We start from the raw sequence: 222,656 nt of genomic DNA, 5'->3' as shown, positions 1-222,656 counted from the left end.
CTGCAGAAGTGGAGACACGTCACGTGACCAGACACTCGCTCGTCGTAACATGTGGGTCTAAAGATACATTAAGCAGCTGTGATGAGCTCTTGTGGAGATATCCATGTGAATACGTCGACGTTTAACTTGAGATGCTTTAAGGATAAAGAATTTCATGGTAACTTCCGTGGCATCTATTTCGTCATTATTATCTTCTCGTCAGAGTCGGAATTAAAACCTCCTATGAGACCCTGATTAAAATAGGTAATGTTGGAATGGGGCACTGAAGTAAATCAGTTGCGTATCATGGTACTGTAAAGCCTGTTTCGGTGTTCTTGTGATCAGCCTCTGGTTTGCCTTCAAGCTGGCTCTGTTTCTTCCTTCACAGACACCATATAACTACAGAAGAGTGGTGTACAAGACCGTTTAATAACAGAGTGCAAGAGCCTATCATCTTCTCTAGGTGATTGTTGATTAATGTTCAGCAATATTCCAGCTGTATACCGCGGTCTCTAAACAAATGAGGTTAGGTAGTCCAGTGATCAACAGCATGAGCATCCATCTATATATGCCAAGTCAGCGAGCCTGACCACCCGATCACGTTAGTAGCCTCTTAAGGCCAAGCGTGCGTCATTGAAGACAAATTCGATCTTCATGGTTTACGGGTGGATGTAAACAATTGTACGAGACAATCGTAGGATGGAAAGTCCCAATTCCTGTTCATCATACATCAGGATCAAGATGGTTTAATGTACTCCGATCCGTATACATACTGTTACAATTACAGGAAAGGTATGGACAGTGCAAATGGTGAAAGCATGACACCATTATGAAATTAGTCGACAGGAGAAATTAGGCTCCTCCTTACTGACAGCGATTATGTTAAAAACGGGGCTAATTTTACATGGACATATTTGTCCTCTGATGATAAAATTATTCCCTTGTAGGGTAACCCAAATACCTCTGTCGAACACACCCCTTTCTTAAATCGGCATAAGCATCACATATAAATAACAGATGATATTTTCCTTTGATATCCGCCACACAGACAGGGCACTGTCAGTGGTTGTTTACGGCCAGTATTGGTCATCATCTCTGTCAAACCTCTGTCTGTATGTAATGACGTGAACTGTATGTCTAAGTTTCAAGCTTGCACTGTTTGATACATGTGTCCCAGGTTCGATCATTGCTTCAAAGGATCTATATAAATTAGTTGTAGAACTGAAACTAAGGGTATTCATCTAATTCTGACAGCTCTTTGACGTAATTCGTCCCTAAACAGCCACTCGTTACCAACGCCTTGGAAAAGCCAGTGACGCGTATTCAAATCCATACCACACAAAAGTAACAGATGTCTTATATTTGGTGAACAAGATTTTCCAAATTAAGCAACATGTTGTGACGCTGTTCATACATTCCCAGTGTTTTGAACCAGTGGTTTATGCATCGAAGGAGAGAGTTTATATAAAGTGGGTATCTTCCACATTCTTCATATACCGTATAGTTTGGTGTTGTAATGTTAACTTAATGGAACTTCTGAAAAAACATATTTCAGCCACATACAAAAACACTGACTGAGTCTGTGCATCAATAAGTTTAAAAAGGTAGATACATCAGAGATTTGTTTAACTTTTACTGATAGGGCAACAGTAGTTTTACCCATAATCAATGTACAATTAAGAAGTACTCTTTTTCTAATTCGCAATGAAGGCGGAAAAAAGAATAGGACGTAACATGCATCCTTGCTTCGCTCCCACTGGACATTCCAAATGGTCAGTGAATCCCCCTTGCTACGTACAAAAGCCTTTACGCTGGCACAAATACCTTGTAACATAATTAAGATTTTCTGATCTGATCCCGTCCGCCGTGAACATACTCATAATCTTTGTCGATTTACTGCGTCAAGGGTTTTCTTGAATTAAGCAAATGATACATACAATATACGTTTTCTCATTATTAAATACTTTTGCACAATTGCTAACAAGTACAAGTATGGTGAGACGTTGAATAGCCTTTCCTGAAGCAAGCGTATGTTTCAAGGACTTTATTTCTAACATTATCTCACGTGTTTAACCTTTTGTTGGTGATGCAATCTTAGGTGAAGTATATCTGAATGCGCCCAGGTTCAAGTCCCAGTATTAAAACCACGGTTAAAATATTTATGCAAAAACTGCAGTCTATCATCTCCCCCTAAACGTGTCCGGGCCAGGTGATTTTCCCCTTTAAGAGTTCCTATGACATCGAAGGTTTCGGTCTGTGTTATCATTGAAGCCTTGGTTTCTAGGAAGCTATTTGTATCAATACAATAAGAATCTCCATAAGGATGTGAAAGATAGACCGGAAGTGTACCAATCTTTGGTCACAAGCCACATTATCCTTACTTTCCAAGGGACGAATTTATAGTATTCAGCGGATCCATTAATTGTAGAGAAGTCTAAATGTATTCACCATCTACTCAAATGTTCAGTATCAAACACAGTTACCCTTTCAACCCCCTGAGGGTACTTCTGATATATGATAACAAGTTTGTTACTGTGTTTTCTTACTTTCTGACTTTTGTTCAGCCTTTTTGCGTACGTGAGTGGCAAGGCGAGCTTTCAGATCGGTGAGGTTAGAGGGTTTTTTTTAGCTAATCATGCGGACTACAAGCTCTGATTTCCTAGCGGGAACACTGCAGAAAAACTACACATCGTGCAACTCCTGTCAACATCCATTTTTCACATGTTCACGAACTGTCTGAATGAGTAAACTGATTAATCTCAACTGATACATCCCGACGTGTGAAGAGTGTTCCCGGGCATTCTGTCACAGTGACTGTCACCTGAAACAATGGCACAATAGTTCACACGGTACACGCCGACAGGGAAGGTGGTCTTTGTTTCATGCAGATCAGCTAACTAGTTAGGTTTAACGCCGCTTTGAATACCACTTTAGTTACAACATTCTAAATTCTGTGTAAATCTGACATGTGAATCAGATAGACGACCTCTTTCCTTTGTGATATATGGTTTCATTAACAGAGAAACATTTGTTTCATTACCTAACACAGAAAAACATGAAGCCGGCGGAAGGTCGGATTTCGTGTGATTAATAACGACAAAATTGTGAACTAAACTCACTAACACTGATAACAACAAGAATACATTATGTCTGTAGATGCAGGTTTGGAACAGACTACAATATGCCCAGAGAAAAGAATCTTCGCTCATAATACAAGTACATTAATAGTGTGTAGAGGCTAGAGATGAAACACACTAAAGTACAGTCACTAATATCTGCGTTGAACCTATCCTTTCTTCTTTATTTGGCGTTCTCTATGCCAAATAGGAAATTCGGGTCAGTAACACCCTTCCCTGAAGTATCATGTTAGACAACAGATCACATCATGGTGGGAGGCCGTGAGGTGATTAACGTCGAGGTCCCTACATTGTGCAGTACATACTATTTCTTTTACAGCTTGACAAATCTCGTAGTGAAAACATTTCCTCCCACAGCTAACAATTCCGAACAATCTGAGTTGATATTCTTCATAGTACTGTAGGACGTTACAAAAATGAGTGTCAGCCTAGCTTAGTGTCGCATCAAATGACACACTCGGGGCTTCGATCACTGTGTAGTGTATTCTGTGTCTCTAGTTTGGTAAGAAGAACAACCCTGAAAAGGCAGTCTCCTTGCTGCCCACTTCCACGTCAAGGCTGGATTAATTTTGCATCAAAATATTCTTAGGCAATGAAAATATTTTTCTTAAATAGAATCACACGTATCCAGGAAAACAACCAGTGCTTGTCGTTTTGGATAAATCCAATGAAATCATTTACGTCATTGACTTTTTCCAGTCATCATAGCTGACCTAGGCCCGGTACCACACAATCAGCTGACGTACCGAATTTCCCATCCGGAACAGACAATCAGCTGACGTACCGAATTTCCCACCCGGAACACAGTCAATTTGACACTCGGCTGTAGTGACTGAGTCTTATCATTCTAAAACAGTTCTTAAGGGATTTGATTTAGTAGTGTTTAAAAGAGGTAAGGGCCATGAGAAGATGTTAAAAACCAGGATTACCTAACCACTATACCTGCACTTCATTATTTTAATCCATAGAATAATAATAATTTTACGTAAAACGAATATTTAGACAACTATGAAATTCCGCATTACAGATAGTGACAATTCATCAATCCTCTGACGAGTCAACCAACATCAAACGTTTTCATGTTCTTCACAAACCGGTTTGTCTGGGTCCACATGGTGCTGATCTACGCAGGTTGGACAAACCGGTTCCCGAGTCACGTTGTCAGACAGGATGAGCTGCCACGATGCTCTATTCAGGGTCTGGGAATCGTGACTCACAATGTGAAGGGGTGTCAGCTAACAGTGTGTGTAGGATAGCTGGGCAGAGATAGATGCCTGATGCTCGGCCTAGGTTAAGCTGACAGACACCAGGGCCAATGAACGCTAAAGGTTACATGATACAAACTGTTTTCTAACAGATGTTAACAATTCGTTTTATAACTTTCACTAACTGCTACAAAACGTACCATTACTGTACAAGGGCGCACTACCTGATCTTAACACTGCAATAAGATCATGAAATATGGCTAGCTTTCCAAACTTCATGTCCAACTTCCGGCGAGGTTTCACACGTCTGTTGAAGTTCTACAACAAATTTCTCTTGCATGGAAATACACCTATGAAGAAAACTGGGACCACGTTGCTGGCTAGACGACTACAGCATGTACTGATCTACATGTTCTGTGACCTGTGTTGTTCTACCGTTGTCAAATCTGGTCTTTCTGGATCTGCCAGAGACACCTTGCATTGCACATCAGCGATAAGGCAACATGGGTTTGTGATACTGCCAATCAGCATCCATATAGCGTCGTCCGCAAGTTTTGTCTGAAGGAACTTTCCACACAAGAACTGTCCCCATAGAAACATTGCCCACAACAATTATACAACATGATATGAACGATATGATATTATGTTATTAAGCTGCACAGGAATGACATATAATATAGCACGTTGATGGTTAAAAATGAATAGCACTTCATTCTAATACATTTCACTATTGTTTTGTATTTAATTTTTCGTTGTTTCAGTACTTGATTATTTGTTGAGCAGGGTATTAGGGTGGGTGAGTAGTGAGGTTAGTGTTTAATGTAATTAGAAAAAAATACAAACAAGCAGAGAACCCTGGATAAAGTGCAAATAATGGTCGATCTCTTGTATAAAAACACATCCTAAGCAGGGTATTAAGGTGGGTGAGTATCAAAATTTTTATTGTAGGCCAAGGTCCTCCATTATGAAAACTGTTGTGAACAAGATACCTGTGGGGAAAGTTCCTGGGCCAGGATTTCCGAAGCTCTCTTAGCGTTAAGATTGTCATAAGTTAATGTTAATGAATGACACTTACGACTATCTTAGAGCGAAGAGAGGTTCGAAAGTCCAGGCTCTGGGTTCCAATATGACCTCTAAATTGTCCATGTTATGATCCGTAGTTTTCCAGCACGATAGGCCCTACTCTCATCATAGCCCACTCCTACCGGTAAATTATCAGAATGCTACCCCTGCCCAAGCGTTAAACGTCCATGCAACCTTCTTCACACAGTGTTTACCACCCCACCCCGCCATATGACACTGACTCACCATAACATCTATAAACTATTCGCAGTTGTGCCTCTGAGCACCAATCTCTATCCATCAGGGCCAAAACGTAATTACACCTATAGATAGTCGTTTTATACGGGCTACACGAATGAATGATTCTTGTCAAACCATATATTTGTTAATTGTAAAATCGACCATTTTATCTTTTTCTAGTTTTGGTCTATTGTGACTTCTTGGACACATGTAAATGGACATGGGTTTGTCGGTCAGTCATCCCTCCACATCTTCATCCCTTCATCCTGTGTTCAGCGTAACGTAGCGTAACATTCTGATGTTCAACATCACCGGTCGTGTGTGTTCGCAGCTTAGGTGGGATCCAAGCTGACCCATGCGAGTTGGCTGTCATGTGACCGGAAGTACATCCGGATGACGTTATGTAATGACATCCTGGGACCTTGCTTTTAGGTCTGCATGATGACAGGTACATCGCACATTCAGCCCCGGGTCTTTGGAAGAACAAAGGTTGGTCATCAGGAAACTAGTATGTCTAGACAGAATGTCAGCGCGGATAATGCCAGATGCTGGCGAGTCAAAAGATCGCTCGAGAGATCGTTTGGCGGGAATCTGGAAGGGATTACGGTAAGCCGGTACAGTGAGTGAGTGAGTGAGTGAGTGGGTGGGTGAGTGAGTGAGTGAGTGAGTGAGTGAGTGAGTCTTGTTGCCACTTCAAAGAGAGCCACAGTGTTACGATTTTACGGTTTGATGATCTTCACACAGAATCTGCAAATAAATGGGTGCTTAGTTAGAAGTGTGCGTTTGTGTAAGCTAGCTGTCAGAATGATCGTGTTACGTCAACATCGTACACAAGGTGTGCGGTGGGACCTCAGTGGAAGCCGACAAGGACGTATCCAGGACAGAAATGGTATATAGTCACAACTAGACATGGGGTTTAGACTTCTAACGTGGACCTAATGGGCACCCGAGTTATACTGGCGAAAGTCAAATATTGTGTGTAATGTTTTGTACATTCAATACATGTACATATTGAATGCTAGCTCTTGTTTACTGTAAATATATTATGTAATTTGAACAGATGACAGTCTTGCCATTTCAGTGTAAGGAAATATTTCTTTTCCTGATCAGTCAAACCGTTTCCAAACTTGACCGGATCTAAATATTGTGGCGCATGAAATTGTAAATACTTTCTTTTCCTCTGGCTGAGGACCTCATTACTGGCAAACGTGAATAAGTTGAACACCGACCTGAGAGTTGACCCGTATTAGCACTGGTGCTTGCCATTTTGAACGAAGCGGCCCAGGTTGTTCGCGATCAAATGTAGTGTATTATCGACTTGCTACACCGACCGTGTGAATGTATTGTGAGCAATACCCGAAGCCAATCTCACCGTCATGCACTGCATGCGCACTAGCCTACATCCGCTGTATATTTCAGAAAGCAAATGGGAAAACGAGTTCTCTTCGCCGGTCCAACTTATCCTTGGTTGACTGTCTTAAAATACTTGTCAGCTGTTCTTGTGCCAGACGCCATTTTTTTCCTCAAAGTAGCTTTAGAGTTATCTACCTCTCGTCCAATCAAAATCGTGGTGATCGGGGTCAATCGTGGACAAGACAAACATCACAATGGTTGTGAGTTTTAGCGTTCACTCTTGTAGTTCAAGGAACAGTGAGATCATTAGTCAGTCGGGCTGAATGTATACCGGATCCATTCGTAGTACAAATCGTGATCACCCTCGATCGTGATCGTGAAAGTTAGTGAGTTTAGTTTTACGCCGCCTTTAGCAATACTCCAGCAACATCACGGCGATGGACACCAGAAAATGGACTTCACATATTGTACCCATATGGGGAATCGAACTCTGGTCTTCTTCGTGACGTGCAGACGCTTTAATCACTAGGCTACCCCCACCTCCCTTTGATCGTGAAAGACATCACGACCACAACCGTAGCCTATCGCAACAGGGCGCATCGGTTCGTGTTCGTACTATATCGTCCCAAATCAGATACCCCGATCGTGATGATCTTTACAGATCGCGATCCAATCGTGGACTCGATGGGGACAATCCTATCACAAGGTATGTGCTCGTATCTAGCCAGATAGTGATAGATCATATTATCTTAAATGACCATTCGTGCCATTTTCACATCCAAGAGCAACAACTCGAACCAGAACTTATCGACTCACATCACATCGTTCCAAACCAGACATTTCAAAGGTGTCCCACGATCAGCTACGAATTTGGCATCCGTAAGGGATTGTACCAGTATGAACCTAGCATCACCGGGGCTGTTACACCATTACTAAACGAATTATTGACAAATGGAAGGTTGACGCCCTCCATCTTGTTATGCAGTGTTGCCGAAGGTGGATACTTATAATCTTTATGTGTGGCTATGCACAGTTTCAAGTTGTAATCCCTTTGGTTGAAGGCTGTTTACATATTTTGGTACAAAAACAGAGAAAGAGGAAATATTTAAAACTTTGCAATGTTTGTAAAGCCATAAGTTGTCGATCATGCTTTTTAAACAGATTCTTATCACAGAATGTTAATCAAGTCTGAGGCATCCATGCATGGGAAGCACGTGCAAAACGTGGGAGCCTCCTACACGTGCATGGGGTGTCATTATGAATCTTTTTGACGTTTTGCAGGCATGTCCATAAATCACTGTAGACCACCTTTTTCCGATAATTTTCTTGTATCTGTGCATGGTCAGGGTTTTCAGGGTCAATCACACACTACTGACTGAAAATTGTAAACCTGAAATTTTCATGTCATACTGCAGTCACCTAACAAGGGGGATAACTGAACGAACAGCTTTGCTTTGAATGAAATCCATATGGTGATGCATTCTCAAAACATCCATTATTATTGTATCAACATCGATTCAATCCCATATATCTCCCAATTTCGACAATCGTACATTTAAAGTACAGTTCCCCTACTTTTTTTAAGAGTATACAATTACTGATGCGACTGTAGAATCTCACCTGCGTTATATATCCAGACACAGTCTTTAGAATTGCTGAATTCAGTCTTTTGGGTTCACAGTTGATGCTACATAAACCTATATGCATAATTATTATAAATAAATATGTAACTAGAACCAACATTGTCCCTCCATTGCAGCGATATTGTATATGCCTGCATCCTTATCGGAATGCCATTGTTTGGTCACACTTTACAGATACAGCACGTCCAACCTGTGTGTGTGTGTGTGTGTGTGTGTGTGTGTGTGTGTGTGTGTGTGTGTGTGTGTGTGTGTATGTACAGTATCTCGGAGCGACTGTAGCTCTAAAACTTCGAGTCTTGATAGCCAATGTGGGGAGGAGGCTGACGTGGTCGCCAGTGGTTTATACAGTCACAACAATCATTAATGGAGATCTGTGCAGTCATCAGATTGCATGTTGGTATATGTCTTTCATATATATATAGTTGCTAATAACTTCAGTGTGTATACTTTCCGGCTTTCTCTCTATATATGATATGGACATGTTCTTGTCCTACTACAGAAAGTGGTCAAAGTGTCGGTTCGAATCCCTGATGGAAATCACAATCCAGCACAAGTTCTAGAACCTTTTCTTTACTGAGAAAGTGTAGCATTTGGCAAAATATAGAAAATTCATTTACGTAATTGTCTCTTTGGTGTTTAATGTCGAACAAAGTAATATTCCCGCCGTATGACGTCACTCTACAAATACTCGAGTCCGCACCAAGCACACCGGGAAGTGATGTCACACAACTGAGATGCGATGACATCAATCAGCCCAGTTAGTGAGCCTAGTGACAAGATGGGTTGCTAAACCAGTACATAAACCGAAAATGTCCATGTGGTGAAAGGGGTTCTTTCAGTGTGTGCATGTTTGCAATGCAGACGAATCACATAATTTTCTTTATTTCCTTCACTACACGGTACATTCAGACAATCAACAACAATCTAAGGGCAGATACGCAGGTGTTATGAATAACAGTCAGTTGTTCTGCGGAAATGTATGACCTGTGGACATGACAAACGACACGAGAGACACGTCTAAGATTAACACTGATCGGCACTTGACACTACATCGGCCATATATACTTAATTTACCAGTATATAGGGACAACAATATATAGGAACAACACAAACATATATAAAAAATGTAAACGTCACGATAACATGGTGTATAACATGATTATCAGCACTAGGTTCAAGAAGATATATATTAAATAGATAACATGCCAATATATATCACATCATATCATATACGTGTTAATTCCCCGTGGGAGTGTGTATTGCCTTGTTCAATCACAAACCTCATCCTTCATGGCGGGAGGTTAATGTGTACGTTTCAACAAATAAAAATCAGTCGGTTGAAGTCGATGTAAGCTGATGTAGCACACAGTTGATGCAGCACATGATTGGTGCAGTTCACAGTCGATGCAGCACATGATTGGTGCAGTTCACAGTCGATGAAGCACATGCGAGTTACTGCGCACAATTGATGCAGTGCTTAACAGTTGACACGGCAGTGCAGGTTAATGCATCAGTGGTTGGTGCAGCGTACAGTTGATGTAGCACATGGATGATGCAGCGTACAGATTATGTAGCACATGGTTGATGCAGCGTACAGTTGATGTAGCACATATTTGATGCAGCAGTGTAAGTTAATGCAGCACAAAACTGATGCAGCACAAATTGTGGTAGTAGTGCACAGTTGGTGCAACACACAGTATATTATTATTTATACATGCAGATAATGATGCGAGTACTGGAAATGTTGGTGCATTAAACACTTTATATGATGAACGGTTCATGTAATAAACACTTTATATGATGAACGGTTCATGTAATAAACACTTTATATGATGAACGGGTCATGTAATAAACACTTTATATGATAATCATTTTATGTGATAAACAGTGACCAGGGAATGCAAGAAGTCGCTGACTGCTGAAACGGATGCAAGTGCATGCTGTTATCCGCCAATCAACTGGGGCATGATCCATTCATAATTTGATGCGTCCCGCTAGTGAAACGTGGAACACTTTTTGGTATTCTGACACTCCTACCCGTGAATATCTGTGCCTACGTGAACTTGACCTTTACGACCTGTGAGGTAGATTCCTTTGCATTTGCGTAAATGAGATAGATGTCCTCCTCAACAGTGAATGTCTCCCAGTCGGCCGACGGCAGCGTCTTGAGCGAGTGTATGGGGACGAACATGTCCAGCCCCTGCCATCTGTATACCACGCTTGCCAACTCGTCCCCCTCGCCTCCGTTCTGGGCGTTGGACACCACCAAGTAGTGATCACCCCCAATACGGACATACTCCCAGTCTATTGCACTGAAACATAAAAAAAACAGTGTGACTTTCACAAGCACCCGTATGTGTAGTTAGCACGAGGCAGGACATATAGACACACACCTGTATGCCGGGACTATCGCATGACAGGACATATAGACACACACCTGTATGTTGGAACTATCGCATGACAGGACATATAGACACAAACCTGTGTGTTGGGACTATAGCACGAGACAGGACATATAGACACACACCTGTATGTTGGGACTATCGCATGACAGGCCGTATAGACATACACCTGCATGTTGAGACTATCGCAAGACAGGACATATAGACACACACCTGCATGTTGGGACTATCGCACGAGACAGGACATATAGACACAAACCTGTATGTTGGGACTATAGCACGAGACAGGACATATAGACACACACCTGTATGTTGGGACTATCGCAAGACAGGACATATAGACACACACCTGTATGTTGGGACAGTCTGGAACTTCTCAAACACTCTCTTCTTCTTGTTGAGTCTGTAGATGGTGGAGTTGGTGTAGTAGGTGTCTACGTCTTTGTAGTTCTGTGGGCCGTAGTTGTAGGCGTTGGCTACCGCCAGGAAGTGGTCACCATGGATACTGAAGAACTCCCAATCGGTGGCACCGTTAGTCTGTGAAGCAAAGACATGGGAGTAATGGAAATTAAATGAAAATCCTTGTTTACCGAATGCTGTATTACATTGAATAGGTCTCTGAAGATTCAATCTTTGAAGGCGTTGATGATAACTTTCTCAGTCGTCATTGACCCTTTTGAACAAATAGGTCTGGTTGAAGCGACATAAAATAACCATCTAATGATTGAAGCCTGGCCACATGCAACACAACCCAGCATCACCCACAGCAAGATACAATCCCATCGCAACCCAGTCCTATCAAATACTACCAAAAGCTACCAAGCACTATCAAGTACCACCAAAAGCTACCAAGCACTACCAAGTACTACCAAAAGCTACCATGTGCTACCAGTAAAACCAGGTACTACCCAGCACTACCTGTTACTACCCAGTACCATCAAGAACTACCGAGTGCCTCTACCTCCATTGTCTGGAACTGAACGAAGCGGTCGTTTTGCCAAAAATAAATGACCGAGTCGATGAGGGTGGTAAGGCCGTTGAAGGCGTTGGCAATGGCGATAAAGTGGAAATCGTTGATAACGAAGTGTGTCCAGTCATAGGCTCCGACCGTCATGATTGACTGAAACTCCGTGAAGTTGCGATGGTTGAAGTCCCACTTGTAGATGACAGAATCCACCATGGTGTTGTCGCCTGTAATGAAGCGAAGGATGTTACTGACTAAATAAAGACGTACTATATGACAGGTCTGTAACGCTCTGTCTGGGCCTGATAATTCAGCGATCAGCATCATGAACAATCAGACAAATAAATGGAAGATGGTGACGGGCATCAATTACAGACACTTGTATTAAACAACGTCGAATACAATATTCCATCTCGACCCAACCTTCGCACGCATGTCATGTAACCAAACATTACCAAGAGTTGCGGGTGGCCGAGTGGGTAAACGTGTTCATGTGTTACGCCTAAACAAAGGTTTGATTTTCTTCACCAACGAAACCAACTGCAAAATCAGTTTTGTGCCACTTCATCCAACAACTGCGTAGATCAATGTTCATGCAGTTGATCACTGGATTGCCTGGTCCAGATTAGATTATTTAGAAACCACAGCCATAGATGCGGCGTAAAACTAAACCCACTCACTCACACTACTTCAGGAATATAGGACATTAGGAATAACCTGGGCTATATAGGATATCAAATCCAAATAACGCGAGTACAGTAATTAGATGCCTTTATCTTCACGCTTTTGGAATTATGACAGAAAGTAAACATCGTATTAGATATTCCTCCTGGCATTTCCACCAACCTTGAGCGTGGTTAGCGACGGCGAGGTAGTGTTGGCCGTCAATCTTGAAGTATTCAAAGTCACGTGCCGTCCACGTAACAAATGTTTGATATGGCTTGAACTTTTTCCTCTTCTTATGCCACCTGTAGACGGTTGAGTTGGAAGCCTGGTCGGGGGAAGTGCCGTAGTTGGCCACTGCAAGGAAAAACTGAAAATCAAATAAATATGCCTGGCACTGGATTGTCGTAGTAGATCATGAAGATGTCGACGTTTTGAGTCGTTCCTCACGCAGGAAACAATGGCTTTGAATTAGGCAAACATAAGAGGTAAAATTGCTTATTAATGGATTGCCAGGTGATAATTCGACTAACTTTATAAACAGTTCCACAACTGAAATCTTCTTTGCTCTGAAATTGTTGATCATGGGATGAGCCCAGCTATTCTTTGAACAATTTATACGACGCTGTAAAAGTATGTGTTAAATATTTATGAAGTCAAACTGAGAGTGGCGGTAATAGTAGAGTCTATAACTATAATAGTCTCCTCCATCCAGAAAAACAAGATTTGGAAACAAGCATGAGTTGTCTGCCCTTACTTGATTCTTGATTGTAAAGTGGCACCAACTCTGAGCAGCCTCCGTCTCAAGCTTTTGGTAGAATGTGAACTGATTCTCCCCCCACTTGAACAACGCGGAATCTCCCTTCCCAGCCTGCCCGGCGAACACGGCGAACAGCCCTTCCCCCGGCAACGTAAACACCTCTACGTCAATTGAGGCGGCTGGCGTCTTCACGTCGTGGTAGGCTTCAACGTAATCCAACTGCTTCTTACCTGTCAGCACCATACATGTGTCATGGTAATCATACGGCACAAATCAGGTGTCACGGTAATCGTACAGCACCATACAGGTGTCACGGTAATCGTACAGTACAGCACCATACAGGTGTCACGGTAATCGTACAGCACCATACAGGTGTCACGGTAATCGTACAGCACCATACAGGTGTTATTTTAATCATACAGCATCATGTAGGTGCCGTTGTCCTTGCAGCATTGTACTTTGCTCTAGTTCATTAACTGTTTGGTGAATATTATGAATTACAGTTCAACTATGAAATACCGCAAATCAAAATAAGTACAAACCGATTCTGTTACGACGGATGCTAATTTCTTACTGAACCTTTTGTGGAAAAGAGATAATAACTTTCTAGCGAAACCTGTTAGCTCAGTCGTTGTTGATACCTTTCAGAAACTTAAGCTTATTATGTGATGTTTAAATGTACACACTGTTGCACACGCCATGCTAATAGCCTTACCCGTCTGGATGTGCACCTCCTTCCAGATTCCATTGACACAGACCTTGACCTTGTCGGAGTATACATCGAAAGCGAGGTTGCCAACGTCAGTCCACGAGCACTCAACCCTCTGCGGCCAGAAAGGCGACTGTTCGTATGCGTGTGGGAACGTCGTCAGTGTGTTGTCCATCCGGCGCTGTCGTCTAGGGGGACAGACCTTGGCAACGGCGTCAGCCCCGGGGATGAGGATCAGGTCTTTGAGAAAGCCCTGGAGGCGAGATGAAACGTGCACATTATCATGCATGTACAACGCTTTTAGAACCACCCTTTGTTAGTGCACCCTTTGTTAGTCCTTCGCAATAAATGTGCGTACACACAACTGTCATTTAATTAAGGACTTCCTTCGCTACGTTTTTACATGAAGACAAACTTGGGATATTTAACCTCTCACACATCAACATATCTGTTAGAAAATAACGCTTGCTACTATACAAGACTGTATCATCTTTCAAGTCAGTATCATCTGAGTCCAATAACGTTTATTTGATGTCACGCTAATCCAGAGACAGAAACACAATGCAATTTTGAAATACTGCTCAGCCTGTGACAAACACAATCGGCGGCAGTAGGTGTTTTTCAGGTATGAAAATGCATTTTAAACTCTATATTTTTTATAGATTTTATCACTGCGATAGACAGGACCGAGCCAACACTTTTATTAACACCTCGTGATTCGCCGCGAGCAGCGTTATCCCTGATCTAAATCTGACGCTTTGTGAAATGTGACGATACAAGATGTTTTGTAAGACCGCGTCGTAACAAGGTACGCAATGTTCGAAAGCCGTGAAATTACAAGTTAGAGTGTTCACACAGGTCGTGCAGAAACACAGAGGAGTCGGCCCTCGGGCACTGACGTTTGTCAACCTGACTTGAAGTTACCATCGTGTCCACCTTCATCCCTATCGCTGCCTACAGGACAGAACTGAAGTATGTGCGTACCCCCATACAACTTTACTTTTTCTGTTCACCATACAGATAATCAGTGTCTATCCCATTAATCATACAGGTATCCCGCGTCTATTACTTTAATCATACATGTATCAAGTGTCCTTCCATTAATCATACCTGTATCCCGCGTCTATTACTTTAATCATACAGGTGTCAAGTGACCTTCCATTAATCATACAGGTATCCTGCGTCTATTCCGTTCACAATAAAATGATCTGCATCTATTATATTAATCATACAGGTATCCCGTTTCTATTCAGTTCACAATGCATATAATATGCTTCTATTTCATTTATCACACAGATATCTCTTGTCTGTTCTGTTCATATGCAGATAATCTGTCTCTACTCCTTAATCATACCTGTATCCCGTGTCTATTCAGTTCACAATACAGATCATCTGTGTCTACTCCTTAATCATACCTGTATCCCGTGTCTATTCTGTTCACAATACAGATCATCTGTTTCTGTTCCATTAATCATACAGGTATCTATGTTTATTCAGTTCACAATACAGATAACCTGTGTCTATTTTATTAATCATACATGTATCCTGTGTCTATTCTGTTCATATACAGACTGCCTGCGTCCATCCTGTTCACAGTACAGATGTTTTGATCCTATTCTGTTCATCATAGACACATAACTTCTGTCTGTTGTATCAGTCACGCAGACCGCCTGTGCCTATTCCAACAATCATGAAAATAGACTAGTTCTATTCTGTTCATCATGTAGATAGTCTGCATTCTCCCAACGTATATAAAAGTGCGTGCGATACGTCAAGATACGGTGCTCTCAATCGTTACACACTCCGTTAGTATGTGTAATACGTCAGGATACAGTGCTGTCATGCGTTACACACTCCAATAGTACATGTAATACGTCAAGATACGGTGCTGTCATTCGCTAACACTCAATTGGTACGTGTAGCGCGTCAAGATACGGTGCTGTCCCTCGTTAACACTCCATAGTATGTGTAGTACGTCACGATACAGTGCTGTCATTCGTTACACACTCCATTAGTACGTGTAATACGTCAAGATACGGTGCTCTCAATCGTTACAGACACTCCGTTAGTATGTGTAATACGTCAGGATACGATGCTGTCATGCGTTACACACTCCATTAGTACGTGTAATACGTCAAGATACAGTGCTGTCATTCGTTACAGACACTCCATTAATAAGTGTAGTACGTCAGGATTAGATGTTCTAATTCGTTACAGACGCTTCATTAGTACGTGTAATACGTCAAGGTACGGTGCTCTCATACACTCCATTAGTACGTGTCATACGTGAAGGTACGGTGCTCTCATTCGTTACAGACGCTTCATTAGTACGTGTAGTACGTCAAGGTACATAGTTAACGCGCATCATCACAAAAACTCGCATGACAATGTGAACACACATAGTTCTTCTCAGCGTTGTTAATTGTTTATTTACAAAGCAAACAACCAGTAACATAGTTATGGAATAGCTGCGTGTCCTTACTTGAAACATTGTCCTCTTTCGTTCACATCCACCGATAATGAAGGAGGTATTTTTCGTTGGTAGGAATTCTGGGAACGCCCGGCGCGCTTGTCTTTGACGCCGATTCCTGCAATCCGTTGTCATGACAACAGAATCACCCGCCATGCTGAATCCAAGTGTGTGCCATTTATCGTCGGAGAATATATCCGTTTTGAAACGAAATGTTTTATCATCATACTGAAACACTATTGCAACTTTTGTTAATTTCACGGATATAATAATCTTGTTTCTTCTGTCGTCCACCAGGGAAAACAAACATTCCTGTCTCTTCAGCCTATCTGTATGTTTCAGGACGATGAAGATTGAGAACTCCTCAGGGAAATATTCACATCTTTTGAAAATTTGGTTGGCTTTGAATTCCAGACGATTAGCCTCTGGTGAGAACTGGAATGCATGGGCGTGAGTGCTCGCGACATATACCACACTGACACCTGGGGGGATGTGGTCAAGTGTTGGAACCGCTTCTTTCAGTAGATCCAAGGGCACCAAGTCTGAAACGGAAAGAGAAAAAGGTGGACCCAAAAGCATGTCTACCGTTTAGATTTCCTAGGTAAACGTTCAGATAGTACAACGTCTTAGAAACAAGTTACTGCCAGCGCTAGCAGCTCGTGGGTTCGAATCTTGGTCTTTCCGCACCATGCAATTGAGTAGGGATTTCACCATATTGTAAATGTCTTCGGCAGTCGTCAGTTAACGCATTCTCACGTTACAAATGCCTCACTGAGATACACCGTCAGTGACAACACACAGAGTTCAACAACCTCACTCTCACACAGTATGGACTGTATAATAATTATCTCTGCAACGTCGCTATATAAGGAAACAATTAAAAGTTGTAATACACATCACTTCCTCACTCACACACGAAAGCGTTAAGATCATGGTATTTTTTAGCAATAAGTGCAAAACAAGGGCTTGTTCCAGTAAACTACTTCAACGTTCAGGCTAACCGGCAGTGCGAGCAACGTTTATCTAATTCCCCGCAATCCCAGTTATGTCTACATACTAAATACAAATCAACAATATCAATCTCGCACTTATTTTTGAACCAAACGGAGAACAATAAACTCTCACACATGGTATGAGTTGCACTGACAACATCTAAGCTGGAAGTGAACACAAATCAGCGGAGCTTAGTACGGCTTTAAGTGAAAGAAGACATTGCATAATGTTTCCATACTGACGATAATCATACAGGTTCATTCAGGTTTAAAGAAATCAAATGTTTTATCAATCGGACTCCAACATGACCTGTAAGCTTGGATCATCAACACTCGTTTACTGACGTCTTCAGGAGCTCGTACGTAACTGAGAAGAGAAGTGACTCAACACAATAGTCGTGTATTGACGGACAGTCGCGTCGCCAAGTCTCCACACAGCGTTACAAAAATCCTCGTTGGGATCTGACGGTAACCTTTGTCAGTCCCAGCCCATCAAAGAACAAACTTCAAGGAATCTCAGCGTTGCAAGTCGCTTTATGTGATCACAGATTGCCGCTATTGGCTTCCAAGATATTAATCTCAGCACACTACGGATAGAACCACGGCTTACACTTAGATGTAAACGTCTTAAGTGGGTAATATATTGCAAGTCAAAGGATCTGTTATTATCAACGTCTGGGAAATTGGATGAATAGAATTTCTGACAAATACGCGAATTTGATATACTAGGTATTTGGCATAATCTCAAGCAGATGAGCCGTAATCTTGGCTATTGTTTACAGTCTTGGGACATTATCATGTGATAAACTGTTTTGAATAGAGATGGGATATTAATGTATCAGGAGATAAACTGCTCTTAACAGAGATGTGATATTAATACATCAAGTGATAAACTGCTTTCAATAGAGATGGGATATTAATGTATCAGGAGATAAACTGCTTTTAATAGAGATGGGATATTAATGTATCGTGAGATAAACTGCTTTTAACAGAGATGTGATATTAATGTATCAGGAGATAAACTGCTTTTAATAGAGATAGGATATTAATGTATCGTGAGATAAACTGCTTTCAACAGAGACGTGATATTAATGTATCAGGAGATAAACTGCTTTTAATAGAGATAGGATATTAATGTATCGTGAGATAAACTGCTTTTAACACAGATTGGATTGACAAAGTGAGGACTATAAAGCAAGGTATTGATGTATATGGTACAGTGATTACCTTTAAAGCAAGACAGTGATGTATATGGTAAAGTGAATTCTATAAAGCAAGACAGTGATGTATGTGGTAAAGTGATTACCTATAAAGCAAGGCATCGATGTATATGGTAAAGTGATTACCTTTAAAGCAAGACAGTGATGTATATGGTAAAGTGAATTCTGTAAAGCAAGACAGTGATGTATGTGGTAAAGTGATTACCTTTAAAGCAAGGCATCGATGTATATGGTAAAGTGAATTCTGTAAAGCAAGACTGTGATGTATATGGTAAAGTGATTACCTTTAAAGCAAGACAGTGATGTATATGGTAAAGTGATTACCTTTAAAGCAAGGCATCGATGTATATGGTAAAGTGATTACCTTTAAAACAAGACAGTGATGTATGTGGTAAAGTGATTACCTTTAAAGCAAGGCATCGATGTATATGGCAAAGTGATTACCTTTAAAGCAAGGCATCGATGTATATGGTAAAGTGATTACCTTTAAAGCAAGACAGTGATGTATATGGTAAAGTGGTTACCTTTAAAGCAAGACAGTGATGTATATGGTAAAGTGATTACCTTTAAAGCAAGGCATCGATGTATATGGTAAAGTGATTACCTTTAAAGCAAGACAGTGATGTATGTGGTAAAGTGATTACCTATAAAGCAAGGCATCGATGTATATGGTAAAGTGATTACCTTTAAAGCAAGACAGTGATGTATATGGTAAAGTGAATTCTGTAAAGCAAGACAGTGATGTATGTGGTAAAGTGATTACCTATAAAGCAAGGCATCGATGTATATGGTAAAGTGATTACCTTTAAAACAAGACAGTGATGTATGTGGTAAAGTGATTACCTTTAAAGCAAGGCATCGATGTATATGGTAAAGTGAATTCTGTAAAGCAAGACAGTGATGTATGTGGTAAAGTGAATTCTGTAAAGCAAGACAGTGATGTATATGGTAAAGTGAATTCTGTAAAGCAAGACATCGATGTATATGGTAAAGTGAATTCTGTAAAGCAAGACAGTGATGTATGTGGTAAAGTGAATTCTGTAAAGCAAGACAGTGATGTATATGGTAAAGTGAAGAACTGGAAGTCACGAGAACAGCTTTTTAACGGCATTTACATGTCCCCGTGGTAACGCCAAGGAATCACTATGGCCCACATATCAATACACCCCTGCCGTAAGCTCCAGTGGTTGCCATGTGGACGTCATGCACGACTACCCTCACCTGAGGTACGGCAGTTGGTTTTCAAAGACAGCCCGAGTGTCGTTTTGAATGATAAGTTCCGTACGAACCTGGCCTAAAGTCACTTAACCAGCGGAATAAAACACAACCGCTGATAGAGACGATCCATCTGTTCGCATTATGTGTTCAACAAAGCAGAAATACAAGATATGGCTTCACTGAATATTCGGCTGCATTTAATGGGTTGCTTAAAACGAAACACGCTTCATTTAATACTGTAACGAACTCAGGCGCTATGTTGTAATAGCGCGCATGATAAAGACTGATTAGCCGTGAAAAATGAAGTTTTCAAATAATTTAAAGTACTACCGAAATTTGCGTTGCGGTTGAGTGCTTTCTATTTCCATTACGTTTTGTGTAACACAGCTACTAGAGAGGAGATCCCCAGCGGAACAGATATCTTCCTGGGCTGTCCACGTTGACAAAACGTTCAGGAATGACATTGGGAAGAAACTGTAATAAATGACAATCGCAGTGAAGTGGCGCAGAAAGGTTAACCGGTGCGAGGGGAACACACTCACTGACCCGCGTCACATCAACAGGAGACTGTTTTGGAGACTGGTAAAACTCATCGAAAACGTCTATATTGTCTTAAATGCATGCATGTTCACCCATCTGCGTATGCAGACAGACACCTGGATTCCATACCGGATGGGCGCCGGCACCGAGCCTTGACAGACCTGACAACTATTAGATATATGTTATCGGGCACAGTGTGACGTCATCGTACATCACCAGTCCGAGGCTATTCCCACAGGGAATCGAAACAGAACAACCCGTTTAAACCGAGCACACCACCCACTGGACTTAAACGCCACTGAATCTAATCTGTAGGTTTCACCACAGATTCCGTGGAAACATTATACATACATACAAGCACCTGTAAATATCGTGTTATGTTGTGCATGGTCTTTTAATTAGTTTTTTAACGCCGCTCTCAGCAATGTTCCTGCTACATGGCGGCGGTCTGTAAATAACCGAGTCTGGGTCAGTCTAGTGATCAACAGTATGACCATCGTTCTACGCATTTGACATACGAAGACGTGTCAATCATGTCAGCGAGCCTGACTACCCGATCTCGTTAGTAGCCTCCTACGACAAGCATGGGCTACTGAAGATCATTTCTAACTTCACGCGTTTTTGTACATGGAAGCTGATGACAAGTAACATGTGTATATCGCGTTGAACCATCAGAAACATTTGTTGTATCATCCTCGCCACAATCCGGAGAGCGGAGAGCGTTTAGTTGAACTCGAGGTCTTCAGGGACGACCGAGAATAAAACTGGGACGAGACAGAGTAAGTTCGGTTTGATACAGGACTTAGCACGGACTTCACAGGAAATCGCTTCCACTGAGTTAAATTTGGGACTAAGCATTATTTTGTGCTTTAGAAACCTTGGACAATCGCAGGGTTAAAATCCCATAAGCTGTTTATTAGACTACACTACAGGATCATAAAACGTCACCAAACATTAACGTAGATCCTATTTACTATAGACAAAATGAGGGGTTGCCTGATGTATGCTTTGGGGAATTATTGAAATTTGTCTGTATCTCCTGGTAGAGGCTCATGGGAGAAGACTGTCACAGCCTCGGACAGTCACGCTATATCTGTGAATGTGAGCAGTTCATGGGAGAAGACTGTCACAGCCTCGGACAGTCACGCTATATCTGGGAATGTGAGCAGTTCATGGGAGAAGACTGTCACGGCCTCGGACAGTCACGCTATATATGGGAATGTGAGCAGTTCATGGGAGAAGAATGTCACAGCCTCGGACAATCACGCTATATCTGTGAATGTGAGCTGTTAATGGGAGAAGACTGTCACAGCCACGGACAATCACGCTATATCTGTGAATGTGAGCAGTTCATGGGAGAAGACTGTCACAGCCTCGGACAATCACGCTATATCTGGGAATGTGAGCAGTTCGTGGGAGAAGACTGTCACGGCCTCGGACAGTCACGCTATATATGTGCATGTGAGCAGTTCATGGGAGAAGAATGTCACAGCCTCGGACAATCACGCTATATCTGTGAATGTGAGCTGTTAATGGGAGAAGACTGTCACAGCCTCGGACAATCACGCTATATCTGTGAATGTGAGCAGTTCATGGGAGAAGACTGTCACAGCCTCGGACAATCACGCTATATCTGTAAATGTGAGTCTCTGCTTGCGATATCCTGTACACATAACACTGTGGTTTATCTACTACACCCGACTTTAACACGGTCCTCTCATTTACCCGGGACAGACTACTAACTCTTTGATGTCGCCGACAAAGCAATAATTACCCAGTGTCGACCGCGGCAGATGTGCACGTATTAGACCGTGTTATAAAGTCACACTTTATGAAAAAAAATGTAATCAACAAAATGCATTTCCCTGGATTAAATATCCTTGATGTAAACAATGAATCAAACGCATTTAAACGAAACAAAAACATACACGGAAAGCGCAATAAAGAGAAGAGACTTTGTTTGGTCTCACAATTTCGTTTTGGTTTGGTCCTATAACAAGAAACACACCAGTTTAATGAAGTGAAAAAAGGAGTATTTTACATACAGCCGATTGGCCTCCCCCTATTGATTCCCTAAGCTCTTCTTTGTACTGTTCAGTCTGGCGTATTTCTGCGCCACGAGCAGAACACCTCGCCCAATAAAAACAGCTACTAATTCATCAAACTCTCCGCCAATCGTCTAATTTCGCTGCTCACATCCGACTGTGCTGTGGTGGTCCGAGATATCAGCTGTGCATTGTCAGCCTGCATGTACAAACCCACACACAGAGAAACACGCATTTACCCTGCTCCAGGCTCTAAAGGAAGCCGTGTTTATTACAACTGCCGACTTTGATCAGAATAATATTTTCAAAAGTGATTTATTTATGTTATCGCTGTGATATTGATTTAATGCTGAGGACAAACAAATTGTTCAGATGTGGTGGGAACGGCGGGATGCTGTTGTGTTGATCTTATGGGGAAATACTAGAACCGTCTCCCAGTGATTCGTCTCAGCACCAAAACCAGAGTCATTCATTTGGTTGTATTCCTCTGAAGCGAACAGTAAATGTGACTTTGTACGTGTTCCCGGAAACATCTAATTACATATTCCAAAGGAAACCAAGTCGAGTAACAGTCGACAATCAAGTGTGTAAAAACTGACATCAACCTACATTAAAATGCACCAAGTACTGTTAATGCAAGTAGGCGTCTTCCGTGTTGTGTCCAACTGTATATATTTATTTAAGTCTTCAATTTCTTCCACTACTCTGACAATCTCACACATTTGTATCTTCAAATCCAAAATAATCCCTTAACATTTTTTCTGGGTTCGTGATAAAGGAATATGATCTCTTTATTGATTTTTGAAAAAATAAACGTATCTCGTTCATAAATAACCCGATTTACAAGCAAGTGAAAAAAGTCTACGTTTCACGAAAGTGTCAACTTCAAAATGCCACTGTGATGGAATGTAAATGAATAATAATGTGAAGAACACCAAATAAATAAACAAAGAAAGAAAGAAAGATAGAAAGAAAAGCATCGTCTTTTACCAGTATGCGCTGGCTTTGTTCAATCTGTCTTATATATTTAAAACGTTAATGTCTCGATAGAACCTTTAAAAAATGTGGGTATTTACTTTTCAAGTGAAAGCACCGTTTCTCCACACAACTAATGTGAGTATAAATCCAATCGTGGTGACGGACAGGCCATATCACAGATAGGTAAGACAAATATATTTCCACAACAAAGCCACAGGGAAGCCTTGATCAAACACAGCGTATATTGCATACTGACGAACACGTCTGAAGGTGTGGGAAACGCATCACAGAAAACAATTGGATACCTCCAGGAGAATATTTGGGGTGACTAGCGAACCTCGCGGTCCTGGCAACTGGTAGCGGAATGCTTTGTGGCGAGGGGGAGGATATTGATGCTAGGCCTTGGACAGGGGGTGGGATTAGCAAGAGAAAGCGCAGGTTACAGACTGGAAATTGTGTCGACCCACGACTAAGTAAAACTTAGGTTGACAACAGCAGAACCAATTTGTGTCGTGTGTTCATTGCCATTTTGTGACCCTGGTAAACACGAGGGGATCATGGTAAGAAGTTCACTGTGAAGGAGAAAAGACTTGGAAAAGTTTTGAATTTTCTGAAAGTTAAGGTCTTTGACCTTTGGGTAGAGGTCACCTTCTTGTTGAGGCCTTTGAATCTTTTCAAGTCGTGTTGTTGTGATGTCAGTCGTGCGGGGGGAGAGGATGTTGAGGTGGTGGTGGGGTTTATGACTAATAGTTGGAAACCTGGACCCAATTGCAAGCATTAACAAGAGATTCAGTCATATACTTTTCGTGAGCGTCGAAATTCATCCGTCTTCATATGGTACCCAGGGAACGTGTACGTTTTGAGGATGTTGTCACAACGTTACGTTTACGTCCCCAGAACGTCAGGATATAACGTTCCATAACGTCCCCTGTGTGGATTCGAACTCACATCCTCAGAACGTTATTTCTACGTTGGTACGACCAAAATATAACGTCCCCGCGACGTTATAAGCGTAACCTTGTTAGCTTTTAAGTGTCATTAATTAACTTAAAAATCCCAGTAAGTGTCCACGTGAGCAGGTCCACCTTAGTATGAACACAACTCTCTCCAAAATAATTTTGTGCTATACCCCTCATTTTCCAACACAGTATGTTTATCTCGTAATTATCAAGTAATGATAATAACTCCAGGTGTTCCCGAAAAGGTGAGATACCTTTGGGAACCGTCACAAACACGCGCAATGACAAGTCCATTGTTCATCTAAAATATGCTCGGGAACGTCCTAGATAACTGGACAAATGATTCAAAGAGGGCAGTAAGTGGACCTTGGTCTTTTTGATATCTGTCACGGGAAGCCATGTCTTGTTTCAGACCGTGGTACAGTAACGTCTAGTCCTAGAATGAAGCTAGACGGAAGAACACTATTGGCCAATGGGAGACCACGGAATAATGAGCCTATGACGTCAGCTTGTGGTGGACGTACGTGCAAGGGGAGGCAACACTAACTCTTCACACATTCTTGTAGAATGTCATACCAATATGATTAAATACACAAATACTTCACCACACTGAACGTGCGATATCTAGAACTGAGGACACCTCCCTGGGAACTTTTGTGTTGTGTCACGCTTACTGAACAGGGGACGCCAGTTGTGGGTGTTGCGGCGCCCGGGTTTGAACCCGAGACACATGGGCTAAACAAAGCTAACTGTTTGTTGTCGGGGAAAATGTGTAAGCTGAGAAGTAAACCGAGATTTAGTTGTTGGTGGAATCTGTACTAGATGGAGCTGGAGTTCGAGTAGGGGTGTCTGTTACCCCCAGCCTACCCCCACCCTACCCCCACCCCAAACTGTCTTCGGTGTTATTGGTGTAATAAATGAAGGACCACCAAGAGTTGTCATGGACTGGAGTTCAACCACAACTATATTCAGTCAACACATTAACCCTTTACAGTACAAATTTAATTGTATTAATATTTTCATATGGGCGTTGTTTTATGGGTAGCCAGACACGGAGAGAGTTTCGGGAGTACTAATATATACCCTGATACAATGTATCGCAAAGTTAAATAGTTTGTTGAGTTTTAGTGGATCGTTTATTTACAAGCATCTTACCTAGGACGCCATTTTAAACGTGAAAAATACGAGTCGACATTTCTCAACATTCTTGTCAAACCTGACATTTTTCGTTTAGAATAGATTATAGCAGTCTATTGAAGACATGCCTTTGAAGTGTTGAACATTATCTGTGATCAAATTCGCCGACAACTATGCAGTCAAGTGTGTAATCTCGAAATTTAAGAAAAGAATGATAAATATATAATATTGAAAGCCCCTACTTTAGTAGAACAGACAGCAGCTGTCCTTGCATGTCCATGTATACAAACAGAAACTCGTCTAAATCACGATAACTATTCCCTTGACAAGAGTGTACGCCCATCTTCAAAGCTGCACTCGGTTTGTGTTTCCTCATTTTGAAGATATAACCATAGACCCGGACATTAACCGTCTTAAATGAATATAATGTTGAATATCATTCTGTATTTAACTCGTTGTTGAGTGTTTGCTTATTGGACATTCAGACACTTCACAAAACAACAGAGTATTGTCAGAGCCAATAACTTGGGACCAGCTATGATTTAGCTGACAATAAAGGGTGTATTTGATTGTAACTACAAGTGGAAGGCTCTCGGCTCAATCGTCTTAGCTAGTTAACTTACACGACAACAGAAATTTTCGCCTTCAGCATTGAGTGGCTTGTCAGTGCACACTGTCATTTTCAGACAAGGGTAAGATGCACCTCGTTAAAACGTCATTGTATAAACGCCTCATACTCAAACATTCTTATTCTGTGTGGGTCACACATGAGTAGCTGAACTGTGAGGACTTGTATTGCGTCCCTGTTATGCCGGTGTGCTGTGATCCTCAAGCCCACACAAACGCATTTGTAGCTCTAAATTACATGATTATCTTCAGAGCACAAAACTGCTCCATAAACTGCAACTGCAATTAGGGTTTTTTTACCAACATTTACTGCAAGGTGTAGGTAGAAAATCGACCATTGACCATTTCTAAGGAAATTCCGAGTTGCAAGCTATTTTCACAGCGTCCTGGCAGTCAATCATACACTGACATTTCTCGTGTTACACATTTTAATACAAATTCTGTCCTAAGCAATCCACAAACACAGACTGAGAAACAGCTATATCCGCTGGTAGAAAGCCGAGTACAGCCGAAATGAGTGACGGTATTGAACCTATAAAGGAATCTAGTGTGAAATCCCATAGCGCACATTCCGTCCAGGCAGTAGGGGCGCCTGTTTCACACTGACTGAGAACTGCAGAAGTTCTGCAAAACTCAATATAATGCTATTTAATAATATTAATAATATGAATATTGATAATATCTAACTTTATATTTCGACTTCCACGTTTATATAAACATACAAATACTCAACTGGTTTTGAGCGAACAACCATAAACTGTTCTCATATAAAATTAACTAAAATGGTCGAAAAAATGTTTTTATCAAAGACAAATTCAAAATGTGGATTTTCTCGAAAACGGTTGTGATGGTTAGTCCACTATTGCACCCGACTCTTCAATTACCGATATGTGGAGGTAACAGCGACCTTCGCAGTGGCTAAGACCGGTGTATGTCCCCACGTGTATTTACACCATTCTGCATGACTACTTCAGAGCCAAGTATACATACAGTCTTTTATACCATATATACTGACGGAAACAAATAAAGGAACAGATGGATGGGTATCTATTGCTATTTTCTTTTTTAGGTTTCTTCGCAAGCTTTGAGTTGCATCGTGAAAATCTATAGATAGAAACGGTATACATTCCTTAATCTCATTTCTTTATTTTAGATATATCGGCTGTGCAGTATCTTTAGGTATCACTGGTGTGAAAGAATTTCGCATTTTCTCAAATCAAGCTTATATATTAACAGGAACCCATTCCGAAACCACTGTTCTAAAAACCGAAAATGGATCCATCAGCGTTATAACGTCTTGAATCCAATTTGCTGCGACTGCCGAATTCTCGAAGCGGAGTCCCGCTTTAAGCCTTGTGTACGCGGTCATACTAGTATGGGTTCCACCAAGCTATGTTCCAGTGATTTCAGATATCTGATGAACGACAGGAAACAAAGCCTGGTCCAAAGCCTCAATAAACACGGAGATGGTATATTAATAATGTATGGTAATATGCCCCCTCTCTATCACACTCACATTTGTAGCCGATCATAAAAGGCGTGTTGTAAGATTATGAAGCAAGTCGCCAGTAGACAGGTTATATCTCTGAACGCCGACGTGAATAGCGGCCCTCGGTCAATATTGACAAAGAGTCCGGTTGATCTAAATTGTCAACTAAATTTGGTGCGGAGTCGGGTTCATTTAACTATTCAATTGACGAAGCATGCCTCTAGCACTACAAGCCCCATTGACACCTAGATATTAGGTTTATAATCTATCAACGGTGTATTATGACAGACCTCTACCCGAGAAGGAGATAATTAGTAATGTCAATAGCAGCAACATTGCTGACAGAAAGTGTCAACGTGCGGATCAAAAAGTGCGCCATGGTCTGGTAACAAAACTATAGGTGACAAACTTTGTTTAACGTCAGTAAACAGACTCCACTGTTCATTATCACAAACCTTAATTACTAATAGCTTTCTTTCGGGAATTGCCTTATTTTAGACTTGGTAGGGCATGCTTAAATATTACAGACATTTCTGCAAACTATCAAGCCGATCGCCAGGTCTTTTCCTATCATTTACAACGTGAAAGGTCAATAGGGCAACACGACGTTTAAATCATATCCATCCAATATCAAGCACTGACGTTACAGCTACGATCAAGATACACGCAGTTGTCATGAACAGAGAATGTGATGATCCCATATCCTCAATTTCACCAAAATCACATGTCACGGAAGACACTTTCATTGGCGTATTTACTTAAACAATTCAAGCTCTTTGTAAACCGGAGTCAAAAGGTCCACGTGGTCTTAGAATTGTTTTCATATTTCCCCGTTACACAAAGGCTTTTCCATATACTTATTACCTATCGGTGAGTAAACGTTGTATTAACTGGCGTGTTTATTCCGAGGGTATTATAAGAGATTTCATCTTCCGTTCTCCCATAATCCTAGATGACAAAAACATTCTTCGCTTAGTACAGCCTTGCATGCCTTGACTAACAACATGGTTGAGTGTACCATTGTTTTCACACGTTGAACGCCTGAAGGCTGCAAGATTGTGTTTAATCCCAGGGCTGTCACTGCGGCGGTGTAGCCCTTTTAGAAACACAGAAATCTCAAATCTAACCTCAATAACTGCACAGCTTGGCCGCTTAACAAATTGTCCGTTGTCTTGCATTTCAAAATTTATTGATACATTTAACTGGCGAGACAATGTGACAACGCGACAATTCCCCTTTCAAGGATTTCATACCCATGAGAGAAAAAGTGACGTTTATTGTCGGTAAAATAGCAGTCAAAACGTGTTCCCAGGATGTTTTAGACACGTGGTTGCAACACAGCAGAATATCAACAGTCCAACTATGGATATGGCTTTTGAGAATGGGGTGGGCCTCCAGTGGAATTAGTGCATCTCACCAGAACACGTTTTTGAATCCTAATCCCAACATTGTACTGTGTCACAATAACAATGGTAGCTTACCTGTGCACGGGACCGGAAGTCTGACGTCATCCGATGACGTCACCCAACACCATGTAGTCACGGCAACGAATAACGCCATCAAGTTTGGATAGGCCTCCATCCCTGTAACAAAAACGTCAGGTGTAAGAACATGGATGGAAACAACAGTCAGGCTCCTACCTCATAGTGAAGACCAACGACTGACAGACCTAACAAGTTTCCAGGGAACACCAGTCTGTTCCTGAGGGACATGCTAGATATCCTTACACTGACTGCAAGACGCAGCTTCAAGGTGGTGACATTCGGTAACGTGGTTGGTGTGTCTATCCATGAATCCCTTTGGCTTTGAGTACTATAAATATCACAGTATTGTCTGCTTGAGACTGGATTATTTACAGGAAATCGTACTGTAGGTGGAACATTGCTGAGTGCAAACAAACAAACAGGCATACAATCAAACAAACAAAACAAAACAAACAAACAAACAAACAGGCATACAAACACCTCGAAGGGTGTAATCAGTTAGCCGGCCAGGGTCTCAATAACCATTGACACTAGATGTGTTTTTAAGTGAGAATGTTCCTTCAGTCTGTCATCGTGCTTCGTGAAAAGACATAAGTCAACGTGCCTCACATTTTTCAACATCTTCATCACAGAGAATTTTCTACACTTTCAATCCGCAAAAGATTGCTGTATGTCCACAGTCCCTAATTATCAATGTTTACACCCATCTGTAAGTCGCAATCAGGCATGGTTGTAATTCAATTAAATTGCCATTTAACAACTCGTTTCTCATTTCTTAGGAGTGTGGGAATTTCAATTGAGTTGTTAGCTGAAATAAAGTTGTCAGTTGTGATTACTGTGATGATGCGCGTTCTGATCGCCATGTGTCATTAAAGTACTAAACGACTGGAAATCCGAGCCGAGTGCTATCTCAGGACAAAACCAAATCGGCGGTTACCAACCTGTCCCATTCTCTGTCCTGGCTAGGCAGGGGCCGCAGATGTACATAATAGGCGGGTAGTGAAATAACACAGTTGTCTCCCTTTCCGGGCAAGATTTACTTCTCGTACTGACTCACCGAGTACAGTCGAACTTTGGAGATCTCAAAATCAAGAACAAAACTTTAATAATTTTTTGATTATTCACCGGGTATTTGACGGATCGGCAGGTTCATGGCTGCATTGTTCTTCAGTGTTGGCAGAGACCGTTAACTCATTCCTATGATGAAACATAACCCAAAGGAGGTCAGTAAGAAGAGATGTCGTGTTTATGAAATCCCTTTTCATCAAACATTTTTTATTGATTTCGACAATTGGGTTGGGGAAATATGTGCGTGAACGCTGGGAAGAGATAACCTCGTTATGAGAGGTTGTTGTGAAAGTGTTTAATTCCCGTGGTGGAAGACTCGTTGCCAGTGGGGAGTTGGCTCCGTGTCTAACTGCTCCAGGGACGCTTCTGCCCAGACCAAGACGATGGTACACACACACACACACACACACAGGAGGTAGAACACTACACCTAATGTACAGCCCAAAAGACGTTTCAGAGCATACGAGGTTTGCCATGCATTATGGTTAATCTGTCATGGCCGGTTGGTACTGCAGCACATAGCCAGTAGAACGGGTGTGTTCTTTAACTTGACGTGGGTAGATGTACATGTGTACGCGTCAGTTACTGTTAATCTACAGAGACTGCTCCAAGCATACCGACACCTGCTACGTGTCTCACGCAGAAATTCACAGCATGTCTGAAATATGGTGGGCAACGTGTCTCGGGTATCAAGGACAACGTCTCTTAAGTGTGCTGGGCAACATCTGTCAAATGTGGTAGGCAACGTATCTCGGCTGTCAGGGACAAATGCACTGAACAACGTGACTGATACACTGCAATCACTTTCATCAATGATACATACGAGTTTCACCTATTCACACTATTTGTCCCTGGTATCATGTCAACGTATCACGGAACGTGGCGTAGCATATTAGAGCGACGTGTCTTGCGCAACACCGGTAACGTCGCTGACACACACCGGTAACGTTGCTCACACACATCAGTAACGTCGGTGACACACATCAGTAACGTCGGTGACACACACAAATACCAGTAATGTCGTTGACGTCCATGGTAACGTCATTAACACATACAGGTAGTCTGGAAACGTCACTCACACACACTGTAGCATCGTTCACACATACGTTACCACCGTTCACACATTGGTAACACTTTCCTACACGCGCACACATACCAGTAATGGCGTTGATGTACACGGTAACATCACTCATACACTCCGGTACTCACCCGCATCACCCACTCATCCACATGAGTAATGTCACGCACATACACCGATAACGTCACTCACACACACAGGTAACGTCACTCGCATACACTGATAACGTCACTCACACACACCGGCAAATACCAGTAATGTCGTTGACGTACATGGTAATGTCATTCTCTCTCTCTCTCTCTCTCTCTCCCTCTCTTTCTTTATCTATATATCTCTCTCTCACACACACACACAGAGGTAACGTCACTCAAACACCCCGGTAACGTCGCTCACACACACTGTTACACGCTCACACATACGTTACCGCCAATCACACATTGGTACCATTGTTCACACACGCACAAAAATACCAGTAATGGCGTTGATGTACACGGTAACATGACTCACACACTAAGGTAACGTCGTTCACATACATGGTAACGTCACAAACACATCAGTAACGTTGCTCAGACACACCGGTAATGGCGCTCGCACACACTGTAGCGTCTTTTACACACGCGGCACCGTCGTTCACACATTGGTAACATTGTTCAAACACATACCAGTAATGGCGTTGATGCACACGTTAACATCTCCCACACACGCCGGTCACACACACACACGCACACATGCGCGTACACACACACACACACACACACACACACACACAGAGAGAGAGAGAGGAAACGTTACCTCACACACATCATTAACATCGCTCACACACTGTAACGTCATTTCCACATCGGTAACGCCGTTCACACACACACACACACACACACACACACACACACACAGATTCCAGCAATGCCGTTGACGTTCACAACGTAACGTCGCTCACACACCGGTAATATCGCTCACACGACTGGTAACGTCGCTCAAACGCACCGGTAACGTCGCGCGCGCGCGCACGCACGCACACACACACACACAGGCACACACAAAACGGCACGTTGTTTTACATATAACTTGGTGGCAGATTGTTTCCGACTTACCCGGCAATGACCCCCATGTCAGCATGCACTGTTATATGCATGTGCACATATGCACACATGCAGGTTAACGTAGTCCTAAGATGTGTAACACGGTGTGTGGACGCCGGCAGGCGCTTTGCCGCCTTCACTGGCAGTCATGTCCAGGCTGTGGGAAGGGATTAATGCGGGTATTGACATACTATAGCCGAGGAGGGTATCCTCGGAGGATCCACCCGGAATGATACTCTCTGGGTGGGGTAGGTTAAACATGTGTACCTGCATCAGATCATGCACTTGCCACATTGTAGTGTTTCTGGGGTCGAGGGGACGTGTGCGGGATGTACTCTGACTGGGGCTGATGACGCCATCAAGAAACAAAGGGCTCTGTACCGAAGCTATCTGTGTATCCTACTATGTTCTGTGTCATACCATAGTATAGGCCTTGTACGAATTACATGACATTATCTCTGTACTGAGTTGCAAATGCAGACATCCCCATCATTGTCACATGTACATATTTTCTTGGTTCGTCGTAATAAATCCTCAATTTCATATTCTGTAACTCTTGACATATCAGATTTTCCCATGTCCCTCTTGATATTTTATTCCGTGTCTCTTTATATAACAAATTATCCCATCTCTGTTTTCATATTCCGTGTCTCTCTTCTTATATAATTATCTTGATATACCCAACACATATCCACAACCTCGCTATATCGCAGGTAAATTCTTCATACTGTACTGATGCATAACGACATTATATCTGTTAGTGTCGTCTCGGCTGTATTATTTCTCTATTCGAGTCTGTTGCTATTTCCCTTAACCCACCCCTCTCCTTACCGTTTACGTGCCTGTAGACGGAGACAGACATAGACACAGAATATGGAATTCAAAAACGGTCAGCCTCTCAAACAGTGCACCCAGTAAAACGAATTGCATAACCTAGATGAGATCCCTATTAAACCAACACCCTCGAGTATCCGGTTTTACCGGGCGAGGCTATTATCTACATCTCCAAATACCAATATCACAATACGAAAATACATAATTATCCAATCAAAAGTATCTACAGTTTATGACAAATCGACAAAAGTAAGTGCATATCGACGAGGGATTTACTTCTCACGGAACAAAGACTAAATATACTACCAGGGGCCTTTCGACCTTGGAAAAGACCCCACAAAGGGTAATAACATCTAAAATAAAATAACAATAAAATGCTGGACTGCATCCCCGGGGTGGGGTGAGCGGAGTAATTAGGAAGGTGACATGATGTGAGAGGTAGACTTGTATCCCTGGGACAGGGAACGAGATTTGTCAGTGTAAGTCCACGTCTCCAGGCCCCGTTGTTACCGTATCTTTATGTGGGAACCCCCAGGCCAGAGGCCACCTATGTCAGGTTGGAGAGATTGGCCAGATGAAAGCTAGTGCGATCGCTTCAAATATGGAGACAGTCGATACTGTGACAAATTCCGTTTTGATTCTCCGGTGTAGGGTTAATGTGCTTTCACGAAAAACTACCCGGGCTAGTTAATTTGTGATGTTTTATAGTCTTATATGGTTCCTTAACGAGGTGTGTTTCACAGCTGTTTCCGCACACAAAATGATACAAAATATTTACCTGTTTTATCTTTTGTCAGATTAAAATACGTCAAGTACACAGTTATGACACAAGTTATACACGGTTGCTTGTTATGAGTACATGATGCGCGTCTCTATGACAGGTGCAGGGTATGGTGTGTACGAAAACAGAATTTATACCTGACAAAAACACGTAAAATAGTTTTATCCTTTATTATTTCATATGACTGTATATTTAAGTTGAAATCAGTATTGATTATACAGAAAGACTATATGAGTGCCAGAAAATACGTAGATTATTTTCAGAACTGACAATATTAAAAATCATGACGTTATGAATGTGAAAATATTTGTGACAAAAACATTTCTACAATAATTTCATAACACAACCTTCTTAAAATTATTTTTAAGAAAACCCCTCTTGAAAAAATCCACTAGACCGTTTTAATCTAATGGTACATGAAAAACTCACATAACACAGTACTTTTCATGTAAATATTTTCAGAATTTAGGCAATTATCAGCAGTTTTGATCTAACTTTATATTATGAACTGGGCGATGTGAAATGCGCACCCAGTCTTTTTGTGTATGTATTTGAAAGTTTCTGAATAAATAAGACTGAAATGTGTGGACGCGGGGTTTTTTTTAGCTGTTTAAACAACCCTTTAATCCACCTGGGTTTCGTGCTATCAATTTATAAAATATTACAATTTTTGGAAATATTGTGCAAGTCCAAAAGAAATCTTAAATTACACTAGAACCCCTGTTTGTTAGATGCTCAAATAGGCGGGGAAATCTAAACGATAATATCACCATGACGATGGTGTATATTACGATGGTGAATACGTATCTCACTGTCATTGGTGCAGAAACAACAAGCAGTGGTGGGGCAATATTCTTTCATATTCCCTCAGTGCCAGATAATGGTGGTAATTAGTTCCACTAAAGAATTTTAAATATTTTGGGAATTACACGAGTAATGGAGTCAGTGTTTAGGAAGCGTTAGCTGACAATGTCTGAATTATTTACAAGCCCTATCTACTGCCGGGATGACACAACCCTCCCGACAGGTTAAAATTTCATATTTATGCGTCATGGTCTAACACAAAATGGAGTAATTACATCAAGGTTTGAATTTTTAGCTGAATGTGTTCAGGAACTGACAAAGGATGATCGTCATCCAATCATATATGCTTGACGAACCAGCGTCTCCAAACGTAGCTCACCTCGCCAGTGTAAGGATCAGCTGAACAAGTTCTGCGTTAATATTTTACAATTAACATTATGTTTTGATTATAAAAAAAAATAAATAGGTCTTTAGTTATTATGTTCTTTCAACGTGTTTGCAATTATGTTATGTCACTGTGGTTTACACAGGAAATACTGCAGTACTGCCTTAATAGCAAAGTATCAGTTTCAACTGAAATATGTTTTCTATAACCGCTCGCTGAGCGTTATGAAGGACTGCATGGACATAAAGAGATATGCCCGTAACTATATCAAAAGCGCCACTACATAAAGTACTCGCTGAATCATTAATTGCAAGTAATCTCCTACTTTTTCATTCATTAAAGGAAATTTTGGGATGGGGATATTTTATGAAACATAATGTAATGAAAACACTATTTCACATTGTTGTGAATCTGTCTCGATTCGTCATGTTGCATTGGTTTCCTTTTATACAGTAATTACTTTGTGAGGCACACTAAATCTGTAAGCTGTTACACCACAATACCACAATACCACAATACCACAACCCATCACCACCAACAGCACAACCCTGCCGGGTGTCCACTGCGGTGAAAATTTCTGCAAGAACCAAATCTACGCGCTAAAAAATAATGTTAACATACCCGAGGCAGGATATTTAAAGGTGCAAAACTGTGTCCAATATATATCTTAACACACTCTACGTACTAAACATACAACAGACACGTAACTGGTACATAAAGATAAAATAATAATAATAATAATATATATATATAGGCTGAAAGCTAATAACTTGATCAACAATATCCATTTTTACTGAGATTAAATTAATAACAGTTCTCACCTTGTAACCGTAAATATGTTGCAAACGAACCTGGCTATGCAGTTGTTATGAACATGTTATAAGCATTATGACATAGGAGGACTCTTCAGGCGCGGCTCACTTCAACTTATATGACGTGTAGATCACCTAGCAAACTCGCTCTCCATACATTAAACCTCCGAGCTTGTGTGCTAAATAGGTTCCGATCTCATGTCGCAGTAAACAGATAACTGTTGTATTTATCATGTACATTGGATAACAACGGAATTGCCCCTAGAACAAAGCATTCGCATAGATAACGAGGCAAATTGTAGAAATGTACAAATACTGAAGGCCTTTGTTATGTGGCAAGGCTATATCTGAATTATAACATCGCTAGGCTGAAAGCTAAACTTGGCGATATGTCACAGATTAATTGCGCTTACCTCGACCAGATTGGTGATCTCCTCCCCTCCGCTCGCTTGCTCCTCGTACAGTCGCTTTAAGACTCTACCTCAGTTTTACCTGGCCAACGCGCCCCGTCCTTTGATCTTGCCGCCGTTCAGGTATTGGGAGGTGAACGAGCTAGGGTCGCGTGCACATGCATGCTCACTTTAAAATGAATCAAGCCCTTTAAAATATGAATTAGGATGTGTAGTTTGAATTGCCTATCGATATAGATGACTGACCAGTACTCGATAGGTCATGTTCCTGGTTCCGATGAATCTGTTCGGAAAGTGATCGCAATGCGAGAATGTTTCGGTTCAAAAGCTTCAATTAAGACAGCCAGGTAGCGGAGTTTAGGAAGCGTCGATAGCTAGGTTGGTCTGTACATACATATAACACGGGTACTGTACGTCCTGTCTATTTCGTGGTGACATATTTTAACATCTTGAACAAAAATCGCATACACCGACAAAGGAATGAGTTTAAATTCAGACCACATTAATGGACTTGGGTCTATTCTGAAATGTTTATCATTTCATCAGCACTATACAGATTTTTGTCTAAAGATTTTCATTGATACAAAATACCATGAAGCAGATTACACGTGTGAAAATAGCAAAGCTTGGAGTGGATGAGCTTTCTCAAATTTCTTTCCTACCCGATCCAGATCTTCAAGGAATATCCTAACATGAAAGATGTCATCTTTATAAATAGAATATCGTGTCCGACCATAATGTTATGTCAATCATCAAGATCACAAGAGTTATTTGGTTGCAACATTGCTGAACAACCAATACGGCGACATACTTCTCTTCATGAATGGTTGGTAATGGACTGGGATTTACTGGAAACAAACAAACTGGCGCCGACTGAGACAAAATAACTGCTTCAAACTGATTAAAATTGAGTTGTCAATTTCACGAAAATGTCTGATTTTGCAAGTAAGAAAATATTTAGATGAAATAATATCCAGTCTCAGTATAAATCCCATACGAAGATACAATTCACAGCACATTCACGTGTGTCCACGCAAACCTGACGTCGTTACTACCATCTGGTGTCTCCACTAGCATCTGATGCCTTCACTACCATCTGATGCCTCCACTACCACCTGATGTCTCCACTGCCATCTGATGTCTCCACTACCATCTGATGTCTCCACTACCACCTGATATATCTTCTACCACCTGATGCCTCAACTACCATCTAATGCCTCCACTGCCATCTGATGTCTCCTCTACTACCTGATGTCGTCACTACCATCCGACGTCATTACCACCAGATGTCTCCACTATCATCTGATGCCTCCAGTACCATCTGATCTCTCCACTACAATCTGACGTCTCCAGTATTACCTGACGTCGTCACTACCATCTGTCGACGTCAGTACCATCTGTCGACATCACTACCACCTGGCGTCGTCACTACAACCTGAGGTCGTCACTATGGCATGATACCTCAACTGTCACAGGATGTCTCCGCTACCACCTGAAGTCGTCACTCACTCACTCACTCACTCACTCACAAACATGACAACTAACCACAGGAGCCTTTGAGTTGTGTAGTTTTTACCAAAAAAAATGCAATATATGCTACAAAAGTTCAAAATGACTTTGTTGTTCAACCTATAATATTGTGTGCATATATATCACAATCCCACCAAGTGGTTCCCTTTCATAAGAAACCCTTTAATCCCTCTTTAAAAGAGAGTTGAGGCATCTCTTTCGAGCTGTACATCCTTGACAGATCACAGCTATGTGAATGGATTGCCTTCAATAAGAACCGGGTGTATGTGTGGTAAGCAGTTGAAAAGGGTGTTTAAAGGGGTGAGCTGCACGAAAACCTATTTGAAATCTTAGTTATCGGTTGTAATGGCAGTCCTGTGCTTGAACATTTAATAGACATTACCCTTCGGAGAATGGACTGATACGTTCCTTTCAAACATTGCAATCCTGTGAAGTGTTATACAATGCAGTGACAATGGGCTACCTCGATGGCACGATCGTTTACAGTCCCTCGTACATACAGTGGAAAACTTGTGTCTTACACTGACAATTGTTTCAGATATTACACGTTTATACGGAGGCAAAATTACATTCGATGCATGACAACGGCTCCCTTCCAACAAACTGTCATGTAATAGTTTGAGATTGTGTACCATTCTTGTGTGATACATTCCAATGACTCCCAGTGATTAGTCATCTGACCAGTCACGTGATTCTAGGTATTGTCCAGTTAATGTGTATTCAACAGCTGATGTCCCTGTCTTGGCCCACGGGGACAATGTTCACGTTTTATTTCAGGCAATAAAATATTTTAGTACAAGAGCTCGAGTAGTCGCCGTGGTGTTCATCTGATGGGAGATGTGGCTGCAGTGAAAGGAGAACCACAGTCTTGGCGAGTACGTGCACACTCCTCGAAACCAGTTAGAAGTGGAAGGCCACGTGCTGCAAGAGCCAAGACAGAGTGAAATATCGGGCGTCCCTTTACTTTTTTAATAGCATCGATACATCAATACATGTATTTAGTTAATCCACTGAACAATCCGTTAAACAGTGTACACATATTATTTCGTTCTTGGGAATATAGGACCAAAAGAGAGGCGGTTTTCGTAGAATAAGATACCTTCAAATCGTATGGGATAGATATTTGACGCGATATTTCTATTATAGATAAGTAGATGTAGATGACATGAAGAGGTACTGATTTATAATGGGTTAGTGAGGTTTCTGCCGCTCAAGCACTCTCACGAGAAATAATGTACATAAGAACTGAGTGAGTGAGTGAGTAAGAACGTCCTTTACGTCTGTTAGTTTCAATATTACGGCTCATTTGATTCACGGAGAGGTGTCCCGTGGCAGGTTCTAATTCCTTGACCTTCCAGTTTTGTTGGCTTTAGACTACAGTTCACAAAGGTCGTGCACGTGAGTTACTTTGTTTTCAGCATCTCCTGCCATCAGCTGACACATCGTCATCAAATTATGATACTCTGCAAAACGGCATGAAACTCAACTTGTAGTAGTATGGCTACCAATTCTCTCACTGTTCAGTCCCTGTCTGCCGCCTCGACATCACTGTGTGCAGCCTCGACATCACTGTGTGCCGCCTCGACATCACTGTGTGCCGCCTCGACATCACTGGGGCGAGCAACATGTAGAATCTGCCGTTTAGGACACTCAACGTTCCGTGAACGGACCTCCATGAAAGCCGACTGAGCGCCAGTGCATGCCCGCTAATGGTGTAGTTAGTGTCAGGTTAGTAGCTGTGTTCGTCTCCGTGTAAGTAGCAGGGGTTATGTCGAGTCACACACTATGTACACTGTAGAGTAGGACACTCTGGTCATATAACCATGGGCTGTCTGGATGGTGGGGAAGTCAGTCGTCCCGTCTGTGTGACAGTCTAGGCTTGGCAATATGTCTGTGTGACAGTTTGGCCTTGGCAAAGTGTCTGTGTGACAGTCTAGACTTGGCAATGTGTCTGTGTGACAGACTTGTCTTGGCAATGTGTCTGTGTGACAGTCTAGACTTGGCAATGTGTCTGTGTGACAGACTTGTCTTGGCAATGTGTCTGTGTGACAGACTTGTCTTGGCAATGTGTCTGTGTGACAATGTAGCCTTGGCAATGTGTCTGTGTGAGTCTAGCCTTGGCAGTGTGTCTGTGTAAAACAATATAAGATGTTCTAACTGTCACTGTCTTACACAGACATAGGAAATACGTTCCGTTCCCCCTACATGTAGAGTGTAAGTGTACATTTACCTTGGGCTAGTATAGGCTAGTATGGTGCTTTAACGTTGAAATAGCCCACGGGGAAAGATACTTTATTACATTATACATGGCACCATTATTCAAGACAATAAGCAGACCTGTATACGATTACATGTCGCATACAGCAAACCCTTATACCGTAACAGGTCATACATTCGTGGACACAGTGACGTCCTCACTGTCTACACGCCATCGTTAACTCCCCGTACAGTAACACCGCAAAGGAGAGTCATCCCATGTGGACATGTAGAGTCATCTCTATGTTGTTTTACAAGACATATACAAGATATCCGAGGGAGAGAGTTTATACGTGTTTATAATCGATATCTGTTAGAGTCTGTTCTTCCAACTGTGTCGAATAATGTTAAATTCTGTTCCTACGATACAATTTAACAAGAAGTTGGTCTCAATAACATATTTCTTCTTTATTTTAGACTTTTGAAATACATACCCAAACATTGGACCAAAGGCATCAAAGATACAAATTATAAAAAGAATTAGTAAACCCTCCATCCACTATATATTCTTGCACAAATGCCCAAGACCACGACTCTATATTAATATACATATTGAATACTCAGCTACTTGAAATTCCATCAGTGTCTCTTTATGGTCTTCAGCTGAAATGGGAAACCAGACTGAAAATTACTCTATCAGATGAGTATCTTGACGACTGCTTTGCATTAAGTGATATAACTACCTACCATACAAAAGCCAAGGCTGTTGAGTGTGAACTGATTCTTTGAATAAGTACAGCTAAGTCATTTCTCTTTCAGATAGGTGTCAGTGATAATACTGCATGTGTCCTTTGCAATAATGATAACGAAACTTTCGAATACATATTCTATCTGGGTGAAAAACCTACCTTATGTCTAAATTTGTCTACTGGTATCGATGCAAAACCAGCTGACGTCTAAATATATAGAACATTTTCTGCTGGGCGACAAGGTGGCAGTTGTCCAGATTCACCACTATTTATTTCCATCAAGATATACATTAACAAAACAAGACATGATTTTACTGAATTAAATCTAAACCAACTGATATATTTCATAAATTATCTTTTCAACTAGAAAAACATATTTTCGACGACAATGCTGTAAATCCCTTATAAAATGGCCTTCGCTGTTTCCTAGATCTAAGAATACTTAATAAATAAAAGAAAAAGAAAAAACACACAACATTTTACTGTTTGTGAGTAAATCCGTTCAGCACCCTGTGTTTGTCCCGCTATCATTCTTTTTTCTGTTTTGATCTCTCTTTCTGCACGTTTATTTCTACCATCATGTAAATTAAGCCTTATTTGTAATCTCTCTCTGTGGATCAATAAAAACAGACTGAAAAAGAAACTATTAAAAAAGGAAACAGTAGTAAACATAGGTACATCTTAGATTGTAATGTACATATATGCTTGCATACTTAGCACCTCCACTTCCCTGTTACAGTGTCTCCCCTTGAATTAGTAGGGACACGTCCTGTATCAGTCAGTGTATTTAACAATGAGGGTGTGTTAAGGCTTATAATGACATAACTGTTTCTGATCGGCATACCGTGCCAATACTCACTGATTAGAGCTGGTTCAACTCATTACTGGTATTGTTCTGGCCTCTCTATCAGTGATGTAGCACGACTAGCAACACTGCAGGATCACAGAAAAAACAGGGAGGGATGTCATGAAATATGTCTACACAGGGCTTAGGGACGACGTTTTGACTACTCTACTCTTGGCCTCTCTATCAGTGATGTAGCACGACTAGCAACACTGCAGGATCACAGAAAAAACAGGGAGGGATGTCATGAAATATGTCTACACAGGGCTTAGGGACGACGTTTTGACTACATGTCCACTAAACCGATCTGTTTATGATTAGCGAGATGAAGGTGTATACCCGTCCATCTGAATGTGGAGGTGTCTTTTTGTCAGCGTGATAAGGACAGATAGCAGCACTGCCGGAGTGGCTATAAGCAGGGAGACTATATACACGTTGTGCATGATACCTGCTATAACACTGCGTGTAGGAAGGAGAACTGTCACATCCCACAGTTGTATGCTACAGAAGACGGTTCTCTACACAACACGACAGCTGCACGCATATGCAGGTGAGTCTTCATCACAAGAACTTAGATCATACAAAATTTACGCAGAATGAATTTTTGTTTGCAGTATCCCTTTTTTTCCTAGTTATTTTTGTTTGTGTAAAAGACAAGTGTACGTCGCGGTGGTACTAGAGAGCGGTGGTACTGTTTTGGGGAGTTTCCACTGATTATGACGTGTAGACAGTCAGACCGTCAGCGTCCTCATCATTATATTACCTTTTACGGTTTAAGGGTCTATTGTGCACACCGCGTACTTATACTGATCTGCCACTGCTAAGACGTGTCTGTGGTATTAAGTCGGTTTTCACAATTTCACTAAAACTTAAACCATATTATCCACATAAGGGATCATTCACATGCCTTCGGCGATACGAGGGAAAGTATGTTCCGCTATTCAAGAATTCTCGAAAGGATATATACAAACATACAGGCACAGATATAGAGAGATACACAACCCAAATCCCAATAACCTGTCGATGGAGACACGCCTCCTTCCAATACTCTCCATTTTTTCAGTTATCAATAATCCTCAATTATTATTCCCCTGATGTAGCAGAGACCAGGGAAAAGTGACGTTCGTCAAGTGTTGGGTAATCCAACAGAAGCCAAACTGTGCTGTCATCAGTCAGGTCTTGTAGCGACATAACTAAAAGCCCCGTAAACACCCACTCACCCAACCCCAGACAGTGAGTGAGTGAGTTTAGTTTTACGCCACACTCAGCGATATTCCAGCTATATGGCGGCGGTCTGTATACAGTCGAGTCTGGACCCTAAAGTACATTTATTAACACAAAGAAATAATATAGGACGACTTGAAGACAGTTTATTTGGATGTAGATGCATGTCGTGGTTGAGAAGTAGAGATTGTTGGAAGTGTTAAGTCTTTCGTTGTGGAATACACCGGTCAGAACACCACACACTTCACTTCAGACTTGTCCGTTCAAATGGGGATCATCGAGCAAGTTTTTAAGTAAATTCCCTACTGCATGAATTATGAATAGCATGGTACGTGACAGGTAGACAGTCCATTTAATCGGAGTTGACTGCACTCATATTTTCGTTTCGTCATATCAATGTCATAACACTAGCAAAGGTGTTAATGTACAGATTATTTTTTTCCTCAGTATTACCGTGAGACACGGTCCCCGTAACGACATCCACCATCACCCGACATGACCTCTCCACGTCAACCGAGGTCATCCCGAGTTCCTCATCCCTCAAGGTCATCCAGGGCCGGATGTGCTGGACGCTATGCTTATGTCTACACCAAGGCAACCGTCCGGAAGATTCCAATGAGGAGAAGACATTCTAAACGCCCAGCTGTCGTGACTCAGAAAGCTTTAGCGCCACTGGCAGTGTCTATTATACCTCCCGTAATAAGGAACCTTGCCTCGGCACCTGGACTGGTCAGTCTGGCGGTAGGACATGTAAGACACAATTCGTGGAATGATACCTCCAAAACTGAACATAATCGTCGGCATGATGAGAAAGTTGTACCACAGATTTGCAATGGCTGGCCTGTCGGTCAAGTCTTCAGTTTGTGTCCGCTTGATGACGTCAGCTATGTATCCAAGACGTGCCAAATCATCACTTGCCAAACAAATGTTCCGCCTCCCTCCGAAATTACAGAACATTGTTAGACGAACTGTTGGGAAACTGCTCTTGCAAATAGTGACACTGACTGTTCAGACACATCGTCTCTTTACATCAACAAAGAAAGACACCAAGACTCCCAGAATAAAACGTCTGTTGGGGGTTCGGAATCACTTAGCCGAATCCTACAAAAACTTCAAGTTGACAAATTCAGACAAGAGACTGGTCACACTTGTGTTAGTTATGCTCCTGGGGTCCAGACACAGGGTTGTCGACGCTTTGACAAAGGGCAGGAAATCTCTCTGTCACTTTCCATTGTCTGTTACCTTGTCTAAAGCTGGGTATAGATTGATGTCCCAAGCGCTAATGGCACTGGCCGCTCAAGCAATGCAACATATCTTGACCGTGGCTCTCTGGGGCGTGACCAGAGTTGTCGTGCCGGTCCTGCTGTCTGCCAGCAGGCTTGTACAGTCGACGCTGGCAGCACGGTTGTCCTGTATTGTTGGATCACACATCAGACGTCTCGCAGTGGAAATAAACATGGAAGGTTGTCTTGACGTGGCGTGTGTAGTATTGGAAAAAATGTCACCAGTTTTCAAATCAGTGGCAACCCTGGTTGTGTCAAAGGTTGTGACTTTGACCCTGAAAACATTAAAGTCTCCTACCTTTCATCAAATGTTGTCTTGTGCAGTCCACGGTATCATCATTCCGGGTGCGATCAACTCCAGTCATATTACCGTGCAGTATTCCCGACGGATTATGTACAGAATCTTGAATTCATCGACCATCAGAAATATGTTATCTCAAGTGACACGGAAGTTTATATATATAGTGATACCACTAGCAGTGTCGTCCGCTGTGGCAGTGATGATGTCGCTGACGGTACGTCGAGGGCTTGCCCGGATGACGCAGACCTTTATCGTGCAGCCGCTGCAACTGTTGGTGCCAACAGATCTGATAAACACAATGCATTCAGCCATGAACAGCCTCGTTCCCCAAACAATGTCGGCCGCCTCGTTACTAACTCTGCAAAACCTCATATCCATCAAAAGTCAGAGCGAGAGTGCAGAACTGAAGGAAATCATCAAGACAGTCATTCCATATTTGGTAACCTTAGATCCGATGAGTGTGTTCAGCCTCGTCCGCCATGTTATGACGTTACGGCCAGTGCAGGTTTTTCTTCACCCTGCGCTAGAATCTTCCGCGGAGCTAGCAAACCAACTTCAAATTCTTGGAAACTTCACCATCAGTGGGATCACGTGTTCCTTACAAAAGATGAAATCCCTCCAACTCTGGCCGCAAAGTGTAATTATGCTGGAGAACAGACTTTTGGTCCTTCGGGCGTATCAGGAACACCTCCTAACGATTTTACAAGGTATGACGTATTCTGAAATGGTTGATTTCTGCTCAAGGACAGTGCAGGTTCTGATGTCACCGGAAGCAAGATCGCGGATGTCGTCTGCTCTCCGAGACCTACTGTCTCCCTCAGTTCGCGGCCTCCTCGCCTGTACAATACGTGGGATACGGGCCGCCCCATCAGAAACTGATGTGGTTCTTGGGCTCGCGTCCGTACAGGAGATGGTGTACGGTTTGATGCGGATGCTGACGTCGCCAACGTTGCAGAAACTGATCTACCCGGTGTTACGAGGCCTGCTCATCCCCGTCGTACAGGTTGTCTCGTTGCCATGGTTACAGGATATCCTTCACCCAACACGACATTACATCACCTTCTGGGTAGACAAGATCCCACAGGGGACAATACTCAACCGTCTCAGTACAGGTCTGTGATCGTTGTTGACTCAACTGTCTCAGTATAGGTCTGTGATCGTTGTTGACTTAACCGTCTCAGTATAGGTCTGTGATCGTTGTTGACTCAACCGTCTCAGTACAGGTCTGTGATCGTTGTTGGCCCAGCCGTCTCAGTACAGGTCTGTGATCGTTGTTGACTCAACCGTCTCAGTACAGGTCTGTGATCGTTGTTCACTCAACTGTCTCAGTATAGGTCTGTGATCGTTGTTGACTTAACCGTCTCAGTATAGGTCTGTGATCGTTGTTGACTCAACCGTCTCAGTACAGGTCTGTGATCGTTGTTGGCCCAGCCGTCTCAGTACAGGTCTGTGATCGTTGTTGGCCCAGCCGTCTCAGTACAGGTCTGTGATCGTTGTTAGAACGCGGCAAGATTATTGCTTTGCCATTCGCTTTCGCAGCTTTCACAAACAGGGCAATCGTCGAGGCTGCTAAATTGCATGTACTGAACCGTGATACAAGTATGAAGTAGTACTATTTCAAACGCTACCGATCCTGTACAACAGCCATAGGGAGAGCCTTGGTGACACGAGCTCAGACTTCCTTGAAGGTCATTGACGGTGTAGTAAACGCACTTATTATATACATGTTTTTTCTATGGCTGTTATTTATGAATCTATATTTTGTACATATTAAACATTATCAAGAAGTATCGTGTTCCTTGTTTTCATTGATCAGTCTGACAAACACTGACACAGCTTCAGCTTTGGTGGATAGCAGACCAGGAAACTTTGATCGTAGTCAATGTGTTGAGATTGGGCTTAAGAGGGTCGTGGGGCTGCGAACGTTTCGAGAATAGCGAGTCTGGTGTGTGTTAGTTGACCGCAATATCATAACTCCCCTTGTGCTTCACATGTGAATGGGTGTTCAGATCACGGATTCAATTTCATTCTCAATATCCAGTCACAACTTCCAATTTGGACCATCGATCAAACATTGGTTTGCACAAAAAATGATTCATGTTGGAAATAGGATTTAATGTTAAACTATGCAATGAACATATGATTTAAATTTCTTAAAAACCTCCCCTGTGAGAGAAATAATATTCCATCGCGGAGATCATAAATTTATATGTTGAATATATAAGGAAGTCATAAAGGGTCCTTCTCAGTGCTAGGATTGTATGGTGCATTTGTGCGGCAGAGCTTTGTGTTTATAATAAAACATGAATGTTGAACATCAAACAAAACGTGGAGTGGTTAATCTAGAGCAGAATTTGATGGCGTTCATTAAATATGCCCCCAGAGAACAGGAAATAACGGTGTACGACATTAGATAGGGTCTCCAGCTGCAGGCAACACAGTCACAGTTTGAACATTGCTGCCTCAATCCTGGAACATGTAAATCCACGTGATGGTGTGCTACAGTCTATATCATTACGTCGATTACCTGTCCGTCCGACAGCCTGCCTTCATGTTTTATTTATGAACAGGTTTTCATAATGATTAATGTTACATTTAACCGATACCGCCAGTAGCTGATCAATGGAATTAATTTGACATGGGACGATTCACAAAGTAAACAGAATGTCCACAATATGAATGGCGTCTACTTGCAGTTATCTGAAGAACGGCTTACCGCTCTAGAGAAACAGAAAGTGAATATTACACCCACATCCTTCGATACTGGGCTCCCTGAGGATGATGACCTGCTGGCCGACCTGTTGGCCGACCCGAGAAGCTGCCCATTCCATCCTGACATATCCAGTTTTAGCTATGTTACATCTGGAGTGCGATAGGATCTGACATTGCGGTCTTCAAGTGAGCCATCTGGTGCAGTAACACTGGTATAGCAATTGTGAATAGACATTTGTCCTGTGCCTAGATCCTGTCAGATGTCTGCTGACGTAATATACAGAGAATCGGTGGAGACAGCTAAAAGGTACTCGACAGAATGACCGGCCCACCCCTTTCCCTTACTGTTACAAGGTTACGCCATGTCCACATACTGTTAGTGAGCAGATAGACGCACACTAGTGACGGAAAGGGAGATTGAGGTGCGTAGATCAATATGTGTCGACACTTGCTCGACACATGAATGTCGACTGACTTTCCTTTGGGGATATTCGACTGTGTGTGAACGAGTTTAGATTTATGCAGCTTTTAGCACCTCCCGGTCACATCACAGGAGGGACACCAGAGATCGACTTCACACATTGTAACCATGTGAGGAATCGAACCCGGGTCTTCGGAATAACGAGTGAACTCTTTGAGAACTAGACTATCCGACCGGCACCCATCTGCTGAACTCGCAGATCAACCATCTAACGATCGTTCGAGCAAGTGACAGGAAAGTCAGTCAAATCCACAAATCCAAATGAGTCCAATTATGTGTGATACCGACACATACCGGAAGACTACGGTCCCGAACACTTATCATGATCAAGACCGCCCACCGCTAAGCGGCCATTAGCGTATACTGCTCATCCGGGAATCGGATGCAAGACGTCTGTAAATCTGGAAATGTCTGTGAACCTGAGTCGAACTGGATGTGAAAGTAGGGATATTTTACGACGCTTGAATGTATACTCAGTAGACTTGGGATGAGGTATGTGGGACACACCTTTGTTGGTTCAACCCGACAATTTCCAGGTATATTACGGTAGTCTGGAAATAATTACGCTGGTCTCAGTCAGATGATGCAGTGATTGACGTTATCACCATCGATCTCCGCAAGTCGGACATGCATGAAGCACGTCGTCCAAGGGATCATCAGTCTGTGAGGATCCGGATTGGATGTCATCTTCAGTAACGTATGATAGTCGTAAGTGGCAACTAACGGAATCGACTGGTCAAGGGAAGATGTATTCCCGTCATTAGAGAAGTTGAGATATTGTGTGCCCCATGCAACTGCCAGTGAAGATGTCCGTTGAAGATTGTCAGTACTTTCAAAAATAAGTTTTCTGGTTTGATGAAATAGTGGAAGGTATTGGAAGGAATTGCTGTTCCATGTGCAAGACAGTGAACCATATGATGGCCTAAATATTTGCCAAACATGGGATATCACTTAAAGGCGGATTGGATTCAGCATCCAGGTTCATCATATGCTGTTCATGCAAAATGTGAAACTTCACTGTGATACATTACACTTAGATGTAACCCAACATTACTGGACACCTCAAGATTGCTACCTTTAAGTCGTAGGTTGCCTTGTTGTCCGTACTGCCCTGACCCCAAAAGAGTTCAGTATATATTTCATGAGTTCATCATGAATGTGTTCATTATTAACGGTATCAACTGTATTGACTTTTCTGCGAATACAAAACACAACAAAGAATCGTTTCAAGCACTGTTTAATATAGATACAAAACTGTTCTCTTCTAGCTTTCCGTTAGCCTGCAACCACTCTGTGATAAACTCATCACACAACAGTCAGACAGCTAGATGTACCCTCTCAGACAGCTGGGTGTAGTCTCAGTCAGACATACAGCTATGCTAGGTGTACCCTCTCAGACAGCTAAGTGTACCCTCTCAGACAGCTGGGTGTACCCTCTCGGACAGCTGGGTGTTGTCTCTCATTCAGACACAAATATACTACAGAGACTGTGGATATGTACAGACACCTTCACTGCACACAGAAGGTGGGGAACAGTAGGCTATCTCTAGTTACCTCACTCTACCAGGCTTAGGTCTAAGAAAGTTATAAAACAACTTCGAAAGAACTTGGCAGGTAATTAATACAATTATTCTTTCACTAATCTTAAGAAATAAGTGCCTGAAATAAGGAGATGCAGTTTCATTATCAAATGTCACCAGGATCATTATATATGAAAATGTGGTAATAATGTCGTTTCATTGGGGTAAACCCTCACAAGTGAGGCATACCCAACACTAAGTGTTGGTAACGAGCACTGTACACATAGTGCCCAAAGATCTTGAATTTCAAAAACACCTGGTGTCAGACTATAACCCAATAGCTTTTGAGATGTAATCTAAGCGCACACTTGCGTTCCTCAAGAAGCCAGATGCAGCACCTGGTATACAAGAAGTAGCTAGGAAGCCCAGAAGGAAGATAGTGACCATGTGCCCTAGTATGTCATGTACAAAGATTATGCTGAATATGTCATCAACAATTCCTGATAGTGGAGACAAGTGAACAATTCATGAACTAAGCAATGCAACATAACAACAACTTTTGTCATTCACTGTCAGATGTTAAGCCTTTTGATAAACTTTAGGATTAATGTTGGTTAGAAATGATTCTATGTGTGGCCCAGGACAGACCAAGACATCGAACTGGAGATTTGCTCAACCAACCATGATTGCAAACGAGTCAGATGACAATGTAGCTTTACACGCAAATCTTATCAACCACATCACAATAAAGAAATATCAAATATATTATTTTTTCACTTCAATTTTCCACAATCAACAATGCTTGGAATAGTGAATCCAAGAAAACATATATAAAAAGTCAAAAGAGTCCATTACAAAAATAAACATAAGTTTCTTCAGCTGAACCCAACTGAGAATGAGGGAGGATGTCACAATGGGCAAATGGCACCTGGAGAATTCGGTAAGGCATGTTAGGGAATTCTCTACATTACAACAAATATGGATTACAACTATGGGTGAAGGATATGGATTTCAAGCTGAGCTTAAACGATACAAAATGTAAGCTGACGCTAAAGGATATGGATTTCTAGCCAGTGTTTATGATATGGATTTCGAGCACAAGCAACCAATGCAAAAGATATTCAACTAGTCGTTAGGTTGACACAATACTTAAAACAACAATTTCTACACTTGGCAGAATAATGAAAAGAAATACTGCAGTGTCACAATTTGGCAACAGGTTGCAACCATAATATGAGGGCTGGTCAAAAAGTTCTAAGCCAACATAACATCTTGACTGGTGACACCAACAAATCTTAGGAGTGTTGTTGGACAGTGTTCTTCATCAGCATTTTGAGTTATTTACTCAAATAGATCAACTACCGCTAGTTTGAAAGCAACAGGTCCTTGAAGTATACTGGGGTATACATACGAATACAGCAGATTTGAGCTTGTCATTATAGGCCTAGCGTTTTCCATGGATATGTTCCTTCAATTTTGGAAATAGGTGAAAGTCGCTTGGGGCCAGGTCAGGTGAATATGGAGGATGAGGAAGTTCTTCAAAGCCACATTGATGTACTCCAGACTTTGCCAATCGAGAGGTGTGAGACGAAGCATTGTCAAGAAAAATCAGAACTCCAGCCCTCAACATCTCTCACGTTGTACTCATGTATACCCCAGTATGCTTCAAAGACCTGTTGCTTTCGAACTAGTTGATCTACTTGAGTAAAATAACTGGAAATGCTGATGAGGAACACTGTCCAACAACACTCCTAAGATCATCAGATGGTGTCGCCAGTCTAGAAATTATGTTGGCTTAGCACTTTTTGACCAGACCTCTTAGGCTGCCATAGCACAGGGACCGTGTGATGTCCAGATTGACTGACAGGTGTACAGCCAGCATACAATACCATTCAATTTTGTAGAACAGAAATGTATTTAAATTTTGAGAATATTCAATAATCACTATATAAATATAATATTGATGTCAGATTAGAGTACATAATGGACACCTTATGATTTCAAGCTGACATCAGTGGATGTTCAGAAAACAAAACACAGTAACCTGATGTCTGTGTGTCAAAAGACAACCAATCAACTGTACCACTCTCCTCAATATTGCAGTGAATAGATCCATTATTTTTCATACTGAATATACCCAATCTGTTTAAAAATGACTTGTTAGTATGGATGTGGTTGCTACAGCAACCTGACAAAATATGAGTGGGACAATTTACGAGCAGACAGAACACTCAGTAGAAACAAGTAAACAATTCTGAGATGATCTGGTGCTGTTAACCTAACTTTAGATATACGCCAGGTCACAGAGGCTAATCAAAGGTAAACACACTCATAATCTGAATGACAGCAAACCTTGGGATCGTTATTGGAGCCAGAACGTAGACCTGACAGCCTATGCTGTGGTTTGTTGACCGCAAACTTCACACAATCTGATAATATGTGGTGAGGATAATACTTTCTACATAACTACCCATTATCGTAATACTTTTCTTACAATTCTAAAAAAAACGTCAGTTTGAATTGACTAACAGAGGTTGCATACATGAACTGTGAAACCCCATGCCTGGCCACATCCTCACCCATCTGTGAATTCTGTGCAAACATGGTGTTACAAACATTGCCTGTGTCCTCAAGGGAGGTAACTCTAAACGTCTACGGGGAGTGTTGTGTAACTGGGGGTCGGACCCTAAAGGAACTAAGCCAGGGGATTCTCTCCACACACAATATAAAATATTCTAAAAATTTGCAAATATAAATTTGTGACATATTTTACATGGTATTAACAATATCAACAAATTGTTGTCAAGTTAAAATATAAATATTTTGCTCTGTTTAAGCTAAAAAAATTATGCTTCATTGCTAAATATAGTGCAAAGATAACGTCACTTAATGCATGTCATGTGTAACTCCAATCATACATAAAATTCCTGATCAATGAAAAAAAGACCCTCCAGGAATTCCAAACTTAAACAATACAAATTATTCCTACAATCACATGACAAAAGTTATTGTTGCAAAATTAATGCAGTCTGTTGGTTAATATTTGTACTTCACAAACAAGGCAAAGCACCACAGTCTAGGAATCATTTACATCGCAATATACCATATATAGATATCGGAATTCGTGTGTGGAAGTTGGGCCATGTCTGTGTGTAATCACACTTTAGCCTCTCCACCATTATACACCATACACATGTTAGACAGGAGGACATCTGTGTGATACATGTGGTGTACAATGTGTGACACGTGCTACACTTAACCCTCTCCCTGCTCAGTTCCCAATCACACACTCCCTGTAAACTCACTGACGATAACCTCCTCCACACTGCACAGTGACAGACGCTAAAGGGTTAACAGGAAACACAATCAGCACAAACTATTTTGAAGAAAAACTGATGCAACACAACATAGAAAAATAGCACATGACATGGATTTATAATTATACATAGGTTTGTGCTTACTTATATATATAGAACTGTACAATGGATTTCTTCCCTATACATATGTAAGCTGAAAAATGCAGCTTATAATTTAAAAACAATTTTAAAACAATGATCTGCCATCAGCTTGCATGTGTCCCATATCACTGAGTTCCCTTCTGATTTCCTTAAAGAATTGTTCAGTAGCATTACTCAAGAGTACCACCTCCTGACCCTATACATACACTGGTATACTAGTATTGATACTTGAATCCATGCTAGAATACTAGCCTACTGACTAGCATCCAAGCTTCTGTACTCGCATACTATACTTCTATACACAAGTTCATATGATAATATAAACATTTTGAAAGAAGATTCATTGTGAAGAAGGTGAAGTATCCATCTGTCTGTCAATTACTTCCTTCTGTGTGTTTGTTTACATATGTACATACATATTAACAAAAAAACAATGATTATGAACAGAAACATATAAAGCTTTTGACTTAGGTTGGCCAGAATAGGTAGAACAGTCATGACTACTGAATCTCAAAATATATTTCTTTACAGACAAGGTATATACTCAACTGACATAACAAAGCCAAACATCCATGGTATATCAACATACACAGAACAGTGTTATATTTATTGCCATATACTCAAACAGTATATAACAATGTTTGACGTTGTATATGATGTTATATCCTTGATGATGGTTGCCGACATCAGCCCTAGCTGTATACGGTCACGCACACCACTAACAACCAACTGGTATATATATCCTCACAAACACTAGTTGGATAATCACCCGATCATTGGGAACAAGAGGATGAAATTATGTTCAATATTTTCTTAAATTTGCTCCAAACTGTTTATTACAATGACCAAAAAGAGAATATTACCCTGTCTGTTTGGAAGCAGTTGTGCCATCAAAACAGGAGTTGATTGAAAACCTATCTATACTGGCCTATAGGTCAGTTCTAGTGTACAAACAATCACCGGCTAATTCACAGCAGCCCTAGCGGAAACCAGAGTATCATGAGACATGATAGCTCACATGCTGTGGTAACTTTATCAAAGTAGAAATATAGCAACACAAACAAATAGAATTATATATGCCAATAAACATGTAAAATAATCTGTGACGGCATCGTTGACGACTGGATGGTTCACTTATCTATATTGTCATCATCCACAAACATGACAAAAAAATAATCTTAAAATATGTGAGTTTCAACACCCCAGCATGAATTCTTGACATATTTTACACAATACTTACATTCTCCATCCAGAGGTGGCGCTGATTTAAAATCAACATACTTTACTCACTGCTTTATGCTAAGAAATATATGAATTGATGATGATGTAAATGATGATGATGATGATGATGATGATGATGATGATGATGATGACTAAAATGCTCTATAAGTCACTCGTTCATCATCTACATCTTTCAGCCATGTACGTAAGTATAAAAGTAGACTCCCAGGTGATGCATGACTGTGTCTGTACGTACACTGTCACACTGTTCATTACAACATATACCATGGAGTGTCCACAAGGTTTCATTCTAACTGCCCACAAGCACCACAGACCCTCCACATGCACAACAGTGTCACAATCCACCACAGGGAGTCCAAGTGTACATAAAACAAATAATGTAGTCCCTTTCTCACACTCGCTGTCACAATCAAGCATATTGTTGATTGGTTGAGCAAGCACCTGCAAACATTTTTATGTCACACCAGTAACTTGCTTTATCTGGCTATGAGGCACACACTTCAGTTATTTGCTATTTTGTTGTCCCTTCAAGCAAAATAACTGTCACATGATGGTGCATCTAGTCCTACAACAGGCAGGTAGTTGTCTCTCTTGCCCTACAACACAGCGGCAGAAGAGCCTCTTGTCATACAAAAAAGGCAGGCATTGTCTCTCTGACTATAATGCTATGTTCAAACTGAAGACACAAACACATCTTGTCAAATGAGCACAAATTAAAACGGAAACTATTTACATGTGTAAAGCTCCACACATCCATGGTTGCCACAACATTGTTCAGTGCCCTATTATCAGGCATTACCACAGATTCTAGGCTCTCCTCAACTGGTACTCTTAAAGCTGAGTTCGGACAGACTCCTTGTATCATCTACCTCTCACACTCCTCAAAACACAACATTAACAGTACCTAATCATATACAAAAACACACCAATTGCTGTCAGTGTTTTCATGAGTACAAATGAACCAGGGCAATGACAAACACAGACGTCCAGCTATGGTGTAGAATTGAGAGCCCATCACAGTCCTCTGTACAGCGATATTAAGCAGTCACAAGGCAAATACATTTTCTCCATTCAACTTGACTTGACCCCAGATAAGTTTTGGGCTGTCATCTGGGATTCTTTTATCAGGTCCATACACTGACGTTGTGATGTCCCAGAATGCAACAGCCATCCATCCACCAACACATATATAAAGCACTTATTGTTTCCTCAACTGACAGTAATCAATAACAATAACAATATATTTGTTTAAATATGGAAAGAAAAATAAATAGTCATCATAAACATTCATATATAAATAGGATCTTTCATCAATGTTAAAGGTTGTTTTGTCATATATGAAAATTGAACCCACACATTAACATGGACAGAACAAAACTTGAAATTTGAATCAGTTAAAGCTGTCAAACCCGAAAGGCCACTGCAACAGGAAGCAAATTATCAAAGAATTAGTTTCCACTAAGAAAATTAGCACCATTTATAACGCAGCCATGCCATTTGCTAGCGTAAAATCCACTGATGGAAAGAATTCATCCAGGAACAGGACCAAACTGAAATCATCAACATACAATGATTTCCAAGTACTCCTTCTTACAGAGATTCCACACACATTGTGAGTATCTGAATCTTCAGTCAGTCTTGCTGGACATGCCAACACTTAGTGTCTTTAAGATGATACATCCTTCACAAATTAGCGGTAGAGCCTTGAGACAAACTGAACCAAAGGTTCCTGGAAGGATGGTTTTGGTATGTTGTACACATGTGTCAGGCCTTCAGGAAGTGTTGGCCATGGGCTTCCCGACATTATCATGTCAAATTTGAGTTCCTTACTTTCACACAACATATTGGTGTTTTAAATACCAGTTATAGTATATATCCGTTTCAATGACAGCTTGTGTTGGCAGCTGATGTCACATTGGACGATCACAGTAGAGAAACCTGGCATGGAAAAGGTTTTGTATGATGAAGGCTGGAAGGGAAGTTTTATATTTGATTTTTGGATGGAGTAATCCAGGAGATTCTACTCCAGCTGCAATGTTTTGGTATTGCTTGGATGGATACAAGACGTTCTCTTATATTGGCATGTGGACCTGGTCGTAAAAGTCAGGTTCATCCTCATCATCATCAGACTCGTCCTCTTCTTTATCCAACTGGAAGTATAAGAGAGAACAGTGATGTGCTGGCAGACAAGTTCACATTGAGTCAGTAAGCAGAGTGAACCTGAGTGTGAGGGTGAGAGACATCAGGAAAAAACTTGTATCCTTACTGATAGAACCCTCCCCTGTAATACTACAGTGACCCGTGATGTAAGATAGGACTTCTCACAACATGACCTACAATATACTGTTTTAGAGGCATTTTAGAAGTTGCTGAGCTGAAGGTGACAGAACAAATATTATGGATGGTCAACTTCTTTACTTTCACAATAGCGACGTTTCGGTATGGATTCTTATACCGTTTTCAAGCATATGGGAGGACAAGGTGTAACAGTTTATATACAGGTACATGAGATATTGCTGAGGAGATTAACAATAACAACAACATAATTGAGGAGATGAGATAACAAAAACATCAAAGGATATAACTAGAGTTGCAGTTGGTGGGGGATTACAGCGTTCAGGAGACCAATTAATACCCCTAACACCTTTATCCTCAGAGACTTCAATGCCCACCATCCATCATGGGGCACCAAACCCTATACCTGCAGTAATGGACTTGTGACGATACGCCCATGCCATGATACGATATGTATCACAATACTGGTAGTCCGATACATACGATACGATACGTATCACGATATTTTGTCCTTGTATACAGAAAAATAAAAGTACTGGAAATAATGTGCTGTTATGTTATCATTGCAGGGAAGGTATTCTTCTCCCAAGAAAAATAAAACATGTCATCATGAAAGACATTTTAATAAAAATGTTTAGCATGTGTCAGTAAAGTAGTGTTTTCCCAAAAAATGGAACAGCAGGGATCAACATTGGCACAACTGGCTTTTTTGCACAGATAACAAAATAAATTTGTGAAAATTATCTCAGTCGGAGCATATCCATGGCAATATTTTCCACGAAAATCTAAATAGAAGGGGAGACGGTGTTTTCGTAGACTGCTAAGTATGTAAGTATCGTGTTGAATCGATACACGACATCCATACCGATGTATCGCATCGTGCAGCTCTTGAATCGTGATAACTTGCATATCGATTAATCGTCACAACTCTACTGGCTAGACAACCACAACCTAATCACCCTTAACGACAATCAACCAACCAGAATTGACTTATCGCATTTCCAGCTACCATCTGCCATTGACCTAACAATAACAACACCAACCCTGGCAAAAGCTTGCCTATGGGAGGCACACCAAGACACCTGGGGCAGTGATCAACACCACCCACAGAAACAAAATACAATCTCAAAAAAGCAGAGTGGACCAAATTCCACAAACTCTGCACCCAACTCAACACTGCCAAAATAAACCATTGGAGAAAATTTTGTTTATCCCTTAGGCTCGACTCATCTAATTCTGGAAAATTGTGGAATAAATTTAAAGCTATACAGGGAAGTTAAAAAAAACTCATTCAATCTAACCTTCCATACCACCCCACAAACAAACAAAAAGCAAATGCCATGGCAGCCCACTTTTCGGACACAAGCAGCTCCACCAATTACCCACCCACCTTCCAACAACAAATCACAAACCATCACCCCTTCACTCCTAAACCACCCCACACACATCTACCCTATAATAAACCAATAAACATTCATGAACTTAAAACAGCACTTAAACACAAAAAAAAACAGCCTCAGCCCCGGGTCCGGATCACATCACCTACACAATCATAAACAAACTTCCACCCAATATGCTCTCCCTTACCCTAACACTATTTAACAAAATGTGGACCCTAGGGACCCTACCAGAAACCTGCAAACTCCCCAGACTCCTTTCGGCCAATCTCACTAAGTTCTCATCTCTGCAAAACTCTAGAAACAATAGTTAACAATAGGTTAAAACATCATATCCAATCCCACCAACTTATAAAGCAGGACCAGAGTGGCTTCACTCCAAATCGACAAACTTTAGATCATATTTTGCATTTGGAGAATGATGTTAGGGTCGCACAAGCACAGAAACAATACACATTGGCCATCTTCATAGATTTCAGTAAAGCTTTCAACATGGTTTGGCACAATGGCCTCATCAAAAACTTCACGAAAATGCCATACACGGAAACATTCTAAATTTCATTCACAATTTCCTTAAAGAGAGACAAATAATAGTCAAAACTCACAACACCCTTTCGGACCCATATCCCGTAGAAAATGGCACCCCCCAGGGCAGTATCCTATCACCAACCCTTTTTAACTTCATGATCAATGACATTTTCCCTGAAAAATGGCCAGAAATTACAACCGCTAAATTTGCAGATGATATTTCATTTTGGATTTCTTCCACGTCAGTCATTCAAGCCACCATTAAAGCCCAGCGCATGCTAAATCACCTTCAAAATTGGGCCCATAAGTGCGAGTTCCATTTTAATGTTAAAAAAAAACGTGGGCATCTTATTAAAAAAAACAGCATATGCAAAATTATACACCCAAACTACACTCAAACAATCAAAAAATCAATTTCGAAAAGGAAGCAAAATTTCTAGAAGTAACGTTTGACAAACACCTAACATGGACTCCCCATATTAATAACCTGGTCAACAATTGTCAAAAAGACCTAAATTTAATGAAATGTATTCCAGGCACCATATGGGGAGCTGACAAACAAACACTAATCAACATATACCATTGTCTTATACAGTCAAAACTGGACTACGCCGCTCCAGTACTGCACTCCCTCTCTCCCACCAACCTCCAAAAACTAAATTCTATCCAGTATAAAGCCCTCAAACTGGCCCTAGGGGTCAGGACAGGCACCCCCCTATCTACACTACTCTTACTCACAGGCATCCCTTCAATCAGTACACGAATAAACCAAACCACACTCAATTACTGGGCTGGGGCCCAACACAACCCCATTTACAATATTATCAAATACAAATGCACCAACATAAAAAAATCCACCTTAAAAAAATTCAAAAACAACAAAAATATAGCAGCATTCTACTCACACCTCACCAGTCTGCTACATGCTCAACAACTAGACACAATACAGCACACACCTCCCATAGCAAGTTACATCCACAACAAACCACCACCCACCACAGACACCACATTAGAATCTATTATACTCAACTCCCCTACAATACCTGACATTCACTCCCAAAGAAATATCATCCAAACCCACTTAGACACTCGCTATCCCAACCACACACACATATACACAGACGCATCCATCTCACCAAACAAAACAGTAGGAATAGGCATACACGTACAAACATCCCCCACAATCACCACAAACTTTCACCTCACAAACCATATAAACACCACAACTGCAGAATTACTAGCCATACTCACAGCCCTTCACACTATCCCCACCCTCCCAGCCACCCATTTCCTTATTATCTCCGACTCCCTCTCAGCAGTAAAACAACTTCAAAATAAATACTCTAAATCCCGACCTGACCTTATCCACCAAATCACATTACAAATCAGCAAGCTACACAAACATAACAAAAATATCACTCTACTTTGGATACCTGCACATACACACAACAAAGGCAACAACACAGCAGACTTAACAGCAAAATTAGCAACCACTCACCCATCCCCACACATCCCATTCCACACCTCCAAAACAGAAATCAAACAACTAATCAAAACAAACACATCCACACTGAACTACACACAAAACATAAACACAAGCAAGTCCATCTGGGTCAAATCCATCATCACACAACCCATTACCAAAACACCTACATTCTCCAACACCCCCCACACAGACACCCTCATCACACGACTTATCACAGGCAACACCAACTTCAACCACAACCTATTCAGACAAAACAGACACCCAGATGGACTTTGCCCACACTGCAAAACACCAGAAACAATAAAACACATATTCACAGAATGTAAACAACAACAAACCAACATCACCCACCTCCACAGCTCTATACCCCTTAAATTCCACAACAATGTTCACCTCCTATTCAACCCCTCAAACCCAAAACTTATCTTTTATGCCATAGCCACTTTCATTCTAAATTCTAACATAACACATAAAATATAATCCACAAGCTCTCTCCGCCACAACTTTATAAGTCACGGCTGCCATTTTCCTTACAGCTCGTCCGCCTCACCTAACGGTCCCACAAGCCGGTGCACGGTTGTCTTGTCCGATGTCCGCACCTGGCTACACGCTCTCCCTCCAGCCTACAGTTAGCTCACAGTTATCCCCTCCCGAAGCTTTGTAAATAAACAGCCTTTTAACGTTTTAATCTACATAAACCTCTATTTTAACAAACATTTTATCACATAACACCTATACCTACACAACCAAAAATATATTTTATCCAACAACCACCATGTATAAATCATAGCACATCACAGCTAGCATCCAACCACAACCCCCTACAACCATTGTACATAATCACCTTCATTTTTATCCCAACACCCATTTTATCTTTTGTCACTCCATCATAACAAAAACATATTTTATACTTACTCCACCCCTCTTTCCTACCCAGTACACCATTTCTTAATCATTATTCAATTTTAACAACAACAGGCTCTAGCCTTACCGCTTCCCCCCCACCCCCCCTTCATACCCACTCTACCAATCTTTCTACATCTCTTACCAACAAGCTAATTACCCTACCCCCATCCTTCCTTTCGGCATTCAACCATTATGGTTCCTTCCAAATTACATAGGTTTATCCCTTTCATTTACCATTTTTTTTTGGGTAGGTGGTTTAATCTATTCTTAGTATTCATTATTATCTCTACCCCCACCTACCCCGTCGGCGATATTGGATATATTATGTTAAAAGCAGACGTTAAACCCCCATAAACTGTAACTGTAACATCCCATAGCCTTGAAAACGGTACAAGAATCCATACCGAAACATTGCTATTGTGAAAATAAAGAAGTTGATCATCCATAAAATCTGTTCCGTCACCGTGACCTACAATAACATTATAGTACCAGTGTATGAAATACAGCCTGCCTGACGGCCCCAGATGGGCTGGATTTCTGAATTTAGAGCTGGGCAGTAAAATGGTCTGGTAAAAATTTTCAATGTTCCATACCTCTGAGTAAATTAGACAGTATCATGGTGTCTGGTCTGGTTAAAACCATTTCAGGCTACTAACATTAAGCTACCAGTTCTGATGGGGTTTTGGCTTATTGCATACACTGGTAGTTCCTACAAATGTGGGAATGAGTGAGCATGTTTTTATGCTGCTTTTAGTCGTATTCGAGAAATATTATGGCAGAGGACACTAGATATGGGCTTCTCATATTCTGCCATTGTGGGGAACTGAACACATGATTTCATCATGTTGAGCCAATGTTTTAACCACTGGGCTACCACATGGTCCTACAGCTGTTGGATGACACACTGAACATCTTTCCACACTTGAGGGCAACTTGTTTGTAAATTCGGTGTCTTCACATGAGAACTACAGCTTAAAACAACATGTTATGGTCCAGTGCATACAATAACTACATGCAACCTGCGTCTGGTTAATGGATTTGCCCAAAAGAAAACAAATATATCATTCATATTTTTGAGACTCATTAACATGCATCTTTCACGCTCACGTTACATCCCAATACAAACTTATATGCATAACATTTAGAGATAGAGATAAAATATAGATGAGTGTGAGCAAAATTATTTTAAAAGTATGGACTGATTTTAGAATAAAAGAATTTGTAAGTTTAGTTTTGTTTGGATTTCCATTTAAATTAGAATTTAGATTATATCATTGAACATAAAAATACCTGTGATATCTGATGTAGGAACAATTAGGACAAATACAGTAAGTAGTAAGGAAGTAAAGAACATTGGTAAAATGTAGGACTTATGTCTTTGCTGTGATGATTTTCTCAATAATCTGTATTTAAAACTATATGGACAATTTACCAGTGGGTTGTACGGATTTTTGTCTTCAGAAAATCTCAATGTAGGAGGGAATGAAGAACTATAAGACATCACCAGTCAAAGTAATAATCCTTTTGAAGTTTTGATCTTGTGGCAGTTTATACCCTTCTCTCTTAAGTCGCTCACTTTCTGGTTGTTACATTGCCCTTACCACAACATAAGATACTGGTAAATTAGGCTATATCAAGCTACTCTACAGTAGTAATTTTAAGCATTTAGGAAAACCCGACAGGCTGTGCCCATTACATGCCATGGGGGTGCCTCTACTCAGGTAATTAATCCCTAATTAATCCTTGTAGTTCATTTGTGACGTAGCTCAAATGAGAGGTAGTTCCTATGTACTTGTACTCAGTTCTTGCTCATTTCATGGATCAACATGAAGGCTAGTAATGTATTCAAACATACGTTTTGTGTGAGAAGGCTATATTCAGATATATGCAATCAAGTTTAAACAGTGACTCATTACTGAGTGTCCCGGAAGAAGCCATGATGAGGGATACCTCGTGTAGCTCCTGTTTGTTGAAGAAACGGCTCATGATCTGAAGACGCAGCGGTATCAGCAACAAGAGTACGAATGGGAAGGCGAGGGCACCTTGCGTGGACTTGATGACCCACAGGATGACCAGACAAACCAGCTGGATAACAGTGAAGATGTGCATCTTCAGGGTCCGCACCTAGAACACAGCATTAGTTAAACCATCAGTCTATGTAACTGAGAAAACACCTAGAACACAACATTAGTTACACCATCAGTCTATATCACTGAGAAAACACCTAGAACACAGCATTAGTTAAACCATCAGTCCATATCACTGAGGACACACCTAGAACACAGCATTAGTTAAACCATCAGTCTGTATCACTGAGAACACACCTAGAACACAGCATTAGTTAAACCATCAGTCTATGTAACTGAGAACACACCTAGAACACAGCATTAGTTAAACCGTCAGTCGATATCACTGAGAACACACCTAGAACACAGCATTAGTTAAACCATCAGTCTATGTAACTGAGAACACACCTAGAACACAGCATTAGTTAAACCATCAGTCTATGTAACTGAGAAAACACCTAGAACACAGCATTAGTTAAACCATCAGTCTATGTAACTGAGAAAACACCTAGAACACAGCATTCGTTAAACCATCAGTCTATATCACTGAGAAAACACCTAGAACACAGCATTAGTTAAACCATCAGTCCATATCACTGAGGACACACCTAGAACACAGCATTAGTTAAACCATCAGTCTGTATCACTGAGGACACACCTAGAACACAGCATTAGTTAAACCATCAGTCTATGTAACTGAGAACACACCTAGAACACAGCATTAGTTAAACCATCAGTCTATGTAACTGAGAAAACACCTAGAACACAGCATTAGTTAAACCATCAGTCTATGTAACTGAGAAAACACCTAGAACACAGCATTAGTTAAACCATCAGTCTATATCACTGAGAAAACACCTAGAACACAGCATTAGTTAAACCATCAGTCTGTATCACTGAGGATACACCTAGAACACAGCATTAGTTAAACCATCAGTCTGTATCACTGAGTACACACCTAGAACACAACAACAGTTAAACCATCAGTCTATATCACTCAGTACTCATCTAGAGCACAACAATAGTTAAACCATCAGTCTATGTCACTGATCAGTCTATATCACTGAGAACACACCTAGAACAGCATTAGTTAAACCATCAGTCTATATCACTCAGTACACACCTAGAACACAACAACAGTTAAACCATCAGTCTATTTCACTGAGCACACCCTTCAAGAACACACCAACAGTAAAACCATCAGTCTATATCACTGAGAACACACCGAGAACACAACAGTTAAACCGTCAGTCTATATCACTCAGTACACATCTAGAACACAACAATAGTTAAACCATCAGTCTATGTCACTGAATACACCTCGAAAACACAACAATAGTTAAACCATCCATCTTTATCACTGTGAGTACACTTCGAGAACACACCAATAGTAAAACCATCAGTCTGTATCACTGAGTACACCCCTAGAACAGCATTAGTTAAACCATCAGTCTATATCACTCAGTACACACCTAGAACACAACAACAGTTAAACCATCAGTCTATTTCACTGAGCACACCCTTCAAGAACACACCAACAGTAAAACCATCAGTCTATATCACTGAGAACACACCGAGAACACAACAGTTAAACCGTCAGTCTATATCACTCAGTACACATCTAGAACACAACAATAGTTAAACCATCAGTCTATGTCACTGAATATACCTCGAAAACACAACAATAGTTAAACCATCCATCTTTATCACTGTGAGTACACTTCGAGAACACACCAATAGTAAAACCATCAGTCTGTATCACTGAGTGCACCCCTAGAACATAGTAACAGTTAAACCATCAGTCTATATCACTCAGTACACACCTAGAACACAACAGTTAAACCATCAGTCATCACTGAGTACACCCCAGAACACAACAATAGTTAAAACATCAGTCTATATCACTGAGTACACACCGAGAATACACAGCAATACAAAACAAGTCACAATTATAGAGTGCCCGCCCAAAAGCTAACATCACAAAACTCTGCTTCTACTATTCACTTCCTTCAAAAACATGAAAATCACTACAAATATCCAGACATACTCACCCTGCGCACAAAACCAAACTCTGGGTGATGCTTGACTGGCATGAAGAGCAGTTTGATCCTCTGGAAGAACTGCACGCCATTGAGTGAGGACACCCCTAAATAAAGGAACACCCCAAAGAGGACGGCCACAGGGATAGCTCGTAGCAGGGGTCCCATGAACAGGGTAACACCTGTGATCATGGAACATAGGAACAGTGAGAACCCATCAAAACCCACATACATCAATACAAATTCATTAATTAGAATTTGCACAAACAAGTATAGAGATTGCAGGTATTTTTCAGACATTTTTATCTTTTTGGCCTTTTCACGATTAATCACTTGAATCAACCCCTTTTCTGCCTGTCACCATGAAACAAGAGAAGAACAAAGATGACAGGACACAGATGCATATGTACTGTACCCAAGTGCTATTTCAGGTCTACAGTAATCCCAGTAAAACTGAAAACATCTATAACCTTCCACTCACCTATAAGTAAGCTGACCATGACATTGGTAAGTCTCTGCTCAATGACATACAGCAGCTTGGGCTTCTCTCCTGGGGCGTGGGTGCTGGAGAAGACACTTAGGGCGGATGTATGAGCGACGGTGCGAACTGTGGCAGCGCACATCCAAGGCAGGCCGAGCAGGCCGCACACAAATGTTAGCACACCCATGAGAAACTGATCCAAATGGAAGCCACTCCCCTTCCTCAGTTTTCGGTCTTTCTTATTAAGGATGACCCTAAAATTGTGAACAATGTGTGAAAACTGTTTAATTTCTAAACGAGATGAGTAACTTGCACAGGTATACAGAAATGGAATTTTATTAATAAAGTTGATATTTCATACTTACCTGACTCATGCTTATCTCTTCCCTATATGCGAAGATAGTGGAACACTTGAAATCCCTTCAAGTTCCATTTTATGATTGAAACAGATGTACAATACATTCACCCATCTAGAGACTCCCTTTCCCGCCAATATGGTCACATGACCAGCCGTGCTTGCAACTCTCTCTGAATCTTACATGCTGAAACAAGAATTACTGTGAATTCAGCATGCCGACGCGGGGCGGTTGAAAGGGCTTGACTCCATCAGTCAGGATAAGCATGAAATATCAATTCTATTCAGAATTCTATGCTTATCATGCTTACAGAATCCAACGGAAATGGCGCTGGGTCAGGCCCTGCTGGATTCTGTTGACCGTCATATAAGTACGTCCAGTACTTTCCTCTTTCAGGAACTATAACGGTAATAGTTCAGTGCTGTTCTTCCAATATTCATCTGTGACATGGTGGGGATCATATACAATCAAACTTGCCTTGTTGTTGACTGGAACGTGATGATATATAGATCAGCTAGCATCCTGCTAGTGTCTAGTGCAAATGTATGTCAAGGTTTCCATCAAGACCATTCACAACACTTCTTCACATACAAGTATCTTCATTATGAGTACAGGGTCATAATCACTCATGCTAGCCTGTTCCAGACATGCACATGGACTCTCAACCATTATCCTCCGTGGAGCGTGTTGGTCTCAACAAGTCACATAATAAAAGGGTGAGTGAAACTCAGCACCTTTGTGGAACCGTTAGTTGTTGTGCGACAAGTGGCCAGTGAATGAATGCCAGTGACTGCCGCCATGGCAATGTCCCGTAGGCAATAGATGGCAAACACTGTGTATGATTTCCAAAAGCAGCCCTCCATTATCGCTACTAGTGAGCAGTTTCCATATAGAGTGAATGTTGACGCCAAGGCTCTCACTTCATGGGGACTGGTTGCTCGTGGAGGTTTGAGTCCTGTTGCTTTGTAGGCCCTCAGCATAATAGCTCTCATCTATACTGAGACAGTGTTGCAGGATACTTCCATAGTGTCACAGCTGATAATGGGATAAATAGGAACTTGAAATGTTGTCGCCTCGTCTTGGTATGTTGGATATATATTATTAAATTTCTGACTGGGCATAAATATCAATCCTGTGTATCATGTGGCCCAAGGACTGTACATAATGCGGTTCTCCAGGCAGTTGATTTTAAGCGATAAAATCCCATCTCAGTCCTAGATGTACAATCTCACGATGACTGGAGTAGATCGCTGAATGCGCCTTTCTCCAGTAGAGATGATGAGGTTTCAGCTAACTTGAGATCTCTGGCATACACAAAGAGCACTGGGTCTCTTGTGAGGGGCGGTACCACCTGTAGTGGAATCTTGTAGGATACTCATGATGAAATCACCAATTCTTCCAGTAGCGTTATAGACGTCCACCTACTTGTGAAGGTACAGTAACGACTGGGGGTAGAATACTCCAGTCGTTCTGAACCTGATCTTCAGCACTTCTCCTTTAGTGCCACTGGCCAGATATCCTATTCCATAAGAGTGCCTGTTTCCTCCAGTGGAGCGACAACAAGAGCCCTTGCTGCCGTGGGTGTTGTATTTCTTGTCTCTTGCTCCTTGGACCCCGGAGAATTTTTACTTGTTGGAGTAACACTGAGAAGTCTGCTGAAGGACAGAAGTCAAAGTGTTGATGGACTTTATCATCATTTAATTTACTTCCCTTGAGTCTTAGTGATGGATTTAGCGACATCCTCAATTCTGTCCTCGAATATCGTAGAAGCTGACCAGGGAACTCTATACAAAGGTTTAGTAAAGCTGTTGCCCCAAGCAGACGCTGATAGCAGACCTTGTTGGTGTAGCACATTCAATCACGCAGATGTCGCGGCTGAAATGAATTGTTCATTCTTTTTTCAGAGTAGTAAGTACAGAGAGGATCATCCTTTCTTCTTCATTCTCATTTGCTGAACTTGGAGATTAGAGCCTCATTGACAGCCCTGGACCATGGGAGTCCGAAGAAGGTACACCGAGTGGTTGTATCCAGTTGTGCCAGTCTCTTATCCTCCACTTAAAAGGATTTGTTGCTGTCTCACTGATGAGCTTATATGTCTTGTCTACTTCTGGCGCTTTCATGAAGTGTCCCATATGATATAGAGGGAATCAATGGGTGTTGAAGGCCGTAATGTGTTGTTGCTGATACTTAGTCTCGGTCTGAAAGGCTGCAGACAAAGTTTCAGGGAGGGTAGATATTGGCACAATCGGTGGAAATGTCTGAGTGTTGATGTCCTCCTAATTCATCTTACAGGTCTGAGCTTTTTTGGAATCCTTTGACAGCCAATTGTGATCCGCGATGTAATCTCAGTCTGAGAAGAAGGCTTCCTCCGGTAATGGAGATCAATGACTTCTAAAGCCATCCTTCAGCGAGTGCATTCGCTTGTGTCAGCCGATGTCCATGCAGTGTCATCATAGTCCTCCTGACTTTATGAATCCACGACTAATATTCCATAAGTGCCTACACTCATGCCTGCGAGAATCGGTATCCAATGGAGACAACAAACGATGACATCTTCAATAAATGGGGGATGTAGATAGAGAACACTAGCTGCTGTAAAGAGATCCATGAGTGTGGTCACTTGGCGAGTCGCATGAAGATGCAGTGGATGGCGATGGTTTCCGTGGATGAAGGCATGCATACGATGCTTCCTCTTCATCTGACTTACCTAATGCAGTCGGTGAACCATCATGAAGGGTGACTGTAGTAGTAGTGGCTGATTGGCGTTTCCGTTCGGGTTCATCAGGTGAGTGGTGAACTGTTGCATGAAGAGGCCAGTGTCCAGTGACTGAGGTGCAAGCAGTGGCAGTTGATTTTCAGAAGCACCTGACGTGTAGAGTGTAGGCGCTGTAGATGTCTGTGTAGATCGTAGACTCTCTGAAGGATGAAGCATAGTTGTCGACATAGTTGAGCTCACAATCTGTACCTCAGGAAGTAGAAGTGGAGGTTCATTGTAGATATGACATTCGTCAGGAGGACTATCTCATCGATGAGGGAGTGTTGTTTCAGAGCAGGTCTAGTAGTTGAAGACTTAGATGACAAGTCAAAGTTGAAGAAAACGTATAAGAAAATTTATAAGCTGCAGCAATAATTTTACATAATGATGATAATAATTACAATCCCCAAACCCAATATGACACAATTATAGGACCGAAATAAAGCAAAAAAGTGCCTCCAAAACCAGTGCCTCCAGACGTCCTCGTCGGGTGATGAAGGAGAGACTGACAAGCATGGCTGGTCATGTGACCATATTGGCGGGCAAGGGAGGCCCTCGATAGGTGAGTGTATTGTATATCTGCTTCAAATAGAATGGAACCTGAAGGGATTTCAAGAGTCCAACTCCCTTCACACAAAGGGAGGAGATAAACACAATAAGCATGAGTTGGGAAAAGGAAAAATATATTCGTTTTATGTTCCTGCATATGTATCACACACCACCTAAAGACTAACCGCAGATTTTCAGATTGTACAGAGTGCAGGTTGTTCAAACCTTACACAGTTTCAGAAAATTAACACTATAAAGAGACTTAAAACATTAAAAATGAGTAATGACTTATTTAACAGAATAAAAGCGATTTCAACCAAACTGACAGAACTCGACACAGTCTTGAGATTCAATTCATGTTCAGATTCAAAATATATCTATGAGTCCTAAATTTTTTAGATTTCAAGGTCACAACCATTAAAAGGTCAGCATCACAAGTCTGTGAACAGTCTGTGTGTAGCCTTTGTGCAGTTTTGACTCACTCTGTCAGCTGTATCTCCATGAAAAGCAAGATGAAGATAAGGAAGGCAGGGATTATGGCTGCAAACACCATCCATATTTCAATATTATTTTTGCTCCCCATCGGATTGACAAACCAGCCATACCGCTTCTTGGATGTGGGACTGAGAGAATCTTGGATTTCTAGTTTCTGCAACATTCATGGAAAAACTGAGTCAACGTATAACTACAATGAATCTCATCATGATACAAAGCCAACACTGAAAATTATCTATGGCATGGATGAATCATTCTAGCTAGAGATTATAATGAGGTTGCTGGTATTGAGAAGGTGTCTGACCTGCCCCAGAATCCCCACTCAGGACAGAAGCATGGTGTACAGGGTAACTTACGTGCCCAGAATCCCCAACCAGGACAGAAATATGATGTACAGGGTGAGTGATGTACCCCCAGAATCTCCACCAGGGACACACACGTTGTACAGGTGGACAGATGTTCCATAATGCACACCACTACCAAGACTGCAAGTATGGGGAACTCAAGTATCCACATCAAGGAACCACATAAGACAGGATGCTACTGACCTGAGTGTAGGTGTCTTTAAGCGAGTAATCAAGCAGGACCATAAGGACAAGGGCAATCAGGATTCCAAAATCTCCAAGGGCACGACGAGCCTGCAGCAAAAGTAATGACCACTACAACCCCAACAAACACAACACCACACATGGAACTTAATTATTGACTACAAACATAAAGATGGAAAAACTGTGATTCCAATAACATGTCAACAACACAAAATGATGCCAATAAGATGTTAACAATACAAAGTGTTGTCAACAACACAAAGTGATGTCAACAACACAAAATGATGCCAATAAGATGTTAACAACACAAAGTGATGTCAACAACACAAAGTGATGTCAACAACACAAAGTGATGCCAATAAGATGTTAACAACACAAAATGATATCATCAGCATGTCAACAAGTGATGTCAATGATACAAGGTGATGCCAACAAGATGTCAACAAAACAAAGTGAAGCCAACAAGATGTCAACAACACAAAGTAACGTCAACAGGGTGTCAACAATACAAAGTGATGTCAACAGGGTGTCAACAATACAAAGTGATGCCAACAAGATGTCAACAACACAAAGTGATGTCAACAAGATGTCAACAACACAAAGTGATGTCAACAACACAAAGTGATGCCAACAAGATGTTAACAACACAAAGTGATGTCAACAAGATGTCAACAACACAAAGTGATGTCAACAAGATGTCAACAACACAAAGTGATGTCAACAACACAAAGTGATGCCAACAAGATGTCAACAACACAAAGTGATGCCAACAAGATGTCAACAACACAAAGTGATGTCAACAACACAAAGTGATGCCAATAAGATGTTAACAACACAAAGTGATGTCAACAACACAAAGTGATGCCAATAAGATGTTAACAACACAAAGTGATATCATCAGCATGTCAACAAGTGATGTCAATGATACAAGGTGATGCCAACAAGATGTCAACAAAACAAAGTGAAGCCAACAAGATGTCAACAACACAAAGTAACGTCAACAGGGTGTCAACAATACAAAGTGATGTCAACAACACAAAGTGATGTCAACAACACAAAATGATGTCAACAACACAAAGTAACGTCAACAGGGTGTCAACAACACAAAGTAACGTCAACAGGGTGTCAACAATACAAAGTAACGTCAACAGGGTGTCAACAATACAAAGTGATGTCAACAACACAAAGTGATGTCAACAGGGTGTCAACAATACAAAGTGATGTCAACAACACAAAGTAACGTCAACAGGGTGTCAACAATACAAAGTGATGTCAACAACACTAAGTGATGTCAACAACACAAAGTGATGTCAACAACACAAAGTAACGTCAACAGGGTGTCAACAACACAAAGTGATGTCAACAACACAAAATGATGCCAATAAGATGTTAACAACACAAAATGATGCCAATAAGATGTTAACAACACAAAGTGATATCATCAGCATGTCAACAAGTGATGTCAATGATACAAGGTGATGCCAACAAGATGTCAACAAAACAAAGTGAAGCCAACAAGATGTCAACAACACAAAGTAACGTCAACAGGGTGTCAACAATACAAAGTGATGTCAAGATGTCAACAAATTGGCAACAATAGAGAGTGATGTCAATAAAAAAAACTGATGGCAGCAAAAGATCAATACTTCATATATCGTGTCTCTCTAACTACAAATGTTCAACAGTATTGGGCTCCTGAAATCAGGACAACATACAGATTGCAACTACAGAGATTACATCAATGTGTGTACTCACACTCCTGCCTAAGAACTTGCTGTTCCTGAAGATCCTCAGGAAATAGGCGATAAGGAAAGTCCCGAGCACCAAAATGGTTGTGAGGAGAGCAGTGTTTGGTTCATTGCGCCTTTCATGGTGGTCATCAGAATCATGTGCAGGACTGGTGTTGTTGTTGTTGTTGTTGGTGTTGTTGGTGCTGGTGATGTTGGTGATGTCAGTGAAGTTGGTGATATTGCGGTATAGGTCAGGATAATGACTACTGTCAACGGCATGCTCCGTGTCATTGGGGCAGAACACAGCATTCAGGGGATGGTAGGTGAAAGTCTGAAATAGACATCATCACCATCATCATCATCATCATCAACAATATAACGCACAGTGACATGGAAAAGTCAGGTTATGTTAGAAATAGTTTGTTTGGGAGAAAGGAGTTGTTTGTGTTCATTGTATATAGGTGTACTCACCAATATTCATGCTTCACAATGGTGGACTGAAGATAAGCAAGCTTGGAATATTTTTAATAGTGATAAATATCATTAAAAGTTCTTGAATGTCAATGTCCTAAGAGACTACACTCCTTAGATACATGACCAGTGCAGCTATTTGCCTCCTGCAAGCATAGTATGTTGGTACCATTTGCCTAAACAACAGCTATGGACTAGATAAGTAAGCTTAATTAGTTGATGCTAATTCACTAAAAAATCAGCAACAAAGAATGAGGAAAACCTTGAGCTCACCTGGTGCCATCGCCACTCACTTCATCCAGGATTTTCTAAACCTGGCGCTCAACTGGTGGCATCCCTACTCACTTCATCCAGGATTTCCTAAAAATCAAGCTCAACTTGTGCCATCCATACTCACCTCATCAAGTTTCTTGATAGCCTCATAGATGAAGATGAGCGAAATGAGAATGGCAAATATCTCTTCAGTGAAACGTGTGACGTAGCGAATGAGAAAGCTTCCTTCTAGTGCCACCGTTACTGTGGTGATGATGCACACCCACATGCCAATCCAGGACCGGAACGACAGAAACTCGATGTCATTGGTGTCACAGAACTGCAAGTAGATAACATGATTGCTTTGATTGACTGTAACTAAACTGCACTGAACAGTAAATATTGGGCATCAGGAAACAAATGACAGATCGATTTATGTGACAAATGAAATTAATAGTTTGACTAAGTGGATGGGTGGCTTGAAGTATTTTGAGTTAAATATCTCCAGTAGACTGAAATCATGCTCGCTTAATCATGTTAAGCAACTATTTGCTACTGGAGACAGAATATTTGAAATTAAAATGGTTATGACAGAAACAGATACTCAGCCTTCACACAGCCTACAGCAACGACAGTTACAAATTAAAACTAAAAAAAAATGTTTCTCTTTTGGCCTTGCTAAAGGCACATATGATACATCCAGATAGAGGTGGACTGTATGTCACTGACAACAAGAACTAGAACAATAAGGAGGAAGGGGTTACTAATTACATTCCTGCATGGAATGCATTGAGAAATATACAACTTTATTTAACTCTCAAATTCCATAAACACAATAAAAATAATCCAAACCGGCTTGGGAAATTTGGGTTCTGACAGAAACTGTCATTAAAAGGTATTTGTTTGACAGGTGCCAGTTTTACCTTATACAGTGATTGTTCAAACACTAGCACTGGGCCTGTGGCGCCCACAATTAGCAGCGGCTGCCCACAAAACAAGCCAAACACAATGCCGCACAGCGAGGTGCTCACCACCGTCTCACTCACTCCCATCAAGCCTTTGGTCTTCTCACCTGCAACAACAATTGATGGCAAGTTGTTGGCAGATAACAACGGATTTCAAATGAACTTCAGCTACCTTAATGACGACTTGATTTGTCAAGAGACTACAATTTGTTGTTTCACACTGCAATAGACAGTAAATCATACACAGTAACTATATCAGTAAATACTAACCAGTTTTCATACTGGCAGCCCTTCGGGGTGAGTAACAATCTACCCAGTCACCAAGTCTGACATCCAGTACAAGTTATTGGGTCCTTACAAGCATAACGATGCATAGGACTAACCTTGGCCACTTTGGGCACATAGGTCTTTTCGTAATGAAGTCAAAATATGATACTCTGAATGCAGTAAAAACAGCACTGCAGTAGATGTGTAGCACTGGGTCAAAAGCTCTTTCTACACAACAGTGAGCTTATATTAACAGTAACACAGCAATATCTTACTGAGGATTCCACCAAAGGCTATACATGGAGAAAAACAGGCAAAGAAAATGAAGACGAGTGCCATGAGGCACTGGAGGTTGATGGAGTCTCGCAGGTCACTGACGTAGTGAGGGTAGCGCCGCTTGATGTCGTTGATGAGGCCGCCAAACAAACAGCCTGTCCGCAGCAAGGGGTCTGTGGGGATCTTCTTGTGCTCCTTGTCCATGAGTGCTACAGAGAGAGAAGCATGAGGTAGCACATCATGACATATGTTCGGATGAGTTTGTCTGTGTAAGTAAGTGTACAAAGATAGGCACATACATGATCAAACGATAATGTGCTGAACTCAAGATTTTCAGTATTCAGTCAGGGAGTACAGTGTCACAGACACCATCACATGAAAATATGATGGGGTTGAGGTTGTCAGTTGCAATGTTGAGGTTTGGATTGGCTTAGTTTTATGCCCTCTCAGCAATATTCCAGCTATATGGCGGCAGTTTGAAAAGAATTGAGTTTGGACAAGACAATCCAGTGACCAACAGCATCAGTGTATGCCATTGGGATACAATGACATGTGTCAGCTAAGTCAGTGAGCCTGATCCCTGGGTGCAGATTTGAGGAATACTTTGAGATACACATACCATCATACAACAGTAAGTATTACAAGCTATTTCAAGAAGGTTCAAATAATCATGAATCCATCACATCTGACAGTATTCTTGCAAGGAACCCTTGACATAAATCCTTGATTAGGGACAATGATATTTTTTTCTGATCAATAAGCTTTAGTAACTACTTTCAACGTACCTGTTTGTTCCTCAAGTTTTTTCTTCTTGCGATGTCGCAGGTTAGCACGTTTCCGAGCCATGTCCATGATTGGCAGCAGTGTCTTCTGGTCCCAGTCACCAGGGGGCAGCACTATGGAATCATCCAGGAAACTGTTGATGGCATGTAGAAGTTGTTCCCTAGAATCAGCTTTGTAAGCCACTTCATGGAAACTCTGGAAATGAGAGCCAAATAAACCATTTACATTTTGGGAGTAGCAGGTGCTTGGTGGATACAAGGATATAGCAGAACCATTTTCATCACACCTATATCCTTACCCTTCCTCATTTTCACTGGAATTGTGCCAAACATATGTAACCATAGCACAGAAATGGGCCCACCAAAAAGACACATTCACTTAACTGGCCATGAGTGTAGAAATGGGCCCACCAACAAGATGCACTCACTTAATTGGCCATCAGTGTAGAAATGGGCCCACCAACAAGATGCACTCACTTAATTGGCCATCAGTGTAGAAATGGGCCCACCAACAAGATACACTCACTTAATTGGCCATGAGTGTAGAAATGGGCCCACCAACAAGATGCACTCACTTAATTGGCCATCAGTGTAGAAATGGGCCCACCAACAAGACACACTCACCTGACTGGCCATCAGTGTAGAAATGGGCCCACCAACAAGACACACTCACCTGATTGGCCATCAGTGTAGAAATGGGCCCACCAACAAGACACACTCACCTGATTGGCCATCAGTGTAGAAATGGGCCCACCAACAAGACACACTCACTTAATTGGCCATCAGTGTAGAAATGGGCCCACCAACAAGACACACTCACCTGACTGGCCATCAGTGTAGAAATGGGCCCACCAACAAGACACACTCACCTGATTGGCCATCAGTGTAGAAATGGGCCCACCAACAAGACACACTCACCTGATTGGCCATCAGTGTAGAAATGGGCCCACCAACAAGACACACTCACCTGACTGGCCATCAGTGTAGAAATGGGCCCACCAACAAGACACACTCACCTGATTGGCCATCAGTGTAGAAATGGGCCCACCAACAAGACACACTCACCTGACTGGCCATCAGTGTAGAAATGGGCCCACCAACAAGACACACTCACCTGATTGGCCATCAGTGTAGAAATGGGCCCACCAACAAGACACACTCACCTGATTGGCCATCAGTGTAGAAATGGGCCCACCAACAAGACACACTCACCTGACTGGCCATCAGTGTAGAAATGGGCCCACCAACAAGACACACTCACCTGATTGGCCATCAGTGTAGAAATGGGCCCACCAACAAGACACACTCACCTGATTGGCCATCAGTGTAGAAATGGACCGACCCACTTCATGATAGTCCATGGCACTCTCTGGACCAAGGAGGATGATGACAAAGCGAGTGGGCAGTGGCACCTCCGTGAGATTGTCCAGTACCTGACCCTGTTCTAGACGAACAAAGGCCACTGCCGGTTTCTCCAGGAAGTCGACATTACCAACTAGTACAATGCTGGCTTCTGCGCCTGCAGGAATACGTCGCATTATGTCCTGCACATTACGCTTTGGCTCGGCAGCAGAGATTCCTATGTGTACCCCATCAGTCTGAAACAAACAGACATAATCATTTTAGTCTGACCTTGACCTCCCATGCATGCATTTAACACACTTTCTTCAATGACAGCCATCATTTACTGTAACATTTGATGGAAATTCAAGATATCATAACTGAAACTGATCAGCTCCCCTTGAAGAAAGGATTGTATGGAAAAGGATATCCATTTATATCCAGTCATTCAATGGTGGATGGGTTTGGTTGAACAGTTTTGAGTGTATAACATTTAGCAGATTCTTATTTTCTTGCATTCAATGCAAAAATCACATTTCAAGCCCCTCACCATGTTGTTGTCCACGTCGACCTTCACCATCTCCAACTTGGCAGCCTCGTGGTGTGGAGTGCTACCTTGGTATTCCTCGTTCAGCTTCTTGAGGTCTACACTTGATCCAATGTTGCCAAAACTTGCCTGGGACAAGTTTGGAATCATGGACTTGCGGCGCTGGTGATAATGCCTGGAAGCAGGCCATGGAGACAACATGTCAGCAGCACGTAAACACTGAGCACAATAATGGTGAAAAGGTTTCTCTCATGTGGGTAGCTGAATTTTAGAGTCGTGAAACATCTTATATTAATCGGAGCATTCCCTCTTATTTCAAAGGCATACTGTCAGAATATTATAACAGGATGGAAGGTGCTAAGTAAGTTGTTGCTTTCATACAATCTCCACAGATGGTTACAGGATGAACAAAGATGCTCTCCTCCATACATGTTCCCTTATTGGTACATTATGTTAACACTTTCCTCGGCTACTTCCAGTACTGTCTTACCAATCCAGATGGAAATCACTGATGACCATGTGGATAAGAACATGGAGGGAAGGGTAGAATGTCATTGAAGTATCTACTATTCATCTGGCCATTAAAATTAAGAAAAATACAGAACAGCAAAGGAAATATCATTCTAAAAGGTAACTTTAGCCAAATAAACACCAGTGAGTGAATGAGTCACAATGAGAAAGTAATGAAGGATGACTTGTAGTGATGAAGTATACCTCTACGCCAATACTAAACAACATAACACAGAAACCACTATACATGATTCATGTCAGTTAGCATGCATAATCCTGACATACGCATGCATAACACATACCTAGTGTCTCCACAGCCTGTAACCAATCAATACACCCAACAAACCTCGCCTCTCGTAACTTGGTTTCCAGAAATTCATATCTAGCCATGGTGCTGGCAGTAAAAATAAAATGCAGTTGAAAGAAACACTTCCCTTGATTCGTTCCACTTTAATTATATTTTATTGATACTGAAACTTGTACACAGGTTTTACCTCAACTATTGAATAAAACCTGTCTGTATGTCTCAGGAAAATGAGGCCTTAAAATTATTTTCACATTTTATCAAATTCAGATGAAAAAAACAAGACAATGTGTAGGTAGCAGAGCATGCTTCTGGTCGACAGTCAACAAGTTTTCATTACTCAGTGTTAAGATAATACTCCGACAATCGCAAACTAAACAAATATAATCTGTGGGCCAATTTCAAAATCATTAACATTTTCTTCTTTATCTGAATTTGTAGAAAGCTGGATAAGATGGTTACAAGTGAAATGGAGACACTCAAGAACAGACCAGGATCACGGCTACTGTGATCAGGTCAGACATGCATACATGAGTTGTGACAGCTGCTCTACACTGGTTCACTCTGGCTAGTGTTCGGATCACAGGCTGCAGTCTGTGATCACATGAACCAAATAACTAGTTAGGATCAGATGTCAGTTAACAAGGAGCTTCAGTCTGTTTGCTTGTAAGTATCACCTCTAAACTTAATAAAGAGTGTTTTTGGAAACCAACAAGGATTTGATGATCAACACTAACTTGTTATTGCTCAGTGCAATGGTAGACCTGGCGAATAATACTGATGAACCAATGAATTTCATGAGATGTCAATGAAATGATACACATTCTGACGGAGCACACGATCAATTAGTCAGAAACCTGACAAAACACCAAATGTTAATACAAATTAATTCTCCCCTACTTCCTACACCAAGCGTAGTATTAAAAATATTTGGAAAAGTTATGTAATGACGCAAAATAAACCAAAAAGGGGAATCTATCATGCAGAAAACAAAATGTGCGAGCTGATTTCAACAAAGAATACTGGTAATAGAATAAATACTCCTCAGTAAAATAATGTTGTGCAGGAGGAACTCCATTCAGTGGACAAACTGACAATTGTCTTACTGGTTAAGCAACATGAAGTAACAGCTGGTGACAAAACTACAGCTTGTTGTCCCTTCTCCTTCTTTTGTATTTCCTTGACAACATCAGTAAATTATGTAAACTTGGATCATTTAAAAGAGTCAAGATACAAGATCAGAAAAAATAGCTGACTTTTAAGCATATCAAGCTTGTTTAAAAAATACCATGGAGGCTGATTGCTATCCAACAATGTGTTTCCAATAGATAATAACAGTACCATCATATTCAGATGTCCATTTTGAAGAATGGATTGTGTGGTGTATTTGCACCAAGAAAACTAAACCACAACGTGTAGAGAGGCACACACAAAATGGTTCTGTTTGTGAAAGTTTGTCTGTTGTGACTGCACCAAAATCTGTTTTCTATGAAGCAAACAGCTGTAAAACGTTGAAGGAAACATAAAGTAAGTGGCAGTGTTACATAATCTACAACTGAAAGTTGGGATTAGTAAAGCAGACACAGCTTGTTTCCTGAGGATCAAATATCACTGATCGTTTCACATTTCTTCACAGAACAATCCTTTGTTGGCAAAGTCAGAATTCTAAAAAATTGCAAAAGCATGCCAAATGAGAAACATCAAACATGTGAATGAGAAGAATCAAGCTGTAACTACATATTGCGTAAATAACTATGAGAGAACACTGAAGTCAGAGTTAACAAACTGACACTCTACAAAAACATCAGTGTCATAATTCCTGAAGTAAAGGAAATGTCTTCACAAAACAAATGCGAAACATATACTATTCGAAAAAGAACTTAGGTGATCATATTTATGTAAGTATTTTGAAGATTCTAAAGATGATCATTGCATATCAAGTATCAGTTTGTGTCACAGTTACTGCAGAGTCCTCTTGTCTAGATGTGAGTCACAGTCCAACACAGATATAGAGTGTCTGCATTCACCAGTAAACTACACAATCCGCAGGCATAGACATTCATAAAATACGAAAAGACGTATGTTAAATGGCTCTTGACAACTACCTGTGCCACAGGCCTTGGCAAGAGCTGTTGCCATACTAAAGCCTTGCCAAAGCCTATGTAACAGGATTTCCTTGACACCATCAAGTAAATGCATGATAACAGCTTGTGTTAGAGGATTCACTTGACAACAGTCGGTGCCAAGTAAAACTTGACAACAGACTGTGTTACTGAATGACTTTGACAATAGTCAAAGCTCTACCACAGCAACCAAATACATGTGTAACAATCCTGTATGACAATAAAACCTTGAAAGATCAGACACTGAACATCTGTGTCACAGTAAACCATTGACAACAGTCTGTGTCATGGTAAACCATTGACAACAGCTTGTGTTACAGGATTTCTTTGATAACAGTCTGAGCCAAGTAAAACTTGACAGCAGACTGTGTTACAGAGCAATCTTGACCATGTCAAAGGCTTGGCATGGACCTGAACCAGTCACCAAATGACCAAGAACAATGATCAAGACATTTCAGCACCACAGCAAACATCTGACCAGTCTGTGACACAGAGAACATTTATGAGCCTGTGCAAGATGGTGTCTCTGGCAATTGCCTGTGAATCAGTGAACCCTTCACAGCAGCTTATGTCACAGAATTGAATTTTGATTTTGAATCAAAACAGTACTTCAGCAAGTGGGAATTTGTATGCCTTGATTAGAAATTCCCTGACAATATGGCGGAAGGGGACAACAAACCACGTCATTAGGGCCACAAATCATGCTCGAATAAACTATACACGTACATACAATACAATACATTACATTTCAATAACTTTACCCAACACTAAAAAAACAGTCATGCCTGACATAGGTTTTCGGTGAATCAGTTAAGTTTACATTAGTTTTCAATTACTAATTACACAATAGTGATAATACAATATGATTATACAATATCAGATAAGCTGAAATAATATATCATCTGAGACTGGTAAGTCTCGAACCAGCTTCTACATAATGTCCATACTGTTCCTTGGTTTATAACGGTATTGTCAATGGTTATCCAATCATCTCAGTCATGTGACATGATGCCAAAAACATTCCCATGTATGTTCTGTTTCACTGATGTTTAAGGAAACATATAAACAACATACAAACATTCACACAATTTCAGATAAGTGCTGAAATGTTCTCTTAATGTCTTGAAATCCAACCATTTGAGAGAGTTGGCAGAATATGAAAGCCCTGAGCACTGACTACCCTGTGTACATTAGCTGTGTGTTTGATGCTGTGGTCAGGTGCAGCGCTGTTGCCATCATGTTGCAATCAGTCTGAACCACATATTTCCAGTGATTGACATCATCAATCCACACAACTGGGCTATGATGACATTATAAAATACAGTAAGTGACTGCGTTTGACCACACAATTTTGTTAGTGGTTACAAGCAAGTATATGTGAAGACCCATTGTAACCCCGATCTTCATGGGGCACAAGCCAGCAGCAGAAACTGTTGGGGTGGGTGATAACAGACAATATACAATGTCAAGAAGCATAGCAAACCTGGATGTATCCAACCCCACGAGGTTGGAATAAGACACGTTTCGGGGAAGAAACGTGCTGCGTTCACTAACATGCCTGAAATCAAATGGTGTTACAAGGAATAAAGTTAATAGTGAATGACAACATAGTAAACTCAAAGCAGGGTAGTACATGTTCAAATGATAAAAAAAGCAAAGGAAGATGAAGAAAGTGGAGCCATCAAAGTCTCTAGCTCACCCACCAAGTTCAAGTAATTACAGTCTCAAATGTTCTCCTATTTGTTTGAAACCACTAGCACAGGTAATGTTCTGGTTAGCTGAGAAAATAATCAGGAAGACCTAGGATTTGAAACCTTTATCTAAGACTTCTTTTGACAGCTTTTATGATTTGAAAATAAGCCGTAACAATTATTGTGGTGGTGAATCTGAAGGAATGCATGAAGGACAAAAGGATGAAATTCTTGAAAGGACAGACAGTATGAAAACAATTAATAATACATCACAAATACCATTTTGAAAATATTAATAACCATTTCCTGTGTGATGTTGAGGCTGAGAAAGAATTACTTTTCAGCTCAGTGTTGACATAAAATGATTCTTTGGTTGAGGACTATATAACAATATTCACCTTGCATAGAAACATTAAATGCTTATATGTCTCAAGGTGATCACGCTTAATTGAGTATAATCTGACAAACACCAGTATATGATGGTTTCTTACAACTTTGCCAAAACATTTCTTCTGTTTATGACTAGTCTACAGATGAACACCAGACAATATACCAGGACATAATCTCACTGGGGTATTTACCCCAGTCAGGTGAGACGTCTCATAGGAACATCACTTTGACAATGTCATACTCTGGATGTATACAATAATTTCTTTCTCTTCATACATGGTATACAAATATGTAACATGTTCATCATGATTACACTCCTCTCTGACCATTGTCAAACAATGTTAAGTTGTCCCAAGCGGATGTAGCAATAATCTGTAGTCGGTGAGACTAGCGTGAGTCATACTAGGGAGTCCTAGTTTTGTTAAATCTGTCATACCTCCTTCCCACATTCATAAAAGTATGAAACATTTCTTTTAGACTCTCCAACAGCTTGAAACTTGTCCATGAAAACATGACTACAACTACCTACAAGTATACTGATATTTAGAATAAATGAGTTGCATACATAGCATTAGTGTTGTATCACATGTCCATTCTGACAAAAACAAAGTACTACCAACCTGGTTTTGATTTCAATTCTTAACTTATCAATATACTAGCCATATGACAGTGGCATGTACATAATGGGGGTTTGGACCATATAGATAGTGATCAATAATGTGACCTCCGTGCCGGGCCACTATCAGAATACCAATTCACTTGATCACCCACTTGGATGGCTCTGAAGACCAGCATATGTTGCTTGGGCCTATTCTAACAGGAATCCCAACTGGCATTACAGCAAAATAGTACCCTGGTAAATATGGGTATAGGATAACGAATTGTCAACACTAACAAACAGTTAAAGAAATATAAACTCACAACGCTAAAAAGTGGCAACAGCCACAAAGTCAGTATACATTACCCTCTCCACTCCATGACAGTGTCAAACAATGACATGTACCCCCTCATCCTGGGACATAATAACAAGATTGACATGTACCCCTCATCCTGGGACATGATAACAACATTGACATGTACCCCTCATCCTGGGACATGATAACAACACTGACATGTACCCCTCATCCTGGGACATGATAACAACATTGACATGTACCCCTCATCCTGGGACTTGATAACAAGACTGGACATGTACCCCATCATCCTGGGACATGATAACAAGACTGGACATGTACCCCCACATCCACGGACATGATAACAACATTGACATGTACCCCATCATCCTGGGACATTGTAAGGACAATTACATGTACCCCATCATCCAGGGACATTATAAGGACAATTACATGTACCCCATCATCCTGGGACATTATAAGGACAATTACATGTACCCCATCATCCTGGGACATTGTAAGGACAATTACATGTACCCCATCATCCTGGGACATTATAAGGACAATTACATGTACCCCATCATCCTGGGACATTATAAGGACAATTACATGTACCCCATCATCCTGGGACATTATAAGGACAATTACATGTACCCCATCATCCTGGGACATTATAAGGACAATTACATGTACCCCATCATCCACGGACATGATAACAACAATGGATATGTACCCCCTCATCCTGGGACATGATAATGAGACTGATATGTACCCCCCTTATCCTGGGACATGATAACAACACTGACATGTACCTTCTCATCCTGGAATATGATATCAAGACCGTTGTGTACCCCATGATCGTTGGACGTGATAACAAAACTAACATATACCCCTACCCCTGATCCTGGGACATGATCACAAGACTGACATGTACCCCCTGATCCTGGGACAGGAAAACAAGACTAAGACACTGTGCAGTCCCTCCTTCATTCCGAGATTGCCGAAAAAATCGCGGAATTTAACTTTCCATGCAGAAAAACGTCTGTTCCGCGGAAAACGCATTTTCTTGCAGAATCCGTGAAGAATTTGCCACTTTTCTGCCACGGAATTTGCTTATTTTAAAATTTGAGTGAAAATTGACTGACAGCCGAAATGAAAAGTAGAGTTAATGTCAAAAGTAGGATCGGTTATACATAAAACAAACTGACATATGTATAGACTAACAACTAGTCTCTGAAATGAACATATCTTACTGAAGAAAACGTTTATATTGAATAAAAATACAAGGAAATGGAGCCCTGAGACTTTCTTCATTTTCAGCTAAGGAAATCTAGACTTGCCACATTCTCTAGACTTGCATGGGTTTTCTTGGATATATTTACTTCAGGGTCTGTACGACAGACTAACATGTACTGTGACAACATTTTCAAAATAATCATGATTAAAAATACTTTATTTTAGGCATCTTTCAAATAATATGATATGAATTTGACACTGTAATCACGTTCTCAAAATCGATCATTCTGAAAATTGAAATTATTTCAGATCTAGTTGAAATATAAAATTGTTATTTGCATGAAGCCGGAAGTTGTTCCTCTCCATCAAAGTTACGAATTCTCAAACACAGAAAAAGGTGTTGGTGCTTTGTCATCAAACTTACTCAAGATGTGATGTGTACTGTCGACTTTATATCTGTGTTTGAGAATGAAACTATGAAGGTCTGTATAATATTTTTGTTGTTTTTCCTGAATGTTTTAACTGCAGAATGTTTTGCAGAATATTGAAAAATTGGGTGCAGAATTTGTTTAAATTTGCCACGGAATTCTTAAAAATTTGCTGCGGAATCCAGGAGGGACTGACTGAGTTACACCGCAAGCAGCACCACCCACTATTTCCTTACATGGACAGGTTACACAGGTTAAACATGTTTTCCCAATTTACTGTCACAACTAATCTCGTGACATCAGGTGTTTACAATTGCCACACTTTCTCAATACAGAATCAAACATAATGTTTTTATATGGAATTGATCAGCGTAGTTTTTACATCGTACATATGATTTAAACATGTCAGAAACCATAATCATAAGCATTCATTTACTATTGATCGATTGATTGATTGATTGGTTGGTTGGTTGGTTGGCTGGCTGGCTGGCTGACTGACTGACTGACTGACTGACTGACTGACTGACTGACTGTCTGTCTGACTGACTGTCTGACTGACTGACTGACTGACTGACTGACTGACTGACTGATTGGCTGACTGATTGATTGACTGATTGATTTCACTAACCTGCTGGTCATGTTTATTCCAGATTTTTAGAAAATAAAGTCAAGAGTGGAATTGCCCGATGTTTTAGGCTACAAGTTAGTGAGGCTACCTTTAATTCTTGGCCATAGCCTTAAGGTGTTCTTACATTGCCCTGAAAATGTCTCAGCAAGACTGGGAGACGGTATACAAGGGAGATGTGCTCAAAGACTGATATGAACTGGGAATCAGAGGTACAACGGACATCATGAATGAGATGAAATTCATTGAGTGAGGTGATGTTTTGATGATATGAAGACACTATCATGCCTGATACTATGATTACAACTACTGGTACTTGAAGCAAGCATTAAATATGATCACAAGGTTATAAGTTTAAATCACACAATACAACACCGACTTAGTGTTTCCACAAGGATTCGGTGAAATGCACAAATAAGGTTTATTGTTTTGTGAGTATTGAAGAACTAAGCAGAAACGATAGTTGAAAAGTTACATTATGCGCAATCTTACACGAGGAGAAGCTTTTCAGAATGAAACCAATACACATGACCTTTGTGAGGTCATTAATCCTAGGCTTGACCATTCCAGCCATTGACTTACTTGTGTTTCAGGAGCAGTGTACGGATTAGTCTCCCCTTGTCCTGCTCTCGGATTTGGTCAGTGATGGTCATGTTTTCCACTACACGGTGGATAATGGTCTGAAGGTCACTAGCGTCAAGGTCAAGGAGCATGGTGCCTGGAAGAAACATGTACAGCATGGCAGAACTAGGCTAAAGTTGATTACAAGTTCAATCAGTTGATTACAGTGAAGTCATAGATATGTCACTGCTATGTCATGGTTATATAGATGCAATGAAGAACGGTCAATATTACTGTACAATTTCAGTATGAAATATTGGCAATAAGTACCATGCAACGCATCTTTAACTTTACAAGCACTGTGGATATTTTTTTTTCTTATTCAGGAATTTTCCTCAATGAACCTTGATCATTCTTTTACAAAAGAAAGTTATACATAATCTGAAGCAATTAAACTTTTCAAGGAGTTTACATCTTTTGCACACACAACACTAAGACTGGTATACACTGGGTTTCAGTCACCTATGGCTCGTTTGAATTTTGGTTCATCATTGGTGATACACAGTACTAGAGCCATTATGTCACAGTACTAGAGCCATTATGTCACAGTACTATAGCCATTATGTCACAGTACTATAGCCATTATGTCACAGTACTAGAGCCATTATGTCACAGTACTAGAGCCATTATGTCACAGTACTATAGCCATTATGTCACAGTACTATAGCCATTATGTCACAGTAACACAACTATTATGTCACAGTAATACAGGAATTATGTCACAGTACTATAGCCATTATGTCACAGTAACACAACTATTATGTCACAGTAATACAGGAATTATGTCACAGTACTAGAGCCATTATGTCACAGTACTACAGCCATTATGCCACAGTAATACAGCCAATATGTCACAGTACTAGAGCCATTATGTCACAGTAACACAACTATTATGTCACAGTAATACAGGAATTATGTCACAGTACTAGAGCCATTATGTCACAGTACTAGAGCCATTATGCCACAGTAATACAGCCAATATGTCACAGTACTAGCGCCATTATGTCACAGTAATTCAACCATTATGTCACAGTAATACAGCCATTATGTCACAATACTAGAGCCATTATGTCACAGTACTATAGCCATTATGTCACAGTAACACAACTATTATGTCACAGTAATACAGGAATTATGTCACAGTACTAGAGCCATTATGTCACAGTACTAGAGCCATTATGCCACAGTAATACAGCCATTATGTCACAGTACTATAGCCATTATGTCACAGTAACACAACTATTATGTCACAGTAATACAGGAATTATGTCACAGTACTAGAGCCATTATGTCACAGTACTACAGCCATTATGCCACAGTAATACAGCCAATATGTCACAGTACTAGAGCCATTATGTCACAGTAATAGAGCCATTATGTCACAGTAATACAGCCATTACGCCACAGTAATACAGCCATTATGTCACAGTAATACAACCATTATGCCACAGTAATACAGCCATTATGTCACAATACTAGAGCCATTATGTCACAGTACTATAGCCATTATGTCACAGTAACACAACTATTATGTCACAGTAATACAGGAATTATGTCACAGTACTAGAGCCATTATGTCACAGTACTAGAGCCATTATGCCACAGTAATACAGCCAATATGTCACAGTACTAGAGCCATTATGTCACAGTAATAGAGCCATTATGTCACAGTAATACAGCCATTACGCCACAGTAATACAGCCATTATGTCACAGTAATACAACCATTATGCCACAGTAATACAGCCATTATGTCACAATACTAGAGCCATTATGTCACAGTACTATAGCCATTATGTCACAGTAACACAACTATTATGTCACAGTAATACAGGAATTATGTCACAGTACTAGAGCCATTATGTCACAGTACTAGAGCCATTATGCCACAGTAATACAGCCAATATGTCACAGTACTAGAGCCATTATGTCACAGTAATACAGCCATTATGTCACAGTAATACAGCCATTACGCCACAGTAATACAGCCATTATGTCACAGTACTATAGCCATTATGTCACAGTAATACAGCCATTATGTCACAGTACTATAGCCATTATGCCACAGTAACATAACTATTATGTCACAGTAATACTGGAATTATTTAACAGTATTATAGCCATTATGTCACAGTAATACAGCCATTATGTCACAGTAATACAGTCATTATGTCACAGTACTATAGCCATTATGTCACAGTACTATAGCCACTATGCTACAGTAATACAGCCACTATGCTGCTGAAAATGTGACCCATGTATAAATGTCTTAACAAAATATTGTATAATGAATGAAAAGCCTTATTTATTCATTATACGGCCAATCATCAAATGGCATCACCTCCCTGCTACACATGTGCAGGCAACCAGGTAAGCTTTCCATGCCGTATCATCATTCCTTCTGCTGAATAAATCAGTTAACAGAAATGTGGGGAGGCTGGTGGTCCTACCGCAAGGACGATTCAAAGAATAGGAAACCACTGCAGGTTTTTTCTAATTCCTTTTCATAGAGATCGTCCTTGGGGTACATATATATATTAAGTCAAGACTTCCAAAGACTGGAGGCACTTCTGGCTCAGTACAATAAATAGCTACAAAAGTATCTTATGTCATAGCACTCAACTGTTATACCTATGACCCAAAGCTTCAGCAAGAAGCATTATGGGAGGGAACAGACAGGAAGGAAACAAACCAAGAACTGACCTCACAAGTTAAGCAATAAATATCGCACACAGTGCGAAATTAAACCCTGCCCACTAGGTGAAATCAATCGAGAGCTCCGGAAGAGGAAAACTGACTCACTACTGACCATGAACTCATGAGAGAATCAAATATAGTCAGAGATACAACAGCGGATACGTCAATCAAACCTAACTGAAAACAGCGTCAACTGTCCAGATAACCAAGACTCACTTCAGGGTCAGGGTGGCAGTACATTGCTCACTGGATAGAACAGATCAGCCAAAGTGTGCTTGATCACAAGAATGTGTATCAAACAGACAGTGCTGTATAAAAGTGTAAGGCCAGCTCCAAATAGTCGTAGAGCATATCTCTTCAGTGGGCAGTGCAGATGCAATAGTCTTAGAAGCGGCCATTGTTCTGAGTGAGCTTTTAACCTGTCAGGGGGAGACTTGCCAGCGAAATATGGTCTGTTTGCTAGCTGGAAACCCAGCCTTCCTGTCAACGTAACTGCAGAACAGATGGGTATCCATACGGATCCCTTGTGTTCGTTTGATATAGACCTTGTGGGTCTTATGGACATCCAGTGGGTGAGTACTCGTTGCTCATCTCCGATGTGGAGGGTGGAAGTAGTGGAGTGATTTGGGTATGAAAAGTGGAAATAGCAGTAGAGTAGCCACGAATTGTCGAAGTCGGTGAACCATCTTCCATACAAATTTGCAGAAACTCCAATACTTGGACTAAATCTGCAGAAAAGGGATCTGCGATCTCTGGGAACTGTTAGATACTTCTCCAGATCCTTGGTGTGACCCCACACACTCACCAAAGCTTGCTGTATAGGGCACATCCTCAACCGTATTTGCAACATTACAGAGACATCCCTGCAGACAGAGCCAAGTCAGCGCCAGTGCATGAGGATGTAAGAGGAAAGAAGACACCATCTCCCATACCCTAGTGATCTGGTCAGGCGACAAATTAAAGAGACAAGACCCTTTGTGAACCGAGAAAAACCAAGTCCTGGGTGGGTACCAGGTCAGATTTCTTGAGGTTGATGATCCATCCATAGAATGTCCATCACCTTGTGGGTACAGCCTAAACTTGACTGAGTTAGTGAACTGAGTTACCAGCAATCTAGGTAAGGGTTATGTCTTCATTGCGACCTTGCAAGGGTAGAAAGCACTAACATGAGCTTGGTGAACACCTTGAAGGCAGTGGATATGTTAAAGGGGAGCACCATGAATTGATAACACATCCCATCAGAAGAGAACCGGAGGTACTTCTTGAATGTGGGATGAAGAGGCACATGCAGATATGCATCCTCTAGATCAATCAATTTCAGCCAATCGCTGGGCTGAATAGGGGAGATCACTGAGTGAAGTGTCGCCATCTTGAAGGATGGAACCTCTAACATGCGGTTCAACCCCTTGAGGTTGAGAATGGGATGGAATCCACTGTCCTTCTTCTGAACATGGAAGTATGTGGAATAAATCCCCGCCTTCTCCTTGCCCGGTAGTCAGACAGGCCTCGATTCCACAGCGACAAATGGCCAATACGAATGGTGGACAGCACCCAAGAGTTTTGTGTTGCCATCTCCCACTCCTTTAGGAATAGGGAGAGATAACCAACCACTTAAATATGTGGTAAGAGGGCGTAAATAGTCTCCTCAAGATGAACTGGCCAAGACTGCATCGCCTGAACAACTTGCATGTCTTAACGGGGTGTCCGAGCAAACCCAGTCAAAACTGCAGACAGGAACTAGACGAAGAGGACTGCTGGACGGGGTGTCTCCTCCTGATGCAGACTCAGATGTAGGTTGCGCCCCAGAGGAAGAACTTCTACGGTGTGCAGGAGCGAGTAGCCTGTGGCTGTTCAAAACAAAGGAGATCACTGCTGTCGCAGCCTCCCGTACGACCTTCTGTGCCCCTGCAAATAACGTTGCCCCCAGCTGAAACAGAAGGGCCAGTAAGGTCTGCTGTGCAGCTGAGTAATGAGACGTAGACAGCCACATTCAGGCTAACGAATCGAGTCGAACCCAGCAATCCAACCCTTGGACTCTCATGAGCAAGGAACTCCTACCTGAGACGTCCAACCAACTCACGAATGAGAGACTTCACTGAGTCCATATGCTGTTTAAATAAGGTACACATGACTTACATATAAAAACCAACGGGAGATTGACTGTGAAACTGAGAATGCAACTTCGCATTAGATGTTTTGGTTTGTTTAGCCTTTTCAGCTTTGGACGGGGGAACCTCCTGGGAGCCCTCCCTCCTCTCTCAAATCCTTGGAGAACAAGAGGTCTGCTGCCCGTCTTTTCTGGGCCCGTGGAGAAAAGCCTAGGCACAGTTCACAAATCTCTGGGTTAAGGCCTGCCTTCTCAAGCCAGCAGAAGCACTTGTCATGTTTGTCCTGAAGCGGAATATTTTGCCCACAGGCAGTACACACTGAAAACGCCTGAAAGCCCAAACACGCACACATGTAGCTACCAGCGGAATACAACAGCATATCATGTATATACAAAACATTGAAAATTATGTGAATGCAACAACGTGACATGAAATAATTGGTATATTAATGCACTATTTCAACCACAAGGCAAGCTAACCTTCACATCATGAACTAGCAAACCACGTAAACCACGGGAAAGCTTGGGGAATTACATACAAAACCACAGAAATAAGAAATAACCAATTGCAAAGGTAATAAAACATTTTCCTAGAACCAGTAAAAAACATACATACAAAGGTTGAAGTTTCAGACATTCTTCAGAAACAAAGCTAATCAGCTTGGAACTCAAGGTGCATGTGTGAACGCACTGAGTGACAGCAGAAGGACTGATGATATGGGATGTCAGGCTTATCTGATTGGCTGCGCATGTGTGGCAGAGAGGTAACTCCCAGTGGTCAGGGGCTGTGTAATGAATAAAACAAGGCCTTTCATTTATTTACAATATTTTATCAAAATATCAATGCAAAGGTCCCATGACATTTTCAGCAGCAGAAAATGCATATATGTACCCCAATATATACGACATCAAAGACCTGATGTACCCCAAGGATGATCTCTATGAAGAAGAGTAACTAAGCCCTGACAAAATAACTGACATGACACAGTAATGCTGCCATAATGCCACAGTAATATAACTATGCAGTAGCAATATTGCTGTTATACCACAGACATACACCACCTACTGCATGGCAATATTGCTGATATACCACAGACATACACCACCTACTGCATGACAATTTTGCTGTTATACCACAGAAATACACCACCTACTGCATGACAATTTTGCTGTTATACCACAGAAATACACCACCTACTGCATGGCAATATTGCTGTTATACCACAGACATACACCACCTACTGCATGACAATTTTGCTGTTATACCACAGAAATACACCACCTACTGCATGACAATATTGCTGTTATACCACAGACATACACCACCTACTGCATGGCAATATTGCTGTTATACCACAGACATACACCACCTACTGCATGGCAATATTGCTGTTATACCACAGAAATACACCACCTACTGCATGGCAATACTGCTGTTATACCACAGAAATACACCACCTACTGCATGGCAATACTGCTGTTATACCACAGAAATACACCATCTACTGCATGGCAATATTGCTGTTATGGAACAACAATATAGCAGATAAGTTGTGACAAAATAGCTGCTACACCACATTAATACAACTGATCAACAATGGCAATATTAATGTTATGACAACAAAATCAGTCCACAGAGCTCCTGGAATACATACCATGTTCAAGACCTCTCCTGAGTTCCAGGAGACTATGGAAGGACAGAGAAGCCACATGGGGTTTACCCCACCTCTCAGCTCCCTCTTCAACATCCTCCTCAAACTTGATCCATCGAGCTTTCTCCCTCCACTCCCATTCCATGTCAGGGTCAGGGCCCACATGCAGCTTGTCCAGCTCCACGAACACCTGAGGCAGACACAAGACTTACTCATGAACTCACAAACACCTGCAGTAGGCATATAACTTATGTCCTGTCCTACTACACAAACACACCACTCTGCCCAAAGGAATGCAGGAACTGAAATCTCCATTACAACAGACGTTTGGAGGTATTTAGAGCACCAGTGTAACATGTTTCTTTCCTACCTCATGAGGACTGTGGTCAATCTTCTTGGCTTTATGCAGTTTCTTCTCCTTGGCAAGCTTGCTGATGTGAACGATTGAGTGCATCGCATTGCGATGACGGTTGATCTTGTGCCGTCTGATGCCCCGCACATCCTCAAATCTGTGACCTGGAAGAGTAAAGACGGCAACCATAGTGCAGTACCTCTACCACACGTACCAGCACACACAACCAAATAAATCAACTTCCTGCAAAACAACACCTTGTCCACTGTAGGATGAAAATGCTAAAGAATATTTGCATGAATAAGTCTCATCAGTTGACTTAAAGGCTGGATACACAATCATTCTGAATCTTCCTTGAACCAAGACTTACATCCTGTCTCACTAATGCCTAAACCAAGACTTACAGAGAGTGATACATGCTTAGTAACTGGTTACAAAGTTATGGCTGCAAATCAGTCTTGCATCAGTCCATACCATCCTTGTATAGCATTCTCCACACAACCCTGCCATAGAGTCAGACTTACTTGGAGTCCCTCACAAAGACTGCAAAGAAGACCAAACATATGACACAAGTATATGTACGTACAGAAGACAAAAAGTGTAAGAAGTGTCCTTAAAGCGGATTGCCTGCCTGTATAGTCTTACTGGCCAAATTGTCCAGGTCGGCCTTCTGAAGCAACATGGCCTCCTCTGTTTCTGTAGGTGACCGCTTCAGTTGGTCCATGTTGTCCAGATGGACTTCGGATCCACGTTGGCGCCTCATGATGAGGTGCTCCTTCCGGAAGTGCTCATGGTGGTGCTTTCTGTGTTTCTGTTTCCCCAGCTTGCTGTCTGACCTGTACAAGGATTGGATCCTTACATACAAGACACAGGGAATGTGTTTAGCAATGGTGGTCTATTGCGCTCATATGAAAATTGGTTCTATAATGGTAATGTTACTGACACTATATCATTTTACAAGTACCTTGGAATTATGTTCGTTCCTAAATTATCCTGGAATAAAGCTACATCTTGTCTTGCAAGCTCAAAAGCTAATAAGGCAATATTCTCTGTTAGAAATTTCCAAAGGAAACTTGGCAAAAGTAACTGTACAGATCTATTTCAGATTTTTGAATATATGATATCACCCATTCTATGTTATGTGTCTGAAATCTGGGGCACATCTCCGGTAATACTATTGAATCTGTTCATAGGAAATCTTGTACATATGTTTGAAACTTGGAAAATCCACCTGAAACAAGATGGCCTTGGATGAATGTGGAAGAGTGCCTCTACAGTTTATTTATACAACCAATGCACTGAAATATTGGTGGAGACTTCTAAACATGTCTGACTATAGATTACCAAAACAGAATCTGTGTTCATACACAGGCAAGCTATCAAGAATGTGTGTAAGACATGGTAGGATTTGCACAGGTTTCCACAGCTGCAGCTTCAAAAGGGGAGACAACTCACTGTGATGTATGAGGAGCACCTCCATCTGTCACGTCCCCATTGGGAGATTGTGGCACCCACACTGGCTCCTCCGTTTCAGCCAGGCTGACCTCACTGCTGTCCCCGCCTGAAGGAATAGCCAATAATAATACAGCTTAAATGTTCCAAAACAATCTAGTTTGCTTTCAAAAGTCTCATTAATAAATGTGCTTTCCAATTCTTTTTGTTTTCATGAAATAATTTATTCCTTTTAACAAAACCCTTGATGTACCCCAAAATCAGATGTCCCTAAGCAAGTGTGTTAAGAATAATTAGTTAGGTGCCATCAACTATTAAAGTTACAGCATGAGGACATTTTTTTGACATAATGACCATTCAAGTGCTAAATATAAACTCATACACTCAACTTTTGCATATTCCTTTCAGTACATACAGTTTTAGAATGATCTTTATGGTAGAAAATTAAGAAAGCATCACTCACAGTTAACCAGAGATGAGTGAGTGGGTTAATCCCGGTTCACACATAACACCAATGACTTACCAAGTAAAAACTTGACCTGTGGGGCACTGTCCTTCCGCGAACGAGACCCACCACCTCCGTGTGGTATATGTAAACTAGCTGCATGCTGGGATACTTGTGGTTCGTCACTAACAGACCCATGCATTGCTGAGGTCACTGGTTCCTCGGCTCCTTCATGCTTGACGCTTGTCGAAGATGATGGCCTCGAGTCACTTTGTAAACCCTTGACTTCCTCAGAGGGGGAAGTCTCCCCATCATCTTCTCCTATGAAGAAGCCTACAGAGACACTCGGGACAGAGACCTTGCGGTGCCCGTCTTGGTCAGGTGCTCCGCCCCCAACAAACTCTCCCTCCTCCTCTCTCTCCTCCTCGATGTCCATATCATCCGATTCATCCGTCTACACAAACAGATAATCAATCATTTAGAGTTCATAATTTGAGATTCCTAGTGATCTTGGAAATTCATACAGATGTACGTACCTCCCTACCTACCTTCCCACAATACCTACATACACACATACTTTTGTACAGCGCCAATATCCAGTACAACTGCTCAATATCAACTCCCTAGGATCATATAACTTTTGCTGTCACTAGGTGCACTGAGTTATGTAGCATTCACATCCTTAGATAGATACCCATTTACAGGTGGGTGGACTGGGACATGTGGATATTGCTGTACCCGCAACAAGGTCTTTGCAGGTATTCATGTGGCCATCATTTGCTCATTTACCAACAGATTCGTGGATCTGTTTAAGTGCAGTAAGTGAAAGTTTCCTCCACCTCCACTGCCAGCATCTTACAGCCAAGTGAGTGAGTGATTATTGCATCAGGTATTTTGAAGCTATTCTCATGAACTAGTCATAGAGTGAGTATGCAAGTGAGTTTAGTTTCACATCGCATTCAGCAATATTCCAGTTATATGGTGGCGGTCTGTAAATAATCAAGTCTAAGCAAGACAAACCAGTGATCAACAACATGAGCATCAATCTGTCCAACTGGGACATATTTGGGACGCATTTGTGTCACGTAAGTCACATAATCTTGTTAGTCGCCTCCTATGACAAGCATAGTCACCATTTGTGGCAAGAATGGGTTGCTGAAGACCTATTCTACCTCTTCAGGAGTCATTGGTCATTGGGCCTAGCATACCTCATCATCTTCATCATCATCTTGATCCTCAGCTTCCTCTGGAATTGGTGGTGACTTCAGTGCACCCTTAGACGGGAAGCTCCGCATCTTTTTCTTCTTCTTCTTCTTCTTTTTCTTGACTTTAGATGGCTTGAGTGTCTTGAGAGACTTATTGGACAGTGAGCGCAATGGCTGATGAGTGTGGGGAAAGGACAGTCGTCGGTGGACTGAAACACAGAAGTAAATAAGTGAGAAGCATTGTTTGATGTCACAGTCAACAGTATTTTAGTTACATCACAGAGCCATGCAATTAATTCGCCAAAACTATACAGTGTCTCAGTTAGAACATTTCAAAATATGGCAGCATAATTCATTTATTAACACTGCTCATATTGTTACTAGAGTGTATCAGGTGATCCTCCAGAAGATAAAAACCTTGTGAATTTTTAATCTCACAGGCAACAATATAATGACACATCATCAAACAGATCTTAACTTATTTGTTCCACAAACTGAAACTGACAAAGGGACACAACTCTTTATAGACATACTGTCACCTGTACATGAAAGCAGTAAAAATGGGTGTTGGCTCCCGATCTAAGTGAACTTAGCCCCAGTGTTATTCGTTACACTCCTACACTGGGTGTAACAAAACCTAGCATGAGGTCGTGTCAGGTAACCTTTGAACTTAACCAATCAAATGCGAGGAGGCTAAATAGATTTTACCAATCAAACAACTGCTACAGTTTAGGGTTTGGTGGGACTTACAAAATACATTGGTCACTGATAATGATCTTTCAACAAACGAAAATCTGGATATAACACTGAAAATTTGACGTGCATATATATATGCTTTTTCGTTTCTGTTGACATGGTTACCATTTGCTAATATTTCCACAAGCTGACATCCTTGAATATTGCCAAAAATGCTATTTTCAGGGACTGTTTATTCACTGTTGTGGCGTGCTCCATGTGCATCACCCGGAAACAATCATAGGGAAAAGAGCCTTAGGAATCGTTCAGGTACAAACCTTTGCGTGGGTAAAAATTCAAAAGGTATGTGCGAATGTCCACTTCCACAATTTGGTAAGCTATGCTCTGATTGGTCAATTTCAAAGGTTACCTGATGTGACCTCCTACAAGGTTTTGTTAGACTCAGTATAGGAGTGTAACAAATAACACTGGGTCTAAGAACACTTATACTGCGTTGGCTCCCAGCCTACCTGCATAGTCGTGTTCATCAAAGTGCCTGTCTGTGACTGTGACCTCGCTTGGTCGACGGTTTCTGTCGGGGACAACGTTTGACGAGGACAATTCATCTATATCAAACCTCTTTGGCATCACAAACATCTTCTCCACCTCGTCATGGAGGAAGGAGAGGTGAGACACACATTCACCACGGTCCATCTCACGGATAAACGACAAATGTGGATCCCGGACCGACTGTGCTGCCTCAGTCTCGTACTCCTGGTCCCCATTGCTCACGTTCCCAAGAGCGGAGTCACTGGGGAACACTTCAGGTGTCCACAGAATTGCCTCATCATCATCCTTGGTCAGGGGGATGGCCTCGTCAGTTGTGTGCTGCAGAAAACAACAAAGTCATCTTACTGGACATTCTACAGTATGCACTGACAAGCATATTTCCTCAAATGAGGGTTGAGTCTCTATAAAGGGAAGTGTCTTCTGAAAAGGGCAAGTCCCCCATTCAGGGCCATGCTTTTAGTAAGATCTGTGTCTGGATTAAGTAACAGGTGAAAGCTTTTAAACTGTACTAGGGGTTCGGTCACAACTAAACATTTACCCCATAACATTTGTATATTATTTTCACATGTATTTCCAAGATTTATCAAACATAATCAGTTGTGCATCGGCTACACTTTGCCAGGACCTTTACAGATCTCAACACTACTGTCACAATACATCATACACTCTGACATCACACACTAATAGAAGATTTGAATTAATTTCATGAATGGTGACCTTTAACCCATACCTGCTGAAGAATTGCTGCAATAGAATAGTTCAGTATAGCATTCCATTATGGCCTTTAGTGAATACCTCACATGAGATGAAAATCAAAGGGATTTTCAAGTGGGAAGAATTTTTAACTAATTCTGTATGAAAAACTACTTTTTCATTGAACATAACTTAGCAAAAGAGGTATTCAAGGTCTCGCTTCCATCAGCAAAGGGATCCTACCAGTAGAGCACTTTCTAGAAAGTGTACTTGTGCAATTCAGGCCAATCATGAATGTGTCTGGCTAATTTTGGAGAAAGGCAACAGCTACTGGGTACTTGTGATTCCAAACATTCATTTTAAGTGTATAAAGAAAACTGTTTCCTACGTGTCAGTCGTTCTGCTCATCTAACACGCCCTGACTGGCAAACGTGAAAAAATAACGTGAAATTAGTAAGTGAGTGAGTTTTACGCCACACTCAGCAATATCACAGCCATAATGGCGGTGGTCTGTAAATATTCGAGTCTGGGCCTGGCAATCCAGTGACCAACAACATTAGCATCGATCTGCGCAGTTGGACACATGTCAACCAAGTTAGCAAGTCTGACCACTCAATCCTGTTAGTCGCCTCTTACGACAAGCATAGTCGCCTTCTATGGCAAGCATGGGTTGCTGAAGGCCTATTCTATCCCGGGACCATCACGGGTCTGTGAAATTATTGGCTTCTTTGTATGATGCTGTTGTATGATGCTGTTTTAGATAGACTCAGAACTATTCCAGGTGTATATAATGGTAATCTGTGATCAAATCTGGACCACGACAACTAAGTGACTGCACAGATCCAGTCAAGTCACCTTTACAAGATCACTCCAGCTAACACCATACGAGTGGTACATGAGGGTATATCAGGTGTTACATCAGTGGTATGTGTTAAGGTTGTGGTACATTAGATGTCATTGATACATAAGGTGTTATATGTGTTACATGACATGTTGCATCATGTATATGTTACACCAGTCATATGTTACATGTGATACAAAATGTGATACATGTGATATATAATGTGTTACATGACATGTTGCATCATGTATATGTTACACCAGTCATATGTTACATGTGATACAAAATGTAATACATGTGATATATAATGTGTTACATGACATGTTGCATCATGTATATGTTACACCAGTCATATGTTACATGTGATACAAAATGTGATACATGTGATATATAATGTGTTACATGACATGTTGCATCATGTATATGTTACACCAGTCATATGTTACATGTGATACAAAATGTGAGACATGTGATATATAATGTGTTACATGACATGTTGCATCATGTATATGTTACACCAGTCATATGTTACATGTGATACAAAATGTGAGACATGTGATATATAATGTGTTACATGACATGTTGCATCATGTATATGTTACACCAGTCATATGTTACATGTGATACAAAATGTGAGACATGTGATATATAATGTGTTACATCATGTTTTAATCATTGTGTCAGTGTCATATCAACTGTATGTATTATATCAATGATACCTTTAATATAATGTGTTATATCAGTGCTATATCATGTTTATTTATCATGGGTTATAGATCAGCATTATTTCAGACACTATTCAGCATGGTTTTCTGACAACAGTGGGGCGGATGTTGACGCAAGACAGTTAGAAGTAGTTGTACAAAGTCTGTCTAACAGTAAACTAGTTCGCTTTCAACAAAATGTTGCAGGGTGTGGAGTCATCCCACATCTTTACCTTGTCACCTTGCTGACGGGGTTAACCCGTGACGGGGTTAACCCGTTTGGTCATGTGGACAAAGCATCAGACTCTGGATCAGAAGGTCCATGGTTCGAATCCCAGCACAAGTCTTTGAAAACATATGGCTGCTACAATAAACCAGGTGTCATTCTGCATGGTTTAATGACAGTATGACAGAATAGAGAGAGGTACTTGTTCTGTTGGAAACTTTAGCTCATAGTACTAATCTCTTTCAAAGCTAAACATCAACACATCTCCCCACTGATGGTGACTACAGTCTGATATTACATATTACATCTTCAAACAGATGCAGCATTGACACTGTACATTATCACTCAACAAATGAAAGGTCAGTCTTTGTTTTCAGCATGCCTTATAAATGCAACGACACAAACAATAACTGATCATTTCCCACATGCTGGGCTTGACAGGAATGGTTACAAACAGTTAAAATACAGCCGTAAAACTGGTTTGACAGGCAATATGCAAGACAGCAACATCCTGCAGTACTTGGTAAAAGGAGTCATCATTGAGTTCAGTTGATACATAGAACAGAAGACATCAGTAATAGACAGCTATACATCAGTGGGCTGGCATACACAATCCACCACGTTCATGTGCCATCATGCTTGATAAAGGGATGCTTGGTCAGCAGGGATAGCCTTATGGTTATAACACTTGTCCATCACACCTAATGTCTGGGTTCCATTCTCCACAGCGGTACACTGTTTGAAGATGATCCCTGGTGTCCAAAGCCATCAAATCGCAGAAATATTTCTATACTCACTCACACATACTATGAAATGAGTAAAATCAACTTAAGTGCTGGGCGAACTTCAAACAACAAAACATTTGCAAAACTAAAATTTCCAAAAAACAATGACGTACTGACTTTTATACAATGCTGAATTAGTAAACAAATTGTTAAAACAATATTAAGACTGTGACATGCAATGGTAGTGCACCAGGGTTCAAGCACGAAGAACCAAGTCAGCACAAGCAATGGTTACCGTGTTATCGGAGGCTGTGACATCACAGTCACTGATCCAGTTGGGATCCTGAAAACAAATCATGTCACCATTTCCTTAGACAAAGCCTATACCCACTTTACCTGCATTGTCATCGGGTTACTGCCTGAAACGTAAGTCCATATATGTCTTGATGCTGGTGATTTTTGACGCTGGTGACATTTAATCATTGATGTTTGATTAAGAGATCTTGTAATGTACACGTGCGTGAGATATGGGATACCTACTCTAAACTTAAATCTCCTTTGTGAGACAGGTGTGAGGTACTGGATACCTGCTCTGAACTTAAATCCCTTTAGTGAGACAGGTGTGAGGTACTGGATACCTACTCTGAACTTAAATCCCTTTAGTGAGACAGGTGTGAGGTACTGGATACCTACTCTGAACTTAAATCCTTTTATTTAGTGATACAAGGTGTGAGATACTGGATACCTACTCTGAACTTAAATCCCTTTAGTGAGACAGGTGTGAGGTACTGGATACCTACATTGAAGTTAAATCCTTTTATTTAGGAAGACAAGGTGTGAGGTACTGGATACCTACTTTGAAGTTAAATCCTTGTATTTAGTGAGACAAGGTGTGAGGTACTGGATACCTACTCTGAACTTAAATCCCTTTAGTGAGACAGGTGCGAGGTACTGGATACCTACTCTGAACTTAAATCCCTCTAGTGAGACAGGTGTGAGGTACTGGATACCTACTCTGAACTTAAATCCCTTTAGTGAGACAAGATGTGAGGTACTGGATACCTACTCTGAACTTAAATCCCCTTAGTGAGACAAGATGTGAGGTACTGGATACCTACTCTGAACTTAAATCCCTCTAGTGAGACAGGTGTGAGGTACTGGATACCTACTCTGAACTTAAATCCCTTTAGTGAGACAAGATGTGAGGTACTGGATACCTACTCTGAACTTAAATCCCCTTAGTGAGACAGGTGTAGGGTACTAGATACCTATTGTGACCCCACAGTGTTTGTCAGACCTGTGTAAGAGGAATACATTGATAGTTCCCCAGTCAAAACCAATGTACAACAGTGTGTTAGACTGTGCAGGAAGCTAATGTGCATACCTAATAGTTATCTGTCTAAAACATGGTTAGGTGACATCTTTCCATCACTGTTCCCATTTTAGTATCTTCCATATAATCATTGTTAGTTATTCTTAGTACATAAGCATATTTAAAAAGACAATGTTTGCTTGAATCAGCCTTGCTCCTTGGCTCTACTCTAACAGGGATAATCAATAATAGTTTCATCCGTGTAATTGGTAAGTCAGGATAGAAAAAGTGTTTTAAGTTTATAATAGAGGAATTGTAGTTTACGCCCTGAATCTCCTCCTTGGTGACTTGTGAAAGTCTATAACTGACTGTGATAACAGTACTTTTCATTTCCTTATGGTTTCAGAAGAACTATTAATACATACCATCTGTCAGCCTTCTCAAATAGCATTTATGGCTGACAGATATCACCATCCTCTCTCCTTGTAATTATATATCTCATCACAACTAATCTTGTCATCCATTATTCCTCAAGTCAACAGAGCATATGATGAAATCCATTAATTGAGATTACTTTGTCATGTTTAACATAGGCTGTAGCACCATGCTTGTCAGGACACACATATAATATACAGCATGACTACCACAATGAGATACCTGATACATATCACAGATATAGCATGACTGCCACAATGAGAAACCTGATATACATTGTAGATACAGCTGACTGCCATGTGATACAACATGATATATACCAATCATCTGATAAACTTCAGAGGTATTTCTTATTTCTGTTCAATTTCTAAGCTTCATTTCAAAATGCAATATCACCCATCTTAATCAAAACATAAGGCTTCACAAGAATGTCACATTATATTTGTACGTTGAGTACACATGGGCCATGCCAAAGATTCCAGTGTTTTCTTGTCCCTAAAATTGGAACATAAATACCCCCTGGAATGTGTGATGTAAGTGAAGATGACCATAAGAAGGGAGTACACTTATGGTGGACACTTCTGGCGGTCACTTATGGTGGTCACTTATGGTCTTACCTTCTCCTTCTTCCCTCTATAAGCCATTGTCTGTCAGCTTGTGCAGTCTGAAACACAGAGTGAGCATGCATTAACATCTTCATCAACAATAGGGGCAGTGGGTAGCCTTGTGCTTTAAATGATTGGAAAAACTTGGGTTTGATTCCTCACATGGGTTCAGTGAGTGAAATCCATTTCTGGTGATCCCTGGGCACAATAATGAGGTTTTTACACATTGAACCATGTGGGGATGAAAGTCGTCTTAGGCCTGACAAGCAAACACTTTAACTATGAGGATAATTCCCAATGCTGACACTTCCACAAGACATTTAAGGAACGATGTCATGTTGGCAACAGAAAACATATAACGCTCAGCAAACACATAAAGCGCATATTTGCATATTTGACTAAATAAAAATCAGATTTACTCAATTAATTACAAATCTGGGAGTACTAAAAATGTGTCAGAATCACTCAAAACCTAACAGGTCTATAATACCTTGCGTACTTTATTCAATTAACTAAGTTCACTTGTGTATGATTCGTCATGGCACCCAAACTCTATAAAAGCATTAGCTAATGGTAGGCGATGTCTATATATACATGTTGTTATAGCCGTAGCCACTGTCCGGGACCTACTCAAAAAGTCACATGACTTCCATGTTGAGAATTTAGAGATGGCAGCCAAACGTTTGGCTATATGACAGTTACTAAAACAATTCAGTCTGTTGAGATGCAATTTATATTTATATACTTAGAAGAGTAATGTAAAAGTACTCAATTCTTTTAGCTAGTTGGGGTATATAAAATGCTAGTTACTCCTCAAAAAATGCATTTACTCATACACAAACAGACATGGGAGTAAATACTTAATTGCTTGAAAAATTATCTGGAGCTCTATAACATTCCGCTAGCTCCCCCGAGTCCAAGGTACTGGCCAACTTATTATCATTAGGAACAACTGTGGTCCGGACAATCCAGTGATTAACAGCATGAGCATCAATCAAATGAATGGCATACAATGACGTGTCTGTCCACCTGATCCTATTAGTCACCACTTTTTAAACTAGTGTGGAAGTGTCTCATCACTGAAGTTTGAGAGGATGAAAGGTAAAAGTTTGTGAGTAACTTAAATAAATAGTGATGCACTTAACATGTCATGAAGTGTTTCTAATTTCACCAAAAATATGGAATATCCCTGTTGTTTGATGGAATTGGTTTCTTCTGGTTTGATAGGGTGGAAAGTTGGTTGTGATGAAATACAGAAATGTATGATGTGAATATATCAGGGATGGCACCAGGTGTAAGTGATTTCAGCTGAAAATCAGCCGGGGGTCTGGGAATCGTAGGCCCCCGACTAGGTCCAGGGTCGACCAGGCCCATGATAGACTGATTTGCATTCTAATCTGTGTATTTCCGCAAAGTCGCGGAAAATTGCCATCCCTGATATGTTCTGTCTAGCTACAATTACCTGATTTAATACATGTTTTCTTTATTCTTAACATCCAGACAGCATGATCAGTTTTGAAAATTCTTATTCCAATTTGTCAACATATCACTTACAATTCCACAATCCAAGTTCACATAAGCAGGTGTTCATGATAATCATGAAAACATACAGGAAATAACAGGAAGTGCATTTTTTATGTGTGAGCAGATGCCCTGGAGGGCAACGGTTGAGGTTCTGCTTCCCACTGAAATACATGACACATGTTTACAATTTTATCCATTTCTTGGACAGCCCGGCACTGATATTATACCATTCTAATAATCAAAACAGTCAGCCAATTCTGATAATACTATGGCAAGTTCGGAGATATTAGGTATTGTAAATATGCCGTCTTTTTACGACTATGAATTCTTTCTTCAGATCATTCAATATTCACTCTACAAGATACATGAACAGGTACAGAATCATACAGTCTGATAGATAGATGGAGATACTGAGAGATCGGGGGAGAATCAAAACAGTGTCTCAATCTGTGCCATCCGAGTGATTGTGGCCTTTTGTCCCCCATTGTCCCCAGTGTCAGATAGTGTACGCAAAAGCAACTGTAACCTCCCCCACACTTATATAGGGAACACTTCACGAAAGTGACACAGCGAAATGAACACGGATACAGTTAACGAGACTCCAGCAACACCTCACACTAAACACAATACATTAGACAGAGCTATGTGGTGCAAAACCTGAGTTCTTCAAACATATGTCAACATTGCCATTTCGCAAATGAGTAGTTTAATTCAACCGCTGTTCTTTCAGGAACATTATAAAAAATTGAGCAAACATAACCGTGGTACAATGTAGACATAGTTCCCCATAGAAATCTACCAGGTGAAAAAAGATTGCATGTCCTGACACATGCAAACCGTCACCATCTGACAACTGGTTCAATATGTCTTAAACAATGATGTTTACTTTTGTTTGGTACAGTAAATCACAGGTTGATCAATCTTTCACCATGTTTACTTACAGCTCACTACGCATACATCAGTGAATATTCACTCGATCACATGGCTTAGTCAACCAGCTGATGTACAGAAGGCACCCATAAAACATTTTTTCAGTTTCCAAGTTTTCTAAAAATACAACCTTTGGAACTATTTCCTTTATGATAAGAAACATGTATGTCTGCTAGTCCATTGTATCTAAATATATTGTCAGCAAGTGTTGTTTATGAAATTACTGTCAAATAGTCATACTTCAAAACATGTCATTTCAAGCACAAATGCAACTCAGAGATAATGACAAGCAATCTGTCATTTCGTTAAAAATATTCCTTCTTCATTATTGCCCATTCCATGGTTACTGGTCTAGTTATCAGTGAAATACAAGTCACTTCAATATAAGATACCACCATGAATTTAGAAAAAGCCAACCATTCAACTGAAATGTGCTGCAGACTTCACTTGGGCTTGACACTGGACTCTGACAAGTTTCAGAAATATTCCAGAATCCATTTCTTATGACAAGGCAGAATAATAGACTGTCACCATGAAAGAAGCACCTGTCTGGGTGAACTTAGACATAAGCAGACTCTAACAGAGTCAACCCCATCCAAGGTAGTTCTCCTGCCAACTGTTACATCTTTCAATAGTGTTTATGATACCCGGTTGTATACAGGCTGTAAGGAGCCGTCAGTTAAGTAGGACGCCATTAAAGTCAGGGACTCTACATGGTGCTTGGCATAACTGTTAACATGGCTCTTGGAGAAATCAGAAGGACTCATATTGCTCTCTAATGTCTTTCATATCCCATTATTCAACATGTACTAAAGAAATATACTTTCCTTAAGGAGATATGGAGCTTATAAGTATACTTGATGGCCACTTGCACTGTATTGTGAAAACCTCAAACACAGTGAGTCACCTTGTGTATGTTTCCAAGTTTTCAGACATCCTTCATAGCAAACCCTTTCAACCAAAGGACAACAACAAAACTGAAACTATGAAATCTACCATGACACAGTGTGTATGATTATTTACCTACTGTTTCACTGTATGGTTAATTGTAAACCTAAAGTGTGCATAATGTCTTATAGAATCAGCTAAAACAACAATCATTTGTTCACATAATGCAAAGATTGGAAAAAGTTGAATCTGAAATATTATTTCACAGGAATAATCCATCTCCAGCAGGTTCTTGTTTTATTCAAATCTAGTAATCTGTTACATGGCTTCAAAATAATGTGATAAGCATCACGTGTGTCATATAAATGTTATGTTTCCAACAGTTTCACAGTACTTGTTTGCTGCTTCTGGTGTACTTGCTCCTTTGACCATTTATGGAAACAAAAAGACGCAAAATGACTTTCAGGGTTCAAGGTCATCACTGTACTTCTACGTTAACATTCAAGTTATGAACTTGTACCATGTAGGTGTGTGGAGAAGCCATGCTGCAGACCAACATACACACTGACTGAGTCGTCCGTGCCTTGTTTTATCCCCTTAAATGCAAGATACAGCTTAAACCACATGTACAATACTGTAATGTCAGTTGGCATGACGTCGATAGACAATAATGCTTGGCCACTCAGCAAAGGGCATTGAACTAAGAAACGTAACTCAAAACCGTCAAGTTAACAACTGCCAGCTCCAGACATATATATAATTTGATTCCACATTTTTTTTCATGCTGGATGTATTTCAACAACAATATCCTGATCAAGTATCCTGACTACCTTGCTGAAATGTTCTGTTTAAATGTTTATCAAGTTTTCAGTTTGCTTCACAGAGATCAACAGGAGAGATAAGTTGAAAGGCAAACAATACATGATCACACAACTGTGTACATTACTATCTGAATGCTGCTATGTCACACAGATCCTCAGCTCAAACATCACAGTTTTTACACAGTCACTGAGTGAGTAGTAAAGAGGACAGGGGTGACACTGGGTCAACAAGGCTGACGGGGTGAATGTCCCCACAAACACTCTACAAGTTGTTGATAGAAACGTTGTGACCAACATATCTCCAATTCAATACTGTGACCAACAAATTTCCAATTCAACACTGTGACCAACGTAACTTCAATTCAAAACTATGACCAACGTAACTTCAATTCAATACAGTGACCAATGTAACTTCAATTCAATACACTGACCAGCATAACTTCAATTCAATACAATGACCAATGTAACTCCTATTCAACAATGTGACCAACATACAATTCAACAATAAATGTGTATCCCACCTGATTTCAAACAAGCACACTTTTCTTTTTCTTAAATTGGTATATGGAAATGTCCCATTTTTATATATGTCTTACCTTTTATCAACAAAATGATTTTCTTTATCATCTGTGTGGAGAAAAGTGGAGGAGAGATCCACATACAAAGGAACACACAGTGACATGGCACATTATAAGAGGCTTTGGCGTTATCAAATCAAAATGTCAGTTGTAGTATCTGCTTGAATTCTGTAAAGGTTTTACCAGTTACAGTTGAACTTTCTTTAACCTCCCTCCACTGACTACTTGTGAAAGAAACAGAAACCTGAAACCTGAAACCTGAAAACAAGTAATTATTAGAATAATTAGAAGGACAGAAAATGGTATCAGCATTCCTTTAGAGGCGTGTGACATCTTGCTACAAAATGTGGTGACATCCTGACACAACCTGAAAGGAAATCTGACCTCCTTTGTACTTCTATTGTAAACAGAAATATGAAACTGGTTCCTACTGAGTTTTTTTTATCCAAGGGCATTGAGGCAACATAATACTGTTTGTAGTGTATCAGAGCACACCTACGCAGTTGTTATTTACAGAACTCTGATTGCATTAAAGAGTCTCTTGAAACCTCAGACAAACGTCACCTTTCTTCTACACATTCCTTTCAACAATCGGCAATAAAACAAAGTGAGCTGTAGCACTTAAGCTGGGTTATGTCTATTGATATGTAACCATTTCCCTGTTAATATTTATGGGTCCCTATACAGTCTCAAACCATGAGCAAAATCACCCACTTCCCTCGGTCTGACTGACATAAACCCATTCTGTGTGGTGTGCTCTCATGACAAGTACCTGAGGATGTACCAGCCTGAAGTTGTCTCTCAGTTGAAATTTCTCTATATATACACCTGGAATTTTCAGCCAATGACACAATCTCTTTGTATTTAAGCAATCCCAAATGACTAATGAACACTGCTGCAGCAAATTTAGGAATCACATGACTTACAGTGTTTCCATTGTCCGATAAATACCGGATATAGTTTGATAAAAATTATCATTGTCTGGTATTTGAAAACTCTGCCGGACATCATGTCCGATAAAATATAAAGTTATCAACTTAAAAAAATTACCAAATCATTAAATTATTAATCTAATGTTTGATCGAAACGATGTGCCGAGCGTAACACTTCTAGAAAAGGGTTGGAAAACCCTAGTTTGCTTAAAATAGAAAGCAACTTAACGTTCAATGCTTGCTAGACATTAAAGCATTCGGAAATCTACGGCTGATTTTACATATCTCTGTTCCAGTGATTATTTTAACTATGTACGGAAATGCTCGATATTTACCGATCCCTTCTGATTTCAGACACATGGCTACTTTGAATAAAAATGAAGAAGCAGACGAATCTTTCACACTATTTTGGGGAGAAAGGTAGTACCCTTGCTGACAGTAGAAAACAAATGTGTCACAATGAGACAGGTACAAGTTTTGATGTTCGTAACAACAAAAACATCAAGAACACTGAATCTGAGACAGTAGTAAATCTAGACCTTCATCTGATACAGGTCCCCAGACATCGCAACCGTTCAACACTTGCGACAAATCTCAGTTGAAAACACAATGTCAAAGTAAAAAACCTTCATCTAGTACAATTACACGGCACGTAAAGGATGACTGGTTAAAGGTGTTTCTCTGTTTTGAGGATGGAAAAATATTTTGTAAAATATGCGTGGAAGCAAAAGTGAAAAATAAATTTATGGAGGCAGTATCAATTTGAGAAAATCAGCACTAGATGATCATCGAGTGTGTCACACACTCAAACTGTTAACCTTCTGTATAAAAAAACTGCCATGGTTGCTCACATTGAAACTGCCAAGGAGAAAAACAACAAAAGTTTACTTGCAAAAATTTAACACTGTACTTTTTATGGCGCACGAAAATATCTGTACTGTTAAATTCTCAAAATTGATTGAACTTCCAACAGAAGGATGGTTGTTCAAGTTTACAAAGGTGTTGAGTACAGTCATTCACATTCCATTGAAGAAAAGGAACATGCCCTAGCTGCAAATACAATCGAAGATATTAAGTCAAAAATTGAAAAAAAGCAAGTTTGTTGGTTTAATCGTGGATGAAACCATGAATGTAACTGTGGTAAAAAAAACTCATTATATTCGTGAGGATAGAAAATCAAGAGAACACAGAAACATTGTTTCTTGGAAATTTCAGTGTATACAATGGTACATCAGAATGTGTAACAGAGAAAATTAAAGAAGTGCTTCCACAATGGAATGTTGAGTTAAATCGCGTTGTTGGGTTTGTTTCCGATGAAGTCAGTTTGATGACAGGCCGCCGGACAGGAGTTGGTGCTAGGCTACAAACATTTGACTGCCGGTATCTGATTCATGTGCACTGCATAGCACATAGAGTGGCACTTGCAATGGCAGATGCGGCCAAAACAACTAAAGTTGTCGCAGACTAAGGAAAAACCTTGAATGAGATATATAAACTTTATGAATTTTCAGTGGTTCGGTACAACAGATTGTGCGAACTGTCTGCAGTTTTGGAAGAGAGTGAGTTCTCCAGTGTCAAGCAACCGTGCAGCGTTCGATGGTTGTTGGTAGGGTGTGTGGTTGAATCAACCCAAAAAAATTGGCTGGCACTTGTGATGGAGATAGAGGAGGAGGCCAGTGAACGAAACAACCCTGTCACGAAAAACATTATAAAAAAAATCAAAACCTATGGATTTGTTGCAGTGACGTATGCATTGTCAGATATCCTGAGAGACTCTCTAAATCTTGGCATGGTCAGACCTATAGTGAATTCCACTATTGATGCACAAAGCAAACCCTGGCCCAAGTGAACAATTTTTTCTTCACAACGCAACTGATACTGGCACTGGTAGGGTATATAGGGTTGTGACTTTACAGTATGCTGATGACAGGCCAATCACTGCTTTCAAGAAATCTCAAAGCGAGTTCTTAGCAGAATTATGCACGTCACTGAGAAATAGATTTCCAGAGGATATTATAGTCTGAGTGTTTTGTCAAGCCTTGACAACATATTCAATCCCTCAAAATATCCTAGTAAAGAGGAACTATCTGAACATGGAGGGGATTCCATGACCGTCCTGTTAGACCACTTCTGCCCAGAGATTGGCCATGCGGCAGGTGACGTCACAGTTATTCAACCAATGATTGACCGCGAGGGATTTCCCAAGAGTACCATGGCCCGCTTTGGCTCTATGACTTTGAAGCAAACAAGCAAAACAATTGTTCGTGAATATGGGGATGTTTTCCCTGATTTCAAAGCCCTTGCTTCAGCTGCATTGGTGATTCCAGTATCAAGCGTACCAGCCGAGCATGGTTTCAGTCTTCAAAAGAGAATTCACACAGCCAGCCGGAATCGGCTGTCGGAACACAGACTGAGCAATCTGATGCTCCTCTTCACCCACAGAAAACAGGAGCATGTGAAACGTGCCACAGAAATATTTGGAAATAAAAGACGAAAATATTAGGTGAGTGTTATCTTTATTATTTCTACATTATTAGTTGACCGGGAAAAAAATGGAAATGTCTGATAAAGTTATAGACAGTTGGTCATGACGACCAGCTGTTGAAAATGTCAGTGGAAACACTGACTTTGTGGGTAATCCAAAATAATTGTCAATGGGAAAATTGAGTTTACTAAAATTGTGTTTTTAAACACATTCTGTGGTTTTACTGGTCAAAAAGAAACTGATACACTTTCACCTAATAGAGCACACTTGTCCTAGTTTAGTGTATAATTTCAAATTGCAGAATCAGAAAATCCATTCCATTTTAGTAGCACCTCAGCAAAAGACCGATTGGCTTCCAACAATCAGTTTGTGAGCCGAGTTCAGTGACAGTAATTGCTATACTGCAGTGACCTGCTATACTGTGTTAGCTGAATCACTGTGTGAATCTATGTGAACTTAAAGGTTCTGGCCCAGGAGTGGCACTATATAGACACATAGTGTTCACATACATGAGGTACATAACGCTCACGTGTGTTACTGTATCTACCTAAGGGAGGGAATTCCCAATGTGTCACATGATTCCAAATGGCGATGGTTCACAAGCGAGAGATCGACTGAAATGTTTGATGGCTTGCAAATATGAACCTCAAAACAAAAATAGGGTGAGATATAAGTACCAGCAAGTCATGCATGTAACAGGTATGTAAAAGTGCAACAACGTATTTCTTCCACTGCAGCCTATGCAGTGACAGGGACTTCATGTGAGAGTTGTGTGCATGTGAGGGCTATGTATCTAAGACATGGATAGGAATGACAAAGAACTTTGATATGAAACGTCATACAAGAGATACGAATATCATATCTGCGATGTCAATCTCTAACAGAAGCGCTGGTGTCCAACAGAGAAAGGTATGGTCATTGTGATGCTCTTGAAATCTAATGTTGCCTTGCAAAGGCTTTTCATCTTGTATGTAGCAATCACCAGATATGGCAAAACCTGTGAGAACACGAGAAACCACTGGAAACAATCATCAGAGACCAAACCTTCACTGACATTATCGATAAACACTGCTTATCCACAACATATACTTTTGTCCACTATCATTTACTGATAACATTTAGTAGTAGACAATGCAATCTCCAAACAAGACTCACCACCAGTTACCATCTCTCGATGCCAACTAACTCAAATCAAGAAATGTCTTCCAAAACATTAGAGATTGAAACCTTCCTATCCACGATGTGTAACACTGTGTACATCTGGCCAGGAAGTCAAACTGCCACATGTGCACTACATTGTTTCACAACATGTAATGCTGGTTTTAGAAATGACTCATTCACTCACTTGAACACACTATACATGGCTGCTAAAACACTTGATGAGGGGATTCCCCTAACAGCTGGGAAAACCCACAAGCATCTTCATGTCATGTGACGGCCAAGATGAAGATATACTCAGTCTGACATAAGACAAAGCAGCCTACTCACATGCTGCCAACCAGATCTCTCTCCTGAAGCATTACATTCCTAAACTACTGAAATAAATTCTTAAAAAACATGGGGTCTGAATTTGATACATGATTTCTGACTATCCTCATTGCAATAGGACATTCCAATACATGTTTTAGCTTTACTGACTCAGTTACATAACTAAAGTGGAATACCTAGATCATGGCATCACATGAACATATCTTAACTTACACTTGTAGCTTGTATAGCTCAGGTTTACCCAGAACTTGAAGAAAATGCTTTAACTACTGTGAATGATCAAACATGTTTACTAACAAACAAACAGGTGTAAGTTTAGTTTGACACTGCTTCTCGCAATCCTCCAGCAATATCTGCACCTCTGAGGACAACAGAAGCATCAGCTTCACACACTGTACTCATGTGGATATTCAAATCTAATGCCTTGACCAGGATGCAGGTTACCCACCGCCCTCAATCAAAATGGATGATATGTAGTAAAGGATACTTATTTGTTACAAGAAAAGCAGCTTGTATAAAGGATTTATCATAATTCCTGTTTATATAAACTAGTTATGATTAATGTTCAGGATTGTGAAGCAACAGAACCAAGTAGAAAATTCTCAAATTCTTAGCTGCATAGAATGCAATAAGGATGTCACGATACCTTAGTTTCATGTATCGATACATATCATGATACCCATGTCACATTTCAATATGCATCACAAAACCAATTTTCATGGGATTACTGAGCAAATTCAGTTCCATTCAGAACATTATACTTCTAACTTTATTCTCAGTGACTAAAAAGTTCTAATTTTCTATTATTGTGATCAAAAGTAAATACTGAACTGAATTTCCAGACTGTAAAGTAAAATTCAGCCAAGATTAAAAAAATTCCATTTAATTCTTCACTCACAAGCAAAATCTGCTATTTGATATGAATTCCCTGTAGCTGCAGTGACCATTATGAAGGAGTAACTGATGATATATAGCAATCTAAGGACAATTTTTTGTCAACATAATGAAAAAGAATAGCTGTAATGGATGTAAACATTTTGTAAAATTCCTAAAGAATGATCAAAAGCTTGAATTGTTTACAACATCCAAAGTTCATATTACGTATCTTGAATCGTAGCAAAGTTAAATTAAAGAGACACACACAATGGTGATGCTGGTTGTTGACAGGAGATGGTAATCTGTACATCATGTCTTCCATACAGATCATGATATGCCGCAGGCCAATCACCCGTTCTACGACAGCCTGGTATATACACGTACAACCAGCAGTGCTGAAACCCTAGGTAGTGAGTGCCACACACAGTGAGTGTTAATCACAGGTGACAGTTTTTGGAAAGTGCACCTGTCTGATCACGAGGTCGATGTGGTGTAGACATGGGTCTGTGGCAACTGAAGCATTAAAAAAACCCTCACAGTTTTCTTTGAGTAAACCTTTTCTTTTCACCCTTAGAATTCTCCACAAAAAGTAGACTTCAGATGACAGAAACTATTAGTAGTATAGGGAATGACAGTTCTAAAACACTTCACATATAGAGTGTGCTAAAGCTAAGCAAAGCTAAGCAAAAGCTAATTTCCTTAGCTTTGCTTAGCTTTTGCTTAGCTTTGCTTAGCTTTAGCACACTCTATATGTGAAGTGTTTTAGAACTGTCATTCCCTATACTACTCTATTCCTAAGCATTATTCATACTTTTCTCTCATAAAAACGTGTCACTGCTTGCAGTTCTTATCTTTCTGATGTTGTTCCAGAAAAACACTTCCATAAAACAGATCTTGAAAGAAGTTTAGGAAGAATATGATTAATTGCTTAATACCACATTCAGCAATCCCGAGCTATGACATCAGTCTGTGAGTAAGTATCGACAACCTAGTGACAGACATTATGAGTATCCATCCACACATCTATCCACACGATATACAGTTATAAATATACAGTCAACTTAATCAGTGAGCCTCATCGCCAGGTCCATGCCGTCAACTGTTCAGACTCACAAACAGTTGCCACCACTGTCGGCCCACTACTTGGAACGCCGAGATGGGCAACCATCAGTCAGCAGACTAACCTGCTTGTTTGAGGTAAGTTTAGTCATAAGACCTAAAATCTTAACAGAAGTCAGTGATAAACTAAATCTTGCCTATTATGGCCATATTTTTATTAAGAATCAAAAGTTCTGGTTTAAATAATGTCAAAACTAAACTTTACCTTGAAGATTTACAATTGCTTTTTTAAAAAATGGCTCAATTCACTTCCAATTTCTTGGACTAAACAAGATACAAACATATACTACTTCATCGAAATTTACATTCCTAGAAAAATAAATTGAGACTTTAGTTTTTCAGTATAATTTTTCCAAATAAACATCATAGTTGCATTTCAAAAGTTCAAAGTCTACAAATTAAGACTAGACAATTTTGCAAATTGACATGAGGAACAAATAATTTATCAACATCCCTAACATAGCAACAATAAACACAAATAACCATAAGCTAAGATATTAAACACAAATATCCTATGAAATGGAGCAATTATTACTGAGCACAATAACACAATACTTACAACTACCTGTGATGACGGCCAAGTGTTGAGATATTCACCCTGCACTGAAATCCCCCAACCAATTCAAACCCTGCCGATTTTGCAAAGTAAATTACATTATAAGTCACACCTGTCAACAGCAAGATAAGACACTCCAATGGTGAGTTGCCACAAAAATGATCAAATCTGTCCTCTGGCCTTTTGCCTTTGACCTGACATGTATCTAGACTCCCTTTGCTGAAAGCTGCAATGTCCCAGCTCGCTGACAAAGCAGGTTTGAGTGATGATCATATGCAAACAATATTTAGTCTATTACATGAACTTATCAAACGAGGCATGATCATGCGTTCGTCAACGACTGACTTGAAAGAAATGTCTTGAAGTTGTCGGTCATTGTTTAATACATCTGCCTCTCTGTTAAAGTTATTCAGGTGAGTAGTTGTATCACCAGCATGTGCCAGGAGATGTCCTGGAGAAGACATTTCACAGCCTGCCAGCTTTGGCTGTGTGGTCATCTGGCTTGGACAGGGCAATACCTAATACAGATACCACAATGTGAGAGGCCTAACTCACCATGAGAGATGAATTAGACAAAAATGTGAACACACTAAACAGTTTTGTCTTAATCAAGCAAAATGATTAGCTAAAACCTCAGAGGACATAGGAAACAAGTGTTTGCCACTAATGTGGCAAATTGTCCCCAGCCGCTAAAAAAGACTGTAACATTACAACATATTACATACTTACTACTTTTTAGTCACACACAAGATGCATGAAATGACTGGTATCAGAATAATCAACAATGTAGGCTGTCAGCAAAACTGAGGACATTGGTTGCAATGTTTCATGAGACATCATGTTAACATAAGCACAGTTCGTGCAGAATTTCAAGACTAAAATTTAAGGCTTTTTCAATGCTTTTTCAAGACTTTTAAAATTAAGGTCAATAAGACGAGCAATTATATGAGTAAACCTATTAAAAATAATAATAACAAACACAACTCTTGAGCACTGTTATGGTCCTTTTGACTAAAAAGTGTCCCAATGAATTGTTAAATATATCGGTTTAGAAAGTTAGTTAATAAATACTATGCGGCAAGATGTTCATGAATAACCTATACCCAAACACCTTGGCTGTTGGCTGAAGTTAGTTAGGATCCCCAAATTGTATATCATTTTGATGTGACTTATCCTTGTGGGCTACACTGTCTGGGGACTAGTGATGTCCTTGTGGGAAGTATAAAAAACACTTCAAGCCTTAACCCTTTCAACACCAGTCAAGAGGCATATACTGCTATGACACCATGTTCCCAGACACTGAGGTCATAGATGAGGCTCATGTTTATCAAGGAAAATATTACCTCATCAATCATTATTACTGCTACATATCATACACCATTTGATGGGTCTAATCCTACTGTTTATAAATATAAAAGTTACTTTTTATCAACTTATTCAAATAATATGACTACAACTTAGATAAGTTATTTTTTAAATACAGGCTAGCACACTTATATGTCCAGATAAATCACGAAGGAAGCGAAAACTGAAGCGATTGTTCCCATTTGTAACATGTCATGATATCCGCTTCCCATTTTCTTTTAAATTTTCATTTTTACGCAATCGGATAAAGATCATAAAATGATTTCTGAAATAATATATATGATTGTGTATTTCCAGATATCAGTGGCATTCTGCCAGCATGATAATAACAGTGTGAAATATGTCCGTTTTCGAAGCTTCGTATGAATAACAAGAGAGATGATTTGCTTGATGGTTTGATGGAAAGCTCTGAACATCAACAATATCACTGCACCCTTGCCAAGAGTATTTCCAAAGGTGTAAGGAGTGATTTCATAGGATAAAGATTGGTTTTTAATGATGCTTTATTGTCACAGTCTCCTATAATGATCGTGATTGATCAAAATATGACCTAAGTCAGCCAATCAGACAACTGCAATGGATAATGTCCTCATAAGTGGAAACCTGTTACTTATATATTCAGACGAAAGTTTTGGGTAAAATCATGCTATTCTGAACAAGGCCCACCTATACATAAATTAGTGAACTTAGAGGAGGTATCAAGCTAGGTTATGACATGTGATAAGAGATTTTTATGCATATATTTTAGCATTAAATATCTTGTCCAAGTGTAAAGTCGCGATGTCACTTGAATTAAAATTTACATCACACAATCACACAATAAAGATGGAAATAGTAAGAAATAATGTTCATTTGACAACTCTTATGAGTACTGATTTTATTCTTCAGATTTGTTTAATTATTTTCTTGAACTTAGCTAATTTGCTCATTAAGAACTCTGATGTGGAACCATTGTGGAAGCATGTGTCTGAGAATCAGGGTTTTTTTTCCAACAACATTGCAAAAAATAGTTTATTATTCTAATCCTGTTGATATTATATGGCTATTTAAAAATTATTAAGTGTCTTCACACTTAAGGCATTATGAAAAGTGATACATTTGATAAATGAATCATATGTTCGTTCGGTTCCCAAAATTCACATTTTACATCTTTGTCCAGGCTTTTTAAGGCAAAAATATATTTTCGAGGCTTTTCAAGGCTAAGTGACTAAATTCTGGGCTTTTCCAAGATTGTACAAACCCTGATATGTTTGAAAAGTGAACAAAGTGTCACGACAGTCTGAAAAGTGGTCAGTGTCTTAGTCGGGGTGACCTTGAAAATAATGGTGAAGGTCGCTGAAATCGACTGGTGACTGCATAATCCTCCAGTGTAGGATGTCATCAGATTTGAAGACATTCAGTACAACAGTTCATGAGATATCATTGTTAACAAGAGTTTGAAAAGTAGTCAGAATCATGGTGACCTTGAAAATATGATCAAGGTCACCCTAACTGACTGGTGTCTGTGTAATCCCCAAATGCAGGTTATCACCAAATTTGAAGACATTGGATACAACAGTTCATGAGATATCATGTTAATAAGAAGCGGGACGTACGTATGTATGTATGCTGCTGAATACATAGTCCCCTGTTCCGTGTTGTGGTGTGCACAACAATGTTCCATTTGTCATCATATTATTCTTTCTGAGGGGGGCTTGATGGTGGTTATGTGAGTCGTCACGGTAATGATGTTACTATTGGGTCATTAAGTTGGGACTTCTGTCGAATACTGTGTCATCACAATGGTGTCACTAAGTTTGGTGAGGTACAATGTCATCACAATGGTGTCACTAAGTTAAGTAAGGTACCATGCCATTATAATGATGTCACTAAGTTAAGTGAGGTACCACATCATCATAATGGTGTCACTACATTAGTGGTGGTACCAACTGTCAAGATAGCAGGGTACATCATGGTCCCTTCTACAATAATGTACAAGTTGACATCTAACTAATAGAACATGCAACATAACAAACCCATCAATACAAATCTGTGACAAGGATGGCTACCTTCTGTGCAACCACCACAAGGAAACTACTGGATTAGTATTAAAGATAAGTATTTATAAAGAGATTACAATAAACTGCCTTGTCAGCATCATTATGAGGTGTTCAACCTTCTATAATGAAAGAGATACTTGTTTGCAATGTGGCTTATGGACCATGATTATCATAGTTCATGTGTGAGCTGTCACCTGTTACCAGAGCTGTTTCCACATCAAGAGGGTACATAACATGATCATGGACAGACACCACCGCCTTACATTCACACTCATGGAAACCTCATTACTGTCTGAACAGGTGGCAGGCCTCCCTCTGCTGAGTGAAGAGAGGCATGTGAGTCGCTAGCCCTACAAGGATTACACAACAGTGAAATACTGCAGGTGACTCTGCTGGTGTACACAGTGACTAGTAACCACTGGCAACTCAAGTCATAAGACAAGCATAACGTACAGGGGACCTTATCTAATCTGGACCACTCATAGAAGACAAACATGATAGACTTCACTAGAGATCAATTCAATACTAGAATCACCAAACAAACACAAGAATAGGCTTGCTGGAATCTATATATCCTGGAATTCCTAAAGACAGACCAGTATAGGCTATTCAGGATTCTATCCCAGAATTTGGATTGAAAGACTAGCAAATGCCACTGGGACCTTTTCTATCCTGAAAATCCCATAGGAAGACAAGCATTTTAGGCTACTGGAACCTATACTAAACTGGAAGTCTCATAGTATGACAAGGGCACGATACTGAAACTTATTCCATTCCAGAATTCCCATAGAAAGACATGCGTAGGCTCCTGGAACCTATACTATCCGAGAATTCCCATAGAAAGGCAAGCAAAGCTTCAAGTTACTGGGACTTACTCTATCCTGGAATTCCGACAGAAAGAAAAGCAGTGACTACTGGGATCTATTCTACCCTGGCTACTGGGATCTATTCTATCCTGGCTACTGGGATCTATTCTATCCTGGTATTCCCACATAAACTAATGACTACAGATGGAGACGAACAGACAAAAATATTTGATCCTAAAAATCCACATTAATGAAACTGTCTAAATCTTTTACTCACGGAAACAGCATGGTATGCACTGAGTCCCTTATTTGACTTTCTATTTTCCATACACTGTGATTCAAAACTATGGCAAGTAACTGCTGTGCAGTGATTTCAACAGTAAATACCAAATATCTAAAGTATATCTTCAGTTGGTTCATGAATAAGTTGGATCAAAACAGTCAGTTTTGTCTCAAAATGGAAGCCCTTGGCCTTGGGAAATTGGGTCAAGCATGTCGGCCCTCCCTAATTTCCTTCAGTTTTACTTTTTCAAACGAAACCTCGGAGTCAGTTTTGATACTTCCAAAAGAAACTACAGAGAAGTAAGGACTGTACAATCTCCAGAATGTAACACTAATACACAACAACAACACATATGTTTTACCCAGAATGTAACACTTACACACAACAACACACATGTTTTACGCAGAATGTAACAGTTATATAAAACAAGAACACACATGTTTTACCCAGAATGTAACACTTATACACAATAACAACACATATGTTTTACCCAGAATGCAACACTTATACACAACAACAACACATGTTTTACCCAGAATGTTACACTTATACACAACAACACCCATATGTTTTACCCAGAATGTAACACTTATACACAACACATGTTTTACCCAGAATGTAACACTTATACACAACAACACCCATATGTTTTACCCAGAATGTAACACTTATACACAACAACACACGTTTTACCCAGAATGTAACACTTATACACAACAACACCCATATGTTTTACCCAGAATGTAACACTTATACACAACAGCACACGTTTTACCCAGAATGTAACACTCATACACAACAACACCCATATGTTTTACCCAGAATGTAACACTTATACACAACAGCACACGTTTTACCCAGAATGTAACACTTATACACAACAACACCCATATGTTTTACCCAGAATGTAACACTTATACACAATAACAACACATATGTTTTACCCAGAATGTAACACTTATACACAATAACAACACATATGTTTTACCCAGAATGTAACACTTATACACAACAACACCCATATGTTTTACCCAGAATGTAACACTTATACACAACACATGTTTTACCCAGAATGTAACACATATACACAACAACACCCATATGTTTTACCCAGAATGTAACACTTATACACAACACATGTTTTACCCAGAATGTAACACTTATACACAACAACAACAAATATGTTTTACCCAGAATGTAACACTTATGCACAACAACAACACATGTTTTACCCAGAATGTAACACTTACACACAACAACACATAACACCTTATAATCGTATTTAACCCAGTATGTAAGCCTGCATATCAACCCAAAGCATGTGTAACCCAGGACACAAGAGCGTATAACCCAGCATATAAACACGTATAACCCAGCATATAAACATGTGTACCCAGCATATAAACATGTATAACCCAGTACATAAGTATGTACAACCCAGCATATAAACATGTGTACCCAGCATATAAACATGTATGACCCAGCATATAAACACGTATGACCCAGCATATAAACACGTCTAACCCAGTACATAAGTATGTATAACCCAGCATATAAACATGTGTACCCAGCATATAAACACGTATGACCCAGCATATAAACACGTATGACCCAGCATATAAACACGTCTAACCCAGTACATAAGTATGTATAACCCAGCATATAAACACGTACAACCCAGCATATAAACATGTGTACCCAGCATATAAACACGTATAACCCAGCATATAAACACGTCTAACCCAGTACATAAGTATGTATAACCCAGCATATAAACACGTACAACCCAGCATATAAACATGTGTACCCAGCATATAAACACGTCTAACCCAGTACATAAGTATGTATAACCCAGCATACAAGCATGTGTAACTAAGTATATTAGCATGTATAACCCAGCATATACACATGTATAACCCAGCATATACACATGTATAACCCAGCATATAAACATGTGTAACCCAGGATATAAACATGTCTAACCCAGTATATAAGCATGTATAACCCAGCATACAAGCATGTGCAACTCAGAATATTAGCATGTATAATCCAGTATATACACATGTATAACCCAGAATATAAACATGTGTAACCAGCATATAAACATGTGTAACCCATGTGACTGCAGTATGCACCATCACCTACCTGAACTACGGCTGGTGGATTCTCCCTGTGTACATGAAGAGAAATTTACGTGTTTCCAGTCACAGAGCAGGTTAGATGTGATGACTTCGTGATTGCAACTTCACCTGTTAATGACAAAAACATATCTGTGGTCCAACAAGACAATAGCTGGCTTTCATGTCTCCAAGTGGAGCCCATTTGCTGTGGTTCCCATATACAACTGACGATAGTCTTATCTTACGCAGGTTGTGCAAATAGTAGACAAACAAAATCGTAGGAGGAAATATTCAGCTACCCTTGACCTCTAACCTCTGACATCAGCGGCATGTTTCAGGGTCAAAATATTTATTTAAACCAGTCGGTGGCAGCCGCCAAGGCTTCGCAACAAAATATGAAAACAAATTTTTATTGTTCTTCGGATTTATCAACAGGTTTCTCCCAACATGTGAGCAGTGCTGTGGCACACACACACACAGAGGGCCTGCAGCCAACTCAATGAGCAGTGAGTTGCAGTTTCCAACTCTTTTGTTTTCTACAACACAAAAAGGCTATTTCGGCAACGTGACACTCCTAGTTCTATTGTACTTCAAGGTAACGGGAGGAATGTACTTATGTTGGTCTTTTTAAACAACTGTTTCTCAAAAACACATGAGTGTAACCGTCACCTTCACATGACACTCACACTCACCTGCTCCTAAAGGAAAAAATGACAATGGTTTGTATTATTTTGCATAAACTACAACTGAAAACAGCTCTAATTGTAAAACATACGCATCAGCATTGGAAGAGAAACTAAAAGATACATATTTGTAGATAATTGTTTTCAATTTTCAAACAGAAACCACAACATAAAATCTGTGCTGGAAAATCAACACATAATGACACAAGTTGCACACCAACAACAATGTAAGAAAATGCCTGACTGTGTTCCTAGGAAATCCTGCAGCAGAGATGTATGTGTAAATGTCACTTCCGCCAAGCACCAAGCATGTGGTCTGTGAATACACCAGAGAAGTACATGCCTAACATATTGACATATTACATCATTCATGGTGATATTTAACTGATGACACAATGATACAAGATCAGTGCCAGAATAATGCAAGTTATGCCAGATCATCATGATTGTATTGCAGTTGGTTTCACCAACGTAAACTGGTCAGTGCTATAAACAAAACCTATTAACAAGAAAAGAAACAGAACCCTATTCTTTGTGATTCATTTAAAAAAAACCACCCCCCACAGTACCACACATCCAAGGTGTAAACTTAAGAGTCCTAGAAGTCTGATGCAATTTTTCATGACTCTGTTCACCTCTAAATTTCATCTTGTAACAGTAGGGTTAGGAAAACAACCTTGAGATGTTCATTCTCAGTTCCAACACAGAAATTATTTTGATTTCTGTGAAACTTGATCGTCATCTTGATGCTAAAAATTGCATGTAACTTTTTACAAAGTACGTACAGAACAGACCCACACCTCTGCATTATTTGTGCATTCTCAGCACATAGCTTGACTGGCAAATGGCAATACTCAATAATTTATGTTGACATGAAATTTGGGGTGGCACAATTTGAAAATTGGGTACAAGTTGCCAGCAATATTTCCTATGGATTTGGCGAGGAATTGGTGACAGAAGAGGTTTTCATGTCAGTATTTATTCAGAGGCATTTACTAGATACTTTATGTACCATGGTGGCCATCAAGGACTCACAACAGTTCGAAAAACTCACTGAAACATCAAGACATTTCTCCATCTATATATATTAAATAAAATATATTAAGAAAATATATATTAAACAAAGTTTAACAAAATGAAAATGTTTGCCAAAGTTTAGAGCAGGTGAAAAATATCTTTAAGCTTAGCAGAAATGGCACTCACTGACATTTTGCAGGTGCGTTGCACATTCATCGTACTATAGGCTTCATTTCCTCTTACATGAATTTAGCCTGTCTGTCTGGTTAGTCTGTGTGTCTAGTTAGTCTGTGTGTGTGTTGTATGTGTGATTTCAGTTATCACTGACAGCTTAAAGTAACACAGTGAATCACCAAGCCAAGGATACACATGACCAACAGTGTACAGGAAGTGACCACTTGTAGAACTGGGCATGCTGGGATGATCAGCTGTTTATATCCCAGTCAGGACATATTAATACCTCAGTGTCACTGGCAACTTTCCAAATAAGGACGCATTGTTCATGAAGCACTACAAGCAGCCCTCATGCCATCTAATTCGGACTAAGTATGCTGGTGTTGGATGCATTGGAAAGATATATATCTTTGCATGCAAAGATAACTGCTGTAAAATTCATCAATGCCTAAATATTTTACACTGAAACAGCTCTACATCTGTTAGACATGATGAATGAGAACTTTAATCAAACAGCTATTAAATGTTTGTGACAGATGTCTAGGGAACTGGCATTGTGATGTATCTATTGTAGTGACATGATGACCCATCCAGCAGATTGCCCATAGTCTTGCAATATGTTGCATGTGTTCTACCATTATATATACACAAAATCTATAAAAACATACCCGGGAATGTTTGAAATCTCTTTTCCAATTAGTGATCGGTCATTCACCGATTATCAGTTGGATGTAGTTGGATTTTCCATATATACATGAATTTATAAGGGTTACAACCATAAGGTTTGATTACTTAAAAATGTTCCAAGAATACATACACCTTACTGACTGTGTAGTGTTGAAAATATGATTGTCAACTTTGACAAACAAATGACTCATCCATACAAAACAATATGTTTCTCCACAACTATATAGGGATTCATGCAAAAGACAAAACTGTATGTCTCTCAACGAAACAAACTGATGGCAACAGGTCACAGTGTTTTCAAAGACCATCAACTCACTATGTTGTCACAGTCCATCAACTTACTGTTTTCTCATAGTCCATCAACACACAATGTCACAGTCTATCAACTCACCATGTTCTCACAGTCCATCAACTCACCATGTTCTCACAGTCCATCAACACACAATGTCACAGTCTATCAACTCACCACGCTGTCACAGCCCATCAACTAACAATGTCACAGTCCATCACCTCACCATGTTCTCACAGTCCATCAACACACCATGCTGTCACAGTCCATACACTCACCATGCTGTCACAGTCCATCATCTCACCATGTTCTCATATGCCATCAACTCACAATCCCACAGTCTATCAACACACCATGTTCTCACAGTCCATCAGCTCACCATGTTGTCACAGTCCAACTCACCATGTTCTCACAGTCCAACTCACCATGTTCTCACAGTCCTTCAACCCACCGTGTTGTCAGTCCAATATGCCATATCACAGTCCAACTCACCAAGCTGTCAACTAACCATGTTTTCACAGTCCTTAAACTCAAAAAGCTGTCACAGTCCATCAACTCACCATGTTGTCACAATCCTTCAACTCACCATGTTGTCACAGTCCTTCAACTCACTATGCTGTCACAGTCCTTCAACTCACCATGTTGTCACAATCCTTCAACTCACCATGTTGTCACAGTCCTTAAACTCACCATGCTGTCACAATCCTTCAACTCACCATGTTGTCACAGTCCTTCAACTCACCATGCTGTCACAATCCTTCAACTCACCATGTTGTCACAGTCCTTAAACTCACCATGCTGTCACAGTCCTTCAACTCACTATGCTGTCACAGTCCTTCAACTCACCATGTTGTCACAATCCTTCAACTCACCATGTTGTCACAATCCTTCAACTCACCATGCTGTCACAATCCTTCAACTCACCATGTTGTCACAGTCCTTAAACTCACCATGTTGTCACAGTCCTTAAACTCACCATGTTGTCACAGTCCTTAAACTCACCATGTTGTCACAGTCCTTAAACTCACCATGCTGTCACAGTCCTTCAACTCACTATGCTGTCACAGTCCTTCAACTCACCATGTTGTCACAATCCTTCAACTCACCATGCTGTCACAATCCTTCAACTCACCATGTTGTCACAGTCCTTAAACTCACCATGTTGTCACAGTCCTTCAACTCACCATGCTGTCACAGTCCTTCAACTCACCATGTTGTCACAATCCTTCAACTCACCATGCTGTCACAGTCCTTCAACTCACTATGCTGTCACAGTCCTTCAACTCACCATGTTGTCACAATCCTTCAACTCACCATGCTGTCACAATCCTTCAACTCACCATGTTGTCACAGTCCTTCAACTCACTATGTCATCAGTCCATGAACTCACCATGCTGTCATCACTGAATGCCAGTACATTACATAAATACATGCCTGCATTAAAGTACTGGCAGGAAAATACTACACATCACACATAACCATTGTTCTGCATAAGTTCAGGAAGTGATCAGGTTTCCCTAATGTATTAAGTTTCATTCCTCCTTGTGTCACATAGTGACAGTGAAAAACAAGAGGCACCCAATATCAGAGGGACCCTTCACTGTCAACATGTCCTACAAAATAATCAGATTCTATTTCCCATGGCTGCACAGTGTGTTGCATAACCTGCTGCTATGTGTGAAGATGCTTTGTTGGTGTATGCTCCATTGAGTCTATTGTTGTTGAGTCAGTTGCTTGTGAGTGTGACACCTGGACACTCCACATTCAGCTCAGTATCAGTCAGTATGGCACACTGGATGAAGTGGATGACTCCATAAACACCATCTGGTCATCCAGCCTCATACACTGCAGCCAACACCTGGCTCCTACATAAATCTGTTGCATATATGTTTCAAAAACAGGTTTAAGTCCAGACAGAAAACACAGATATTCTTTGATGCTGTGTGCCATAAATACAACAGCTACTGATAACAAGTAAAGAACACTTGTTACTTTCATATTACTTTACATGGCCTACTGTGGCATTTATGCCTAAATGTACTGATATGTAAATCAGGATCGCAATGATGTCACTGATTTAGGTGTACAGCACATACTGTCTGAATCACAAGCAGATCGCAGATAAGACTACAGTGTAACAGTCACAGTCAATACAGTTGTATGTTGTGAGGACAAGATGGCACAGGAAACAATGGTATACTTATTGCTGCTTTGTAGAAGTGCTACAGTATATCGCAGATGAGGTTTGGTCAGCAATGATAAATACATAATATATTACAAGGTTGCTGTGATATGCAAAGCAATATATCACAGGACGATTTTGAGCTGTGAACCATTATACGAAAGTGGTTCAGGACAACACATGCACAAGGTTGGCCCAATGGAATAAAGAACAATGATCAGAAATGACCTGATAACAGGTCTTCTCATTGCTTCCACATGAACTCACAGACATTTTACATTGTCTACCATAACCGTGTTTCCTCTAACATATATACCGTCTATTATGGATAATTTCAATGTAGATGATCATTTAATGAAGCTACATAACAATAACTGAAGTGCATGTAAAATCAATTCAATGACAGTATCTATAACTAGATAATTCCATATTCTCAGTTATCTTAATAAGACAAGCACCAGGACTAAGGACTTGGGGCTGTGATAGGGATGTCAATCACTGGACTGTCTGGTCCAGACTTATAGACAGACCACCATCATACAGCTGTAGTTCAAATAATCACTGAGTGCAGTAGTAATCAATCAAACAAACAATCAAACGTGAAGTAATTGGAATTCTGTACCAACTTCACTTCAAGCAGAGATTTCCTATGGATGTGGAAAGGGTTTTGTCAGTTTTGTTTACTATGTCTACTTGTCAGTTTTGTTTACTATGTCTACTTGTCACTTTTGTTTACTATGTCTACTTGTCACTTTTGTTTACTATGTCTACTTGTCACTTTTGTTTACTATGTCTACTTGTCAGTTTTGTTCAGTTCGCGTTCATAGCAAACATAATTCATTCACAACTATGGCTTGGAAACGCTACTGGCCAGTGAGGGCGCATCACTAGATTCTAACCTGTTCTATGGATAGTCAACTTCTTTATTGCAATGAGTGTGACATTTCGGTAAAGGTAGTAACACTGTTATCAAGCAAGTGATACTACAATTTCAAACATGGAGTATATATAAATTTCAACTTGATGAGAATATACAATTAACATGGTTGATGTACAAAGGATATCTGAAAGTGTATCAGAGTATGCTGATGAACAGACAAGAGTTTATACAGGCCATGAGTTTAATGTACAATGAGATAATAAGTAAGTAGGATCAAGTACACAGTTTTGATTACATTTACAATGTAAAGAGGGAAGCACTGGTAATCTACACATAGCTTCCAGCTCTCTTCAGCCTTCTCTGCTCAAATCACCTTCAGATATCCACTGTACATCAACTTTGTTAATTGTGTATACTCAGCAAGCAGTAATGTATATATTCTCCAAGTTTCAAACTGTTCACTTGCTTGACGATAGTCCCTATGATGAAATGTTGCACTCATTGCAATAAAGAAGTCGATTGTCGAACTTTGTATTCCTTCATCTTTACAACTCCTAAAATGCCTTTCAAAAAAGATTCTAACTTGTTGTCAGTGGGATTTTGTTGTTTCTGAATAGTGGACCAGAGTTATTTCAAAAGCTGAAGACAGTGTGAAGGTGTGACTCAGCTTGCCTCATCCAAGGCTACAACACACAGGAAACAAAGGCAAGTGTAGCAAAGTGAAAAACAATCTTGCAAGGAAGTTTCATGTCCCGCATGCTTAACTGTTGTAAAACACATGAAAGCCCAATATTCTTCAGATGTAGTAGCTACTTTGAGCAACACCTGGTGTGTGGGAACACATTCCGAACTGGTATGTCAGGGACAGAGTAGTGTGGCCTGAGTCCGCTAACGAGTCCACTACACGACAGCTGTCACCTAATTCACACCCAAGCTGCCTCGATCATCAGAGTATCAAAATGAGCAGCAGAAGAGGGATGAGGTGTTGGTACATGGTTGTTGAGCATCAATCAGCACATCCTGCTATAAGGTGCCAGACTGTAGGTAGCCAATCACACCAGACAATCCAGTCATTACTCTGGTCAGCTCAGCTAACCGTAGTGAGGAAATGATGAGCAATGAAAATGTACAGCCATGGTGAGGAAAGTAGACATTTTGACTTTGAGGGCAAACTGTATAAGGACTGAAGTCTTCAATTTAAAAAAAGCACCTGTCAAAACAGGATTGTCATTTACTAAATTTTACCAAGACAAACTAATACTACGACCCTATTTTACAGGAACCTTTAACATTTTTCTTCTGTTTTTGTGAAAATATTTATGTTACTATAAGAACACCATAGCCTGTTATGGGAGTGAGTCGGCTGCTGCATAGCAAAACTGGTATCTGTACTCTATGACCCATCTGGCCACAGCAATCCTAAAATCTGCTGTTTGACACACACTGACCATAAAATCTGACTGTCTGGACAAACATACCTACATATCCTGCTTTGAGAAAGCCGCCCTATGATCAGCTGTACTGACACTGAGACCCATTGGCAGCAGCTGTCTGGGTCGACACTTATTCTCTGTTATACAGCAACCTTACAAACCAGATGCCTGGACACAACAATCCCCGGAGCAACATGCTGTCTGGACACAGAACCCCTAACAAACCAGATGCCTGGACACAGCAATCCCAGTAACATACTGCCTGGATACAGTAATCCCAGCAACATACTGTCTGGACAAAGTAATCCCAGCAACATGATGTCTGGACATTGCAACCTTACAAACCAGATGCCTGGACACATCAATCCCAGCAACATACTGTCTGGACACAGCAATCCCAGCAACATACTGTCTGGACACAGCAATCCCAGCAACATGCTGTCTGGACACATCAACCTTACAAACCAGATGCCTGGACACATCAATCCCAGCAACATACTGTCTGGACACAGCAATCCCAGCAACATACTGTCTGGACACAGCAATCCCAGCAACATGCTGTCTGGACACAACACCCTTACAAACCAGATGCCTGGACACAGTAATCCCAGTAACATACTGCCTGGACACAGCAATCCCAGCAACATACTGTCTGGACACAGCAATCCCAGCAACATGATGTCTGGACACAGCACCCTTACAAACCAGATGCCTGGACACAGCAATCCCAGCAACATACTGTCTGGACACAGCAACATGATGTCTGGACACAGCACCCTTACAAACCAGATGCCTGGACACAGCAATCCCAGTAACATACTGTCTGGATAAAGCAATCCCAGCAACATGATGTCTGGACACAGCAATCCCAGCAACATACTGTCTGGACACAGCACCCTTACAAACCAGATGCCTGGACACAGCAATCGCAGCAACATACAGTCTGGATAAAGCAATCCCAGCAACACACTGTCTGGACATTGCATCCTTACAAACCAGATGCCTGGACACAGCAATCCCAGCAACACACTGTCTGGACATTGCATCCTTACAAACCAGATGCCTGGACACAGCAATCCCAGCAACAAGCTGTCTGGACACAGTAATCCCAGCAACATGCTGTCTGGACACATCAACCTTACAAACCAGATGCGTGGACATAGCAATCCCAGCAACATGCTGTCTGGTCAGCAACCAAAGCACAGAATCAGATTACCAGAGAAATGCATGCACACATGAACGAATGCATGAGTGAATGCATGGACATATACATGCACACACAACATGCACACACAAATGTACACAAACTCATAAACGACTAGAAGTTATTTATTTGGCTATGTGAACACTACATGTACGAAAAGAAAACATGTTTCAAAAAAGAAAAAAATTGTGTACTGAACATTTCAAAGTTTGACCACTTCAGAAAAATTCACAGGAGACAAACAAAAGAAAAGAGGAAATTTGCAATACGCCATCATAATAAATCATGAATAAGAATAAGGATAGCATTGATTAGAGAAACATATACCGATGACATTTACCTGCACATACCTGTCTTGAACAGAGCCATGTCAAGTCATTCAATCCATGCATGTTGACAGATTTTCACATGAACACAAAGCCACATGCATGCAAAACTACATCTTACACCTGGGACTTGTTCGTCCCCTAGCAGTGTTTGGAGTGCCTGTTCCAACAACCGCATTGTCCTCTGAGTCAATACGTATTTCTGTAGTACTGCCCACTCTGGCGGATGTATTCTAACATCATACACAGGTAATACATTATACCTGGGCAGGTAGCACATTATAACAAGCACGTGATCTTGCATAATCAATCTATTTTCAGATACTGGCTTAACACCAGAGTGAAGAGGTCAAATCAGGAGGCTTTTTTAGATGCCAAGTCTACTGTAATCCTTGGACCAGGAAAAGCCATCAATAGTGCCTAGATGTACATTGAGGTACATTCTGTTCAGATATGTGCAAATAAAATATTGATATAACAACCTATTATGATAGTCCTGTTTTGTGTGTACCGTTATGTTTCTTAGATTTCAACATTTATGCATTTCAAAAGTTATAAGAAGCCAGTAAAATAGATTGTGACTGGAGATACTGCAACAAGAAGACAAAGTCATCACTATACCCCACAATGGTAAAACACTGAACAGTTAAGTTAAAAGAGCACACCCACCAAATTCAGTCAAAGTCAAACTTGTTGCCATGGAAATGCCAAAAATAGTTTATTCAGAATTGAAAAACTACCAAAAGGCACCACTACAACAACAGACCAACCTATGTGCCAAGTTTGACAATGAAATATTGAAATATTTTTAAGTTCTGGTCCACAAAATTCAGTCAAAGTCAAACTTGGTGTTATGGAAAAGCCAGAAAATATGTTATTCAGAATTCCAAAACTACCAAAACCAGTATCACCAGACCTATCTACATGTAAAGTTTTGATGAAGAAATAGTGTACAGTTTTAAAGTTCTGCTCCAAAACAGACAAATGTGCATGCTATTACTGGACATCTTGACCCTCGAACAACTCGAACTTGACCCTCGAAGCAACTGGAAGCATCAATGTGACCATTCAGTTCCAATCTCGGCCACTGACAACTCGAAGCATCAATGTGACCACCCAATACCCATCTCAGGCCTCTGACAACTGCAAGCATCAATGTGAACCATCCAATACCCCTCTCAGGCCACTGACAACTGGAAGCATCAATGTGACCACCCAATACCCATCTCAGTCACTGACACCTGGAAGCATCAATGTGACCACCCAATACCCATCTCAGGCCACTGACAACTAGAAGCATCAGTGTGACCACCTAACACCCATCTCTGGCCACTGACAACTGCAAGCATCAATGCGACCACCCAATACCCCTCTCAGGTCTCTGACAACTGGAAGCATCAATGTGAACCACCCAATACCCATCTCAGGTCTCTGACAACTAGAAGCATCAATGTGAACCACCCAATACTCATCTCAGTCACTGACAACTGGAAGCATCAGTGTGACCACCCAATACCCATTCTTGGCCACTGACAACTGGAAGCATCAATGTGACCACCCAATACCCCTCTCAGGCCTCTGACAACTGGAAGCATCAGTGTGACCACCCAATACCCATCTCAGTCACTGACAACTGGAAGCATCAGTGTGACCACCCAATACCCATCTAAGTCACTGACAACTGGAAGCATCAGTGTGACCACCCAATACCCATCTCATTCACTGACAACTGGAAGCATCAATGTGACCACCCAATACCCATCTCAGTCACTGACAACTGGAAGCATCAATGTGAACCACCCAATACCCATCTCTGTCCACTGACAACTGGAAGCATCAGTGTAACCATCCAATACCCCTCTCAGTCACTGACAACTGGACGTATCAATGTGACCACCCAATACCCCTCTCAGTCACTGACAACTGGAGACATCATTTATACTACTGACAGCCATTTCTCACCCAGTGAGAACTCATGAAAATTCAATTCCAATCTTGGACAAAGAGAAGAGGAAGCACTCACAACTAGAAACATCAGTCTCACCACTCAAAACCCCTCTCAGGCTATTGACAACTGGCAGCATCAGCATGACTACTGAAAGCCATTTCTCACCCTGTGAGAACTCATGAAGGGACAGAACGTCTGTATATCAGAGATATCTACACTCAACACAAACAGGGAACATTTCAGCTCACTACACCTGCATACAACCAATTTGGGACAAGGTAAGCACTCATCTGTAGCCGTGACTACATGTGTCACTTACCTATCTGCTGGGGTAAAGTTCAGACCAACACAGGATCACTGGCAGGCTACCACCAGCACAGATGAGGGAAGCCATTAATCTCTGGACATGCTGCACAAAGATGTCCTCTAATGGAGTAGGATGTCAGTATGCACCTGACATGTGGATACCATTACAGTATGAAATACATTCCATGCAGGGCATAAGTGTTGATTGTTGTTTAATGCTCTGTAGTGGTGGTGGTCTGTAAATATCAAGTCTGAACCAGACAATCCAGTGATCAACAGCATGAGTGTCAATCAAAATCACTGGGTTATGATGACATGTATTCATTTGCTCCCATTAATTACTTCTTATGAAAGCCATGTTTGCTGAAGACAAATTCTTCGACCCAAATGTGAGATTAAAGTTCCACCATACCACCACCTTGTAAGAGACAGTCAAGGCAATACGCTCATAATGGAAACTGACTGAAAAAAAAGTCTCCAGTTTTTCTTTGATTGCACAGTTCACCTACTTCACCTAAAAAACCCTCGGCCTTTGTTAATCAAACCCAGCTCGGCCAACACTTTCATCTGAAATACCTGCACTTTTGTTCACACTGCTTTGATAGCTAAGTAAATGTCTCTTTGTGATCTCAGCTCTCACTGAAAAATCAAACATTTCAAATTCGAAAAAAGTATGTTGGACTTGAACCCCTGGAGGACAGTTAGCCTGCTATGCATGTCAGCACAGGACAGACACATGCCAGCGCCTTGGACTCTGATAAACAAAATATTATTCTACAGCTGTTTATATCTTTGGTGAGAGTTCTATGCAATTTCACAGTTCAACATGTTGAATTTGAGCAACATTAACCATGTTCACTATGTGAATATAGCAAGCTAGGTGACACCTTGTCAGATCCACTACCAAAATTAAGGGTATACTGATGATAAGGAACCCAAATATCAACACTGCATACTATAAACCTGTACATGAAGTTATATTTCCACTGTTTGTCTTTAACAGTTGACACAGTGATCTGAAAACCCACAGTTGTGGCTACAATTGCTAGAGCACAAAATGACACACCGCAGGTTTTTGACCCGACCCAAGAGACCATGCACTACTGCAGTGTCACAGCCTCATGGGGAGTTTAACTACTCACAAGTACACCACAGGCAGGACATCTCACGAGTGAACCTGAAACCTCAGTCAAACATATCACCACTGGGCTTATACTGTACAGCAAATTCTTCATGAATCAGCAAATATGTCAGACATTAAGATCTACTAGATAAAATCAAACACACATAACCATATGACCTGATAACTTTTAGTGAGTGCTTTTTAGCTAATATTTGTGAACGGTTTTTTTGGTTTTAAAGGAACAGTGTGAATACATGTTTTTTTCCATTTCCATTACATTATATTAACAGAAAATAATATAATAATGTTTAAAACACGCCCCTCATAGTTTAGTTGAAAAAGTTAAGCATACTTAACTACCAACATGTTGACATCATTGCTATAATCATCAATGAAATAATCAGGGTCGTTTTACCCATTAAGGACACATTTCTCAACAAACAACAATGACACCACAAAGGCCTACCCTTGGCTAATCTCTGCTAAGACCTTCCCAGCCTGACATGGAGCGTCCTCGGAGTGTTGCAACACTGCTGACGGATGTGACTTGCTGTAGGGACAAGTAAAACTGACATACATACCTCTACTAGCTCATATTATATTTACCTGTTATCATACATGTCACAACTACCGGATACACCAGGATACACCAGGATACACTCACACGCTCATTTCATTCATTCTCTCACACCAGCAGCAACACCAGCTCCAGGGTGATGTGGTACAAGTACTACGATGTACTGTCCGGCTCACATCTCCACACAGCTGTACACTGCAACCAACACTGACTTATCAACTATACGCACACCTTAAACAAATTTCTGCTGTCTTCCTTTGTGCACATAACAATGATGCAGGTTTCAGATGAACGCCTCTTTATACATGCATACACTCAACTCTGCTCCATTGTTTGCATGCTACTTCCAACCAGTAATGACTTGAATACAAATTCCAATAGTGTAACTGCAAGCACTGTCATTAACACAATGTTCCGGTGTGAATAGTTTCAGTTAATTCAAATTTTCTAAATCAAGGGATCCTTTGTGTAAAAGAATTTCCATGACAAAATGGTGTTTTTCCTAGATAATGCTGTACAAATAGTCCATGGCAGCCTGCTATAGATTAGATACCCATTCCTCTCAAAGCTGTCATTTAATCAGTCAAAACAATGGAATACTATGTGGGAACAAAATGTGGAATAAAGTGCCCTGTTTCATTCCAACCCTGACCCCTTGAACTGTTACTATGGTTACTGTCTTCTGCACACAGACAACTACTATAAATGTGATTAAAATCTACTCAGTATTTATAGCAATGTTCAAAGTCTCCAAGGGATGTCTTAATCAGAGCTATTTGGATTAATTACATCTGCTCAATAACGTGAGCAACAGATTATAACAGTTTGTCTCAATACAACTTTCTCAGAAAGGCAGTTTTTGCTGGTCTGTGCCAACTGTGGGCACCATATTTTATGTTTTTTCACACACACAAAAACACTCAAATCTGTAATGAAGTAACTTGTTCTTTGGTGAATTTGGCATTCCTGCATCACTGGATTTACGTTCAGCTCAAACCAAGGTATGACATACACCAACAACTGCTGACAACAAACTGGGCCAACAAACTTCCCTTTAGCCAATGACAAATGAAGACAACAACCCATACATTCAGCAGGTTGGTAAAAATACCCTGTCACCATAAAAATAACATCCTCTAACAGTGTAAGGCCATCAACACATCTGCACAGAAACTGGGAAACTCATTAAAAGAAAACAATTAACATTTGTTGCCTTGAAAACGTAGGAAGTGTAAGTCTTCAGGTCTATCCATGACCTCCAAACAACCAGTGTCAGACAGAACAACAACATCTACAACAACTGGATCCAGGCCTTCATCAAATGACAGCTACCAGCTGGTCTGAAAATGAAACCAGGTTTTATTTGTTCTGTGGCTTGAAGCTCTTGGGCTGTCGTCAATGTCATCAATGTCCTACTCTGAGATGCGTTCAAGGAGGAATCATAGACCTGGGGAGTATGGGTTCAAGTCCCATCTATCAACATTCAAGCAGTTACACATGGTCCACTTTCAATACCTAGAATTGTTTTCATTAACTCAGTTACCATGGTTGCCAGAATTATTTTAATTGTGCATGTCAGTTTAATCTGTTACAATAATTTGCATGCGGTAATATTAATACAGAGAAGTACTGACCTACATTGTCATACTTATGTATTTGGTTAACTTACTTCACTTACATTGTACTTCCTTGTTCAATACGTATGGTGCAATACACTGTTCAATACTGCATACCTTTTGCCATTTGGACAAGCTGGGCAACAGGCCTTAAACATGCACCAAGGACACAGACAAGTAGAAAATCATTTGGTTTACAGCAGGATATTACATTTAGTGTTATAGTGGTGCAACATGGTGTCTAGACCAGGTCACTACATAATACATTATCTCCTCTAAACATAGGAAACCAAATCTTCTAGAAACTAAACACAGCTTTCCAAGTTTTCTAACATATTTTGCATAGCTTTCTAAACATTGCAAACTTGTAAAAAATTGCACTTTTCAATTACTCAACATAATAGTTTACCTACTGGGCAGTTGTCAGTGATCTAAAACAAGCGCCACTTTCTGTCTCTGCCTCATATGTGTACCTCAGTGTCACATCACCACACTGAACTTTACCCTTTTAAACTCTTCAACATTAAAAGTTTGCTAGTCCACTCAGCCAGCCCCAGAAACAATCCAGACTAGTGACATTTCCTTATGGACAACCACTTCTATCTGAAGTCAATGGCAAGTTTGTAGACGGACTAGTGACATTTCCTTATGGACAACCACTTCTATCTGAAATCAATGGCAAGTTTGTAGGACTTGAAGTATTTCCTTGTCAATGAACACTTCTATCTTAAGGTCAGTGGCAAGTTTGTAAAAAGACTTGTGATATTTCCTTGTCAATGAAGACTTCTACTTTCAGGTCAGTGGCAAGTTTATAGAAGGACTTGTGATATTTCTTTGTCAATGAACACTTCTATTTTCAGGTCAGTGGCAAGTTTGTAGATGGACTAGTGACAGTTCCTCGTGGATGGACACTTCTATTTTAAGGTCAGTGGCAAGTTTGTAGATGGACTAGTGACAGTTCCTCGTGGATGGACACTTCTGCTCAGTGTAGTAAGAAAGATGGCCCATGAATTTTGTGGAAGATGGGTTAAAAGAAATCTAGTCTGTCCTCATGTCAGGTCAGTTTTCAGATCTTGACGGAGATGTTGATGACGTGTCTGAAGACTAGTTCTGTAATGTAACCTGATGATTCCACTATGGGAGATTTAACAGTCCCTGCTCCATATGCGCATATTAAAATATTTGACCAGCCTAGATTTTCTACATCTTTCCTACACTGCTTTTATCTTTAGGTCAGTGACAACTTCCTGGAAAGACAAGTGACAGTTCTTTGTGATGGGACAATTCTACCTTCAGGTCAATAGCAACTTTGTGGAAGGACTATTGACAGTGCCTTGTGGATGAACACTTCAATCTTTAGATCACTGACAACTTTGCAGCCGCACTTAAATCACATTTCCATGCAAATGGACACTTCTATGTTTATGTCAATGGCAACTATTGACATTTTCTTCTGTTGGAGACTTTTATCTTTAGGTCTCCAACTGGTTGAGGCCACTGAGCACTGGATGAACACTTCAATCTTTAGATCACTGACAACTTTGCAGCAGCACTTAAATCACATTTCCATGCAAATGGACACTTCTATGTTTATGTCAATGGCAACTATTGACATTTTCTTCTGTTGGAGACTTTTATCTTTAGGTCTCCAACTGGTTGAGGCCACTGAGCAGAGAAAATATACTGAACATCATTGAAAATGCACCACCTGTAAATTTTGAAATAAGGCAATAGAATCTTTTGGAAATGGAAAATTAATGGTGCGAATTTTGATAATAACACACTAGATCATAAATAATGCTCTACAGTAAAAAACGGATCGTTCGAACACATCATCGAACACATCACATGAAAACAACAAAATTCATGCACATCACACACGAAGGGCACAAATTGCATGCAGAAAGCATGCTGTTCAGGGGTATAAATGACCTTCGGCACAAAACCGTTCTCATTTTCGCAGTACTTTCGTAAGTAAAGTTTTTTCGCCATTCCAAGATTGTCACCAGAGGAACGAGAACAGGCCTTGGGTATGTTGCAGGTCGGCGCTTCAAGCAGAAACATTGCACGACAATTTGGGTGTCATCATTCGACCATTCTGAGGCTTGCTAACAGATACCAACAAACAGGAACCAGCAGGGACCGGCAACGCCCAGGTCAGGCACGTGTTACCACCCCTCGTCAAGATCGAGACATTGTACGGCGCCATATTCGGGATCGAACCTTGCCCGCTGCCAGAACTGCCAACGCTGTCCAGGGTCGACGTGGTTTGATCAGCGCTTCCACCGTCCGACGCCGTCTCCGTGCAGCAGGGTTACGTTGTCGACGTCCTTACGTTGGACCCATCCTGACTGACAGGCATCGCCGTGAACGCCGACAATGGGCTGAACAGCATCGTGTGTGGTTGTTACGATGTTGGCATGGTGTGGTGTTCTCCGACGAGTCGCGTTTTCACTTGCGAAATGCTGACGGGCGTCTACGAGTATGGCGTCGACGGGGTGAACGTTATCATCAGGATTGTGTTGTGCAAACCGATTGGTGGGGTGGAGGCAGCATTATGGTGTGGGGGGGGATAAGTTATCACCACAGAACCGCTCTGATTGTTTGTCGTGGCAGAGTGAATGCCGTTTACTACCGTGACAACATTCTTCAGAACAACGTCGTTCCCTTCTTTCACCAGCATCAAGATCTGCACACATTTCAACATGACAATGCACGAGCCCACACTGCACGTGTTTCGATACAGTATCTGGCTAACAACAACATTCCTCTACTTCATTGGCCTGCATTGTCACCAGATTTGTAACCCATCGAACACTTGTGGGATTACATCAGCCAACGCCTCGCACGTCGTCCGCAGATCAACAACCTTGGGGAACTCGACAATGCCTTGCAGCAAGAGTGGAATGCAGTGCCTCAGGACTTTATTCAGAGACTTATCCGTTCAATGAGGAGACGTTGCACAGCTTGTGTTGCTGCTAACGGGGGTCATACACGCTACTGACTTTCCATTTTGACCCCATCTTTATTTCATTGTCAGCTGCATTAAATCTTCACTGTTTTGCTTGATTGTTTTTTGCTTCTTTTCTTTATCAAACATTGGTCTACACAAATATGTAAAATTTACATAGATTGCTCACTTCTGCTCTTAGAAATCCACAATTTTAGGGGTGGTGCGTTTTCAATGATGTTCAGTATATATAATAAATTCAAGACCTCAATAGCATTTGAATCTCTGCAACTGACGTCTGATCTATAGGCAAACATTAAAGCTCAAGGTCATAAAGCTACTTTAGACATTAACTTAAAAGATGGTATGTCATCCTGATGAGGCCATGTTCCTGTCCTACAACAGTATTATTTACCCTCCAACTATACCAGATTCAAAACCTACACTTGATGCATGTACTGTACATCAACACATGCAATTATCTACAAACAACAGATATATGTGGCCATTGAAATGAAGTGCTGAAAGACCAACATGCGTCAAACCAGAGAGATATATTCTTTCCGTCCTGAACTCTACCAGTACACACAACAAACAACGTCAATCCACTGCTTATTTAATGCCCTATAAACAACCATAAACATCACCTTATTTCCACCTCACCACTTGTGTAATGAACAATCAGCTGCAGGACATCTTCTTAGAGAATGTACATTTCTTATCATTTTGGCACAGAAGATACACATATCTTATTGCAAATACAAAACTAAATGACTAGAATAATCCAATCAATCGAACACTTAGAAGTCCTTTCACATCCCACACATAAGACATTGACACTTGAAGCCTGAGTTCATACAGTGCAGCTACCAACACTCCTGATCTCATGAGATGACATTTTAAGTGGTATATTGTGATATGCATAAGGAATGAGATCCTTGAGAGAACAATTTGTCCTGCTTACTACTGGTACGTGTTTACATGACAAACCATGATCTATACCAGGTCGGTCCACAAGCTCACAGTGACAGTGTACTACTGATAAGGGCTGTACATTATCACCTGAGGAGGATGCCTTTACATGGTGAAGTCATGCCTTGTAAATCACCAAATCACAAACACAATCATGATTCAACATGCTTAATCAGGATAAAGAACTGATATTTATGGTAAATACTGTAATGCAAGAGCATAAATCTTATGAAGCAAATGAAGGCTGTAACTTGGAACTAGCTCTCTAACACGGCTAATATTACAGGTATTACAAGGGAGGGAAAGTAGATCTTTAGACATTTTAGGGTAAATGGTCTAAAAGTATACAAGGCATCTTTAATAATTGGTCAAACTATATATAGCACATGTAAAGAATAATACAACTAAGACTGTCACCATAATGTTTAATGTGTTGTCAAACATGACTGATAATGTTGTGACAAGCAGACAAAAAGTTCAAACATCACTATCAAACATCAATGTGTAGACCAACCCCCAAAATGAAAATGAAGCACTCGGTCATCCAATATCTTGTGTACCCAGCTCATGTTAAATACACAGGTACACCTTGTTTTCATGTTCCTTATCAAGTTCTTAAAAAAAGCTTGCTGAATCGCATTCCATTCCTCCACTAGAGCTCTGCGGAGTCATGGGAGATTGAAGGGTGCTGGATGACGTGTAAATACTTTGACTGAGTTCATCCCAGACATGTTCAATTGGGTTGAAGTCTGGCAAATCATCATGAGAGAATAAACTGAATCTGCTTTCATCTGTGAAATGCACTCAAGACCATTGACATTGTTTACTCCATCTCAAACTGCAGGTCGCCTTTCAGTGGAGTCCGGTAGCCTCTAAATGTAGCTGAATAGTGCTCCTGGATTACTTTACATTCATAACACTGAAGTGTTCTGTCTGAAGATGTGCTGCACTAAGGAATCTGTTATGTAATGCAGTGTAATAATGTGCCTATCATTTCAGGCTGTTGTGATTCTGGGGTGACCTGGTCGATGTGCATATTCCTAGGAACCATTAGCTTTAAATCTCTGCCACACATTAAGGCGGACCTGACTCACATTTCAACGGAATCCAAAAAGCCCAAAGGCCTATGACCTAGCGTAAACGAAAGGTCTCAACTTAAACAGGTACCTGAACAGTCAACGACAGTGAAAAGGCATCAATGCATGTGTATTGTCCTCCACTTTCCACAGACACAGCGACTTGCATGTGCAAATCTTTAACATCAAGTAGCAGGTGGATTTCCATATTGACAATTAAAACAAAACATTTAAATTGTAACAGAATGTATTGGATGTTAAAGAATGTAATAATGTCATTTCAATGGCCTGATGTTTTGTATACATTTGAAACAAAAACAAAGATTTCCAAACTTTAAGAAATAGTGCTACAAATAGTTTGACCCTCCATCAATGGAGAGTACAGTTTTCCAGCTGAGACCATACAATTTTTTAAAATGAACACCAAGTCTGGTTATCAATGGCATCCCGAAACCTGTTTAATGCTTTAAAGCTGTTTAATCCTTTAAAGCTAATAATCCTTTTAACAAATAGAGACTCCTCTAATAACATCATAGTGTTTGAGTGAATGTTGATATTAGACTATTTACACTGATAAAATATCTTTTGTTCCATGAAATGTCATGACAGTTGCTATCAATGTGTACACAGCCAGGAGCCATGTAACAGCACCTAAAGTAACACTTAAACACCTTTTTTTCCAGTATTTTATTCTTTTCAGTGAGGCAGTTACATTGTTACATCTTCATGTGAGAATATGGATGTACAAGAGACTTGTAACAGTAATAGCACCATGTATTACTATAGTCATATAAGCAATATTCATTTCAGAGAGGTGGTTCCACAATTGCAATTACCATTGTGTGTCCCCTTCCACTTGACCAAACTTTTGGAACAATGCCCATCTAGGCAATGAATAGAGTGCACATAGAAAATGATGTTCCATTTGACATGTCTTGGATAGTGGTATATCCTCAGACAATATCATATAAAATATGTTCAGAATGGTCTTGAATGAATTCTCATCATAATCAACAGGCAAAAATATTGCATAACATTGCTTATAACATAACAATTTCACTCTTGGAAGCTAGATGGGTATACTACATATAATATCACTGTCAATTCGACCAAAACCTTGACTTCTTCCAAGGAAGAAATCCTTATGTTACAAGTTGTGTCATGCAAAATACTTTTGGTTATCAATCATTTACTAGTAAGCAGTTTTGGTTTTTTACCTCAATGAAAAGAAATCTAAATAGCATCTTCTATCTTGGAAGCGAGGTAGGTGTCCAAGCACCTGATTTAATACATACAGGCTTCCATAACGCTCACTTGGCACTCACAGACAATATATTTAGCATCAAATGAGGGGTCCGGTGGAAATCTGTGCATGGTGACACCATCACCCAACACCTGGGAGCGTTTTACAGCAACCTATCAATTCACCATGTCTTTGTTGACATCGAGAAATCAGCAAATTGATGAGCATTTTATATACAACTAACTGAAAATCCTTCCTCACATGACGTCACTGCATGGCTCTGGCGACAAAGTCATGTAACCTGTCTATGGTTTCGTTGGCCAGCGGGAGTGCAGGAGGTGACTTTGAGGTGACTTTTTATCGCTCAGTATTAATTAAGAAAAAAATTGGTGTTCTGCTTAAGACTAACCACAAATCATTCATATGAAATGGGTAAAAGAGTACCAAAAATGTGAGTTTATACGTTCTTTAAATCGAGGCGTAACGGTCTAATGTTAGTTTGAGAATCGATTAGATTATGGTTTGTCTTCAATAAGTTAAAAGTAGTTATTTAACTACTCTTAGTCAAATATGTTTCTGTGTCATGACCATAAAGATTTTGCATGACACAGATTGTAACAGAATGATTTATTACCATCATGACAACCAGCGATTTTGACAGAATCATCTATGAAAACAAGTTGTATCTCGGAAAATAAGCAAAGCAGATGACACAATTAAATGGCAGTAGCTTGTGAAAACTTAAAGTTTTCGTTTTTCAAAACAGTTGTCATGATTGCAGGTCCACATAGGTATACCTCATATTACGTCACGGAGGCATGCCCCTCTGATTGGTTGAAATGTCGTTTGCGGGAGAGAATTGATCACCATTGTTGAAAAGGTTGATTAAAGGTAATCAAATGTTGAAATGAGTAGTTTTAATGACAGGATTTCATTTAAAGGACGTCAATAAATGATTGATGTAATTGTACCCCACTAAGGCAGGAGTATACGTGACCTTTAAACTCAATCTTAAATTATATCCATCAACACAACCATGTGTTGAGTTGTGATTAAGGTAACAACCTAATTAAGATAACAACTTAATTACATTATAGGCATCGGTGACTAGCCACCTCCTCATGGTGGGTGCTTGGTAACGTTAAGAGCCTGTCAAACCCCGTTGTACTGTAAGTCCCCATGGTCCCTAGAGTGGTGATCTACCTTTGGTTATTGGCGATCCTCAGCAGCTTTTTATGTTGTTTTTGGTTTTACTGTCCTTCTTCGAAGGGTCTTTACAATATACCATTAATTACTATACTTAATTGTTCTCGTCGCGATATGACTGAAATATTGCCAACCTGATGGTAAGTTTTCACTGACTCAGGCACTAATCACATTATGGAGGTCTAACGAATAGTCGGAATCTACACACCATGACATAAGACTTGCTGATGTGAAGTCAGAATCTACAAATCAAATACAAGAAGTCTTACTGATATTAGCTGCATGGTTGTGCACATCAGGATCACCATGCCCATCAATCTCTGTTAATAACATTGTGCAGGTGGTATATCTATCAGCAGCATCTTGTATAGGGCAGAAAAGTCAATACTATTATACCTGTTATACTTCTATCTTTTTGTCAAGTTTCTGTAAATTTTAAAGATAGCATGTCATTTCTAACATCCAGCATCCTACTGCAGCAGCAAGGAGATAACTATCAAAAACAACTACATTCCAGGAGTTACCTACAACAAGTTTTGTCCTGAAAAGTTGTTTCCGTGGGAGAGTACACTTCCCACCACCTAGGGTCACTACCAGGAACAATGTGTCAACATTTCAGGTCACAACCTCTAGGATTGTAAAGTACATGGATTGTAAAGTACATGGATTGTAAAGTGACCTACTATTAAACAGATTCAGTTTAATTGAGCACCAGTATGAACACACTACCTAATACCAGTCAGACAGCAAGTACACCATAACAAGTTAACACTTTGAAAGTCGGCCAACAGAGGAGGGAATTAATATACCATGACTTTGTTTATCAACCACTTCCTTGTTTTGATAGCCTCTAACCAGCAACATCAACTACCAGACTCGACTGTTATGACAGTGTTCTCACCTATACATGTAATACTACCTGCTATACAGCTTCTGATCTTCAACCCACATTTACATGAGGTTTTACGTGACTGTAAACATTTTCATCCTTTATTTCATCTTGCACTACTATACACACTTACCAATAATGTTGTGAAGCTGTTAGACTGCAGGAGGATGGACACTTGTTGTGCTGCTGAAGTAATACATGTAGTCTATGTCTCAGACTCAGAGGGCTCACAGTGAGTCACAGTTTGGTTTTACACCATTTTTAGAAGTATTCCAGCAGTATCGGGGGAAACAAAAATGGGCTTCACTCATTGTATCCATGTGTGGAATTGAACCCAGGACACAGAACGTGAAATTATTACCTCATTTAAAAATCAGGCCACTGAACAGACGCCATAATTGTAGGATTCCATGAAGCAAAGAGCAATGGATGACGTCAGGAGATACTAATTATCCTGGACAAGGTAGCAATGAGAGGTCATATGACCGTTACTGACCAAAAAATACTGAAAATTGCTTAGGTGCACATGCACCAATGTTGGAAAGTTACACTCCAACTTTCAACCTCTGAGAATACTACTTTGAACATAAATAACGATTTATTCCAAACACACAATACTATGTCCAAGTTGGCCAGTAATGTGTCATGTATAGCAGTCTGTGACTTTAGCCACTATTACAAAGTCAGCGTCACACAAAGACTTTAAGGTCCTTAAGTTCAGCTACTACCAATATTCAGTACAACTCAGCTGTAAATGGGGCTAAGAGCCATGTCCAAGCTTGGCACACACTAATATGTTTCTTTCCTTTCTCCAAAACATTTGCGTCCTACAAGGCATCTTACCATGTTTGTCCTGAAAACTTCCTGATGACAAATGAACCTACATAAGGAGGAAGCAGGCAAAGGTCAGATATTGATTATGTACAACCTGGAGTACAATCACTGTTCCCCTGTCACAGATGTCTTCAAGGCTAATCTCCACCACACAATAACCTGTAGGATCAACAAACCTTTCCTTGTTCCCAGATTCTACAAAGACCATACAGTTATTGTACATTGCTCTATGCATTAGATGGTTTTATCAAAGCCTCTTCTGACCTCAGTATTCAGAACAAAATCTTCAGCAAATGTGAGCAATATTTCTCAAATGGGAATAATATTATCAGGTTTATTTCTAGGTATGACATTTGGTCAAAGCGGTTTGCATTCACTGAAAACAGTGCTGACAGAATGGAAGTGGACAAATTTCACATTACTTCATTGACATCAACATACCTCAGAAATAAGAACAATTTGAACTAAAAAACATTTTTCTGACTTGCTATACTTTGTAGATTAGCTGCACAAATTTAGAACTTGAAATAGTTTGCTGTAACACTGCTTTAGGCCTCACTGAGTTGATCAACATACCACACAATATGTCTCAGCTGTATGCCTGCTGACTTTAAGTTCCTGAATTACCGACAAGACAAGCCAGTGACTGTTCAGAACATTGCACCATGCAAGGTTGCATTCTTAGCACGGTCATCTTCACCGTCTGTATGAGAACTCCATAGTGAGCAGCATTTGACAATTTCCATCTGACAACTATGTTAACTGATTGATAGCTAAGTATTTGTTGACAAAATATGGAAATTTCTTTGGCCAAAGTTAAATCTTGGTTATGATGATATATGTCAAAATTTATTGATAATGAGATATAAATTAATTACATAGCTTCCCAGTATATCTTAAAAACTAAAACACTAAAAACTCACAACTGTGACATATCTGTCACTCCGCCTATAACAACAGCAGGTCATCCACATCATTACATTAGTCTCACTCTGCCTATAACAACAGCAGGTCATCCACATCATTACATTAGTCTCACTCTGCCTATAACAACAGCAGGTCATCCACATCATTACATTAGTCTCACTCTGCCTATAACAACAGCAGGTCATCCACATCATTACATTAGTCTCACTCTGCCTATAACAACAGCAGGTCATCCACATCATTACATTAGTCTCACTCTGCCTATAACAACAGCAGGTCATCCACATCATTACATTAGTCTCACTCTGCCTATAACAACAGCAGGTCATCCACATCATTACATTAGTCCCATCATGGAATGTTGTATTTATCACCTGTACAACATCAATTATCCAGCAACACTTCATCTATCAGCAATCTCCTCATCCAAATCCACTGCCAGGCTTGTTCAGTCTAATACAGATTGTGCCATACCACCTGCCACAAGTCTTCTGTATTGTATGTCATAGATCTTGCAAATATCTAAGTCAGCCACTGTCCAGCATAATCAATATATCTTCAGACTGACCATATACTGGACCAGTGATCATGAGAGCCCATCATGGTATCAGGACGTTTATTTAAGCAGCACTGCCACTCAATCAAGGTGAAGTGTTTGACCTGTCACATCAATACCATCAATATCTTGCATGTGGATTCTTGATTCAGGACTATTAGAAGTATCAAAGTCAGTCTGTACAATCTGAAGGCAACATAGGGACACACCTTGATCACCAGAGCAACTACACACAAAGGAATCCACCCACATGGTACATTTCTCATCCTTTTCATCTTTCTGTTTTGGAGAACTGGCCACATGATTTTCTTAGGAGCTGAACCGTTTAACATTTCTTCACAACTTCAGGATGTTGAGGCTTTCCATTAAACATCTTATTTCTTTAGCTATGATTCTAGATAAAACATACTTTTGTCCAGTTCTTTATGGATGAAAACATTTTCTTTCAAAATGTCCCAAGTCCCTCCTCCCCAGAAGATCAAAGGTCCCGAAAAGGTATTCTTTGGGCAGGAAAAAGAAGATGTAATCAACAACTTTCCACAAGCATGCTGGTCAGCTCAAACAATAACTCATTAATATCTGGCATATTTTGAATCAATGCACCCTGGACACAGACACAGGATTTACCTTGCCTAAAGTATGGATCGACTACTGTGATGGTTCTAATAGGATTCAAACAGTCAATAACTTCACGGAAACTATTGCTGAGTACAGTGGAGGTAACTGATGTCACCCCATCTTACTTTCTTTTCATAGTGATGAGAATCTAGAACGGAAGCAGTTAGAAATATCTTTGAATAAATAATTTGTATGACAGAACTATCTTTATATAAGTAATTTGTATGACAGAACTATCTTTATATAAGTAATTTGTATGACAGAACTATATTTATATAAGTAATTTGTATGACAGAACTATCTTTATATAAGTAATTTGTATGACAACTATATTTATATAAGTAATTTGTATGACAGAACTATCTTTATATAAGTAATTTGTATGATGAAATATCTTTGCATAAGTAATTTATTTGACAGGAATCCCTTTATGTAAGTAATCTGTATGACAGTAATATATTTCTATAAGCAATTTGTATGACACTATGATCTAGATGAAATGAGTAATCTTTTGGCATTGCATTTTTCGCCATTGCATTTCTTAACCCAGATTCATTCTGTCAATCACAGACCAAACAAATGACGAACTGGCTGCATATGATAAATAACATAGGTTTGGCTAGGTCTCTACAAAAGGCATAACCCATTCCACTTAATGCCAGAATGTGTTTCAAGGTATTGCAATGATTCTGCCACAATGGACTGGTTGAATACTGAACAGTCAGGGCATCTGATGGGTCACCATGTCTTCAACACCATGAATTACATCAACAAAGACCTTTCATTACTGATACAAATATGACCTTCATACTGGACTATACAATGGGGTCACAATGGGGACTTATTCCAGCTGGCACCAGAAGAACCTGGCCATAAACCACCCTAGGAAGATCAAGAAAACTATACTCTTTCCTATCAACACAGTCAGTCTGTCATGGCTGAACTTATGACTTATCTGGCAGATAGGTGTACATCACTGTCTTTGATATCCACAGATCTGCTGTCCTGATTCTACTCAGTTATATTGAGGACAAGTGAAACTGATAGTACTCCTCACAGACTAACAGAAACTGAGCAAAAAATTCCTTATTTTGAATGTTTTGGTTTTACTCAAATTTGGAACCAAATACACCAACTCAAATAAGTATAATTTTTTTCCCTCTTTTAAAAAGGACTGGATAAAACAACTCTGAAATAAACACTTTTGACACAGAGCATTGATAATCATGTGTGTTCTCCAGTCTGCAAGGTCCTTGATCCGTCCCCAACTGGATATCTTTCAGACATAACCGAAACATTACATTACTAAGTACTAAGGTTGACAACATACATCCAATGACCATCAACCAAGGGAGATAACTTCTACTTAACATCCAGTGAAGTTTCTTCCAACTATAATCAGCTTTTATCAGATACACATCATTGCAATTGTGCATGTAAAGAAGCCTGGATCAGATGGGTCAGACCAACAATTTGACTGCCATAGTGCCAACAGAAATGAACATCCAACCTATTATACAAGACAAATCTTATGGATAACAACTTAATGACTCATTTTTCAAAATATTTCTAAGCTAGTTTGTACCCATTCTTCAGATGGATGACCTGAAATGTTATCCATAAGATTTGTCTTGCATTGCCAAACCAACTTCTAAATACCGTTGAAGAATCTTATCCAACACATTGATGACATGAGGGGACATGAGACGCCACAAGGTGACACAGGATGGTACACATGCAGCCAGATCTAGACAGGGTGCTGCATACTATTTAATGTCAATATTCTGATGGTAATCAGTAAGTTCAGATACCTTTTACAGGGTCACTGCCATGAACCTGCAGGTAATCTTTGAAAATGAAAGGTAAACATGAAACAGGTGAAGTGATGTCAAAGATGACATAAAACCTGGAGAAACCGCAAACAGAATACCATCCCATTCAACAAACACCCTCATGTTTAGTGTCCCATTGACACACGCTTCACTCAATGCAAGGGGACGTTTCTCAGTGTTATCCATATCCTTTCTATCTATTCAGTAACACAAGCAAGCATTATGCACTCTACCAGGTTGAACACAATGGTTCTCTTTCCGAGACAGCAGATACATCACCATTCACTTCAAGGCAAAAGGTATTGGCACATGGATTCTTTCCACTACAAACATTCACATTTTTTTTTAAACATAAACCATGAAAAAGGTTTATGAACAGGTTAGAAAAAAAACCCTTGATGCAAAATAAACACAATAAAAAAACTATATTCAGAAGTGATTGTTTCAAATAGATGTCCAAATTTATCACTTCTTTGCAGTGCGTAAGTATGGTTTTATGCTGCTTTTAGCAATATTACAGCAATATCAAGGGGAGGGAGTTCGTCATGAGGAACTAAAGCTTTAACCATCAGGCGACCCCTGTGAGAGCCCCACCCTTCCCTGTAAAGAGCAACATATCAAATCCAGTTTTCACATATGCATTGTTTTGTCTTGTAGGAAATAAATCTGCTCCATGACTCCCTTCCTGAGAAATACTACTGATAATACTGAGTTGTATTTGTTTGTTACATAATGCCAAGTCAGCACTTTCCTCTTTTCAAACAAACTAAATTACAAAAGGGTAGCGCTACTTGAATATTCTTGACTATTTCAGTTTATCTAAACTGTAGATTTCGTAGAATATACAAATGGCATCTCTATAATAAGGAGCAATACTCTCAAAGTTCACACTGACAGTTGTGCACTTTCTGAAACCTAACCCTAAAATCCCCAGTTCACTCTGTCAGACAGCTTCTAAATATGCATTCAATAACACTGTATCAGTCAAATTACTAACCTATAACATTAAATGAAGCCTTAAACATTTTGGACCCTCTGTGTTGGTGCCTTGGAGTCACATATGCGACAAAACACTAGGTAAGTCCCTGGGTAAAGATGGTAGATGTTGAACACATGTCTATTACTGCAATCGTGACAATTGTGAGCTCTTACCTGCAAACAGTCCAAGAATGCTGCCAGGAACAATCAACCCATCTTTACAGGCTCTGTACAATGGGTAACCTCCAGGTTTATCTAGTTATCATCTCTGAAACAAGCAAGTTAACCATTATTAAGGCTGGTTGTCTGTGATAAACTCTGAAACAAGCAAGTATGCCTTTATCAGCGATGGTTATCTGGTTATATTTGGAACAAGCAAGTAAACCATTATTAAGAATGGTTATCAGGTTATCATATCTGAAACAAGCTAATAAGCCATTATTAAGGCTGGTTATCTGGTATCATATCTGAAACAAGCAAGTAAACCATTTATAGGAATGGTTATCTGTTTATCCAGTTAGTGAATGTCAAAGATCAAAGTTATTTTCACCCGTAACGATCTGGGTTACAATTGGTCTTCAGCCACATGAGGCCTGTCCTATGAGGTGACTACTGGGATCGTGTGGTCATGCTTGCTGACTTGGTTGACAAATGTCACTGCATCCCACTTGTGTAAATGAATGCTCATCACTGGATCACATGATTATTTACAGACCACTGCCATACAGCAGGAATATAGCTGAGAGTGGCATTAAACACCAAACAAACACACTTTCCTCAAATACTGGCAGACACACATATATATATATAACACTGAAGTTTATGGTTACATGGGTCACACTACATGGGTTTGATGTTATCATTGCTGGGGACACAAGGAAATTGCTAAATACACATATGAATGTGTGGACCTCAAATAACACCAGTGGGAACATGGCTGGCATACACTGATGTTGTAAACACTATGTTTGTTGTTTTAATTGGCTCATTGAACAATATTTCATCTGGACCACCCAATATTAATAGTTCATAAATGATTACAAATGATATTGAATTAGGACAGTGTATGAAATTCCTACAAAAAAAACAAGAAGTCCACAGGGCTGATAACTGAAAAATGTCGCCGACCCTGTTCGCATGTAACCAGCCCTGTATTAAACATAAAAAATAGAGATGTGGTGTTAAAAGAAAGTAGTTAATGAAAAAATTACTTAAATTGAGGTAAACTTAAACATGTGCAAAAGCAATTTAAAAAAAAACATGACTTGCTGGTCGCTGTTGATTCATTTAGTGTCACTGCCATTAAAATGACATTATTCAATGGCTGAAAGCATTGTCTAGACCAGTCACATTTAGTGTTAGATAAATGTAGTGTTCCCCCTAGGGTTCAGAAAGGGCAGGGTAAATTCATGGAAAAGGGCACTTCATAACCTCAAAGGGCATGTTGGTGAAGATTATTTATAAAACAACAAAATGTATAAGAAGTCAAATTGTCTTATAATTTCAATTCTAAAGTTCGTTTTTATTCATCTCAGTTTGTATTTTAAGATTAGGATTTGAAAAAAGCATTTCAAATCTGGAAAATACACACTAGTCGTAGTAAAGGACTGCTATTGAGGTGAAAAAGGGCAGGGTGCAAAAGTCAAAGGGCAGGGCGCAAAAGTCAAAAGGCAGGGCGCTGCGCCCTCCTAAATGTGCCTAGGGGGAACACTAAAATGGGTAGGTTGATCGGTGGAGGTTATACTTTGATTGATCATGAACTATACAGACATCATCTAGTTACCTCTAGTTAAAATATTTCCTGTAGTCAAATACATGGTAAAATATATACTCTTGGAAAATGTATTGTCTACACGGATGGCTATAAAATAAAGTTATAAGCCCGCTATGTAACTTACAAGCAGCGGGCTGCCGGGCAGATGCTATTTCATGCACTGATTAGGATAATCAAAACTGCTTCACAAATTTTTTAACTGGTGAGAAATGCTAACAAAACCAGTCATCTGACTAATCATAACATGCCTGTTCATAAACGTTATCATTCCTAATTACTGTCATCAGTCCTCACCATAGTAATCATGGTAATCCTAGGTGAAAGGTAATAACATGTCATCTGTTATTACACAAGTCATCCGAGTAATCACTGGGTAAAGTCATTCTTCATGGCTAGCTTGATAAAACCACTGACATTTATGCTGCTAAACAGCAACCATGCAGCTTTGATCATCAAGACATTCATAGGCCTACATCACGATTCATGAAGAGAAACAACTCTAAAGACTAGCCTGTACTGGTACACCAGGGAGCACCTGTATGACTAGCCTGTACTGGTACACCGGGGAGCACCTGCATGACTAGTCTGTACTGGTACACCGGGGAGCACCTGTATGACTAGCCTGTACTGGTACACCGGGGAGCACCTGCATGACTAGTCTGTACTGGGATAGAAAGCATCTGCATGACTAGCCTGTACTGGTACACTGGGGAGCACCTGCATGACTAGCCTGTACTGGTACACCAGGGAGCACCTGCATGACTAGCCTGTACTGGTACACTGGGGAGCATCTGTATGACTAGCCTGTACTGGTACACCGGGGAGCACCTGCATGACTAGTCTGTACTGGGATAGAAAGCATCTGTATGACTAGCCTGTACTGGTACACTGGGAGCACCTGCATGACTAGCCTGTACTGGTACACCAGAGAGCACCTGTATCACTAGCCTGTACTGGTACACCGGGGAGCACCTGTATGACTAGCCTGTACTGGTACACCGGGGTGCATCTGCATGGCTAGCCTGTACTGGTACACTGGGGAGCACCTGTATGACTAGCCTGTACTGGTACACCAGGGAGCACCTGCATGACTAGCCTCTACTAGTACACCGGGGAGCACCTGCATGACCAGTTTGTACTGGGATAGGAAGCATCTGCATGACTAGTCTGTACTGGTACAGGGAGCACCTGCATAACATGGCTGTACTGGCATATCACTATATACACTGACTATGTACACTTACATGACAAGGCTATCAAATATTATCTTTGTGTGCAATGAGCAAGTAAGTAAAAAACTAAGGTCAACACTAAGACAAAACTAAAAACATTACATTGATTACTAAGAGAATTATGACATCTCTTTGATATCGGCATAATAATTACACTGCGCATATCTAAAATAGCTCTATTTTGAAATCTAAAAAATTAAAAGCACAGACAAATATCTCTTCCCTACAAATTAGTACTTCTGATTTCTGATATTAATCCAAAATGATGCGAGAAGAGTACAGACCCATTTTTCACTCCTACAGTACACAGACAAATGTCTTTCCCCTCCAAATTAGTACTTTTCATTTCTGAGATAAATCAACAGCCTCACCCTGCCTTAGTCTGATGACAATTCCAGACAGGGTCAAGTCTCCAAGGTCTCCATATGGTCATAGTAATCACCTTCACCAGACAGGCATACATAGACAAGACAGTAAGCTAACAAGGATGAGCATGCACAGGCAACTTTGTGAAACTTACAAGGACAGCACCAACTGGTGTGAAGAAATTCCCAGCTCTGATAAATGTATCCATCAAACACCCCTCACCTGACAGCCTGATCATCATCATCTAAATACCGCAGTGGTTTGATCACCATGACATAAAGCCACTTGCCTCCCATGTGCTTGTGTTGCAGTCGTTGTACAGCACAGATGATCTGTACATGTGAATGTGGCCCAGTCTGACCCACTGCACAAAGATACTCGTCCCTGCACTATCTGGCTTAAGTTTCACCCCCATCTCTTCCCGAAACGACTGCATCCCAAATACACAGGCAACAAAAGACACCACAGAACTGTAAACACTACTGATTGATACTTAAAATAAATTTATTACAATACATTAAGAACATAAATCAAGATATATAAGCAGAGATGGTAAATGGTTAATTATATTTGCACTTATAAATCAAATACAGACGTAACTTGCTGTTTAGCTGCTACATGCTCATGGTAATGGAACAAGTAACAGAAACAGTTCTCCAGCTGCATGCAATGTCTTCTTCTTTAGGAAGGCTTATGTAATCAAGACGGAGAATCATCAAGAAAGCAGAACAACTTCAAGCAAGCATGTAGATGGAAACATTCACTGTCTCAGACATCCTTCTTTCATTTAACATGTTTCAATTTTTTCTGCATGAAGACCCACAAAACCACTGGAGGTGTTTCCCTTCCTTACCCTCCTCCGACAACACTGCATTTGGTACTCGTTTTGGCACCTATGACTGGACACTGGTCACCCACTCATACCTAACTGCATGGGCTCAGGAATAACCCCAACACCTACAACTTCTTCCTGTTTTAAAAGACCCTTTCTCAACTATACACAAAAAACTCAAACTAAATAAGCTGTAGCATTCCTTATTCAATTATGCTAAAGGTATATTGTTAATGTTCCACTCACACAGCGACAGATAACACTGACAATGGAGGAGTTTTACTGCCTTTGTGAATCAAGGATCATCTTTTCACTGGCCATTGAACCACACAGCTGGCTATAGAGAACATCACAGCTTACCCTTGTGCAACAGTACTGATTCCAAATCCCTTTGTGACATTACCATTAAATATGCATGAGTTTCTGTCACGACTTGCTCCAAGCAGTTGAACACGAATGTTCCCAAGGCTTAGACAACAAAATGTGCATGATAACCAGTCCTGACAACAAACTGTGCATGACAACCAAAGTCTTGACAACAGACTGTGCATGACAACCAAAGTCTTGACAACAAACTGTGCATGACAACCAAAGTCTTGACAACAAACTGTGCATGATAATAAAAATGTCTTGACAATAAACTCTGTAGGATAACCAAAGTCTTGACATCAGTGTGTGTATGACAACAAGAGTCTAGACATCAATCTGTATGACAACCAAAGTCTTGACAACAAACTCTGTATGACAACAAAAGGCTAGACATCAAACTGTGTATGATAACCATTATTAAAGATTAGACATTAAACCATGTATGAAAAGCTAGACATCAAATTGTGTATGACAACTAAAGGCTTGACAACAATCTGTGTATGATAACCAAAGGCTAAAACATAAAACTGGGTAATGAAAATGAAAAGCTTGATATCAAACTGTTTCTGATAACCAGAAACTTGACATCAAAAATCAAACTGTGTATGATAATCAAAGGCTTGGCATCAAAGTGTATGATAACCAATGGCTAGACATCAAGCTGCATAATTGTTTAGTAAATTTCAATATGTATTCAACAATGTCACATATTTTAAAGATTTTTACAACAAAATGACTTGTGCCACGATAGATCATGAACATATGCTCCAGATATATAATATCTACAAGCTACAAAAAGAAGTTGTACATTTTGGTAAAATTATGATGAAATGTTAGTGCTCAGTAAATAGTATTAATGTCATAAATACTAAGATAAAAAAACACTGGTGTAGTCTTATGCTTACCTGAACAGTAACCATATTAAGCAGTCGTGTGCAATATGTTTAAAAGGCAGACAATAAAAGCAGTAATCCCATACACAAATCCAAGAAGACGTTGACACTGACAGTGATGACAGAATTCACGAATGTATCCAGGCATCACAAACTCTCAAAACACTTATGCTAAACCCATGTTCAAACTCTGCATCAGGTTTAAGAAAAACCCAGTGGACATTAAGTTTCTCAATAACCCGTCTAGCTAACTTCTCCGACACGTGTTACCTCACTGTTGGCTGCAAATACAAATGACTGAAGCATGATTCTATTTGAACAGCCCTAATCAACTGATCAGTGTTGATAACATGACCTTGTGTGTGCATGGTCTAACAGAACATCTAAACTTAGTAGCTAGTGAGGTATCACACCATGACATCTTGTGACAAATATACATCTTGTAGGTATATTCAGACACTCATGGGTAACAGAGAGCTGTTCTACTCCACAGTCCCCACTGGATACATCATAAAGCCTTCTTCTGTGAGTGACCAGTTTCAAAACCAAATCCTGTTTATCAAAGCGTGGCGACTACAATCTGCATTATATAACACATGAAATCACCAAGTCCTTGTTTTAGGGCTGCTGTTTGTGCCAACTTTAGTGTCAACCTGTCCAAACATGTACACTAGCATTATTTCTGTCTACAGTATTCATTAGAGTAAGATTGTACGGATGGCCGTATGCACAGACATATTCACAAGACTGGAGCTAAGACTTCACTATAATGACCCAAGGTCCTGATCCCTGGGTGGCTGTCTAGATATGCAAATGTGTTGCACAACTGTAAATGTCTAATAAATGGAATTTGATGGCATAAACCTCTTAACTGATCACAGTAGGAACATTGAAACTTTTCATTATTGTGGAGGGAAGTGTTTACAATATTCACTACACAGCAAAAATGTATTTATTTCCAATCTATGCTAACTGCTGAATATCATGGAATGAACATGATCACACATAGTGTACACTATCCATGCAAAGTTTAAACTGTACTGCTGCACAGCTAAATAAAAGCTGTGCAATAATCCTTTATGACCATATTGTACTGACATTGTGCCTGTATCGTCACGCCATGCCTCAAGGACCTGTAGTCACCAGGCTACACAGAGGGACTAGGTGGCTACTGATGCATCAGCTACTTCAATAGCCCTGTTGCAATGCTGGGCTGGAACTTATCTCCACCAACCTATGATGGTATCTCAGTGAAAATTCCATCTTACTGGTCTCTACCAATATATGATGATCTCTTGGAGATTCCATCTAGTACTACCATGTCATCCCATTGTCTACCAAGGGAAAAGTGCCCAACAATGTACATTGTATATGTATAAGGCTCTTGTATTGCTAAAACATTATCAAGAGATAGTGTACAATCTGAGCAAGTAAATGTGTTATGTAGTCTAATAAATAAAATACCATCATAATTCACATCATTAAACCATGAAGATCAACTGGAACCAAGCCTGTACAGACTTACGATGTCTTGCTCCTACACACCTGAGAAAATGTCTCTCCATGTTACAACCTGCAGAATTTTACAGTAACTCTGATCCAATGACCCACGATAATCCAATCAAAATTGAGGAACTTATTTATGAGGAAATGTCTTAACTGTGGACAAAAGCAGTTAAACCATTTCCACTTTGATAAGAAAACTCTGCTAAAAGCAGAGTCTATTGTAAATTTTGACTATTGAGTTTGAGTTGGGGGCCACATTGTGCAAACAATCAAGTCTGGACCAGATAATCCAGTGATTGACATGATGTGATTTTATAAGTTATCACATCGTGTCGAGGGAAATGTGGGGTTTCATCAGTCCCGACTAAGGTTGTATTCCCCGAGCCGGAGTCGTGTCCCAAGACACGATGTGATAACGCATTTATCTAGCTGAATGTTTTCACTAAATCAAAACAAAACAACACGCATCGAATCGACTTGCTGCCATGTTGACACCAGCTGATCGTTTGACCTCAATGCACAGCACATTACTAAAGGATTGTCGATGCACGCTTTTCTCACTTCTCGCGTCGTCACCGAGACGTAGCGGGAGGATATGACTTTCACAGCGGGAGTATAAAAGTCGTATACTCCCGCTGGCGGATCGTGATGGATGTACATGGTATTTTATCAGAGTCACGGGGACCAATCAAAACTCGACATTCTTACATGAGGCTGGATAAGATCTCTTGGCAGGTGTTTATGTATCACTAATAAGTAGTGACACCATGTGTTTGATAAAAGGTGAGCATATCATACCCCATCGGTGGAACCTCTCATAAAACATTTTTGTAACTGTTTGAAATTTCTCCATGTATCTAAAATATAATGCCTTTAAAGCTTCAGAGAGGCCTTGAATTTTGTAACCTTGATCGAACAGCTTCTGAACAAGAGTCACAGTGATGATGGTCACTACAAGCCAGGTGAAAAGAGAACACTCTGTTGTACCTTGAAAGTTGTGATTAGCATACCAAAGGCTGGAAAGTCAAGCTGACTATGGGTAAGTTGAAATCACCCATTTTGTCATACAGATTAGTAGAGAGTTTTTGTCACTTTGAATCTTCATGCATAGATCTAAATATGAAACAGTCTGAGTTCAGTAGCCGTATGCTTGTACTGGGTGTAAATTCTATTCCGGACATAAGTAAGATGTTTGCCAAGGCGTAACGTTAAACCAGTATTCATATCTTAAACGTAGCTAAAGTTACGTCAGGCCTAGTTCCATATTTACGCCATCTACCCAGCAGGCGTACGCTAGACGCTACGCCCTGTGTATAGGTGACAGTCATACATGGATATTGCAGACAACAGTTCTACACAAACCATTTATTTTGAGAAAAGTCAAACCCTTTCTTGACATACAATCTTGATCTGTACAGAAGATTTTGATTCAGGGGAACTGACATATTCAAGATAGTGGATACAATCAGAGGTGACTCAGACGGCAATGCCACAACATATTATTTCTCCATTGGTAAAGTTGGGCTTTTTCAGTTTTCTTTGGCTTAATACGGATCTACCAAGAAGTTGTTTCCAACCATTTCCTGGTGTCTTGAAAATGTTAAAAATATGTTAAATATCACAATGCACCCCAAAGTAAATCTGCTAAGTCGGGCATAGTAACACCAAGACTTAACCCTCATTGTGCATGATGTGTAAGAGCAAGGCATGGCTAAGCCAGACGTTGCTGTGCCCAACATCAACATGCAGCCAGTGGTGGGTAAATCAGGGAAAGGGCAATGGCTATTTGAACAATACTAGTTCATCAACATACTGGAAGCATAAGCTAAACTGAAACTTTCAACATTTTTATGACAAGATCATTATTAACACGATCAATCTGCTCTACAAAAAAAAAAAAAAATTCCAAAATTTTCCAGTTTTCCCTTATCCCACTAAAGCACTTGTGTGAACAAACACTAAACAAACAAAATGTAACCTTCTTCATCTTTGTGAGCTAAAGTCTTCATGACAGCTTGTAAACTGTAACAATGATTAGCTCCCATGCTGTTAATCTGTATCTGCATGGCAAAACAAAGGATGAATGTAGATATACTCCATACTTGGAATGTGTCAAAATACTTATATCCATATATACGTAGATAACAAAGAGAATGGTAGGATCATCGCACTGTGTACATATAGATGGGATGATAGTTGCCACTCAACTTACTTTCATATCATATCTAAAAACAGCTCATGCGGCGCTAAAAAAGAATTGAATTTATGACAGGCTGTTCTCTGATGAAGGTCTCATTTTACATGATCATGCTGCAAACAGTAAATACAAGTGAGATTTCTCAATGCCAGCACTTATCCTGCTTGAGTGACAACAATCCTCAATATGAACACATGAACACTTACTGTGAATAGATCTTCAAAAGATTTGGTTAAGAATTTGTCTTCTTCACTTGACATTGAAAAAGCTGGCCATCAGACTGGCTGTGGTGGAGTGACACATACAGCAATTGTCGCTTGAATAAACACAGCACACAAAAACATTTTAACATATTCATAGGGAGAGCTTATCAACACTGAATCAAACGAACCACCATGAACATGAATGCTGACAAACTTCATGGATAACAACTTCTTTTAGTTTGTGAATGCAATGTTTCGATAAAAATTCTTGTACCGTTGTCAGTCAGGAAATGATTTCCTATGGGCAACTGTCCAGACTGACAATGATCAGTGAATATCATACTTTCCAACTTCTAAAATGCGACAAAAATTTAACTTGTGAATTACTGAAGAAAAATAAGATAGTTGTGTTAATAAAACATGGCATTCAAAAGTAATGTTGTACACCCTTTGGGCACGATCCTATAAAAGATGGGGACTGGGGAATTAGGGTGTGGAATGAGAAGGGTGGTTGGGCAAGAACCTCATAACATACTACATGTGTAAGTCCTAACATTGTTGTTTTGAGCCCCAGTGCTGCTAAACACGACCACTGCAGCACATTGAACATCCACTGTAAGATATGCAAGACATGTACTACAAGGTGACTGATCACTTATCCTACTGCAGATGAATACAAAGATCCATTTGTTAAAACACTTACCCGGTGAGGTAAACACCTGACTCAACACCTGTTTTTTTGTCCTAGCTATAAGATATATATATCCACCTGCTGCTACTGCCAGCTGTTTATATAATACACACCTGCATGCCTGAATGAGCACAATGAATATGATCCTCTAAGCATAATATTAGTAAGAAGCGAGTACCGTACTTACTCTTGTGAGATAACTGACCTACATGCAAAAATAATACACAGTTGTTAGCCATTTAAATGTTTCTTGTACCTGCACATTCTTTCAAAGGAATTCCAGTAGCCATACTCCAGAACATTTCAACATTGTTTTCTCAGAACTGATACATTGTTAGTCAGAACAGCAACACATAAAAAAGAAAGTAACTGTTATTTTCTGCTTGTTCCAATCCATTTCTCATTTCAGAAGCTATGTAAGTACATGAAGTAATTGTTATGAACCAGCCTTGGCCATAAAGATCTGACAGAGTATCTACAGTCACAAAGAGACAAACAGCATGTATCTATGGACTGTCCACCATGGGAGATCAAGACATGACAGAAGTTTTGTCTCACATGAAACATTGAATCTAACATGAACACTGGGCCACCCCTCCCCTCCCCAATATCACCGCTACAGCTTACATTACCATACAGATAACACAGCCAAGGTCCTAGCTGTATTTCCATAATGTAACCATATTGTGTGCCACTGTATTAGCTGGGACCAGTGAAAAATGTCACACACGTCACCAGAATATGCTCTACGTAGTGTTTGACGGTAAAACTGATGTCATTTGGTTTTGATACAACCTATTCACTTGGTAAAGACGCACATATGAGACAACTTACATTGACTTTTGGCATAATACGTAATAGTACTGCAAACTACAACTATAGGGTACTCTAAGGGACCACTATTTTCAGTTAGCTAAAACTGCAGTTTGCTAAACAACAAAAATTCAGGGAGCAAGTGGTCAAACAAACAGTTATGTTACATCTGTCATTTCCCAGTACAAGTGTGTTCAAAATAAACATAGTTTAATGTTCTAGGTCATCTTTCCAAGATCCAACTTGAGTCAGTTAAAAGTCTGATGGCCCAGTCTAGTATAATTCTGTCTGGTCTTGGAAACTGCAAGTCCAATATTCTAAATGAACAAATATTAAATGAAATTGGCGTGAAGAGCCATGATCAGGCCAGTTGACTCGGAATGGCTTGGCATGGACTATTCATTGAATTAAGCTGCCAGTGATTCATCATGAGCTGATCATTATTCTTGGCCCGATCATTGTGTAGATAACGTTAACTCACTGATTTACATCAATCATGCATGCAATAGGCATATGCAGGTTATGATTTAATGATACTTAATTATTCATGCAAGTTCGTGACTATGATTTGTAGCAATTACCTGTTTGATCATTAAACCTGTTAACCTAACAGACTTGATGTCTGGAAGTCATGGAGAACAAGTAATGAAGAGCAGGACCTCACAATCAGGGGACACACAACTGACTGACTTGAAGCGGCACATTTATGTCTACACAGTTTGAAAGAAATAGAATCTCCAGTTAACACCAATATGAATATGTTTACTACTGTGCCAGTAGCAAGGCAGCACTGTGGACTGTGACTGAAGCACAGATATTACACAGCATTCACACATACATGTGAAAACATGGCATCAGCACTTGACTTCAGTGGGGAGGAACAAAGCAACCAACATTCATTAACATCTTGAAAGTGTTCAACCCTTCAAAAAACCTTATTTAGAAACTACACCACACTATCATCAGTCAACATGGGAACACACAGCTAATTAATTCTGTAAAATATTTTTCACTCAAGTGCTGCAAAAATGAAATCCGAATAGTTATTGTACATACTATACAATGCTATTAGCGTGTAGCGGTACACATGTACTAGGTTGTGGTACATAATGGAGTACCGTCTACCGGTACAAGTGTGTTGGAACATAAGCATTGATGTGATACGCGAACAATTGTACATATGTGGTGGTACATGGTGTGGGATATGAATAGTAGCACATATGTGGTGGTACGTGGTGTGGTGAACGAAATGTAGCATGTATGTGGTGGTACATGGTGTGGGATATGAATAGTAGCACATATGTGGTGGTACATGGTGTGGGACATGAATATTAGCATGTATGTGGACGTACATGGTGTGGGATATGAGTAGTAGCACATATGTGGTGGTACATGGTGTGGGATATGAATATTAGCATGTATGTGGTGGTACGTGGTGTGGGATATGAATAGTAGCACATATGTGGTGGTACATGGTGTGGGATATGAATATTAGCATGTATGTGGAGGTACGTGGTGTGGGATATGAACAGTAGCATGTATGTGGTGGTACATGGTGTGGGATATGAATAGTAGCACATATGTGGTGGTACATGGTGTGGGATATGAATAGTAGCACATATGTGGTGGTACATGGTGTGGTGGATGAAAAGTAGCACATATGTGGTGGTACATGGTGTGGGATATGAATAGTAGCATGTATGTGGTGGTACATGGTGTGGGATATGAATAGTAGCACATATGTGGTGGTACATGGTGTGGGATATGAATAGTAGCATGTATGTGGTGGTACGTAGTGTGAGATATGAATAGTAGCATGTATGTGGTGGTACATGGTGTGGGATATGAATAGTAGCATGTATGTGGTGGTACATGGTGTGGTGCACGAAATGTAGCATGTATGTGGAGGTACATGGTGTGGGATATGAATAGTAGCACATATGTGGTGGTACATGGTGTGGGATATGAATAGTAGCACATATGTGGTGGTACGTGGTGTGAGATATGAATAGTAGCATGTATGTGGTGGTACATGGTGTGGGATATGAATAGTAGCATGTATGTGGTGGTACATGGTGTGGGATATGAATAGTAGCACATATGTGGCGGTACATGGTGTGGGATATGAATAGTAGCACATATGTGGTGGTACATGGTGTGGGATATGAATAGTAGCACATATGTGGTGGTACGTGGTGTGGTGAACGAAATGTAGCATGTATGTGGTGGTACATGGTGTGGGATATGAATAGTAGCACATATGTGGTGGTACGTGGTGTGGGATATGAATAGTAGCATGTATGTGGTGGTACATGGTGTGGGATATGAATAGTAGCACATATGTGGTGGTACATGGTGTGAGATATGAATAGTAGCACATATGTGGCAGTATGTGGTGTGGGATATGAATATTAGCATGTATGTGGTGGTACATGGTGTGGGATATGAATAGTAGCACATATGTGGTGGTACATGGTGTGGGATATGAATATTCGCATGTATGTGGTGGTACATGGTGTGGGATATGAATAGTAGCACATATGTGGTGGTACATGGTGTGGTGAACGAAATGTAGCATGTATGTGGTGGTACATGGTGTGGGATATGAATAGTAGCACATATGTGGTGGTACATGGTGTGAGATATGAATAGTAGCACATATGTGGCAGTATGTGGTGTGGGATATGAATATTAGCATGTATGTGGTGGTACATGGTGTGGGATATGAATAGTAGCACATATGTGGTGGTACATGGTGTGGTGCATGAAAAGTAGCACATATGTGGTGGTACGTGGTGTGAGATATGAATAGTAGCACATATGTGGCAGTATGTGGTGTGGGATATGAATGTTAGCATGTATGTGGTGGTACATGGTGTGGGATATGAATAGTAGCATGTATGTGGTGGTACATGGTGTGGTGCACGAAATGTAGCATGTATGTGGAGGTACATGGTGTGGGATATGAATAGTAGCACATATGTGGTGGTACATGGTGTGGGATATGAATATTAGCATGTATGTGGAGGTACGTGGTGTGGGATATGAATAGTAGCATGTATGTGGTGGTACATGGTGTGAGATATGAATAGTAGCACAAATGTGGCAGTATGTGGTGTGGGATATGAATATTAGCATGTATGTGGTGGTACATGGTGTGGTGCACGAAATGTAGCATGTATGTGGAGGTACATGGTGTGGGATATGAATAGTAGCACATATGTGGTGGTACATGGTGTGGGATATGAATAGTAGCATGTATGTGGTGGTACGTGGTGTGAGATATGAATAGTAGCATGTATGTGGTGGTACATGGTGTGGGATATGAATAGTAGCACATATGTGCTGGTACATGGTGTGGGATATGAATATTAGCATGTATGTGGAGGTACGTCGTGTGGGATATGAATAGTAGCATGTATGTGGTGGTACGTGGTGTGGTGCACGAAATGTAGCATGTATGTGGAGGTACATGGTGTGGGATATGAATAGTAGCACATATGTGGTGGTACGTCGTGTGGGATATGAATATTAGCATGTATGTGGAGGTACATGGTGTGGGATATGAATATTCGCATGTATGTGGTGGTACATGGTGTGGGATATGAATAGTAGCACATATGTGGTGGTAAATGGTGTGGGATATGAATAGTAGCATGTATGTGGTGGTACATGGTGTGGGATATGAATAGTAGCACATATGTGGTGGTACATGGTGTGGGATATGAATATTCGCATATATGTGGTGGTACGTGGTGTGGGATATGAATATTCGCATGTATGTGGAGGTACATGGTGTGGGATATGAATAGTAGCACATATGTGGTGGTACATGGTGTGGGATATGAATATTCGCATGTATGTGGTGGTACATGGTGTGGGATATGAATAGTAGCACATATGTGGTGGTAAATGGTGTGGGATATGAATAGTAGCACATATGTGGTGGTACGTGGTGTGGGATATGAATATTCGCATGTATGTGGTGGTACATGGTGTGGGATATGAATATTCGCATGTATGTGGTGGTACATGGTGTGGGATATGAATAGTAGCACATATGTGGTGGTACGTGGTGTGGGATATGAATATTCGCATGTATGTGCAGGTACATGGTGTGGGATATGAATATTCGCATGTATGTGGAGGTACATGGTGTGGGATATGAATAGTAGCACATATGTGGTGGTACGTGGTGTGGGATATGAATATTCGCATGTATGTGGAGGTACATGGTGTGGGATATGAATATTCGCATGTATGTGGTGGTACATGGTGTGGGATATGAATATTCGCATGTATGTGCTGGTGCATGGTGTGGGATATGAATATTTGTATGTATGTGGTGGTACGTGGTGTGGTGCATGAAAAGTAGCACATATGTGGTGGTACATGGTGTGGGATATGAATAGTAGCACATATGTGGTGGTACATGGTGTGGTGGATGAAAAGTAGCACATATGTGGTGGTACATGGTGTGGGATATGAATAGTAGCACATATGTGGTGGTACATGGTGTGGTGGATGAAAAGTAGCACATATGTGGCGGCACATGGTGTGGGATATGAATAGTAGCAAATATGTGGTGGTACGTGGTGTGGTACATGAAAAGTAGCACATATGTGGTGATATGCGGTGTGGGATATAAATAGTCGCATGTATGTGGTGATATGCGGTGTGGGATATAAATAGTCGCATGTATGTGGTGATATGCGGTGTAGGATATAAATAGTCGCATGTATGTGGTGGTGCAGGGTGTGGTACATGAATAGTAACACATATGTGGTGGTATGTGGTGTGGTATATGAATAGTAACACATATGTGGTGGTATGTGGTGTGGTACATGAATAGTAACACATATGTGGTGGTATGTGGTGTGGTACATGAATAGTAACACATGTGGTGGTATGTGGTGTGGGATATGAATAGTAACACATGTGGTGGTATGTGGTGTGGTATATGAATAGTAACACATGTGGTGGTATGTGGTGTGGTACATGAATAGTAACACATGTGGTGGTATGTGGTGTGGTACATGAATAGTAACACATGTGGTGGTATGTGGTGTGGGATATGAATAGTAACACATGTGGTGGTATGTGGTGTGGTACATGAATAGTAACACATGTGGTGGTATGTGGTGTGGTACATGAATAGTAACACATGTGGTGGTATGTGGTGTGGTACATGAATAGTAACACATGTGGTGGTATGTGGTGTGGTACATGAATAGTAACACATGTGGTGGTATGTGGTGTGGTATATGAATAGTAACACATGTGGTGGTATGTGGTGTGGGATATGAATAGTAACACATGTGGTGGTATGTGGTGTGGGATATGAATAGTAACACATGTGGTGGTATGTGGTGTGGTATATGAATAGTAACACATGTGGTGGTATGTGGTGTGGTACATGAATAGTAACACATGTGGTGGTATGTGGTGTGGTATATGAATAGTAACACATGTGGTGGTATGTGGTGTGGTACATGAATAGTAACACATGTGGTGGTATGTGGTGTGGTATATGAATAGTGGTGGTTCTTGGGACAATACATATATAGCAGTATATGTATAATCATGATAATGGTAATGCATGTCAGATCCTTGGTATCAGGAATACCCTCTTCCAATGTTAGTACCAATCCTGAACACATTGCCATATGTCGTATCCTGTATCCTGTCAGAATTAATCTATCAGTACCAAAAACCAGAAACACAATTCTAACTGCATACACATTTTTATTTGTTCAAAGGCTTATTCCATGCTGCCATACTGACGCTGACAGTCTTTTTGGCTCTTCTTCACACTACTGCCTCCGTCACTGTCCGTAATAACAACACACTGCTGTGTCTGCCTGCCATCCAAACTATAACTGACCTCCATTCTGTGTTAAGTTTAACCTGTGCCCAAGCGTCTGAGTGTATATGCCCACACATAGCTTATCACATCACTTTCAGCAGTGCTACCAAGTAGATTATTATTTGTCAAACCTACTGGCCCAAACAAAAACTAAACTGAGGCTTCAAACTTGTTGGTGGATTTCCTGTCAGAATACATTAGATCAGAAACAAAACACATCACAGTTCATGTTAAATAACATTCCAAAACTTGTACACAATCAAAACACTCTGAGACTAAACAACTAGCATGAAATGTATGTCCAGTTCAATTCAGAAGGGTTTTGAATGGCCAGCAAAATAGAAACCATATGACAGGGCTTGATTTAGTGCTTTATTACTTGCACAGCTGCAACCCTATATTACAAGGTGCAACCAAGTTATGCACCATGTGCAAATCAATTTTTGAGTGGGTACACTTCTCAATAAAACATCAAAATGATTCAGTAGCATATTTCTTTCATTACATATTGCAACTGGAGAAAAAGAACTGGAATGTGGCCGGTGCTGCTAGGTTTTTATGTTAGGTTGCACATGGTGCAATCTCTTGCATTGAGCACTGTATGACAACACAATAACAGACATATAGGACACTAGGAGAAAGGTATGGCCAATTAACACAAACATTTTTAACACAGCCAAAATTAGTGGTGTCACGATTAACTGAAATGATGAGTTTAAGTGTAATTTGCATCATAAAAAAACAAAGAACCATATGCATTAACAACCATCACAGAAGTGAGTAACTGAGCGAGTTTAGTTTTACGCCACACTGTGCAGTATTCCTGCTATATGGCGGCAGATGGTAGATAATCATGTATGGACCAGACGATCCAGTCATCAACAGCATGAGCATCAATCTTTGCAGTTGGGAACCAATGACATGTGAGAGTGTCTGACCACCCGATCCTGTTTGTCGTTCCTTAAGGGTTACTGAAATCCAATATTCTAACCCAGACCTTCATGGGTCAACCATCACTGGAAAATATGATAAATGACTTAAACCTACTATTGTCCATGACAGAACGGTTGCAATGAGCCAATCATCAAATAGAGATTTCAGCCAGCTGAGTTGGCTGTGAGACTGACAACATGTGACAAGGAAAGATATATATCTTCACTAAAACAAATACGGAAATCATATGACTTTTTGTTTGTTTCTGAAACTGATATCATTAGGTAAACAATGAACGTGTTTTAACTATATATATTTGGACTGACAAGTTACTTGCTGCAATGTTGTAAACATCAGTATACATGCAGACAGGGAAATTACTTCCTTGATTGTTTCACCTAGTATGTAAAGCTGTTTACTTTATGTTCATTATGTTGTTCCAAATCAGTTCAAGTCCAGTTTGTTGCATTGCTGTAATAATATTCATGCCATACTGACCAGGCATGAGTTAAGGTCTAACTGTTCTTGTCCACTATGTCCCACAGTTCGAAATCACCCAATGGTATTTCTACACTCTAATGAGGTATGTCATTTTGACTTGGACAGGAACAGCATAACCCGAGACAATTGACATTTGGACGAGTTGATAAAAAAGTCTTGAAAATGTTACTACCATTAAGATTAGATCAGACTTTATTTGCTAACATCGTGTAGCGTCTGGGGTCACTTGTGTTTTGTGTCATTATTTTAACTTTCTTTATAAACATGGGTGTTTATATGCTTGGTGGATTCTTGCAATCTGAACAGGATTCGCGTTTTCTCTACGTCTAGTCTCGGCATGGAACATACATCGGTTTGATGAAAGCATATTGATTTTATTCCGATACAATGACAATTCTGACGAAACTGCCTACCAAATTCTTGCCAATTCTTGAAAACTAACCAGCTAATAATCCGATCGTAGCGGAAAGTATTCACAGTTTTGTAAGTAACAAATGTGACCTACAAAACATGGTAACGGCGAACACGCAGAGAGAAGAATATTCATGTCCCTGCAACATGTAATGTCGAAGTCATTTTTTTGCTCTAATAAATCAGCGTGCCTTGCACAATGCATAAAACGGCATGCGTGCAAAAAAATATGGAACATGCCATCAAACAAATCTTACAATCCAGTAAACAGTTATCACATACCTATTCTGATCATCATCATACTAGGGAGAAAATAATCACCAGAATCACTCAACATCGGAGGCGGGTTTCTATGAAATGTCTGGATTATTGTCTCCCTTTGATGGGTTGGTATTAAAATCATTACTTCCACTAAATACGAATACTGATTTAGGTACTGAAATAACTTCAGATAAAAAACCCCGCTGCTTTTGATTACGTCATTGATAAAACGCAACATGAAACATAATAATAACTTGAGTTCCCAAATTCATTAAGTTTGGTTGATTTTGCCTCCAATAAATATCAGAAATGTATTCGTATCGTACCCCTCGTGAAAAATATGAAGAACTATATACTATCGCTGAAGTATTATCAACAAACACTTGTCGCACTAAGAAGTGGGAGAAGTGCACTTTACCTGAGACAGTTAGCTGTTTCATACAGACCGTGGTTTACTGAAGCATGGCAACATACAGCATCACCCTTCTACCGCTACAATATAACACACTCAAGTAGTCTACTATTGTATACTTAAGAGGGCAAATTATGAGGGTTTTGAACAGTGCCTTAGACGCAACTCACCAAGTAAGTGACTCTGGTTGGTACAATATAAATGATTAATTGCGTTTAATGATTTATTGCGTAACAATGATCTACGCAAATTTTAGGGAAAAGATGTACATGTTGGTGATTGTAATCTTATACCGATATAGATCAAACGGGTGTCACAGAGTGGGTCGTTAGAGAGTAGTTTGGGTCACAGTAGTTGAAGCAGTGTCAACGCTGTGGTGCTAGGTGTTGCTGTCGTAGTTGTACATTAGACACCAGCAGTAGAATCAGTAGTGATGAAGGGGTGGTTCTGATAGTGGTAGTGCTAGTAGTAGTTGTAGTGATCATCTTAATGGAATGTAATTGTTGCAGAAGTGTGTGAGTGATTACGTAAGTATGGTTTTAATAATCCAGCAATATCACGACTGGGGCACACAAGAAATGGGCTTCACACACTGCACACATGTGAGGAATCAAACCCGGGTCTTCAGTGTGACGAGCGGACGCTTTAACAACTAGGCTACCCCACCGACCCTGCTTAAGTAGTGTAGGTGGTGGCAGTTAACATTACAGGTTTACGACACTAAATACGGTGCAATGGACCCATAAAACAGGTGTCCTTACATGACTGACTATATACACACGCAGTAGAGGAATGATCCACCTTCACACGAGTGAGACCACTGACACACGATCTGTCCAAAACGCTTTCCCCATGACAGAGTGGAAAGTGATCCATTATCTGGCTACATTAGCTCACACAAATCACGTAAGCTGCAGGAAAGGTCGGGAGTTATGTAAAAGACAAGGGCCAGTGGATTGCAGATTGCCTAGTCAATGATTCAGCGTGTGAAATCAACAAGGATGCTAGCACATAATAGCACCTGTTACATACCGGGCTTCCTGTGACACGCTGGGGGGAGTGAAACATTCAGTGCTGTGACTGCAGGGAATCGTTGGGAGTGAAAAACACTAGCAAATCACGGGGCCTTCTCTGAAGAACAATCACCGACACTGTGTGCAGGTGACAGCCACTCCGAACACTGTCCGCCTCCGCATTCAAGATGTGGATTCGAACCCCGGATTCGCTCTGAATTTGACTCATGGTTTTTCTGCACTACACACGTTCTTGAGTGTCTCCCAGAAGTGGAAAGCGACACTTTTCTGCGCTACAATGATAGGAAATATGCCGGCTTGACAATTTAGTTTCCAGCGTCTTTTGGGACGACTGAAGCCAATCGTGGGTTCTGTTAACTTTCTCGCTGCTGTACCTCTTACAGATGTATGCTGTGGGGTAGCCTCGTGGTCAAAGCGCTCGCTCCCAAAAATCCGCTCGCTCCCAAAAATCCGCCCGTGGCTAACAGATATATATTATATAGTCACGTTGTCACGTTGATAACCCCGCGTGGACAGTAGATATAACATCATGTGTTGAGGGACACTCTACCTCATGGCCTGAATGTTACAGAACGCGGTTTTTAAAAAATAAATAAAAAGAAAAGGTAAAATAAAAAAGACAAAGAAATATATAGTACGCAACACCGCCGTACCTTGGTGGCCCTTGCATTGGTGGACTCCTGGTTGTTTGCCTGTGGTAGCTTGACATACATCTATCGTGCATAGCTAGGACATGGCACGGAGTACTTATAATTCATGTATGTGTGTATGAATGTAAAATTGCAGTGCGAACCACGAACACCAGTGCTTCATGAACACTCGTGTAATTCCGGAACAAGCGAATCGTCATGTTCACGTGACGAGAAAGGGGATGTAGGGGGAAGGAATGTGCTTGTCACTGTAATGGAGGTCTTCGGATGTAACAGGTGAAGCTCACGTGCCCGTTTCACGGAAACATGATTAGTGTATCAATAACAGGAATCCCGGAACAGGCTCGACGCTTTCGTCTCTCTCATCTCATATCTCGCACGTACGTCATATGGGCGCTACCGCCCGCAAATGCGTGGGCTCGTTGAGCGAGATTAAATTGTCTGTCGACCAGTATTAAAGTGGAGACAGGTATCTGTGACACGAGCTGGTCCAAGCCTAGTGGAACAGTCTATATATAAAGACTGTATTCACGAATTGTGTGACAGCGACGTACTGCTAGCACCGGTCATCAGTGCCTTGCCTTACCGGATGTACATCCAGCGTGGGTAATGTCAAGGTCATTAGGTAGCTAGATATGGATGACTGAACAGACACAGGAAATATTTTGGTTTCAAGGTGTCACTGGTGTAAGATGTACTCCCAAAGACGGATTTGTCACCTTGTCCACTATCTGCCTGACGTGATTGTTTCAAATCCAAGATTCATTTTCATATTGTTCCCATTGCTAAAGTATGTAATTTGAACAACCTTAAATTTTGAAAGAAAACAAACTAACAATGTTTGTAATGTTTGCATGTTTACAATTGAGTCAGGACCAGACAACTCTCTCCCGAAAGTTTGAACGAAGAAAACAAATTCAAGTATATGTTCAGAGACCATATAATATTACATGGTCTCTAGTTCAGACAACAGGACAGCTGATGGAAACAGGTTTAGCCCATTTGAAATGTCAAAATCAGGAGCCTGGAGAAAATGGCCTTACGCAACTTCACTGAAATATCATCTGTTTCACAGTCTGATACATTATCTACATGAACAACTTTGGCAGCACTTTGGGCAGGTACATTAACATTTCTTTCACAATTCTATCTAATCATCTTGATATGACAGACGTGCGTGTGTCATTGTACCATAGTATGGTGTGAGCACAAGACGATCAATATCATGTATCTAAAAGAAAAGGTTCCTTGAAACTTTAATAAAACCAAGGTAGATGTATAAGCTGGAATAAACTTCTTGTAGTACGTACCAGAGTATTCTGTCTAAATCTAGTACAAGTCTTAATATAGCACTCCAGTCCACATTTCTAAATCTGCAGGTTGAATATATCCCAGAGCTACCTTATAACATAATATAACGTCCATGCATTTATGCAATGTCCACAGAAGTTACTCTTTTCTGACCAAGCTGTCCGAGGGAAAGACTTGTATAATATTTGTGCCCCAAGTTGTTCAAGGAGAAGATTTGTGTCACCCATCACGCACCAGGTTGTCATAAAGAAAGGCTTGTGTAACGTACCATGCGCTTTGTTGTCCCAGTTGTCCCGTGTTGGACATGTGTAATCTACCAATGTGTAATCATGTGTAGCCTGTAATGTCCCATATGTTCCCCATGGAGTAGACTTGTATAACCATGCTCCAAGTTGTCCAAAGAGAAGACTTGTGTAACCTATCACTCTCCAATTTGTCCAAGGGGGACACTTGTGTAACATATCATGCCCCCAGCTGTCAAAGTCGGACACTTGTGTAACATATCACGCCCCAGGTTGTCCAAAGGGGAAGGCATGTGTAACCTGTCATGCCCGAAGTTTTCCAAGTGGAGAGACTTTGTACTTACCATAACCCATGTTATCTAGGAAAACGAATTGTGTAACCTGTCACAGGCCCCAGTTTGTCCAAGGGGAAGACCTGTGTATTGGTCATCTCATCTCCGTTGTTAGAGACGTGTAGAAGGCCTGTCTATCCTATATTTGTGAACTACTACTCATCTTTACATCAGGTAATGTTACAGGCGATTGGGTGTCCGACAACAGCATTGTATCCTATTTGGTGATACATTGTGGAGAAAATCATCCATAGCTAATCGTGAATTACTAAGTCCCCAACTGCACACCTCCTTTTCCGCAAATCTGAATCGACAGCTCCGGCATAGAGGGCATTGATCCAATGGCGTTCACAAGAGGATCTTCACCTTTTGACTATCTCCTGTCGCCAAGGAAATCCGCCTTAAAGGCCAGGCATGAATAATCAGTGTGTTATATAAAGTACAAGGTCCCGTATGTCAGTTTTGAGAAGACACAAATATGATAAAACCTCAATGGAGCATATGTTCCGGTTGAATCTCCCTGATGGGGTTATTAGCCAAAGAGACAAACACATTTCCCCAGGGACACGATCTCTAAATGCTGAGATAAAGCATGTGAGAATGCATGTGTTTGGTTAAATGTGTTCTGGCAAAAGATAACATGCTGTTATACACTTGAAGATTGGATTTGACACAATTTTTTAGAAGTTGGGAAGTAAAGTATAAAACAAACTTAATGGATAACAACTTCTTTTATTCGTGAGGGCGATGTTTCGAAGCTCATTTTATGCTAGACAACGGTACAAGAATCTGTATCGAAACGTCGCTCTCATGAATAAAAGAAGTTGTTATCCATAACGTTTGTTCTATATAATCACACAAATTTTGCAAGAGCAGTCGACAGCAATTCCAATTCAAATCCTTTGCCATTGAGTTGTAGCTCGTCTCGTGTTTCGCCACGGTAACCAAACGTTGGTGTAAACTGTCAGTTGTTGACAGCTGAGGCAAGTCACGGGAATCGAATTAAAGACTGTAAGAACCTAACAGTGAACCATCCAGACCATGCATGACACGTTAACACCGATTTTTTCGCTATCAAACGGCTTCACCTCAGAGGAGTATCTCGTGTTTACTCTTTTGATATAACGCCGCCGCATTCAGTCATTTGATGGCGACATGTAAAGTGAGTACGTGATACAAGATGGGGAGTACTATCGAGTAACTGAGTCAAGCCATCCCATATATTTACTACTGTAACACGTGGAACACCCATGAATACGTAGTGAGATCCTAACAGGCTTTGAGAGAGTTGAATAAATTATTCATTTATGTTAACTCCCTTTTCAACAAATGGGTCTCTCATACATCATTGGCTCTTTGCTTTGCCTTGATTTTTTTAGGAATGTGCGCCGTAAGAGAGGAGTAATTACATATTTTGTGCGAGTTTTGGGAGATGTCAATATTTTGTTAGTAGACTCAGAAGCGAAAACCGGTCTTGAATCAGGAAGTTTACTGAAGAATTAACCTCATTCCTTTTGTGAAATTTGCAAAAGTACATCTTTAGGAAACAAACGTTTTTAATCCAGCGGTGTGGTAATATGTGGTGAAACTGGTGCCATCTCCGGCGTCCTACACATGACTCCACATTGAAACTGTAGCCACACCTGTCATCACGCTGCTTTACGAACAGCACAGGTACAGGTAGTGTGTGCTGGCTGTACAGGACCCGGATGTTGACGCTGATAGACAGTTCCCGGAACAGTTCAAAGAATGTATGTTGTTGATCTAGCTCCACGGCGATTACACGATGTATTTACTGTTGTCAAAACAATGCTCTTTCTTCTATTTCACAAATAACCCTGCAACAGAGGTAGCTTTGTCATCAAATGTATTTTTATTAGGTCTTATCAACAATGTTTGAATGAATTTGGTGCTGTTTACCCTTGTCACAAACACGCAGTATTCATCCAGCCATGGATATTACACATTTATATCAACAGAACTAAACATTGGATAAAAGCATTTGATATTTTGGTATGAACGTAAACGTAGTTTAAAGATGATCCAACGGATCACATATCAATTAATAAAATGTCTCCTATAATTCTTTGAAAGTTACCCACGTTGCACGTCAAGGTAAAAGATGTGGGCGCAGGGGGTTGCTGCTATTCACAGAGGCAGTACCAAATGTACCAGAGCAAAGTACCAAACAGTCAGAACACTTATGAACATTTGGCTCTGGAGCTTGAAACTGATACAGAGACTCTTAATATATATAATGACAGTATACAGACCGTCAAAGAAAATACCACTTTTTCGATGAATTTTCGGAGTCACTGGATTTAACCATCAGCCTCCGTGACACAGGTGCTACGTCATTCCTTGGACTGCTACATTCACATTGTCTGGGTCAGCGTGTAAGAATGGCTAAATACATCCGGGACCAACCCTGGACCTTGTCATTACAAGCCAGTATGAAGTGAATGTGGACTGTATCAGGCAATATCAATCTGTACAGTGAGATCTCTTTGCGGCGTTGTACGAAGTGAACATAAAATTACCAAAGGTAGAACATGTGACAATACACTACAAAAAGTGGAAGATTGACACATTCAATTCTGATTTGCTATAAGTGCTGTCAGAATTTGACGGTTTTCTGTCTCTGGTGTTTATGATATCTACAATGCCACCGACGCAAGTACTGTAGACAGAGATGCATCAGAGGAACTACATTGCGCTCAGAGAAAACCTGGCTACTTCAAGGACATTCATCACGATGTGAAAGGAGAAAAGGAGCTTTATGCTGTCACCAGAAAGCTCCTGTTCAGACAAAATAAGACACTGTTTCCATTCTCTGTTTCCGGGGCTGCACTGTGGATCTTGTTCTCTGACTACTTCATTTATAACATTATCGATATACGATCAACGTTGTCCAATCCATGAGGTCTCGCTGACTCCAGTAACTAGGCGGAGGTGTCATTGTTAGATCTCAGAGCAACATTTCATACAGTCGATCACTGCTTCTACAGCGTCAAGCATGTATTGAGGGAACAGGTTCGTGGTTCAGTTCTACATCCATGCCAGAAAGCAGCCTGTCCATGTATCAGCGACGTCTGAGTTGACTGCCATTGCTGCTCCTTTTCACTCCCCAGCATTATCAACAAGTTTGTAAAACTCTTATATGCTGCTGACGCTGGTGAAAACATTCAAGACAGATTCTGTACCCACAACTTTATAATAAATTGAAAACCTTACCTCTGAAATTATATCTTGGATGACCCAAAGAAAGGTTAAAATTGAAAGATGAAACAACCAAACTTCTACTGGTTAAAAAACACATCGACACACAGAAGGTTTGAATATACAGCACATGAAGAATGCTAGCATCTCACAATCGAGGGCTGCTACTGCAGCTTTCCATGAGTACACAAGTTACTAATCTTTGCAAGACTTGTGACTGTCCCATTTGTGTCACAGGCATACTCAGGAAATACGTCACTAAAGAATGCTTAAGTGATGCATCGTAATTTCCCACCTAGATTACTGTAAAAGTTTTCTCACTGGACTTACTTATGAATGAATATGACCGAATACAGACTAACACTGTCCGAAGTGTTTCTCTCAGTTCCAAGCATGACGATATTACACCTGTTTTTAAATATCTTCACTGGTTTCCTGTCAACTCCAAAATGGACTTTATATTTCTTTCTGTATTGTTCAAAAGTCTCAACAAACTTTCTTCAGACTCCTCCTCCTCCTCTAGTCCTATGGAAAGAGGAGTTTCCGGCGTGCCGCCCGGTTCTATGGAACTCTGTTCCACTTCATATTAATCACCCTCGTGATTCTTTTAGCAGCAAAATAACGACATACTTGTCCAATGTGGTCTATTAGTGATTCCGTGCACATTCTTTTATTGCGTTATCAGCATGCACAAGTGGCCATTATTATTGCTATATTGTAGTATCACCATTTTGTTGAAAACTGTTTGTTGAAACCTATTGGCTGAGCAGGTGTCATGCCATCCCATCATTTCGTAACATTTACTCTGCAATTAATTTTGTCTTATGTGCCCAACGGATTCGGTTATCCACAAGTTATGTATTCACGCTGCCAGCCGTTGACGTTTCATATTAGATGTAGCACAGATTACTCATACACATTATGTGAAATATACGGTTTCGTCGTCTTCTTCTTCTTCTCCTTCTTTGGCTGCAGCAGCAACGCCTTCAGCATCACCAGTAGCATTAATGCCACCACCCTTTGAGTCGTTCCGCTAAGTTCCTCCGTCCCCTATCGTCGTCTGGGAACTGGGACAGAGGATTCCATTCCTTAATATTGCCATCCCACTGTTTACACTGTCTATCCGTACTTCCTTATATGCTTGCTGCTTTGCCTAGAAACATGTTTTTGCTTGACTTAACCGGTGGACGTAACCAGTACGTATCTTCACTGGCGGCACTGATGAGGCGCTGGGTGTGTGTGTGATTTTACGGCTGTTTCAGATGATCAGTTTGCTCTATAGAACGTCAGTCTGTCATCTGCATCCTTTAGCTTATACAAACAGATGTAGATTGTTTCTAAATGTTTGGGAGCATGGTGTTCGTTCATTTTGAATTCAGTCATTGTTCTGATTTGCACACGCTACTGAAATCATTAAGAAATAATTTGCTATTTTCGATTAAATATAAAGAACTCAAACAGATTTATTTATATTTAAATTAAGAGTTAATATATTGTTTAGCTAAAATAGATAGTAACTTTTCATAGAAAATTGTTTGCAATTAAGCAAGTATTAGCCCATGGCTATATCGACGCCCCGATCCACTTGGTAAGACTGATATCTATCAATCCCTTATAACATCTAAGTACAACTATACAGTGGAAGCTGCCAAAACCGGCATCTGTCCAATCTGGCAAGTTGTCAACACTGACATAAAATCTCATCCGCGGCTTGTACATTTATCACCAGTTCTTCAGTTCGGCACATTGTCTAAACCGGGTAATTTCTTCAGTCCTAGTGAGTGTCGGTTTAGACAGGTTCCACTGTATTCTGAACACTCCAAAATCCCAAGATATTTTTTCTCAAAGATGTTAATAAAATGCTTTTAAAAGGAGAAATATATGATAGAATAAGACGAGTTATTATGAACAAACCAATAAATGATGGCAACCTTGGTATGACGAAATGTTGAAATGTTTGCAGTTATGCTGAAGCCGTTCCAATTATGCAGATAACACAATTCGTTGGTATTCGTTGTTGCTCCAAATGGTAGAAACATTTTATCGAAATATTCCCCCAAATTTAAGATTATAGAATGTCAGCACTGATGACTATGGTCGTATGACGTGAAGTATCAATAACATCTAACAACGTCACAACGTCACAACGTCACACAACGTCACACAACGTCAGTATCTGCTGTAACCTCCGCAAACCGCACTTACATCTCTGAACACCCTCCTCACTGACTGTATCAGACGTTGAATTTGGCGGTGCGGCATTGCGTTTAATTCTTGATGGAGTATTTGTTCAGATGCATCAGTATCGTGAACTAGAGGGTCTCCCTGCTGTTTACTGCGACCCGTAATGTCTGTGAGGCTCCTGGCGGCTCAGGATAGACTTGCTATGGCATCTCGACTTACGAAATCACTAACGGAGCGTTGTGGCCTGACATATTGTCCTCCATGAAGTCTGGCCGAGTTCAGAGGATGACCTTCTCCTTGTCCTGGATGTCAGTGATGTAGCGTTGTCCAGTCATATTTTGTCTGATCGTCACAAGATCCAGTTTACAGTCGAGTGAGAGGCACCTGTTACAAATAAACCGTTGCTTGCTCCAAGATATTACCGTTATTACGTAATTACATATTACCCGGACACATCACATGATGTGAACAGATGATCCTGAGAAGGGCTGTATCCTCCCCAGGAGCTGTCACTCGTGGTCGACCTGAACGCGGGTGGTCCTAAACGTCACTAGTTTGCTGATATCTTCTGGTCATTCGGCAGATAGTCGATGTATGACAACCAATATCTGTTGCCATACCCCTCATGATTTGCTGGTATTCGGCATATTAATGACTAGCCATCTTTGAGCAGCTGGCAGTTGAGATGGACCCATATATGCTTATCAACAATAAAATCAAATAATGTTTTAAAAATCGGCCTATGAGAAGAATTTACTGAAACTGACGGGTGTATGTATTGCGCGTGATATTCACCTTTGATTGTAGCATGATCTCGAAGTCAGTGTATGGTACAGCCGATGTTTAACACAACATCCTGAATTCTTCTGAAGTGAAAGAGAAGTCAAAGTCTGAACTGTAAACGTTTTCCGCTCTCATCTTTATTGACTTTGTATTTTCTAAGCCTTTCAGAACTACAGGGTCAAGATGATTCTAGAACAGCATTTTGGTCAGAATATATCAACAATAAATACTTCCTTGTATATTATCAAGATGTCTAGGAAAACTTGGGATCAGTATTATTCGTTACACCAGAGACCTAGATCTATTATATGGTCTCTGGTTACACTTCTTCACTGACGAAAAATACTGAGGCTAAGTTTATCAAGGATCAGGATGGGGAAGGATACTTATTCCGAAATGAACACATTTCAGCGAAGGTGACTTCTCTAATGAACGTTGAACCCACTAAGAATATTCCGGAGAATATTCAGACCTCCACACAAGAATATGTACCAGACGAGAAAACGATATGTTCATCTTGTAGTTTCGTCTGCTCCCTTCTGTAACTGAAGGTGAGAATGCGATGCGCCCTTTCGACCACCAATATCTTGCTCTCATTCTCTGTCCTGTGTGATCTCCGATGTGTTGAAAAGGGGATCAGACTGGACAACGCTAAAATTCTCATTGAGAGGGTTTCTTGGTGATTTTAGCTGTGTGTGGTCGGGCATGCATGGTTCTGCTGGAAGATGGTCAGATGGTTTTGCTGCAGGTAGCTCCCGGAAGCACAGCTGGGAAATTTGAATCATAAACGGTTGTGCTGGTTCGAAATTGCGACATCTGTCTTTGTTGTCCACAACACAACCAGCACCGCATGGAGACCTCCTGGATGCAGCAACGTGTGGTTCGCCATCTCCACCAACTGCTAATAACAACGGCTCGTTTTGGATGTAAAGTGATTGTATTGTGTGTGCAAGTGGATATCCGTTCCTACAGCGAGTGTGTACGTTGGTTGACCATGTATGCACCCGCGTGTTATGAAAAGAGTCGTCACCTGAACACAATCCACTTCAGATTACATCAAATGTGCCATGATTCCAATATCATCTTAAATCTGGTACATTCTGCAATAAGTAAACAATTCTCTTCACTTTTCTGCTGCAACAGACGGTACCCCGTACATAGTCTGTAAAATGTGTTCTAATATAGAACAAACCTGTATATATATATCTGCACATGGTGAGGAATTAGCTATACGTACATGTACCAAAAGTAATTCCTTACGTATTTTTTTTTTCAACAGAAACTCACCACCCTGCAATTTAAATAGTGTTGAAATGTGTTCGTGATAAATATGGAATCTAGGCAGTGGTACCAGTTCCCGGTTATCGCATGTCATCGCGTTCACTGGCATCAGTCACATTCCAAGCTAACAGAAGATTGTCTCAATCATCCTTTATCATCATCACTTGCGGTAATCGCTTACTTACTGACTTGTGTACTTACACAAAGGCCAAAAGTTCCTGCTGCAAAGGCAGCGCAAGAAAACGTTTTAGAACACATTTTTTCCCGAAGATATGAATTTTAGCTGAACACTTTCTTGAAGTAAACATAAGTTGATGGTTGGAGGTGACCCTTGTCATCAATTATCGCCACATTGCATGGGCCAGCGTTGAGCCTGTAAAGATGTTACCTCTAGTAATTCAAACAGCATAAATCTACCATCTGATTTTTGTTTTGACTACTGTTCTAGAAGGTAGGCTCACACTACGTCTGAGTCACTGAGTCAGCGAACTAGAATACCGTTCATAGCAGCATCAAATCTAGGTCACGCACCGAATGTAGTTTTATTACTGTGAAAAGGGAAAGTAATATAACCATATGCCGCCAATCGGTTTACGGGAAGATATTTTACGGGTGCTTCGTTCGTTTACCTGCAGTCTTCTTGTCAGAGAGAAGTTAAACACAGATGGATGCAATGTGGTAAAATGTCCCCCGCTCACTATGCCGAAATAAGGCAGAAAATAAGCGCTGAGAAGGGCTGTCAAATAAATAAATCCTGATTCGGCCGAAAGCAGAGCCAATGTTGTTTTTAACGAAACCAACCGAATGGCGCATGCGTATGACACGTGGATAAACAACTTCCGATGTACACATGTCGGCTGCTTCAAATGTGACGTTCGTCGTCTAACACATATTTTCTGCATTGTGTGTCTTTCCGGAGTCCTTGTTTAAGTAAGGATATCCGATTAATCCAACAGTAAAGCAGGTCGGTGTAGATGTCATTCATTTTGGATAGAACATTGATGATCTTCAGTTAAAGATGGAACGGTTAGCTGTAGTGGAGACACTGACTAACGAGTACCCGGTCCCTATTAGGCGAGTGGCCTGCTGGAGCCGGTGTTTTCGATTTGACTAAACGAGAGCATTTTATTTCCGTGTGATTTATCCACAAACTCAGATGATTTCTCAATCCGATTTGTATTAAAGTAGGGGAACCAAAGTAGTATATCTATTGATTTATGAGTTTGCAGCTATAGTTACCAACTTAGTCCAGCATATAACTAGACGACTTCGCACTATACCAAGGCCTTGGCTGGAATACGAGTTTATTCATATGAACTATTACCAACTATACTGTCGTTGGAGTGTTTTCGGACATCATCCTATTTACTTGCGCTATACCGAGTTCCGTCACATAGCATGATGTCTTTCAAGATAAAGTTGTTTTTAGGAAGTTGCTGATCATAATGTGTCTTGAGAGGAAACAACGCAGTGTTCCTCAAGAGAAACAAAACTCAACCTGGTCGCCGTCCTGCGGAGGCCATCTTAGTCATCTTGCACATCATAGGAACCCACCTTTTTTCCTAATAAGTTATTAAATGACCATTAAAATGGTGTTAATGAAGTGTGCGCTCCCTATTTTTCAAGTGTGTGCATCCTACCTTTCTCAAAAATACTTTTAAAAATCCATGCTTGAAAACAACCTCATACTGAACAAATGGTGTAAAATTTTGTGTTATGATGCAAAGCTGATACGAATTAAACCAGGGTTAGAAAAATGAAAGGGAAATGAAAACCATCAGGTTTAGAGTTGACAAAATAGATGTGAAACTATTCGGTCATGTATCAACCAGGATACAAAATGACCTGTTATTGTGCATTTCCAGTTGTGTTCACTGGAGGTAGGCAGGCAGGCAGTTCACATTCAAGAACATTTACTACTATCCAAGATATTACAAGTAACAATTATCAGTGATAAAGAAGCTGGACGTTAAGTAATCAAGACAGCATTTAATAATATCATGAATGTTATTTTCATTTGTAGTTAAGATGGTTGCATCCACAAGTTTTGCATAAGGTGTCTGCTTTTAATTGGGACCAAGCTGTGCAGCTTTGGGTGAGGTACCATTGTACTTGTTGCCTATTCAGAAAACTTTGTTTTGAATTCAACATATGGTGCTGATAAGAGTAGGCATTGCATATCACAAGGCCATTATAGGTTAGTCATTTATACTCAACTGAAGGATTGACTGTACTGATAATGATATGAAATAGCATGAATTGATTTACGTATAATAATGTGAATCGATTCATGTCATCATGTTCTGCTTCTCATATTCTGTATGTGTACCTTGGATTGGTGACACAAATTACCTTATTGTGCGCAGAAAGTAGAAAATGAAGGTGCCAGAGCCTGAAGCCTTTTTAACTGAATGAGCAATTGCATGCTATGTTGAGCAATATTGATGCTGCAGAAGATAAATGGGATGGCATTTAGTTCACCAGGGTTTGACTAAGGATTTATGATCAGGAATTATACACTGCACTGTGCTCAAAATACTCTATCCTAATTTTGAACCCTCAATCTGTAACCAATCACATGCAAACATTTATGCAAGCAATATTCAACCAATTATGTATTTATTCATTTTTGTGCAATAAACAGCTTAATTCTTTCACTTACACTTTCTGGACATTGCAGTAAAGAAAAAATAACTGATAATTTTATCAACTGTAACAAACTGATTTTGATCAGTGATAAAATCCCACTCTCTAGGTGATGTTCCGGTATATAAGAGACAAAAAGCATTATTGTTTCTCAAGTTTTATATATAGTTGAGTAAGTGAGTGAGTATGGATTTGCGCTGTTTTTAACAATATTCCAGCAATATCACCTCAGACATCAGAAATGGGCTCTCCACATTGTACCATGTTGGCATTGAACCCAGATCTTCAGTGTGATGAACAGACGCTTTAAGCATTAGTGCATTAGGCTACCCCCAACCCCAGCGTTTGAAGTAACTGCCAGCCCATAGGCCCAGCGCCGGTTCTTGTAGCAGGCTGGCAGTTTCAAGTAGGTGTATTCGCTTATGGCCTTCAGTATATTACCAGTCAATTATTTTTCATCTGGAACATTTCCCCCTTTTAGTTTTATCAATGTTCGGAAATCCGTGATGTTGCAGTTTCACTTCCTGGTATTTTAGTGTTATGGCATAGGAATGTCAATCCCAGTCCAACAAATAAAAACTCTTCTGCGTACCATAGGCTTGGTTTGATTTTTTAGAAACAGTGTGAAACTGTGTACAAAGCAGTCTATTTTGTTTTTATTGGTTTGACTAACCATATGGGCCTACAGATTTCATTTAGGGCTGGTAGACTTTAAAGTTTGCAGGTAGCAGCAAGCCCTGGTGGCCAGCTGGTAAATAAACATATTGCAAACAATGCTGTCAGCAGTCTTATTATATTTTTAAAAGCTTCAATATACGTAAAATAAGAATCTGAAGTACATGTATTTGTCCTGAAGTGACACTTACGTATCGGGACAATCACATTGTTCTGGTATTTTTAGTAGCAAGAGTTATATGCCTGGTGCCCATCTACGTACAACTGTTTGAAAGTTAAAAAAGTAGAACAAAGGACCCTTGTCTTCAAAGTGTTTTCTATTGTTGCACACAAGTGTTTGAATATCATGATGCTTTTATGTCATATACATTTACTATGTTTACCAAATGTCACAGGTGCATGTAACTAAATGAATTACATATTCTAAGATTACAGAAGATACATTGATAGAATGCAGATATTCATTAATGATGCAAGTGAGTATGTGTTGTGAATATTGTGGGTACAGTTCTTTTTTAATTTTATTCTTTGATCTGGCAAGGACTTCATTTATGATCATCACAAGGAGGTGTTATACATACTGATGCCACTGGTGTTTAAGGTTGTCCATGCCCTACCTGTGATCACTAGTGATTAACAGATATTGTAAATATCACTGTCCTGTGTGGAACTTGAGACATCAAACTTGAATGAGTGGGTACAGTTTTAAGTCACCTTTGTCAGTATTTCAGCAATATCACATCAGGGGAAATGGGCATCACATATTGTACTCATATGGGAAATTGTCTGTGTCTTCAGCACGAAGACCGAACATTTCATCCACTGTGCTACCCCACTGCCCCAGCACCGGAGAAATTAGAGTAGTGTTTACTGCTGACCTTACATACATCTTACAGTTACACACAAGCAGGAATTTCTGTATTTACTGATCCCTGAAATATGTGGTCTTGCTTATTTGCAGACAACTGTCTTACAGCTGGAATGGTACCCATTGACATAAACAAGAAGCAATCAATACAAATCATTCACTGAATCAGTTAATCAAATTTGCGTTTCACTTACAAAGTGAGTTTTGAATGGCTTGAACACACTGAAACTGCCAGGATTTGGCCTCAGTGTGGCCATGATAACTGTCATACTCATAGTGTTGTATCACATATTACAATTTCTGTTCATCTGTGCATTTCTTCTTTCAATTTGAGATTCTGGTTTGATGCTACAGGTGACAAGGCCCTGAAGCTGTACCCAGTCCCACTGTGCCTTAATCAGAACCAATGGATATGTCTCCTCTGTGTGCTTGGCTACAAGTTTGGCTTGTAGCTAGTCTTGCTTTTGTCAACACAGTAACAGCAGAGGACTTTTATGAGCTATTGGGAGTTGGCAGAAGTGCCAACACTAAGGAGATCAGGAAGGCATTCAAGAAACTTGCAGTTAAAGAACATCCAGACAAAAATGCTGTAAGTTTGCATCGTAACTTTTTGGACCTGTTGTGCTTGGGTCTAGCCTGTTGCCAAGACAAAATGACTGAACTGACACTTTAGGGCTAAATCATTTTTGAGACTCTGATACAAGAGTATGTATTATAGGCAGTATTGAAATCCACATACAGTTTATACCAGATCAGTGTAGTACTTGGCATGCATGTAAACAATGTGTGGTATTCTAGCACAATGTCCGAGTAAATGTGTTTGTTTGCCCTGCTCAGTAATGAAACAATCCAGCTTGATAGAGGTTGCCGTAATCAGCTGTTTACCAAACAAACCAGTGGCTGTTATCATGGTTATGGTCATGAGAGTGAGCAAGGCTTCCTAGGATACAAGGACACACAAGAAGAAATAGGTTGATAGAATTTTGACCTGAAATGAAACACATTAAGCAATGTGCCTAGTCTAGTGATAATATGGTTTGAAATGTACCCATTCTTTTCTAGGATGATCCAAAGGCCCACGAGAGGTTTCTGCGGATCAACAGGGCATATGAAGTGTTGAAGGATGATGAACTGCGGAAGAAGTATGACATGCATGGCGAGGAAGGCTTGGAGGACAAGCAGCAGGGCCGTCACTATGAGAGCTGGCAGTGGTACCAGGATAACTTCGGTCAGACTCACTTCCATCTCAAACCAGTCTGATCATAGGGTCTAAGATTGTCCCCCAAAGAATATTTTATGATGATACATATTTGTCTGTCTGTCAAACATTTTGGTACTGTCTGCTATCATTCTGAATCAACATTGTGTTCAACCTATCATCCATGTGCTCTCCTAATAATTATTAAGGTTACTTGTAATAAGAGCTGAGTTTAGGGCTGTGGAATGTTTAGGCTTACCGGCTCGTTTCACTCTGACTGTCCAGCATTAGTCACACCTCTAAAAAACATTGTAGATTTTATGTGGAACTTTGTGTACAACAATGCAATGTGTAGGGTTTTTTCAGGAAATGTCACATTTTCATCACAGGTATCTATGATGATGATCCGGAAATAATCACTCTCAGCCGTTCTGACTTTGGTAAGTATCAGGACTACATGTACACTCTTCCCAGTGCAGCAGTATGTTGTGATACACAAAACATACTGTCATGCTGTGTTGCTGTTGACTGGGCTACAGAGAATACTAGGTTTGGTTATTGTGTGTATACGTTTACCTCATTGTTTCAGCAACTCAGTCACTAAGGATGATTTTCTTTTCAATTCGTTGACGTAAGAAGATTATCCTCTCATGTTTGTGACAATACTTTGCAACAAGTATTTTGCCAATACACAGCCTTAGTTGGTAAGTATTAAATATAATGCCTGAAAATAGGAAAAAGGCAAAATGTTGTGTTAGTTTCACACTTTATTATGACTGTCTTAAAGGGGCACTGATGCGGAGCAAATAACGTTTCTCACCAACGGTCTAATTTTGAAACCAAGCAGCAACTTGGTCAGCACCCGCTCCCTCGACCGTGACGGACATGGGGACTGAGCTCCTGTCCACATTAGCAGAATTTCTTCACCCTAAAAAGTGAGGAGACCGGATGCCCATCACATGCCGGTATTTAAATATATCCATGGTATCCCTTATCTGATTGTAACAAAATATCCCAGCAGTGTAGTTTTTTTCTGACGCCTGGTTGGTATAGTGACTGATCCAGTTTGATCCTATTTCTGTGTTTTTTCCTTTTATATTTAATCATGTCATGTGAAAATGTCTGCACACACGTAGCTAGCCAATTTTTTCATTTTAGTCTGAAAGATTGCAAAACTTTATATTTAGATAGTTTTGAGGGTTGGCCCAGCTGTCATAGCAAACATACATACGACCCTGGTTTATTATCTATGATAATAAAAACACACTGTTGATTTACCTGCGATTTTGCCATTGGTAGAGAAATTTGAAAATTTGCTTACGTAAAAATACTGATTATACCCATTTACTCATGTACACAGCAAATGCCAGTGTGTATTTCTTATGTAACAAAGAAGTTCCGTTGGTATCCTCATAACAGTTTCGGCCCATAAGTATTTTCAGGCTGCATTCGACACAGAGATTACATCTTCCTTGCTGTAACTCGTATTTGATGGTATTAACCTACACGTGTTATTTGTCATCATTCACTTTATGGTCAGTTAATGAATTTATAATGGGTATAATTATTGGTAACACCACTAAAATTACTCGACACAGGTTCCCATTTGGCATTTCTCTTGTCTGGAGTAAATACTCAACATAACAAATTAAGATCTGTAGTGGCAAATGTATTGCATGTTATGTAATATGTGCATGTAAGTGATGCAAGAGGGTTTATCAGCTGAGTTACAAAAACAAACATTGATCAGGATTAACTGATAACACACTGATTGATTAATTACTTCCACAGTGGATTTGTCTAAAAGGCAGTGTTGATGAGTGTAGATTTACTAATCTATACTGTATACACCCTGTCGTAAAGTACGAGTGTAAGAACAACATCCTTCCCACAAAGAATTCACCGCCACTGCCTTGATTGATTGATTGTTGCTCATTATTGGCTGACTAATGGCGGACATCATACAGTTAGGTGCCAGGTGTGCTGGCAGTGAGATTATATATACACCAGTGTGAAAAATTCTCAAATGATGTGTCACTTTTTTTGGATACATTCCAGAATGAGGTAATAGCCTGACATTGTTGCTATAACTTTCGTTTGTCTTAAATTTAATATTTGCATTTTGTTTTAAGTTATTCTTGTAGCATTCAGCAGAATCTGTATTACAGAAAACATGCACTAGGTCACGAATAGGGTGTGTGTGAAATATGATTCATGTTGACAATCTCTGCAATATTTAGATATTAAAATCATGTTAGAAATTCACTGTAAAAATAAGCAGATCGTGTGGTTTTTTTTATTAACTTTCAAAATGCATACAAATGTGACAAGGAACTAATTAGGTTTATAAGACAAAATATAAAGACGTACACTTTCTTCGTTATTTTTCAGTCCTAACTTTTTTTATCCCACTGGCAGATGAGTAAACTTCAAGGTGTTTGATTTGTTTTCATAATAACAAAGTAAAATGACTTCATCTTTGTTGATCAGTCTACACATAAACTATCAATTGCACATATCGGTGGCACAGCAGAGATCATGAACCAGTCATGAATTGTGGGATATCATCTGGGTACTCATGGGAGAAAAACAATAACAAAAGAAACAACCAGTCCACGGAAATTGCTCCGCATCAGTGCCCGTTTAAAATAAGATGTTTCTCTGATAAGCTAAAAATCTAACTGACCCTCGTGGGCAGTCGCATATCAGCGACGTTGACTTTCCTCATGATATGCACATGGTTTCCATGAAGCAAGGTGTGTTTTTAACATGTCACACACAGAAACTGTTTGGAGGGTTTTGGCATGCAAAATCTCCTGAACAATGACCTTGAGGTTTCATACGGTAATATCTGAAGCAAAGACCCCAAAGTATTTATCTTAAAACTCTGTCATGTCTACTGTAGAGAAGCTGCCTATTCCAGGGTACAGCTCATGGGATTTATGGTCTTCTGTGTGGCAAATGTGCCTGTTTGCCAGTATGTCCTCCTTGACAGCTGTCATGGAGGGTATGAATTCTGGTTTACACTTACAGTACTTCAGCACCATACCCATCCTTGAGGGACTCAGCAAATTGCTAAATGCTTCAGCCCTATCACTATCATAGTGATTAAATTGGAATACTGTTAGAAGCAGATGTAAACTCACTGACTCACTGGGGAAAGTGACAAGGCTGTTTTCTATACTCTATACTATCACTGACCTACTTGAGTTTGATTTTGACAGTTTAACACAGGTAAATGAGAGACTGGTTCAACAAATATTCAGCGTATTTGTATAGGAGAAAACACGCTTCCGAGGTTTTGGTAGACAATGTAAAACCGGAGGGGGAGAGATTCCCCGACCCCAATGGTTTTACATTGTCTACCAAAACCGAGGAGAAGTGTTTTCCCTAACATATATACCGTCAATGATGGGTAATTACAATGTAGATGATCGTTAAATGAAATTACATAACAATAACTGAAGTGCGCGTAAAATCAATTTAATAAAAGTAACTGGTAGTAGATAATTTAACACCGCAACCTTCGTTGGCCTGGTGGCCGTACGATAGAGTGTCTACCTATGGATCTGAGCTTTTCGGTTCCAATCCCGCTTGGGTGAACATTAGTATTGTGAATTTAATCTTGAACAATATTTTTCAGTTGATTTCAAACCCTTGTCTATCATTTGAATGTTGATGTTCATATAAAGTTAGGAAAACTAAAACCTGGGAAGCGGTCTTACTAACGAAAGTAAAACCTGGGAAGAGGTCTTTCTAGCGAAAAGTAAAACCTGTCCCTCCAAAACAAAAAACCTCAAATGTGGTTATTCTGGGAATACAAGAGATGACCTAATATATAGTGAGAAGCACACTTTAGGTTTATATAGATGTGGAAATACTGACATTGGTGTAAGCACTGTTACCCTCCCTGTTTCAGAGCAGTCAGTGGAGGGCACAGGAGACATCTGGTTCATCAACTACTATTCCCCACACTGCTCCCACTGCCATGATTTGGCACCCACAGTAAGCATGCCCTGATTAAAAGTCATCAATAGACCCATAGTCACTGAGGCATATCGCTCAAAGTTACAGTACATTTGTGTAATTGCCCCAGTTGAAAAACAGAGTATATAGCACTCAGGATGACAGTCCATCCATCTGTCCATCTATAGCACATTAAACTCCGAAACTGGTGAATACAGCCTTTTATCAGACTAGTGGTGATCTTGAATCTCAATTTTTTGTATTTAAAGTCAATATTTTATTTTTAACAAGAACTTGAACTTATACTGAAACTGAGGGTTGTGCTTGTTTCTGGATTAGATCTCCTATATAGTTGAGTATTTCTGAATGAAACGTGCTGCTACTCAGATAGGGTTGGTGATGATAGGGAGCAGTACTGGACCCCAATACTGTTTTCTTCACTGAGCTTCCACTGAACCAAACGTGGCCATGAGTGAAGATGCTGTATTTGTGAATAGTGTCAGGGAGTGGTGATATGTCATTGCCTGATGATTCTTGTTTTGATACTGTTTTCAGTTTTGCTGCTGTTTGTCTCCTAGTACAAACAAAACCTTAGGTTTCAAACGTACTGACATATAGCCTGATTACACAATTAATTATGCAATAAATTCATACAACTTTTTTGTCGTCTTTTAACATTTCCATTTAATGATGAATGAGAAGACTTTCTAAATAGCCATTGACAGATAACAAGCACCTTCTAAAATGGTCCTTGATAAAGAAACATGAGTGCCTTGATCATGTACAAGGTGCCTGGATATGAGCGCTATCATATCATATGAAATCTTGCTTTCTTATCAGAATCTTCTGTGCCATGTTAATGAGAGAAATCTGCCGATACAATTATGCATCTCTTCTGTTCCAAATGTTTTTTTCATGAATTTGTTTTTTAAAAAGAGAAAGATTTATTGCGAAAAACGTACCACTTCAGAGAGTATCCTTGTCCTTTCATCATGCAAGCATTCACATTAAAGAAGTTGACATTCATAAATCATGCTTTTCTTATGCATTCCACTTCTAACGTCCTCCAAAGACAGGAATCTGTTTGTTCACACTAACAACACATAGGGAAACTGAGATAAGGTATTCATTCCACTGGTGACTTTGTTCATGTTGTATGGTGAACATGCATATCTGTACTTCTGATATTGTTACAGAACAGATTCTGACAATATTTGTGTGTTGTAGTGGCGAGAAGTTGCCAGGCAACTAGAAGGTGTGATCCGGATTGGGGCTGTGAACTGTGAGGATGACTGGCAACTCTGCCGCATGCAGGGTGTCAGAAGCTACCCATCACTTATCATGTACCCACAGGTGAGTCTGTCAGTAGCTACCCATCACTTATCATGTACCCACAGGTGAGTCTGTCAGTAGCTACCCATCACTTATCATGTACCCACAGGTGAGTCTGACAGTAGTTACCTATAACTTATTATGTACCCACAGGTGAGTCTGTCAGTAGTTGACATGCTTGACATAGTTTCATGAGTTCGTACAGTCAATTAAGAAATTATATATTTATGGCAGGGTGATTATGACATTGATGTGTTGACATGCTTGACATAGTTTCATAAGTTCGTACAGTCAATTAAGAAATTATATATTTATGGCAGGGTGATTATGACATTGATGTGTTGACATGCTTGACATAGTTTCATAAGTTCGTACAGTCAATTAAGAAATTATATATTTATGGCAGGGTGATTATGACATTGATGTGTTGACATGCTTGACATAGTTTCATAAGTTCGTACAGTCAATTAAGAAATTATATATTTATGGCAGGGTGATTATGAGATTGATGTGTTGACATGCTTGACATAGTTTCATAAGTTCGTACAGTCAATTAAGAAATTATATATTTATGGCAGGGTGATTATGAGATTGATGTGTTGACATGCTTGACATAGTTTCATAAGTTCGTACAGTCAATTAAGAAATTATATATTTATGGCAGGGTGATTATGACATTGATGTGTTGACATGCTTGACATAGTTTCATAAGTTCGTACAGTCAATTAAGAAATTATATATTTATGGCAGGGTGATTATGACATTGATGTGTTGACATGCTTGACATAGTTTCATAAGTTCGTACAGTCAATTAAGAAATTATATATTTATGGCAGGGTGATTATGACATTGATGTGTTGACATGCTTGACATAGTTTCATAAGTTCGTACAGTCAATTAAGAAATTATATATTTATGGCAGGGTGATTATGACATTGATGTGTTGACATGCTTGACATAGTTTCATAAGTTCGTACAGTCAATTAAGAAATTATATATTTATGGCAGGGTGATTATGACATTGATGTGTTGACATGCTTGACATAGTTTCATAAGTTCGTACAGTCAATTAAGAAATTATATATTTATGGCAGGGTGATTATGACATTGATGTGTTGACATGCTTGACATAGTTTCATAAGTTCGTACAGTCAATTAAGAAATTATATATTTATGGCAGGGTGATTATGACATTGATGTGTTGACATGCTTGACATAGTTTCATAAGTTCGTACAGTCAATTAAGAAATTATATATTTATGGCAGGGTGATTATGACATTGATGTGTTGACATGCTTGACATAGTTTCATAAGTTCGTACAGTCAATTAAGAAATTATATATTTATGGCAGGGTGATTATGACATTGATGTGTTGACATGCTTGACATAGTTTCATAAGTTCGTACAGTCAATTAAGAAATTATATATTTATGGCAGGGTGATTATGACATTGATGTGTTGACATGCTTGACATAGTTTCATAAGTTCGTACAGTCAATGAAGAAATTATATATTTATGGCAGGGTGATTATGACATTGATGTGTTGACATGCTTGACATAGTTTCATAAGTTCGTACAGTCAATTAAGAAATTATATATTTATGGCAGGGTGATTATGACATTGATGTGTTGACATGCTTGACATAGTTTCATAAGTTCGTACAGTCAATTAAGAAATTATATATTTATGGCAGGGTGATTATGACATTGATGTGTTGACATGCTTGACATAGTTTCATAAGTTCGTACAGTCAATTAAGAAATTATATATTTATGGCAGGGTGATTATGAGATTGATGTGTTGACATGCTTGACATAGTTTCATAAGTTCGTACAGTCAATTAAGAAATTATATATTTATGGCAGGGTGATTATGAGATTGATGTGTTGACATGCTTGACATAGTTTCATAAGTTCGTACAGTCAATTAAGAAATTATATATTTATGGCAGGGTGATTATGACATTGATGTGTTGACATGCTTGACATAGTTTCATAAGTTCGTACAGTCAGTAAAGAAATTATATATTTATGGCAGGGTGATTATTACATTGATGTGAAAAAATGATTGTTTACCTTAGTTTATGTTATAGAAAACTGACAAAAGTTTGAGTGCATGATTGCTTGGGCGACTTCATGAATATCAGCTGAGTTTTCTTGTTTGTGCAGCATGAGAAGTATCATGGTGAACGCAGCACCAAGATTCTTGTCAAGTATGCGATGCAGCAACTCAGGGTGAAGGTTGTTGAGCTCTGGGAAGGAAATTTCAAGGCAGAGGTGGAAGATGATGAGAGTGGTCTCCCTTGGGTCATAACCTTTTGTGGAGAGGGAGGAGGTAGGCACCTGTTTATTGTATCTTTACTAACAACTGTTGTAAACGAATATTGTAAAATTCCTTGGATCAAACCATAGTCTTCTGGTAGAAATGGGCAGATATTGCAGAATACCAAGACATCATTGTGTATTTTTCCAAAATTTGAGGATGAATTCCACATTTGTTTAGTGTATAGATTATATTCAGATTTGTGCTGCAGTCTTATTCCACGATATTATTACATGTTCCCAGTGTGTGGCAAAATGTTGTCATTATTTAAAGTAACAAGCTTAATGTCTGAAATAAACATGTAAAATACATATTTCTTGCTTTGAAAAAAGTCACCATCCTGTGCTGTACCTCTATAATGGGTCACTGTTCCCTAAACATGAATAAAAGCAAACTACTGTTGGAAAATGGCATTATAAGCAAAAGAGTGCTTCATATGACCTTAAATTTTTAAAATTATGTTATTGGTAAAGTGTCTGCGTTTAGGCCTATGACTATTTCAGACAAAATATAAAAAACATGTTTGATACCTGTGACATGAATAATGACACTGATATGATGGCTGTGGTGTTTTTGTAAGTAATAAATGGTCAACAATTCAGTGTGTTTGCCTTGACACAGAAAACCTGCATACTTGATGCCCAATTTATTACAAATATGGAGTGAATTTAAAAGCTGGCATCATTGTTGACACAGTGCTACTGGGTCTTAAGTTAAGATAATCTAAGCTTGTAATTTACTGTTGTTTAAAACTATGTATTTTATTGTTTGCCAGTTAACTGTTCAATACTGTCCTGTTTTACTTTGTTGATGTTGAGACCCGTGAAGGTCCCGGGGTAGAATAGGCCTTCAGCAACCCATGCTTGCCATAAAAGGCGACTCAGCTTGTCATAAGAGGCGACTAACGGGATCGGGTGGTCAGGCTTGCTGACTTGGTTGACGCATGTCATCAGTTCCCAATTGCGCAGATCGATGCTCATGTTGTTGATCACTGGATTGTCTGGTCCAGACTCGATTATTTACAGACCGCCGCCATATAGCTGGAATATTGCTGAGTGCGGCGTAAAACTAAACTCACTCACTCACTCACTCACTTGTTGATGTTGTGATGAAAGTTCCATACTGACCTTGACCCCCACACACATGTCCATGACTCCCACTCATGATACTAGGGAGTCATGATAACTCCTAAATTTCATGTCTTTGACAAACACTGCAAATTACAAAATGATAATTCAACGGATTCCTGACATTTTTTAATGTGGAAGGTCAATAATTCCATTATTGATCACTTTATATGCAAATCAGGCACATTCAGTGTGACACTAGCTGTCACCAGCTAATATTGACTTTCATCAGTAAAATGTCACAGATGGACAGCCAATTAGTTTATCCACTTGATGTTCCATGATATGGAATATGATATGGATGGAGAATTCATTGATAATTATCACTTTTAATTATTAATGAATATGTTCCAATACCAATCTGCACATTTTGTCAATATGTAACATGGAACATTATATGATTACAGATTGCTTGGAGGAGAAAACCAGTTTGAAATTGGCTGCTATGCTGGTAAGCTGGCTGGAAACTGATAGGCATTCCTTATGTTCCTTGATTCAAGTTAATATGACAGTCATTCCTTATATTCCTTGATACAAATTTATGTCATAGGCAATCTTTCATTCCTTGATTCAAGTTTTCATGGTAGACGTTCCTTATGAGGGGTTATCATAAACATTTCAGCTATCATCAAAAAGATACTGAGCAATCAGGATAAAATTTTGACAGTAACATCAATGATCCTTGTCTGGTTAAAAGATCAGAACTATCTGCTTCACTATATCCAGTCTTGTGCTATTTGCTCCTACAACCCAGTACCTCCAAGTATGGAGAGGATTGAGTCACACGGTGTAATTAAGTTTCTTGCACTTAAAGGGCTGCACTGCACGACAGATTCACGATAAGATGGAATCTGTTTATAGCCCGTCCTATGACACTGTTGAGATATGGAATAAGGAATTTCCAAACCGGTCACATGTCCCTCACAGATGAGCTGAGAGGTGGACGCCTCTCTCTCTGATTGATGATATGGACACCGTGAACAAAGACAAGGCACTGGTTCAAGAAGACTGCCGTGTAATAACGCAAATGGTTATGCATGAGCCTGACATCTTCATAACTAACTGTACATGTCAGCATGCTGGATTTCCTCGCTTACTGGCTCCTCTTCAAAGACTCCACAAAGACTCCACGGAACATGTCACGACAGGCCTTGGAGCTTCTGGAGCAGGATGATGAGGATTTCTTCAGTTTTGTAACCATGGAAGAATGTTGGGTCTATTTGAATGATCTGGAGATGAGGGACCCACTTTGAGGGCATTGTTTTGAAGACATGGATGGGTTCATTCAAGAGGTGTAGGGTTGGTTTTCTATGAAATGAGGGGACTTCTATTCAGGCAGTCTGTGCAAGGTCAAGAAACGGGGGGAGAAATGTGTAACTCGGGATGGTGGCTATGTAGAGAAGTCATAAGGACACAAAAACAAAATAAACTTTCTACTCTGAGTGAGTCTTGATGATAATTAGAACTTTTTGATATCCCCTCGTATATTCCTTGAGTCAAGATTGTATGATAGGCATTCCTTATGTTCCTTTCCTAAGGGGAGATAATTAGTTCTTGTTGGTTGAGTCACAGTTGCTGCTGACGAGGACAGACGTGTTTATCTCGCTCTCTGAGTCAGTGGTCCTGTATAGATTGTTCTCGCTGAGATTTACAGTGGTTAGTTGGGGGTGTTCTTTGTACTATACCATAAGCATAGTTGGTGAAACTTGCTTTGGTAATTAATTTAGTAATTATATTTTGTAACTGCCTTTAGTTGTAAGTTTGTGCTCGTGAACCTCACTTTCGTGTTTCGGTTGGCTGAGCACGCTCGGCTTTGTGCGTGCGTGTGGCACGTTTGGCTCGTGCAGACCCTACTTCGCGGATTAGGCTTGTCGACAACAGTGATAGCAATGAATTCAGATTCTGATGGGGAATTTACAGCCGACTGGTCGGCTCCTGATGATTTTGAGGAAACTTCCACTCATGCTGAATTCGCTGAGAAATATAATGCTATGTTGGCTAAACGTCCGAAACGAAAACATGATGACGATGTTCAGACAAAATGTAGTTTTAATGAACATAATTTGAAACCCATTGTTATTTTTTCCTCGGTCGACCCTAGTGTCAGTTTGAAATCCGTCAGTCCCGTTGCACTAGCTAAGGACATTCAAAAACATGTTGGTGATATCCATAGCCTGAAGAGGTTGGATAAGGGTGACATTGTGTTACACTGCAGATCGGCTGATCAGTCCAAAATGGCTCTCTCTTTAACGAGAATTTGTGGTAAACAGATCAAAGCTTATGTCCCCAAAAGTCTGCGAGAAACAAAAGGTGTCATTTACAATATCGATCTGGATATTTCTGAAGATGAAATAGTTGAGCAGCTGAAATCCTTTAAAGTTACTGATGCTAAACGTTTGACCAGAGGTAAGGAAAAAGAGCAGACATTATCAGTTCTGTTAACTTTTGCAAGTACTACACTCCCTGAGCATGTATACATGTACTATCAGTCCTTCAAGGTAAGAGCATATGTCCCACCAGCCCTCAGGTGTTATAAATGCCAGCGTTTCGGCCATACATCAACCAATTGTAAAAGTACAGTTCAGGTTTGTGCTCGCTGCAGTGGGGATCATGCTTATGATGCCTGTCCATCTAAAGATACCTTAAAATGTTCAAATTGCGGAGGAAAACACAGCGCTGCCTATAGAGGTTGTAGTAAATACAAGGAAGCGGTTGAAATCCAACGTGTAAAAGTTGAGAACAAAGTTTCTTATAAAGAAGCCGTACAAATGGTCAAAGAGAACAACACTACTATGCCTGTGTCATTTGCAAATGTTGTCAAACGTCGTCCTAATAAACAGCCAGTTGTTTCATCTTCTCAGCAAGTTGCAACAAGTCTGCCTTCAGTGAAGGTCACTCAGGGTTCGAACAGAGCAAATAAATGCTCTTGTCAGTGTTCTATCAATGGTGATAGGTCGTTGGATCACTCGCAGTCTACACATCTATCTGGCGATCGCAGCACATCCCAAGTTGAATATTCAACTGAAAATCTCGTTGCATTCCTGCTAGAGGTTATCACAGTCAGCTTTGGTGCTACAAACCGTGATGACCAAATATATCGAATTATGTCCGCTGCAAAGTCTCATCTCCACATTGATATATCTCAAGATATCTTCCGTTCTTTTTCCACTGATAAATCATGATGGATAGCGCCATCTTACTATTAACTATTCTGCAGTGGAATGCACAGAGTTTAGTGGCACACGGTCCTCATCTTAAAGCGTTTCTTGGAAAACTGGAATTCAAACCGGATGTACTATGCATTCAAGAAACCTTTCTCTGGCCTGAGTGTCAGTTCAAAATTAATGGCTATGTTTGCATGCGAAAAGACCGCATTGAATATGACCCTAAGACTAGAAATCCCAAACGTGGCGGTTGTGCTATTTTTGTTAAATCGGATTTAACATATAATAGCCATACCTTGCCGAAACTTAATTTTGAGGCAAATGCTGTGGAAATTGTCTCAGAAGAGAAGCAATTCCTAACCATTGTTAATATATACAGCAATGGTACGCCATCTTTAGATGATTATAAAATGCTGACAAATTCTATAGCTACACCAGTTTTGATATGTGGTGATTTTAATAGTCACAATGTACTGTGGGGAAGCAGGCATACAAATCATGCTGGTCAAGTTGTAGAAAATCTTTTGGATGACACAGGTTTGATAGTGCTAAACTCTGACGAAATGACCCGTATAAATACTAGTAACTTTACTTTCTCAGCATTGGATCTTACCCTTGTCTCGCCTATATTATCACACAAATGTCAGTGGGGTGTTTATCAAAATGACAGTCTGGGGAGTGATCACTTTCCAGTTTTCACTGAAATATCATTTAAACCTCTTCGAACACTTGGACTAGGAATTTCTAGATGGAGATTTAAATCTGCAGATTGGCATAAATTTGTTGAACATTGTTCAAATGAAATAACGTGTGATTTGCTTACAGATGACATTGAAAGGTCAAATTACAATCTAACTTTCTCTTTGACTAAAATCTCAGAAAGAGCTATTGGGAAAACTTCTGGAAAGCCAAATACTCGAAATACTCAGTATTGGTGGAATAAGGATTGTGACAAAGCTGATAAAGCTCGACAAAAGGCCTATAACCGACTTCGCAGGACATCCTTACCGGTTGATTTAGAAGACTTTCGCAAAAAACGGGCTGAATTCCAACGTCTTGTACGCTCTTTAAAACGCAACAGTTGGCGTTCTTATATATCTACAATAAACAGGCATACTTCCTTGTCTTCTATTTGGACCAAAGTAAAAAGGATTAGTGGGAACCACAATAGATCCCCTATTCCTGTTTTGGATCAAAGTGCTATTTCCCGTGAAGAGAAAGCCAGTCTTTTAGCAGATCAGTTTGAGGCTGTTAGCAGCTATGAAAACTTTTCTACTCAATTTAAAAAGGAAGTCACATATTTAGAGAATGAGATTATCCCTAAAATTTCAGATTCTTTATTACAACCTTTTCCTGAATATGATTTATCCTTTCACCTGGGAGAATTAAAATCTGCAATATCAAAAGGTAAGAATACATCTCCTGGTGCGGATGAATTGTGCTACGAACACTTTAAACATATGCCCGATTCATCTTTAGAAGTCATACTAAATATCATAAATCAAAGCTGGATATCTGGAAAGTTACCCAGGAGCTGGAGACATGCTGTTGTTATCCCTGTTCCTAAACCTGGTAAAGATCCATCTCGAACTGTTTCATACAGACCAATAGCCTTAACGTCTAATTTGTGTAAAATCATGGAAAGGATGGTCACAAATCGTCTGAGTTTCTACTTAGAATCAAATGAATTATTAGCGAGGCTACAGTGTGGGTTTAGGAAAACTCGATCATGCACAGATCACCTAGTTCGACTGCAAAATGAAGCGCAGAAAGCATTAGGAAACCAAGAGTATATGCTGTGTGTATTTTTAGACATTGAAAAGGCATATGATATGTTATGGAGAAATGGCCTTTTATTTAAACTGCAAAGGTTAGGGGTAAAGGGACGTATGCTACAGTGGATAAAGTCCTTCCTAACTGATCGAACCATACAAGTTCGTATTGGGCAACACGTGTCTGACGTGCGAATTATTGTAAATGGCACTCCGCAGGGCAGTGTTATAAGCCCTTTGCTCTTTAATATCATGATCAATGATTTCTTTTCTGAACTTCCGTTAAATATTGACGCATCACAATTTGCAGATGATGGTGCTTGTTGGAGACGTTTTGGAAACATTGAGTTTGTTCACAAATCTATTCAATTGGCTCTAAATTCTATCGATCTTTGGTGTTCAAAGTGGGGGTTCAAGGTATCCACTTCTAAATCAGTTGCTATGTTCTTCACAAGACGTAAACTTCCCCCAAATCTGAAGCTACACATTGGTGGTCGGGACATAAAATTTGTTTCAGAATTTAAATTCTTGGGTGTAATCTTTGATCAAAAACTCACATGGTCCAGCCACATCGATTACATTTCATCAAAATGCACTAAAGCTCTCAATTTACTGAAGAGCGTGTCTTCCACAAAGTGGGGTGCTGATAAATCGTCCTTGCTTCTTTTGTACAAAGCACTCATTTTGTCTAGATTAGAATACGGTTGTCAAGTTTTCATGAATGCTGCAAAATGTCATTTGGTTAAACTTGATCGTGTTCAAGCTAAAGCTCTTCGGATATGCACTGGTGCCTTTCCTACTACACCAGTTTCTGCCTTGCAGGTGGAATGCTCAGAACCTCCTTTGCAATACCATTGTCTTAAAGTGGCCCTTAAGTACTATTTATCTTTAAAAGCTTCATCTAGGTATCAACCAGCAACTGATATTTTGTGTGATTGTGTGGAATATGCCATGTGTGATTGGAATCATGGAAAACCACCATTTGGATTACTCGTTCAACAATTTGCATCACAGTACGAGTTGAACAATCTTCAGCTGAATGCTGCGCAATCTCTACCTAAAACGGTTCCATGGACTTTAACACAACCTTCGATTTCTTATGATTTATCGGAGCTTGTAAACAAACAAATGTCACCATGTGTTGTTAAAATCCTAACCCAAGATTACATTCACAACAAATATAGTAATTTTACTCATATTTACACTGATGCTTCAAAAGATCCCAGAACCGGTCATGTTGGTGGGGCCTTTTATATTCCTGATCTTGGTTTATCTAAAAGATTTAGATTGACTGATCATCTGTCTGTGTTTGCAGCAGAATTGACAGCTATACTTCAAGCTTTAAAATGGGTAAAAGATAACGAGCACGAAGCAATAATTCTTACTGATTCGTTATCAGCTATACAAGCAATTCAATCAGGTATCCAAGGTCCACGCAGTGACATTATATATGACATCTTGTATCTTGATACTGTTCTAAACTCCATGTACATCAGCTGTGATATTGTTTGGATCCCTGCACATGTTGGTGTAGCTGGGAACGAAGTAGTCGACACACTTGCTAAGATGGCTTGCAACAGACCACAGCCAGATATTCAATCAATTAAGCCCATTCCAAGAGATTACTGGTTTGTCATTTCATCGTCAATAAATGCCTCTTGGCAAAATACATGGGACAGTGAAACTACAGGTAGACACATGTACTCGATTTGTCCTGCAGTAAACAAACATTTTAAAATCCGTAGGCGTTGCCGCAGAGATGAAGTTGTTTTAACTCGCCTCAGGCTAGGACACTGTGGATTAAAGGCATATAAAAGCGTTTTAGATAAAGACATCTCTCCTATGTGTGAAAGCTGTAACTTACACTGCCCAGAAACAGTTCAGCACTACCTCATTGAATGTCCAGCTCATGAAAACCCACGCAAGGCTCTTAGAGACATTGTGCTTAATAAAACCAAAACTATTTTTACGCTGAACGCAATACTTGGCGATAATTTAATGTATGGTTGCATACAAAGAGCTGTATTAGACTTCCTCGTCAAAACGGATAAGTACGACGTAATTTAACTGGACAAGAATGTAACTGTTTGTTAAGTGTTGGGCGCATATAGGTCTTTTAAGGCCCAAGGTCGCCCTAAAACCTTACCTACCTTGAGTCACAGTTGGGCGCTGTGTGGGGTTTCCATGGTAAAGTGAGGTATTGTAACCATCCAGGTTAGCTTAACACACACACATCTTACACACATGAATGCACAGACACACCTTATCCAGCACCCCACCCACCCCAAACCCTCAACCTCATGTACCTTACTCACACCCCTCACACCTCCACCATGCCCCACAACCCCAATCCCCAACCCCACACACATCACATCCACACACCTCACCCACCTCATACCCCCCCACACAACAATCCAACAAACCCATATGCTGACACCAAGGCCACAAAAGCACACAAACAGAGAAACAGACACACAATGCATGCACAGCAGCCACCGCTTGGCCTTACGCCACCTCACCTCAAGATAGCTATTGACTATCTCCTTCTTCTTTGCCAGGAGGAGCTAGTGAGGGTCGGCAGCATCAACTGCCACACCAGTGCAGATCTGTGTGGGAGTTTGGACCACGAGTACGGCACCTACTTCTATGAGGCAAACAATGTTGACATTAGTCAGGGGCTGGTAAGTACAACAGGGAAACATAGTCGACAGTGATCAGGGGTGAATGAAAATAGATGGTGCTAGAGCGTTTGGGCTGTAATGGACCATTGCACCACTAAAGAACTGGCTGCTTCGAGTAGGACTCATACTAGGAGGATCACCGTGCTGAGCGTGGAAGTTTGGGATGTGAGTCTGTGTGGAGTGTTGTGACATTTTAGAAAAGGATAATGAAATTGAAAATGATTGAGTGCACAGAAGTTTCTCCATGCTAAAATCAAGTTGGTGTTTAACGTCCTACAAATGTGTTGTTGTTTTGTCCAGGAACTGACTAGTCTGGTAGCACAGGAGCTGGCCCGAGATATCCTGTCTCAACTCCCTGATGTCACGCCGCTGGATGAGGAGACCTTCAAGGTAAGGAAGCAGTTATTATGAAATGTGGTATCTTTAGATAGCCAATGCTTGATTCATTACCATGTCAAAAGAGTTCAAATAACGTGATTGACAATGGATACAGATCTTAGTGTCTGATGTGACCAAGATGGGAGTCTAGCATATTATCTGACTTGCAATCAATGTTCAAAATATTCACCAGCCCGGAGGCCTAAAACCGGGTGTTATTTTATTGGGTCAGCAGTTTCAGATATTTGCCCTTGTGGTGTTCAGTAAATTATCTGTCATTTTTTGTCAACTGAACTGTTTCCTAGATCTTTTGTCTTGTTCAGTAATCAGCCATTATCCACCATTTTAAGATAACTTACAGATTCATTTCCTGGTATTTCAGCACATAGGTTTTGTTAACTGGTTTTGTAGAAACAGTGTGAAATTGTGTTTTTTGGTTTGACTTGAACAAAATGGGACTGCAGATTTTGTTCAGGGCCTGCAGATTTCATTCAGGGCATGAAGAGTTTAAAGCCTACAGGCAGCAGCAGGCACTGATGGCCATTTGGCAAATTAAAGTATTGCCAACACTGCATGCAATAGTCTCAAGATGGAAATCAGGTCATTGTGGCCAACTGAGCTACTGTATCTCCTGGCAATAAGTTTTTCTGTCTCTGTCTCATTCACAGGCAACTAGCGCAAACAGAATTTGCCAGTGCTCATTCTTTCTCCTTCTTTCTTATTATCCCCTGATTTAGTGCAAATTGGGGGATATAGTATGAATGATCAGTGTCTATTCCAGGACGCATGATTCACACTCATTCATGTGAAATGTCCTGTAGATCTTTTCAAATTTGGTAATGTTATCAAAGAAGAATATTTCAAAACCTGATGAAATGAATAAAGTCTCCCAACGTCATTAGTCTCCAGATGTGTCACTGCTTATAGCTGCAGGAATGTGACCTTCAGTATTGTGTTGTCAACCAGTGGTTGATAGCATGACCACCACATCAGGGTGTGACAAGGCACAGAATTGACAATGTGAATGCTAGGCAGTTCTAGTTGGGTTCACTCAGGATATTTTTTTTCTGGAATCACCACTGATATGTGGATAGTTTCCCCTAAGTTCCTTTGATGTTAACTGCACCAAGACTAGTCAAGAGACATTGTCAAAATTTCTAACACTAAATACTGATTTTCATTTTTATGTATACAGTAATAACCAGTGCTGTAAGTGTAAACATACATGGATAGATAAGAGATTTTTACATTATGGTAACTGATGATGTCACATTATTTTGCAAAACAATTTGATGCAATTATAGAACAGTAAAACAGTGGATGTTGACAGTTTTAGGTGATACTTGAAGGTGAATAATTGGTGACCAATAATAGTAACATGCACTACTCCATACATGTTAAGGACCAAACTTTCATGTTACTGTAATTGTTTTTCTTACCTGTTCATGTGACGTATGCCATAATTCTTTCTGATTTCTGTAAATAATCATTTGTGCTGTGATTCTGTCATATTACTACTGTACCAATACACTTTCATGTTTGTACAGCATAGTGTATATAGTGTAGATATGCTATACCATACCATCCAGTATAGTATGTAGTACAAATGAATCTGTTGGTTCCCATCTTCTTTCAAGTAGTATGCATGTTGTGCAGGTCAGTGTACCTGTACCTTACTGATGGCAGGATGACCATTATGATGTTTGGATTGTCATCATGATATTCATGTTCTCCTCAATGTCATCACTGCCCACCTCCCACCAACAAACTCACACAACATTAAGATTTAAATCATGCTTAAACAATAGACTCACCAGGAGTGTTGAAGAAATACTTGCTGCTGCTTACTGGATTAACATGCTTCAAGTTGCTATTGACCTTTAAGGAAATACGAGAGAAGCTGGAGACTGGACAGGACCGGGCATGGCTGATTCACTTCGTGGACGGAGAGGGACACCAGGATCTGGAATTAAGAAAGCTTCCAGCGATGTTAGCAGACTTCCATGTAGGTTTACGTGTATGTCCGTCAGAGAATGTAGGACTGCAAAACAAATATACTAAATGATAGAAATGAATTGTTTTAGTGTTTTTAAGGAACTTCTTAATAATGGGATTGTCTACTTTCCCTTTGGTTATCTCATTGTGGACACCAAGTCATACATTTCTGTAGCTACTGATGAGAATGAGAATTTATTCCACTCATCATACTTATTAAATCATCTGATGACTAACTTGACAATTAATTTCAACAATGAAAGGTTAAAACACTTTTACAACAATTCATGATGCTGCAGTTTATGTGCAAGTTTACTGCACTTGATATTTTGTATGTGCAAGTTGGCTATATTTAGTATCTGCAAGTTGACCATTACCTTTAGTGGACTACCTCTAATATGAGCAAGTTGACTGCACTTGATATATTCAAGTTGACTGCCCCTAGTTGACTGACTCAAATTTGCTAGTTGATTGCCTGCATTACATGCAAAGTCAGTGCACGTTTATGTGTAAGTATGACAGTGTGGTGCCATTGTTACAGATAGGACGAGTGAACTGTGAGGTGATGAGGGAGGCCTGCAGGAACCTCCACATCGTCAAGCGGCCCACCTTCATGGTGTTCAAGGAGAGCGGCGGATCCGAGATGTATTATGGTAGGCATAGGCTGTACTTTCGATGCATTAAACTTTGTGATTTCCTAACTTTGTGCGCTTGTGATTCATGGTTTGATTCATGCCCTTATTTGGATCCTGTTTTTACTACTGAGCTGCAGGTGGCTTGGGCAGAGGAGAAGCAATATGCTCTGCTGAGTGGACACTCTAAAGGAATGCCAGGGACCTATGGTCTGATGACATGGGCCATGCTCTCAGCTGCTTTAGTTGGTCCACACTTGGTTAGTTACAGGCACAGCTTTAGCTGAGATATTGCTGACTTGGTATATGTCAACATTCCCTCTTTGTCTGGAGTTGCTAGTGGAATATCATTCTGTGTTAAAGGATGTCACTGGTATAACATTGTTCTGTTGTGTACAGGGAATGACATTCATAGTGATTGAGTGAGTTCAGTTTTGCATTGCTTCTAGCAATAATCAAATCATGGTGGGGAACACTTATGTGTGGAATTGTCTGGGTGCTTGGAATGACAAGCAAATGCTTAACCCGAATTACTCCACCAGGATGTGATGGAATACTCAGACAATAAAGATGAAGGACTATTTTGTGACAGGTCGACTAACAGCTCATGACCTGGCTGCCTTTGCCCGAGACAGTGCCGTCACCAAGTTGGAAGCCCTTGGGCCCCAAGACTTCCCTCAGAGAGTCGTGCTTAGCCAAGATCCCTGGTTTGTCGACTTCTTTGCCCCTGTAAGTTTTTGTTACTTGTATTACAGCCTGAAAAATGTGATTTCACACCATTATCATACTACTACTAGATGTCAACGTTTAAGTTCATCATTTCATGGAATGCTACAGATGTGGATTGAGATTTTCTGTGCTCTCTTGATGCTAAGGTAGTTGTAAGTGCCATACTTTAACATTAAGCTACGACTGTCTTAATGCTATGAGAGCTTCGAAAATCAAGGCTTTGACAGTGCCACACATTTGTTGTCAATCATCTTATTGAAATACAGCAGCATATAGACCAATCCACAACTCATGAATAATGTGCTATCTCCCTTTCAACAATCAAAGTCAGGTTTGCATGGTGGTGATTATCTGTATCTGAATGTATGGTGTTTCGTTTCACTGAGATGACCTCCCCTTGTCTGCCAGACCCAGCGTAGGTGTGTGTGAGGGGAACACACAAGATGTAACGTAATCAGTCTATGAAATGTTACTCCATTCCTCCTACCCTGTTCTTACTTCTATCCTACTGGTTCTTCAAACCTGTGCTTACTTCAGCCATGTTCTTCCAGTGGTGTCCACCCTGTATGAAATTACTGCCAGAGTTCAGGAAAGCAGCAAAGTCTTTTAGTGAGGTCGTGAACTTTGGCACTGTCGACTGCACCGTGCATTCCCAACTCTGCAACAATGTAAGTGACAATTCAACAATTGACTTACACAATGGTATCAAACATTTCAAGAACGAATTGTTAAATTTGAGGCCTTGTTATTTTCTTTGTATGACAGATGTGTGGTATTTTTTCTAATCCAGACTCCTGACTGTGCTTCTCTCTCCCATTTTCCGAGATACAGAGGAAACATTCTGTGTTATATTTCGCAAACAGGTCATCTCACCAGAGACACTACTGCATCGCGCAGGTGCACCTGCCTGCCACATGTCCCACCAGGATTGTTGGGGAAACAGTTAAAACATGTCACCCAAAGACGCCCCTCCACTGTGCAGGTCTGCCAGCCTGCCACATGTCCAGCTGGGATGGGTGGGAAACAGTGAAAATATGTCACCCCTCCACCACACAGGAACACCCATCTGCCATATGTCCCACGAAACAGTTAAAACATCTCACCCTAAGACACCCCTCCACTGTGCAGGTCTGCCAGCCTGTCACCATGTCCTTCTGGGATTGCTGGGGAAACAGTAACCACATCTCATCCGAGGGCACCCCTCCACTGTGCAGGTGTACCTGCCTACCACATGTCCTTCTGGGATTGCTGGGGAAACAGTAACCACATCTCATCCGAGGGCAACCCTCCACTGTGCAGGTGTACCTGCCTACCACATGTCCTTCTGGGATTGCTGGGGAAACAGTAACCACATCTCATCCGAGGGCACCCCTCCACTGTGCAGGTGTACCTGCCTACCACATGTCCTTCTGGGATTGCTGGGGAAACAGTAACCACATCTCATCCGAGAGCACCCCTCCACTGTGCAGGTGTACCTGCCTGCCACATGTCCACCTAGAATGATTGGGGAAACAGTAACCACATCTCATCCGAGGGCACCCCTCCACTGTGCAGGTGTACCTGCCTGCCACATGTCCTTCTGGGATTGCTGGGGAAACAGTAACCACATCTCATCCGAGGGCACCCCTCCACTGTGCAGGTGTACCTGCCTGCCACATGTCCACCTAGAATGATTGGGGAAACAGTAACCACATCTCATCCGAGGGCACCCCTCCACTGTGCAGGTGTACCTGCCTGCCACATGTCCTTCTGGGATTGCTGGGGAAACAGTAACCACATCTCATCCGAGGGCACCCCTCCACTGTGCAGGTGTACCTGCCTGCCACATGTCCTTCTGGGATTGCTGGGGAAACAGTAACCACATCTCATCCGAGGGCACCCCTCCACTGTGCAGGTGTACCTGCCTGTCACATGTCCACCTAGAATGATTGGGGAAACAGTAACCACATCTCATCCGAGGGCACCCCTCCACTGTGCAGGTGTACCTGCCTGCCACATGTCCTTCTGGGATTGCTGGGGAAACAGTAACCACATCTCATCCGAGGGCACCCCTCCACTGTGCAGGTGTACCTGCCTGCCACATGTCCTTCTGGGATTGCTGGGGAAACAGTAACCACATCTCATCCGAGGGCACCCCTCCACTGTGCAGGTGTACCTGCCTGCCACATGTCCTTCTGGGATTGCTGGGGAAACAGTAACCACATCTCATCCGAGGGCACCCCTCCACTGTGCAGGTGTACCTGCCTGCCACATGTCCTTCTGGGATTGCTGGGGAAACAGTAACCACATCTCATCCGAGGGCACCCCTCCACTGTGCAGGTGTACCTGCCTGCCACATGTCCTTCTGGGATTGCTGGGGAAACAGTAACCACATCTCATCCGAGGGCACCCCTCCACTGTGCAGGTGTACCTGCCTGCCACATGTCCTTCTGGGATTGCTGGGGAAACAGTAACCACATCTCATCCGAGGGCACCCCTCCACTGTGCAGGTGTACCTGCCTGCCACATGTCCTTCTGGGATTGCTGGGGAAACAGTAACCACATCTCATCCGAGGGCACCCCTCCACTGTGCAGGTCTGCCAGCCTGTCACCATGTCCTTCTGGGATTGCTGGGGAAACAGTAAACACATCTCATCCGAGGGCACCCCTCCACTGTGCAGGTGTACCTGCCTGCCACATGTCCACCTAGAATGATTGGGGAAATAATTCATTATTCTATACTCCATGCTGCTCTAGCAAAATTTTGAAGGTTTGAAAAATTTGGGCCTGGATTTCCTTCTTATGCACTGACCGAGCATGTTCATTGTCATTACCAACTTGACAAACCTTCACATGAGCATGCTCAGTTTGGTCAGTCGGTTCTCCACAGTGGACAGAGTAGCACTGCTCAAGCTGACTAAGCTTTCCAAGCTGACTACTTCTGTTTGCACTTGGGTGTCAGGTTACCATGTATTTCCCCTTTTACTGGTGGTGGTGTTTGGTAGTTGTTTTTTTGTCCCACTCTCCCTTGGCTCTCGATGCCTTACTGTACATTCCATTTTACCTGCTTAGTTTGATATTGCATTATGGTTTGGATTTGTTTTGATGCGTTCCACATATATCCACTTCTCCATACCTTGGGGTGGGTGGGTAGGGTTTATTTTGGGGATTTCCCCAACACCCAATGGGCATATAAGCTATGACAGCTGGGTCCTGACCTTTGTCACACACACCCTGTCTTGATTGACATTTCTGGTCAGGTGACAAGAGGGATTTCTTTTTCAATTTCCGTATGGTTGTAGATTCGCACTTCGAGTGCCCATCAACTACTGAGGGGTGCATTCAGGTAAGATATTTTTACTGTTTGGAGGAATGCAGAATGTTTCCCATGTATCTTGAGTTAGGCAGCAAATAGTATGAGTATTTTCACTCTAAAAGTGGATTTGTTTTTGTAGGTTGCTAAACTACACAGAAAAGTAAGGAAATAGAAACAGTGTCTTACATTGATATAAATCTATTAAAAAGGTCTCAAACACATATGATTGTTGTTTAGATCAATGCATGTTTGTCTGTTTCAGTATAATATCAGGTCGTACCCTACCACCATCTTGTACAACCAGAGCAGACCCCATCAGTTCCATGGCCACCATACTGCAGACTCCATCGTAGAGTTCCTCCAGGTCACTATCCATTTCAGGCTGTTCCCAACAGTGTTAGACCTTCATATGCAGTGTTACCTTGTCAGAATGCTCTTCTAGCCCTAAATAGCAACACTCTCGGATTTCTAAATAGTTAATAAGAGAGGGATATATTAACCCAAACATTTTCATTACATTTATGAAATCTAGTTTACATGTTATCAAACATGTCAACAAAGCAACATTTTTGAAGAATATTTAACATCCCCGCTAAAAAATCTCAAACTGTATATTTCCATGTCCAAATCTGTTTTAGAAAAGTTCCATGTTGGATTAATTATAGTCTCCAGTTCAATGTAGTTTTTATACCGGTGATATATTTGTGTTCTGTGTTAAACACAGATACAGGTACCTTGGTATTTCCAAGATAAACTGTTTTGTCACCAGCAAGGCAGTCCTGTCTGTTCAGTAGTGAAAAGAAATAACACTGGACACAAAATAATCAGAACAAGATGACAGATTTTTGGTAGTTAAAGAACATGACAATATTTGTGAATAACAAAACAGACATTTCCCTCTCATAACTTGTTGCCTATTGTTGAAATGATGAAAAGGTTATCTACAATCAACTTCTCTCGTTTCAGTTACAGGATGATATGATGTTTCTATACTTCTAATGATCAACTTTGAAATTTGTAAATATTTTTTCTATTCCACATTTGTCAGATTTTTCTTTCATTTACAACAAAGTGATAAGAACCTGACAAACACCTAACTACTGTGTCATCTGTGTAGGACACACTGAACCCTCCTGTCATTCAGCTGAACCAGGAACAGTTTCGGGAACATGTGGCCCAGAAAAAGGTGAACGAGGTAGTTCTGGTGGACTTCTTTGCCCCCTGGTGTGGCCCATGTCAGCAGCTGGCCCCAGAGTGGAGGAGACTCGCCAAGGTTAGTGAGGAAGTGGATTTGTCACATTTAATTTTGCTTATGTGACAACAATACCTGGCCACAAAGTGGAAGAGAATCATGAAGGTCGGCAAGGAAGTGGGCTTGTCCTGTAATTTCGTGAAAATGTGTAAAATTAAATTTCCTCACTTTCAGTTTTTTCATACTGTTCCAGCTGACATATTACTTGTAATAGAGTAAGCACTTGTTTATAAATCACACTCCCTAAAACACAGGGTATGTTTCAGTTCACTGCACTATCACTAAGTACCCCTGTTGCATGTGTAACAAGTCAGTTTGCTTGCAGATGGTGAAGAATGTGAATAACCTCAAAGTGGCCCAGGTTGACTGTGTGGAAAACAAAGGTCTTTGTCAGCAGGAGAGCATCACCTCTTACCCCACCATGAGACTGTACCCAGCAGGGACATCCGGCTCAGGCAGCTTCCAGTGAGTTCAGTCTGATCCAATCTATTCTCTAGCAAGATTGGTCAGCTTCCACTTTGCATCCAGTATGATGACTTTCCATCCACCCTCCAGTTCAGTCACTAGCTTATTGTAACACAAAATAACTTGTCTCATGTAATAATGTTTCTGTCTCCAGCATGTACAATGGGTGGCATCGAGATGCTGGATCCCTGCGTGCCTGGGCCTACGAGTTCCTGCCTAGCAAGGTAAAGGTTCTACAACAGTACAACTTCAGGAAGAAGGTTTTGGAGAGCAGGGAGTCTTGGATCGTGGACTTCTACACTCCTTGGTGTGGCCACTGCCAGGTGTTTAAACCTGAGTTTGAAAAGGTTGCTGAGGTGAGTAGGTTTATATAATACAGTAAAATACCTTTAGAACAAAGTCCAAGGGACCACTGAAATTAGTTTGTTATATCTGTAGTTCGTTATTCATGAAAATCCATTCAAAGAACAAAGGAAACACACTACATACAGTACGATACATTCGTACTCAGTTTATTCATGCATTCATTCATTCATATGACAGTTACATTCGTTTCACTACAATGTCAGTAATCTTACTTTGTCCATCCTTGCCCAACTGCATATGTGCCACAGCCTCATTCAAATCGGCGAGCGAATCAAATGAAGAGATGTCAGTTGTCTTCTGTGAAACTAGAAAGTATATATTGGCAATATTGGCATCAGGAAACGTAGGAGGGGTCTGGTCTGTTTCATTGCTGTTTGTGTTGTCATCACGTTCCGAATCAGCGCGGACATTCCGTTGCACTGATCAGAAACAGCCTTCACAATGTCATCATCGCTAATTGACACTGACTGAGTTTGGTCATTTGGCTAATTAGTGTTAACTGAAACTCCTGTAGATTTCACAGTGAGCACTGCTAATTGGTAGTGACACTTATTGAGTTCGCTCAGTTTGTTGTTCACACTGTTATTTAGTGTTACCTGGGACTCCCGGGGATTGCAGATCAGTTTGCTATGGCCATTAAATTCATTATAGAGAATTCGTTTATTCACAACTTTTTATCCCCCCGGCATGTAATGTGGGGGGATATAGTCGACGCCTCGTCTGTCTGTCCTTCTGTCCGTCCGTCCCTCCATCCGTCCGTCCGTAATCATTTTGTTTCCGGAGCATAACTCAGAAACTGTTCAATATTTTTAGACCAAACTTGATAGATATAATGATCTCAACCTATAGTTGTGCCTTTTGCTGTTTAAAGAGTTTTGGCTTTTTTAGTTATTTTGTTTTTCCATGGAACATTTTGGTGTTAGTCTAGTGGTGGGGCGGGCTTCGTTTCCGGAGCGTAACTAAAAAACTGTTCAATATTTTTCTGCAAAACTTTGTAGATATGTGTGGCAGGCCCTAAAGTGGTGCCTTTTAGCATTTACAGGTTTTTGTGATATATTATTTTCTCAGTTTCCATGGAAACGGTTTGAACTTAGTCTCAAAATTGAGGGATGTGCTTCGTTTCCGGAGCAGAACTTACAAACCATTCAATATTTTTCAGCAGAATTTGTTAGATATATCAATTGGAACCTAAAGTGGTGCCTTTTGCTACTTACAGTTTTTTGTGATTTATTATTCTAAATATCTGTCAGTAAAAGTTGGTTGATATGTGTGGCAGACCCCAGAGTGGTGCCTTTTGCTATTTACAGGTTTTTGTGATTTATTATTTTCTTTTTTTCCATGGAAACATTTTGGACTTAGTCTCAAAATTGAGGGATGTGCTTCGTTTCCGGAGCAGAACTTAAAAACCATTCGATATTTTTCAGCAAAACTTCCAGGTTTTAGTGATTTATTATTTTATTGGTTTCCATGGAAACATTTCTGACTTACTCTCAAAAGTGAGGGGTGTGTTCCGTTTCTGGAGCAGAACTCAAAAACTTCTTAATATCTGTCAGCAAAACTTGATAGAAATGCGTGTCAGACCCCAAAGTGGTGCCTTTTGCTATTTACAGGTTTTTAAGATGTATTATTTTCTCTTTTCCATGAACACGTTGCTGACTTCGTTTCTGGAGCACAACTCGAAAACTATTTCATATCTTTCAAAAGATCTTGGCAGATATACGAGACAGATCTTGAAATGGTGACTTTTTCTGATTACAGATATATGGCATTTATATTTTTCATGAATTCCATGGAAACAATTCAGACTTGGTTTAAAAACACAATAAGTAACTGTCGGATGATTTGTCCCTTCAAATATGTGGTGGCCGGGGGGATATGTCATCTTTCGATGACTCTTGTTTTATATGATAATTTACAGAGGTTTATTCAGGACTTTTAAAACAGTTTGCTATAGCCGTCAGTTCGTTATGTCCATGTTCATTACTTAACGAACTGTACCTAACTTGCATAGTGCCTAATTTCCAGGCTAGGCCTGCTCAACGGCTGTAGCTGTAACACTTGCTACACACAGTAGTATTACTACAGAGATGTGTGGACTGTGTTGGCTGTGTTGATCATGTAGACTGATATTTTCAGCAACTTGAAGGTGTAGCACATGCAGGAAAAGTAGACTGTGATGCTGAACCTTGGCTGTGTCAGGAAGTTGGTGTTCAAGCTTACCCAACAGTCAGGTTCTTTCAAGGGGCAGATAACTCACATACCGCTCAGGTGAGAGGCTAGTAGCTGTCAAATGCATCTCTATGTCCTATTTCCAAGTGCATTATATCACCCTGGTGTCTGTCCTCATTCTCTGGACATGTGGCATATCTCAGTGTATGTCATGACATTCCTGTGTCTGTGTAACTATATCCCTGATCTTTGTAACTGTATCCATGTGTCTGTGTAACCATATCCCTGTGTCTCTGTAACCATATCTCTGTGTCTGTGTAACCATATCCCAGTGCCTGTGTTTGAGTAACCATATCCCTATGTCTGAGTAACCATATCTCTGTGTCTGAGTAACCATATCTCTGTGTCTATGTAACTGTAGCCCTGTGTCTCTGTAACCATATCCCTGTGTCTGAGTAACCATATCTCTGTGTCTGTGTAGCCATATCTCTGTGTCTGAGTAACCATATCTCTGTGTCTATGTAACTGTAGCCCTGTGTCTGTGTATCCAAGTGGACACATGTATTTTTCAAACTATGCTACTTCTGTATTTGAATAGAGATGAATATATTTTCTTAGAATAATATTTTATTGCACTGTGTTGTTAACTATGCAGGATATGATCTTGCTTTACAGTAGTTTAGTCAGTTTAGTCAATACTTGTTTTGCCAAACACCATTGATGCCATAATACTTCAAACAGCAGTTATTCAAGAATTACATGTTAGCTAGTATACCACAGTTTTCATGAAATTGAATGCAGTACTTATATTTGCTTAACCAGTTTGTTTAATACATTTGCAGTTTATTGCTGTTTGACAGTAAGAAATGTGTATGGTTGTTCATGTATTGCATATTTCTCCATTTCAGCATGCTTATGGTTGGGACATTCAGAGTCAAAATGCAGATGAAATAATAAACTTTGTGAAACAGAATGCTAGAAAAATGGTGAGGTCTTTTGCTGAAATGTACATGCTTCATTGATCTATTGTTTGTAGTTTTATTATCAAATTAAAACTAACAATTGCTGAATGGGCAGTTGTACTGGTTGAGTGATTGGTCATTGTTTGAATAACATGTCAATGTTTTGAATGATTGGTTACTTAGAGTGTTTTCAACAAGTGATTGCCCCTTTGCATGTGTTCATTGGACTATGAACCCTCTCAGACTGAGAGCTTAACTGTATCAATCGTTCCTTACTCTGTTCACATCACAATAACCGCACACAAAGTGAAAGTGAGTGGTTATAATTGTAGATGCCTATTTCATACCTTCAAGGATGGATTCCACAGTATCATCTAGTATGTGTGACTTAATAGATATCAACTTCTTTACTATGAGAACACGTTTCGGATTTCATGCTTACTCCAACCTGATGAAGGAGTAAGCATTGACTCCAAAACATTGTGTTCTCATAATAAAGAAGTTGATATCCATGAAAATCTTCATTCCTGTGTATTTCACTTCCACTTGTGTGACTTAATGTTTAGAAAGTCAGCCATGCAATAACCTACTGTAATGCTGAATAAAACTGTTCTTTATACTGCGAGGTTACAGAAGCATATTTATGCTCAATTTGGTCGACAGGACATCTGTTGGGGGATTACAATGTAAAGATAAAAAAAAAACACTTTTGTCATACCCATTACTCCAGTACGTTTGTCAAAGTAACAGCACATCATAAATCATTTACATCAAACATGGTGTAAAATGGCTGACATGGTAGACTTAAGGTGAGATGATACACATCTGAAATAGCTCACAATGGAAGTGGCCCACATGTGTTATTTCAAGAGTACAATTTCATTAAAAAAGTATGAACATCAGAATTTGTTGTTGATAAACTTATGAAGGTCAGATTTAAAAAATGCATTGGAAGTAAACTTCACATGAAAACAAAATAACTGTTCTGAATGAAATGCTTGGTTTATGTAGGTGTTTCACAAGCAGAGTGAGCTATGTAGATGTAAACAACTACATTAATAGAAATGAACCTGACACAGGTTATTCCCTCTGGATACCATCAGACAGACTGACTTCAGTTAGTTGTTGGTTAGAAATTTCTCTGCTTCATGCCTCACACCAACTGACCTCTGGACATGACCACAGTTGTACATCAGTTTTAATCTTTGTCTCTGTATCTCTCATGCATGTGTGTGTATGCAGCAGTTGTGTGGAGCCTAGTGGTTAAAGTGTTTGTTTGTCATGTGGAAGACCTGGGTTCGATTCCATACATGGGTACCAAGTGCTTAAAGAATTGCCAGTCATGTGTGAAGCCCATGTCTGGTGTCCCCCTACTGTGATATTACTGGAATATTGCTAAAAGTGGTGTAAAACCAAACTGACTCTCTCATTCATTCTCATGTATGTTGATGAGGAACATGTCATTTTTATCCCCCCGGCATGTAATGCGGGGGATATAGTCGACACCTCGTCTGTCCGTCCGTCCGTCCGTCTGTCCGTCCCCGTCCGTCTGTTCGTCATTTTGTTTCCGGAGCATAACTCAGAAACCGTTCAGTATTTTTAGATCAAACTAGATAGATATAGTAATCTCAACCTATGCTTGTGCTTTTTGCTATTTACAGATTTTTGGCATTTATATTTTTTTCGTTTTTCCATGGAACATTTTGGTGTTAGTCTTATGGTGGGGTGGGCTTAGTTTCCAGAGCAGAACTCAAAAACCGATCAATATTTTTCTGCAAAACTTTGTAGATATATCAATCAGAACCTATAGTGGTGCCTTTTGCTATGTACAGGATCTTATGATTTATTATTTTCTCAGTTTCCATGGAAACGTTTGGGACCTAGTCAGAAAAGTGAGAGGTGTGTTTCATTTCCGGAGCAGAACTCAAAAACTTCTTAATATCTGTTAGTAAAAGTTTCTAGATATGTGTGGCAGACCCCAAAGTGGTGCCTTTTGATTTGTAAAGGTTTTGGTGATGTATTGTTTTCTTGGTTTCCATGGAAACATTTCAGACTTAGTCTCAAAATGGAGGGGTGGGCTTCGTTCCCAGAGTACAACTCGAAAACCATTTCATATCTTTCAACAGATCTTGGCAGATATATGAGACAGATCTTGAAATTGTGACTTTGCTGGTTACAGATATATGGCATTTATAATTTCCATGAATTCCATGGAAACAATTCAAACTTAGTCTAAAAAAACGATTAACTCTCAGATTATTTGTCCTTTCAAACATTGGGGGCCGTGGGGATATGTCATCTTCTGATGACTCTTGTTCATTTTTGTATTGTTTGCATGAATTGTTTGTCTGGAGACCTGGCTATGTGAGGTGATTAGTGGTGATATATCCTGTAGCATGCCATGTGTTGCTGTATGTTGTGGGGCCACGGACCTATGAGGTGATTAATGCTGATATATCCTGTAACATGCCATGTGTTGCTGTATGTTGTAGGGCCATGATGAGTTATGATATCAGACGACCATGGACAGTCATCCAGATCAGAGAACTTCGCAGGGATTTCTACAGTCGATCCTTCAAAAAACTTCACCTCAAGCCTTACAAGTCCTACCCAGTAGTATGTCTGTTCACTGACTCGACTCCAGGAAACCAAATCAAGACAGTGTTATGCAGTAACATCTCACTTGACCCTGTTAATCTGAAAGCCGTCCTTTTGAATGATTGGTTTTGAAATGGAATTTGGAATTAGTGGACGTTACTGTCTCACCGTATTTTTCATTCCATTGATTGGATCAACTGATTTCTCTGGAAATGTTAGTATCTTAACATAGTTTCACTGCAGTACACTCTGGCCATGGATCGTAACTCTGGATGATGCCAGTGGGAATGCAAGTATTATATGGTTTCACTGTGTCTTATTTGCTGCAATGAATATTCTGAAAAATATAGTGTAATGATATAAGCTGTATCCCTATTGTGATTCTGTATAAAAATATCAGGCCCCAGCTACAAACTGAATGGTGGACAATCTGAGTTTGGTACAGAGATACTTAAGTTGTTTGGACCTTTTTATAATAACATGCAGATGAGTTAAAAATTCAGCTGTTTCAAATTGTCAAACTCAGTTTGTGTTTAGTACATTTCAGGGCTTACATTCGGTTCTGTTTCTTTAAATGCTGGGTCTATTTATGATAACCAGTGCATGAAGATCCTTCAGCACCTGAGCTATTTTGTGAGAGGAATCTCATGTCTTATATCTTCATTGTTCAAGCTGGTTGACACAATACATTCTTAGAACACCATGAACAGAACATTCTTGACATAGTGTTGGTAATGTGAAACTGGCTTGATAAAGATTTGAACACATTTTAAATGATCTGAAGTGGTATGTTAGATGGTGTTATCAAGAGAAGGTATTGTGTACTGGTAACATTTATGGGGAATTGACACCTTGAACGAAAGAAGGGAATTTTTTCAGGAAATACTTCCCAATACAATTTGATTCCATGGAATATTGTATGAAGGGCAATTGAAATAGTCCCATGAATATTGAATATCAAACATTCTCCTCTGTCTTTAATAGTTTACTTTCAGTTTCAACAAACTGTAGCTAATGTACATGTAAATGTTTCAGATATGTTACATCTAGTAACTTATATGAATTTAAGATTTGACAGATATTTTGTACCTGTTATTCTGTTACAGACTTTGGTAACTTATACAAGAGATGCCAGACCTTTTTATATACTTTCTACATGTGTGGTCTTAGTTTTTAACTCATATCAAATTTGCTGCTTTTAATGCTGTATATTGTGCAACATATTGTGGCTGTTCAGAGTTAACTGTATAATCATCTGGAGAGTAATTGTTTCTGTAACATCTTTTGTCATACCAGTATGCGTGGACTCTTTACATTGTGCAATGGCATTATATTATATGGGTCATATGTCTGTCCCAGTATTTGTATAAAATAGAAAACCTGAACCATAATACCATCTGTTGATGACAGAATATAGAAGTTTTTATCAATGAAAAAAACCCAAAGCATGTCTATAAAATTCGGCGATGCAGCTTAGAAGTTGTGATCTGTGAAATACAATGACTTGTATTGCTAAAGCAGCAAGAGGTGATTGCTGTGTCTGTATGTCAACTGAGCCTGATCCCTTCGTTTGTAATGAAGAAACTCAAGGGGTCTGTTGATTATGCACTCTGAGAAGTATAGGGCCGTCTCCTATTCTCTCAGTAAACACATTTTCTGCCGAGATCACCGATGCATGGTACTTAGCGGTTGTTTACATCACTGACCGGTAACTAGGAAGGGACCCAAGTCTGTGAATTATCAAAATGTTGCAATCTGACAAATATTCGTGCCCTTTCCGACAAGATTCCCATTCCTTACCCCTAACAACGTTACTTTCCCGTTATGCTGTGAGTATGAGAGACGCCTTGAAAAGTCAGCGGCGGATGACCATGTTTTTCATCAAGCTCTAGTGTGATAATACACTTAATGGATCAGGCAGTTGATAGATGCACATGTTAGAGGGGGAATCTCTTCATTAATTAGAAAGAACAAGCGTACATACGAAAAGAACTGTTTGTATTGTTTTTTTAGCTGATATCTGTAAGTACCATGAGAATAGAGACACCAGTACACTGTGTTAACTGAATTCAGCTTAATTTACAACCTACCTCATTGCTTGCACCAATCTATTTTTTCAAGTACAGTACATCATTGAGAATAATGTTGGTTTTCATTTTGTAACATGCTATAATATATCAGGATATTTACAGCCCTGGAGTTAAATCAATAATGACTGCTCTGAAACCTATCTTATGGTTATATTTTACAAGCTTAAATGCCCAACATCCAGGGTAATTTGTACATATCCATCACTTGATGACAATGTGACAGGATTATGGACCCAATATGTTTTGTATTTCTGTGATATTGTCAGCTGTCTGGAACCACGAGAAGACATTCCTGCGAGGCAGGTGCTTGTGGTGATGCCAGCCGCTGGGAACGGGTGTGTGTGTTGTGGGGTGAACACTGCTTAGCTAGTCAAGTACTGCTTACTTTATTCAGGTAACAGCTGAAGAGGTGTCCTGCTTTCTTCTGTCAGGTATCCATATATTTGGCAGTTTAATATTTACTGCATTGTTTGTAATTGAAGATGAAAAAGTAAAGGATATCCATGACACAGGTTTATGATAATGTCATGGGAATTCATTCATGGAACAACTAAAGAAGAGTAGTAATGTCCAGAGGAAGGCTTCCCTTTAGTCACTGACTTTGCTGAAGTTTTGTTTAGCCAGGCATCAGTGTACATGGAACATGCCCCTCTGTAGTGAGTTCTTCATTGGTCCTAGAGTTATATAGTGGCCATTTTCCAGCAACAGATTGGCGATATGGCTGTTTTGGGAACAATGTTTGTTCTGAATTATCATTGGGTACTTCATTTTATGAAGCAAAGGCCAACCTAGCAATTAAAACATTAGAGGTTTTTGTTGGGTACATCTTGGGTATTCCTTGGTCAGTGGGTATGAATTTCAGAAGGTACAAGTGTTCTGTCCAATATGGCCAGCCACTGGTTTGGTGAACTGATTGTTACTTCTAACATAGTCTTATTGCCTGACATTTGTGATTTTACGTATTGATTCCATTTAAGTGGTGACTTATAATGTTGCTCCAAGATAGTGATAATACATGGATGCCAATTCTGTCTCTATGCAGGCCTTAGTACTTAAAGTCACAGTCTCCTCATCTCATACACATCATTTGTCACTATGTAAAACATTCTGTCTCAGCTCAACCCTTGATAGCCCATCGAGTTTTGTCCTTTGAAACATTCTCTTGCTCAGGCTTGGTGACTTGGTTGGTAGCAAGTCACTGTGCCCAAAACATATGGTTTGGTTGTTGTTTAACGCTCAGCAATTTTCCAGCTATGTGATGGCGATCTATAAATAATGGTGTCTGGACCAGACAACCCATGATCAACAGCATGAGCATTGTCCTTCGCAATTTGGATACAATAACATATGTCAACCAAGTCACCAAGTCTTACAACCTGATTCCATTAGTCATCTCTTAAGAGAAGCATGAGGTACTGAAGATCAGTTCTTGTCCAGATCTTCACAGATGTGCCTTCAAGAGCATGGAGTGTAGTCTATGATATCAGTCATACACGACATAAGTGACAGTTGTCTGTTAGAGTGTTGTTTGTATTTGTATTTACATTGCAGTTGCAAGACTGAGATGAAAGTAAAATAAATGATCTTCTCATAATCATGATCAACACAGAAGCAAAAAGTATTGGCACTGTGAAGTCTGCTTCTGTAGAATGTGCCAGTTGTTACTGCTCTAGTTTGAGTCCCAGAGTTGTGATTTTGAGCTGTCCACACCTTTTCCATGATCATGTTCAACCCGAGGTGTCAGTGGCCAGTATCATTGTTGGCTGCCTACCAGTTTAACCTGACATGATGGAATACAGCTCACTCACTTGCCCACCAACCCACTGCAGTCTTCAGAGATGTCAACCATTGTCATTGTAGTGTTATAGTTTTGATTTTAAGCCTGTGATTATTCTATTATGCATGATCACAAATTACAATTATTTATACTTTTCTCAAATTTTTCCATGCATAAAAAATCAGAAAACTTATTGTTGATTCATGAATGTTGTGAAGGAATTTTGTGGGTGTATCTTTACAGGTGCATGTAGGAAACCGCTTGCATGTATTTTAATAATATTACATATTTTTGTGAAAGACAGTGTCACATGATGGATGATTTTTAGCATTATTCTGATATGACAATTTTTACCACAGAGCTTTAATTAAGCTAGGCATCTCTGCAGACTGCGGAGGACAGTGTCATCTACTTAATTTGTTTTATGCATGTTTTTTCATCTAGTTTTACATAACACAAAAGCTTTGTATTCTGCACACTAGTAAAGATGATGCGTCCACCTACCAACAGTGTGACCTTAATGTTCTATTCACAGCAATTATAGTTTGAAGCTGAAAACATTACGTGCATTTACTTTTTGTCATTTCTTGTTTATGTGTGAATGGTCCATTTATGATGATATATCTAGATCTACAGCAATACTTCATAGCATGGTGTATTATGTTGGCTTTACGTAGAAACTTACTGCATGTTATTATATCAACATAAATGTATTCTAGATGTGTGCTACTTATAGATACTTAACCCTCGCATTTGACACAAAGGGCCTTATTACTCACCCGTTGAAGATACTGCAGTGTAAAATTTTCACTTCAATATTACACTAGTGTAATACCGCTTGACATATGATGTCAAAATGGTTCATAGTAGTGACGTCACAATGCTAATGTTGATGCTGCTATTTACTAGACCTTGCTTGACTTGAAAGCTGTGAGTCCTCACACTGTAGGCAATTTCGCCACAGTTTCTGTCAATTTATGTTGGTGAGTTATAAACAGAATACTAAACTCGCTTCCATGAAATACCATTTTCATTAAACTCCTTAAAGATTTAGTATCAAACTCACTTTCGCTCGTCTGATACCAAATCATTAACTCGTTTAATAAAAATGGTCTTACATGGAAGGTCGTTCAGTATCCTCTATATATGTCAGGTCACCACAAGGCAATTTCAAGGCATTTACAGACCTGGGGTTTCTTTCTCACTCTTTTACATAGCACAAATACGTAAGTGACTTACAATCACCTTAGTGCTTGGTGAAAGGAGGACCTGATTGTTTAACCCTTACATTTATTTCAACTTAAAGTTACCTCGGGTGCATCAACTTGAGTTTCACTGAGTTTCAACTGTTTGGTGCCCCCGATGTATCGCTCACTTGTCCTTGAAATCCTTTAATTCTACTAGTTCTGTTGCTGCAGAAATTGTTATGTTTTTAAGTGACAAGCTCTTATATGGTTGAACTAATGTTCAATTTTTTAAGCCCAGTTCACACACTCTTTTTTCTTTGTCATGGTTAGCAGAAGTTAAAAACATCTGTAGTGTAGTAATGCAATAATGGTTAATTTCTAACATTAATTCTGGAAGGCTTTATTAAGGGAGGTCTTATGTTTGACAATCATCTCATTGTGAACTTAAGTTGCTACTTTATGAGTTGCCCTTGACATCAGCTGTTAGCATAGTGACATGGTATGCACTAGATAGACCCATGGGGGATACACTACAGAACTGTATCCATGCAGTCTATGATGGACAGTAAGCTGGTTCAAGGGTTTTCAGGCTTCATGGTGGATGAAGTGGCAACTTACAGTGTTGACTTCAATCATTGGCTTGTCTGGTCCCTGTACCATTAGTATCAAACTTCTGTCATATGCTGCAATACTGTTTAGTTTGGTGCTACACCAAAACACACACATGTGGATAAGAGAACACTCTGAAATACAATCACCACTGTTGTACATGATATACATACCGTTAAGTGGAAGATATTTATATTTTTATTCATGTGTATTGTAAATATATTTCAACAGGTGAACATTATGAAGGCCTGTTCATAGCAGTGGAGGTGTTGCAATAAAGAATTATCTACTTCACTGAGGCCCAGTTACCTTCATTCAATGTTTGTTTCCAGTACCCCAAAAGCGAAGAACATTAACTCAAAGGCAACATATACACACATCGCCTTCTTAAAGTGCAAATAGTGTATTTCTAAAGTCTCCTATCTTACGTCTTGTACTCCCTCCCTTATACCCCCGTTTCACTGGAGACCGGTCATATCCCGACTTAGTTTTTTCAAAATTAGGGACAATCCTGAGTTGATCTGTAATTGAACAGAATAAGTCGTTAACTGATCTTTAGACATCAGCAGTGATCTGGAATAGATTTCTATGATTGAGGCGAGCGGGAGCAATCTTTGGACTGGTTCAAAAACTTGATCTAAGAAACTCAGC

The 222,656-nt window shown here is 40.2% G+C and overlaps 3 protein-coding genes across 9 annotated transcripts; 1 reads left to right on the top strand and 2 right to left on the bottom strand.

Annotated features, from left to right (window-relative positions):
• Nucleotides 1-9,479: 9,479 nt before the first annotated feature.
• Nucleotides 9,480-36,586, bottom strand: LOC137298360 (thrombospondin-type laminin G domain and EAR repeat-containing protein-like). The gene is made up of 9 exons (XM_067830581.1): nt 36,531-36,586; nt 29,274-29,375; nt 16,600-17,129; nt 14,124-14,370; nt 13,406-13,638; nt 12,832-13,018; nt 11,983-12,212; nt 11,371-11,558; nt 9,480-10,931 (listed from the first exon to the last, which is right to left on the bottom strand). Exons 2-9 carry the CDS (start codon nt 29,371-29,373, stop codon nt 10,673-10,675), a joined length of 1,974 nt encoding a protein of 657 aa, XP_067686682.1. The 5' UTR covers nt 29,374-29,375; nt 36,531-36,586; the 3' UTR covers nt 9,480-10,672.
• A 19,454-nt stretch (nt 36,587-56,040) lies between these two features.
• LOC137299127 (band 3 anion transport protein-like) lies at nt 56,041-168,427 on the bottom strand. Of its 7 annotated transcripts, none has more exons than XM_067831650.1 (27): nt 168,321-168,418; nt 149,626-149,719; nt 120,951-121,054; nt 102,128-102,174; nt 100,059-100,106; nt 96,535-96,892; nt 95,333-95,538; nt 94,203-94,578; nt 93,683-93,788; nt 92,873-93,063; nt 92,246-92,391; nt 91,879-92,065; nt 85,382-85,517; nt 81,020-81,094; nt 76,603-76,774; nt 76,022-76,309; nt 74,715-74,907; nt 73,929-74,138; nt 73,345-73,493; nt 72,567-72,761; nt 71,724-72,029; nt 69,969-70,058; nt 69,408-69,574; nt 65,266-65,519; nt 64,797-64,966; nt 62,630-62,803; nt 56,041-56,217 (listed from the first exon to the last, which is right to left on the bottom strand). In XM_067831650.1, the coding sequence occupies exons 4-27, from the start codon at nt 102,152-102,154 to the stop codon at nt 56,140-56,142; spliced, it is 4,302 nt and encodes a 1,433-aa protein (XP_067687751.1). In that variant the 5' UTR covers nt 102,155-102,174; nt 120,951-121,054; nt 149,626-149,719; nt 168,321-168,418; the 3' UTR covers nt 56,041-56,139. The 7 variants fall into 7 exon arrangements, with proteins under 7 accessions (XP_067687751.1, XP_067687752.1, XP_067687753.1 ...); XM_067831651.1 differs by lacking the exon at nt 168,321-168,418 and adding an exon at nt 153,113-153,277; XM_067831652.1 differs by lacking the exon at nt 100,059-100,106 and having other exon boundaries at nt 168,321-168,427.
• A 12,232-nt stretch (nt 168,428-180,659) lies between these two features.
• LOC137299128 (dnaJ homolog subfamily C member 10-like) lies at nt 180,660-217,813 on the top strand. Its single transcript, XM_067831658.1, has 21 exons — nt 180,660-180,711; nt 184,291-184,525; nt 184,999-185,164; nt 185,524-185,574; nt 189,054-189,139; nt 190,328-190,453; nt 192,604-192,769; nt 194,292-194,335; nt 201,379-201,501; nt 201,802-201,891; nt 203,765-203,884; nt 204,416-204,527; nt 205,099-205,235; nt 205,787-205,903; nt 208,793-208,894; nt 209,648-209,803; nt 210,108-210,247; nt 210,402-210,603; nt 212,750-212,881; nt 213,691-213,768; nt 216,237-217,813. Exons 2-21 carry the CDS (start codon nt 184,343-184,345, stop codon nt 216,252-216,254), a joined length of 2,349 nt encoding a protein of 782 aa, XP_067687759.1. The 5' UTR covers nt 180,660-180,711; nt 184,291-184,342; the 3' UTR covers nt 216,255-217,813.
• Nucleotides 217,814-222,656: the final 4,843 nt, after the last annotated feature.

Source organism: Haliotis asinina, chromosome 10, assembly GCF_037392515.1.
Source record: "Haliotis asinina isolate JCU_RB_2024 chromosome 10, JCU_Hal_asi_v2, whole genome shotgun sequence".
NCBI lineage: Eukaryota > Metazoa > Mollusca > Gastropoda > Lepetellida > Haliotidae > Haliotis > Haliotis asinina.
This window is presented reverse-complemented; position numbering and strand designations above follow the sequence as displayed.

What these genes read in the sequence shown, in the direction of transcription:
- LOC137298360 (XM_067830581.1), bottom strand. Translation starts at nt 29,373, where the DNA reads ATGGAGGCCTATCCAAACTTGATGGCGTTATTCGTTGCCGTGACTACA. An exon ending in GAAAGAGGACAATGTTTCAA is followed by an intron (nt 14,371 to 16,599) that starts GTAAGGACACGC and finishes TCTCGCCTCCAG; the next exon opens with GGCTTTCTCAAAGACCTGAT. An exon ending in CGTCGCTAACCACGCTCAAG is followed by an intron (nt 12,213 to 12,831) that starts GTTGGTGGAAAT and finishes GCTTCATTACAG; the next exon opens with GCGACAACACCATGGTGGAT.
- LOC137299127 (XM_067831650.1), bottom strand. Translation starts at nt 102,154, where the DNA reads ATGGCTTATAGAGGGAAGAAGGAGAAG. An exon ending in TCGACGTGGACAACAACATG is followed by an intron (nt 76,310 to 76,602) that starts GTGAGGGGCTTG and finishes TGTTTGTTTCAG; the next exon opens with ACTGATGGGGTACACATAGG. An exon ending in ACAAACAGGAGCTACACGAG is followed by an intron (nt 56,218 to 62,629) that starts GTATCCCTCATC and finishes TTATACTTCCAG; the next exon opens with TTGGATAAAGAAGAGGACGA.
- LOC137299128 (XM_067831658.1), top strand. Translation starts at nt 184,343, where the DNA reads ATGGATATGTCTCCTCTGTGTGCTTGGCTACAAGTTTGGCTTGTAGCT. An exon ending in GCCATGATTTGGCACCCACA is followed by an intron (nt 189,140 to 190,327) that starts GTAAGCATGCCC and finishes TGTGTGTTGTAG; the next exon opens with TGGCGAGAAGTTGCCAGGCA. An exon ending in CACTTATCATGTACCCACAG is followed by an intron (nt 190,454 to 192,603) that starts GTGAGTCTGTCA and finishes TTGTTTGTGCAG; the next exon opens with CATGAGAAGTATCATGGTGA.